Genomic DNA, 288,358 nt, shown 5'->3' on the forward strand with positions numbered 1-288,358 from the left:
TTAGATTCCACAGGTAAGTGATGTCATACGGTGTTGGTGTCTCTCTGACTTCGCTCAGTGTGATGATCTCTAGTTGCGTCCGGGTTGCTGCAAATCACACTATTTCATTCTTTTCATGGCTGAGTAGTATTTCAGTATCTGTTTGTACCACATCTTCTTTATACCGTCGTCTGTCGATGGACACTTAGGTTGGTTCCCTGTCTTGTCGATTGTGAACAGTGCTGCTATGAACATGAAGGTGCATGCTTCGTTTTGAATTATAGATTTGTCCATATATGTGCCCAGGAGTGGGATTGCTGGATCATATGGTAGCTCTATCAGGTCATTTCTGATGTGTGCTCCATAATGTACAAATGTCAGCCTCCAAGCAAAAGCCTGTCAGACTTAGGAAGAAATAGGCATTTAAAGGTTTGCAACACCAGCTTGAGGAAATCCCATGTAATTGGTGCTGAATTTCTTCTCTCCATTCATGGCAACTGTGGGCAATGGGGAATGAAATTAGGAAACCACCTCTGCACCACGAAGCTTTTCTTAATGCCTGAAAAACATAATTTACAGCGTGATATCTTAGAAACATTCAAGGCAGTGAAATAGCCACTTACGCAAATGATTGATATGGGTCTCAGATTCCTAACTTTACTCCATGGTAAAGATCTGCCAAGCAGGAGTTGCGAGTTTGATCCCTGGGTCAGGAAGATCCTCTGGAGGAGGCAATGGGAACCCACTCCAGTATTCTTGCCTGGAAAATCCCATGGGCAGGGTAGCCTGGTGGGCTATAGCCCACAAGGTCGCAAAGAGTCAGACACAACTTAATGACTAAATAACAACAACAACAAAAAGATCTGACTAGTCTAATAAGAGGATGCTGGCTGACGCATCATTTCTAGAGCAAGAGGAGGGTGACAAGTAATGAGTGTGTATGAAATACAGTCTGTGATCAGCACACCAGAAAGCAAGGCCACTGGAGGGGGTGTTTGGGCAGGGCCTCCCCTGCCTTTTGGACTCGGGGTCTGAAGTTGGCAATGAGTAGAAAGAACACAGATGAAGTGTTGGGGACATGGTTAAGACATCACCTGTTCCTGGTCTTCTTGGAGGGTGGAGTCCATGGAGATGGGACCTGGCGTGGCCTCAGGCAGAGCAGACACTCTCAGGTGGGCTCAGGGTATTGGCCCTTTCTCTGTGGCTCTCACTCCAGAGCATCAGTCCCTCCATCCCAGGTCCTTCCAGCTTCTGGATGTGCAGGATTTTCTGAAATGCATGGAGTAGACTCAAACTTTTCAGCTTCAACAAATCAAGCACTGATGTTTCTGAACTTGAAATGCAGGTTTCAGTCTCATTCCAACTTGATTTTGTGCATTTTCTGTGGCTGTTGCAACAAATTGCCACCAATGTGGTGGCTTAAGACAACACAAATGTGTCTTATAGCTGTGCAGGTTAGGAGTCCTCTTGGGGGTCTCTTTTGGCTCAAATGAAGGTGTCCGCAGAGCTGAGCTCCTCTCTAGAGGCTCTGGGAGACACTATTATCCATTCCCCTGCCTTTTTCAGCTTCTAGGGAGCCCCTGTACTCTTCGGCCCATGGCTCCTTCATCTTCAGAGTCAGCCAGCAATGGGCTGAGTCCTCACGGACCATCACTCTCACCTGCTTCCAAGGTCGTATCTTCTCCGACTCCTCCGACTTTTAAAGAACCTTGTGTTTACATTGAAAGTGAAAGTGAAACTGAAGTCGCTCAGCCGTGTCCGACTCTTTGTGACCCCCTGGACTGTAGCCTACCAGGCTCCTCCCTCCATGGGATTCTTCAGGCAAGAGTACTGGAGTGGGTTGCCATTTCCTTCTCCAGGGGATCTTCCCGACCCAGGAATCGAACCCAGGTCTCCCACATTCCAGGCAGACACTTTAACCTCTGAGCCACCAGGGAAGCCCTGTGTTTACATTGGAGCCCATTGAGATAATTCAGGAAAATCTCCCTATTATAAGGGCAGCTGTTTAGCAACCTTAGTCCCACCTGCAGCCTCTGTTTACCTTTGCCATGTAATGTACCTGTTCACAGGTCAGGGATTAGGGCATGGACAACTTTGGGCGTTATCGTTCTGAGGTAGGAGATAGAAGGATCCCTGGGCTAGACACCTGGTGCTTGTTAAGTGAAATAAAATTCAAGCTTTGTTCTCACCCAGACAGTCCAAGAACGAAGCTAGTGGCAAAAGCTGAGCTCTGCTAAAGAGATAAAGCATCCATTCCTGAGATCAAGGAAGACTTTCCTGTCTGCACACATGCAGGAAGGCTTTTGGGGGATGGAAAGGGGAGGTCACCCCAGCCTGTAATGAGTCTGGACAGGCTCCCATAGGCCTCTATGGGATCCATCTTGGAAAAAAGTTGCACATGCGTCTTGAGGAGGGGCCTAAGACCAGTCAGGTGTGGAGAAAGAAACAAGCTAATTGGTCATGTGTAAACAAAGATCCAGAAGGACCATGCTCTAAAAAGTGATGTAAGTCACCTCTTTACTACGGTCCTTACCTAGGATGCCCACACTCCTCTCCTGTGTATCTCTGCCTTGCCTCTGAAATAAACAAACTGTTTCTCTGGGTGCTCGCCCATGTATGGTGCTGTACCTCTAACAATAAACTTTGTATCTCTTTTGCAGTTTTTGCCTCCTTGAAACATTCTTAGTTCTAGAGGAGGGTTATAATCAGGAAACTTCGCTTCTAGCCTCCAGCCTCTGGTGGGCTGGCAGTTAGGCTCTATTCCTGGACAGGGAAATAAGATCTTGATTTAAGACTACTGTGCCTCCGAGAACAGTTCTCCCTACTACATTAACTAAATAAACCATTAAGGTACCCCATACTCAGAGGACATTTACACACATGTACACACTCCACACACACATGCCCTAGCAATATTTCAGGCTTAAATTCCAAAACAAGGTGGGTAGCTGGCTCACTTGCCGATCGTCCGGCTCACTTGCCTACCACGCCCCAGCCAGCGCTTACCCTCCTTCTTATAACTTTGTGCCAAGTACTCAGGTAACAAAGCAGGGCCAGAAGAGACCCCCCACCCCCCCTCCCCACCATATCCTCCATCTGTCTGTTGTCTGTAGAAGACCTTTAGCCAAAGAATAGATTTAATCAGAAACATAGAAAAATATAGAAACAAATGGTCAAACAAGATAAAATAATAATAGTTTAGCCATTAAACAGTCAAAGATTTTTAGTTCCTCCTCAAGGTCTGCAGATAATATTCTGAGTTATTTTCTTTCAGCTGTTTTGCAGATACCGAAACCCCCACCATACGGACCAAATTAACTACATGATGATCAGACTGTAGCTATGACATCAGTTCAGTTCAGTCGCTCTGTCGTGTCCGACTCTTTGCGACCCCATGAATCGCAGCACGCCAGGCCTCCCTGTCCATCACCAACTCCCGGAGTTCACTCAGATTCACGTCCATCGAGTCCGTGATGCCATCCAGCCATCTCATCCTCAGTCGTTCCCTTCTCCTGCCCCCAATCCCTCCCAGCATCAGAGTCTTTTCCAATGAGTCAACTCTTCGCATGAGGTGGCCAAAGTACTGGAGCTTCAGCTTTAGCATCATTCCTTCCAAAGAAATCCCAGGGCTGATCTCCTTCCGAATGGACTGGTTGGATCTCCTTGCAGTCCAAGGGACTCTCAAGAGTCTTCTCCAACACCGTAGTTCAAAAGCATCAATTCTTCGGCGCTCAGCCTTCTTCACAGTCCAACTCTCACATCCATACATGACCTCAGGAAAAACCATAGCCTTGACTAGATGGACCTCAGTCGGTAAAGTAATGTCTGTGCTTTTGAATATGCTATCTAGGTTGGTCATAACTTTCCTTCCAAGGAGTAAGCGTCTTTTAATTTCATGGCTGCACTCACCATCTGCAGTGATTTTGGAGCCTCCCAAAATAAAGTCTGACACTGTTTCTGCCATTTCCCCATCTATTTCCCATGAAGTGATGGGACCCGATGCCATGACATAAGATGCCATAATTCTGAGAACTGGCTTGAAGGAAATGGAAACAAGCCAGCCCTGGAATTGAAGACTAGCTGCACTTGAAACCATCAAGATGACACCGATCTGGCCCCAGCATGGCCACTCTCAGGATGATCGCCAGAGCTGACTGCCTGGCTCAGCATACAGGCCCCTCCCTCCCCTACCTATGCACCCCTGAAACTCCCCCTTGAAAAGCTCTCCCCCTGGATTCGCAATGGGGAGTTGTCTCTGCCTCTGCTGGTCCATCAACACCCACATGGCCCTCCCTGGACTCCTCCCTGCCACGGCTAGACCAGTGTCGCCCAGGTAGATGCGTCTGGTGTGGACAACCCTCTGTGTTCATTCCGCCTTCAGCTCCAGGGATGAGGCATTCTCTTTGCTGCCAGGGCCCCTCTGGGTGACCTCTTGGACAAGACCAACACGACTCACACCAGTCCCTCTTCTGGGTGGCCCATGCTACGTCACCAGGAAAAGTTTGTGTTGGTCAGTTCCAGCCTGGCCTCCTTGCTGATGATGGCCATAGGCTCCCTGGCCTTTGCCAGGCCCCAAAGCCCAAGCATCTGGTTCTCCCGACTGCAGAGAACCACTGCAGACCATCAAATGGTCTCATGGGCACTCCCTTACTAGGCGTGAACTGCACCCCCACTTAAGGGACAGGAAGGGCAGGTGGGATGAAGGTGAAAGATACAAAATGCAGCAGCTCTCACTTAAGAAATCCCCTCGCACATCTCTTTCCCCCTCAGATTCCCTGGTGCATCCTTAAAAACATGTTTTTAAAAGACTGCCTTTTATAAATTCCATCTGGCCCCATAGGCTGTTTGGTAAACGATATCTATCATACTGGAACGTTTATCAAATGCCAGTTTTAAGCCACAAGCTTTACTAAACATGCTGCACATATGTCAGAAGTCAGGGAAATATGTTATATGTTATATGTTATATGTTATATGTCAGGAGACAGGGGCTGCAGCAGGCACTTTGGATTGCCTGCCCAGATCAACTCCCCATGCCCATTCTTGCCGGCAGAGTTCCCCTTTTATTCACCCTGCTCCCTGTAGGCTTCTAAGAGCCAGGGGTCGGGCATTTCCCCAGACGGAAGGTGAGCTGTGCCCGGAATTCCATAGCCCTGTCTGTCCTTGTCGTTGAAGCTAGCATGGCACCCGGGCCCGGTCCTTGAGATGGAGGGGGAATCCACAAGGAGCTCCAGGGAAAATCTTCTAGGCTCTTCAAAGGAGTCAACCAGGGTAAACAAAATGTGGTCTGCCTAAGCAGTGGGATCTTGTTCGGTCATGAGAAGGAATGATATCTTCTGTAACAGGGGTGAACTTAAAAACAGTATGCCGAGTGAAAAAAGCCAGAGGCGAAAGCCACCTCCTATACAATTCCACCTATATGGAATAGACATGTAAAGCAGATCTGTAGAGACAGAAAGCACAGTAGCGTTTCTCATGGCCTGGAAATGTTAAGGGCACTGTTTGGAGTGATGAAAACTTTCTGGAATGAGATAGAGAGGATGGTTGCACAATATCATGAATGTACTCAAGGCTAATGAATCATAAAGTTTAAAGTGGTTTAAATGGTGAATTCTGCTTTTTTTTTTTTTAATGTTGGAGTATTACTCCACTTGGCTTATCAGTAAAGAATCTGCCTGCAGTGCAGGAGACACAAGAGACACCGATTTGATCCCTGGCTGAGAAGATTGCCCTGGAGAAGGAAATGGCAACGCATTCTGGTATTCTTTCCTGGAGAATCCCATGGACAGAGGAGCCTGGCGGGCTATAGTCCATGAAGTCCCAAAGAGGCGGACATGACTGAGTGAATGTGCACACACTTCGTTGATTTACAATTGTTGTATTAGTTTCAGGTGTACAGAAAACTGTTTCAGTGCTACAAATACCTATGTTGTGTGCATTTTACTGTGACTGGAGGTGGGACAGAACCAAGAGGAAGCAGGTGTTTTCCTGCGGTCCGTGCGGCAGTGAAGGACAGCAGTGTGACCCTGGGCACACACTGGACTCCAGCCTGGTGACGGAGGGCGGTTGAGCGCAGGAGTGAGGCGCTGAGCCCTCACACTCAGTTCTGGAACACGCCACCTCTGGGTTTCGTATTACGGAAGGTGCTTTTTAATGTGCCATGTAAAAGCAGTACTCCTTGGAATAATTATCATCTCCCTTTAGACTGCTACACAATTTCCTTCTCAGCTAACTGATGATCTTAGAAAATACAATTTGCTGATAAACATTCCCTTCAATTCCCAGAGGACACAATACTTCTTTCCAGTCCCCTTGAGAAAGTCTCTACCCAAGCAGCAGAACTAAAGAACAAATTTGATTTCACCTCCATCCCAGATATGATTAAACTAATTTCGTTATGGAGGGAGCGTAGGAGGGGCTCAGGAACCCAGGAGCTGAATGAGGCTGGTGAGGTTTAATTTCTTGTTTATGTCCTGCAGCCTCTGGACATTTCTGAGGTCCTTCAAGGGTATGAATACATCCTGCAGAAGTCATGGTGTAAATGGCCCCTTATGGCCCCAAAGAGTTCAATGTGGCTGATTCATTGCCCAAGTTAGGGCATAAACTCTCAAAAAAATCACTCTCAATGCCCAGAGGCTGCAAACTGAGAACTAAAGCTATTCATTCTGCCTACATCTTCCCAACCATCTCTCCTGTTCTCCCCCTATTCAGTGACCTCCACAATAAAATTAGTTTGATGCCATTTAGATTTGGAAATCAAAATTAAGTTTGCAACTTAAGGTGAGAATCTCCAACAAGGGAAAGAAAAAAAAAAAAATCTGGTCCAGTGCGAATTCACAGGAAATGGTTCCAGGAGTGTGTTGGTCTGGAAGATCAGCAGTGAACAGAAAGGAAAAAAAGCTGGTCTGAGAGGAGATGATAAGAGCCCAGTGGAGTCCTGCCGTGACTGATAAACCTGCCCTTGAAGGATTTTTGGAGCAGCTCATTTTGCCCAGAAGGGCCCAGGGAAACACGTAAAGTTACCAGGAAGCGAGATTCCTCATGATTTTGCTTTCCTCTTTCTATGTTTTTCTAATCTGCTGGTGTGTTCCACAATCAACATGGATTATTTTTCAAAATAAGAAAAACTTACTTTTAAGCATACTTTAGATTCACACTGTCTCTTAGATAAGGGGAAAATAACTTTCAATGGGTGTTGGGATAAGAAAGGAAAATTTTTTCATATCTTCTTGTGTTTTAAACCCTTTTTTTTTTTTAAGCTTTTTCTAGCACATTTTAAGATGCGCAGGTCGTTGTGGGCGTATTTTTCTGGAATGTGTGATTTCTCAGGGCAGTGAATGGATCCCCCAGGCAGTTCTGCCCACAGTTTGCTGCTTGAAGCCTCCGTAGAAACGGGTGTAAAACATTTGCTTTATCTAGACGGACAGTTTTCAGCCCACTGAACAAAATCAGGGAAACACATGTTTCAGAGTTTGATGCTTAGCTAAAACTATATACTGGGTGGAGAAGGGGGATGTTGCCCTTTTTTGCATTCAAAATGTAAGTGAAAGTCGCTCCGTTGTGTCCAACTCTTTGCAATCCCATGGATTATACAGTCCATGAAATTCTCCAGGCCAGAATACTGGAGTGGGTAGCCTTTCCCTTCTCCAGGGGATCTTCCCAATCCAGGGATCGAACCCAGGTCTCCTGCATTGCAGGTGGCTTCTTTGCCAGCTGAGCTGCAAGGGAAGCTCTTTTTGCATTCAAACCTGCAATTCGAGCTATTTACTGTGATAAACAGTGTCTCAGCAGTTCTGGTTGAGAGAATCGTTCACGGATCCATTACAGCCTCTTCTCTAATCACAAAGCAGAAGAGGAGGACCATGGGGTGACTGGCTACGTGAAGATGTTCACATTTAGAATAGCTTTGCCAGAGAATTCCTTCTTCAATTTACTGTAAACAAAAATGCCAGCCACACCCTGCCATAAAAAATCCCTCAAGCTTTGCCTCCACTCTGCACAGCAGGAAAGATAAAGTCCCCTTCTGTCTGCCAAGTATTTTAAGTTCCCTTGAAAACTTGGAAATGAGCAGATTTTCATAGCTGTCCAAAGCCACCCATATGAATAAACACTTTGTGTGTAAAAATAACTAACCAAAATAATAACGATAACAATAATAAGGCTTAAATACAAGATCTGCCTAAGAGTAACCTCTCCAGAGGACCTCCTCCCAGAATGGCTTGTGGGGGAACTGGCAAGGTCCCAACCACCCACCTAGTCACCCACCTAGAGAACCTTAATTAACAGAGTGTGTATGTATGTAAAATTTCACAGCTGTTGATTTCAGATCTGAGAGTCTTGCCACTCCCCACCACCATTAACACTCACCTCGGGCACCTTGGGCCGTATCTTCATGGACTTGGTTTCAGAAGCAAGAATGGAAAGTCCTGATCCTGTCCCAGGCAACTCTGAGTGAGCTGCTCTCTCTGGGGGCTTCCTCCTCAATCAGCCACACAGTCTGGAGGAAACTGAGAGGTTTGCACCCTTTCAAATAGATTGAACTGTGTCCCCAAAATCCATCCCAAGCCCTAACTCCCAGTACCTGTGGATGTGACCCTAGTTGGAAATAGGGCCTTTGTAGAGGCAAGGGCTTCAAGTGTGTGCGTGTGCGCTTGCTCATGTCCGACTCTGTGCAACCCCATGAACTCTAGCCTGACAGATTCCTCTGAATTTTCCAGGCAAGAATCCCAGAGTGTGTTGCCATTTCCTACTCCAGGGGATCTTCCCAACCCAGGGATTGAACCCAGGTCTCCTGTGCCTCCTGCACTGACAGGCAGATTTTTTACTACTGCGCCACCTGTGAAGGACTTCAAAATGAGCCTAAATTGGATTTAAGGTGGGTTCTATGGGTGACAGAGGATGATTGGATGACGTCACTGATGCAACGGACATGAACTTGGGCAAACTCCAGGAGATGGTGAGAGACAGGGAGGCCTGGCATGTTGCAGTCCGTGGGCTCACAAAGAGTTGGAAACGACTTGGCGACTGAACAAGAACTAAACCCTACGACTATTGTCCTTATGAGAAAAAGGAGCAGAGATTGAAGATGCAGAGACAGAGGGGAGCTCCAGGAGAGGGGATGTGGAGACGGAGACGGAGAGCCAAAGAGTGGGTCTACAAGCCAGGGACGGGTGGCTGCCGCCAGAAGCTGGGGGAAAAGTGTAAAGTGGATTCTTCCTCAGCCTCCAGAAGAAGCCAGTCCTGCCAGCACCTTGGTGTGAAGTTTCCAGGCACCAGACTGTGAGAGAATATATGCCTGTTTCTTTAAGCCGCAGAGATTGCGGCAAGTTGTTTTGCAATAAATTCAAAGAGCATATTTCAAAGAAGTGAACACATTCTCCCGACCTAGAACCTGATGGTTCAGCCACAGTCTCCAAACCCTGGGTTATCATGCCTCCTTTTAGCCGCCAGCTCCACCCAGAGCTCAGCCCCTTCCTTCCATCCCACCTGCTCAGGCCTTTTCTGCTGGGTTTCTCCTACCCGTGTCCTAAGCCTTGGCTGCTTCAGAATCACAAGGAGAGTTTTTAAATAATTCAGACACCAGGGCCCCACCAAAGATCTAAGATCAATTAAATAAGACTGTATTGGAGTGGGTGTGAGGGTGAAGCCTGAACACCTGAATTTTTTAACAGCCTCCAGTGATGGTAAATTTCAGCCAAAGTGCAGGAGCCCCTACCAGCCCTGGGACCTCCAGCTGGCATCTCCACTACCTCCTCCACCTACTGCCCACTGAGGCCTCTTCCACAACCACTCTGATGTGGCTCCCAGCACCCATGGGCCTCAAACTTGAGCCTGCATGACAATTTCCTGAGTAGTCTATCTAAGTGCAAATCCTCAAGCTTCTACCCACAAAGACAATTCCATATATCCAGTTATAGGTCCAAAAATATGAGTTTTTAGCAATCTTGAACTTTGTTGAACATTAGGCCCTCCTTAGGAGCTTTACCAAGAAAAAAAAAAAGAAATGTCCCGTTGAATCAAAAATTCTAGGGGAAACACACAGGCATCAGAATTTTTAAAAATTTCCAGCTGATTCCAACATTCAGCCAAGCTAGAGAGCCACTATCTCAGGAAGGGCCTACTGAGTACCAGCTACAAGTGATGGATGAAATAGATGGTTCATGCCCTCCTGGAGGATACCATCTGGTGGAGAGATGAGGCAGATATTATTAATTATTTAAATCCACATATAAATAAGCAATTTTAAACTGCAGTGAGTTCTGTGATGGCAAAGAATGTAGCTGTATAAGACAGACTGATGTGGTATCCAGGATTGCCTCTCTGAGCATGAGTTGGAGACGGCAAGTAGAGTGTGGCTACCAGCCTGTCCCAATTAGAGGAAGCAGCATAGGCAAAGGCCCTGGGGTGGGGACATGTCAGGAACCTACAGAAAGCCTGAGTAGCTGAAAGGCAGTCAGCAAAGTAAAGGAATGGGAGTGACTTTTACTCAGAAGGGAGGAAAATAGAACAGGAACAGGTTTGAAGCGTGAGGAGTGAAGGCCGATCAAGCTAGCCATGTGGGATGTGCTACGTTTGAGCTGTGAGTTACCCACACTGGAGCTGGAAAATCACAGCAGTGAATTCAAAGAAGTGAATGCACTCTCCTGACCTAGAGAGGGTAGGGTTGCAGGGAGCTTGTCTCAGGCTGCCGTAACAGAGTACGGCACACAGGGGCCTTAAGCAGCAGGTGCTTATTCCTCGCAGTTCTGGAGGGTGTTACGAGCACACCTGGAGAAGGTGGCCCTCTACAAGCCAGGAAGGAGATTTCTCCACAAACCGAGTCAGCCAGCACCTTGATCCTGGACTTCCAGCTTCCACGAAGTTGCTGTGTGCTGTTCACTCGGCCTGACTTTTTCCCTAGTGCTCCTTTTCATCTGATCAGCTGCAATTTATGCTTCAGAGCTCAGCACAGGAGCCCCTCAGCCTGAAAATGCTTCTGGGCTCCATGCTGATGCTTCTCCTCTGTGCCGATGGAGGTCTGGGCGCACAGCTATTCTTGGGTTGAACACTTTCCCTGGGGATCTGGCTCTCTCACCAGAGGGGAAGTAGTCACAGGCTGGACCTGTGTCTCATTCATCTTGGATCCACACCAGCCTAGCACTTGACATGCAGGAAGTAGCCAATCAGTAATTGAATCAGTTATCTGGGACACCCAGGTATGTGCGTGCTGTGTCACTTCAGTCGTGTCTGACTCTTTGTGATCCTATGGCCTGTAACCCGCCAGGCTCCTCTGTCCTTGGGATTCTCCAGGCAAGAGTACTGGAGTGGGTTGCCATTTCCTTCTCCAGAGGCTCTTCCCGACCCAGGGATCAAACCCAGATCTCCTGCAGCTGCTGCATTGCACTTGGATTCTTTAGCACTGAGCCACCAGGGAAGCCCACTCAGGTATAAACCTTTGTTTTCAGAAAGTGCCGTTTCCAGAATAGATTCATGTCTACACACAATGGAATCACTTTTCTGTACACCTACAACTAACTCAACATTGTTCATCAACTATAGTATAAAATAAACAGCGAAAAAAATTTTTTTTAATAAAAAAGAAAAAAAACTTTCCAATTCAGCAAATGTCCTAGTATTATCCTTTGGGCATTTGAATACAGGCGCTTTACAGTTTAGCTTTTCGCATGCCCGTGTCCAGGAGGAAGATGGTCCAGAATTGACCAAAGGCCCTGGAGAAAAATCTACATCACACTTGACTGACTTTGGAAATGTGTTATCAGATGCTTAAGTTACTGCGCATTGACTTTGGGACTGAGATGTCCAGTAAAACATGTTTTAAATCTGACTGTGATCATGTGTATGTGTGCCTGTTGTATGTGTGTGTTCAGTCGTGTCTGACTCTTTGTGACTCCATGGACTGTAGCCCGCCAGGCTCCTCTGTCCATGGGATTCTCCAGGCAAGAAGACTGGAGTGCGTTGCCATTTCCTCCTCCAGGGATCTTCCAGACCCAGGGATCAATCCCGCATCTCTGGCATCTCCTGAATTGGCAGGCGGATTCTTTACCACTGAGCCACCACACCATGATAATACACCTTTGCCATAAGCTTAAATAACTTAACAAATATAAAGATGCTTCCAGATATGTAAGCACTGATATAAACATAGCGAATCGTCACTAAGGTTTTGTCCTCAGTGTTATTGTAGGGCGCTTCCTGTTGCATCCCCCAGCAAACAGAGTATGCGGGAGGTAGAGAACTGATATGGCTCTTCCAGGTGGCACTAGTGATAAAAGACCCACCTGCCAATGCAGGAGACATAAGAGACGTGGGTTCGATCCCTAGGTCAGGAAGATCCCCTGGAGGAGTACGAGACAACCCTCTGCAGTATTCTTCCCTGGAGGATCCCATAGACAGAGGAACCTGGTGGGCTGCAGTACATGGCGTCACAAAGAGTCAGACACGACTGAAGCGACTTAGCACGCACGCACTCCCTTCATTAGCATGGGACTCACGCAAGTAATGTCAGTGTTCTCAGTCTCCATCTCCATCAAAATGGGGTCTTTGTTATCTGCCTTATAGAGTTGGGGTGAAAATACAGTGTTAGTGTCTGAATAAAGCCTAGAGCTCCAGAAGAGGATAGTGCTGGTGATGGTGCCAGAAGGGGATAGCAGCGGGGCGGTGTTGGCTTGGGATGGTGGTGGTGTTAATGAAATGAAGATGCTGGCGATGCTGCTGCTAAAGGTGATGTGATGGTGAGGGTGGTGCTTGTGGCGGTGGCATCGGGATGCTGGGTCTGGAAGCCTTCAGATGGCCTAGACAGGGCTCAGTACCCTGCTTGGAAAGAAGGTGACCAGTAAATGTTGTTTGACTGAATAAATGAAACAAGTGGCTTGGGAGTCCTTTTATTCCTCTACACTTTGTCAGTCACCATGTTAAATTCAGCAGGTTGAAGAGACAAACATCATATGATATTACTTATATGTGAAATCTTTAAAAAAAAATGATACAAATGAACTTGTGTACAAAACAGAAATAGATTCACAGACAGAGAAAACAAACATGATTACCAAAGGGGGAATAAGGGGAGGGATAACTTAGGAATTTGTGATTAACATATACACACCACTATATATAAAATAGGTAAACAATAGGACAGGGAACTAAACTCATTATCTTACATATTAAGTATATTATCTTCTGTTATAATAACCTATAACAGAAGTGAGTCTGAAAAGGATATATATGTATGTATATACATTAACATATATATGCACACGTATATAGCTGAATCACTTTGCTTACAATGGAAACTAACACAATGTAAATTAACTATACCTCAATTTTAAAATGCTTTCAAGAGGAAGAAAAAAAATTAAAATTCAATAGGCGCAAATGATGTGTAATATTATGAGAGTCCAAACTACAGTATAATCTATGTGAAGAAGCCCAGATAGGTTTTCCAGAACCTGATTTTCCTACTAAATAGTGAAAACTTCGACTAAAATCTGGTTTCAAATGTTTTAGATTTTTAACGTTTTGCCTTCTCTCTCCTCTTTTGCCCAGGCATGAGCTCACCTTGTTGTATGAGCCCGATTTCACAGTTCAGAGGGTTTTCTGACACTAACCGAGTTGAGCTGCTCTGTTACTCTCCGCCTGGTTGCACTTGAATTTTATAAGACAGAAAGGATCTTGAAGAAACCATTCTTTCCCCTTGAGCTCCACTTGGAGCAGGAACTAGAATAAAGGTCCAAGCTCAGTTCTAAAATTAGAATTAGACATGTTTAATTAAATCAGGATTTTGGCAAAGAATTGATTTCAATTCAAAGTTAAACTCTGAGAGTAAACAAGAAGTCACTAAAAGCATGTGACTCCTCCTTGGCCAGATCGTGGGGTCACTGACCATGTCTGTGAATCAGACATAGAACCATTGCTCTTCCAGCTGGTTTTTCTCAACCAAACGCCCACACCACAACTTAATGGTCAACCGCTAGACTCCCTCCCCTCACCTCCCTTCCAGCAGCCCTGTTCAGTGATGTCCAGACTCATTCCTCAGATATTTGTGTGAGAGCAAATCTACATCAAATCCAGATGAGAAAAATATGCCTGAAAGAGAAGGAAATGATTTAGTGGAACACTTGGAGACTTTAATGCAAATGTGTTGACATTAGTCTCTGCATACAAATTATAATATTCCCAAGATAGCTTCATGAGAATTGTACTAAAGCATCCACACACCCAGGGCATGGAACTGTAAGACAGCATCGTAACATGTGATCCACTGCCAAGTACAGAACAAATTAGATGTGTTTGTGTGGCATTTATCCATATGGTTTTACTAATATTGAGATCCCATTGCATACGTACAAATATTGTGTGCTGTCAACTGACTTCCTCGAAAATGCTTGTTATTTTTTGCTGTTGTTCAGTTAGTCGTGTCCAGTTCTTTGTAACCCCATGAACTGCAGCATGCCAGCCTTCCCTGTCCTTCACTACCTCCCAGAGTTGCTCAAACTCATGTCCAATGGCATTATTTAAATCAAGACCATCAGGCTGGGCTGCAGAAAGAACCCAACCTTCTAAATGAGGGGAAAATACTATACATAGACAGAAATCTCCAGGAAGAACCCAAGAAATCATAACCAAAATCACTTAATTGAAAGTTCATCTGCGAGAAATGAATCTCATTTTGATTTTTGGTTACATCAGTCCTCTCTTCCTTTACTCCTTCACTAATTATTTCTTGAGCACTGACTGTGTGCCAGGCACCATACTATAAATACTATAATTCATCTTTCAGCATTTGTTACATTCTAAAAGAACTTCGTGCAAAGATTAAACTAAGACTTCCTTGCTGACACAGTGGGTAAGAATCCAGTTGCCACTGTGGGGGAAGCAGATTCGATCCCTGGCCCGGAAAGACTTCTCATGCAGCAGAGCAACTATGCTCACGTGCCACAACTACAGAGCATGCGCTTCACAATAAGAGGAGCCACCGCCACAAAACGCCCGGGCACCACAACAAACAGTAGCCCCTACTTGCCGCAGCTAGAGAAAGCTCTTGCAAAGCAAGGAAGACCCAGCTTAGCTTAGCCAAAAAATAAATAAATAAAATAGATTTTAAAAAAATTAAGCTATTTGTTAAAAAAAGAAAAAATTATAATATGTGATTAAGACCAAATTTCTCTCTCAAAATCTCATTAAGCAAAGCTGCACTATGACGTCACATGTGGAGACATCTTTGACATTCTTTGCTTTCCTGGTTTGTGATATTAAGTATAGAGGTGTGGACACACTTATGTCCTTTTGTCTAAAAATGACATCATTTGCTTTGCTGAGAGACAATTTTAGGAGCGACACCAACCCCGATGCGCTTGGAATTTTGTGCCTCATTTCACCTGTTGGAATGCAATCCCCTCCAAACTATTTCCCCCCTCCCAAACATTTCTCTTCAGACATTCTGGGCTTAGTTATATCTAAGAAATAGAGCTGAGAGAACTCACAGTCAAGAGTCTAAAATCCAAATTTGTCTTCTAAATTCTGCTGCTCACTCCGCTGAGAACCTGCAACAAGGGCAATTCCTTACAGAGGAGATTTCCCAGCCTAGAATGATATCCTGGGGTCTATCGCTGGGACATCAGGTAAGACAAGAACCAGGAATGATTTTTCACCACTAAACTGGAGTGTGTCTGCAGTTGATGTGTTCAAGCTGAGGCACACAGTTCATTATCAGTCTCTCTGGAGGCTGGAGCAAGGCTCGGGGTAAACCATCACATTTCACAAGTCACAGAAGTCTTAATTCATTCCAGATCAGCCATGTCAGTCCAGGGAAGAGTTCCTTTGGAAACAACATCTTGAAAGGGAAGGGAAGTGATGCATTCATGAAGATGCCCACCCCAGCTGTCATCCAAGAAGTCATAGCTTGTGAACATCTAATTGAAACCAAGTCCCTCTAAAACTGAGCACCCTCGCTGAGTTTATGAGGAACCGTTCTGTCTAAAACGTTATTCCTTTTCCTGTCCAGTTCCTGTTCCCCTCAAGATTGAGGAATATCGAAGAAAAGAGGGAATTCAACCCAAGCAGGACCCTGTAGGGCCCTCCTAGGTCGAAAGTCCCCTCCCCCGTGTCTTGTTTGTAGAAAGCATGGCTTGTCTCCTGGGCCTTCCCCCAAGTTCCAAAGAGCAGGCTCACTTAGTCAGTGATGAGGACAATAGACTCCTAGGAATCCTAGGGATGTTAACAATCTATCTAACACATATCTTTGGGTTGTTTTGCAGAAACTGAGACACTGCCCCCCGGCCCCGCCCCAATCCCCACCTAAGTGGAGGATGGTGACTCCATGCTGACCACAAGTACTTAGATCTCAGCCTGGTTGGAACCAGAAAACTGAGATTCCTGTAACATCATCCTGTTACCTCACCATCAACCAATCAGAAGAAAGCCCTTGAGCTTTTTAAACATCTGTTTCACACAGCTGTTCCCTAACCCCGTCTCCAAAAACTGCTGCTTGAAAGTCATCTGGGAGTTCAGGTCTTTTGAGCAAGAGCTGCCCGTTCTCCTTGTTTCAGTTTAATGCATTTCAGTCGCCCAGTCATGTCCGACTCTTTGCGACCCCGTGAATTGCAGCATGCCAGGCCTCCCTGTCCATCACCAACTCCCAGAGTTCACCCAAACTCATGTCCATCGAGTCGGTGATGCCATCCAGCCATCCCATCCTCTGTTGTCCCCTTCTCCTCCTGCCCCCAATCCCTCCCAGCATCAGGGTCTTTTCAAATGAGTCAACTCTTCGCATCAGGTGGCCAAAGTACTGGAGTTTCAGCTTTAGCATCATTCATTCCAAAGAACACCCAGGACTGATCTCCTTTAGAATGGACTGGTTGGATCTCCTTGCAGTCCAAGGGACTCTCAAGAGTCTTCTCCAACACCACAGTTCAAAAGCAGCAATTCTTCAGCACTCAGCCTTCTTCACAGTCCAACTCTCATATCCATACATGACTACTGGAAAAACCATAGCGCTTTGACTAGATGGACCTTTGTTGGCAAAGTAATGCCTCTGCTTTTGAATATGCTATCTAGGTTGGTCATAACTTTTCTTCCAAAGAGTAAGCGTCTTTTAATTTCATAGCTGCAATCACCATCTGCAGTGATTTTGGAGCCCAAAAAAATAAAGTCTGACACTGTTTCCACTGTTTCCCCATCTATTTCCCATGAAGTGATGGGACCAGATGCCATGGTCTTCGTTTTCTGAATGTTGAGCTTTAAGCCAACTTTTTTGCTCTCCTCTTTCACTTTCATCAAGAGGCTTTTTAGTTCCTCTTCACTTTCTGCCATAAGGGTGGTGTCATCTGCATATCTGAGGTTATTGGTATTTCTCCCGGCAATCTTGATTGCAGCTTGTGCTTCTTCCAGCCCAGCGTTTCTCATGATGGACTCTGCATAGAAGTTAAATAAGCAGGGTGACAATATACAGCCTTGACGTACTCCTTTTCATATTTGGAACCAGTCTGTTGTTCCATGTCCAGTTCTAACTGTTGCTTCCTGACCTGCATATAGGTTTCTCAAGAGGCACATCAGGTGGTCTGGTATTCTCATCTCTTTCAGAATTTTCCACAGTTTATTGTGATCCACACAGTCAAAGGCTTTGGCATGTCAACAAAGCAGAAATAGATGTTTGGCATACTGCAAATCAACCCTTACTTTGCTGCAAACGTCTGCTGTCAAATTTTGGCTTTCTGCACAGAGGGCACACGAGCTGTGGTTGGGTAACACAACCATTGGTTGAATTCTTTAACTCCAGCACAGTGCTGCCAAGATTTGGTGAATTTTAAGGCCACTTAGCTTCTCACAGTCACAGCAGCCCTCAGGTTCCTGCTTCTGTACACACGGTCCTTACTAACATCACATCCGCTCTAAAAGGAGCCTCAGCATCTTCCTCACTGGCACATGCATCTGCACACGTGTACAGACATATGCACACGGCTTCCACCATGCATCAGGGAGCACATACAATGGCAATTAGAGAAGACTGACATGGGTGGGAAGGGGCCAAAGTGGGGAGGGTCTGCGCCACAGTCACAGAGCCAGCTTTGAGTTGACAAGTGGTCGTCACCGCTTTGAAAATACCTATGGCCAACCTATGGCCAATCCACACTACTGAGAACGTCTGCTCAGTCCTGTTGTGTTTTTGTCTGTTCCCATCTGACTTCCTCAACCATACCCCTAGTGTTGCACCTCCTCCCAGTCTGAAAATATTTCCCCCATTACTCCAGGACTCAGTCCCCTCCTACAGTCGAATTCTGACTCCCATCTTCCTCTGTGCACCCATGCCAGCACGGTGCCCAGCAAAATGCAAGATTCTTCCATACACAGGATCCACCTGAAAGCAACAGTGTCTATTCCTCTTTAACACGTGTCCTTTGGAGCATGGCTTACAGTTGTGAAATATCGAAAACAACTCAAAAGATCATATTGCAAACATTTAAAAATAAATCACACTTTGTTGTCATTTTTCAGTCGCTAAGTCCTGTCCAACTCTTTGTGACTCCGTAGACTGCAGCATGCCAGGCTCCTCTCTCCTTCACTATCTCCTAGAGTTTGCTCAAATTCATGTCCATTGAGTCGATGATGCCGTCCAACCATCTCATCCTCTGTCGTCCCCTTCTCCTCCTGCCTTCAGTCTTTCCCAGCATCAGGGTCTTCTCCAATGAGTCAGCTCTTTGCATCTGATCGCCAAAGTATTGAAGCTTCAGCATTACGCTAGTGGTTGCCTAGCGCTGGGAGTGAGGAAGAGAATTGGAAGTGATGGGTAAGGAGCATGAGGTTTCTCTTTGGGGTGATGGAAATGCTCTAAAATTTTTGTGATGGTTGCACAACTCTGTGACTATACCAAACACCACCGAGTTGTACACTTTAAACAGATGAATCATATGCTTTATGAATTGTATTTCAATAAGGCTGTGACCAAAAGCAATTAGGTTCTATTCTCATGATGAAATATCACATAACAAATGAAATGTGAGATTGTGAAGATCCTATTGACCCCCAGGCCCACAAAAGCTTGTGTTTCGATTTGCGTTGGCTCCTGCTTCTCCAGTGTGTCTTCTTGCTTCTACACCTACCTGTTCATCGTTTAGACTCAGCTTCTGCTACAACTTATTTTATTATTGGACCTCACTCTAGGCTTGGCAATGACTTTTGGACTGAAATGCACGGCCTTGGAATTCATGAATATTTGGATTTGATTTCCTTTCTGGGCCATTCAAGAGCCTTGAGCAAGCCAAGGGAAACAGCGACTTTGCCTAAGGGATACACTGCATTCCTGTCATCACTATGCTGTGTCCCTGCCCTGCCCAGGGCCAGCCTAGGGCAAAGTCACACAGGTGCTCAGGGCACAACATTTAAGGGGGCAGCCACTCTCAGGAGTGCAAGTGCAGAGTCGGCCCCAGAGTCAGTTTCTCTTTAAGAGAGAGGGCGAGACGCGACCAAGTTGGAAAATTTTAAAGAGATACTCACTCTGAGATGTAGACCTGCACTTGCTTGAACCTGAGAGTAAGTGCCTCCTTATGCTGGGCCCAGAGTGTCTCTGATCCCAGGAACCCAGAAGGTAACAAATCAGATATTGGACAAGCAGCGTGAATGTATGCGATCAGTTAATGATTTCTATTCTTTTGTTAACACCTTCATAATAATACTTTTTCAGCTAACAAATTAGGCACACTTAGCAGTTTTCGCTTTGTTAAAATTTTAAATCCCAAATTTAATTCTATTTCATTGAGCAAACTTTATAGTCAGCAGCACCAACATCTAATTTTTACTTTTTGATAAAAATGCAAGAGATAAGATAGGTCCTTGGATAGTTCCTTAAAAGTATGTTTCTCTTGCTAGGGCCATTGAAGAAACATATCTCCCATCTCCTGACCACACCTAAGGAACTGCGGGTTGTTCCAGTGGTCAGCCCCAGTTCCACAGAAACTGCCCACATAAAATTTATACCAGAAGAGCAGAGCAAGCAGGCTGTCTCCACAAATCACTTCCTTTTGTGAAAAACTCTCTCTTCCATCCTACTTGGCTTTGGATGGGACTTCCCCGGCAGTCCAGTGGTTAAGAATCCACCTTTCCAATGCAGGGGAATCTGGGCTCCATCCCTGGTTGGAGCACAAAGAGTCCACATGCCTGGCAGCCAAAATTCCAAAGTATTTTTTAAAAAGACAAAATCAGAGACAATACTGTACTTGGTTTTAGTGTCATTTGGAATCTCACCCTTTCCTGGCTTTAAGGATTATCATGTGACCTGGCCTGGCCAATCCCTATTGATTATATGCCTCTATCCAGGGGGCCCATCCCGGAGCACAGAATCAACCAGAATCCTGCATGAAATCTGACATGCGCACCCAGTAGAGGTGGTGTTGACTCTCTTCCTGCAAGATTCTCAAGCTTAAAGCTTATCTTTATGAGACCCTGTGAGCCAGCAGCTGCCAGTGGTCTTCCTTGCCACCGTGTTCTGCTGGAGAATAAAATCACTGCTGAGATGAGCAAGGTCAAAAGACTGGGGTAGAGACTGTGTCCCGCCGTAGTGTGCCAGCTGTGTCTGAAATGTGGTATCCCTGGACTCTCACATAATGAGACACTTAGTCGGGGGTGGGAGTTTTGTCTTGCTTTGCTTGAGGCAATCTGAGTTGTATTTTTGTCAGTTTAGGTTGCAACTAAAGACAGCCTAGAGCGATAAGCAAATTGAGGTCAAGATCTTATTCACTCAGTATTTCTTTCATTAATTAATTATTTTTTATGCCGTGCTGGATCTTCATTGCTGCTCGGGCTTTTCTCCAGCTGTGTTACACAGCCTTCTCATTGTAGTGGCTTCTCTTGTTTCGAAGCACAGACTCTAGGTGCTTGGGCTTCAGTCGTCGCGGCTCCCAGGCTCCAGAGCACAGGCTCAGTAGTTGTGGTGCATGGGCTGCACGGCTCTGAGGCACGAGGGATCTTCTTGGATCAGGGATCAAATCCATTTTTCCTGCATTGACAGGTTCTTTGCCAGTGAACCACCAGGGAAGCCCCCATTCCGTATTTCTAATGCTCTGTCTTTCTTGACGCCTTCATTTTCTTTTCTTCTACTTCCTGTATTTTCACCATCAGCAGCATTCTCTTTCTTTCTCAACTCAGTAAGTCCCAGGCCAGGCTATATCTGTGATCACCTAGGCCTTTCCTGAGGGATCATTAGAATATCTGGCTTCACACATGGGGTTCTGAATTCACAGTATTGTGATGTATGCACTAACCTGTTCATTTCCTCCAATGAGTAAAAGCTCTATTGCTCAATTCCTCCAGAGAGAAAGTCATCAGCCATGACGATGCGTGGCTAAGGTTCTTGAGGATGTAACAATGTGATGACTGCTAGAATGTAGGTCTTTTCTACCCAGTATATAGTTAATTGGCAATGACATTTATTAGCTGAAAGCATGCTTGGCAGAGCTATCTAATTCAGCATACGTGTAAATAGAAGCAAAATATGTACCCCAAGAGTCTTGTTGTAATTTTTATCTTTTCTTCCAAGATTTTTCAGTAGATTAACATACATTTGCTTGCTTCAATAGGAACAATGTGAAGATACACAGATGCATTTTTGGAGGAATGGAAAAAAATGCTAAATGTTTGCAGTGAATGTTTCAGAAGCCAGATCAGTAAACCCTCCCATTTAATAATCTCAAACAAATGTGGATATCCTTGTATATCAATGAAAAATCTTTCCTCTTTACATACAGCATGGATTTTCTTAAAGACTATAAGATTTAATTAAACACAACATTTAAGGCCACAACAGTCATGAAGCTAAAAAAAAAAAAAAAAAACTGTATCATCTAATTATTCCTGAGGATAATGTGCTCAGTCATGTCTGATTGTGTGACCCCATGGACTCCACCAGACTCCTCTGTCCATGGAATTTTTTAAGCAACAATACTGGAATAGGTTGCCATTTCCTCCTCCAAGGGATCTTCCCCACTGAGGGATTGAACCCACATCTCCTGTGCCTCCTGCTTTGCAGGCAGATTCCTTATCTGCTGAGCCATCAGGGAAACATAATTAAAGATCTTAAATTTCCAAGAGAAGGGAGTGGACATTCTGTTCCATACCATTCTGCAGGAAGCACACATGGATCTCTGGAGAAGGGACCAAGTGAGTGAAGACTTAGAAAAGAATCTTTTCATGGGGCCAGTTGATTAAGACTATTTGGCTAGATAAATGCTGCAAGCAGAGGAGTCAGTCAAAGGAACTGAGATTCTGAGTCAAAAGTAGGAAGAGAACTGACTGAATGGCCTGGAATACCAAGCTAAGGATTGTGGAACCAGTGGAGACTTTGGGGCCAGGTCTGATGTATGAACAGTAGTGCTTTAGCAAGATAAATCTGGCTGCAGAGAGCAGTAGATAACAGATGAACTGAAATGATGGGGTGCCGGGAGCCAGCATGGGGAATCCCACCCATGGCAAAGGTCATGAGGAAGGGGGCTTGACAAAAGGCAAAGGTGGGATCAGGCCTCAGGGGTCCCCCTGGACTTTCTCAAGCGTCTACCCCCAAAACCAAAATATGTCTGCCTTACTATATTATGCCTTTCACCAATTCCTCTGACATTAACAGGGGGCTATCCCCCACCACCTTTTTCTGGAAAAAGTTAGTTCAGAGCTTTTAGATAATAAGTCTCCTGGGCATAATAAGAGTGCTTCAATCCAGAAACCCCTCTGATGGCTTTCTAGCCTGCCTGACAGGTTTGTCCAGCCGGACTCTTACAGCTACACATGTGATTGTTTACAGCCTCCCGACCATGAGAGGCACAGGAAGTTTAAAACATCCTAGGAATGTAGGGGCTTCTGAGGAGTCCAAATCAGTAGAACTGGACTGATTACGGGTTTCATTGTTGAGCCAATACTTGCTGCCAAGTTTTCATATCTTTTATTTGTTGATATAGTTGGTATGTAGAAAAACCAGGTAGTAGCCCTGGTATTAGCAACATTAGATCTTTGAGTTCAGTACCTTCTTTGTTATAACCCACTGCATCTTTGTTCTTCAGGGATGTAACTTTATTTAGTGGTTTGAGGGTGATACAGATTAAAGAAAAACACTTCAGGGGAAATGAGATTAACCTTCATTAAGGAAGAGAGCCATAAAGTGTTAACAGGCCTCTTGGCCAGAAGATAATGGAAATCACCTGAGACCTTTTGTATACAGAAAGATATGCAGAAAGGAAGCCTGGTATCGATAAGGGTCAGGACTGCTGCCCCTGCATGACTCTGCATCTTCCATTATGTAAAACTTAGGGTATATAAGCATCTTTTGAAAATAAAGTTATGGGGGTTTTTGCACAAGCTTGGCCTCCCCCGTGTTGACTCTCTCTCTCTCTTTCTCCCTCTTCCTCCCTTTTCCTTTTCAGGCTGATCCCTTGGAACACAGAGGCTCTCCGTGTCTACTTATTTGCCCGGGCCTCTAAGACCCACGTGAGAGGGAACCCAAGGCAGGGCACCCTCCGCTATTCAAGCGGGTGCCTGTGGCCTACGTGCAAGTCTCTTGTCTTGAGACTTTATTAGCTTTCCGTGTAAACCAAGGAATATCAGCCCCTTTTCTCCTCTATTTTCTCAGTACATTATTCTTTCCTAATCTCTCTTTATATCTCTAATTAAATAATTCGTTCCTAATCGCCGACTCCATCCCCACTTCGAATTGCCCTGGATCCACCGGGGCTGGACCCCGGCAATGCGGGATGCATCAAGACTGGATGGGTCTGCATGGCCAGCTGAGTCAGGTACCACCAGGATTGTGAGCCAGGGACCCCCTGAGCCCCATGGCATGAATGGCTGGCTTGTGTGAGAGACAGGTGAGACTGTGCTTGAGCCCCTGGAGATGGAAGTGTGAACCAGAGAGGAAGGCAGCAAGATCTTTCTTCTCCAGCCCAACCTTAAAAACAGGACACAGGACTGCAAGCAGATCATAGAAGAACTTCTTCTGGGAGGGACTTTGCAAGGATCTGAGGAACCGGGTGAAATATGATTAGGAAAGAGACCTCACCTTCTTCTTGGACCTGGTCACCAGCCACTGTCTAGAGGAGAGGAGACGTTGTGTGAGTGTTGCAAGGAAGGGGGACGGACACCTTCCAGGGCCTGAAACTGGACTCTTGCCTAACACTCAGAAATGAATTGTCCAAGGAGACACATGTGCTAACAAAGCAAGAGATTTTATTGGGAAAGGGTACCCAGGTGGAGAGCAGTAGGGTGAGAGAACCCAGGAGAACTGCTCTGCCATGTGGCTCACAGTCTCGGGTTTTTTGGTGATGGCATTAGTTTCCGGGTTGTCTTTGGCCAATCATTCTGACTCAGAGTCCTTCCTGGTGGTGCATGCCTTGTTCAGCCAAGATGGATGCCAGAGACAAGGATTCTGGGAGGTGGTCAGACATGTGCCTCTTTTTGACCTTTCCTGGATTTTTCCAGTTGGTGGTGGCTTATTAGTTCCGTGTTCCTTACCAGGACCTCCTGTCATAAAACAACTCATGCGAATGGTTACTGTGGTGCCTGGCCAGGGTGGGGGGCTTCAGTCAGTGTGCTTCCCCTAACATGGGGGCTGATGATTATACAGTCAAAACGAATACAGAATTACAGTAAGGTAGAATACAAAAGTGAATGCCTATTTTGAATGAAATGAGAAGTTGCAGTAAATAAATAACCAGCAAAATCACAAAATCCAGAGTAACAATATTTTATTAACTGCCTGATGTGTTTCTGTAATGATTTTCTTTTCTCAAGGTTTTTTTTTTTTTTTTTTTCAGTTGTACACTCTTCTTGCCTTTTCAATCTGTCAACAACTTTATAATTGGCTTCCCTGGTGACGCAGATGATAAAGAATTTGCCTGTAATGCAGGAGACCCAGGCTGGATTCCTGTGTTAGAAAGATCCCCTGGAGAAGGAGATGGCTACCCCCTCCAGTATTCTTGCCTGGTGAATTTCATGGACTGAGGAGCCTGGCGGCTGCAAAGGGTCTCAAAGAATTCTCATTGTTTTTTCAATCTGTTAACAACCTTTTAAGAGCATTTTCTACAGAAAGAAAAAAAAAGAGTTACTTTCTATTGGCACCTCGTTGCACAAAATTAGTTTTAAAAATATATATCAATAGTTTAGGAAAGTTTCAGCTTCTCAAATCTTAATTGATAATGTCATATAAATTTTCAGAAGTGTTATCAAATTAGGGGATAGTTCTATAAAACATTTAATATGAGCTGTCAGAAATATTTTGGAGTATTTCAGCATATCTAATCTATTAAATTATGATAAATATTTTTTGAATTGACATTAGTAAGCTTGTCACAAACTATATATATATATTCCACTAAATACAAATTAAATGTATCCCCAACTCACCTTCTCTTTAGAGGATCTCTAAGGTACCCACAGACTCCAGCATCACCTGACGTTAGGGAAGTATGACACAGAGACACAGAGGAAGTTGAAGTAGAGACAGACAGCAATCTTAACTAACTGTTCTCAAAGCATCTTAGTTTAGCAGATTTTCAAATACATATGACCATGTAAATACAAAGCTAGGACATCTCTGGTATCTTCAAAAGGTCTCTGTGCAAACGAAACTGTTTCATTAGCTTCACAGGGAAGCCATCTCTGGCCACAACTTTATTTGCTGGGGAGAAGGATGGCCAGCGATGAGATGATGAGATCAAGGAGCAGCAGAGCCGCCCAGAGCAGACTCACAAAGAGGAATATGTGACTCACCCACCAGAAATCCTGGGAGGGGCCTGTGGGTGGGTTGCAGTCTCAGCTATGCAGATGGAGATAACAAGACAATGGCAGGTTTTATCACCATGAACGTGAAACTTGTAGAAACTCAAGATACAATCACGACAAACCCAGTGAGGCCTTAGAGCTGAAATCATCATTGTCATGGGCTTCCCAGATGATGCTAGGGGCAAAGAACCCACCTGCCAATGCGGGAGACATGGGTTGGGAAGAGCCCCTGCAGAAGGAAATGGAAGCCCACTCCAGTATTTTTGCCTGGAGAATCCCATAGACAGAAGCAAGCTACAGTCCACAGGGTCGCAAAGAATTGGACACAGCTGAAACGACTGAGCATGCATGTACACATCACTGTCACAAAGAAATGTTAGAAAGAAATAGATTCACGTAACCGTGCCAACAAGAATATTTACAAGAGCTTTGGCTGAGTAGAGAGCAAGAGGAGGGCTGTTTCATTCTGACATTGTGGAGAGGGTCATGGGTGAAAGCATCCTGGCTGCTGAACCCAGTCATTGGGGAAAAGTAGCTCTTGGGAAGAGTGGCCTCCCACAAACTCCCTGATGGATTCAGAGTGCAGCCTGGGTCTGCCCTGTTCTCAGAGATCTGCCAGCCATTCCTGGCCATTCCATGGCCACTGTGCTCAGATGATGCTAAAAGCGCTGCTTGTGTCCCACAGCGAGTGACATAGAGCAATCTGAAGCCAGACTGACTGAGTTCCTGGCTCCTTCACTTACTATGGGGACTTTCAGAAAGTTAATTGGCATCTCTGAACCTCAGTTTCCACAGCTATAAAATAAGGATAAAGGAGTATCAGGGCTGTCATGAGAATTAACTGAAGCAATAAACATGGAGTCATTCAGTAACTGTTGCAACCATCTCTGAAGCTCTTGCTCTTCACATAAGTAGCAACTCTGGGGTGTTTCCTGCAGGTCTGGCAGTGTTCTAGGCAGCACAGGTCTGGGACTTCATCAGTGCAGAGCTCAGGCTTCTGCTGGGTGAGTGGGTGAGTGTGTGTGTGTGTGTGCGTGCACACACGTGCACGTGCACTGGAGGGCAGGCTCTTCCCCTCCCTTTGGATGTGAGTGGGAAAGCAGAGAATAGACTGTTGAGACAACCATCTTATATCTGAGGGCAGCCATCTTATTTTTCTGATGTAAAGAACTGAGAATTGGGTTTTATATGGTTTACATAACGGGTTGCTAATTATTCAGTGAAGGTAGATGTACATGCAATTCATGGCCTTTTAGGGAAGGGTTACCTGTACTTTTCTTGCGTGTCTGTGAAGACATCTCTATTTCACTCACGTCAATTAGGATCCATGCAATTCACGGCCTTGTAGGGAAGGGTTACCTATACTTTTCTTGCGTGTCTGCGGACATCTCTATTTCACTCACATCAAGTAGGATCCATGATTTCTATCTATTGCAATTATGAAGATCCATCAGGGTTTTAACAAAATGCCAGTTTAGTCCTTAAAAATAACTGGAACAACTATATAAAATTTTAAATGATCTTGTCTTTGTCATTGTTGTTCAGTCATTCAGTTGTGTCCAATTTCTTTGCAGCCCCATGGACTGTAGCATGCCAGCTTCCCTGCCCTTCACCATCTCCCAGAGTTTGCTCAAACTCATGTCCATTGAATTGGTGATGCCATCCAACCGTCTCAACTTCTGTTGTCCCCTTCTGCTCCTGTCTTCAATCTTTCCCAGAATCAGGCTCTTTTCCAATTAGTTGGCTCTTCACATGACGTGGCCAAAGTATTGGAGTCTCAGCATCAGTCCTTCCAATGAATATTAAGGGTTGATTTCCTTTAGAATTGACTGGTTTGATTTCCTTGCTGTCCAAGGGACTCTCAAGACTCTTCTCCAGCATCACAGTTTGAAAGTATCAGTTCTTCAGCACTCAACCTTCTTTGTAGTCCAATTCTCACAGCCATAACAACTGGAGAGACCATAGCTTTAACTCTATCACTTTGTTGGCAAAGCAATGTCTCTGCTTTTTAATATGCTGTCTAGGTTTGTCATAGCTTTTCTTCCAAGGAGCAAGCGTCTTTTAATTTCAGTCAATGTCTGCAGTCAATGTCCACAGAGATTTTTGGACCCCAAGAAAATAAAGTCTGTCACTGTTTTTATTTTTTCCCCATCTATTTTCCATGAAATATCAATAACCTCGATACACAGATGACTCCATCCTTCTGGCAGAAAGTGAAGTAGAACTAGCGCCTCTTAATGAAAGTGAAAGAGAAGACTAAAGAAGCTGGCTTAAAACTCAACATTCAGAAAACTAAGATCATGGCATATGGTCCCATCACTTCATGGCAAATAAATGGGGAAGCAATGGAAACAGTGAGAGACTTTATTTTGGGAGACTCCAAACTCACTGCAGATGGTGACTGCAGCCATGAAATTAAAAGACGTCTGCTCCTTGGAAGGAAAGTTATGACCAACCTAGACAGCATATTAAAAAGCAGAGACATTACTTTGCCAACAAAGTTCTGTCTAGTCAAAGCTATGGTTTTTCAAGTAGTCATGTATGGTTGTAAGAGGTGGACTATAAAGAGAACTGAGCACTGAAGAATTGATGCTTTTGAACTGAGTTATTGGAGAAGACTCTTGAGAGTCCCTTGAACTGCAAGGAGTTCCAACCAGTCAATCCTAAAAGAAGTCAGTCTTAATTATTCATTGGAAGGACTGATGCTGAAGCTGAAACTCCGATCGTTTGGCCATCTGATGTGAAGAACTGACTCATTTGAAAAGACCCTGATGCTGGGAAAGATTGAAGGTGGAGGAGAAGGGGACGACAGAGGATGAGATGGTTGGATGCCATCACCGACTCGATGGACGTGAGTTTGAGCAAACTCCAGGAGTTGGTGATGGATAGGGAGGGCTGGTGTGCAACAGTCCATGGGGTCGCAGAGTCGGATGTGACTGAGCTACTAAACTGAACTGATTTTCCATGAACTGATGGGACCAGATGCCATGATCTTCCTTTTTGTTGTGTTGAGTTCTAAGCCAGCTTTTTTACTCCCCTCTTTCACCTCCATCAAGAGGCTGCTTAATTCCTTTTCACTTTCTGCCATTAGGGTGGTGTCATCTACCTATCTGGGGTTATTGATCCTGCCTTACTATAATACAATACTGTATTATATTCAATACTTCAACGATTCCCCAAACACTTACTTAATAGTGACCTGCAGGAATGTTTTACATCAATGAACACTCGTAAGTTGTCATTGCATATTTATGTTTGGGGCTACTTAGAATTTTCCATTATTTCTCACTTTGCATTCATTTGCTCCATTTAATTTGGGGACCGAAGGACAATACCTGTTGAATACTCTCAGTGGCCTGTACACTGTCCTAGTTTCCCCAGCTGAAGACAGTGCCAGGTACATGACCACTTCACAGACGGGGGCCTAAGAGGCGGCAAAGAGCTGTAACCAGAGGGGCCAGACCTCCACCCCCAACCACCCCACTGTCCTGTCATCATCTTTGCCAGCAGCACTAAGTGCCCCCAGTATCAGCAAGTGGGGTACTGTGTATCCAATATTACACTGACTGTCACACTGTTAGACAAACCTTTTATCAAGAGAGATTTCTCTTTCAATTGCAATATAGAATAAAGAATGCATAGTGTATAATTGCCCAAGTTTATAGCAAAGGAACTTATATTTAAGTCAAGTCCAATAATTAAATGTAAACCCTTAAGACATATCTCCTTAAATGCTACTCTTTGTGCTATTCTGTAATTAACACACACAGATATATACAGACACATATCCTCACTCTGAATATTGATGGAAGAAAGAAGGAATTAAGAATTCTGCCAGTAAACATTGTGTTTCTGAAGAGCTCAAAAAACAAAAAACAAAAAACCCCATTAAAACAATGTTTTCTAGCATTTGGCTTCATGTTTGTTTCTGAGAATCCATTAAGATTGCAAATGCGAGTGGATTCTGATTTGAGAGGCAGTTACTTGGTGAAGTGTGTTTTCATTCATTTTGGAGTGATACTCATCAAAATCACCTCCAGAAAATGGCTTCCCAGAGACTGCCAAAGGAAAGAGCATTGTACAGCCTTTCTGAAGCATATTTTATGTTCACCAATCCTAACCTGGATGGTTGTTTTAGAAACATACACAGCACAGGTGGCCATTGAATCTCCCGTTTTACTCAGCAGTCTCTGGTGAGAAAAGCTCAGGAGAGCGTTAGGACCCGGGGGACTCAGGACCACAGGTAAGGGGGCAGATGTCTACGGGGAAGAACAGCAAAGCCCTGCTTCTCCTAAACTGATCAGCTCAAGACACCTGCTACTTGATGACTGGCTGAAAGTTCTCCTGAAACAAATGCCAGCCCTTCACACCAGAACCACGTATGCAACTCTGTGCTTATTTTTATAGCAAAACCAAAAGGCTGCCACTGTTTGTTTGGCAGAATCCAGGCCAACACAGCATTTGGCTTTGAGAAAAGTTAGGTAGTTTCTTCCTCAGCAGAGGGCTGTAAGGGTGGATAATGCTGCAGTGAATTGTCCCCTGGGCAGGGGCCAGTCCCCCCAAGTCCTGGCTAGCTCCTCAGGAGAGCAGGACCCCCAGGAGAAACAGCACCAAAGAGCAAATATCCCCCATGCTGGGACCACCAGGCCCATAGGCAGAGTCTTTGGAAGCCTTGAACAGACATGAGAGGTTTTCTTTTTAATTTATTAATTACTTTGCCTGCACCAGGCCTTGGTCTCAGCACACAGGACCTTTTCAGTTGTGGCGTCCAGGCTCTAGTTCCCTGCCCAGGTTCAAACGCGGGCGCCCTGCATGGGAAGCACGGAGGCTTAGGCCCTGGACAGCCAAGGAAGTCCCACATGAGAGTTAGTCACCACTTCAATAATCTGCCTAAAAATAAACAAGTATGCTTTGCAGGAGAACATGTCCCGCATGGAACTCTGGCTGTACTTGTGGAGCGCGGCTGAGACGTGAGATAGTCCCTCCTTCTCCCGTCCTCAGGACTGGGTAGGGAAGAAGAGAGAAAAATCCATAGGATTAGACAGTCAAATATGATCATGGGAACTGAAACCCTATCCTCTTCAGATCACTCACAAAGCCAACCATCGTATGCAGAGGTCTGAGAAGGTCTGCAGTGAAGAGCTAACCACTTCCAAACTTCCGTGACAAACAAGCCCACGCTCGTGTCCTAAGGCTCTCGGGGTCACAAGGTCACCTCAGATGGAAGACCTGGTATGGCCAGTCCGGGGTCCTTTCCTTTCCCTCCAGTTGACCTCCGCGGACAGAGGCTTTGACACTGAAGGCTTTTCTGGCCATTCAAGGCATTAATAAACTTGAACCAAATACTCAAAAAGTCTACACCGGAAACTATAGTCAATATCTTGTAATGAACTATAATGGGAAAAAAAAAAACTTTTTTAGAATATACATAAATATATAATAATGGAATAGCTTTGTTGTACACCTGAAGCAAACACAACATTGTAAATTACCTATATTGTTGTTATTGTTGAAGTCGCTCAGTCATGTCCGACTCTTTGAGACCCCAAGGACTCTAGCCCGCCAGGCTCCTCTGTCCATGGAATTCTCTAGGCAAGAATACCGGAGTGGGTTACCATTTTCTCCTCCAGGGGATCTTCCCAACCCAGGGATCAAACCCATTTCTCCTTCATTGCGGGCAGATTCTTTACCACTGAGCCACAAGGAGAGCCAAATTACCTATACATTAATCAAAAAGGAAAAGACTATACAATTCTGTGTGGACTCCCTTGACAAAGTGAATACACCTTTGGGAACACAGGTTTTCACCTCCTAAATTACATGTTTGCTCTCAAACAAACTGGCCCAGCTGTTGCCTGCTGGCCACAAGGAGTATCATTTGCTTTTTCCTCGAAATGACAGAGTTTTGTCCTGGAAAGGGGCCCTTTTTGTCAACAGGGACTATTTGCCTTCAGACTTTCTTCACTCCTCTTGGGAAGCTGGGTCTCCCGGAGCCTCGGCATCGGCCTGGGTTCTGCGGAGGTGTCAAGGGCGAGGCCACCACACAGTTCAAGCTGTGGGCGAAGCAAGCGGAAGGAGAGAAAAGATGCTCACCTACTCTCCTGGGTCATCAGCGGCGTCAGGTTCTGTGTTCCTGATTAGAGGTGGGGGTGGGGGTGCTGTGGCCTTGAGCCTCACTTTGAAAATGACGGCTGCCCTGTGAAAAGCAGCAGGCTGGGGTCTGAGAAGGCGGACCCCACTGGGGGCCCTGCCCGGAGCCACAGAGCCTCGGGGCCTCTCCGCTCTTCCTCATCACCAGGAGGTCCTGGCTGGGCTGTGAGGGCGGATGACTCAGGCTCCAGGAATTCTTCGCTTTCCTTGCAAGTCCAGCCAAGGAGAGGAAACTCCCTTGCATCTGGCATCCTTCTGGGGGACACGGGGACTGACGGGGCGCGCTCTCCCAGACTGGGAGGGGAAGGGATGCCATTATTCTTTCACAAAGCTGCAGATGTGTCTGTTTCCTGAGGTGGCTGTGTATTCTTTGGAAACTGAAAATACCTACCTAGTGAGAGCAAACTTTCATTTAACCCAGAATGCACCTAATGCAGACTTGACTTTTGAGTAAGAATGGGTCTGAGGATTGAGTTCTAAAGGCTTGGCATTCCTTGTTAATTTCCTTTTTATTGATGTATAGTGGATTTACAAGCTTGTTGATTTCTTAAACAAAATTTCCAATGGTTGATCTTAGGAACTTTCCAAAAGCATCTGTGATGGTTGCACATATCTAAAAATTCTCTTTTATATCCAATAAATTAAAAACAACATAGATAGTTCTTAGAAAGCTGGCTCTGGTATCCTCTCGCTCACCATCAAACTAAGAGGTCCATTCAAGGATGATGAGAGGGCTCAGCAAGCAGTGACACAGATTAAAGAAATCCTCACGCAAACCCCAAATCCATTGGGTTGGCCAAAAATTTCATTTGGGTTTTTCCACAAGATGTTACAAAACATCCCGAACAAACTTTTTGGCCAACCCAGGAGTTCTGGAACCCAAGCTGGGAGGAGCTGCTGCAGGCCAGGGTTTCAGGACCACATGCCTGTCCGCTCTGTGCATCCTTGGCCACATTCCAGCCTGCACTGCTGATGGAGATAAAGGCCAACCAACAAGGTCTGCAAGTCCTTCCGAAGATGGAGCCATCGGCCTGTCCCCCTCCTCTGCTTCTGAGGACGCTCTAGGAATCCTAAGCCCCTAAGCCCACAGAGTGGAGCCCAGCATGGAAAAGAGGAGAGAACCTATGCAGGCCTCCTTCAGGCGCACCCATAAAGCTTCAACAGTGGACAAGGTTTTTCCAGTGGTCATGTATGGATGTGTGAGTTGGACCATAAAGAAAGCTGAGCACCAAAGAATTGATGTTTTTGAAGTGTGGTGTTGGAGAAGACCCTTAAGAGTCCCTTGGACTGCAAGGAGATCCAATCAGTCTATCCTAAAGGAAATCAGTCCTGAATATTCATTGGAAGGACTGATGCTGAAGCTGAAACTCCAATAGTTGGGCCACCTGATGTGAAGAACTGACTCATTTGAAAAGACCCTGATGCTGGGAAAGGCAGAGGAGAAGGGGACGACAGAGGATGAGATAGTTGGATGGCATCACCGACTCAATGGACATGAGTTTGAGTAAGCTGCAGGAGCTGGTGATGGACAGGGAGGCCTGGCGTGTGGCAGTCCATGGGGTCACAAAGAGTTGGACAAGACTGAGCAACTGAACTGAAACAAGGGCCAAACATTCTGGAGCTGACAAGGCAGGATGCTGAACACTTCCTAAGTCTTTATACAGCTGTGATGCTGCTTGGGTGGCTGGTATCACTTTTTATGGCTCTGAAAACAGTGGTTTTCATGGAGGGGAAGTGAGTTGCCCAGGTTCATACTACTGGGACCAATATATGTTCCTTCCAGCCCACAACCACATATTTGAACTAGAATGTGAGCAGTTTGGAGCTTAATTCAAATACCACTGGAGGACTAAACTGTTGACCTCTATGCGAAGAAACTTGAAATGATTAGTTAGTGTTAGTCACTCAGTCATGTCTGACTCTTTGCAACCCTATGGGCTGAAGCCTTACAGCCTCCTCTGTCCATAGGATTTTCAAAGCAAGAATGTTGGGGTGGGTTGCCATTTCCTTCTCCAGGGGATCTTCCCAACCCAGGGACTGAACCTGGATCTCCCACATTGCAGGCAGATTCTTTACCATCTGAGCCACCAGAGAAGTCTTATAACGATTGTCAACATTTAAAAACCTTACATTCTTTGGCAATTTCACTTACAGAAATTTATAGAACACACTCCCATGTGTTGAAACAATATGTGTCCAGGCACATTCATTGTAGCATTATTTTTATTTAAAAATGGAGGGATTTCCTTAGCAGCACAGAGGTTAAGACTTCACTTTCCAGTGCAGGAGGGCGCAAGTTCAATGTCTAGTTGGAGAGGGAGCTAGGAATCCATATGCATCAGGGCCAAGAAACCAAAAAATAAAACAGAGGCTATATTGTAACAAATTCAGTGAAGACTTTAAAAACAGTCCACATTATAAAAAAGAAAGAAAAATTGGAAAAAATAAATCAATCTCCTTGAAGAAACAATATCTAAATAAGAGCAGGCACATAAAAATAGAATCTATGCAGCCTTTTATAGAAGAGAGAAGCTGATTGCTGGGCACTGATGTGAAATGAGCTCTAAGAGGCAGCCTTAAGTATCAGAGTAGAAAACTCCGGAAAGCATGTGGGGTTGTAGGTACACAAAAAGGGGTGAGGATATCCATGCTTGGGATGCATTTGTTTATGCTTGAACCACCTCTAGGAAGTGATGCAAGGAACAGGAGACAGTGATTGCCAGTGGGCTCATGAACCAAGGGTGAGGTTGAATGGGGCCAGGGGAAGTTGCTGTTGAGTCGCTCAGTTGTGTCTGACTCTGTGCAACCCCGTGGACTGTAGCCCGCCAGGCTCCTCTGTCCATGGGATTCTCCAGGCAAGAACCCTGGAGTGGGGTTGCCATTTCCTTCTCCAGGGGATCTTGCTGATCCAGGGATCAAACCTGCATCTCCTGCATTGTAGGTGGATTCTTCCACTGCTGAGCCACCGGGGAAGCTCACCCCTTTTATACCTTCTGAGTTTTACACATATTGCCTATTTGAATGTTAAAAATACTTAAAGAAAAAAGGAAAGTCCTGGTTCATGAGCTTCGGCTGGCCCTCCAGGCCCATCCTGTGGTTTCACTGAACTGAGAGTAGCTTTACCACCAGGGCTCTGACAAGAGCAAACGAGTCTAAGAAGAGGTGCCTGGAATCCTGCTCCTGGATAGGACGATCAGGCTTCATGCATGAGCATTAAGGTGGCTCATGGAATCCCAAGTCACAACAGGCCTCAGTGTCCTGGAACCCAGAGCCCTTCCACAGTACCCCAACATGTACCTTTGGCTGGCCCGCCTCCATCTAGGAAGTCGAGATACCCATAGCTCGTGTTTGCCATGAGCACTCGTGAGAAAGGCACAGGAAAAAGCCTTGCACTGGGCCTGGGCACGTAGTACATGTTCATTAAATATGGTCTTATTGAGTGTGAGCACTCCATATGGAACATTTCATACCAGAGGGGAGGGGGCGCCCTCTCCAGTGTTCTGCCCACTTCACCTGCCGTAAGCACTTCCCACTGATGCTGAGCTATCATTTTCTTAACTGTGCACTTATTTTGCTTTGAAACTTTGAGACACATAAATGTCAATACAGATGAGCCTCTTTTGCACACAGTATGTTATTTTTCATGCAACTTTGTTTCAAGAGCTCAACTATTCAACCAAAGAAGTAAACTTTGAGGGGAGGGGGTGCTGTTGCAAACAATAATACATCCAACCAGTCCATCCTAAAGGAGATCAGTCCTGGGTGTTCATTGGAAGAACTGATGCTGAAGCTGAAACTCCAGTACTTTGGCCACCTCATGCGAAGAGCTGACTCATTGGAAAAGACTCTGATGCTGGGAGGGATTGGGGGCAGGAGGAGAAGGGGACGACAGAGGATGAGATGGCTGGATGGCATCACCGACTCAATGGATGTGAGTCTGAGTGAACTCCGGGAGTTGGTGATGAACAGGGAGGCCTGATGTGCTGTGATTCATGGGGTTGCAAAGAGTCGGACACGACTGAGTGACTGACCTGAAATGAACTGATGCCATTGACTCTGTATTCTGAAAAGGAAAACTACAAAAGAAGCAGGTCTGAGGGAAAGGGAAGGAAACATGAATATAAATAAATAAGGAACCCAAGTTTAAAAATAAAAAAAGGCACTAAAAATTAGACTGGGTGGAAGAACCAGACTCTACTTATGTCATCAATCCCTGAACTCCCTCTGGGACAGAGTCCTGTAACACTTGGGGCCAAGTGTTTTGACTAAAAACAGAAATAGCAAAAAGCCTGGTATTATAAAAAGGGTTAAGAGGCATAACATCAAAATGCAGGAAGTTTTCATTACCTCTGTCCCCACAGAGGAATGTCTCACCTGTTGGAAAAAAGAGCTAGGAGAGCATCTTACAGGCAGGAGAGCAGGCAGCCCCCATCGCCGGCAGAAGCTACAGGGCGACAAGAAGAAACGGAGCTTTGCTGAGAAGAGAGGGCGTCACAGTGACTGATGGCATTGGACAAGGTGATATCACCGCCCTGAGCCTGATTCTTCTGCCCACTCAGATCATGGTGACCTCTCTTCAGCTCGCCCAAAATCTGGGAACCCCAATTCCTTCTCCTTGCCCCACTCAGCTTCTGGGCTCTGCCCTGACCTTTACAGCTCTTCACTAAGAATGTTTTGGAAAGGAAGTGCTTTGCAGTGTGACCTGTCCGCCCTCCCAGGCCAGGCTGTAGAGGTAAAAACAGAACAAATTCCAAAGACAGATATTTTCATAAATAACAGAAAAATATTTTCTGGACTTTTTTTTATTGAAGTATAGTTGATTTACAGTATTATGTTAGTTTCACATATACAGCAAAATGTTGTTATGTATACTCTTTTTCAGATTCTTTTCCCTTATACATTATTGGAAAATGTTGAGCATAGTTCTCTGTGCTATACAGTAGGACCCTGTTGGCCATCTGTTTTATATATAGTAATGTGTATCTGCTAATCTCAACTTACCACTCCCCTCCACATTTCCTCTTTGGTAACAATAATTTGTTTGTTAAGTCTGTGCATTATTTCCTGTTTTGTATACATGTTCATTTGGTTTGGTTTGTTTTTAGGTTCCACATATAATATAGGTGATATCATATGGTATTTGACTCTTTCCAAACTTATGGACCATTACCCACCAGGCTCCTCTGTCCATGGGATTCTCTAGGCAAGAATACTGGAGTAAGTTGCCATGCCCTCCAGGGGATCTTCCCAACCCAGAGATCAAAACCCCATCTCTTACATCTCCTGCATCAGCAGGTGGGTTCTTTACCACTAGCGCCACCTGGGAAGCCCCCATCGCATAAGTGATATCATATAATATTTGTCTTTCTCTGGCTGGCTTCTCTTGGTATGACAGTCTCTAGGTCCAGCCATGTTGCTGCAAATGTGCCAATGGCATTCTTCCTTTCTCTTTTTTTATGACTGAGCAGTACTCTGTCAGTGGACATTTAGGTTGCCTCCATGTCTCGGCTATTGAGCATGGTGAGGCAAGCATCTTTTCAAATTAGAGTTTCTCCAGGTATATGCCCAGGAGTGGGAAAGTGGGAATGCAGGAACATGTGGTATTTTTAGTTTTGTAAGAAATGTCCAGACTGTTCTCCACAGTGGCTGCACCGTTGTACATTCCCACCAACAGTGTAGGAGGGGTCCCTCTTCTGTACATTCTCTCCAGCATTTGCTGTTTGTCGACTTTTGGATGAAGGCCATTCTGACCAGAGTGATGGACCAGAGATTTTAATTTGTGCTCCCTGGGAGCCTCCCAACTACTCGCCATTTGGATCTTCCGATTGCATCTCACTGTTTTAATCAAACACTACTCCTCCTGATGCTGGTGAGTTGCCTCTCGCTTTTAAATACAACCTGACACTTCTCTTTTCCATTGAGATCCAGGCATTAAAACTGACACTGCTGGCATTTCAACTATGCCCTCATTTTAAAATGCATAATATCCTCTTTGGACCCAGTGGTCAACATCATTTAGCTCCTGACATTCTGATGAAAAATATCTGCAACCCAGAAACTTATCCTGCCAGGTGGTAACATTCAGTAAACACGAGTTTCCTCTCTCTCTTCCCCAGCAAGCATTTCAGGCCAAAATGTCTTTTCTTATTTTCTGTCTTGCAGGAGACAGGAGCCCTGAGTTCTAAAGCTTACCGCAAGGAACCAGAGATTATAGTTTTTTCTTTTCATTGTGTCTCTGTGCACTCTGGTTTAAACCCCTTAAAGCTCAGTTTCTAGATAAAACAGAATTTTTTTTAGAATTTTAAAGAATGTCCATAGTATTTACTTCAGTGTCTAATCCTACTGTGAAAACTCCAGAGCATTGCTTTCATTTCCATATTTTTCTCAGAAATGTTAACCTGTTCCTTTACCAGAAGGTTCACAGTTTAATTTGATATAACATACAAAGACCCCAGAGTACATTTATATTTCTTGTCTCTGCTGGTGACAGAAAAACTAAAAATAACTGTGTTAGGAACAAACTGTGAGCCATGTAGCTGATTCTGTGACATGGACCCCAAACTGGCATCCCAGCCTTGTTCTTGTAAAGAAACAAAAAGAGGAAAGAAAGCAAATCCAGGCTCTTTTGCCTGAGCACATCTTGGGTGTTAATTTAGAAATTCTGCCTGCCAGTCGCACCAGATGCCAGAAAACCATAAATCTGAGGGGTGTCTGTTGGCTATGCGCCTCCCTGAGAACTCAGATGATGAAGCACCTGATTTAAGCTCTCTTTGGGATAAATATGTCAAGGCTCAAATTCTGTCAAGGAATCATAGATCAACCCCAATCTGCAAAATGAATACTGGTGAGGTTTTAAATGTTCGTCAATTGTCACATCTGCTGAATCTGAGGGGCTTCCCTGATAGTTCAGTTAGCTGGTAAAGAATCCACCTGCAATGCAGGAGTCCCCTGTTTGATGAATCTGAATCCCAGAGGTGACATTAGTAAAGTAGGATGTCATCCTGGGAGAGTTATACGGAGAACCAGGAAGACTTTCTAGGTTCCTAAAAACATTTTTCTTTTACTATTTTATTTTTTAGGGAAAGAAAACATGGCTGAGTCAATAAACTTAATTTGGGGGATTTGCCTTTGGCTAACAATTATGCTCTGATAATGTAAAGGAAGAGGGGGAAGGAGGAAAGAAGAAAGGAGAGGAAAGAAAGAAAAGGAAGAGAAATAAAAGATTTCCCTGGGCTTCCCTGATAGCTCAGTTGGTAAACAATCTGCCTGCAATTTAGGGGACCCTGGTTCGATTGCTGGGTCAGAAAGATCCGCTGGAGAAGGGATAGGATACCCACTCCAGTGTTCTTGGGCTTCCGTTGTGGCTCAGCTGATAAAGAATCCACCTGCAATATGGGAGATGTGGGTTTGATCCCTGGGTTGGAAAGATCCCCTGGAGAAGGGAAAGGCTACCCATTCCAGTATTCTGGCCTGGAGAATTCCATGGACTGTATGTATAATCCGTGGGGTTGAAAAGAGCGACAGAGTGACTTTCACTTTCACTTGGGCTTCCCATGTGGCGTTCAGTTTAGTTCAGTCACTCAGTCACGTCTGACTCTTTGAGACCGCATGGACTGCAGCACGCCAGGCCTCCCTGTCCATCACCAACTCCTGCAGCTTGCTCAAACTCATGTCCATTGAGTCAGTGATGCCATCCAAACATCTCATCCTCTGTCGTCCCCTTCTCCTCCCACCTTCAATCTTTCCCAGCATCAGGGTCTTTTCAAATGAGTCAGCTCTTCGCATCAGGTGGCCGAACTATTGGGGTCTCAGCTTCAACAGTCCTTCCAATGAATATTCAGGACTGATTTTCTTTAGGACTAACTGGTTGGATCTCCTTGCAGTCCAAGGGACTCTCAAGAGTCTTCTCCAACACCACAGTTCAAAAGCATCAATTCTTCAGCATTCAGCTTTCTTTATAGTCCAACTCTCACATACATACATGACCACTGGAAAAACCATAGCTTTGACTAGATGGATGTTTTTCGGCAAAGTAATGTCTCTGCTTTTTAATATGCTGTCTAGGTTGGTCATAACTTTTCTTCCAAGGAGCAAGCATCCTTTAATTTCATGGCAGCAGTCACCATTTGCAGTGGTGCTAGTGGTAAAGAATCCACCTGCCAATTCAGGAGACATAAGACACGCAAGTTCAATCCCTGAGTTGGGAAGATCCCCTGGAGAAGGGAATGGCAACCCACTCCAGTATTCTTGCCTGGAGAGTCCCATGGACAGAGGCGCCTGGCAGGCTATAGTCCATAGTGTTGTAAAGAGTTGGACACAACTAAAGTGACTTAGCATGTGTGCCTGTACAAAGATAATTCCTCTCTAATGAATAGAATTCCACATTAGCTGCTATCTTCCAAAAGCATATATTTTTTAATAATGAGAAAGCAAGTTACTTTGAGGTCTGATGAGGATCTGATTGGTTTAATTTTTTGTAATCTTGGAGAATTCAGGACTTACCAGTTACATGAGCTTTATCAGTTAGCCATCATTACGTAGCAAACCACTCTGAAACTTGGTGATTTAAGAGCATGTCATGTATTGCTCCTCCCGAGTCTGTCAGCTCTGCTTGCTCAAGCGTCTGTTGTCAGCTCTGGGCCACTTGGTGTCCGATGGCCTTGGCTGGGGCCCGTCAGCTCTCCTCCCTGTGGTGTCTCACCCCCTGACTGATTAGGCTGGCCTTATCTCCTAGCATCAGGGGTTTCCAGTGTAGAAGTGCCCACTGCCTCCGAAGACCTATCACTAAACTAGCTCATCCTTACTCTAGTGGCCAGAGCAATTGACGAGGCAGTTCAGGTCCTGGGGACGCGGGAAGCAGGCTCTTCCTTTCCTGACAGCTAGAGTTCCGAGGCCCCGTAGCAAAGGGCGTGGTGGAGAGCTGCGTTCATCTCCATCAGCCCTGAGGGCCTTGGCACCTGTTGCCTGATATTCCATCATTTTAATGGCTGCTCGGTGTTCCTGCTGAAACAGGGTAGCTGGGAGGAGACAGTCTGGGAAAAGCACTCACTGCTTGGCGTTGAGATGGAAAGGAGCCCACGTGAGGGAACCTGCAGGCGGAGTTCTCTGCTGCAAGGACGCCTTCATCACAGAGCAGGCTGGGGAGAAAGAAACTAGCAAGCAGCCAGATGGATTTACAGGGAAGACATGAAAAGCGCATTTGCCAAAATCCAGTTGTAAGCTGAAGCTCCACTACTTTGACCACCTGATGTGAAGAACTGACTCACTGAGAAAGACCCTGATGCTGGGAAAGATTGAAGGCAAAAGGAGAAGGGTGTGGAAGAGGATAAGATGGTTAGACTGCATCACTGACTCAATGGGTATGAATTTGAGTAAACTCCAGGAGACAGTGGAGGACAGAAGAGCCTGGCCTGCTACAGGTCTTGGGTCACAAAGAGATGGGCACAACTTGGCAACTGAACAACAAGTTGTAAGGTATCCAACTCCCACTCAGAAGGAATTCTTCTGCACTCAGGGATCAAAACTTTTGAATGGGTCCCATAACACCCAGGATTCAGGCCAGGGACCTCAGGCTGCAGTACAAAGACCGTGACCGCGTGGCTGCAGTCTCACTCTCCATTCCTACACTGGAAAGTCCCAATCTTGTAAATAACAGACCCCTTCCACAATGGGCTACAATCTCCTGAGGACTTTTAGAATTTTGAAAAATCATGTAACTAATTTTTCATGGTATTCAGGGAAGAAATAGTTTGAGGAATAAGTAATGACTCTTTATTTTAGATGAATATATTCTTGAAGACTTATTATGGGTCCAGAGCTCCCTACCCACAACTGTAAATTCAAAAAAGCTCTGAAAAACAGAAGGTCTTTTCTATATTTGGCTTAAATTTATTTGTCCACAAATCTGACCTTAACTGACATGAGGCTATTCAGAGTATAGCCTGAATTGGGCTATATTTATCCTGCATGGTATGAATATTCAGAGGTTTCACTGTAGAAATATTAATGTACTTAAACGTAGGCTGCAGCCCCAGACTTCACCAGGGGGTTTTATATAACGTATGACACATACAGTGTGCTACTTTGTTAAAAGCTCAAAAATCCTGAAATCAGAAACACATCTGCTTTAAGATTTTTAGCTAAGAATTTGGACCACTATACATTCATTGCAATACAACTCAAAAATATTTAAAATATATTCTTTAAAATCTATGTGATCATCCTATATAAAGTAATGAGCTTCCCAGATGGCTCAGTGGTAAAGAATCCACCTGTCAGTGCAAGAGATGTGGGCTCAATCCCTGGGTCAGGTAGAGCCCCTGGAGGAGGAAATGGCAACCCTCTCCAGTATTCTTGCCTGGGAAATCCCATGGAACAGAGAAGTCTGGCAGGCTACAGTCCATAGGGTTGCAAAGAGTCTGACACCACTAAGTGAGAACTCAAGCATATACACAGGCACACACTGAAGAAGGCTCTTGAGAGTCCCTGGGACTGCAAAGAGATCCAACCAGTCCATCCTAAAGGAAATCAACCCTGAACATTCATTGGAAGGACTGATGCTGAAGCTGAAACTCCAATACTTTGGCCACCTGATGCAGAGAACTGACTCATTTGAAAAGTCCCTGATGCTGGGAAAGATTGAAGGCAAAAAAAGAAGGGGTTGGCAGAGGATGAGATGGTTAAATAGCATCACCGACTCAATGGACATGAATTTGAACAAACTCCAGGAGACAGTGAGACAGGGAAGCCTAGTGTGCAAAGCCAGACATGACTTAGCAATTGAACAACAGCAACAATGTAATGGCAACACCCATCACCCCTCCTTATGGTAGTTAAAAAATATATATATATATGTCCGCAAATTCTGTGCTATTCCGCCTTTCAACTCGTGGAGTTTAATTCTCCTCCCCCAAAATTTGGAATAAGAGACTCCCTTCTCATGACAGAATACAGTGGAAGCAATGATGCCTCACTTCTCAGGTTAGATTGTGAAAAGATTGTCTTCCATCTTGGATGCACACCCTCTCACCCTCTTCCTCTTGGACCATTTGCTCTGGAGGAAGACAGCTGCTCTGCTATGAGCTGCCCTGGGGAGAAGATCAAAGCTGAGCAACTGTGGGTTTGGGAGTGACCTTCAGCCAACATCTGGCCCTCAGCCCAACAGCTCATCCAGATCTGAGTCTTGACAGCAACTGTGGGAGACAGCCTGGCACCAGGTCCTTCAGCCCTAGCTGAACCGTAAGATGAGGTCACAGCCCAGGGCTTGACTAAAGCGCTATGACAGCCCCTGAGCCAGGACCGCTCCGCTAAGCTGTTCCTGCGTTCCGAATCCACAGGATCTGAGATAACAGGCGCTTGTTGTTTCGGGCTGTGAAGTTGTGGGTAGTTTGTGACACAGCAATAGAGAGCTCCCCTGGTGTCTCAGACGGTAAAGAATCTGCCTGCAATACAGGAGACCCAGGTTTGATCCTTAGGTCAGGAATATCCCCTGACAGGGATCTTCAGTATTCTCCAGCGTTCTTGCCTGGGAAATCCCATGGAGAGAGGAGCTTGGCAGGCTACAGTCCCTGGGTCTGTAAAGAGTCAGACACGACTGAGCACAGTAGAGAGCTAATACCTCTCTCAGTGTTCTCCCCCGCAGCGTGCTATTTCATTCCTCATCACACTTTTATCACGAGCCAATGTTTTAGTTCGTTTTTAATTAGTTTGTTGTTTATCTTCTCTTCCTCGGGAGGGAGGAGCCAATGGGTGTGTTATAGTTGTGTTCACATCACTTAATGCACAGCCTGGCTCACGGATGCTGAATAAACATTGAAAGATGGAAAGAGAGGGAGAAAATTATTCTGGAGACAGAACCAGGGAGGCAGTGAGGGTTTGGGCTCAGGGTTAATAAATAAGAGTAACTTTTAAAGCCCCAAATCCTGGAGAGTAACTGCCCTTCATCCCTCCCCTGGTCCAGGCGGTCCCCAGGCTGTGTGGACTGTGCGTGCCCCTTCCCCACCCCCCTGACGCCCTCACTCACTCCCAGCTCCATCATCGCCCACCAGTGTCATCAGTCTCTCTGTTCCCACCCACAACCCATGCCTATGAATCCATTCTAAACACTGAATTGTGCACTATGGGGGAGGGGAGGGTGATGGGAGGGTGAGGCTCCATCCGTTCCTCCAGGGTCTTAAATGCACGTATACCCACCACCCTACCCCAAGTTAAGAACCAGTAGTTCAGAACGAGATCTCGACTCCTATTACAGCCCCTCAATAAGATGACAAGGAGGAAGTCAAGTAAAAGTACTGTCAGTTCCAAAGAGAGTCAAGCTAACTCTCCTCTTGCCCAAGAGAGTAACTCAGACCATCTTGCCAGAAAGTAGTTTAGCCATAGATTTGAAAAATATTAGAACTGTCGGATTCTGCCACCCAGTAATTCCACTCAGGAGCACTAGCTTTAAGGTGCCTTAGCTGCATCCCGGGATTGCAGCAGAGGTTGGAATAAAGATTTTTATACCAAGATGGCAACACAGTTTGCTTTTAGTAGATTGTAAACAACCTAGAAACCCCGTTATAGAAGAAGGAGACTTAAATTAATTAGAATAGAGCCATTAGATGAATGTTACTCACCTGGTAACACCGTCCTTTCATGTTTTTCAGTGACATGAGAAAATGCTCACAATATATGAAGATAATATATAGATACATGTGTATATAACCCAGCATATACATATACAATGACTGAAAAAATACAACCAACTGTTGCCAGTGTTTATCTCTGAATAAGCAAGTAATGGGGGATTTTTTTTTTTCATCTTTATGATTCTGTGTACTTTGCCCACCTGACACAAAGAGTCAACACATTGGAAAAGACCCTGATGCTGGGAGGGATTGGGGCAGGAGGAGAAGGGGATGACAGAGGACGAGATGGCTGGGTAGCATCACTGACTCCATGGACATGGGTTTGGGTGAACTCCAGGAGATGGTGAAGGACAAGGAAGCCTGCCGTGCTGCATTCCATGGGACCACAAAGAGTGGGACATGATTTAGCAACTGAAAGATGACAAGTATTCTATGTATGGCCTACATTTTCTACACCAAGTGTGGGTTGCTTTTATATTCAGCCAGCAATTATAGTTTTCTGAAGTAAAGAACAGGGAGGCAGATGAAGGAAGATGAGTCTGAAATCACATCAAAGACCCCGGTCAGCATTGTCCTTGCTGCACACCGGGAGCTGTGTCACAGTGATGGGCCATCAAGTTCACAAGGATGGAAGCCCAGGGGGCAGGGTCTCCCCCTCAGGTCTGAAGGCAAAAAGAGAAGGGAGCGACAGAGGATGAGATTGGATGGCATCACCATCCAATGGACATGAGTCTGAGCAAACTGAGGGCCTTTCTCTGAGGTTGAAGAGAAGTCAGACTATATAAGCAGCAACACTGAACTTTATCGGCTTAATACAGCAAAGGTTTATTTTCAGCTTTGGATGCGGAGATATAGGTGAAGGGTCATGAAGGGTGAGGATTCTGCAGGGAAGATTCTATGGGCCAGGCCTGCAACTGGGATTTGACCTTTCTTCCTGCATCCCATCAGTTCCATCTCAATGGTGTTGCTTCTGCTACCTGTAAGGGCAGGACACCCAAGAAGGAAGTGAACTCAGATCTTCCTGGGCATCCTGTCTGGGACCTAAACATCCACTTGCAGAATGGCCCGTCCCTCACGTCCACTGAGACTGCAGAGGCCTGTGCTTGGAAGAGGGAAGCTGGGAGCTAGGAGCCCAGCACTGCGGATCAACAGCTGGGAGATTTTCCTGGCAGCCCAGTGGCTAAGACTGCACTACCAGCACAGGGGCCCAGGTTTGATCCATGCTCAGGGAACTATTAATAGACCCCATATTTCACAGCTAAGAGTTCATGTACCACAACTAAAGATCAAAGATCCCACATGCTATAACTAAGACCTGGTGCAGACAAATAAATAAATGAAAACTAAAACAAAACGAAACATCTCCCAGATGGACAGTGGATGGAACCCACAACCTACAAGGCAGACCACGTCTATTTCTGGATCATTGCTCTGGGCAGCCTGGACCCTGCCAGGGTTCTTCTGCTGCAAAGGAGGCCTTGAATTTACCAATCTAATTTCCAGTACTTTTCTTTTCTGGAAGGCAGGGGGTGGTTCTGGACCACATATCAATAACAAAGAAGAAGCTGGATGATTGAGAACCCAAGCTTTTCTCATTGTAGAGTACTCTGGGTCACTTCAGAGAAAAAAGAAATCCTGCACACACCCCAGCCCTCCTCATCCACCTGGGCTCTCGTCTCTCCCACAGAGACCATGAAATGTGCATGGTCCTCCCAAGCGCATGGGCGTCACCCAAGTGAAATCCCAAGGAAAGAGGTGGAAGAGAGGATGAGGGATGTGGATGAATTAATACTGAGCCCATAACAAACTCAGGCAGAGACTGGTCCTCAGATTAAAGGTGGCTCAGATGGTAAAGAATCTGCCTGCAATGCTGGAGACACAGGTTCGATCCGAGTTTCGGAAGATCCCCCTGGAGAAGAAGAGGGCAACCCACTTGAGTACTCTTGTCTGGAGAATTCTATGGACAGAGAAGCCTGGAAGGCTACAATCCACAGGGTCACAAAGAGGCAGACACAACCGAGTGACTTCTTTTTTAATTTTTTAAACCTTGCCAAGGGATCCCAAGATTCCCTACTAAGGAGAAAGACTTTAGAAGTCAAGTCTCTCTTTAAAGTCCACTGGGGTCCTCAAAAATGCAGATTTGCCCCACAGATATAAATGGGTCCCAAGCTTCAAAGGCAAGCTGCTCCCACAGGCACACAGAGCTCCAGCCAGAGCTGGAATATCGGAAACCTCAGTAGAAGGGGCCAAGCACACAGGAGACAGACCGTGAGAACCACATGGCCAGCAGCCAGGGCTGGGCTTCCCCAGTAAGCACACAAGTAAATGTCCCGATGCAGCGCCTCTCAAATTTTCCACCCAAGCCTCCCAAAGACAGGGCAGAGGACACACAGAGCAAGCCTGGAGCAACAGCCCTAAAGAGTTGGCCTAAAGTCAATCTCTTTATTTACATTTAAAATTCCTGGGAACACATTATCCAATTGTACATATATCCCATATCTATTCAATAATATCCAAAAAATTATATCAAGCAATTAATATGCTGTGTGCTCCCTGAGGCTTCGTCTTATACTTAGTCTGGCACCTACCACTCTGAGTGTGGGCTTTCATCTGGCAGCCTCAGCACCCCTTGGGAGCATAGGAAATGCAGATGCTTGCCCCACCCCGCAGCCAAGAACCACAATCTTCATTTTAACCAGATCCTGGAGTGACTCACTAGCAACATTTGAGAAAAGTCAGTCTGCCTCAAGCTCCAAGGAGTGTGCATGCTTGCATGCTAAGTCACTTCAGCCATATCCAACTCTGTGACCCTATGGAATGTAGCCCACCAGGCTCCTCTGTCCATGGGATTCTCCAGGCAAGGATGCTGGAGTGGGTTGCCATTTCCTACTCCAGGAGCTGTGAGTACGGACACCCTAGTTTGAGAAACAGAGCTACATTGGATTTTCTGGGAGTTCTGTTTGTGAACCTCCATCCTACAACTCTCTACCTCAGCACACAGCTTAATTTTCTCCAGCACAGTTATTTGTTTGTGTGTTTAGAACATAAGCTTCATGAAGAGGGGTCTGTGGCAGACTCCTACACAGGGAATCTTATCTATAATAAATGCTCATTAAAAGGATTTTGAGGGAATGGAGGTAACTAAGGAAGGGAAGAAGGACTGGATTGTGAAAAGTAAATCAGGTGTTAGCCTTTTCATGGGAATTTCCCTTAAAAAAAAAAAATCTATTTTCCTCTTCAGAAAAACAGAAGCAAAAAGTCATATTGGCATGTTCACACAGAAACCTGGACCTAAATGTTTATAGCAGCTGTATGCATAATAGCCAAAAATTGAAACAACCCAGATGTCGTTCACTGGGTGAGTGAGTAAACATATGGTAGCATGTCCATCCAGGGGAATAAACTCAGCAAAGAAAAGGAATGAGCTACTGATACACACACAGCTTGGATGGATCTCAAGGCAATTACACTGAAGACAGAAAGCCCATCTCTAAAAGGATATTGCTACAGGTTGAATGCACATGCTGAACCTCCAACTTCCACAGCGATATCAGGAGGTGGGGCTTCTGGGCAGTGATCAGGTCATGGGGACCGAGCTCTGATGAAAAGGATTCATGTCCTTACAAAAGAGACCCAGGGGGCTCCCTCACCCCTCCACCGCGTGAGGATACAGTGAGGAGCCAGCTGTCCATGAACCAGGACAGGGTCTTCAGTAGACACCGGATCTGCCGGAGCCTTGATCCTGGGCCCCCCAGCTTCTAGGACTGTTTTGTTTTTGTTAGCCACCTGGTTTATGGTACTTCATTATAGCATCACTAAAGGATGGTACACAGGACATGGGACAGAATTCTATTTACCGACTCTTGGCTGCCTGGAGTTGGCAGAGGAAAACAGGTATGCCTATGGAAAGGCATATCTTTGGGATGTTGGAACAGTTCTTTATCTTGACCAGGTGGCGATTATGCATCTACACAGGTGGTAGAGTTGTACAGACCACCCCCCCCCCCAACACCCCACAACACACACACACAGAGGTGTGCATGTGATTCTGATGAAATCTGAATAAAGTCTGTAGATTGCACATATGTCAATTTTCTGGTTTTGCTATTGAATTATAAGATGTCACCATTGGGGGAACTGGCTGAGGGGTCCAGGGGGCCTTTCAGTACTATTTTTGCCATTTCCTATGAATATATAATTATTTTCAAACTAAAAAGTTAAAAAGGTCATATTGAAGAGTTCATGGTATAGATAGGAATTATTCCTTGCTTGAAAACATTTAATTCATAAGAGAGAATTTTATACTGTTCAGCATGACCTAACTGTGGAAGTGTTTTGGTTTCTACTGTACAAAACATGTTTCTCTGAATAAGAGACAGTAGTTGAGCCAAAATTATCTGCTTCCATCTGGATCTAGAAATGAGAAATCCTCATGAGGGCTGAAATCCTTGTTGTCTGACTCTTTTTGTGATCCCATGGCCTGTGGTCCACCAGGCTCCTCTGCCCATGAAATCTCCCAGGCAAGAATACTGGAGTCAGTTGCCATTTCCTTCTCCAGGGAATCTACCCAGCCCAGGGATCTAACTCATTCCTCCTGCACTGCAGGCGCATTCTTTATCACTGAGCCACCAGGGAGGCAGAGCCATGGAAGAGCTTTGATTTCTACTGTATAACACACGTCTCTCTGAATAAAAGAAAGATCAGTTGAGCCAAAAGTCATTGTCTGCTTCCGTCTGGATTTAGAAGTAAGCAACCCTCATGAGAAGGAATTGACAACCCACTCCAGTGTTCTTGCCTGGAGAATCCCAGGGATGGGGGAGCCTGGTGGGCTGCCGTCTATGGGGTCGCACAGAGTCGGACACGACTGAAGCGACTTAGCAGCAGCAACAGCAGCAGCAACCCTCATGAGGTCTTAAACGATTACTTCTCATTGTCAATCCTGGGGCCAGAACCTGGGGAAACGCCCACTTAGATGGAAGAGAGCAGAGAAGGCCGTGAAAGCTGCGCCTGATTTGGCGGTGATGGGGATGCTGCCATTGTCTGATGGTACTGGAGACCCAGCATGAGCTCACTACTCAAGCAACAGACACAGCATCAGGGGGCAGCCATCACTTGGTCCCGGAGGATCACTCTGCCAGCTCCATCAGCAGCCGTGTCTGTCCTGAGGAAAGAGAGCCACCTGGAGTCTTGCTCCCTGACTTGAACCAACAGCGGGCATGGGAAGATGAGGGAGGCAATCGGTGACCTTCATTCACCCTTTCCTTCTTTTCACCGAGACTCAGTAGGTCCTCTCCCTCTTCTTCTTCACCTGGGAACACAGCTTTCACTGGGGTCAAGATGTGGGTGGCCCCAAGGAAATGAACAGAAGCTCTAAAGTCAACTCAAGCTATTGCTAAAGCCATCTCAACAAAGGTGGGGCTTGAGAACCCGAGAGCTTGCAGGAGTGGGACAGGACAGGGGTTCAGTGAGCCCAGTGGACTATGTGACCTCCACGCCCCAGCTGTTGGCTCCTCTGGGCCCCCAACCTACCGAAATATCCAACTTCTCAAGACAATCCAAGAGCCTGGATCTTGCTGTGAAATGCACTGTTTTAAGTGTAATTGAAATATTTAAGACCCCCACATGTGCCAACAACATCTTCCTGTTTCTAAAAGCCCCCACCTCCACCCTGAGCAAGGCAGGGACCACAGGAAGGCCAAGAGGTCAGCCTGCAGCCAGGAGACACCAGCTCGACCTTTGTGGTCCTGGATACCTTCATTCGCAAGCTTTCAGAGCAGGAGAGGCAAAGAAAACCTAGTGCTTGGGAGAAGGAAGGCAGAATGAGGGGCTGTAGGGGTTTGGAGCAGCTCCACCCTCAAGAATAAAGAAGCAAAGTGTAGGGACCTCCCTGCTGGTTCAGTGGTTAAGACTTCATCTTCCAATGCAAGGGGAGAGGGTTTGATCCCTGCTTGGGGAACTACGATCCCACATGTCTCACATTCAAAAGAAAAACAAAAACAAAAAAGGTAAAACAGAGATAATATTGCATCAGATTCAATAAAGACTTCAAAAATGGTCCACCTCAAAAAAAGAAAAGTTACAGAAACAAAATGTACTAACATATGAGCGCTTCTGACCTTCCAGCCCAACCTCCTCCCCATCCTTCTAGTCCAAGATGGAGGGCTCTGCTGGCTGAGGCCCAAAACAGCGGGGTGGGGGTGGAGGGGAGGGGTCTTTGGAGGGGCAGGATCCTCATATTGAGAAAGCCAAAAGCCTTGCCAATTGCTGTCAGAAATTGGAATGGGGTTGGCTTCACCGGTTTTCAGGAAGCTCAGGTAAGTCTGGAATGACTTTTGGCCACTACACTGCATGTTTGAACTCCATAAGGATTGCTGAGCCCTGGCCAGTGAGGCTTGGCTGAGAATTAGTCTGCTTCCTGTAGAGAAATGCTTTCGGTTCTGAGAGTTCAAAGTAAGGATGTTTTCTCCCATGGTCTGCAAGTCTAGGGGCATTTTCTGTGTGATTTAAGCCTCAGGGACTTGCCTATGGTTCCCAGAGGTGAATGTCTTATAAATGATAGTGTCCTTCAGAATCAGTGAGACCGAGGGTGGACAGGACAGATGGCCTCTTTTTAGCAGTCTGGGAACAAAGGGAGCCCCCAGTTTATTAAAAAACAGAAAACTGGTATGGAGAGGGGGCACCATGTCAGGAAAAGCTAAATTAGCAGCTGGCATGGGGCCTGGTCAGGACTGTCTTGAAATCTGGAGGAACAGCTTGACCGAAGCCCATTCTGAGGAGGGGTTGTCAAGAGAGTCTCTTGGAAGAAAATTTTCCCCAAAGAGAGCCAAGAAGCAAGCTCAGCCCCGAACAAAGCCTTAGTCATCAGAGTCCTCAGACTCTGTGCAACCCAGGTGACCTTGATCCAGCCCCTAGACATCGGGCCAAAATCCTGGTGGGGAGAGACTTGGAGACGAGACAGAAAGAGGGGTCCTCCTCACAGTCAGTCAGACTTGGGGCACAGAAGAGGAGAGGGGCTTTGCTTTTCAGGGGCAGCCCCCCCCAGGAAGGGGTCATGGGACCAGCAGAGGAGATTGGCAGAGAGGGGAGGGTGGGGAAGTAGCTGGGCACCAAGGAGGGGCCAGAGGCACACGTTCTTAAGTACAAATAAGACATCTCCCAGAGACCCCCCAGAAGGACAGGGCGGAGGGGGACAAAGCATCAAGTGCAGGCAGGGAGAAGATACACGTGTCTACACCCATTTTAACTTCAGTCTCGGAGCCAAGAGAGCTCAGAACGTAGGAACATCCCCGGGACACGCAGCGAAGCCCCAGCATGACTGTTTCACGTTGCTGAGGTTGCAGTTCTCCGAGAGCAGGCATTCCTATCTCTTTTGTTTAGGGCTCTGTCTCCAGAGGCTAGAAGAGTGCCTGGCATACAGCGATACAGATATTTTGGGGTTGACTATGTTACCCATACAGTTCCACCCTCTCAGTTCTATCAGGCAAAGGGGATGCTGACAAAGAAGATGATGCGACCTTTCCCTCAGGTGACGTTCACTGAAACAGTGATACGAGAGGAGGCTCACTTGGGAAAGGCTTAGAGATGGCTGAGCGCATGGATGGATGGAGCAGGTAATGTTGGGGCATCATCTCAGGCAGTGACAGAGGGCAGAGCCTCCGACACCGGGCACCTCGCTCCACCCACCAATGTGTCAGATTCACGGGCGCTGACAGCTCATGAATATTAATGGCAGTTGGCTCAGCAGTTTCTGAATATTCCTAAATTTGAGCTCTGCCTCGATGCTTCCTGGGACAAGGAGCCAGACTGAATTCAGACGTAGCCCTCGGAGTTTTAGAAGACATTGAGCTTAATTCTATTATTATTTTAGCCTTCCCACGCAAACCTCAATATTTGCATTTCTATTGAGTTACTCCTGACACGGTCTGGTGGCCGTCAGGACACGTCCCCAGCACGGAAGTGACCCTCTCGCTCCTACTTACACAGGCATCGCTAACATTTGCCAAATTAGAGGAAGAAATAGCTTGAATCCTGATGGAGAACCAGCCAGTGTGCACTCTGGAGTCACATGGGCCAAATCTCAGCTCTGTCATTTTTTGCCCGTAAATGTTGCTGATTTATGTAAGTCGTTAATACTTGGTTCGTCCAAGTCTCTATTCAACAAATGTAACGTGAAGGAATTAAAACCTGGATCAGTTTCCTATTCCCAATGAAACATTGATCATAAACGTGATGGATTCGCACAACCCAGACTTACTTTCTCCCAGTTCTGGAGGTCTCACTGGGCTGAAGTCTAGGTGTTAGCAGAGTTTTATTCTTTCCACAGGCTCTGGGAGAAAATGCACATTCTGGCCTTTGCCAGTTTCCAGAAGTTGCCCACATTCTTAGCCTGGTGGCCTCTTCCTCTGCCTTCAAAGCCAGCAGCGGCTGGTCTGGGCCCTCTCACAGGGTATTAAAGACTTGACCGCCTGCTGCTTCTATTTATAATGAGTCTAAGACAATGGCAACCCACTCTAGTACTCTTGCCTGGCAAATCCCATGGATGGAGGAGCCTGGTAGGCTGCAGTCCATGGGGTCACTAAGGACTGAGTGACTTCACTTTTGTTTTTACTTTCATGCACTGGAGAAGGAAATGGCAATGCACTCCAGTATGCTTGCCTGGAGAACCCCAGGGACGGCGGAGCCTGGTGGGCTGCTGTCTATGGGGTCACACAGAGTCGGACACGACTGAAATGACTTAGCAGTAGGGTTTCCACTGGGCCCATCTGGATAATCTCCCTATTTTAAGATGAAGATATTAGCAATCTTAATCCCCTTTGCCTTGTAAGGTCACATGATCACAAGTTCCGGGCATGAGGACACAGACGTCTTCAGGGGACCGTTTTTCTGCTGACTGCGATCCTGTCCAAGGTGTGGGGTGAGGCTGACCTGAGGACCAGCAGCGCTGTGCTTGCCATGTGTTGAGTGGATCTCTCCGGAAACTGGACACATGTGGGCACAGGAACACAAGAACACAGAAGACGCCCACAACCTTGCCTAGTCCTCATCCCAGCAGAGGTTCCCATCCAACTCTGCCCACCCAGCCTGCCAATTCTAGAGAAAGTAACCATCCACCATGATGCAGCCAACCTCCCTTTTGCTTTTGTCTGCCTGGAATAAACACCCTCTATGCCCAGACCCCTTATTTCATGTTCTGCCCGACCCATCAACAGTAATAACACTTACTAGGGTCCCTACTCAATGCATGGAACTGCACATCCATGACTTCCCCTCCAACATCCGGGAGCCAAGCTCCAGGATCCCTGCCAGAGCAGATACACCCCACATATGCCCTTGGAATAACACAGCCTCACTCTCAGGAGCCCAGTGCAAGGCCAGCTTCTTCCTTGACACAGAAGGGACACAGGAAGCCCCCATGTGCATGGGAGACAGCCAGCTTGCACAATAATTCCTAGCTCTCACACTCTCTGAGTCTTTCCTCACCATGGTCGTTCCTCAGGACCTTTTCCTCAAGCCACTCTTGTTCTTGTAACCTGAACACTCCTGACAGGACACCTTATTCCCAGGTGGCTTTTCTGCTTAATATATGCACCAGTCACCGTGTTAGTCTGTGTAGACCCCATGTAAATGAAAGGTTCTGCTAAAACCCTCCACTGAAGGGCTGTGGAAACAAACTCTGCAGTGTTCTTAATTATCATCAGGACACAATCTGATGGACATAAAAGGAAAGAAGAGGGCTGGTCACGATCACCTTAAATAGCTGACTCTAATTATTTCAGCGGACAGTGTGGCCCTGGAGGAGGGCATGAGTCTGGACTAAGTTGTTGCTGGGTTTCAGTCACTGTGCTGTCCCTTTAGACCTGGGAGTCCCTGAGTTGGTTGGGCTCTCCAAACCTCACTTTCCTCCTCTGTAAAGTTGCTGGGAATAACCCAGCGTGCAGGCTTCCCTTGTGGCTCAGCTGGTAAAGAATCTGCCTGCAATGCAGGAGACCTGGGTTTGATCCTTGAGTTGGGAAGATCCCCTGGAGAAGGGAAAGGCTACCCACTCCAGTATTCTGGCCTGGAGAATTCCACAGACTGTATAGTCCCTGGGGTCACAAAGAGTCGGACACGACTGAGCGACTTTCACTTTCACCCAACGTGCAGTATTAGAAGAAAAGAGAGAGAGCTTACCTACCAAAGTTGTCACATCTCGCACCAAATTCTGTTCTGATTTACCCACTGCTGCACCCTCAACTCCCCCAAAGCATAGCGGATGAATCAGCAGCCATATTCTTAGATCTCACAGATTCTGAGTCAGGAATTCAGCCTGGCTTGGCCAGGAGATTCCCCTGCACCTGCTGCTGTCAGGTGAAGGCAGGGGTCTCACACTCAGCTAGAGGTGGCTGCCTCCGGTCAGCTGCACTGAGAAAGAGCCGAGGTCACTCTTCACAGTTGTATGTTTTATAAAACTGAGAGGAGACCAAGGCAATGTTGCTGGGGGCTATTCAGAGTTGGGTCCCAACATTTCTGTCGCATGAGCAATACGTAACCTTGCTTCATAAGTGCTTCTGTCTAAAGTCACTTTATTTGATCTATATTTCTTCAAAATAATTGCATTAATTCTCATGATAATTTAGCATGTCTTTATTCTAAGGGGCTTTCCCAAGTGGCTCAGTCGTAAAAAAAATCTATCTACAAATGCAGGAGACGCAGGTTCCATCTCTGGGTCAGGAAGACCCCCTGGGGGAGAAAATGGCAACCCCCTCCGGTATTCTTGCCTGGAAAAATCCCAAGGACAGAGGAACCTGGCGGGCTACAGTCCATGGGGTCGCAGAGTCTGACATGACTGAGCAACTGAGCACTCTCACACACATTTTACTTTAAACACTAAAACACTAGCTGGGCCAAATTGAGCATCTTCCCATTCTGGGTAACGTGACCTGAATATCCTTTGGCTGCCAGCCTCACCACCGGCGTCCACTACAGTGTATTTATCAGTCATTGTTTTATGAGCCCACAAATCTGGCCACTTTCCCATCACCTCATACCTACTACAACATGTTACTTTAGCACTTTCTGGAGCGACTGCCGGACAGCTTGGCAAATGGTCCTCTTCCTTCGCGGAGATGTAACATATTGTTGTCTCATTAACACTGAACACATGGCCCACCGCTCTGAAGGAAGTTCGGCTAACAGGTATTTTCTCCATCGGGCATATTCCAGCCTTCTCGTATTCAGGACACAGGACAATGACGTCAGCGCTAGGCTTGGGAGCTACTTTAAATGTCAAGATCTCCAACAATAAGCACAAAGGTGCTGAAAACACAGCACTAGATGGAGCATAGAAAGGACATTTATTTCCAGTATGAGATCAATTCGGCCGACGTGCACCTGTGCTGGAGGTCTGGTCACATCCCTGAAGGACCACAAAGGTGCTACAAATGTGGATTTGAGGGTTACAAATACATTATAGTGAATAGGATAATGCACAAATTTATAGTTAGTGAAAAATGAGAATGGACTCTTTCCAGTGCCCTCCTGGGAATGGCTGGAGGGCTACACCCTGCTAGGCCTTATCCACTTGGGTGTCAACATGGCGGCCTCCCCAACATGGCGGCCGGACACAATTGGATTAATTATGGGGTGACTGCATGGCTAAGGGCAAGTCCCAAGAGATTGAAAAGGAAGCTGCATGGCCTCTCCTGACCTAGCTTTGGCAGTCATACAGAGTCACTTCCGCCACATTCTGTTGGTTGCTAGGGAGCCCAGATTTAAGGAGAGGAGGTTTGGACTCCACATCTTGTGAGAGAGATGATATGAAGGTCATCTTTGGAAAACACAATCTGGACGGCTGAGGGGGAAAAAAAGAACAAAACAAAGCAGTAGCTATTATTTGATACAAAACAACTACAACAAAAGATGCTTCAACCAACGCCCACAAGTGTAGAAGTAATTACTCAGAGAGCTTGCTTTCATCTCCTACCTCAGGAGACTCAGGCAGCTAACCCCACACTCAGCGCAGCTACGTCTTCAAGGGAAAGCTAGATGGGAGATTAGGAGAATGGCAAGGGAGCCAGAGAATCCTGTAATGCAGGACTTCAAAAAAACCGAGAGTTCTTTAAATTCAGCTGGGACATAGTCTGGTCCCAGTCATGTGCCACGAATTCACATCTGAACCACAATATAATGGAGGGTTGGCTTACTCAGAAACAAACACCTGCAGAGCATGTTTAAATATATGTATTTGTTCAATCCTGCCTTAAACACATGAATCCAGAAGTCCATAGTACTTTGGACAAGTAATCCCAGTGTAGCCACTCTGCGTGTGTGCTCTGGCATGTCCAGCTCTTTGCGACCCCATGGACTGTAGCCCTTCAGGCTCCTCTGTCCAAAAGATTTACCAGGCAAGAATACCGGAGTGGGTTGCCATGCCCTCCTCCAGGGGATCTTCCCAGCTCAGTGATCGAACCCATGTCTCCTGCACTGATAGGTGGATTCTTTACCACTGAACCACCAGGGAAGCAGTGTAGCCACTAGAACAGGTATTCTTCAAAGAATTGGACTCAACTGAGTGACTACACTTTTCTTGTCTTCCAATACTTTTAAATAAGCACTCGATTTTACTTCAGTGAAAGTCACTGATGTGAGAGGACTTTTGAGGCAGCTTGGAATAAGGGAATTAACACAAGCTTCGAGGTTAACATGGAGTTTTTCTGTCAGTCTCGGTGCCCAATTTCTGCATTGACTTCATCCAGTCTCTTCAATCACTTCCAAGTTTTACAACCAAAGGCAGTAGAAACATTCAAACATCAAACGTATAATAGTTACTTACAACCCAAATCACAGGCCAAGGTTCAACCTCCCTATTATATATGAACTCCTAGAAATTATTAAGAATAAAACTTAAAGCAAAAGGCATGAAGGATGTGAATAGATACTCATGAAAGTGAAAATATGAAGGATTGTTGATGCAGTGAGAATACACTGAACATCACTCATAATAAGGAAAGCAAATCAAAACTACACTGGATTTCAAAGGTGTAATAAACTTTTGCTGACAAGGGTCTCAATTTCATATGCAGCTGACTGGAGTGAAGTGTGCACAGCCCTTTGGGAGAGCAATTTGTCAACATCTGTCGATATCATAAATCAATTTCCTTTGTCCATCCATTCTACTGGGGAATTTGTCAGAGCTATCCACAGAGAAACTGAAGGATACACTGCAGCTTTGTTTGTGATAGCAAAATATTGGAAGCAACCCAAACATCTATCAATAGGGGACTGGTCATATAATGATACATCCATTTTGCCACTCCGTGAAATACTACATAGCTGTAAGAAAAAAGCATGATAAAACTCTCTAGGTGTGACATGGAAACATCTCCAAGATAAATTGCTAAGTGAAAAAAGCAAGAACGAGATGCATCATGCACCACCATTATGGCAAAAAAAAAAAGGGATGGAAGATAAGACTTGTGTATTTATACTTGCTGGTAGAGTCTCCAAAAAGATCCATGAGATTTGAAAGCGACATTGGAATGGAGCTTGATGGAGGTGATGGGTTGGAGGTAATTTTTATCATCCACCACTTCTGAGCATCAATGTTTGCAAATGCACTGCTCATTTAATGAAATCAAAAGTATTATTTAATAATTGAAATTTTTGAAATTCAAAATTGCAAACAATAGGTGTCTCCTAAGTAGGATAAGAAGCAGAATAGGGGGTTCCGTAAAGAACCTGCTCATTTAAAACATCAACCTGGGAAACGCAGACAGGAGAAGCCTGCTAGAGGGGAAACTAACATAACTGTCAGATGCACTAGTTTAGAAGCACAGTAAATAATGTTAGCTTCAATTTCTGTTTCTAAGTAAAGTGAAAGTGTTAGTTGCTCAGTCATGTCCAAAGGACTATAGCCCACCAAGTTCCTCTGTCCATGGAATTCTCCAGGCAACAATATTAGAGTAGGTTGACATTCCCTTCTCCAGGTAATCTTCCTGACCCAGGGATTGAACACAGATCTCCTGTATTTCAGGGCCTTCCCAGGTAGCGCAGTGGTAAAGAATCTGCCTGCCAATGCAGGAGACTTGGGTTCGATCCCCAGGTCAGCAAGATTCCCTGGAGGAGAAAACAGCAAACCACTCCAGTATTCTTGCCTGGGAATTCCTATGGACAGAGGAGCCTGACAGGCCACAGTCCATGGGGTTGCAAGAGAGCTGGACCTGAGTTAGCAACTAAACAATTCCTGCATTACAGGCTGATTTTTTACAGTCTGAGCCACCATGCAAGCCCTGTTTCTAAGAAAATACATTTCACTTCTAATGTTGAGACATAACTGAACCTTATTGTTGTCTTTCTGTAAGTTTAAATAACATCTGTAAGTAAATTAATTGTGCTACTGTATATTCATAGAATTCTGTGGCGTGTTTAGCAGGGCATGTTTGCCAAAAAGGGACCATAATTCCACATAAAATATGTCTTTTTTCAAATGCTTCTAATTGTAATATGTTTAGAGTATGAGGAATCTGATACAAAATAAACATAATTTGTATTATCATTGGGTCAAAATTCATTAAAGGGGGTGATTCTTGGATGTTATCATTTTGTATTGGACCCTTAAGAAATTTCCAGGTTTTAAATATATAGAACATAAGTCCATCACCAAATCATTCCCTTTTATTTACACAAATCTGCATTCTACCTTTAGAAACAGTCTTTCCTACTTAGTTAACAAAAGGACCAAATCATTTCTTACCCACCTGAGACACTTTCTAGAACTAAAAGGGACACTCAATATTTGCATGGAGGCAAAGACATAAGCCAGGCTACCAAGGCACACAGAGGCACCTTATCTGCTGTGACATTCCTAATAAATGTCAGCTGCAGAGCATTGATTAGTCTGGTTTGGTTGCCATGAATTGTGTCTTTCCAGTAATGATACAAATTGCTTCCAGGAAGCACAATTTAAACCCTTTTCTATAAAGACACACTGAACAGACTTGAATTGGTTCACAAACCCCTGTGAATCTGAGAGACCTATCCACCGAAGCAGTTCACTTTTTGTCAAAACTAATGATGTGTCCACGATGATTAACATCTGCCTGATAAATGGAATGAAGCATTATGAAAGTTACTCTTGCTATAGTTTATTTGAATTTATTGCACCTGGTTCATTTCCTAATCTGTAATTCATTCGTGCATTTTTTAAAATTATTGTGCTTATATTACTTTCAAGGAGATTATCTTTATATTTTAATTTCACCCTATTCACTACACAATAGATCCTGCCCAGTGTATCAAGGCAGCAATAGTTCACATGTCCCATTCTTAGACATAATCTCCCAAAACCAAGCCCATCAATGTCAGGAAAGATTCAGTCCAGTTTGTGTTATATATACTAAAGTAATAGCTTACTCCTTGGAAGGAAAGTCATGACCAACCTAGATAGTATATTCAAAAGCAGAGACATTACTTTGCCAACAAAGGTCCATCTAGTCAAGGCTACGGTTTTTCCAGTGGTCATGTATGCATGTGAGAGTTGGACTGTGATGAAGGCTGAGCGCTGAAGAATTGATGCTTTTGAACTGTGGTGTTGGAGAAGACTCTTGAGAGTCCCTTGGACTGCAAGGAGATCCAACCAATCCATCCTAAAGGAGAGAGTCCCGGGTGTTCTTTGGAAGGACTGATGCTAAAGCTGAAACGCCAATACTTTGGCCACCTCATGCAAAGAGTTGACTCATTGGAAAAAGACCCTGATGCTGGGAGGGATTGGGGGGCAGGAGGAGAAGGGGACGACAGAGGATGAGATGGTTGGATGGCATCATCGACTCGATGGACATGAGTTTGAGTGAACTCTGGGAGTTGGTGATGGACAGGGAGGCCAGGCGTGCTGCAGTTCGTGGGGTCGCAAAGAGTCGTGTACGACTGAGCAAATGAGCTGAACTGAATAGCTTAAATTGTTTCACAGATTTTATCAGTTCATTCTTTTGGTATAGACATACCCTGAATCCTTTTGTTATGTTTTAAAGTGGAAATAATGGGACTTGCCTGGTGACTCAGTGGATAAGAATCTGCCTGCCAATGCAGGGCACACGATTTCAGTCCGTGGCCTGGGAAGATCCCACATGTTGGTGAGCAGCTAAGCCCATGCACGATGAGCACTGAGCCAGTGCTCCAGGGTCCACAAGCTACAGCTACCGAGCCCAAGTGCTGGAGCTGCTGGAGTGCGCGCACCCCAGGCCCCATGCTTCGCAACAAGAGAAGCCGCTGCAAAGAGAAACCTGCACACCACAGCTAGAGAGGAGCCCACACTAGCTGCAGCCTCCAGAGAAAGCTGGCACGCAGCAACGAAGACCCAGCATAGCCAAACAAAGAAGTATTTCTTCAAAAGTGGAAATGACACAGTTATCGTAGTTCTGCTAGTGACCCGGAGTCTTGGAAGCACTCGAGGACACATATAAATCCCTTGAAATTACTGGCAGCATGTTTTGTGTTTGTGTGTATGCGTTTTTGTGTGTGTGTGGTTTTTTTTTTCCTCACTAAAAATTGATTGTAGCATTCATCACATCCTCAAAGGGGTTACCTGAGGACTCAGGAAGGTTAAAATAGATACTCCTGGGTCAGGAGGGCAGCTTTTCTCTAGGCATTGTGCCCACCTTAGTGGAAATTTTCTCACTAGGTTTTTTGATCAACAGACACAGCCAGTGGTCATACACTCTCCTGTGTGACCCAGCGCCCCAGGTCATGCTGCAGCTGCCCTCTCCTGGCTGGCTGCCATCCTTAGCTTGTTCATATACACCAGACATGCATGGCTCATTTTCCTCCTTATTTAAACTTTTGCAGGACAGAGGAGCCTGATAGGCTGCAGTCCATGGGGTCGCTAAGAGTCGGACACGACTGAGCATCTTCACTTTCACTTTTCACTTTCATGCATTGGAGAAGGCAATGGTAACCCACTCCAGTGTTCTTGCCTGGAGAATCCCAGGGACAGAGGAGCCTGGTAGGCTGCAGTCCATGGGGTCGCTAAGAGTCAGACACGACTGAGTGCCTTCATTTCACTTTCATTGCACTCCTGATTCAACTGCTGAGATCAGTAGAGTCAAAATCTCTTTTCAGTGACTTCCTCTTATTTCTCCTTATTCCTCCTGTATCAGAAAAGAAAGTTTTTCCTGTTCACATGCTCCCAATGTGTTGTTGATCCATTAAAATCACGGTATTCTGTGTTATAATAAACCTAAGACTTACCTCTCCAAGTCTGATTTGACATACAATATCTGTTTAAAGAGAGAAGGCACTGGCCATTTTATACAAGTCAAAGGAAAAAAAAAAATTAATTTCCAAGAAATTACTTGGAAAGAAATACTTTCCAAGATTGTGAAATTCTAATCTTTCTTTAAACTTTTCATGGCCTTATGACAGGGGAAGCAACCTAAAAGTCCACTGATAGATGAATGGATAAAGAAGTTGTGATATACACACACACACACACACACACACACACACACACACACACACAATGGAGTATTATTCAACCATGAAAAAGAATGAAATAATGCCATATGGAGCCAAGTGGATGGACTTAAGGATTATCATACTACAAAAAGTAAGTCAGAAAGAGAAAGATGAAAACCATATGGTATTGCTTATATCAGTTCAGTTCGGTTCAGTCGCTCAGTCGTGTCCAACTCTGTGACCCCATGAATCGCAGCACACCAGGCCTCCCTGTTCATCACCACCTCCCGGAGTTCACTCAGACTCGGGTCCATCGAGTCTGATGCCATCCAGCCATCTCATCCTCTGTTGTCCCCTTCTCCTCCTGCCCCCAATCCCTCCCAGCATCAAAGTCTTTTCCAATGAGTCAACTCTTCGCATGAGGTGGCCAAAGTACTGGAGCTTCAGCTTTAGCATCATTCCTTCCAAAGAAATCCCAGGGTTGATCTCCTTCAGAATGGACTAGTTGGATCTCCTTGTGGTCCAAGGGACTCGCAAGAGTCTTCTCCAACACCACAGTACAAAAGCATCAATTCTTCAGTGCTCAGCCTTCTTCACAGTCCAACTCTCACATCCATACATGACCACTGGAAAAAGCGTAGCCTTGACTAGACGGATCTTAGTTGGCAAAGTAATGTCTCTGCTTTAGGGTGCTCATAACTTTTCTTCCAAGGAGTAAGCATCTTTTAATTTCATGCCTGCAATCACCATCTGCAGTGATTTTGGAGCCCAAAGAAATAAAGTCTGACACTGTTTCCACTGTTTCCCCATCTATTTCCCATGAAGTGATGGGACCAGATGCCATGATCTTCATTTTCTGAATGTTGAGCTTTAAGCCAACTTTTTCACTCTCCTCTTTTACTTTCATCAAGAGGCTTTTTATCTAAAATATGACACGAATGAATTTATCTATGAAACAGAAAGCGACTCACACACGTAGAGAACTGACTTGTGGTTGCTAAGAGGGAGGGTGTGAGGAGGGATAGATTGGGAATTGGGGATTAGCAGATGCCAACTATTATATATAAGATGGATAGACAACAAGGTCCTACTCTTAATATATAGCACAGGAAACTATATTTAATATCTGAGTCACTCTGCTATGCAGCAGAGATTAACACAACATTGTAAATCAACTATATTTCAATAAATTTTTTTTTACAAAAATGAGAAAGCAAGCTTGTGGTGACCAAGAGGAAAAGATAGTGGGGAGGAATCAATTAGGAGTTTGGGATTAACATACCGTCACTACTGTACACAAAATGGATAACCAACAAGGACCTATGGCATAACACAGGGAGCTATACTCAATTATTCTAATAACCTATGAGGGGAAAAAATCAAAAAAAAAAAAAAAAGATTGATATGTATGTACAACTCAATCACTTTACTATACACCTGAAGCTAACACAGCATTGTAAATCAACTGTATGTCAACAACAATAATAACCTTTCCACGCCCATGGGTGTGGCGAATCTTGATGGGAGGACCTGAGTTAGCTCATTAGCTCTGGTAATGGTGACGGCTGGGGACCTGCTGCCTTGGCTGGAAAGCACTGGAAATCCCAATTAGCACTTTCCCCACTGTCGGCAGGTTCAGCAGGTCTAGACTGTGCTGCTCCTCGGCCTCCTTCCCAACGGACGCTGCGCAATATCCCCTCTCAGTTCATTAAGAAGCTCAGATGGAGTCGCTCACCTGGGCAAGGGCTCCTGGCACGCCAGCCCTCAGGACAGCATTCTAAGAAACAGGCTGACGCAGGCACTGGCCTTTAATACCCACTCTTGTTGTGTGTTCTACCATTTTACGGAGAATGTGCCCAGAACAACAAAAGACTGTCTGTCGTGCTCACGGTCTCTGCCTGGCCTCTGACCCTGGAGACAACGCTGTTTTCTCTGCCCGATAAAGGAAGCGCCTTTACAGAGTGACTCTGACTCTCGCCTCTCTGGGTTGCATGGGTTAGGGATCAAATGCTCAGTGAATGATGCTCCTCTTAATCTCAAACTCTCAGGAATTTACTCCATTTTATGTCAGTAACTTTGCCTCTGCAAGCGTTGTGTTGCCTTCTTTAAGAAACAGACAACAAAAACCGTGTCTATAATCAAAGCAAGTCGGCGGCACCATGGGGGAGGGGAGGCAGGTTGGTGCCAAAACCCATCTGGGCTTTTAGTCAAGGGCCAGAAACGTCTCCATAGGAGTTAGATCAGGAGCTGGCAAGACTTCAGTCCAAGGGCACAGTGCCTAGTGTAAAGCGTTTTCTCATAGGAGAATGTGAAGAAATGTCCACTGGCAATCTAGGCTGAAGCTGTTCTTCTCCTTCCAGTTTAAATTGATCATCTTCTGACTCTGCTGTGAGCTGGGAGTCAGAAATCCCTCGTCATTTGCCCTCTTGTTTCTAATTTAGATGGTCACACTTCCAACCCCACTGTATTTCAAAAACTTTCTGGCTCCCTGCCTTGTGAGTGAGTGAGTGTTAGTTACTCAGTTGTGTCTGACTCTTTGCGAAACTATGGACTGTAGCCTGCCAGGCTCCTCTGTTCATGAAACTTCCCAGGCAAGAATATTGGAGTAGGTTGTCATTTTCTTCTCCAAGGATCTTTCTGACCTAGGGATCAAACTCGGGTCTCCTGCATTGCAGGCAAATTCATTACCTGCTTCTCAATTACCATTGAATATGCTGTCCTATCAAATATAACTAATTTTTATATCTCTTTAACTGCAAAATGTTTTCAGGATCAATCGCCTAGGTAAACCTCACAATATTTTATATATTTCAAATGGCATAAAAGGCCAGAGCAAGGTTTGCATATCCTCTGAATTTGATTACATAAAAATACCTACTGGGCAATTTTCCACTTTGAGTTACCCAGGACAGCATGTCTCAGAAAACAAAGGAAAAAAAGAAAAAGAATATTTGCCAAGCACACTAAGGTAATTGTTTCTGCCTTACGAATATATGACATTTTCTCATTAAACTGATCTATGTTTAAAAATAGAGGCTAATGTCCCTGGATCCCTGTCTGAATAGCCAGAAGTGAGCTCCTGGTACATGGCAGGGAAAAAAAAGAGAAGTGGCATTTATTGAATCTCTCCAGTGTTGTTATACTTTCAAACCCATTTAATTCTCACAACAGCCCCAGAACTTGGTATTATTGTTTTAGTATTACAGAAGACTGAGCACCAAAGGATTGATCTTTTCAAAGTGTGGTGCTGGAGAAGACTCTTGAGAGTCCCTTGGACAGCAAGAAGATCCAACCAGTCCATTCTGAAGGAGATCAGTCCTGAGTGTTCATTGGAAGGACTGATGCTAAAGCTGAAGCTCCAATGCTTTGGCTACCTGATGTGAAGAGCCGACTTATTGGAAAAGACTCTGATGCTGGGAAAGATTGAGGGCAGGAGGAGACGGGGGCAAGAGATGATGAGATAGTTGGGTGGCATCATCAACTCAATGGATATGAGTTAGAGCAAACTCCGGGAGATAGTGAAGGACAGGGGACCTGGCGTGCCAAAGCCCACAGGGTCGCAAAGAGTCCCCGGCTCAGAGACTAAACAACAATTACAGATGAGGAAGCTGAGGTTCAGAGAAGTTCCATGCCTTGTTCAAGGTCATTCAGGCCTGTAGAATCCAGATTTGAACCAGACTTGGCCATGTCCCCAGGTGAGGAATAAGGGATGGTCCCTCAGGACACGTAACCTTGAACAGTAAGCCAGCTTCCTATTGGATAATGTCAGAGAGAGAAAGATTCATCCATGAAAAGTGCAAAGACTATTCAGATGTGACCAACAGTGGTCTTCAATAGACATCTGGTGGGTTTGGGGAACCTTGTAGTACACATAAGACAGCTTGAAAGGTCTGATTAGGAAACACTGGGCCCTCAATTGACATCCTGGACAGAAAAGAGTCACACTAGAGTAAGGGAGCTGTCTCATCTCTGGGCTGATCTGAACTCTGTCCCCAGAGGTGCAACGATCACACTGGATCCAGGGACAGAACACAGCAAGATGTCTCTCTGGTAAGGTGCAGAGAAAGCAAGACAAGGGGTTGTCAGAGAAGAGCTGAGACCTGGGAAAGCCAGTGGTATTGGGACAATCAGAGACAAGGCCCAAAGGTGGCCTGGACAGACCCAGCGGGAATGGCAGGTGCCTAGCTGCTGCAGGACGGGAAGATGACTGAGGGCGTGTCCCCGGGGCACACATGTGGTCCTGCATCACGTTGGCACCTTAGTAGGATAGAACCCCCAGGTGCAGCACCTCAGCCATGGCAACTGCTCAGCTCTGGGGACACAGAGACACAAGCATCCTCAGGATGAAGGTGGGCAGTCACCGGATGCCTGTTGTCAATTAGGTGGGAAATTAGAAAAGAAGTTTCCTGTAACCAAAAAGTAAACTCGGAGTCTGAGAATAAGAGTTGAGGCTTTCTCTTTGAGAAAGGTGTGGCTTTGCTTCCAGACCAGACCGCAAAGGATGCTGCCTCCAGTGTTGGCCCCCCTCCACATGGCTATAAAGCACAGTGGGTGCCTGAAGCTTGGGTTGAATCATGGCACATCAAATGGAGAGGACCGAGTGGATGCGTGTGGAAATACAAGGAGGCTGCAGCTCTGGAGAGTGGGAGAGAGGTGCACACAGAGAGGGCAGGTGCAGAGAAAGCAAGACAAGGGGTTGTCAGAGAAGAGTCTGAGACCTGGGAAAGCCAATGGCATTAAAAACACGGTCTCAGCTATCACATCCCTCCTCAGGCTGGGCAGGTGGTTTAATCTGCACGGCTGCAAGGTGAACCAAAAGGGATTCTTCTGCCCTCTCTGACAAGGAGACAGCACCTCCCCAATTAAGCATTTCATCAGCTGAGTCATCAGGTCTGAGCTTCCCTCCTAGCGAAAGGGCAGACGCTGCCCCAGCAACACCTATGTTCCCTGGGAGCTTTGGAAGGCAGGGAGGAGGGGTGCATGGGGCTCTTCCTGAGAGTCTTCTGGACAGGGTGCAACCCCTGAGCAGGTCAACATCTGCTGTCGCTTTCAGAGCATAGGCAAGCATGTTTCTGAGATCTTTCCTGGCTTGCTTTAAAGGAAAATTACTGACTTTTTCTGCTGTCTGACACAGAAACATTTTTCTCTCCGTTTTGCTACATTTTTCTCTTTTCTTGTATTTATGGGAGTTTGGACCAATATTTTTATTTGCTAAAGGTGGTTTTAAATTTGCAAGTGTGAAGAGATTATAAACAGCTCTTCCCCTCTGTATTTCTGTTCTATTGCCTTACCTGTTCGAATGCGTTGACCTTTCCCTCTAGACAGTTTCTTTTGCCTTACAATCATTTTCTCTCAAAATTCTAGGGGCATAGCGCCATTGTCTGAAGCCAGGATGACTTTCGGTTCTTTGGAGTTACCCGATCTGTTATTGTTGCTGTTGTTTTCTCTGGTTGTTATAGTCCTTTCTTTGGGGCTGAAATGTGAAAGCATCACTACTCTAAGCCTAGATGCTGGGCCCTTGGATCTAATTTTTGCTTTGTTTTTGATGAGCCTTTCGATCTGAAGATCCAACTCTTTCCATAACTCAAAATTTTTTCTATTTGTTTAGCACTTCTTCACCATTTGATCTATGCTTTCCGACACATATGAGATTTGTCTGAACTGTCATCTTTATCCCTTTTTTCCCTCCCATTTTCACTTCCTCATCTTTCTCATATCCTTGACTTTCACTTTCAGGTACAGGAGAATTTCATCTTCTTAATCCATCTGATTTTCGGTGGCATTAAATCTGTTGCTCAGAGCTTCCATTTGGGGTTTTTTAATTCCACAACTGTGTTCCTCATCTCCACATATTCTTGTCTGATCTCACGGGTCTTTCTCTGTGGCCATCTGCTCACCATCTCCAGGTACAGTATCTTCTTGAAGGTTTTAAAGGATCCACAATAGAAAACCTGTACTATTTTCTTAAGATCGTGTGTCACTGGAAATCATCTCTATAATATTCCTATTAATCTATTTTTTTTCTCTGTCAGTTCTTGTAAGTGGTAGTCCTTGATGGTTTATTTTGGGGATTCAACAGATTCTGACACATTTCATCCCTTCCAGATTCTTTGGGCTTGATGAAACTTTAAATTATTTACAGGGATTTTGTTACCCAGATCAGATACTTAGCATGCTGTAGAGACTATGGAGGGAGCCTGAACCAGTGGCTGTAGCAATGCAGACCATCACTTCATTAACAGAAGGCCTCTGTCCACGTTCCTTCTGACTCCAATACTAGGGCAGAAATCCCAAGATTCATGCTCTCAAAGTATTGTGACTTTTCAAAAAAATCTTGATTTATGAATAGAAATTAAATAGTACAACATTATACCCACTGTATCAACAAGGAAAAACCACATATTATGTCAACAGATGCATAAAAAGTATTTGACAAAATCTAACACCCATAACACTGGATGGCATCACTGACTCACTGGACATGAGTTTGAGTAAACTCTGGGAGTTGGTGATGGACAGGGAGGCCTGGCGTGCTGCAGTCCATGGGGTTGCAAAAAGTTGGATATGACTGAGCGACTGAACTGAACTGAACCCAATCAGACCCAGAGGGATGTTATGGGGAGGTAGGTAGGAGGGGGGTTCATGTTTGGGAACGCATGTAAGAATTAAAGATTTTAAAATTTAAAAAAAAAAAAGAACTCTCAGTAAACTAGAAATAGATAGGAACTTTTTCAACTTGATAGACAGTCTACAAAAAACCTACATCTAATAACATAATCGATGGTGAGAAACTAGAAACTTTCCTAACAAGACTGAGTACAAGGCAAGGATGCTGCTTCTCACCACTCCCTTTCAACACCATTCTGGAAGTTCTTGCTAATGCAATAAGGCAAGAAAAGGAATGAAAAAAATTACAGATTGGGAAGGAAGACATGAGACCGTGCTTCTTTGTAGATGTCTCGATCATCTATGTAGAAAATCTGAAAGAACTGACCAAAGAACTCTTGGAACTAATAAATGATTATGGCAAGCTTGGAAAATATAAGGTTGAGCAATAGTAGTATACGGATATACAGAGATAGTAGGACTTTCCTGAAGGTCTGTGGGTATGACCCCATGCTTCCACTGCAGAGGAAATGGGTTGGATTCCCGGTCAGGGGAGTTCCACATGCCTGATGGTATAGCTTAAAAAAAAGAAAAAAGAAAAGATAGAGAAAGCAGTAATGCTATACATACTATTTTGTAACTTTTTTTACTTAATGGCATACATTAGCATCTTTAAATATCAGTACAAGGAGGTCTTTTTTATGGTTATATAGCATCCCATTAGATAATATCAAATACACTTGCCCAGTCCCATGCTGATGGTTGGCTTACTTCAGAATTCATTGGTTGGTTGGTTTTTATTTGTAGTTTAATATCATGGAGTCCCTGGTGCCCCAGACGGTTAAAGAACCCACCTGTAATGCAGCAAACCTGGGTTCAATTCCTGGGTTAGGAAGATCCATTGGAGTTGGGCATGGAAACCCACTCCAATATTCTTGCCTGGAGAATCCCAAGGACAGAGGAACCTGGCGGGCTACAGTCCATGGGGTTGCAATGAGTTGGACATGATTGAGCGACTAAGCACAGCACAATATCATTGACTTCCTTATCATTTCCATATTCACTTAAATCTTTTTGAAACACAAAATAGGGCTTTTACAGAAATTTCTCCAATCTATTAATTTTTGTAAATAGAAATGTTCAGAATAACACTGGTATCAGTGACTACCTCTGAGAAGTGAAACCAGGGGTGAGAAGAGGCGATCATGTGATAGGAATGTGCTAATAAATTTCACTTTATATCCTTTTCTATTATCAGAGGTTTTGCAATTAAATGCGATGCTTTTCTAATTTTAATTAAAACATGTAAACAAGTAACGCTGCAACGACTGCGCCACAAGCTGTTTTTCTTCTTTAGGGCTGCGTCTCAGGGGAATTATCTAGACGTTAGATTACTGGGTTAAATGGTGTGCTCTAGAAACTGTGCCCGTTCCCTCGGTCCGGAGGGCTTTCAGGGGTTGCGGCATTCTGCAAGAGGTTCCCATAATCAGGGGGAAAATGGAAGCAAGTGTATACAACTGAGTTTTGCCTTCAGTGTAAGTTTCACTCATGCCGAAAACTCAACCGGTGGAAATGCTGGAACGGGCGCTCTATGGTGCAGCCGCATCCTTGCCTAGGCGTTGTTCTGGACCAAAACCCCGAGGAGAGAGCCAGTGACCATCCCTTCTTGTGGAAGCTCGGAGAGAATGTCAGTGCATTAAAGTGAGCAGAATGGACATGTAAATCAAAAGTCCAGTGTAAGCTTTGTTCAGACTGGCTCCCTCTTGTTTCTTGGAGATTCTCTGTTCCACCCTTTTCCCTCTCTGGTTCAGTCTCAAGGTCACAAGCGGGGTCCACAGCACCCAAGGCTTCAGCAGCTCTGCTCACATCCACAGGGAGAAAAATACTTCCCTGAGCTTCCTGCTGATTGGGCCAATCCGTGGTCAGGTGACTGACACCTGCTGATTGACTTTGGCCAGCAGATGCTAAAACCAATCACAAGGCAGGAGGAGGTAGCTCCGATTGGTTCAAATCAATCAAGACACACCCCTAGGGTTATGGAGAAGCCAATCCCAATCAAGCCTGGCTGCTACCCAGTGAAAGGTGGCCAGGCATGGCCGCGGAGAAACTCAATCTGTGTGTCACATAGTATTTCCCACAGATGGAAAGGAGAAAATGACCATCATGTATTGAGCCTATATTGTGTACAAGGCTGAACAAGAGGCTTTTGTTTATTTAATTTACTCCTTCCAACAATTCTTTAAGATTGGCATCACTAATCTTTATTTCATAGATAAAGAAAATGTCAGCTCAGGGAGTCTGAGTCATCTGCCTAATGTACACAGCTAATATACATCAAAGCTTATCTCACCAATTTCATATACTACTTGGCACAGCTTGCTCATGACCCTAAAGTACATTCAAGGTCAACATGATAAAGGCCCTTTATCATGGGCCTTTAAATTGTTTAAGTCAAATGAAGTATTTGGAATATATACATATATAGTTAAGACTAAAGTCGAAAGGAAAAGCAAAAATCCTTTTCATTTTTTTCCAGTTAAGCATCTTCTAGCAGTTGAAGTATTCAGTTTGTCTTATCAGATTCTGGCGTAGAACCAGGTCACATCTATGAATCATAGCTGATGTAATGTGCGTCTTAGTAGAACTATTATTATGTATTTCCCAGGTGCTCGCACTTGACTGTCAGAAACCAGATCTCTGCCCAGGTCCCAGGTGAGCAATTATGATGTCATGAAGTGGTGCTTGGATACAGTTCAAAGAGCTGAGAACAAGTTATGAGACCAGGGAAAGCAAACAGTGGGATTCCAGAGAGCTCACCCGGTCTCCCCTGGCCTTGCAGAGCTGTGGATAAAGTTACTCTCTGTGGAGCCTGGTGGAGAAAACCTGAGTCCAGGTGTGCACTTCTCCCCTGAGAGAAGAGGGGTTGTCGAGAGCTTTGTAACCCCTGGGATGGTGAGTCTTTCTGAAGATCTATTGCCAGGGAACGCCATGGAAAGGCAAATTCCACATCACTTGCAAGTGCGGGCCTTTCGGCTCTGTTACAAGAGTCCATGATTGAACTTCTGGCTGGGTGGGAGGGAGGGAGTGTGAAAATCGACAGGTGGGTGGAGGTGGGCGCCTGGGTGAATGCACAAACACACGTACCCTGATGTGGATGGTTGTGACTGACAAGCAGGGGAGCAGGTCTGAGCAGCAACATGAGGGAAACAGCCAGAAAGAGGTTTATGCATCCTTTGTGATTTGTGCTCAGGAGGTGCTGGAGTTGGAACCTCCTGCTTCTGGAAGACGAGTGTCTTCACAGATCTGCACACCTAAATAACAGAGGCAAAATTAGGGGAGGGGGACTGAAGTCCTAAAACTTCATTGGGATCCAGTTTCTACAGAGAGAATACCTGGAAATTCTGTTGTTGGAACAATCAGTTGTGCTGAGCATCACTTGAAATGTCTTTTTAAGAATCACTGATTGATTTATGGCCATGCTGGGTCTTCACTGCTGCATGTGGGCTTTCCCAGTTGCAGCAGGCAGGGGCTGCTCTCTGGTCGCAGTGACAGGCTCCATTGCAGTGGTTCTATTGTTGTGGAACATGAGCTCTAGGTACTCGGGCTCAGCAGTTGCAGCTCTGGGCTTCGATAGTCATGGCTCACAGGCTCTGGGGTGAGGGCTCAGTGACTCCTCTGCGTTGGCAGGGATTTCTTAACCTCTGAGCTACCAAGGACCTCCCTGAAATGCTTAAATGCCTTCAAGCCATTTCTTTTCTTTTCTTCTGCCCTTACTCAAAATAATCAATTACATTCTAATTAACACAAAGCCTAGTATGCGAAAGGTGTAGTTTATAGTTTAGGCCAATAAAAAAGGAGGGAACACCCATTTTAACAGTTTCTCAGAAACAAAGAATAACACTCAAGGTTTATAGGCTGAGGCAACATCGTGTCCCCCAAACATGATATTGTCTTAAAACGTAGCGATGCAACAAGTACCCCCACGGATAAGGAGACGTGAGAGAGACGTCAAGTATTATGGCATTTAAAAATTGCCTTCCCTTCTAAGAAAAATTGCCGAGGTTGACCCCAGAAGCAGCTGTGTTTCTGTCCTGTGACCCTTGGCCCACAACTTGATGAGACCCTGCGACAGGGTTCCCCGGCAGGGGCCCCCACTTCGAGATGAGTTCCCTCGTTCAAAAAGCAGGGGAAAGGGCCATTAAAGGTAACAAAACATAAAGCTTTTTTCTTTCTTCCACAGTCTGTCAGTGTATCATGATGTTTCTAATTTGCTCTTTGATGAAGTAAAGAAACAAATAAAATTTAAAAAATTTACCATGAACTTTATCATTTCTCTTTATACTGTGCAGTTCCTGTTGAAATGCAAACGTAAGTGCATTTAACGCAGATGCTGAATAATCAAAATTTTAAAAAATTGTATTCTGTAGCTTGTACATGCACAATTCCTTCTTACCAAAACATAGAAAACTGCAAAACATTAACTCGACGGTTTCTATCTCACTTCTTGATATCCTATATTCCACTAGTGCTTTCTACTTTTGTCTTACTTATGAGTAAGAAAGGATAGAAATTAAGAAGAAAGGCTCCCTCCCTGTACCCTTTCTTTCTGTGGCATCATTGCCAGCATAGGTTGGCTAATACAGGGAAGTAACATGAGCAAGAAAGAGTATGATAAGTTCCTTGGTCATTTGTGTTTCTCACATCAACTTCTTTCTGCATTGGAGGCAAATGTAACAGGGAAGAGCAAATCTAACTCCATGTTAGGTCTGTTTCTTTTACTTTAACCTTTGCATTCTATTGCTTTTTCTTGAGTAAAGAATGTCGCCTATAGCCTGACATATACAGGGAAGCCTTGTCACAAGGCTCTGACCTTTAAGAGTATAAGACTTTTCCATTCATATAGAGATAAAAAGTTGCAGAACAGAGAATAACATTTGTCTTCTTGGAGTTTACAGGAAGTTATGACCTGACCTACATGGACAGCTACAAGGACAAAGGATTCCTATACCAAGAAGTTTGCAAAGGCCAATTACACCCACTCCTTCATTTTGCCTTTAAAAATGCTTTGGGGGTACAAGCCACCTGTCTCTGTGCATGGTCCTGCAACAAAACTTTCTTTGCTCCAACCTCCAATGTTTTGGTTTGTTTGACCTCACAGTGTATCAGGTACATGAACTTGCATTTGGTAACACAAGTTCTAGATCTAAAGGAAAATATGGACTTGCAGGGGCATCTGGGGCTCCCTCCTCTTGCTCAGTCATAGATGCAGCAAGATAACCACCAGGCCTCACAGTGCCCGGGAAATTCTGTGCTCTTGGGGCATCACATACTGTGTATATCTCCTTTGCTCACACATTGTGCTCCATTGCCCCACTGGGGCTCACCTCAAAATATAAGTTCAAACATGAAATTGTTGATAATTTTGAGTAGCAAAGCATTAAACCAATCACAGGGACCCCCTGGGTGCAAGTTCATGTCCACAAAGCTGAGCCTGTCCCTCAGTAACAAGAATCAGAATAATTAGCTTGGCCAATGAAATTCTCTCTCTTGGGAATTAAACAAAAATTTAATAATGAGAGAAACATCATCAATACGTACCAAGAGAAGAATCAGAGGAAGGAACTATCTGAAGCACCATAAAGATTGTTCATAAACTTCTGGGCCCAAGATATTTTCCTTAGCTTCTTATGATCTTTGTTTCCATTTCTGTGGTCTGAGCTCTACACCATTTCTGCATTTTTAATGAGGTCTGGATATATGGCTAAATTTTTAGTTTTTACTATGCTTATCCTTGTAACACATCTCTTATTACGCAGCATGATTTGACCAATTCTATGTTCCTTGGCAGCTAAGAACCTGATAAACAATGAAGGTAAATGGTTACTTGCTGTGCGCCTGAAACAAATATAACACTGTAAATCAACTAAACTCCAATAAAAAAAATTAAATTTTTTTTCATTTTTAAAGGAATTGATGCTTTTGAAGTGTGGTGTTGGAGAAGACCCTTGAGAGTCCCTTGGACTGCAAGGAGATCCAACCTGTCCATTCTGAAGGAGATCAACCCTGGGATTTCTCTGGAAGGAATGATGCTAAAGCTGAAACTCCAGTACTTTGGCCACCTCATGCGAAGAGTTGACTCATTGGAAAAGACTTTGATGCTGGGAGGGATTGGGGGCAGGAGGAGAAGGGGACGAAAGAGGATGAGATGGTTGGATGGCATCACTGACTCGATGAACGCGAGTCTGAGTGAACTCCAGGAGTTGGGGATGGATAGGGAGGCCTGGCGTGCTGCGATTCATGGGGTCACAGAGTCAGACACGACTGAGCGACTGAACTGAACTGAACTGGAATTTTTTAACAAGAGGGGGGAAGACAGCCAGAATTTAGCTAAATGAACCCCAGGAATGAGTATGTCAATGTCCCCAGCACATTAGGTGACATACTACCTGTTCAAATAGCAAATTCTTTTCTTAGGCAAATGGAGATGAAACTATGACAGTTCTCAGATTATTGAACCCATATAAATAAATAATATTGGGATATTTTTCTTGAGCTATAAGAGCAAAGCATTACACAAACCCTAAATGTCCAACAATGTAGATTTGGCCAAATAGATTACATCAGTTGGATTTTTTTTTTAAGCAGTAAAAAGGTATGTTTTAAAAAGAACATTTAGCAGTGTACATGTCAGGATCATCATAATACAATTGAAAAAGCAGAATAAATATGTGTACTTAACATTGCCAATCATATTCTGAACATACAAGTATTTATTTATTTACTTATTTATATGAATAGAACAAATGCCAGAAAGTTGCAAGCTATTTATCTCTGGCTTATAGGATTAAATTTTATTTTCCATTTTGCAGTTTTTACTCTTTCATATATTTTAAGCCTTGATAAAGAATAAATTTTTCAACAAAATCCTATAAATTTTCATCAATATAATTCCACACTCAAAAACTAACCTTTTAATTGTGGTCTGGGGACTGCCCTGGTGGTCCCGTGGTTAAAACCCCATGTTTCCACTGCAGGAGGGCATGAGTTCCTTGGACGGGAAACAGATCCTGCATGCCCTCAGCCCAGCCAAAAGAATAAATAGAACTGTGGTCTGGCCTTTGATGAAGTGACAGATGGTGATTAAGAGGATGTGTTTCTGAAGTCAAACAGCTCTTGCCTCAAAAAGTCTACCACTCTCTAGCATTTGACCTTGGACGAGACATCTCCGTCCACCTGCTTCCTCACCCATAAGATGAGGTTTTAATAATGACCCCTTTCAGTTTCCTTCTAAGGATTAGGGGAGATGAGTAATTCCCTTCAGGGATCATTGCTCCTTGTGTTCATTTTGTATCCGAGTGATGAGGGTGTGGCCAGCACATAGCAGCCGCTCAACAAATACTGAGTGAGCAAACCGGGCACATACAAACACGTGTGTGTGGCGAATGAATGACCTTGGAGTCATACCGAAAATCAGCCAATACAACTTTATTTTTCTACATTTTAGGGCTGACATTTTGTGTAGCTTGTGAGACGTAAAAATGAATATCAAATTTAAAACCTCCAGCTTCCTTTTTATTAAAAATCTTAATGGACTTTTACATTTTGTCTTTAGGCTTTAATTGTGTTGACAAGCTCAGTTGACATCATAATTGATAATACTTTTATTTTATCAATTTTAAATAAACTTCAGTTATTGGGGATTTAATAAGTAACCTCTGTATCGGGCTCAAAGATCTGAGCAATCTGAAAGTGATTTAGGGGCAAAATTCTTCCTCTCTCTTCTGTTGCTTTCTTTTGACTTCTATCACTTTCTTCAAAGAGGTAATCACTGTTATCAATCCCTTAGGTATTTTTCCTGGGATTTTTAAATATATATTTACTGTCAATTAAATTATGTCCAAGCCCTAATGTCCAGTACCTGTAAACTTTATTTGGAAATAGGATCTTTGTAGATGTAATCAAATCACAGATCTAAAAATGAGATTATCCTGGATTTAGAATGACCCTGAAATCCAAGGACAGGTGTCATTTCAAGAGACAGGTAACCTTTGTGTCTTCAAGACAGAAACTGCTGTGTGAAGACGCAGAGACTGAAGTGATGGGGCCTCAAGCCAAGGACCACCAGGAGCCCACGGGCACTGGGAGAGACAGGAAGGATCCCTTCCTAGAGCCTTCGGATGCAACAAAACGTGGTCCTGCTGACACCTTGATTTGGAGTCTCTGACCTCCAGAATTGCAGAAGAAGAAATTTATGCTGTTTTCAAGCCATGAGGTTTTTTGGTAATTTGTTAACGGCAGTCCAAGGAAACTAATAAAAACATCTGAGCAGTATAAAAATATTCCTGGACTTTCATTTATGATTTAACAGTGCTTCTTAGAGTTTTTGATGTGTTATCTACCCTACTGTCATCAAAGTCAAAACCCTGAATAGTTTTTAAACCATAGGAAAGTTGGAAGAAAAATATTTTCTACTCTTTGATAGCGCTGGGGCTTAATTACACATTTCTTGAACTGCAGCTTTAGGGAATTTCAAAACACATAATTTAACCTTCCTCTAGAGTATGATCTATTCTATTGGAACAAACAAAATTTTGGCTGTTATAGTCAGTTCTTCTTACCCAGAAGGTAGAAGTAGTAATTCATACATTCTAAGAGAGAGAGAGAGAATTTACCTAAAGTGGCCAATTTTAATTTCTGCATTTCCTAGATTTTAACACTGGGTTAAGCTGAAAGGCTGAAAATAAATGTGTCTTGCTTGGAGCCAAAGGCAGAAAATTGCATGTCTCCTAAATAATGCCAGGCATGAACACTCTTGTCCCTAGATGGTGGGATGAGGAGGAAGGAATAAACTGGGGCTTGGGGCAGTTAGCTGTGAGAAGCCCCTAGGGGTAGGGAGGGAGGGGACTTGGGAAGGCAACAATTTACAAAGTAGGACAGAGCTGCTGCCCTTTAACAACTGGCTCTGCGTTCCTATGCCAGTCAGTTGCAAGTGGTACCAGTGATGTTGGTAGAAACAACACACCTGCCAAGTGCTTTCCCACCCATCACCTTGACTCTGCAATAACACTTGAGGATAACTGCTCTTCTGTTTCACAGATGTCTCCAACCACCAAAGCCTTAAGATATAAATGACCCTCCCAGGGGTAGCCCCAATAATAATAACAGCCCCAATAAAAGTTGTGCATGCAGGCCCTAAACTCATATTTAAGAATTTGAAGGTCAACCTTCTTTTCATTAAATGATGGCTACTTTTTAAACTGGGCTTCCCAGCTGGCGCTAGTGGCAAAGAACCTGTGTCCCAGTGCTGGTGACACATGAGATGTGGGTTTGATCCCTGGGTCGGGAAGATCCCCTGGAGGAAGGTATGGCAACCCACTCCAGTATTCTTGCCTGGGAAATCTCATGAACAGAGGAGCCTGGAGGGCTACAGTCCATAGGGTCGCACAGAGCTAGACACAACTGAAGCAACTTAGCACATGTACACACACTTTTTAAATGGCATCTCAGGTGGCTCAGTGGTTAGAAAAATCCTCCTTCCAATGCAAGAGACTCAGATTTGATCCCTGGGCAAGGAAGATCCCCTGGAGAAGGAAATGGCAACCCTCTCCATTATTCTTCCTTGGTGGGTTGCAGTCCGTGGGGTGACAAAGAGTTGGACATGACTTAGTAACCAAATAATAACAAACCAAGAGACCAAACCAGTCAATCCTGAAGGAAATCAGCCCTAAATATTCATTGGAAGGACTGATGCTGAAGCTTAAGCTCAAGCTCCAATCCTTTGGCCACCTGATGTGAAGAACTGACTCATTTGGACCCTAATGCTGGGAAAGATTGAAGGCAGGAGGAGAAAGGGATGACAGAGGATGAGATGGATGACATCACCGACTCAATGGACATGAGTTGGTGATGGACAGGGAAGCCTGGCGTGTTGCAGTCCATGGGGTTGCAAAGAGTTGGACACGACTGAGCGACTGAACTGAACTGAATCTTCCCTCCTGGGGCATACAACCAACCTGGTTTCCATTTCAGATGAAACAACCAAGAAAGTTCCACTGGAGCCAGAAAAGATGCTGGCTGTCAAGGCCATGTCAAGGCTGCCATGGGAGCTGTGATGAGGGTTGGGTTCTCAGATGAAGAACCCTCGGGGATGTATTATGGATGAATCTGAAGATCGTGGTGGGGGTGGAGAAGGTCAGTGTACCTCCTCAGCAAATTACCTAATCAATGCGGATATCAGAGTCGAAAACATGTGTTGACTTTACCCAGTACACAGCAGAATGTAATAACCCAAAATGTCACACACAAAATTCAAGATGACGGCCAAAATACATTACTTTATGGGAGAACAGGATTGAGAAGGGCACATCCTTGCATTTGACACTGACAACAAAGGACAGAGTTGACCTCCTCTTGCTGGTGGGGGTGGGGGGCAGGGAGGAGAGGCAGGGACCATGGGGTGGTGTGGCCCGAGAACTCACGGTGGGGGTCGGGGTGGGGGGAGAGAGGTCTTTTGTTCCTGTGCTACTGTGTGCTGGAGAGGCTGTTCTGAAGGTCAGGTCTAAAGACAATTGGCCAGTGCCCTTGTATCACCTTATATCAGAATGTCCAGGCAGTGGCCGAGGCTTGCAGCTCTTTCTATAGGTTTGCAGGCAGAGGAAATGAAGTCTCTCTCTCTCTCTAAACCTCCTGTGCATGTCCTTCTGCAGGCTGCATTTGCAGCGTTTATTCCTGCTTTGAGGCTGAATAATGGATTCCGGTTCTGAGCAGCAGAAAGTCTACAAAAAAGATTAGCCAGGCTGCGCTGGGCTCTGTGCTCCGATGAACCTTGTCCCACTTGTGCTGCTGCGGCTCTTGGAGAACAAATCCGAGGCGTGCACCTCTGAGGACAGAGACCTGGGGACTCGCAGGAGATGGGGAGAACCTGATGCAAACCAGAGAGCGATTCGCCTGCATTGTCTGCAGAAAGCAAAACAGCAGAGGAGGCTGGCATCGCTCTCCTAAACCTGAGAGTGAGTTTAGGCCTGCAGGGTGCCAGGAAGAACTGCCCATCAGTGTCACGTGACTCCAGGGTTTAGATGACCTCCAAAGGTCACACAGCAAGTGAGAGATGCAATCATGACCGTGAGTTGGGAACAGGCTTATTCTTGAACTGAGTATTAAAGCCCTACCTCGTGTTCTGTTTCGTGTTCAAGGACTGCAGACAGAAAACGGAAGAGTCTCCAAAACAGAGACTCTCCAAAGAGAGTCTCTTTGCTCTCTGAAACAGCAAAGTAGATTAACCCCATGTTGTTGAAACTAACAAATTAGCATGAAAGAGTCAAGGACGGAAATGACATGAAGTCCAGGATTTGCTTCAGAATGACTGTCCAGGGAGGAGGGGATTGGGTAGGGTAGAGCAGAAGTGAGACCAAGTCATGGATTAATCATTGTTGCAGTCTGGATTGAGGTACAGAAGGGTTCTTTACTCTCTCAAGTGGCATGTACTTTTGAAACTTTCCACTATGAAAGTTTTTTTTTTAAGTAGCCCATTTAGAACAAAAAGCAGCAAAGACATTAAATTAAACCTTCCAAGAGATGTACTGTATCTGTATGTTAAAAAAAAAAAAAAAATCTATAATCCCTAATCAAAAAACCTGAAGCCTCAGAAAAACAGAATATTCCTGGATGGGAATTTTTGTTACCATAATGATATCAATTTTCACCCTAATTAATCTGTAAATTCAATGTCTCCCAGTGGACATTCCTGCAGGATTTATTGGAACTTGCTTCTCAACTTCATATAGAAAAGAAAATATTCAAGAATAGCAATGACATTTAAAAAAAAAAAAGAATGAAAAAGAAATTATTTTACCAAGTATCGAAACACATTACAAAGCTATAATTAAAACGTGTGGTATTGGCACAAGAAAGGACATGTATTAATAGTACAAAATAGAGAATTCAGAAATAGGCACATGTAGATATGAAAATCTGGCTTAATTTAGAGATGACATTTCAAATCCTTCCCCCTCCTGATTGGGGACAAATTCAGGTTTTCACTTGGAAAAAAAAGTGTACTTATAAAAATGCATCTATATGTCAATATGTTTATACATTGATATATCTATGTATACCCTATTTCTATAGTTATGCAAAATTGATTTTTATCTTAAATACTTATTTTATATTTTATACATTTCATATGAAAACTAGTTTATTATATTTGCCTATATATTCCATGTAGACAAATTTTGCAAGGAAAAAATAAAGGTAACAAAACACTTCCACTCCTATGTCACTTATAATTTGCATACAGAAATGAAGACTGTGCCTGTGTGCTAAGTTGCTTCAGGCATGTCTGACTCTTTGCAACCCTATGGACCGTAGTCTACCAGCCTCCTCTGCCCATGGGCTTCTCCAGGCAAGATTACTGGAGTGGGCTGTCATCCCCTCCTCCAAAGGTTCTTCCAGACCCAGAGCATGGACCCTCAACTCTTGCATCTCACGCATGGTAGGAGGATTCTTTACCACGAGTGCATGTTTTGTATATATGTGTATGTATTTGTACGTGACACACACGGCGATGTGAGCAGACCTGAAGGTGCGGTGGGGTGGCAAGGAAGACTCCCGGTGGGGGGACCTTGCAGGCAGGAAGAACCTGGTCCAGGCCCAGGAGAGCATCCCAGGGAGCCCACGTGGGAAGCCTGGAGGCTCCCTGTGACTGAGACGTGGGAACAGCACGGAGTGGCCACAGAAAGGGGTCTACGGAGAGGAGGTGCCATCAGTGAGGGTGGAAATAACTGGGAGACCCCATCTGGACTGTCAAGAGTGTTAAGACGCATCCTAAACTTGAGAAGGAGCCAGCAAATACGACTGAAAGGGGAACAGAGCAAGGACACGAGGTGGAGGACAAAGCGGGAGCACGACCAACCGGATGCTGTAGGACCCTCTGGAGGACAGCTCAGAGACACAGGGACCAGAGATGAGCAAGTGAGTCTGGCTGCCACTGCAGTGACCTGATCTAGACCACAGGCCAGGGGCTTGGACAGGAGGGACAAAGGCCAAGTTCTGGCTGCCGCCAGGAAGAGGGAGCGGGGAGTCAGATGCTGGGCAGGGCCACAGCCAGGTACCCTTGGCAGTCACCAGGGAGCATCTCTTATTAAACAGCGATGCAGGGCCATTGCTGTTTCTGCAGGAGCTCCATGAGTGACTCCCCAACACCGCCAGAGCTGAGAACCCCCAAGGTTTGGGCCACAATGGCTGAAGAGGGTTGCGAACTGAGACAGACAAGGAGGAAGAAGAGGCAATTGGAGGAAGGCAGTCGGGCTGAGTCTGTGGTGCCTGCGGCCCATTCTCCTGGAGAGGCTGGTTCCCACCTCAGGTGTCCGGGCATCTTACGCAGCAGGCGTCTGCTTCCTCACAGTCCGGGAGGCTGGAAGTTCAAGGTTAAGGTGCAGGCAGGGATGGTTTCTGGTGAGACCCTCTCCTCTGTTTGCAGGTGGGGGAGCCTTCTTGCCATGTTTTCATGCAATCTGCCCTCTGTTTACACGTATTCCTGGTGTCTGCTTGTGTCCTAATCTCCTCTTCTTATGAAGTCACCAGTCAGATAAGATTAGGGCCTCATTTTGACTTAATCACCTTGTTAAAGGCCTTATCTTTAAATACAATCACATTCTGAGATACTGGACACTGAATTTGGGGGCGGGGTGGGGGGGGAGCAGTGCCGATAAAAGCATCTTAGCTTTGTCCCTGAGCTCTTGGAGGACCAGCTGCCAACAGGTCCATACGATAAGGAGCTGGTGACATTCCAGTTTGGGGGGATGTTTCTTACTGGGTGTATATACTTAACCTCCCTGAGATCCATCCCCACCAGACCGTGGACTGACGGGGGGAGAAGGTCGGATGCCTGTGTCTCATCCAAGGAATAAACACGCTTTCATGTCCTTAGAGTCAAAACAAGAACAAGTGGTTACTGTGCGTCTGATGTGCCATCTCATTCACCCTTACGGCAGCCAAGATGCGACCTGTTTACCCTCGCTATGTTTCTTTCTCAGATGGAAAGCAGGTTTGGCTTGGAGGCGTGACCCCCGACTGGGAGGTGGCAATGCCAGCCCTTGCCCTTGGCCCGTCTGACTCTCCAGAGCCCTTAACTTTAACCCTGACACTGCGCTGTTTCTCTCAAGTCATTTCAAACCGTATTTCTTTTGCTTAGAAACATTTTTAATTCTTTTAGAACTAAAGGTGCTTAAGCAATGCTTGGGTCAAGGAGGTGATCTTCTGTCAAAGTTTTCAAATCGTTTCTTCTCCTTGTGACTTTGGAAGGCCTTGACGGTATTACTGATATGACAGTGGGGAGCAGCCCCGCTTGGATGTTCTCTGGGTGGCCTTCCAACAAACACACGTGTAGTCATCTCAGGCAGCCGACAGTGAGACAGAGGCAGAGGAGAGATGATGGGCCCAGAGAGGGCACAGAAAAGAGCTAGCAATGACCAGAAGGGCATTTTGATTTCTGTCTCCTGGCAACATTCAGAGCGCTGTTTCAGAGAATGAACTGGGTTGAGTTAATTGACGTGGTCCAGGTGCCTGTAAAGCAGTCTATGCCTGGTGGTGCCAGAATAAATATCTAGGGGAGTAGAAAAGTCTCCCTGGGCACCAGGGCATGAACATGGGGAGAACAGAGCATCGAGGAACTCAACACAAAGATCTGTGTCTTTGTCCACCATCAACCAGTCACTTTCAAGGAGAGAACTGTACCGCTTGGTAGAAGATGGGTGGTTTGCCAACTTCATACAAAAAGCATCACTATTGTTCAGTGATGAGCTGTGTGTCTTCGGTCAGTCGTGTCCGTCTGTCTGTGACCACATGGACTGTAGCCCACCAGGCTCCTCTGGCCATGGGATTATCCAGGCAAGAATACTGGAGCGGGTTGCCATTTCCTCCTCCAGGGGGTCTTCCCAACCCAGGAATTGAACCCACCTCTCCTGTGGCTGCTGCATTGCAGGTGGAATTTTTACCCGCTGAGCCACTGGGGGAGTCCATCTTTCAAGGATACTGCCTCCATATTCCACTTGGAAAGAGAAGCATATAACCAATATATCCCCAGGAGACTAATTACTTGGGTAAGTTGTTTTTAAAAACCAATAAAAATTATACAGAAATCAGTGCTACCCACATCAGGCCTTGTATTAAAAAAGACACATACAGGATTTTAGCTGAGAAGATGGAGTTCTTCCATTACAAGCCTCTGATCCATGGAGGAAGACGTGCACACAGCCTCTAAAGTTATTTGCTGAGGAAATGTTATGTTAAATATATTTTCTGAATATCCTCTTCTTATCTCCAGTGCACAGTAAGATGGAAATCATCAAGTATCTTTGGAAATCACCTCCGAGTTGAAAACATCTGGGCATTGCAGGAAATTGAATGAATTCACTGAAGGAAAAAATTACCTTACTTTTCATATATTGTCCAACCAGGGCAAGTATACTCAAATGAAATAAAATTTCTTTCAGTGGCTGCCACAAGAAACCATTAAAGAAAAATGTTGGCACCATCATAGCAGAAACAAGTTTGTTTTTTAAGGGCAAAAAAGTAAGAATTGGGAAGAATAATCTGTATTACTAAATAGATACGTTCCTCAGTTCAGTTCAGTTCAGTTCAGTCGCTCAGTCGGGTCTGACTCCGCGACCACATGGACCATAGCATGCTAGGCCTCCCTGTCCATCACTAACTCCTGGAGTTTACTCAGACTCATGTCCATTGAGTCAGTGATGCTATCCAACAAATATGTTAAATATATTCCTAGCCCTCTCTTGCTGCTGCTGCTGCTGCTGAGTCACTTCAGTTGAGTCCGACTCTGTGCGACCCCATAGACGGCAGCCCACCAGGCTTCCCCGTCCCTGGGATTCTCCAGGCAAGAACACTGGAGTGGGTTGCCATTTCCTTCTCCAATGCATGAAAGTAAAAAGTGAAAGTGAAGTCGCTCACTCGTGTCTGACTCTTAGCAACCCCATGGACTACAGGCTACCAGGCTCCTCCATCCATAGATTTTCCAGGCAAGAGTACTGGAGTGGGATGCCATTGTCTTCTCCGAGCCCTCCCTTAACTGACATCATTTATGAGTGTTTTCTCCTGTGGTTGTCCATCGGCAAATTATAATTGCCTGAGGACTTTCCCTGGCCAAGAGTACAAGTTCAGCTTCCTGTGGGCAGATGGGTACGGCAAAAAGGATCAGAAGGCTGGGATGGCCACTCCCCACTCTGGGCAGGGGAGTTGACATGGAGGGGAGGGGAGGGGATCACCCAGGTCTATTATAAATCACTCTGAGCTCATCTCTTGTTAGATAGCACATGTCTTCCCTAACAGAATGGACAACAAAGATGTGTAATAATAGATGCTGAGAATATGTATAAACATCAGTTATCTTGAATTTCAAATATTCATATAGGACAAAAATGGATGTATTTTCCTCGTTATTCATTCAATATATTCTAGTCCGTTTGTGTGATAATGAATTTCTTACACTCTCTGCGCTGACTCATTCTGCTTCCTAGAGTGTTTCTTATTTCTCCTCCTGAAAGGACCCAATGAGAGCCTGGAACTGAGACAGCGGGAAGGAAGGGTGGCTGTTGAGTTTGGAGACAAATACAAACCACTGTCTTCTTTCCAAGTCACCATGAGGTTTGGGTCTTGAGCCACCAAAGATCCTGAGGACCCAGGGATCATCCATCCTATACCCTGCACTCATATGTGTCCTTGTAACTCATCAGGTGCCTCATCGCTAATATTTGAAAGTTTGAGATCAAGAGATCTCAAACACTCATTAAGCAAGACTAAATGCTTGGAGTTTCCCTAGCTGGACTGACTCAGGTGGAACCCATGAGCGTGGTAATAGGAGAAGGCAGCCCTGGGAAGAATTGAGCTGACATTCACTCCAGACAAACTCGGGGTGGCTGGGGGGGGGGGTCTCACTGCTCCAGTGCAGAGCTGCTGTAAACAAGCTGTGTCCCTCGTGTCTTACTTTCAGCTTCCCTAGATAATGACACCTACTGTTTTGTCTTGACAATGTGCAGTGTTGACAAAAAGCTTGCCAGAGTGTGTGAGTGTTAGTGTCAGTCATGTTCGACTCTGCGACCCCATGGACTGTAGCCCGCCAGGTTCCTCTGTCCGTGCAATTCCCCAGGAAAGGATACTGGAGCGGGTTGCCATTCTCTTCTCCAGGGGATCTTCCCGACCCAGGGATGGAACCTGTGTCTCCTGCATTACAGGCAGATTCTTTACCGTTGGGCCACCAGGGGTGGCGCTAGAGAGCTGCTGTTTATTAAATATTTCAGTGAGTACTACTACAACATGGTAACATTGTTCACCGTCCCCATATGAAGAATGAGGTCTGTCACTTCTAGGTGACACTAGGAAAAGCTGGAATGCAGTCTCAGCTTTTCTCCACGAAGCACTGGTGGTCCAGCCTGCTCTCCAGAGCAAAGCTTCCCAGGGAACGGGCCACACTCATGACACTGGCTCTTCTGTGCAGCCCCTTCTCTTGGTAGGTGCTCAATACATGACGCCCGACAAACTCCAATCCAGATGAATGCAGCACCGTGCTTGGTCCATGGAGTCACATCCAAGGAAGCAAAGAGGGGAAAGGAATTCAGATCCTTACATCAGGTTCTCCAAAATGTCCAAGGGAAGCAGACAACATAGAGAAGCCAGCTTTCCTTAATGTCCTTGCCTTTTACCTGTCATTCTTCCTCTTGCTCCACAGCTGACAATGGCTTCCCCAAATGTGAGTCTCCTCCAAAAAAGCCCCTCGAAACACCTTCTCTGCAACTTGGCCACTGTGACTCCTGACCTTCTCTTCTCCTCGCTATTCTATCAGAACTTGTAGAGTGTTTTCCCAACCGACACACTTTCTCTTTCAAAGTACTTCTTTCTCTGCTCTAGGCTGTGAACACACACACACATACACGCTAGTCAAGTCAGAAAAAAGAAAGTGGTAGGTGTAACAAGAATTCTCCCAGTTTTCCTGTTGAGAATGGTGGGATTCAGAGGATGGACCGGGATGCAAAGATATTCTGCGTTTTGCCTCGGGTCAGCTACCACTTCTGCACCTGCTGTCCTGGGGACACCTGCAAGGTTCTCAGCCAGAAGAAACTGCTTTAGGGACTAAGAGATGCCCGTTATTTTATTGGTTTGTCTTGTTCTGGTTTTGTTTTCCAGAAAGGTTTAACTTTCATTTCTTGCTTTGTTCACATAAAAGATTTCTGTTTGGGAGCTTCCCAAGTGGTGCTAGTGGTTAAGAACAAAACAAAACAAGATTTCTGTTTGAAACAGAGACACAGATGTAGACAGCAAATGTACGGACACCAAGGGGGAAAAAGAGGGGAGAGGGATAAATAGAGGTTGGGACTACATGCATACTCTATTGATACTATGCATATGGCATCACCGACTCAACGCACATGAGTCTGAGCAAGCTCCAGGAGCTGGTGACGGACAGGGAAGCCTGACGAGCGGCAGTCCATGGAGCTGCAAAGTCGGACACGACTGAGCAACTGAAATGAACTGAACTGGTAAAATTGATAACTAATGAGAACCCACTGTATAGCTCAGGGAACTCTGCTCAGAGCTCTGTGGTGACCTAAATGGGAAGGAAATTCAACACAGAGGGGGTGTATGTATATGTATGGCTGATGCACTCGGCTGTACAGTAGAAACTAACACAACGTTATAAAGTGACTACGCTTCAGTAAAAATTACTTTTAAAAGTAAATAAAAAAGGAAAAGATCTCCTGTATAATATCCTAATTTTAAAAGTCTTATATTTGCCTATTTTAGTATAGTCAAAATCTTCTCTGAGGACTACTATGATTCTCCTTGCACAGGGTAAACACTTGGTGATTAGAATGTGTTGTTTTGAGGCATCCTACACCATCAAGGTCCTTTTGGAGAAGGAGCCACTGCACGGGCCCCATGCTCCGGGGGCCCGAGCTGGGTTTAATGTTCTTGCATCTTGAGCTTCTTCGTGTCTGCACTAGGCTCTGCATACTATGTAGCTAGTTTTGTTTGGCAAGGTGTCTTTTCTAAAATTCATACTGTCATGTATGTCTTTGATCACTGGATGCTGAGAAGATTGCACACCTTTGTGCCCTCTGACAGCAGGTCCACCAGAAAAGGACCACCCCTCTGAGACCTGGGCAGGATATGGCTGAATTTCCCACTTGGTTTCCATGGAAGGAAGCCCAGGAGAGGCTCTGTGATCAGGCTCTTTAAAGCATTCCTAGGCAGCCTGCTTTGAAAGTGATATGTTTCCAGTAAGACTGGAATGCGTCAATATGCAAAAATATGTTTTTACAAACTCCAGTGCCCAAAAAAAAGAAGACTGAACAAGAAAAGAATCCTATAATATGTTGAGGGGCTGTTGGATGCTATTCCAGCTCTTAAAGGTCCCCTGGGTCTGCAGATTTGGTAAACTTCAGGCCCCCAGCCGCCCAGCACCCACGTCCCCTGCACACCCATCATCACAGTACCACTTCCTTCACTTCTCCCCACAGACCAATCGCAGTCTCAGCCACAGCCTGTGATCCACCATGACTTACTTCCTGCCCGAAGTCCCTCCCAGAATCGAGGCCCCTCTTGACCCTCTGGTGAGATCACTTCCTCTCCTGTTCTTCCCAGACCCCCTTCCCTTTGTGCCCTGGAACGCAGCAGGACAGAAGCCTGGAGACACAGCTCCTTTCTCTCAGTGGATTCCACACAGAATCTCTTGTTCATCTGCTAGAGCAGTCAGCAAACCTCCCTGCTACCCTTCTTCCTGGATTTCTCACCACTGAAAAAGCCAGCCTCACCAAATCAGTGGGGCATCCCTCACTGAACAAGGGTCTTGACCCTGTCACAGATTTCCAGTGTGCGCAGTAGGTGTGAAAAGCAAAGCAAAGCACAACTTGTCAATGTGCAAAATGTGTTTGCATTGTCCCCAAAGTCTGAGAGAATATATGTTTTCTAAGCAACACTGCAAGAGCTGCCAAACTAATTTTCTTTCTCTTTCATATCCAAAATTTCATAAATAGTTTGCTCTGTTTTACCAAAGAAGAAAAATGTAGTTCACGTGTCAGGTATTGTAAAGCTCATCTGGGAAATAAATTCTTAAGACTATCTAACACGTTTTTGAAAAATAAGGATGGTGAGGTGAGACAGACCCTAAAGAATATTTAAGGCAAAGCAAGGACAACAAAAAACTAACACAGTACGATGTTGGCCCAGGAACAATTAAACAACACAGAGGAAGAAAAATACATGTTATAAAGAAATGTAGCATATGACAAAGATAAAATTGCAAATTGGGAATGAAATGAAGGATTTTTTCATCAAAATCCATTTGGACAATTAGTTAAGAATTTGGGAGATATAATTAAGCCCTTACTTTTCATCTTAAACCAAAATGAATTCCTGACAGATGAAGGATTTATATCCTTAAAAATTAATCCAAAATTCATCCAAAGCCATAAAAATAAGAGAAAACTACTGGTGAAAGATTTATATTACATGAAAGTGAAATGGGGACTTAGAAACTCAACACCCAAGACAGACAAGTCTTGGATGGTTTCCACCAAGACTGCCAGACAATTACAAGATCTGAAACACAGGGTACATTCGTTGGCCCACGTCTCACATGCATAAATATCCACAAGTTACAAATCAGGTTAGCGTTTTGTTAAAGTAAACATGATGCATCCTTCTAACTTGACAAATATGCTATCACAACAAACAACAAAAGCAAAACAATTTTCCATAAAGCCATGGTGTTTATATGAATGGAAGTTGGCAAAATATCAAAACCCAAAGTCAACCATTATTATGCCGTGTCTGGATGTTCTGTCACTAAGCCAGCAATATTTGGGCAAGTCATTAACAAATGTGTGCATAATTAGCACGTTACATTTATTCAATACAATTATTTTCTTGTTTTCACTTCAGCAAAAATCACTATATTATTTTTTCCTCATAATTTGCACTCCATTGACACTAGTGATTTAAAGGGTTAAAGAGTAAAATGTAATTGAATTTCAAATGTGCAAAATTTTAATTATTTTCTTCAAAAATAGAAATTGAATGAAGATAAAAAAAACCTCTAAAATTATTTCCATGAGTTTTCAAAGAATATCTTTCTTCTAAAATATTCAAGACTTTGGTATTTCCCTGGTGGGACAGTGGTGAAGACCCTGCCCTTCCACTGCAGGGAACACAGGTTCAATCTCTAGTCCAGGAACTAAGATCCCACATTACATGCAGTATGAGAAAAAGAAAAGAAAATATTCAAGCTTTTAATTAAAATTAAAAGACCAAATTTTAATTCATGGCTTTGGAATTTTTTATCACAATTATCTTCAAGTTTATTTTTATTGCATCTTACTTAATATTTTAATAAAAACAAACATTTGCAAATCCAACATTCACTGTCCTTATTGCCAATAAAAAGAAACAGAATCAGGCTTCACACTCATTATGTTTACAAATATATGTGTGTATGTATATGTATGCTATTAGTCTTTACAGAGAGAGTGCCAGGAGTGCACATGGATAGAGAGAGGCAGAGATACTATGAACTATTCAGCAGGGCGACACGTTCTTTCCCCACCATGTGCAACTGTGAATGGAAAGACCTCCAGATTCAAGAATTTGCACTTGCAAAGAGACTAGAAAATGGACTCTCAATCTAACCAAGAGGACACGATACACAAGACTGCATGCATCTCACACTCTCTGAGAGGCATGGTCTGGCCAGCCTGTCCTTTTTCTGCCCAAAGCCCTTGAGTCACGTGGTTCTCCCCACTCAGGAACAAGCAGCTCTTCCCAACTTTAGCCTCACACAATACACACACCATCCTAGGGTGGAGACACAGTTCCCTTTCTTTTTGGAGGACATGGGTAAGAGGTGAGGAAGTTTTCTAGAAGCTGAATGATGTAAATCAAAATAGCTGTTATTTAGGGCATGGACCCCACTGTGCCCATGCTGGACACACCCAATCCCTAAGAGGCATTGGCTTTGATAACACTGAAAAAATCACTTTCTCATAAAACAAACTAGAACCCATGAATAAAATATAAAATGAACTAGTAAGCTGGAATATACGTCTGTCACATACATAATAAAGCAGGATTTAACACCATTACTGTTTAAAAAAAAAAAACTCATACAAGTGTTTTTAAAAGTTCTCTTAAAGGAAGATATGCAAGGAAAACGACACCAAATAATTCACTAGAGAAAAACTATGGATGACTATATATGGCGTATATGGAAAGACCTCCAGATTCAAGAATTTACACACAAAAAGAAGCAAGAAAGTGGACACTCAGTCCAACCAAGAAGCTGTATCTTATCATGCAAGACTATTTATTTCATATTTTCCAAGAGGTGCAGTTTGACCCATGTCTTTCTCTCCCCAAAGCAATTAATGGTAAACAAAACAGTTTGATTTTATAAATATATACATAAAATATGTATTATAGAAGTATATTTTTAAAGATATAATATATCAGTTTAGTTCAGTTCAGTCGCTCAGTCATGTCTGACCCTTTGTGACCCCATGATCTGCAGCACGCTAGGCCTCCCTGTCCATCACCAACTCCCGGAGTTCACTCAAACTCATGTCCATCGAGTCAGTGATGCCATCCAACCATCTCATCCTCTGTCGTCCCCTTCTCCTCCTGCCCCCAATCCCTCCCAGCATCAGTTTTTTCAATTCTTCACATGAGGTGGCCAAAGTATTGGAGTTTCAGCTTTAGCATCAGTCCTCCCAATGAAGACCCAGGACTGATCTTTAGGATGGACTGGTTGGATCTCCTTGCAGTCCAAGGGACTCTCAAGAGTCTTCTCCAACACCACAATTCAAAAGCAGCAATTCTTCGGCACTCAGCTTTCTTCACAGTCCAACTCTCACATCCACACATGACCACTGGAAAAACCATAGCCTTGACTAGATGGACCTTTGTTGGCAAAGTAATGTCTGTGCTTTTCAATATGCTATCTAGGTTGGTCATAAGTTTCCTTCCAAGGAGTAAGCATCTTTTAATTTCATGGCTGCAATCACCATCTGCAGCGATTTTGGAGCCCAAAAAAATAAAGTCTGACACTGTTTCCACTGTTTCCCCATCTATTTCTCATGAAGTGATGAGACCAGATGCCATGATCTTTGTTTTCTGAATGTTGAGCTTTAAGCCAACTTTTTCACTCTCCTCTTTCACTTTCATCAAGAGGCTTTTTAGTTTCTCTTCACTTTCTGCCATAAGGGTGGTGTCATCTGCATATCTGAGGTTATTGATATTTCTCCCGGCAATCTTGATTCCAGCTTGTGCTTCTTCCAGCCCAGCATTTCTCATGATGGACTCTGCATATAAGTTAAATAAGCAGAGTGACAATATCCAGCCTTGACATACTCCTTTTCCTATTTGGAACCAGTCTGTTGTTCCATGTCCAGTTCTAACTGTTGCTTCCTGACCTGCATATAGGTTTCTCAAGAGGCAGGTCAGGTGGTCTGGTATTCCCATCTCTTTCAGAATTTTCCACAGTTTGTTGTGACCCACACAGTCAACGGCTTTGGCATAGTCCATAAAGCAGAAATAGACATTTTTCTGGAACTCTCTTGCTTTTTCCATGATCCAGCGGATAATGGCAATTTGATCTCTGGTTCCTCTGCCTTTTCTAAAATCAGCTTGAACATCTGGAAGTTCACGGTTCACGTGTTGCTGAAGCCTGGTTTGGAGAATTTTGAGCATTACTTTACTAGTGTGTGAGATGAGTGCAATTGTGCAGTAGTTTGCGCATTCTTTGGCATTGCCTTTCTTTGGGATTGGAATGAAAATGGACATTTTCCAGTCCTGTGGCCACTGCTGAGTTTTCCAAATTGGCTGGTATATTGAGTGCAGCACTTTCACAGCATCATCTTTCAGGATTTGAAATAGCTCCACTGGAATTCCATCACCTCCACTAGCTTTGTTCGTAGTGATGCTTTCTAAGGCCCACTTGACTTCACATTCCAGGATGTCTGGCTCTAGGTGAGTGATCACACCATCGTGATTATCTTGGTCGTGAAGATCTTTTTTGTACAGTTCTTCTGTGTATTCCTGCCACCTCTTCTTAATATCTTCTGCTTCTGTTAGGTCCATACCATTTCTGTCCTTTATCGAGCCCATCTTTGCATGACATGTTCCCTTGGTATCTCTAATTTTCTTGAAGAGATCTCTGATCTTTCCCATTCTGTTGTTTTTCTCTATTTCTTTGCATTGATCGCTGAAGATAGAATTCAAACTTAACAACAGGCCTTCCCTTCCTGGTAAAGAACCATAATGGAGTTCCTAGGCAACCTCAAGGCTGCTATTTGCATGTTTAAGAGAAGACCTGCCTTTGGAGAGCCACTTCCCTGGTGGCTCAGATGGTAAAGTGTCTGCCTGCGATGAGGGAGACCCGGGTTCAATCCCTGAGTCGGGAAGATCTCCTGGAGAAAGAAGCGGCAACCCACTCAGTATTCTTGCATGGAAAATCCCACGGACGGAGGAATCTGGTAGGCTACAGTCCATGGGGTCACTAAGGGTCAGACACAACTGAGCGACTTCACTTTCACTTTTGAGAGAAGCAAGAATGGGACCCCACAGGAAGGGAGGCTGGGAGAGCCGTAAGGGCATCAGGGATGCAGTTTCAGGAAGCTGAGTGGTGGCAATCGAAGGCCGCAGGGTGACCCAGGAGGGGAGGTTCCTCCTTACTTCACCTGTAGAGTCCAGAGAGGCAGGAAAAGACAGGCTGCCCTGGGGTCCGCCGTCATCAAGGTGACAGAGGGTAACTATCCCCAGCGTGGCTCGGAGTGCCCGTGAGGTGTGAAGAGTTGTGCCAGACACTTTCAGGGGGCACCTGTTAGAAATCTGACAGCCTTTGAGAAAAAAAAAATAGTCCATGGCTCTCGGGAAGTCACCAGGCACCTCTGAAAAGAGATGAGTCAGTGAACTGATGGGTTTGCCAAAAACAGACTTGCAAACCCAGGACCCAGGGCTGTTTTCAATAGCCACAGCCTCTACCAGCGCAGAAATCAAAATCGCCAGCTTTTTCTCAGAGTTATTGGACTCTACAACATCAGTTCTATTTCATAAAATACATAACTAAGAATCTTCTGCCGTTATTATTAATTTATGATAGTGCTAGTTATAAAGAAGCTGCCTGCAATGCAGGAGACTTGAGAGATGCGGGTTCAATCCCTGGGTTGGGAAGATCTCCTGGAGGAAGGCATGGCAACCCACTCCAATATTCTTGCCTAGAGAATCCCACGGAGAGAGGAGCCTGGCAGGCAATGGTCCATAGGTTCGCAGAGTCAGACACGACTAAAGGGACTTAGCACAAACAACATTATTAATTTAAACTAGCAATAAACATTTAACCAGAATTTTAGAACAGTGAGACTAAAAATCAATTATTTTTATTTGCTATTAACTGCTAAACAAAGGACTTTATAAGTATTTCTGTCTAACAAAAGACTTTATAAGTCATTATTTTAAAAAATATTATAAGAGCCAAGGCTTGGAAACCACTCCTATTTGCCACTATATCATAGATTTATGTATTAAATAATAGTGGCCCAGATAGAATTATGACATACCTTTTTCTAAGTCATCCTTTTATAGCCACATTCTCACTGGGATACTATGCTAAAAACAGTGGTACTAATTTTATCCTACATTTAACTAAACTGAGATAATTACAACCTTAAATTTTAGTTTTTTAAAAAAATAGCTCTTTTCTCTTGATCCAGTAGATCCTTGCCTTTGGCGCCTCTCCTGGGCCTCCCAGGGCAGATTGCCATCTCTAGTCCATGAAGAAGTTCTCCCCAGAAATAGCACTTGATCCTGGAAATAACAAACAAATCGCAAACAAAGGGTTAATTGCCTCCCACCTTCAAAGGTGGTCTCTAAAGCAGAATTTTTGGATTACATGTGAAATTGTTTTTGCTAAATAAGCACCATCTAGAAAAACAAGGACGGAGAAGGCAATGGCACCCCACTCCAGCACTCTTGCCTGGAAAATCCTATGGACGGAGGAGCCTGGTGGGCCACAGTCCATGGGATCGCTAAGAGTCGGACACAACTGAGAGACTTCGCTTTCACTTTTCACTTTCCTGCATTGGAGAAGGAAATGGCAACCCACTCCAGTGTTCTTGCCTGGAGAATCCCAGGGACAGGGGAGCCTGGTGGGCTGCCGTCTATGGGGTCGCACAGAGTCAGACATGACTAAAGTGACTTAGCAGCAGCAGCAGCAGCAGAAAAACAAGGAAGAGTGTAAATGTATACCCTTCTAGAATCTGCTCTAGCAGGATGTGGAGGGCATTAGCTCAGAGCAACTAGCTCTGGCCAAGGTCATTGTCTTCTGCCTCCCCAGAGCTCCGGTGCCAGAGGTCAATGTCCCCTTCTAAGCCACGCAGATTCCAAGGCCTCAGAAGCCTTGCCTCTCTCTCCACTACTCTTCACCAGTGACTCCTCTAAGTTTTTATTACTTATATTGTTATTATTATTTGCACCATGCTGTTCTGCCGTGGAGCTAGAGAGATTGAAGAGTTTTCATAAAAAGTGCTGATATGATAAAGGCATAATCAGACTTCCAATACATGTAGATCAGCGCATAATTTTAATTACACAGTGCATAATTTTAATTCACTGAAGTTACACATGCAACATTTCTGACACACTGTCTCCCCATCACAGTGCTTGTGTTCATGTGTGGCTGGACATCAGCAACAGGTCTGAATTCGCATCACACTCAGTACCTCTGTTTTCTGATAAGCCTGAGAGTGCAGGCATATAGAAGGTGCTTGTTAAGTGGTTGTTTAATGAGTGTGCGCAGTCTGTGAGACCTTGAACTGCTCACTTCTCATGGCCAGTTCTGTAGGAGAGAAGCCCTTGGCGTGGACACTAGGCTTCCCTGGGGCAGGGTGGATGCTGGGAGGACTTCCAGAGAGGCTCCGTCCAGAGAGAAGCACCAGGTGGAAGGGATACAGAGCGATCCTTTGCATATGGCTCAGGAAATCTACAGCAAGGTCATAGCAGGAGGTTTGTTGATTGGGATGGAAGATGGTCAGACATCAGGCAGTAACACTGGGCTGTGGAGGGAGGGTAGTAGAGGAAAGTGTTAGGTTTTAGCCCCTGAGATGCACACGCCGAAATTCTGCAGGGCGGGGACAGAAGTGGAAGTGAGACAAACACCAGACCCATCGCAGGAGGGAAAAGAAGGACCTGAACCAAGGTCCAGGTGAAATGACTCTGATGGATCTGTAAGAAGTCCAGCATCTTGGGGCTCAAGAACCTTCTTGAGCTCAAGAACCATCTTGGCTCAAGAACCAAGCTGCTGCCTGTTCAGAGAGAGGCTGGTTGCAAAGGGGAAATCTTGCTAAGCCTCTCAGGCTTGCTCTGGACAAGTTTAAATATCTGTCCAGGAAAGAAAACGGAAGGATGGAATGTCCCTATAACCCCAGGGAAAGAAAGATGTGGGACTTGGAGGCCGGGCTATGGAAAAAGTAGGAACTGCCCTAGAAAATATGATTAAACAGAAGTCGTTCCACCAAGGCCACAAAATCATTTTATTTGACCCAGTGATTATAAAACCCTTATTGTAAAATGGGGAGAAAAGGGAGGAGACAATAATTAGGATGTGTTCCCAAACTTAATTGCTTTTAAAAAAATCAGATTTCTGTTCCATAAGGAAACAGTATGGATACCAAGAGAAGAAAATCGCAAAGAAACTTTTCTTTAAATTCTACTACTATAGACTCTGAGTTCTTAGATCACACCTATTAGTTCCTACTATTGTTAGGAAAACTGTAAAAGTGTTTGTGTGCGCTCAAGTTGCTCAGTGGTGTCTGACTTTTTATGAACCTATGGACTGCAGCCCGCCACACTCCTCTGTCCATGCAATTCTCCAGGTAAGAACACTGGAGTGGGTTGCCATTTCCTTTTCCAGGTTATCTTCCCAGCCTAGGGACTGAACCTGAGTCTCCTGCATTCCTGCTTTGGCAGGCAGATTCTTTACCACTGAGCCACCTGGGAAGCCCATAAAAGAGTTTACGGTGGGGAAAAAAATTCCTGGGTATCTTGTCTAGCATGCCTTTAAACCCAAGGTCCCTGTTCAGTGTCTTTGAATTATCTTACAACTTTGTAAAGTTTTAGAAAATTGACATTAATATGAATTATTTTTGCCCATAAAAATACAAATTATTTGTTTTGGTGGAATGCAACTGATTACTGACCCATTTGCATCTATTTATAGGATCATTTCTGCATCTCTTTTCTGCTGTTGTATGTGTAAAGAACTCGGAATTCTCCTTTGAACAGGCTGTAACATCTTACTGGGGCTCCCTCATCTATTAATGACTTAAAATATACGACATGTGTTCCTCCTAAATCAGTATGAGTCATGTTTATATCTTTCTTAAAAAGTCTCTGTTAATACTACAAAAGGGTTGAGAATACTCAAATGGAAAGACACTGGAACACAAAAGAATAAGTTAAAAAAAAAAAATTTGTGGCAGCAGAACTGTGAACTGATCATTGGGAGACCTGAGCTCCCGACTTAGGGCTGGTGTTGACTGCAAGACCCAGGGCAAGGTCGAGTAAAGGGCACGGTGGGACTCAGTTTCCCCCAGGGGCAATGAAGGTGAGCTACCCTGGCTCCAGTCTCTGTGATTCCATACCATCAAATGCAGCTCAATTGGTCTTCGAACATGTGGCTTATAATCAACTACAAGGTGAAATCCTTTCATATCCTAATGTATGTGGGTTGCAGGGGGGAGGGGGAGGGGGTGGGACTTCCCTGGTGGCTCAGACAGGAAAGAATCTGTCTGTAATGTGGCAGACTACAAAGGCAAAATCCTTTCATATCCTAATGCACGGCTCTAAATCATCACATATTGGGTTGAAATATAGTCTTCTCAACAGAAAGTAAAAGCCTCTGTTTATCCATCACTAACCAGGAGTGCTGTCAGCACCAGTCTCCAGTCTGGACACGCCTGAGGAAGAGCTGCCAGGATGATCAGCAGGGCTCTGATCTCTTAACAGGGCACCTGGGAAGGAGGGGCATGACTAATGGACCCCACAGGCTGAGCCCACAGCCCAAGGTTTAATGACCAGCAGTGACCACGTCCAGAAGAGAGATGTCAATGCAATTATCCTACAGTAGAAAGAGCACCTATTCTGACCCACAAGCTATCATTAGTCAACGGATATGTGACAGCCTTTGCAAATTTCAGTTTGAAATAAAGGAATAATTAAGGTTAAAAACTGAACTGACAAATTGAAGGCCATTACCTCTGAATACGTTTGTATATATGAGTGTATGTTGTTGTTGTTTTCTAGTCACTAACTCATGTCTAACTCTTTTGCAACCCCATGGACTGTAGCCCGCCAGGCTCCTCTGTCCATGGGATTTCCCAGGCAAGAATACTGGAGTAGGTTGCCATTTCCTTCTCCAGGGAATCTTCCTGACCCAGGGATCGAACCCAGATCTCTTGCATTGCAGGTAATTCTTTACCACTGAGCCACCTGGGAAGTCCATGGGTGTATACATATTGAGAATATACATTTTTGTTGTTGTGTATATTTTTCTGGGCTCCAAAATCACTGCAGATGATGATTGCAACAATGAAATTAAAAGATGCTTGCTCCTTGGAAAGAAACTTATGACCAACCTAGACAACATATTAAAAAGCAGAGACATTACTTTGCCAACAAAGGTCCTTCTAGTCAAGGCTATGGTTTTTCCAGTGGTCGTGTATGGATGTGAGAATTGGACTATAAAGAAAGCTGAGTGCTTAAGAATTGATGCTTTTGAACTGTGGTGTGGAGAAGACTCTTGAGAGTCCCTTGGACTACAAGGAGATCCCACCAGTCCATCCTAAAGGAGATCAGTCCTGGGTGTTCATTGGAAGGAATGATGTTGAAGCTGAAACGCCAATACTTTGGCCACCTGATGCGAAGAGCTGACTCATTTGAAAAGACCCTGATGCTGGGAAAGATTGAGGAGGAGAAGGGGATGACAGAGGATGAGATGGTTGGATCACATCACCGACTCAATAGACATGAGTTTGGGTAAACTCCGGGAGTTGGTGATGGACAGGGAGGCCTGGTGTGCTGCGGTTCATGGGGTCACGAAGAGTCGGACACGACTGAGCGACTGAACTGAACTGAGTCACTAAGTCATGTCCAACTTTCACCCACGTACCTTCATATATATATATATATATATATATATATATATATATATATATATATATTCAGAACAACTAACAGTGAAATGTTCCAAATATCTACGAATTTTTTAAAAATTATTTATTTGCAAACCTTTATTGAGTACTTAGAGGCCCAGATTTAACTTGGCAAAGAAGAGGGGAGAAAGATTCTCTTACCAGATGGCCACCACTTTAGAACAAGCTGACCGAGTGTCTCTCAGGATGGCTTGAGAGAGACTCTTGTGAGTGACTGTGAATTCGAACTGCGCATCCAGAGAGAAGAGGGAAGGAAAACGGCCCCTCCAGCTTCCAGCCCAGGTTGGTCAAAGCTTGTTCCTCAGAGCATCAGGGCCCTGAATTTCTGGACTGGGGCCTGCATGACCCTGGTGATCCCCTCGTGGTCCATCCTCAGTGACAACGGGGATGCCCAGAAGCAGGAGATGAGACAGCGGGTGTAAGAAGGGGCACTGGATCCTGCCCTCAGGCCATGTGAAGAACTGGGGCAGCCACCTCGGTGGTCCCTAAGGGGGCAGTGGCCTGGACCTCCTCACTGGCCTCATGCAGATATGGGCCCTCAACATAGCTGCATCCCTGACACACAGTAAAGTTCTCAGGGTCTTTATACATAATTCTAACTTGGCTTCATTTACTATCTTCCTTTTATTTTTCATAAGAATGTCCAATCACTTCTGTATTCACATGTCAAATGAGCAGCCTCCATCTTTGTATTCCTTTCCCTTCGTCTCATGAATCAGCATGAAATGCATTTTAAAACAACCCTTTAGGGAGAGTCACATTTTCAGCATGTTCACTAACCTAGAGGGGAAAAAATCATATTTTAAAGATGAAAGTTCACTGTCCTAAGTTTAAATTGCCCCTCGAGCCCATAAAATCCTGGTCCGAGAAGCTGTGCATATGTTACGCCTTGCCTCTTGTTAGCAGGCCCTAAATCTTCCGCAAAGAAGGAGTCATTAAATAGAGAAATGCTAACCAGCAGATGGGCCTCATTTTCTGGTGTCTGGCGGAGTGCATATTTCTACCTGGATTGATGGTGGTCCCTCTAACCCAGTGCTCTCTTTCCGAGTCCCATTTGATACACGTCTACAGTCACACTCAGCAGGAGCCTTGACCGCTGGTTCTTCCCCCTCAGCCATGTTTCTCTGCTGCTTCTGCTGTTGCTGTTGATCTCTAATTATAGGTGTCATACTTAGTGTATTTGCTGACGCAAACACATGCTGAAGAGCAAATAAGAGCTTCTGGCATGTGTCCACGGCAGTGTGGCGAATGACTCAGCCTCACAAATAAAAGAGCTCCGTAGGTGAGTGGTCCAGAGAGCACCAGCCTGCAGAGAAGGTTCCGATCCCTATAGTGACCATTCCCAGACTCTGTCATTGTGCAGGCCACCATCTGCTACGTCAACTCCCAGCCCACCTCACTCCCAGTCATTGCTAGAACCCCCCAGGGAATCATCTTAGAGACCACACATGCCATCTGGTCTCTGCAGTGATGTGCAGCTAAGTGTCCAATCATGGGGGGCCAAGGTTCACATTCAAGTCAAGGTGCCAGGGTCCCCCTTCCTAAATAAGTTTGCTGTCCTTTGCCGATTTTTGTTTCCTTGCCCAGGGATGCTTTTTTCTTGAAAAGATGAGATAAGAAGCTACAATGGCTCTCGATAGCCCTGCCGCTCCAAGGTTGTCCAACTCTTCAACAAGGGTTGGCTGGGGACTTCCCTGGTGGTCCAGGGGTTAAGAATCCACCTTCCAATGCAGGGGACTTGGGTTCAATTCCCACTCAGGAAACTAGGATCCTACCTACCACAGGGCAGCTAAGCCCACTCATGCTGTAGAACCCCCCACACCACACCAAAGACCTCGAGTGCTACAACTGAGACCCAGTGCAGCCAATAAGTGAATAAATATATATATTTTTTAAAGAAAACAAGGTTTGGCTGAGCAGGGGACTCCCTTAAGGGATGTCACTGGGGCCTCATGAGGCCTCTTGCATTAGCCACAAAAAGTTGACTCCTTGTCACAGAGCTTAGCTCCAGCCAGTAGCATGGAGTGTCCTGAGTCACAGCTGGGTGGTCAACAGGTCCAAGAATCCCTTGGGGAGGACTGTGCCTCAGAGGACAAGAAGGTGCATCCCATTGCCTGAATCTGCTCTCAGAGTGACCAACTTGCCCTGATTTGCCTAAAACATGTTCTGAGAGCTGACTTAGTTTTGGGCAAACAAGACAATTAGTCATCTACCTGCATTTTGTGAGTCCTTCCCTGCTTTAGTGGAGAAGGAAATGGCACCCCACTCCAGTACTCTTGTCTGGAAAATCCCATGCACAGAGAAGCCTGGTAGACTACAGTCCATGGGATCGCAAAGAGTCTGACACGACTGAGCGACTTCACTTCTTTCTTCTTCTTCTTTCCCTGCTTTAGAGACCTTGGACTGGTGGTCGAGGCCCTTCCTATCTAGTTTCTCAGAGGGGCTTCTCCGATGGCTCAGCAGTAAAGAATATGCTTGCAATGCAGCAGATTCGAGTTCTGTCTCTGGGTCAGGAAGATCCCCTGGAGGAGGAAATGGCACCCCACTCAAGTACTCTTGCCTGGAAAATCCCATAGACAAAGGAGCCTGGCGGGCTACAGTCCGTGGGGTCTCAAGGAGTCGGACACAACTGAGGGACTGAGCATTACTGCAATTGCATTAATATTTCCTAAAGGTACCAGAGTATTCCAAAGAGAAAGCATCTCCTTAGGGAGCAGCGCCATCCCTCATTCTAAATCGGTGTATATTCCCCCCTTTCCATGAGAACTCCATCCTCATCTCCACTTGCAACTTCTAATGGAACACAGAAGTTTCCCTCTTCTGGTGGTGTTAAAATAACCAAACTATAAATCCCCTTGGTTTGAACCATGTAGCCAAAATAATCTCTGCCCCCAATGCCCATCCCAAAGTAAAAGTCAAAGGGAAGAGGGGTTCCTGTGCCAGCATCATAAAGTGAAGTCACTCAGTCGTGTCCAACTCTGTGCGACCCCATAGACGGCAGCCCACCAGACTCCCCTGTCCCTGGGATTCTCCAGGCAAGAACACTGGAGTGGGTTGCCATTTCCTCTCCAAGGCATGAAAGTGAAAAGTGAAAGTGAAGTCACTCAGTCGTGTCCGACTCTGTGTGACGCCATAGACGGCAGCCCACCAGACTCCCCTGTCCCTGGGATTCTCCAGGCAAGAACACTGGAGTGGGTTGCCATTTCCTCTCCAATGCATGAAAGTGAAAAGGGAAAGTGAAGTCGCTCAGTTGTATCTGAATCTTAGCCACCCCATGGACTGCAGCCTACCAGGCTCCTCCGTCCACGGGATTTTCCAGGCAAGGGTATTGGAGTGGGGTGCCAGTTCCTTCTCCAGAGGATCTTCCTGACCCCGGGATGGAACCCAGGTCTCCCATATTGCAGGCAGACGCTGTCCCGCCTGAGCTGGCAGGGAAGCGTGCCAGCACCATAAAGACACTGCAAACGCATGACACGTCTCCTGCTTCCTCCGCTTCGAGCAAGCTGCCACCTCAGGCTCTGCACTTGCTATTCTTTCTGAAATAGTCTCTCTTGGTTTTACATGGCTCACTTTCAGACCTCCTTAGAGGGGTCTTGCACAACTGCATGTCTAAAGTATGTCCCCATTATCTCCATAAAGGTATTCTGCTTCATTTGTCTTCATAGCTGTATTATCACCTGTCCCTCATACATCTATTTGCCTAATAGATAGTTTCTCCACAAAAATGTAATCTGTGTTAGGAAAGGGACTAACTACTCTCTTCACTACTGTGACTCAACGCCTAGAATATTATTTGCAATATAGTAAGTGCTCAATTAGAAAATACTGGTTTAGGGACTTCCTGGTGGTCTGGTGGCTGAGACTGCATGCTCCCAAGGCAAGAAACCCAGGTTTGATCCCTGGTCAGGGAGCTAGATCCCACATGCTGCAACAAAGATCCTGCAAGCCGCAACTAACACCTGGTGCAGCCAAATGAACACATAAATATCTAAAATAAAATAAAAGTACAGGTTCCTATCTTTGAATCCAAATAAAGGAACACAATTCAAAAAAAAAACAACAACAACAATACTGGTTTAATGTATAGAAGTTAGTATCATTCCGTCAGAGTTGCTTTAAACCACACTCCCTATATTATATAGTAGTCCAGTGACCGCTCCCCTCTCCAAACTTTCTCCAAGTTTTCTAGGAAGGTCTAGATGTTTCGTGGATACTCTTGGTTCTTAAAATCTGGGATTTTAAATATAGTTCCATCTAGGTGCCTTATCTCCACACTTCTTGGGCTGTCTCTCTTCCAGTTGTGCTGAAATTTGGCTTTCTTTTTTAATTGGCTTAGTTCATGAAAACTTCAGAAAAGAATTTGTGTTGAAAAAGATGGAAATAGTTGTATTCTGACAATGTTAGCAACTTAAAAGGTAATACTGATAGAACATAGACAGAAAATCAGTAAAGATAAGGAAACCTATTGATAGAAAACCAACGTATTGGTTGGGAAACCAATGTATTGATAGAAAACTCCACCCAATAAAGGCAGTTCTTTACATTTGCTATTTTTTTCTGGTACGCCTTGCAGCTTGTGTTATCTTAGTTCCCTGACCAGGGACAACCTCTTTACTGTTGGCACAGCAAAATGCCAACTCTTAATCACTGGACCACCAGGGAATTTCTGGGTTCTTTACATTCTTTTTAATTTTTTATGAACATTCTTTACAAATGCATATAGACCATTCACTGAGAAAAACCATGTGCTATCCATAAATCAAGCCTTAATAAATATAGGACTGAAATCACACAGAGTGAGTTCTCTAAGCATGTTGGAATTAAGTTACAAACCTGGACAATTCCCAGACATGTAGAAGTTGAATAACCCATTTTAAAACAAACCGTGCCTTTAAGAACAAAGAAGAGATACAAGAAAATATTTTCAAATGAATGAAAAGAAAAACACAATATGTCAAAATTTCGCTGAAAAAGGAATTTGTAGCTGAAATTCTTATATTAGAAAAGTTTCAGTCTAATTTGTGTTGTTGTGTTAGTCGCTCAGTTGTGTGACTCTTTGTGACCCCATGGACTATAGCCTCTGCAATTATTTAATCATCCAACGTAAGGTAAAAATTAAGAGCATTAGAACCAGAGTAAGTAAAAGCAAATAAAAAAGAATGCGTAAAGAGACTTCCCCAATGGTTAAGAATCCATTTTCCAATGCAGTAGACACAGCTTGGATCCCTGGATTCCACATGTGGAGGGGCAACTTGAGCACTGCAACTACTGAGCCAGCAGTCTAAAGCCCGCATGCCACAGCTAAGACCTGACACGGCCAAATAAATAAATAAATGCGTCTTACTGGTTCCAAATAGGAAAAGGAGTACGTCAAGGCTGTATATTGTCACTCTGCTTATTTAACTTATATGCAGAGTACATCATGAGAAATGCTGGACTGGAAGAAGCACAAGCTGGAATCAAGATAGCTGGGAGAAATACCAATAACCTCAGATATGCAGATGACACCACCCTTATGGCAGAAAGTGAAGAGGAACTAAAAAGCCTCTTGATGAAAGTGAAAGAGGAGAGTGAAAAAGTTGGCTTAAACCTCAACATTCAGAAAACGAAGATCATGGCATCCGGTCCCATCACTCCATGGGAAATAGATGGGGAAACAGTGGAAACAGTGTCAGACATTTCATTTTTGGGCTCCAAAATCACTGCAGATGGTGACTGCAACATGAAATTAAAAGGCGCTTACTCCTTGGAAGAAACATTATGACCAACCTAGATAGCATATTGAAAAGCAGAGACATTACTTTGCCAACAAAGGTCCATCTAGTCAAGGCTATGGTTTTTCCAGCAGTCAGGTATGGATGTGAGAGTTGGACTGTGAAGAAAGCTGAGTGCTGAAGAATTGCTGCTTTTGAACTGTGGTGTTGGAGAAGACTCTTGAGAGTCCCTTGGACTGCAAGGAGATCCCACCAGTCCATCCTAAAGAAGATCAGTCCTGGGTGTTCTTTGGAAGGACTGATGCTAAAGTTGAAACCCCAGCTGTTTGGCCACCTGATGTGAAGAGCTGACTCATTGGAAAAGACCCTGATGCTGGGAGGGATTGGGGGCAGGAGGAGAAAGGGACGACAGAGGATGAGATGGCTGAATGGCATCACCAACTCGATGGACGTGAGTCTGAGTGAACTCCAGGTGTTGGTGATGGACAGGGAGGCCTGGCGTGCTGCAGTTCATGGGGTCACAAAGAGTTGGACATGACTGAGCGACTGAACTGAACTGAACTGAAAGGTAAAATGTAAAAAGGAATGGGTGAAAATGAATAAAATTTCAAGCAGGTAAATAACAGGGACTATTGATAAAATGAAAAGCTGGTTTTTTGAAAAAGAGTTATTAAAATCAATAAACCTTTAACTAAAATCATTAAGAAAACAAAAACCTACAAATGACTAATAGCAGAAATAACAAAGAGGACATCACTACCGATATTAGAGCTACTAAAAGCATAATAAGGTAATATTATGAACAATTTCATGCCAAAAAAAACTGAGATAAATTCCTTGAAAGATACAAATAGCCAAAACTGACCCAAAAAAAAAAAATCTGGGTAGCTTTTACATTTGTTAAAAAATAACAAAAATTATTTCTATTAAGAAGACACTAAACAAATTGCTTCATTGTGAATGCTAGCCAAACTGTAGGAAAGAAACAAGACTAAATCTCTACATGTCTTTGGAAATTCAGAAAAAGTAAATATTCCCCAACTTACTCTGTGAGCCCTGTGTTCGAGCTCAGTCACTCAGTCCTATGTGATCCTATGGACTGTAGTCTGCCAGGCTCCTCTGTCCATGGGATTCTCCAGGCAAAGATACTGGAGTGGGTTGCCATGCCCTCCTCCAGGGAATCTTCCCGACCCAGGGATCCAGCCTGTGTCTCTTATTGTCTCCCGCATTGACAGGTGGATTCTTTACAACTAGCGCCATCTGGGAAGCCCCAAGTCCAGTGTTGTCCTCATCCCAAGCAAAGACGTTACACTACATGAAAGTTGTAGACATATATCCTTTAGGAACATAGATAACCACAGCCTGTGTTGGCAAATCGAACCCAGTAACTAGGGAAAAGTAACTGAGCCATGGGGTAAAGAATCCACCTGCAATACAGGCGATGCTGGAGACTCAGGTTCGACCCCTGAATCAGAAAGATCCCCTGGCAGAGGGCACGGCACCCCGCTCCAGTATTCTCGCCTGGAGAATTCCATGGACAAAGGAGCCTGGTGAGCTACAGTCCAAGGGTTTTGAAGAGTCAGACACTACTGAAGCAACTGAGTACACACACACATACACACACACACACACACACACACACACACCCCAAGGAAACTACATCATGATCAGTTGAGTTTATCCCAGGAATGAAAGGTTTAACTAACATTTAAGAATCAATCAACATAATTCATGAACAGAATAAATTATTTTGAATAAATTCAGAATAAATTGAAGAAATGCAAAAATAGAAAGAATTTAACAAAATTCAATACTCATTCATGATTCAATACTCATTCATTCATGAGTCAACAAGCTAAGAATAGAAGTGTCCCTTCCCAAGGTGATAAAAGGCATCTATGAAAAAACTGCCTGACGTTGTATATAATGGTGAGAGACCAGATGCTTACCTCTTATACTGGGAGCAAGGCAAGTAATTACACAATCACCAATCTTGCTCAGTTTTGTCCTTGAGTTACCAGACAGTGAAACAAGAAAATAAAATGCGTATAACAGCATAAAGTCAGAAAAGAAGAAGTAAAACTTTTGTTTGCAGATCATTCACAGGGAAAGTCCAAAGGAACGGATGATAACAAAGAGAGGGAGGCTCAAGAAGGAGTGAATATATGCCTACATATAGCTGATTCACGCTGCTGTATAGCAGAAACTAACACGAGATTGTAAAGCAATTCCACTCCAATAAAAAGAACTATGATGAGGATTTAGCAAGGCCCCAGGATAAAATAACAATCCTTATATGAAAAGCAATTGTACTTCTGTATACTAGCAACAAATAATTGGAAAATATCACGTGAAACAAAAACAACAGCACTAACAACGGCATCAAAAAATTCTGAAACACTGAGGGGAAAATTTAGCAAACTACCTTAAGACCTTCACGCTGGAAATCACAAAGTGTTGCTCCAAGTAATTAAAAGAGACTGAAATAAATAAAGAGGTACATCAAATTAATGAATTGGATAATTCAATATTACCCAAATGTCAAATGTCTCGGAAGCAATCTATAGACTTGATGCAACTCCAACCAAAACCCTAGCAAACATTTTGGTAGTGATTTAGAAGCCGACTCTACAATTTATTTGGAAATGCAACAATATTGAAAAAGAGGAAAGACTTGGAGAGCTAACACTATCTGATTTCAAGACTTACTATAAAGATTTTTTATGTGTATGTTATATTTTTATAATATTAAAGTAAAATTTAAAGTATAATGACCAATGTGTAGATTCTTAGCAGTCCTTTATTTTCACAACTTAGATTCTAGCAACATTGCCTATGTCTCTCATCTCCCCTTACATCTCTCGTCCATTTTTTTTTCTCGCAAATTGCTTTAAAATGAAGCCGATCAGCTGTCTTTGTTTCTGTATTTTACCATCCACTACCCTTTGGGGTTTAGATTTTCATCAAGTGGCTTATCATAATGTTTTCTTCAAAAGACAGCTCCTAGCCTAGGAATAATTCTAGTTATAACCATTAAGCTAATAAAATTTACATCTTCCTAAAGCTATGGAGCATGACGATGGACTGATAGATGTAAATACAGACTTTCCTTAATAATACTGCACTTTCAAGATTTCAGGATAACATAATGCTAATTATTTCACTCTCTGCTAGAAGCTTCCAGTTTCTATGGTGATGTGGTATCTCCAGCCATACCTGCCTGTTTGAGATCCCTTATAATTGGAGTAAGACATATGATATTAAATCCTTGATACACAGTTGAGTGAACAGTACATCATTTTGACAATGCATTTTGCAGTGAAAGGCAAATAGCTATGCGTTCAGATGGTACAGCAAACACATTTCTGGGGTGTTGAATATTCAGAAAATAGGTGTGCCCTGGTAGCACTCTTCAGAGCTCACTCAGAGCCTTGTACAGTAGAATAGGGTGGGTATAAACAGCCTCCATCTCCAAGTCCATCTTAGAGGACAAATTTCCTGGAAATACCAGGGGAGACATATTAAAACCTGCTTCTGAACATAATCCTGAATCATAAATTCTGTTACTAGAACAACCAGATTCCAATATACATCGTTTGATATTTGGTCTATTTTAGGAAACAAAATATGAAGAATCAGGAGCATTTGGTAATTTGTTCCTGATTTGCTTTCCATTTTTCTAGAAAATGCATTCATCTGTATGAATTTCTGTCTTTGGGGGGTTAAAAAGGAAACAAGAAAGTAGACCTCAGACATCCCCAGACGGTCCCTGGAGTTCTCCAACTAGTCTTCCACGACTGAGCTAGGAAACCCGTTTGAGTCCCAGGCCAGACTCAGGGGGCCATGCTGATGCAAAAGACAAGCTCCACGAGGTGTGCAGGAAAACCTATGAATCCCAGGGAACACTCGGGGAGCCAGATCTTCCATCACTGAGAGCTACCTGTCTGTCTGGTCTGCCCTTATCAGATCCTGGATACACAGCTAGGTGAAGAACACATCAGGCTTCCCTGGTGGCTCAGCTGTAAAGAATCTGCCTGCAATGCAGAAGACACAGGAGACGTATGTTCGATTCCTGGGTCGGGAAGATCTCCTGGAGTAGGGCATGGCAACCCACTCCAGTATTCTTGTCTAAAGAATTCCATGAACAGAGGAGCCTGGTGGGCTATAGTCCATGGGGTCTCAGAGTTGGACATGACTGAAGCAACTTAGCAAGAAGATCGTTGCAGCAAAGTATTTACAGTAAGTCCCCTACATATGAACCTTCAGGTTGCAAACTTTCAAATGTGAACATGCATTCTCATGTCCAATCATGTAAGTTAGTTCACATGTCTGGTGTACTTTGTCACATGCATGCATCCTCTACAACTGGTTGTGCTTTCGTGTACTTTTCTGTGCGGGACTGTACAGAGGACAGCGGTGCAGTATCTTTATTTCAAGCCCAGGATATCCGGAAGTGAAGTGTAAAAGCAACAGTGATATTGTTGGTATGCTAAGAAGCACCAGCTGTTTGTTATACTGTGAAGTGAAGTGAAGTGAAAGTCACTCAGTCATGTCCGACTCTTTGCGACCCCATGGACTATACAGTCCAAGGAATTCTCCAGGCCAGAGTACTGGAGTGGGTAGCCTTTTCTTTCTCCAGGGGATCTTCCCAACCCAGGAATAGAACCCAGGTCTCCCTCATTGCAGGTGCATACTTTACCAGCTGAGCCACAAGGGAAGCCCAAGAATGCCCGAGTGGATAGCCTATCCCTTCTCCAGCGGATCTTCCTGACCCAGGAATTGAACTGGGGTCTCCTGCATTGCAGGCGGGTTCTTTACCAACTGAGCTATGAGAGAAGCCCGCCACCAGCTGTCACACTGTACGACTGTGCTTTTCAAGGTAATATGCATGCTATGTGCTCAGTCACTTCAGTCACGTCCAATTCTTTGTGATGCCAAGGACTATAGCCTGTCAGGTCCCTCTGTCCATGGGATACTCCAGGCAAGAACCCTGGAGTGGGTCGCCATACCCTCCTCCAAGGGATCTTCCCCACCCAGGGATGGAACCCTCATCTCTTAAGTCTCCAGCATTGGCAGGTGGGTTCTTTACCACTAGCTCTATAAGGTACTATAGAGTAGGATTAAAAAATGTTTTCTTTCTTCTTCTTTGTGTCTGTTTATTTTTTATGTATTATTTGCATGAAAAGTATTGTAAGTCTATTACAATATAGTGTTGTGTAGCCGATGGTGTCAGTTGGGTACCTAGGCTAACTCTGTTGGACTTACAAACAAACTGAACTTATGAACGCACTCTCAGAACAGATCTCATTTGTACGTAGGGGACTTACGGTCCAGTGAAACTCCATGACTCGCTGTTTAGAGTCAAAAGCAGCAAAGAAAGAGAACTGAGCTGCTGGTGGGGCACACACAAGGAGCTTGGCTCTGGAGCCCAGCGATGGCAAGCAGCAAGAGATGTTCAACTCCCACAGGGCTGCAAGACCGTGAGTCACTCAGGTTTCTTGGCAACGTCCTCAAAGTGGCCAAAGCTGAAAACCACAACAGCAGCAACCCAGCTCCATGAATCCAGCACCTAAGGTGATACTTATCTGAACCCAGGTCTGGGGTGAGTTTTGCCCGTGTAAAGAGACGGTATTTAATGTTTTCTGTGAACACGTGACCTTGAAATCTATCTACTGCTCTGAGAGGAAAGAAGCAAATCAAATAAAAACTGGCCAGAACTTTACCCCATGTAGACATTGTTCTTGGCACTTCAGAGGGTTCCAGTTACTAAAACAAACACCAGCATTGAACAGATGAAAAGAAAGCATGCGAAAAGCTGAATAACTAAAATTTTAAATAACAGCTAAAGGTAACAACTGGGTGGATACCATGTGGCAGTTAAGGAATAACTGCTAGGTGAATTAGAATAATAAAAGTGCTATTTGAAGAATACTGAATTTTAGACATACTCTCATAGACATCTAGAACATATTTTTCAGCAGAATGAGTAATCTGGACCAATTTGCTAATCATCAGTTTCACTAGATCTTGATGATGTCACCCATTATCAGAACATTGATTAATTATTATATTTCCATTTACTTGAATATAGTGTTGATTTCTGTTTGCGGTTTTTTCCTAACTGAAGAACAGTTGATTTACAATGTTGTGTTAATTTCAAGTGTACAGTAAAGTGATTCAGTTTCATATACATTCTTTGGTAGATTCTTTTCCATTATAAGCTGTTACAAGATACTGCAGATAGTTCCATGTGCTATACAATAAGTCCTTGCTGTTTACTTATTTTAATTATAGTAGTGTATATCTGTTAATCCCAAACTCCTAATTTATCCCTCCCACCTCTTCTCTCCCATCTGTTTGATTTTAGCCAACACTTATCTAAGGGAGTGCAGAGTACCCAATTTGTGGATTTCTACAATCAATATTAACTTCCAAGTTTCCTCCTATAGCCATTTTGGAGACATTTCCTATGATTGACTACAGCTCGCTCACCAGAAATGGGAATGCCACTCCATGCAGCACTGACTTGAGAAAATAGATTTGGTCAGGACAATTGGTTGGAGACATACTCTAAAGCTAAAAAGAAAAACCATTAAGTTTTGTGCCCATTTTGCATTGTCTTCTCATTACCTCCTCCATTAACGCAAATAATTTAGTTATATAAAGTACATTGAAACTATTATGAACCTTATAACAAACGATTTCCTTAGCTCTGCTGAAAGTTTTCCATTTCCACTAAGGCACCCAGTGCCTTTTCCAGAACTGCCCTCTTCACCTCACAGAGAAAGAAAAGAGCATTTTTGGAAAAGTGACCTAACACAGGTGTTCTCAAGCTTGAGTTCCCCCAGCTACACAGACCAGATGATGCTCACAGGCATGACACAGATCCTACTTGTTGGCTGTCATTCCAGCCCTTCTCGCCTTTCAATAAAGCAAAACACATGTGAGTCAGGGAGGATGGCATCCTGGAAGCAGCAGCTCTCTTCTATTGTAAAGTAAATCATTCACCAACCTGAGTCCTCTGCACACTGCCAGCAACAAATGACTTAGAGTATCCCAAGCGTGCAGGCTATCCCCACGTGCTGCAACAGCCCGGATGAAAACAGCTCATGTCGAGTATAAAACAATCCCGACATCTTAAGTGACACACATGCCCCCCCCACCAAAAAAGAATGGCATTTATTTTGCAAGCAACCAAATACGTAAAATGGCAAACCACTGCAGTATTCTGGCCTGGAGAATCCCATGGACAGAGGAGCTTGCTGGGTTACAGTCCATGGGGTCTCAAGGAGTCAGACACGACTGAGCGACTAACACTACGACTAAAGTCGTTCAGTTCTTTACCAACGAAAGTACTGAAAGTCACCAGCTATGGGAGGATCATGTCTTCCAAGCCCCAGATTGGAACAAATCTGCTACAGGTGGTCAAAAAAACCAACAAACAGATTAAATATTTAAATTCAAGATGATCTCGTAAAATCTGAGATGTCACGAAGTCAGGTGAGGGGGGCAGGGAGGATGCTCAGCGAAAGTGCGGACAGAGGTGAAAGATTAGGAATGGAGGAAGATCCAGAGCGCGGAGAGGAATGGGGACCATGACCTGACCCAGGCAGCATGAGGTGTGCGCGGTGGGCGTGTCCTTGGGTCCGGTGAGGCAACACTGGCTCTTGTCCACCGGTCTGCACTGCTGTGAACCAAAACTTAGATTCCCTGGTGTCTCATATTTCACTGTCCTCATTGGGACCAAGAGGAGATCCCCTTCAGAAAATCCGCATGCCTCTATTCTTGGATAGGGCTTCCCTGGTTGCTCAGGTGGTAAAGAATCTGCCTGCAAATGCAGGAGACACCAGTTCAATCCCTGGGTTCGGAAGATCCCCTGGAGAAGGGAATGGCAGCCTACTCGAGTATGCTTGTCTGGACAGTTCTGCAGACAGAGGAGCCTGGGAGGCTACAGTCCACGGGGTTGCAAGAGTTGGACACGACTGAGCAACTAACACTTTCATTCTTGGGTAAGTCTTTCTAAACATCAGAACCACTGTGTAGAACACGACAGCACCAAACCTACTCAGAGAATAGCCACAAAGCCGACAGCAAAACAAACTTTCCCCTCTGTTGTCAAAATCACTCGAGTCCTGTGAGGCAGAGCTGTTCTCGCCTGCTCCGAGTGCTTTTCTAAACAGAGCATCACGAGAGGATTCCTAAGAAGTAAATATTTATAAGGCCTGGTGGCCGATAAAAATATCTCATTAATAAACATTTAGGGAAGTGAAAGTGTTTCTGTAAATAATACCAAGAGGAACGATCCTTAATATCAAGAGGAAAATCTTTGGTTGGTAATAAGTGGGGAGTCTATTTTAGTTCTTGATTTGGGGGATCCAAACGTACTTAGCAAAGTGGAAGAAACTCCAAAATATTAGGAAACTAAAATGCCTGCAGAAGTTAAGCTTTGGGGAAACACAGCAAAGAGATGCAAACAACTGAAAAACAGTGGATGGGTTTTAAAGTTATAGGGGTATTTCAGAATGATCTGTGTAAGAGAAGGCAGCCAAATGCAGCGCACACGGTTATGTTTATACAGTTATGTATATACAGTTACGTTTTATCGTTTTGTGCTTTTTAAAAATATTGTATTTAAATGAACAGATTATTTGGAATTTGCCTTGCATGTTCTGACGCTGTTATGTAGCAGAAGATTCCAGACTATTGTGTTGTGGTTCAGTCGCCAAGTCGTGCCTGACTCTTTGTGACCCCACGGACTGCAGCGCACGCCAGGCTCCTCTATCCTCCCCTATCTCCTGGAGTTTACTCAAATTCATCTTCCTTGAGTCGGTGACGCTCTCTCGCCATCTCATCCTCTGCCCCCCCTTCTCCTTCTCCCGACTACAACACCATCTTTCACTCATTCTCTCCTTCAGCCGGGAATGATTGAGTGTCAGACCCTGTGAGAGAGGGCAGAAGACAAAGGCAAACACCCACAAGCTTTGCCCTCCTCTCCTTGGAGGCTAAGGAAACAGAAATAAGCCTGGAATTAAAGCAATCTGTGGTGAGCATCCCCAAGGAAAGTGGCAAGATATCTCTCTTCTCTGTGCAGAGGGACTCAGGCTGACCGACCACCCTGCTTTGCCTGGGGCTGTCTCAGTTTGGTGGCAAAATTCCCTGGAAACGCACTCAGTCCTGGGCAAACTGGAAATTGATTAGTCACTTAGCAGGTAGGAGTGGCTCCTGCTGGGAAGGGATGATGAGCAGGCAATTGTGCAGAGTTGATTGGATGGATCTGGGCTTGAGGTGTAAATTGGAGCAGCTACCATATGGCTGATGGTGAACTGAGTGCCCCTCCCCCAGGGAGAGAGGGTGAGACCTTTATCATCAAAGTGAACTGAGCTCCACTTTCCTGGGAAGGCTTCTGACTTTGACTCTGTTGACAGATACTAACATATTCTCCCTCACTTCCTTTTTAGTTCTCGTTTACCTGATATGTGTTGGCCTCAATTTCTCTCTTCTTTCATCATCGTGTTTTAAGCCTGAGTTTTGTAAGGAGCCTATCGTTGGGTTTGGGGGATTTTTCATTCAACTTTCTCCTTTAACTTAGAGGAATAACCCATTTATACTCATTATCGTCATTTATAGTCAGTTTTGCTTGTCATCTTTTTAATGTTTTTTTCTTTGTTTTCTAATTGCTTGCTTTCTAGTCTGTTTTGTTCGGATAGGTTTTTGTTTCTCTGTTTTTTTCTTTTATGATGCTAGACTTCATTGTGATCTGTAGGGTAAACAGCCTTTTAATTCTGTTAATTGCTACATCATAGATTTTTTAAATGCATTTAAAATGTACTCTTCACCTGAAGGGAAATCAGTCATCAGAGTCAGCAGGGAAGTAGACTGTGTAATATCCTTTGAGGAAGATGGTGGGTTTGTCCTAAAAATTGCTACCTCAATTTTAATATTTAACTCTGCACATCCCCTGCTCTTTCCAGTCTTGATTTCCTCAATTCAAGTTCCGTTTTAGGGTTCATGGTTATTTTATTCCACTATTTTTTTATTTCTTTAATTCCATTATTTCTTTAATTATTGGTTTTGCCCTCATCTCCATTCTGTACTCTCTGAAATGTTATTGTCTGTAATCCTTAGCTCTGTCCTTCACATACTTTTTCTTTCAGTCTTGATTTAGTCAGCTCAGGCTGCTCTGACAAATACCGCAGGCAAGGCGGCTTAAACAATAGTATGTCTCACAGGTCTGGAGGCTGGAAGTCTGCGATCAGGGAGCCAGTTTAGTTGAGCTGGGTGAGAACCCTCTTCCTGGGTCTGTCTTACCAGGGCACCAATCCCACCATGGCTTCCCTGGTGGCTCAGACGGTAAAGAATCTGCCTGCAATGCAGAAGATGCGGGTCTGATCCCTGGGTTGGGAAGATCTCCTGGAGAAGGGAATGGCAACTCACTCCAGTATTCTTGCCTGGAGAATCCGATGGACAGAGGAGCCTGGCGGGCTGCAGTCCATGGGGTTATGAAGAGTGGGACACGACTAACACTCAGTCCCACGATGAGGGCTCCACCCTCACGACCTAATGATCTCCTGAAGACCTCATCTTCAAATACCACCACTTCTTGGATTAGAGTTTCAAGATATGAATCTGGGCGGGGGAGGGGGAATCACAAGCACACACTTACATCCCCCTCTATAACACAATGGACTGTGATTCTTCTATTTGCTTCTAGCAGCATTCTCCCTGGCAGAAAACAGATATTTACCAAAGCCGGTTTTGTCAAAATACCACATAAAAGGAAATCAAGAGCAGCAGAAGGGACGAGGCAGGGGAGAATCTAATCCTGACTTGACCTTAGCCAGGTGGATATTGAAGAAAAGAGGTGCAGAGCCCCTGAGGTCCCTCCCATCATCCACATTTGTGACTGTCACCCCAAACGCTCAGAAACGCTGCTCCCCAGACTCCATTCAGACCGCACCGTCTCACCTCTCCGGCTGCTGCCCCTGAAACCAACAAGCAGCAAGTTGGGGGAAAAGCAGCTGGTCACTCTCTAGTTATTGCCCTCCTCGTCCTCATCCATGCCGTCCAAATTTCTTGAGAAACTCCTAAGCTCTGGCCATCCATCTTCACCTCCAGTGTCTGCCCAATCCCTTGCAGTCTGCCCTCTGCCCCATGCCCCTCTGCCATCGCTGAAGTGATCCAAGCCATGGATGTTTCCTGGCCTTCATCGTTTTAGTCATCATGCTGACACCCAACACTACTGATTCCTTTACTCCTACTGGAAATATTTTCACCCCTATCTATCCTGTCTTCCTTTCTATGTCTTTGTCTGTCCCTTCTTAAGCTTTCCTCAACTCCTCTTTGACACTCATTCATTCACTAAACAAACATTTGTGGAGCACCAACTATTTGCCGGTAGATATAGCAGTGACAATAATCTCTCATTTCATGAAACTTAAAGTCCAACACAGAAGGAGGGAAAGAGCAAGGAGTGAACGATAAATGAATAAATGAAGAAATGTCTCAGACGATCAACGGGTCAGAAATCCTGGGCAGCGAAATAAAGCAAGGCAAAGCTGCTAGAGAGTGGCACTGGAGCGGGGAATCTCACTGGGTGAAAGTGATCAGAAATCAGCCCTCTGAGAAGGAGACAGCACATCAGAGCTGGGACAATGTGAGAGGGACTGACGTGGAGAGCTGGGGGGCGTGCGTGTGGAAAACAGAGCAGCAAGTCCAAAGAAGCTGAAGTAGGTGGCTATCGGGTGTGTTCCAAGCATAACTGGGGGAATATGGTGGGAGAGGGAAATAGAGAGGGAAGGTGAAAGCCAAAGTGCCCGGGGTGAGTGACAAAGGCCTCTGCACACCAAGGCGGAGGGGCCGTCGTTCTCCAGGCAGTGCCCTTGGTCTTCCTTCTCTGTATACTTTCAGAGCAGTACCTCGCCCAAACCCAGAGCCACGGTGGCCAACTTCATCCCCGTGAAGCCAAGTCTACTTCAGCTCAAACTTCTCAGTTCAGCACCAGGTCCTACGGCTTCCCTGGTGGCTCAGTAGGAAAGAGTCCATCTGTTAAAACAGGGGACACAGGTTCAATCCCTGATCCAGGAAGATCCCACAAGCCAGGGGGCAGCTAAGCCCACGTGCCACAACTGCTGAGCCCATGTGCTGCCACTCCTAAAGCCCATGCACCCTGGTGTCCGCGCTCCACCGGAGAAGCCACCGCAATGAGAAGCCGGTACATTGCAACTCGAGAGTGGCTCCCGCTTGCCACAGCCCCAGAAAAGACCACCCAGCCACAAAGGCCCAGCCTGGCCAAAAATAAAAAAAAAATTATTTTTTTAAAAAAAGAAAGAAACATGTAAGCCTCTCTATATTTAAGAGCAATCAGGTACTGCGAATGAAATGGCAACCCACTCCAGTATTCTTGGCTGGAGAATTCCGTGGACGGAGGAGCCTGCTGGGCTGTGGTCCATGGGGTCGCAAAGAGTTGGACACGACTGAGTGATGGTCACACACACTCTCTAGTCAAGGCAGCTCTTCTCCTCACATGTCCCAAATTCATCTCAGACTCAACATGTCCAAACCTGATCACGTCGTTTCCTCTGGAACGTCTCACCATCTGACACTCACCTAGTGAAGTCATGGTCCACTGAGGTCACCAGGCTGAACTCTTTCAGAGGCATTTTTCCGGACCCCTTCCCCCTCATCCCCAACACAGCCACCAAACTATGGTTTCTGCTCAATAATATCTTCTCTCTCTGCCCTCCACTTTTGTTACATTTTCACTGTCCTGGTCTGGATTCTCAGCACTTCTTGCCACAAATATAACAACCAGTTAACTATTCTCTTTGACCTAAGTCTGATCCTCTTTGGGTCCATCCTGCATATTCCTGATAGAGGGGACATTTGAAGAGCAGATATCACTATATTCCTACCCTGTTTCAAGTCTAGAGTTCTTAGTTCAAATCCCTTGGAAAGGTGATCTGTCCATCATTTGACAGCCTTTTTAAAAAAAATTTTATGTATTTATTTTTTTTTGAGGGGGGTTGTTCTGGGTCTTAGTTATGGCATAAGAGATCTTTAATTGCAGCATGTGAGATCTAGTTCCCTGACCAAGGATTGAACCAGGGCCTCCAGCATTGGAAGTGGGAGCCTTAGCCTCTGGACCACCAGGGAAGTCCCTCATTCTTAAATGCATTCCTCCCCAACACACACACACACACACACACACACACACACACTCACACACACACACACACACACACACACTCCCATCCCACCCCTCAGTCATCAGCACACACACACACACACACACACACACACACACACACACACACACACTCCCATCCCACCCCTCAGTCATCAGCTGGACCTGGCAATGTCTCTGGCTGCTCTGTACCTCCATGCCTTCCTTCCTGCTTGCTCCTCTGCTTACATGCCTAGAACCTCTTCAATTAATTTATGCCTATCATTCTTCAAAATACAACCCCAGTCAATGCTGGCACATCCATAGAGAGAAACACTATATTCTGTGAACGTCTTCAGAAGCATCTGTAGGATATTTTTGTTTATACAAAAAAATAAGCTGCAGAGTACTGTGCACGGGATGCTATTATTTGTGTTGGGGGGAGGAGATTATTAGAAAAATAATAGCAGAAGTAAAGATAATTTGGTAAACTATTTTGAAAATTAAAACAGTAGTGATATCTTTTAAAAACAGAGCAAAAAGATAAAGGGATAGAAAGTAGGTGGGAGAAAAATATAAGAAAAATAGAGCATCAATCCAGGATGTCAAACAACTGAATAATAGGGGCTCCAGAAAGAGAAAACAGAGTGACCATTTATTTCTAGGCTTTTTATAGAAAAACATCAGGAAATTTTCTCACGATTTAAAGAAATGTGTTTTCAGATTGAAAGGGCTGTTAAATTATCCATCATAAATTATAATAGATGAAAAACACCAAGAGAGGACTCAAGAACTTTCACAAGCTGGAAACAGGAGAAGTACTTAGAGAAGTTTCTAAGTACACCAGCAGAGAGAAAAAATATATATCCATAAGATATTACATCTCTGCACATTCGATGTAAAAACAAAAAAAAATTGGTTTCCCTGGATGATGTGATAAACGTCTTGTTAATGAATAACTCACTTTTTCATTATTTCCTGTGTTTTCCCTCGTCTTTGGTTGCCACGTGGACCCCTAACCCCATGAGCCTTCTTTCCAAGTGTGTCTGGATAGAGTCTGTCTGGTTGCCTCCTCACGGTGGTTCTCTGAACATATCTGGCTATCCGGAAAGAGGGCAGGTTGACTGCCACCTGCTCTCTGCCCTACCCAAACCCTCGCTTGGCCTCATCTGGGGGGACAGCGGCTGGAGCCCCTCAGGCTGATACACGCAGCAATCAGCTCAAAGACTGGAGAGGGGTCGCCCAGGGCCGAGGTCAGAGCAGGCCACCTCCCAGTGTGGTCCCTATGCCCCATGTAGTGTTTCCAAGGATGCTTGAGTCTGCTGACCAGAGGGAAGGCCAGCCTGGCAGCTTCTAGATTCATCTCCAGGACTCTCAGATAAGCCATGAAATCTCTTGGTGCCTGGGAAGAATGAATCATGAGGTCAAGACTGATCCTGTCATGGAGGCCCGAAGAGCATGACCGCCCCTGAGTGCCAAGTGGCCTGGCAAAATAAATCCTGTGCACTGCTCAGCGGCTGGAGGTCAGATTCTGGAGCAGGGCAGACCCAGAGACAAATTTTATCTTGATTTTAGCTGTGATCTTTGCTGAGTCATTCAAATTCTCTGAGCCTCGATTTCTGTATTAACCATATCTTATGTTTCATGGTGAATTGACATCTGTGTCCAATCCCTAAACATAGTAAACAACTTGTGCTCAAGCTTGTTTTTCAGTTTCAAAGCAACCGATCCAGGGTTCACACCCAACCACTTCACTTATTGGGCTCCGCACTCCAGACCACTATCCGCCTGCCCTAATTACACTGGGGCCTGCTAGCAGACAGCTAGGGACAGATAATCAGACATGAATGAAGCGACTTACGCCCCAGAACCTGCTGCAATTATTCAAAACAGCCAGTCCCATGCTGCTTACCTAGCCATGCCCATTACTTTCCTTGGAATCCACAGTACAGGTTTCTTACCCTCATTCCCTGGCTCCCTCTGTCTCCCACGGAACCCTGGTTGCTCTCCAGGCGGCCCAGTGTGCCTCACCTCCTGTTTCTAAGAAACTGTATGATAAAAAATGTGTATAATATTATATATATATATATACACATATACACACACATATTAGTCACTCAGTCTTACCTGCCTCTGCGATCTCGTGGACTGTAGCCCACCATGCTCCTTTGTCCATGGAATTCTCCAAGCAAGAATACTAGAGTGGGTATCCATTCCCTTCTCCAGGGATCTTCCTGACCCAGGGATCAAACCCAGGTCTCCTGCTTGGCAGGCAGATTCTTTACCATCTGAGCCACCAGAGAAGCCCAATTTAAATCCATATTTAAGTTGATGTGATCAATAGTAACTGATATTTTGGGGGGAAATAAAAGAAAGCTGCGTGCTCCTGGCCCCATGGCAAGCGGTGTGCACACAATAGGAACACGTTCAGGCAAATCTTAGAGCTCTGAGTAGACTTTTCTGCTCTTTCTGCTGCTCCCTAAGCTCCAGTTGCAAACGTAACACCTCACCCTTAAATTCCCAAACTGCCCGAGTTTTATTAAGTTCTCACAGTTTGACCTTGAACTAGCCACCGTGATGAGGCCCAGCCTTGCATAGCTGGGGTGTGCTGTGCTGGGATACCTCAGGTTGCAGCTAATCTAGTCTTTCCAACCACATCATCCCCAGGGTCACACATCCCACCTGGCACCCACACCACACCACACACAGCAGCTTGCTCCTTCTCAGAGCACGCTCAGCCTGGGATGTGGCCCCTCCTCCCTGCTTCTAACCTTGGACAAATGACACCCTCAGGGCCTTTGCCATCTAGCCCTGAGGATACCCACCCGCCACCTGCGTGCAGGCTGGGCCAGGTGGCTGTCCTGTGTGCGCCCTGACACTCAACTACTTAACAACTTACAGAGTAGCTGTCTATTCCCACAGCTGTCTGATTCTTCGATAGAAGGATGTAGGATGTACTTAGGGCTTCCCTCGCGGCTCAGACCATAGAGAATCCACCTGCAATGTCGGAGACCTGAGTTCAGTGGCTGGGTTGGGAAGATCCCTGGAGGAGGGCATGGCAACCCACTCCAGTATTCTTGCCTGGAGAATGCCCATGGACAGAGGAGCCTGGTGGGCTACAGTCCATGGGGTGGCAAAGAGCTGGACATGACAGAGTGACTAAGCATAACACAGGATGTACTTAACCTTTCTATTCCTAGCTGCCGGCACACTGACTGGCATACAGGAGCATTCTAGATAGATTTGTTAAATGAATAACTGAATACTTGAGGACAGAAATGGATATTTATTTAGGAGTATTTCTAGAAGTTTCCTGAGAGCCGCAGAACTCCTTTCAGCTGAATATTTTATCTGTCTCCCTTCTGGATTCTGCAAGTGTACCTGTGACATCCTAGCCACTCTCCTGTGTGTATGAATGAACTAGAGACACCCAGCAGGAAAGAGGGCTCAGTGTCACAGCAGCGTAGGGTGGGAAGGACAGAGCTTTCCACAAACAGCAAACAGGTTGTCCAACATTTTCTCATGAAACAGGGACTCTCTTATAGCTCATGTTGAGTTATTGGCAAAGCAAGTTTTTCTGATCTGCAGTGGTGGGTGAGGGGGCGGAGGGTGGGAAAAGCTGAGGACGGAAGAGCATCTGATTCCCCACATCCCTGCACAGTCACGGGGGGGCAGGTGGGACCCAGCACCTGCCGACCTCTCCACCCTCACCTCTCTGCATTCTCCACCTCACACTCTAGCCACCCTGCCATCATGTCAGCTCCAAAAGGGCACGAAGCTTTCTCCAGCCTCTGAGAACCAGAATATTGCTGCCATACCAGTAAACAGTCTGTCTGACAGTCTGACAGACTTTTATTTTTGGGGGCTCCAAAATCACTGCAGATGGTGACTGCAGCCATGAAATTAAAAGACGCTTACTCCTTGGGAGAAAAGCTATGATCAACCTAGAGAGCATATTAACAAGCAGAGACATCACTTTGCCAACAAAGGTCCGTCAAGTCAAGGCTATGGTTTTTCCAGTAGTCATGTATGGATGTGAGAGTTGGACTATAAAGAAAGCTGAGCACCGAAGAATTGATGCTTTTGAACTGCGGTGTTGGAGAAGACTCTTGAGAGTCTCTTGGACTGCAAGGAGATCCAACCAGTCCATCCTAAAGGAGATCAGTCCTGAATATTCAATGAAAGGATTGATGCTGAAGCTGAAACTCCAATATTTTGGCTACCTGATGGAAAAGACCCTGATTATGGGAAAGATTGAAGGCGGGAGGAAAAGGGGATGACAGAGGATGAGATGGTTGGATGGCATTACCGACTCAATGGATGTGAGTTTGAGCAAACTCTAGGAGTTAGTGATGGACAGGGAGGCCTGGCATGCTGCGGTCCATGTGGTCGCAAAGAGTCGGACACGACTGAGTAACTGAACTGAACTGAACTGAACCAGTAAACAAAGGGCGTTGCAGACACCCAGCCATCGCATCACAGTGGCCCCAAGAGCGAGCTCCAAAGGAACTCTGAGCGGAGGCTAGATGCTTCCCCTCTTTGAATCATCAGACTGCAGCCACCCACCCCAGCCACCCACTGTGCACCCTGAGGAGACTCAGGATGAGAAAGCACAGGATACTGGCCCCAGAGAGCTGAGCAGTGTGTCAAAGGAATGGTTTCAGTGAGCCCAGACTCTTGCGTCTTCCCGCGCACAGACAAACACCGCACTCCTTAACTTGAGACATCTGGTTTTCTTTTATTAATAGTTATGTTTGATGTTCTGACAAGGCCTTTTGTTGCAAAAACTCCTCTATATCCTGGTTGCCCTCACCCTTGCCTCTTGAGAGCAGTTTCTCAGTGTCAACTGAGATGCTGTGTCCCAGGCTTGACATTCTCAGGACATCCGCCGAATCAAACACAGCTCTCATCTTTGAGGTGCGCCCCGCCCTTTCTTTCAGTCGACTCCTCAGAGACTTGGCCTTTGCTGTGCTGTCCGCCTGCATGCCCCTCCCTGGCTCCTTTCTCTTTGGCACGGATGTCCCCTCCCCCGACGGCCCTCTCTAGCTGTCCTACCTAAGTCGAGGAGTCTCTTGTCTCCTGGTTTGGGTGATTCCCTTTCCAGCTCGTACCACCCGCAAGCTTGTCCCTTTCCTTCTGTTTCAAGTCATCGCTGGACCCTCAGCACCAGGAAGGCAGAGCCGATGCTGTCTCACCCATCCTCAATTCTCAGGGCTGAGCCCAGGGCCTGGCACACACGTGTTCAATGTGTATGTCTGAATTGCACAACTGTCACTCTTCAGGCTTGTGACTCATGTCAGGAGCATCTTCTCCCTCAGTTGAAATCCACAGAGGGTACTCAGCCAGGCTAGGGTTTTCCCAGAAGCCCCCTCTTCACACTCTGAGTCAGAGATAGCAAGTTTGAAATTCTCTTCGACCATGTGGATGATGCAATTCCTGTTTTATAGATTCCATTGGATAAATACCTGAATGCCTTACACTTGTCTTTTCCCCCTTTTTGTATTTTTTAAATTCTGTTTTCCCCTTGACATGGGCATTTTGATCATAACTGATCTCACTTCTCCAAAAGAACATTATTTTTATTTCCTTGTAGAGAATGCCCTTGTCCCTAGAAAGAGACTTTCACGATAAGCCCACATACGATTTCTGAGAAGTTACTCCCTAATGTGAAGTGTACTTTACAAGTGGCCAGAATGCCACAGTGTTAGCAAGCTTTGGTAGAGCTCAGGGCAGTATTTATCACTTATTCTTGCTTGAACTGCTGTTTCTAGTAGTGCTGCGTGTACTCAAGAAGCTACCAGAATGAATGATAGGCGGTGGTGGTCGGTATGGATTAAGCTCATGCTATTGCTGGTTTAAATAACAGTAATTCCATGTTGATGGTCCAAATCCACGCCAGCCTCCTCTAACTTCTTGGGCATCTTACTTTCCAACACATGAGACTTCCTAAGATGGCATTTCCCCCCCAATACGCTGAGTGCATGCCATTATAAAGGAGCCTACACTCAGAGAGAAATTTGGCAGGTGAAATCCTTTTGCGAAGCCTGAAGGTCACTTTCTTGGATTCCCTCATCAATGCTTTTCTGCCGGGCAATGTGGTCAGCTCCTTGAACTACAGTGGCTTGCAAAAAGGTATTTCTATGTACAGCTGGTATAAAACCAGGAATGAAAGATTAACTTATAAGTATGTGTGTGTATACAAAATGACAGTAGTTTATATTTATAAACACTGTAAGCTCGACGCTGAGCAATCTGCACACATTATTTCATTTAATCCTTGCAAATATTATGCCCAGCTCCAGATGAGAAAACACCCAGCTGTTAAGTGATGGGACTGGTATTTAACCCCAGGCAGGCTGATTTCAGTACCAAATATGCACACTTGTATACACACAAACACACACACACACACACCCCTACAACAACACACACATGTTTCATATATACATTCATACATTCTAGCATATTGTAAATGCTTAAGGAAAGGTTTCTGGATGGACACGTAACAACACTTTGTTAACCACGGGATCTTGCCCAAGTGTGAAATTGTGGTCACTGCCTCCTTGTTACCCTTGTTGTTCATTGTTCAGTCGCCAAGTCATGTCTGACTCTTTGCACCCCATGGACTGCAGCACACCAGGCTTCCCTATTCTTCACTATCTCCCAGAGTCTGCTCAGACTTATGTCCACTGTGTCGATGACACCATCCAACCGTCTCCTCCTCCGTCTCCCCCTTCTCTTCCTGCCCTCAATCTTTCCCAGCATTGGGGGTTTTACCAATGAGTTTGGCTCTTCATATCAGGTGGCCAAAGTATTGGAGCTTAGCTTCAGCATCAGTTCTTCCAGTGAGTATTCAGGGTTGATTTCCTTTAGGGTTGATGGGTTTGATCTCCTTGCTGTCCAAGAGAATCTCAAGAGTCTTCTCCAGCACCACAGTTCGAAAGCATCAATTCTTTGACCCTCAGCCTTCTTTATGGTCCAGCTCTCACATCCATACATGACTACTGGAGAAACCATAGCTTTCACTATATGGACCTTTGTCAGCAAACTGATGTTTATGCTTTTTAATATGCTGTCTAGGTTTGTCATAGCTTTTTTTCCAAGGAGCAAGTGTCTTAGCTTTATGGCTGCAGTCATCGTCTGCAGTGACTTTGGATCCACTCTTTGAATCATTTGAATCCTTTGAAACAAACAAGTATTACTCTTGTACTTAAAAAAACAAGTTATTGAATTTGCTGAATGTGTTTCCACTAGAAATGCTTATTGAGTCATTGAATGTTATAAGTAGCTTTTTTTTTTTTTTCTTTTGCCTTTGGAAAGAGAACTAGGAAAACTTGGTAAAATGAGAAAGCATACAGTTAATGGGGAACAACATCTTAAGACCATCTTGCTTTTCAGAACTTCAAAGACAGAAAAGTCCACAGACAACTTACACCTGCCCATGAGGCACTGTCTCTTCCAGCTCATTCCCACGTCAAATCCATGAAATACAGGAGTGAGAGTACAAGAGAATCTGTTCACAGGTTTTTCTTTTTTTTTTTTTTAGTTTTTTTTAAACATTCTGACCTCCATAAATTCCTCTCCTAGGATGCAGGCTGCTTTTGAAGATGCTTATAGCACCACGATACGATACCAAGTCCTGGGCTGGTATAGCTGTGGACACCATGAGACAAGCTCTTTGCCCTGAAGGTGAACGCAACAGGCACTCTGCTGTCAGCGCTGTATCTTGCCTTTCCATATCATGTTGTTGTTTGTGCACTTTCATACTTCTTCTTCCCTCACTGCTTAGTGAGCTCAGCTTTCCCCAGACTTGTCCTTGGCTTTCTCATTTGATTGTTTCTGAGCTCTGCCCTAGCTCCCTTCCTCGGTGTGGCCGCTGTTCCTCGTGTTTGGCCATCTGTGTGCTTCTGGAAATTGTCTTTTCATAGCTTTTGTCCATTTTCCGCTGGCTTGTCTTCTTCAATGCTTCACAGGCATTTTTACACAGTAAGGATATGAGTCATTGGGAATAGCAGTAATAATAGTAGATAAAGCAAGCTGAATGCTACTCTGTGCCAGGCTCTTTGCTAAGCACCTTACACGCTGCACTGAATTTTCATTCTCATTTAAGAAACCGAGTCACAGAGAGGCAAGGCTGGCTAGTTCTCTTTCCAAAGGCAAAAGAAAAAAAAAAAAAAGCTACTTATAACATTCAATGACTCAATAAGCATTTCTAGTGGAAACACATTCACATTCTAGCAGGCTGGCTTCCAGGCCAGTGCTCCAAATGTGTACTTAAGACTACTAAGGACCCCCTAGGCCTCCCACATGCCTTTTACACCCTTCTTCTGAGGTCTTTTCAGGGTGACAGCTTCCCTTTGAAATCCATAGCATACATTTTAAGGCTAATTGTATCTATTTTCAGGAATTCAGTTGTCCTAACACATAGATGACAGGCTTCCCAGGTGGCTCAGTGGTAAAGAATTCCCTTCCAGTGCAGACGTTGCAGAAGACACAGGATTGATACATGGGACGGGAAGATCCCCTGGAGGAGGATATGGCAACCTACTCCAGTATTCTTGCATGGAGAATTCCATGGACAGAGGAGCCTGGCGGGCTACAGTCCATGGGGTACAAAGAGTCAGACATGACTGAGTGACTGACACGTGGATGATACCCAAATCAAAACACCAGTGTCCACCCTTCTAGGTCCATGTATCTGTCTTCCAATGTCTCCTTCCAAAAATTCATCAGGAACTTAAAATTGAAGTGGCAGTAAATCAGATCCCTAAGTTAAAGGGTGGTCTCAAAGACCAATGAGGTTGCAAGGGCTTGGGCTCCAGAAAACCCAAGATTTGAATTTAGACTCATGGCCCAGGGGCTCATGACAGTAGCACATAAGGCCTAAAGTCATCTACACAATGAGAATAGTAATAATATCGACTTTGCTAGGCAACGGCGGGGAATGACTCAAGCAAAAGTCAAGCGAAAGTGAAAGTCATTCAGTCTGTCCAACTCTTTGTGACCCCATGGACTGTATAGTCCATGTAATTCTCCAGGCCAGAATACTGGAGTGGGTAGCCTTTCCCTTCTCCGGGGGATCTTCCCAACCCAGGGATCGAATCCAGGTCTCCCTTACTGCAGGCAGATTCTTTACCAGCTGAGCCACAATATTTCTGGGCATGGAACAACAAATGTTAGCTTCCCCCACCCCCCCCCCCCCCCAAGACCTGTTCTTCCTCCTGGTTTCTGCATTGCATGGGGCACCCAGTCCTTCAATATGGTAACTATCGGTCCTCGAAATGGCTAGAGCCCAACCTCCCGAGTGGCTTCAGGTCAAACTCTGGTTCTACCAGTTTCCTGCTGTCAAATTAATTCTCCAAGGTTCAGCGTACTCAGGCGTGAAATGGACTAATGAGGGTAGCCAAGTGTGGGATTTGGGGGAGATTAAATGTTCCAGTCCATGGAAACTGCTTGCCACACAGTAAGTGTTGAGTACCTACTACGTGCCAGGCATATTCTAGGCACTGATGACCCAGCGGTGTACCGACCAGAGAACTTGTACACGGCCAGATGCTGTGTATTCCATTTGCGATCTGCTCAGCAGGAAATTCTTTGTAATTTTCCACGCGACTGCCTTTTTTTCTTGTTCTTACTTTTTAAACTTTGCGCTGGTCCCCACATGCTTTTTATTTCTCTACGGTCCTAGACGAGTGTAAGAAAGGTTTTGAGAATCAGGTGCCCATGTCCGCGATCTGGCCGACGCCAACAAGTCTGCGGATCAGAACATCACCCAGGGGTCTCTGCTTGGGGCTCCTAGAGAAGGGGTGGGCGGAGGAAGATGCCAGGGGCTTGCGAGCGCGGCCAAAACGTCTCGAGACGACCCCAACCTCTAGATCTGCTCGGTACCAACCACCACGGTTCCGGAGGGGCCCGGCCTCCTGGGCCTCGCTCCGGGGCCCCCGCCTAAAGGAGGAAGAGGAGGAGACGCCGAGGCCGGATCCTCGCCGCGGCCCGGGGAGACGCGGCGCCAGACCCTCGCCTGCGAGCGCTCCCCCGCCCGGCCTCACCGCACTCCAGCTCGGCCCCGCCCCCGCCTCCCGGCCCCCGCGGCCCGCCAGTCCCCCAGCCTCCAGGCCACAGCAGCTCGGCCCCGCCCCTCAAAGGTTCGGCTCCGCCCCCTGCTTTTTCCACCGAGCGCAGGCCCCGCCCTAAGACGTGACCACGCCCACCAACCAATCTCACCCCGCCTCCGCCTTTTGACCACTCTCTAGGCCCCGCCCCCTCCGAGCTTGCCCCGCCCCCTGCCTGTCCGTACCCCGCCCCGCCTCCCGGCCCCCGCCGCTCGCCCCTCCCCCAGGCCCCAGGCCACATCCGCTCGGCTCCGCCCTCTGCTTCTTTCAGCCCCACGCCCTCCTCTCCGCCCCACGCCCTCCTCTCCACCGCCCCAGGCAGGCCCCGCCCCCCGCCATGACCACGCCCACCACTCATTCCCACCCCGCTCCCGCCTTTTGGCCGCTTTCTGGGCCCCGCCCCCTCCGAGCTCTCCCCGCCCCCCGCCCGCCCGCGCTCCGCCCCTGGCTCCGGGAGGCCCGGGCTAGGACCCGGTCGCCTACTGGTCCTGGGCGTCGTCCCACCACTGTCTCTCCAGGGCGCTCGGCTCAGTCTCTGTCTCCTACCGCCCAAGGCGCCTCGCTCCGGCGCAGGACCACCCTTCCCCCGCGATCCCGCTCCAAGACCCCGCCGTCTTGACCCCGCCCGGGCCAGGAGACACCCCCGCCCCACCACTGCTGCCCGCTCCCTGGTCCCCGCCTCCCGCGCTCCGCCTCGCGCGCCCCGCGCCCCGCCTCGCACGCCCCGCCCCGGAGCGGGGACCACCCTCAGCCCTCCCAGGCGGGGGCCGAGAGCTCCCAGCACTCTCGGCGGTCCCGGCAACTCGCTGCTTCCGCGCGGTGGTTCCCGCGGATCGGCGCGCGGTGCCGGCCCGGGCGCGCTCCCAGACCGCGGGGAGAACCGCAGGAGCCCGCGGGACGCAATGCGAGCCAGGTAGGCAGGCTGCGCGCCCGGGCCGGCCCCTGCGGGCGGCTCCAGCCCCGTGCCCGGCCGCGCTCCCGCGGCGCCTTCTGGGGCTCGGCGGCTTTGCGCGCCTCGCGGGTGCCGATCGTTATCCCCCGCCGCCCGAGTTCGGGGATCCGGGGGTGCCCGGGCGCGGCTGGCGCCGGACGGCTTCGTGAAGCCTTGCGCGCCCCTCGTGCTCCCCGGGGACTCCGTCACCTCGGCGCAGGCTGGCCTGGCTCGGGGTTCCAGGAACCGAGCCGCACTTACGGCCCCCGCGTGAGCCCGGCAGATCCCCCTTCCCTGGTCCTAGCGAGGCCGGCCCTGAGAGGTGACCCTCCTCGGCGACTGTTCGCGTCCTCGGGGCGCTCGGCTCGGGGGGCCGTGGGTGCTCCGAGGTCTGGAGGCGCAGGGGCTTTCTCTGGCGCGGGTCCCGGTCGAAGGGAAGGGCGCTCAGTCCGGGGTTAAACTTATGACAATGCGTGTTTCAACTTCTTCCGAGACCCCCTCATTTTAGGATGGAAATGAGAATCCCGATTTCTGGCTTCGCCGTCCGGTGACCCACAGCCGCGAGGTGACAGCAGCGGCGGCGGCGGAGGCGGCGGGCGGGCGGGCGGGGAAGACTGGCGGAGACGCACGTTGCTAAGTGGTGTTTCGCGGGAAGCCGGCTCCGCGATGCGTATTGGTGGTCTGTAGGACCCTATCCCTGGAGGCCGGCGGCTCCCAGCCCCGGTCGGCCGGGTAGCGAGGGGACCAGGCCGCTCTGGCCCTTCTCCCGGGGGTGCTGGACGGCCCCCGGTGCCCCCAGGGGGACGGCGGCCGGGCTTCCTGCGTGCGGAGAGGCCGGTGGAGCCTTACCGGTCAATGCGATTCAAAAAGGGAACCCGGGCAGGATGTTATCCGCGGTTTTCTTTCCATGTTAGTGCAACTAGATCGGTACTGTGTGCTTTATTAGTAGTAAGAAGTTCACACATAACTTTTGTTCGGATCACAGAAACACTATTTTCTGGGTGGAAAGCACAGAAATATAAACAGTAAAACAGAAACCATCATTGATCCCACAGTTCCTACCGGCTGCAGTATTTACCTTCTTTGACATTCATATTGCACCCGCTTGCTGATCTAATCGGTGAGTTTAGACGTTGAACCTCTCTTGACTAAATGAAAGCAATCCCTTTGTGAAGCTCTCCCCCTCCCCTCCTTTTAAACCTGATTGTCTCTGAGCACCAAAGTTTGGGTCTCTGGACCTGGCTGCCTTCTCAGGCCCCGGGGGTCCCCTTTGTAGTGGGTGGTGTTTTCCATGCCTTCTGCAGGCCAGAGATGGAGAGAGAAGCCGGCAGTCAGCTAGACCACTGGCTCAGAGGAGATTGGCTGTGGTTTGGGTTCCTTGCCTTGTAAAAATGAAGGTAATGATTCTCAATCTGCTTCTCAGGGGCACCATAAAAATTAATGGGTGGTTTGCAAAGCATTTCGACATCCTTGCATCGACAGCGGCTGTACTTTGAGGGGCTAGGAAGCATTTCATTCGTGTCCTTTGCTTTCGTCATCAAATAAAACAGTCTACCTCCCACCTGGTCATCCCGACTAGGAGACGGGAGTGTCCAGTGGAGTCTGGAGAAGGTTCCCGGCTCCCTGCTCAGCACTGGCTTTCCAGGCCGAGTCCCTCAGGAAATGGGTCGTGGGAGGCTTGGAAGGAGACAGAACCCCCTTATCCGTCTCCCCTATCTGCTTTATGCACATGGGCAGATGCCCAGAGTGTAAGGGGGCTTTGGCATTAAAGCCCCAGGGTTCATAGGCCTGATGCCGAGGCCACGCTGATCTGAGAGGGAGCAGTTAGTTCTGGGAGAAGGACTCAGACAGTGAAAACCCTGGCTTCCTAGGCATTTGTTTTACGGCACTCTTGTTTACCAGATGAACAATGACCCGCTCAGATCTGTGGTGCCTGAGAAGCTCCTGTGAGCTTTAATTTTTTTCCTGTTGTCCCAAGACTCTGGCACCATGCTTTAAGGAGCCTTTGAAAGCAATTGGGAGGGACTTGGATCATTTGTTAATTTCAGATACTAAAAGCTGGAGCCGGAGCCATCTGAGGTGCCACACAGGTTGCCTTTTGTTCCCCTGGCAAAGCAGCCGTGACGGAAGCGCCTCTCTGTGTAGCAGGTCTGGAGGGTTCCAGTTTGTCATTTGATAGTTTCATTTTTTTTTAAATTGTCACTCCCACCAGCACTTTGTTCTGCCCAAGGGCTAGGAGCTGAGCACAGTCCAGACACAGGGGGCTTTCCGGAAGGACCCAGAAAGTGGGCTGGACGAGTTACTGATAAGTATCCTTCCAGGCTCCTGGGCTCTTAGTGTTGTGCCCGGAATGTTCTCTGAGTTAGGAGGAAGGGGGAGTCCTGGATTTTCTCCTGGGCTGTTTGCTAACTCAATTTCTAGTCACCCAGCGGCCTGGAATTGTTTCCCTGCAGGCTGCTTCAACAGACTTTTTTCTCATTCTAGTGGTACTGGTGTGATAATAAGATATGCTAATAGGAACGAGGTTGACGCCCCTGGGTCCTGGGAGGCCGCTCCCATGTTTAAATCCTGGCTTCCGGGCCAGTTAAGTGTGGGATGTGTGCGCTTCCTTCTTGCAAGGCAGGAGGCCACCTGGCTTCCCTCAGCTTCTTAGGCGAGCCCTTGGCCCGAACAAGGTTAGAAGCCACTTCACTGGGCCCTGGCTGACCTTACCCCAGCTGGGGGCAAACCACCGTGGCTCCCTGTTTGAGGAAACAGGCTTGTGTGTGCCTTGTGGGGTTGGGGCCAGCCACGTGGGTTTTCTTTAGCTTGGTTCTTTTCAAATTCAACACCTGAATTGGGCCACGTTGCAATTTTTCTTCTGAGAATTGGAGTCAGTCCCCTGAGATGTGTTTCCTAAGGCCCTGGAGATGAGCACTGGGACTGCTTTGTCCTGAGGGCACCGCCTGACAGCCAGGAACTGGGCAGCTAAATAGACTTTACCCTGACCTCAGGGCCAGGAGGGGAGCCCGGAGCAGTCCAGTGTTGACACTCAGCTTTCTGCAAGCTGGATCCTGCCTCCCCGCTGCTTGCATAATAGAAGCCCCACATTCTGCCTTCACCCTCCAGGGAGAGAGTGACAGAAAAAATAATTCAGCAAGCCCCTAAACACCCAACTACTTACCAGGGTCTTCCAGGAAGCCTGAGCCTGCTTCTCCATGGGCCCTGCGGGCATCGTGTGTTACTGGACAGCATCTGATGCATTCAGGACCAGAGTCTGGGGGAAGGATGTTGACACAAGAGTGTGTGATGTGATTCTACGAAGGGTGAAATTCTTTACAGTTCATCACTGCCTCCCATCTGCCAAGTGTACAAAATATCTTCCCAAACCACTGGTAAGCAAATATGGACTTGTAAGTTGAGATTTGGGGTGTTGTAATGTGGATCCTTTGGGCTTCCCAGATGGCATGGTGGTAAAGAATCTGCCTGCCAATGCAGGAGACACAGGTTCGATCCCTGGGTGCCACCTCTGGGTCAGGAAGATTCCCCTGGAGGAGGAAACGGCAACCCACTCCAATATTCTCACCTGGGAGATTGCGTGGACAGAGAAGCCTGGCAAGCTACAGTCCATGGGATCACAGAGTCGGACACACCTGAGCACAAAACGGGGATTGCTTGCTAAGGGTTTGTGATGGACCTGATCCAGCATGCAGACTTTAAAATCCTCACAAAAACTGTGAGGGTTTCCCTTTTACAGGAAAACTACCAGAACTGAAGTCGCTCCTCCAGCCTTATTGTCCAGTAAATACTCGAGCTGGGATTTAAACCCATACCTGCCTGAACCCAGAGCTCTTCATCACATCTCCCCGTGTGCCTAAATGAAAGAAACAAGTCACACCTTCGGGAACGTGAAGACACAGGCATGGAAATAGCAGAGTGCCTACCGCCTTTAGACAGTGATAACAAAAAGGTGGTGAAATCTTCAAAACCTGAGAAATCTTTGCAGCCTAAATGGAAGGCAATCCGTTTGCACCTTTGTCCCCCAGAGGGCCATGACCTTGCACCCTATCTACAAGGTAAAGTTTGAGGTATTTGGAAGATGGTGATTTTGAAGTTGGGGACAGCTCAGAATCTGCTCTGAAGTTTGTCCTTGTACCATGAAAAGAGGGTATTCTGGGCAGATGGGGTCACTAGAATAAGATTAAGATTATAGGAAGGCTGTTGAATAAATGTAAGATAAGTTCCACCTTCCACTGTACAATCAAATAAAGGAGACACTAATGAGATTAGTCTTATCTGCTCCATGAAGCCTCGTCTTCAGGGAACTCTGAGCTGATGCCTGGTAGTCCAGCTCTTCTGAACCAATTGAAAAGAATCCTTTCCGTGAAAGAGTTTTTGTGGTTCCAAATTCTTATTAAATCACCTTCTCCAGTCTCCCGCCCCTTCCCTGTTCTCCCAGCCTGCTTCACTGAGGAAAACGCTGCCCCATTCTCATGAAACAGGGAAGCTTGCTAAGGTCTGCAGGCATAAAAGGAATTTAAATGTTTCCTTGGTCTCTGAGCCTGAAGTGTGCTGGTCAACCTGCTCTCAGGGGAAAAACAAAGAGCCTTGATGCGAACATCTGCCAGCTGCCCTCGTGTACATCCTGCCCCCATGGCTGAGTTCAAGCTGCCAGTTGGGTCTGGCAATATTATTATGAAGTATCTGAAGATCTGTGTAGCCAGGAAGAGTGGGCTCCAGCTTGCCTTTCATTGCACTGAGCTCACCAGCCCAGCCCCCTTGTAGAACGGGTGAAATGGTTGCCTGGCTTCTGCTTGGACCATGGCTGCCCGGGAGCTGTATGTTCTGAAAGGATTTGGATGTCGCTCAGTAGCCTAATTTGGCCAGCAAGAGCTGAGTGCTTCTAAACTCAAGGCTCCTATGTGTATGCGTGTGCACACAGTCATGTCCCTGTGGACTGTAGCCTACCAGGCTCCTCTGTCCACGGCAGTTCTCCAGGCAAGAATACTGGAGTGGGTTGCCATTTCCAGGGGATCTTCCTGACCCAGGGATCAAACCCACATCTCCTCCACTGGCAGGCAGATTCTTCACCTCTAGTGCCACCTGGGAAACTTTAAAAGCTCCCCAGTGGAATCAGCTGGAGAAGACAATGGCACCCCACTCCAGTACTCTTGCCTGGAAAATCCCATGGACGGAGGATCCTGGTGGGCTGCAGTCCGTGGGGTCGGACACGACTGAGCGCCTTCACTTTCACTTCCCACTTTCATGCATTGGAGAAGGAAATGGCAACCCACTCCAGTGTTCTTGCCTGGAGAATCCCAGGGATGGCGGAGCCTGGTGGACTGCCATCTATGGGGTCGCACAGAGTCAAAACGACTGAAGTGACTTAGCAGCAGCAGCAGTGGAATCAGCAGTCTGATGTGTGTCCAGGGTTGAACTCCACCGAGGTAGGGAATTTGTATAAGAAGGAAACTAGGGACTAGGAGTGGTCAACTCTGTTTTTGAAGCCAAGGAGTTGAACCGTGTGGAGTAAGGGAGACAGAGCTGGCATCCACAGGGCCTTCCTAGGATCGTACGAGGGGAGAAGGGAGAAACTCGATGGCTGAGGGCCCTTTAAGAGTCTGAGCTTGGTTGCACATAAGCTGATTACTTTTTCGCTATCATAATTAGCAGTCAAATTATTTAAAATGTAAGTGCTTCCTTGAGAGGCAGCAAGCGCGTGGGAAGGAGATGGGCTGAGCCAGGCTTGTGAGCAGCTTGGGACCAGGAAGGGGCCACCAGGCCTGAGACGCAGGCTCAAGGAGGCATCTGTCTCGTGTGATACACACGCAGGGTCAGGGAGCGGCTGTGTGAGAGGGGCTGGCTGGAGGCTCACTTCCTTAGAGTCGAACCATCACCCTGGAAGAGCTCACTGCAGGCTTGAGTGGGGAGCAGGCCTGGGAGCACCCCTCTCAGTCACTCCATGATGACAAGGCACCCAGGAGGAGGTTGGGATGTGGAGGAAGGGGTCTGGGAGCCCAGCACAAACAGGATAATTCTGGGTCATGAATGATCAGAGAAGTAACACCTGGAAGACCAGGGGCCCCTGGTTTGGTTTGTTAGGACCATGTGATTGTGCTCCTGAGGAAGATTCTAGAAAACCAAGGACGAGACATGTAGCCCACGGACACTGAGTGTTAGTGTCATTTGAGGATGTCAAGGCAGGAAGGACTTGGAATTATGTCAGAGGGGCTGGGATGCTGAGGCTGTGGAGGCCTGGTGGGGGCGCTGAAGGGAGGCGGGTAGGACCAGCACAGAGTGATGGAGGTCCAATGAGGGGGTGAGTGGCCCCGGGGACTGTGAGGGCAAGAGGTGGGTGTGAGAGGTTGTCATGGGGACTAACTCTTTAAAAGACTCCCCCTCTCCCCCTCCTCCATGCCTTTTCATGTTGTACATCTGCAGCTTGTTTTTACCAGCCTTTTTTGGGGTAAGGGGGACTGTCCTCATTTGTCTCCAGGACCCTGCTCCCTGAGTCTCCTCAGGGAAGCCTTTTCTGACTGCTGAGGTCAGGAGCTGACCACTGCTTCTTTGCTGTCATCCCCCTGGGCGGGGCTCTGCTGGACAAGGGGCTGCACTTTCTTTTTCTTCGCATCCTTGCTGTACAGACAGCGCATCCTGTGAACCAGGAGGGAGCAGGGTGGAGGCCAGGGCAGTGATTGCCCTATAACCACGAAGCAGCGATACTGATGGTCTCTTCTTATCTTCACAGCTAAAAATTATACCAGAGGAGGAAAGCAATTCCTATGAATAATAATCAACTGACTTGAAATGCTGCCCGGCAGTCCCTTCACAGCTCTGCCCTTTGCCGTCTCACTTACCCCAACTTCCTGCCTTTGTTTACCTGTTCGTGCTATCACCCTTTTGGAAAGGATTTTAATTTTTATAACTTTAGGATACAGGAAGGTACAGCTCTTCCTCGACTTCAGATGAGGTTATGTACTGATAAATCCATTGTATGCCGAACATATTGAAAATGCATTTAATACATCTAAGCTCCCCAGAGTCGTAGCTTAATCTTCCCTAACTTCAGCATGCTCTGAACACTGTTAGCCCACAGTTGGGCAGAGTCATCAAACACAAAGTCTGTTGGGTAATGAAGTGTTGAATAGCTCACATAATTGATTGAATATTGTACTGAAAATGAAAGACAGAATGATTGGGTGCAGAATAGTTTTGTGTCTGTTCTTGGCCCCAGTGGTCACACTCTGCCCTGCCCAGCATCACTGAAGAGTGTGAGACCCACATACACTAGCCTCAGAACAGAGCGGAATTGAAAATCTGAAGTCCTGTTTCTACTGAGTACATGTTGCTTTCACAGTCTGGTAAAGTCAAGAGATGTAAGTCAGGTGCGCACGCCTGTGCTTAGTCACTGAGTCACATCAGACTCTTTGGGATCATAATCTGTAGCCTGCCAGGCTCCTCTATCCATGGGATTTCCCAGCGAGAATACTGGAGGGGGTTGCCATTCCCTTCTCCAGGGGATCTTCCCAACCCAGGGATCAACTCCCATCTCCTGCACTGGTAGGCAGATTCTTTACCACTGAGCCAGCTTGTTGTTCAGTCACTAAGTCGTGTCTGACTCTTTGCAATCCCATGGACTGAAGCCTGCCAGGCTGCCCTGTCCTTCACCATCTCCCGGAGTTTGCTCACACTTATGTCCAGTGAGTCGGTAATAACATCCAATAAGTCAGGGACCATCTGTAAATGGAATATGTGAAAAATGCAGCTTCGTTTAAACATTCGAAAGTTACCCTGAGAATCATTGTTTTGACAAGTGGTGTCAGATGTTTGTTGTGTGTCCCTTAGAGAAGTGGAAAATAAAACCTCGTGTTTGAATTTAACTGGGGATGATAGCTGGAGTCACTGTTCTTCATATAACAATTCATGTCAAGCTCTGGGCCAGGCCTGTGAGCCAGGGCCTCTCAAAGCAGCAGGTGGTGGTGATGGAAATGGTAGAAAGAGTCAGCTGCTATGGTCCGCTCTCCCTTTCCCTCGCTGTCATCCTGGCCCAAATCTCCTCTGGCAGAAGTTGTGGGTTTTTTCACCCTTGTGGCTTCAGAAATCAGTGTTTACGACATCTTAAGGAGGGAAACTTTATTCTGGTTTTGCGCTGGTCCGCAGCCATTAGGCTATTTCACCTTTCTGTCCTGGATTAGGAGACCGAAGTTTCACATTTTGATCACATGTTTCTTTTCGGTCAGCCAAATATGAAACAGTCTGATTTGCACAACTGAAAGTCATCAGGGGAGATTCAGAAATTAAGTGACTGACCATCCATCATGTTCTTCTAAACACTGTTTTTTGTACCTGAGGCCATTGTCAGGGCAAACTGGAATGTTACAAGTTCCTTTTCTCAGGCGTGTCTCCAGTGGTCTTTGTTGAGATCTATTTTATCCTGGGTGATGTCATGAGCTTCCAAATCCCACACACCTGTCTGTGTTTGCATCTTTGACTTCTGTTTGCTTCTGGCTTTGACCTTGGCTTTGACCTTCGACTTCTTTGAAGCTAGGCTTTCTTACCTGTAAAGCGGTGTTGGTGCCACTTAACTTCCCTGGCTGGAAGATTTTCATGTGGAGAAATGGACCTTACTGCATCACCCTCTTTTGTGCTTTGAGCCCTGTAGCTGTCCTGGGGAGGTTTTCATGACTGTGGCCTTTGGGGTCTTGTGCACACTTGCAGATTTTTTTTTAAATGTTAAGTAGAGATTTTGTGTGATGCCTCACCATCTGAATTAAACAGGAGTGCAGGGGTTTGATATTATTTAGATATTCAGTCTGATGTTTAAAGAATGTGTTTCCATTGTAAGTATTGATATTTAAAGATAATGGTAAGTGGCTAAGGATTAGAATCCCCAGTCTTTGCTCTGTCTCTGAAATTCCTGGTGCAGGAAGAGAGGTGAGGGATGGGGTCAGCAAGTTTCACTCCAGTCTGAAACCTGGAGTGGAGAATGGTCCTGGCTTGTAGACTGGGGGCCCCAGCAGCCAGTGGCTGCTCTGTGCCTCTTGCAAGAAGGCCTGACATGTCCTCGCTACCTTGGGGGATCAGGGAGGGAGGTGAAGCATCTAGTGTTCAACAGACATCTTTTCTAGATATATGAATTGTTTCGGGAAGAGTCTTTTGTGATTTTTCATTCTTAAAAAAACTGTGTCCACTTAAGGTTTTTTTTCGCTTCCTCAAGTAATTATGTGTTCATTTTAGAAACAGTGTGTGTGTGTGTGTGTGTGTGTGTGTGTGTGTTTTAGTCACTTGATTGTGTCAAACTCTTTTGGAGTCCATACACTATACTTCAGCAGGCTCCTCGGACCATGAGATTTCCCAGGTAAGAATTCTGGAGTGAGTTGCCATTCTGTTTTCCAAGGGATCTTGCCGACCCAGAGATCGAACCTGGGTCTCCTGCATTGCAGGCAGATTCTTTACCATCTGAGCCATCATGGAGCCCCTTTAGAAACATTAGAAAATGCAAGAGAAGAAAAAAGTTCACAGTGGAATTCTGCCACTCAGGGTAACTGCTCTGGGCATTTTTGTGTTTTTCAGGTAATTTCACATGTAAACCTGCTGCTGCTAAGTCGCTTCAGTCGTGTCGACTCTGTGCGACCCCATAGATGGCAGCCCACCAGACTCCCCCGTCCCTGGGATTCTCCAGGCAAGAACACTGGAGTGGGTTGGCATTTCCTTCTCCAGTGCATGAAAGTGGGAAGTGAAAGTGAAGTTGCTCAGTCATGTCTGACCCTCAGCAACCCCATGGACTGCAGCCTACCAGACTCCTCCGTCCATGGGATTTTCCAGGCAGGAGTATTGGAGTGGGGTGCCATCGCCTTCTCTGACATGTAAATCTAGATCCTTCCAAAAGCAACAAGATGGTGAAGTGGGAACTTGGTTTTTTGCTCACTAGATGCCTGATGCATAGTTATCCTTCAGTTAGTCCTTCCCTGTTGAATGAATACAACGCCTTTTACCAAAAAATTGTTGATATACCTTCAGATCAATAAGTAGAGATTTGCATCCTCAGTTTTACTGTCAATCTCTTAGGGGATGCACCCTCTTAACAAGTCCTTGTTCATAGACAGTTTCCAAATTATAGAAGTTACTGCAGTGAACATCTTTCGAAACATGTAAGTTTTTTCTTCCAATGATTTTCTTTTCTTTTATTCTTAACGTCTATAAAGAACTTCTAACTTTATTAATGATTGGGTGAAGGTATAATTGGAGGAGGAAACAGCAACCCACTCCAGTATTCTTGCCTGGAGAATCCCATGGACAGATGAGCCTGGTGGGCTACAGTTTATGGGGTCACAGAGTCAGACACAACTTAGCTACTGAGCACACACAAAGACATAATCGCTGCTCAGAAAAGCATGTCCAAAGGGAGTGACATCCGGGAGAGTTTCTCTATCTGTTGAGTGAAACTTGGTGAACTTTGAGATCAGTCTCAGCCTCTCTGGCACTCCTTTGCAAGGAATTGATTTCTTTTTTTTAAAAAAATTAATGTAATTATTTATTTGGCTCCACCGGGTCTTGGTTGCCGTACTCGGGATCTTGAGTTTCAGCATGTGGAACCCAGTTCCCTGACCAGGGATTGAACCCAGGTCCTCTGCATCGGGAGCCCAGATTCTTAGCCACTGGAGCACCGGGGAATTCCTGGGGAATTGATTTCTGACCGACCAGGTGCTCACTCTACCTTGTGAGTTTTGGCAGGCAGGGGCTGGGAGTGCTTATCACGGTTTTAGGGAATGTACACACATGCCAGTTTCAGAAATAGTACCATATGGGGACGTCGTGTGTCCTGAAGCCTGGGAAATGTTTCTGTTGGACATCTTCAGGGCCCTCTCCCCGCTGGGAAGGGAAGCGGCTGATGTGCATGCATTCGGCTTCCGGAGCTGCCACTTGGAGCTCCCCAGGCTCCTGTCGCTATGGACGTCAGGAGTGATCCGTGGGGCTGTCCGCGTCCCTTGGGGAGCTGTGACCTGGCGGACTGCACTTTGATCTAGCGCACGGTGATGGCGCAGACTTGATTTCTGAGACCTGTGGGTTCATTAAGGGCAGAAAGTACTTAATACCTTCCACTGATGGTAAGGCCGTAATTTTGATTTCTAGCTGCGGTCTGGCGTCACAGCACTTCTTCCTTCTGGCAGGAGGGGGAAGCTGAGTTATGGGCGGAATATTGGTTGGCCCGTGTCCTGAGCGTGGTTTGCGGGGGACCTGGCTGCCTCCTCTGTCTTGGCGCCCGGGTTCCCGTGAGTCATCGTCCACTCAGCGTAAGATGAGGCGGCACTTTTCAGGCTGCCCGGGAGGCAGGAGGACTGCTCTTTCATGCTGGTGATTTGTCCTGGCTGCCAGGCCCACCTCATGGAGTTTGAGGGGGTGGGGAGCCCCTAGATCGGGCTTGAGAGCTGGGCCCTCTTGTAACTCATGCATTTCCTCCCTCATTGTGAGCCAGATTGATGAGGGGATGGGGATGGAGGGGATGGAAAGTCCACCAGGGACAGCCTCTGTGCCGGGAATCGGCCGCCAGTGTCCCAGGAGAAGAGGTCAGGACTCCCCAGGTGTGCTGGAGGTCAGGACTGGCTCCCCAGAGAAGCTCTGCTAAGTGGGGGCCCCGAAGGAATTGAGTGGGAGCCCAACGGATACTTACGTGTGGCGGGCGGTTGGGTGAATGCCAGGGACTAATAGAGGTGCTACTTTTCTGGGAGCACGCAGAGGGGATGGGAAACGTGGGTGGCAGGCGTCTGGAAGGGTGGGTCCTTCGGGTCATCAGTCGGCTCTGAACTTTTATCTCAGGCCACCGGGAAGATGATGACAAGGAACCTGACTTGCAAGGGGTCCAGAAGCTGAGCAGATGACCATGCTTCCCCGCTCACATCCGTGATCCCCCGTAGCTACCTTGGGGTCCCCTCCTGTTGCCCCACTCTGCAACCCACGTGGGGAGCCATGCCCTTCTGACCTACTGTGAGAGTATCGTAGAATCATCCGAATGTTTAAACGACCACCCTGGACAGTTTTAAGAGTGACCTTCATTACCCAAATGACACTTGGCAACTGGGCCTGCTGTCGGATTATTGAGTCGTAGCATCTCGTGTTCCAGAAAGGAGAAGGTGTGGATCAAGATGGAGAGGCTGCCTGGATAAAACGACATGGGAGGGACCCGGTGAGACAGATCCAAGTGCCTCGCCCTGGTCAGTGGAGTCCCTGGCCGTTTCTGAGCATGGCTGTCCCCCTCAACCCCCCGCTCACCAGGCCTGGCAGTCATTCCCCTCCCACGGCCCCCTTCTCCGCCCCTCTTGAGTTGGTAGCCACAAAGTTGTGGCTTTGCTGGCCTTCCAGAAGATTTCTGTGTTTAACCCAAATTCACCTGGCTAATCCTGTGTCTACTTCTGGGGAAAAACTTCAGTCCCACCTTCTGCGCCAGTCAGACAACCCACTGTTCATCACGCTCTCGGAGTAAAGCCATTCCTTTATCAAGGTTAAAAGGGACAGAACTAAAAGCTGGACAATGATGTCATAAATACCACTTTTTTTTGGTCATTAGTGAAATTGTCAAGAAATTGGCCGCTTGCTAAATGGAGGGTCTGATGATTATTCTGGGAAGAAGCAGGGCTATTTTGATGAGCAGGAACACGCAGAGCAGAGGGTGACTCCCATGGGGACTGGGTGTTGGAAGGTTGTTAGTAACAGGTGCACAAGGCATTCAGGACAAAGTGTTGATTTATGGCTTAGCAGACCACTGTAAATTAGGCATTATGGGAAAATCTTGAGCGAGTGTGACTTTGAATATGTCAGGTTGCTTGCGGTTGTCCTTTGCCTTCAGGTTTTACTGCTGGGAATTGCAAATAGACAGCTCCGTAGAGCTTGCACACCAGGCTAGCAGGAGTGTACAGAAGTGGTTTGGGCGTGAAAACTGATGGGCCGGTCTGGGGTGGTCATCTCCCCATTCACCTAAAACCCCCTTCGTTGTCCTTAACAAAAAGAGTATACTGTAAATTTAACATGTTTGGGGGAGAAAGAGGAGAAAAGGCAGCTAATATTTGTCAAACAGATAGAGGCATTCAGTATAACAGGTGCCCTCACTTTTAATATATAAGATCCTTCTAAAAGCCAGTGGATTTCCCTGGTGGCTCAGATGGTAAAGCGTCTGTCTGCAATGCAGGAGATCTGAGTTCAATCCCTGGGTTGGGAAGATCCCCTGGAGAAGGAAATGGCAACCCACTCCAGTACTCTTGCCTGGAAAATTCCATGGATGCAGGGGCCTGGCTGGCTACAGTCCATGGGGTCGCAAAGAGTTGGACACGACTGAGCGACTTCACTTCTTCTAAAAGCCAGCAGGGTAGGTGGCTTTGCTCACATCTTCCAATGATGAAACCGGAGCCAAAAAGGGTAATTATTGTGTCCCTGGACACAGGGAGTATCCAAAAACCCGAGGGAGTAAGCTATTGTATGTCGTCCTTATGCCTGGATATTATCCGAGAGGGTTATTTATCCAAAGCATGAATGCCAGGCTCTGCATGCAGCTGTTCAGTTGTGGAAACGTACACCGTTAGAGTGGGAGGATTAAGTGCATTGAAAATGACCCCAAACCAGACATTGCCCTGGAAGACGTTCGTTCACCAGCACCTGTCAGATCAGAGCCGTGCTAGCGTTCTCACCTGGACCCCACGTGGCGCACTGCTCGCTTCCCACCCACTTGAGCTCATCTTAGACCCCGGCATCATGTAATAGCGACTCTTTCCTCACATCCTGCATTTGAGGATGCCTGTGCCTTGACCCCCACTTAGCTTCCTTTGAGTTACAAGAATACTCAGAAACTTCAGAAAGAAGTTCTTTTCGTTGATGGCAAGTAGTGCTGGAAATCCCATGGACAGAGGAGCCCTGGCGCGCTGCAGTCCCTGGGGTCGCAAAGAGTCCGACACGACTTAGCAACTGAATCCGAGAATCTGATTAGCCCTTATATGCTCAGCTAAGAACTAGTGCAGTAGGGGAAGCTCTCACGGGCTTGGTGCCCCCGGTTTTCCTGCCTGCCACCCACGGAGGAGCCCCACCAGACTTCCCTCCATCAGGTGAGGGCACCATCTGGTCCCCTGTGACCCATCTGAGCACAGCTGAGGGAGGGGAAGGTGGGCTGCGGTCCACCAGCAGGTCTGGGGCTCTGGTTATCTTGGTGATGACTGATGGAATCTCCTGGGGCTTGCCTTTTTGAGTGCTTGATCTCAAGAGGGAATTTTTGAAAGTAGCAACATCAGAAGTGCCATTGGTGGTGGTGGGGTTACAGTTGTATTTCTGGGATGGGACATCCCAAGGAGCCACCTGAGTGCCTGGAGCCAGGTGAACCCCAGTGCCATCCCTGTTGTTTTTTTCCAAGGCATCTCTTCTTTTAATTTTAAAATACTCTTTAACCCAAGAGTTCTTAAGTATTTAATTTTTTCCTTGTCTCTTTCCTCCTCTTCCTTCCTACTCAACTGGAGTCAGCGATGCCCTGTGCAGCTTTCTTCTTTAGAGGGTTTTGGGGTTTCCAGGTTGCTTCTCATGTTTGCGAACGCTCCTTGGATACTCGAGCGGCAGCTGCGTTTTCTCCAGGACACGCACATGAATGTGAATCAATCAGATTACGTTCATTGATTACGTTACGTTTCACGCAGCGGCCAGAAGGTGCTCTGCTTGCTGCGCTGTCAAGAGTCAAGGGTTGGGCTCCCGTTTCCCGACGGGACTGTGTTCCCTGGATCAACCCTAACAGCTTCTCTGTATATATGAGCTGTTCTGGCAGCTGATTGGATCTTTGGATCAATCAGAAAATGCTCTCCCGTATGTGTTCAGTGTTTGTGGTCTGAATTGTGCCTTTCTCATCGTGCTTTACTGTCTTCCCTCCGGGGTCATTTTCAGATGTGCGTCTCGTGGAGTCTAAGCTTTTCTTCTCCCTGGGTCAGTGGTCCTTCCTGGACGTCTTATGTTGGTAACAATCAGACGCTTGGTTTCATCACTGCCTCTCCCATGAAGGGTTTGCTCCTTCTAGCCTCCCTTTGAGCGTGGTTTGGAAGCTAAACGACCCGAGAGCATGGCCCTAGTTACCTTCATTAAAACGGAGGACATTTCGCCGGGAAGTGCCTGGTGCGTGTCGAGAGCGGCGTCGGGACTCAGGCACTGTGCTGCTCCCTGGGCAGAGCGAGTGTTTCAGCCTGGATTCCTCCCCGGGTTCCCTCTCCCCAGGGCCCCGGGACGCTGTGTTCCCCCGGTGATGAGGCGTCTGTGATGCTGCTGTGTTCTCTGTGGCGAGGTTTCTCTAATGAGTCGGGGTTTGCAGCCTTGAGTGTGTGGTTTGATTTTGTGTGCCTTGATGCTTAAGGACTTTCGGGTTCCCCCTCCCCAGCGTGCAGTCCCTTCTGTGTGCCTGGGCTGTTGTGTGTGTCCCGTGGACTGTGGGCTTTGATGGGACCCTGCAGTCACGTGACCCTGGGCACTGGCCTCAGCTGTGCCTGGTGTGGCTCTCTGGCCCGCATCTGCCTGGGAGGCCGACCCCCTCCTGTTCTTCCCGCTCACCTGCTCATCAGTGCGCTTTGCAGACACGCCTGGTGGCTCAGTGCGCTAGACGGGTTCAGCAGTGCCCTTTGCCCTTTGCCAAGAACTGACAGCAGGAGCTGACCGTGCTTATTCTAGGCCTGCACACTTTCAAGGCCTTCCTGGTTTCACAGAGCAAGTCTGGCCTTTTCAGCCCAGCACTGGGTCTGGCAGGCTGTCCTTGAGCTTTCTGTCTGCAGCCTACCCTTTTCTGCACCGGCCCGCTGGTCCCCGAGATGCCACATGGTGATGCCCCAGTGTGATGTGTATGGACCCTTCTCCACAGGCCTTGGGGATAAATGTCTCACACGGACACTCACACACGGTGGCCCTGAATGTCTTCCTGTTTTTGTTCCAGCTACATTGGTTAGACATACTGGTGATCTGAAACTTAAAACATAAACATTCAAAAAACTTGGGGCTTCCCTTGTAGCTCAGTTGGTAAAGAATCTGCCTGCAGTGCAGGAGACCTGGGTTCCATCCCTGGGTTGGGAAGATCCCCTGGAGAAGGAAATGGCAACCCACTCCAGTATCCTTGCCTGGAAAATCTCATGGACAGAGGGGCCTGGAGGGCTGCAGTCCATGAGGTTTCAAAGACTCGGGCATGACTGAGCAACTAACACTTATATTATTCAAAGAACTAAGATCATGGCGTAAAACTAAAGATTCAGAGTACTAGGATCATGGCATCCGGTCCCATCACTTCATGGCAAATAGATGGAGAAACAATGGAAACAGTGACAGACTATTTTCTTGGGCTCCAAAATCACTGCAGATGCTGACTGCAGCCATAAACTTGCTCCTTGGAAGAAAAGCTATGACAAACCTAGACAGCATATTAAAAAGCAGAGACTTTGCCAACAAAGGTCCATCTAGTCAAAGCTATGGTTTTTCCAGTAGTCATGTATGGATGTGAGAGTTGGACTATAAAGAAAGCTGAGCAACGAAGAATTGATGCTTTTGAACTGTGGTGTTGGAGAAGAGTCTGAGAGTCCCTTGGACTGCAAGGAGATCCAACCCCAGTCCATTCTAAAGGAAATCAGTCCTGAATATTCATGGGAAGGACTGATGTTGAAGCTGAAGCTCCAATACTTTGGCCACCTGATGCGAAGAAGACCCCAATTATGGGAAAGATTGAAGGCAGGAGGAGAAGGGGACGACAGAGGATGAGACGGTTGGATGGCATCATGGACTCGATGGACATGAGTTTGAGTAAACTCCTGGAGTTGGTGATGGACAGGGAGGCCTGGCGTGCTGCAGTCCATGGGGTTGCAAAGAGTCGGACACGACTGAGCGACTGAACTGAACTGAACTGAACATTGATCAGAACAGCCACCATCACTGGTGACTGACCCGGACAGCATCCTTCCTTTGCTTCTGGACTTCAGGCAGGCCTTGGTGAGTCTGTGTACCTGGGCTGGGCGTCGCTCCTTCTCTGAGCATTAGATTCACCGGGAGGGTTGCAGTCTTGCTCGGGGCCTGCTGTTAGAGTCAGTCGACCTCAGGCTGAGCCCCTGCATCCTCAATTATAGAGGCACCCTGAATGACCCTCTGCGCAGCTTCAAGTGACCCCTTTGGAACCCACGTATTGAACAGTGTGTTCCTCAGATGATGGTTTTTCAAATATGTCAGTGCGCCTTACATTGTTTTGTTGTAAGAAAAGTACGTGCTTTTGTAATCGTTCCAAATACTACTGTCGCCTGGAGAGTGAAGAGTGAGTCACTCTCCCCCACTGGGGCCGGCTGTATCTCTGCTTCTGACAACTCTCCCGGGGCGAATTCCATCAGGTTGTAGATTTTTCTGCCGACCTGTGTCACTCAGGGTTCCGCTTCTGTATCCCCAAGTGAGGTTTAGGTATAATTTCCCTTTTTGTTTATCACTTGGGGATCAAGATCACTTTTTGCCTCGTAAAGCAACTGGCAAGGGGCTCTTTTTTTTTTTTCCTTTTGAGAAGCTGCTTTAGACTTATCCTGAGGGGAATCAAGTGGCAATGGCAAGGATTTAGATTGTGTGTTGCAGCAGGGCACTGCCAGACACCAAGTTCAGAAACTCTGTGAAGAGAACAAAATAGGCCACTGTATAGGACCTCCCTCTCTTTTTAGAAATTATTTATTTTTAAATTGTAGTTTTTTAAAAACAACACATAATGTAAAATTTACCATTTTGACAGTTTTTAAAATCATACAGTTGAACAGTGTAAAGTGAATTCACATGGTTGTACAGCTGGTCTTCAAAACTTTTTCAGTTTCCCAAACTGAAACTTACCCAGTAAACCTTGCCCCGTTTCCCCTTCTCCTCTAGCACCAGCTGAGCACCATCATTCCACTTTCCATTTCTGTGGATTTGACTCTTTCACATAGCCCATATAAGTGGAATCATATAGTACTTGTCTTTTTTTGTGACTGGCATTTATCTTACTTAGAATATTCCTCAGGTTTCATCCGGGTGGTAGCCTGTGACAGAACTCCTTCCTTTTTAAGGCTGAAGGATGTTCCGTTATATGGATGGACCACGTTTTGTTTCCCACCCATCCATTCTTGGACCTTTGGTTTGCACTTCTTGGCGACTGTGAATGATGCTGCTGTGAACACAGGTGTGGGCAAATCTCTCTTTGAGAACCTGCTTTCACTTTTGGATAGATACCCAGAGGTGGGATTTCTTTATCATAGGGTAGTTTTGCTTTTGATTTTTCGAGAAACCTCCATACTCTGTTCCCCGACGGTGGTACCAGTTTGCATCCCCACCAACTCCACACAAGGGTTCCAGCCTCTCCATCCTCATCCACACTTGTGACTTTCTGATTTTTATATACAGCCAGCCTAAAGGATGTGAGGTGACATCTCCTGGTTTTGAGTTGCATTTCCTTCTGATTAGCGGTATTAAGCATCTTTTCATATGCTTATTGGCTAGCCTGCTCTTTTTAAATGGCATTCATTTACTTAGATTTTTCTGTAAAGTGTTTCTGAGGAGGCTTTTTCTTCATACTCCTGGTAAGATGAAAACTCAAGTGAATTGATAGGGATTTCATGCTTTGACCCCTGCAGGTGTCCTGGGGGAACTTATTTTTGAATAGACCATTTAGAAGGAGGAGCTCCTTGTGAAAAGGGGGATTGCCGCCTTCACTGTCCCCCGTCCCCTGCCTTCATCCCAGAAAGCCACTTGCCCCTTTGCAGGCTGTTTAAAGTGTTCAAGTGCGTTCTGATGAAGGACACCTGTAGAACATGGTTGTCACCCTGTCGATTTGAAATGTAAGAACTGAAGTCACCCAGTGCCTCTCGCTAGGGCTTCCCCATGGCTCAGGCAGTCAAGAATCTGCCTGCAATGCGGGAGACCCGGCTTCGATCCCTAAGTTGGGAACATCCTCTGGAGAAGGGAATGGCCACCCCCTCCAGTATCCTTGCCTGGGAAATCCCATGGACAGAGGAGCCTGGCAGGCTACAATCCTTGGGGTTGAAAAGAGTCAGACACAAGTGAGGGACTAACATACCATAGTATGCCTCTAAGGAGTGGAGGTCAGTTGTCTTTTCTGTTTGTTTCTAAGTGAAAAGTGAAAGTGTTAGTCACTCAGTCCTGTGTGACTCTTTGTGACCCCATGGGCTCGCCTAGCTCCTCGTCACTGGAATTCTCCAGGCAAGAGTACTGAAGTGGGTAACCATTCCCTTCTCCAGGGTATCTTCCCAACCCAGGGGTCACACCCAGGTCTCCTGCACTACAGGCAGAATCTTTACCATCCGAGCCACCAGAGAAACCCGCCCACACAGAGTATGAGCCATTCTCGAAGCACTTTCCCCAGTCTGGTTTGATAGGTGTGATTTGGAAAGTTAGGCTGATCCTTGCAGAAGAAATATTTACACTTATCTCAGTGGATGAGCTCCTCACCTGCCTGAGGGAAGGAAGGTCCTTTAGAAATTCAGGAAAGCCATGAACTTGATTCCACTTTGCTGCCCTTTATTTTTTTGAGCTCCAAAACCACTAAAGATGATGACTGCAGCCATGAAACTAAAAGACGCTTACTCCTTGGAAGAAAAGTTATGACCAACCTAGACAGCATATTAAAAAGCAGAGACATTACGTTGCCAGCAAACGTCCGTCTAGTCAAGGCTATGGTTTTTCCAGTAGCCATGTATGGATGTAAGAATTGGACTATAAAGAAAGCTGAGCACTGAAGAATTGATGCTTTTGAACTGTGGTGCTGGAGAAGACTCTTGAGAGTCCCTTGGACAGCAAGGAGATCCAACCAGTCCATCCTAAAGGAAATCAGTGCTGACTGTTCATTGGAAGGACTGATGTTGAAGCTGAAACTCCAATACTTTGGCCGCCTGATACAAAGAGCTGACTCATTTGAAAAGACCCTGATGCTGGGAAAGATTGAATGTAGGAAGATAAGGGAAAAACAGAGGTTGAGATGGTTGGATGGCATCACCGACTCAATGGACGTGTGTTTGAATAAGCTCCGGGAGTTGGTGATGGACAGGGAGGCGTCATGTGCTGCAGTCCATGGGATTGCAAAGAATTGGACATGACTGAGTGACTGAACTGAACTGAAAACGCACAGTATGTGGGGGTGGGGGGGTGGAGTGGGTGGGCCTGTTGACACGCACCCTTGGCTGACAGTTATCCTGAAATGCAACTCGGGGTTTGCCAGTCCCCCTGGGAGCCCAGGAGTTCCTGGAATCTTTAGCTGGACTTGGCCCTGAGGCTCTTGCTTTGAGGGGTAGGCCCTTCTACTGCTCCAGGAGGCAGGAGCTCTGTTCCCACGCTGCAAGGTCCAGCCTCCTTAGCTCAGAAAGGGCGAGGGGTTTGAGCCCAGCCCAGCTGCTCTGACTTCTCTCTGCCCCTCACCTTCCCTGTTCACAGGCAAGTGTTGGGGTCCATTTTGGCTGCTGGCGGGGAGGAAGGGCAGGAATTAGGTGGCTCTGAGTCGGTCTCTGCACCCACCCTAGGAAAGTAGTTCATCCTCAACCGTGCAGGCCCGCCGCGACACGTGGCGATTTGTGATGGGGATAATTGTATAACTTGCCCGATTAGAGGCGCGTGTGGAGCTTGCCTGACTCATGGCTCAGCCCCGCCCGGGGAGCAGTCGAGCTGGCCCAGCCGGCAGCTGCCTGCAGCCCGAGGGGTTGGGGATGAGGCGGGCGGTGACTGGGGCGTGGTGGATCTCTCTGGATCGGCATGGCGCAGAGTTGGACGGACGGCATCCAGCAGCTCCATGCTGGAATGCTCAGCCCAGGGAAAGGAGTTTGGTTTGGGTTGAGTTGCTTTCTGGCCTGTGAGCACTAGGGCAGCACCGTGCCCACGGCTGCTGCCCCTTCTCACTTTTCACAGATGGAGAAGTTTCCCCTGGGGAAGCTGAGCCACATCCCAGGGCCCACTGTGGCCGCCTTCCTCCCAGACATGGCCTGCCCCCAAGCCTGGGCCCCCCTTCCATCAGGGCCTGAATTCCATCCTGGAACAGCTGTCACCTGCCCTTGCCTGGAGACTCATGCCTGCCTCTAGAATCCTACCTGTGAAGCAGGCATTGTAAGTGTCTTCACTCAGCGTTAGGGGAAACCCGGGGACACGAAGCAGTTCCCCTGAACTCTGAGGGTCAGAAATCAAACAAATGTGGTTTGACTTGGAGCACCCCCTTCCCCCCAACCACCTCCCCACTTCTCGTCCTGAACGAAGCTAAAAGGGGATGAGTTTCTTTCCTCCTGTGTCATCCTCGGGTGCCCTCCAGCCCAGTGTTTCCAAGTCCTGTGCAGACGGCCATCAGTTCTCCGAATTGATTGAGGACCCCAGAGCCCAGGAGTCCAGGGCTGAGTTCGGCGTCAGGGACGCTTCATGTCCTCCATACGGCTGGCATCTCTGAGGCTGGGGGCCGAGCTCTCACCCAAAGACCCCTCTGAAAGATGCCTGCAGACCCGGGGGACCTCCTCAGATAACCCATCCATCCCTGCACGGGGGGGCCCCCTGCTCACCTGGCCAGGTATTGCATAAAGGCCCGAGCAAGTGGTGTCTGGGCCCTTCTATAAATTTTTTTTTTTTTTTTTATAAATACAGGCCAGGTTATCACCTCTGTTTATCCAGCCTCTCAGGCTGTAACTTCCTATTGACATTCTAGTCAGCAGACAGTTCTGAGTCTAACCTGAGTCCTTAGGAGGGCGGAAGGCAGAATGTGTGACTGAGCAGCTTTTACATACAGCTGCCTGCAGCCTTGTGCTCTTTCACTGTTGCTTGTTTTGTAATAAATAGAGGAGCTTATATTTATGCCCTTCCCACTGGCAGCAAAGAGGGAGGGAGTAGCCTGGAGAAGGGGGTTAGTAGAGGTCAGGCCAGGTGACCAAGGTCAACATCAACAGTGGCAAGCCCTGTGGACAGTATATGCCCTTGTGCAGGGTGAAGAGGGCACCTCCCCAGCCACCTTCCTCCCCAGGATCCACAGCCCCAGTCTTCACCCTGAAAAGAAGCAGACACACCCCAGCTGAAGGGCAGTTACCCAATACCTGCCTGGTCTTGCTCAGAACCGTCAAGGTCACGGAAGACAAAGAGTGCCTGTGGAATTGTCACGGTCCAGAGGAGCCTCAGGAGACAGGGCTGAATGTCGTGTGATATCTGGCAGGGATCCTGGGATGGAGCAAGGACATGAGAGAGAAACTCAGGGAATCTCAGGGCTTCCCTGGTGCCTTAGTGGTAAAGAGTCCACCTGCCAATGCAGGAGATGAGGGTTCGATCCCTGGGTCTGGAAGGTCCCCTGCAGAAGGAAATGACAACTCCAGTACTCTTGCCTGGGAAACCCCATGGACGGAGGAGCCTCGTGGGCTACAGTCTCCGGGGTAGTAAAGGGTTGGATGTGACTGAGCCGCTAAACAACAACAGAAAGGGAATCTGAATATAGAGTGAACTGAACTAAAGGCCCGTCATCATTCATTGGCAAATGGGCCATCCTAATGGGAGGTTTTAATAATAGGGAAGTCAGGTGTTGGTTGGCATATGGGGATGCCTTGTCTTATCTTGACGACTTTTCTATGCATCCAAATCCACTTTAAAAGGAAGTTTGTTTTAGAAAAGAGACAAGACGGTGGCAGGGAGGGCCGCTGGGAGGCAGGGCTCTCAGGCCCTTGGCTCTGGTTGGTATCTGCCGTCGGCGGTAACTGTGGCTGGAGTCCAGAGGGTGCCCTGCAGTGCGGGCCCGTGGTTTTGGGCGACCCCCGCCAGGGAGGAGCCCAGGCCCCCTCACCTGCCAAGCGCAGTGCCCACCCCTCCAGGTCAGGCGCTGGCCTGTCTCCTCCAGTCAGCAGGCTCTTTGTTCTCTCCTGGAGTAGACTTTTAACAGTGAGCTGCTCTCCAGGTCAGCGAGGAAGCCAGCTTCCAAACACAAAGCACAGGTCAGCTCTGCCAGGTGAACTTGAACTTGAGAAAGGCAGCGGAGCAGCGGGAACAGTGGGGCTGTGTATAAACTGCCCTGCAATTCCGAGTCTGGAACATTAGGCTGGTGAGGAGGGGTGGTCGGGGTGGCTGAGGGCCCCAGTAATCCTGTTAGCGGAAGAGGGGATGAGTCGGTGAAGTTGTCTCTCCTCCGAAGGGGGCTGACTGCAGCACGCACGGCTGCATCGAGGCATCCGCTCCTTCAGGCATCTTCTGCTGATGCCGAGTCAGCGCTGGGGGAGCAAGCACTGTGACGTGCCCTGCACTGGAAAAGTCACTGAGCGCACACACAGGCATGGAGGCTCCGGCCCCTGCACTTCAGCTTGTAATCTTCTTAGGCCAGAAGGCTTTCTTAGGGGACTCGGCTCCGGGACAGCATGGGGACAAATGTCTGTCTCCAGCTGGACCTGCCGTCCTCTGGCCAGTTTTCTGTGCCCAGGGATCGCCGGGGATGGGGGCAGTTCTGAACAGCTCCTGGTGATGGGAGGAGGTTGCTGATGTGGGGACCGCACGCTGAGTGGCAGGGGGCCTCTGTCTGGGCTGAGATTCAGCTGGAAAGAGACAAGGGGGCATCAGGTGGGAGGAGCAGAGATGGCAGTCATCCTGGGTGGCCCTTATGTGCACACATTGGTTCCTCATCACAGGGTAAATCCTGGAGCACTTATGTAGCGCCAACTGTAGGCCCCGAGCTCTTCTAAACGCTTCACACATACACTCCCCACAACAGCTTGTAGGTTGGGGGCCCTGTTTTAGAGATGAAGGCAGGTCTGCTCCCAGCTCAAGGTCCTGCCAGTGGGAGGGCATGGGAGTGATGCTCCTGGGCCCCAGGCAGCCCACCCAGCCTGGCACCTCCTCGGGTGGGACAGCTGGAGTTTCCCAGCCAGTGTGTTTACACAGACAGGCATCACCCTAGAGCTTAGGGTCCCTGAGCTGGGCGAGCTCCTGGTGTTGGGAGCTTCTGGGGCCGCCCTTCTCTTGACAACTTCTGGACCCAGAGACTCCCGCGATGGACATAGAGCGGGGATGGCTGCTTCAGTGACCACCCCCACGCCCCACACCCGGGGACCACTTCCCTGCTGTCGGAGCTTTCCAGAAGGTTCTCTCTTTGCCACTCTTACCGCTCAGGTGCGCAGATCTGAGACTCTGCACGTTTGAGTTAACACCACCGCATTCCCCAGCCACCCTGCGAAGAAACCTCTCCAGATTCCTAATGTGCTCAAGGTGTGTTTGAGCCAACTCGTTTTCTGGTCCTTTTCAGCTCTTCCATGCAAGCAGGCTGTGCAGCTTGTGGGGCAGTTTTCTACAGCCGGCCTGATCTTTAGGTCCTGGACATTCCCCGTGTCTCTCCTGGCCATAGGACAGGAGCCCCATCAGCAGGGTGGCTGCCTTGCCATGGCCCTGGGGGCTTTGCTCCTGTAGCCAAGGGCAGCTTCGTCCCCTTCAGGTGATGTTCATGGTTTGCACTTTTTGCCTTCTGTCACTCCCTCTGGAAGTGCTTTGTCACTCATTCACCAAGTATTTGAGAGTCTGCTGCACCTGGGAGTATGGAGGGGGCAAAGGACAGAGTCCCGGGCACAGCCCACTTTCCATCCGTGGGCAGCAGGGCCCAGATACCCTTTACCTGGGGCCCAGGCCGAGCTGGCACGCACTGGGCCGTGTGCTCACCGACCAGGGCTGCCCTGTACGCTGAACTCTGGCTGGGCCCCTGCGCTGCTGCCAGCCGCAGTCTCGCCCATCAGCCCGCGTAGAAGGTTTCTTTTGTTCGGTGCTATTGGCATGATTGAATCCATTGCTGTTGCCAAACAGGATGTGGTCTGGGTGACTCCCAGCTTCCAGCAATCGAAGGTTCTTGTTTTCCACTGCCTGGAGAGGGACAAACCCCATAACCACAGGGCGCTTCGGGGGCCCTGGGGGGAGCCCTGGGTTAATGAAGAGCCCAGCACGGCAGCGTCTGGGACCAGCATCTTTAATTGCATGGGAGGGAGGGGGAGAGGTGGGGCGATTTCTTACAGTCATAACCCAGCCCAGGAGGAGATGGCTTCCAGGTGAGGCTGGAGGCCTGTGAGTTTGGTTTGGGAGGAGGGTTTCTAGGTGGGGCCCTCCTTCTAGGTCACAGCTGGGCCACTTCTCTGCAGAGCAAGGAGATCGGGAAGGGAGCCGCCTTTTCCCCAGGCCTGCAGTGCCTGTCCTTACCATTCCACTGGGTTATCAGGGGGCCAGGCCATGTGGTTCCTAAATCTTCAATGCATGTGTGCGTGCGTGGTTGTGTCAACTCTCTGCAACCCAATGGACTGCAGCCTGCCAGGCTCCTCTGTCCATGGGATTCTCCAGGCAAGAATACGGGAGTGGGTTGCCACATCTTCCTCCAGGGGATCTTCCCGACCCGGGGATTGAACCTGCTTCTCTTAAGTCTCCTGCATTAGCAGGCGTGTCCCTTACCATTAACACCACCTGGGAAGCTTGTAGATACAAATAACACTTAAATATTGGGGATGAATAGAAGATGGCAGAAACAGTGACCACTCATAGAGACTGGTATAGCTTCGCCCTTTCCATGGTTTTCCCCATTTTTTCTTGCTGGATTGTAGGAGTTCTTCGACTTTTCTGGAAAATAAGTCTTTCTTGGCTGTGAGCATTGCAAATATTGCCTTCTAGTTTACTTGCCCACACGTGCTTTAAAAATCCAATGAGGCACGTTCCGAATCCGTCCTGGGGGATAATTTACAGAACTGTTTTCCAAGTGTTCCTAGTTCGGGCCGGTGTGTCCTTGGTCTCGGCCAAGGCATCGTGCCTGGGAGGCCATAGGTCCAGCTTATTGTAATGATCCGTCACCGCCTTCTCTCACTTTCTGTTCCCCGTCATGGATCACCCGCAACCCTCCCCCCCGCCCCGGGTCTGGGAGTGCTTTCCTGCACAAATCGTTTTGGTCTCTTAGTCATTTGGGGGAAAGTTAGTGAGTCAGCCCAGGACCTTGGGCCTGGGGCACAGCCCCTCCTGGCCAGGCAGCTTTAAATCTGCGTTTCTTTGTGGCCCCTGGAGGTGGGAGCTTTACTAAAGGAATGTGGGGTCTGGGGAGCCTGGATGCAGCCTCTTTAGAAGGAATGCATTCCTGGAGGAAGTTAAAATTAGAAAAAGCAGTTACACTTCCTGCCATTCAGCCGCAGTTGGCTGGTGTTTGTTTGCACAAGGATTCTTCTGGTAACAATCTGGGGTCGGTTTCTGGTGGAATATGACGGTGAAGTCATGGTTTGCGGGATGGAGGTGGTACGTTTCCATGGTGATCTTTGTTGTTGAAGTCACTGCTTTGTTTGTGAATTCTCGGAGAATTGTGCCAGCATGGAAAAATAGTCTTGAAACAACTCCTTTTTATGGCTAGCAGAAAAGATTTTATTTTATTTTTTTGCGAAAGCTCTTGAATGGGAAGTTGATACCGTGGAGTGCATCTGTTTGTCAGCGAACCCTGGAAGGAGTGGACCTGGGCCCTTGCGGGGGCTTGGCTCCCCATCACCCCGCCCCCTCGCAGGGGGGCCACCTCTCCTGGCGGTGAGGCTTGGACTTCTTGGGGAGCCCCCTGTGACTCTCTGACTGGCGTAGGCGGGGAGGGGGGCATCCTCCCACGCCATCTCCAGGATTAGCAAATAAAAATACACTGCACCCTGCCGCGGTTGACTATTTGGGACATACTTAGGGTAATAAAATTTTGTTGCGTATCTGAAATTTAGATTTAACAGGGTGTCCTAACACCCAGACCGCCTCTGGCTTTTCTCTGTGGTCCTCGGTCTTGCTCTCGTTGGTGCCTGAGCCCCTGCCAGGTGAGGAAGGGACATCACCTGCTTCTTGCTGGTGGGCCCTGTGGCTCCTCCAGGTTAGTCGCCAGGGGCTTGGACGCTTCCTCTGGAAGGCGCTGGGCCGGCCGCTCTCACCTGCTGGTGGCGGGCTTTCAGTCTGGCAATCACGGCGCGTCTGCCCGCGCTCCATGGGTGGAGAACATGCAGGAGGTCTCGAGTCGCTCACGCACATCAGGGTCCTTCCGCCTCGTCACGCCACACCCAGACGCTGGAGGGCACAGGGGAGCTGGCCCGTCATCTTCCCTGGAGAACAGATGTGCTCATCAGAAGCTCATGTTCACGGAACCAGGGGCATCACCAGCCCACTTCACTGGCCTGCCCAGGAGTGCCATCCCTTTAGCGGAGGTAGGTGGCAAGCATGTCACCCAGACCCGGAGTCACAGGTCTCTTGGTGGGAGTTGTGGGCCACCACTGGACCTCGAAGGAAGAGGGGAGATGTGTACGTAGGAGTTTTCTGGTGGGGGGCTCCCCTGGCCAGAGTGAAGGGAGTTGGTGTGGGTGCTAAGGAGGCTGGTGGGATGGGGCCAAGCTGGGGAGAGCCCTGAGCTGGGGCAGGGATGCCTGGCCTCAGGTGGGCTGGTGCCAGGAGGGAGAGGGCACTTTGTGTTCGTGGGCAGGGGAACAGTCGCTGAAGGTGAGGGAGCCAGAGGATGGATTCAGTGGAGATGCAGTTGGGACCATCTGGGGAACAGCTGATTATTTGCTCCAAGATGGCCAGCAGATCATAGCGGGCAGGGGGCTTCCTTTTATGTTCAGGCACCAGGTACCACTGGTGGAGCTTCTTACCGTGTGCTCCGTGAAGCAGGCGTCAGGGCTGGACGCAGCGCTGAGCACAACAGCTGTTTTCCTGCCTCGTGCGCCATTCAGATACGCTTGCGAGAGGTACAGGGCTGATTGCTCGGGGGATTCTATAGCAGTTCCCTGAGTGCTTGCTGTGTTCCAGGGGGACAGCGTGAGGCCCTTGCCTTCCAGGAGTCTCTCCTCTGGAGGGAGAGAAAGGAAATGAACGGATGACGAAGAGTGTTGGGAGTGGTCACTGAAGCCGGGTAGCGGGATGGGCAGACAAGCTGTGCTGTTTTAAGAGGGAGTGTAGGCTCAGAGGCCTCCCAGGTGGCGCTAGTGGTAAAGAACCCACCTGCCAATTTAGGAGACACAAGAGAGGTGGGTTTGATCCCTGGGTCGGGAAGATCCCCTGGAGGAGGGCATGGCAACCCACTCTAGTATTCTTCGCCTGAGAAATCTCATGGACAGAGTTGCCTGGCGGACTATAGCTCATAGAGTTGCAAAGAGTCGAGTATGACTGAATCAACTTAGCACACACTCCCGTAGAAAGCTGACTGTCCCTTCCCACCTCCCCCAGGGATCGTCAGGTGGTAATTCCCAGAGCCTATGAATGGTACTTCATAGAGTAGAAAGGACTTGGTGGCTGTGATAACTGAAGGGCCTTGAGGTGGCCCTGCCTACCTGGAGGGGCCCTGAATGTCCTGTGATGACAGTGTCGTTGTAAGACAGGCAGAGGGAGGTGTGACTGCAGAGCAGAAGGAGATGGAGACAGAGATGGCGTGAGTGGGCTCTGAAGTTGGAGGAAGGGACCGTAAACCAGGAATCCAGGATGCCAGAAGGTGGGAAAGGCAGGGTCACGGATTCTCCCAGTAGAGCCTCCACAAGGCAGCAGGCCCAGCAATGCTTGACGTTTGCCCAGTGAAACTGGCTTCACATTTGTGCACTCCAGATGGTAAGAATAAATTGGCTTTAAGGCGCCAGGTTTGTGGCAGTTTGTGACAGTTCCTAAGACTGTCACATGCTTTCCCTAGGAAAGGAACATGGAAGCCCGGGGACTGAGGAGGTGATGTTTGAGCCAAGCCCAGGTGTAAATAAGAAACTTTCCCTGGTGGCTCAGACGGTAAAGAATCTGCCTGCAATGCAGGGGACCCGAGTTCAATCCCTGGATCGGGAAGATCCCCTAGAGAAGGGAATGACAGCCCACTCCAATATTCTTGCTTGGAGAATCCCATGGACAGAGGAGCCTGGTGGGTTCTGTCCACAGGGTCGCAGAGTCAGACACGCCTGAGCGCCTAACACCTTCACTTGCTTATTTCAGGTATAAGGGATGGGAACCAGAGCTCATGATGCTTTCAGAATGTGAGGGTGGGCTGCCCTGCTGACCTGTGGGCTGCGACCGTGGTGCCTGCCCTGGGATCCAGTCCCAGCTTCGAGTCAGGAATTCCTTGGGGACTGTGAGCCCTGATGGCCCTCAGCCTGGACATGATCTGCAGTGAATTTATATGTTTTTAATGTAAAAATTTCATGGCTGCAGTCACCATCTGCAGAGATTTTGGAGCCCAGAAAAATAAAGTCTGACACTGTTTCCACTGTTTCCCCATCTATTTGCCATGAAGTGGTGGGACCAGATGCCATGATCTTCGTTTTCTGAATGTTGAGCTTTAAGCCAACTTTTTCTCTCTCCTTTTTTACTTTCATCAAGAGGCTTTTTAGTTCCTCTTCACTTTCTGCCACAAGGGTGGTGTCATCTGCATATCTGAGGGTATTGGTATTTCTCCTGGCAATCTTGATTCCAGCTTGTGCTTCTTCCAGCCCAGCATTTCTCATGATGTACTCTGCATATAAGTTAAATAAGCAGGGTGACAATATACAGCCTTGACGTACTCCTTTTCCTATTTGGAGCCAGTCTGTTGTTCCATATCCAGTTCTAACTGTTGCTTTCTGACCTGCATATAGGTTTTCTCAAGAGGCAGGTCAGGTGGTCTGGTATTCCCATCTCTTTCAAAATTTTCCAGTTTATTGTGATCCACACAGTCAAAGTTATGGCCAACCTAGACAGCATATTAAAAAGCAGAGACATTACTTTGCCAACAAAGGTCTGTCTAGTCAAGGCTATGGTTTTTCCAGTGGTCATGTATGGATGTGAAAGTTGGACTGTGAAGAAAGCTGAGCACCAAAGAATTGATGCTTTTGAACTGTGGTGTTGGAGAGGACTCTTGAGAGTCCCACAGGCTGCAAGGAGATCCAACCAGTCCATCCTAAAGGAGATCAGTCCTGGGTGTTCATCGGAGGGACTGATGATGAAGCTAAAACTCCAATACTTTGGCCACCTGATGCGAAGAGCTGACTCGTTTGAAAAGACCCTGTTGCTGGGAGGGATTGGGGGCAGGAGGAGAAGGGGACGACAGAGAATGAGATGTTTGGATGGCATCACCGACTCAGTGGACATGGGTTTGGGTGGACTCCATGAATTGGTGATGGACAGGGAGGCCTGGCATGCTGTGGTTCATGGGGTCACAAAGGGTTGGACATGACTAAGCAACTGAACTGAACTGAACTGAATGTAAAAATGTCAATTGCTTTTCTCCAGATTTAGCTGCGTGTATGTGTATCTTATTAATGGAACAGAATATTTCGTTCGCTTTCTAAATTGAGAGTTCCTAGCGATACAAAATAGCACGCTGGCTTTGGCCAGAACTGGCCAGAAATAATGCACCCATGTCACTCAGCTTGTGTCTTGGCCAAAAAAGGCCTAGTGGCCAAGTGCCAGCTTGACATTTGCCATCTCTTCTTGTTTGGGATCCCCAAGTGCAGAGCCCGAGGTGAGGGCTTGGGGATTAACATTTTGGGGAGAGGTGGTCCCCAGAAGCAGCAGTGGGGATGCAGGAGGGGTCACTGTGACTGCTGGGGGCCCTCCTGAAGAACCTTAGAATGGTTCCTCTGGGGGATGGGGCAGCCACAGGAGTGTGCCCTGAAGGCTGAGCGAGGGCTGGGGCCTGGGGAGCTGTGATGGGGGTCACACCCGCCCATTTGGAGGGTATGGTCTTCTTCCTTTTTTGGCTGTGCTGGGTCTTCTTCGCTGCTTGTGGGCTTTCTCTAGATGCAGCGCCTGGCCGTCTCACTGAGCGGCTTCTCGTTGGAAAGCACGGGCTCTCGGTGCAGAGCTTCAGTGGTTGCAGCACACAAGCTTCAGTGGTTGCAGCTGTCCTGCTTAGTTGCCTTGTGACACATGGAATCTTCCCAGACCAGGAATCGAACTCATGTCCCCTGCATTGGCGGGTGGATTCTTAACCACTGGACTACCAGGAAAGTCCTGGAGGGTATCCTGACAGCACAGTGAGGGGTGACTCGTTGTACACAAAGCCGATACAGTGTGGCCTCCACTAAATCCAGACTCACGCTCCCTGTGGGTCCTGAGAAAGGCAGCTATTTCAGCCGCCTCCTCTAGCGAGACATGAGACAGCCTCCCAGGCGTGTCTTCATGAGTGTCCGCGGTCGGCGAAGCAGACGGTGTTCGGGCGAGGCTTGGAGAAAGTTCAAATGCATGTGTGAGGAGTGATGGGAGCACAGAGGTGCCTCCTTCCCCGCCTCCCAGGAGCCCCTCCTCCATCCAGGAGTTTTCTCTCCATCTAGTTCTGGGCTCACACCAGCAGCTGTGTGTCTTGGCATCTTCCATTTTCAGCCTTTTTTTATTTTTGGCTGTGCTGGGTGTTCCTGCTGCACGGGCTTTTCTCCAGTTGCGGAGAGCAGGGGCTCCTCTCCAGTTGAGGCACATGAGCTTCTCACTGCAGGGCCTTCTCTTGTCTGTCTGAGCATGTGCTCTAGGGCTCGAGGGCCCAGTAGTCGTGCCTCCCGGCCTTAGCTGCTTCTCCGCACGTGGCATCTTCCCGGACCAGGTATTGAATCCGTGTCTCCTTCATTGGCAGGCAGATTCTTACCACTGAGCTGCCAGGGAAGCCCCCAGCCTTGTCTTATGTTCAGGTCCCTGCTGTCTCTTATTTCCCGTCGAGAGTGCAGGACCCATTGGTTTTATTTATCTTGCCAGCCCTTCTGTACCTTGCAGGGAACAGAGCCCAAGTGCAGATTTGGGAGATGACGGAGCGATCTGCTGACGCTTAACCTCCTGTCCCTCAGAGCCAAATGAGCACCAGCCAGGAGGGCTTGAGCTGTGTTCACAGTTGTGTTAACCTTTCACGCCTGATTGCTGGTTGCTGATGACAGAGGTGTTACTGTGTAGAACAGTCACTGGGTGGAGAGGCTCATCAGAGAGGCTCACGTGGCCCTGGCGGGGAGTGAAGGATGGCCAATGGAACCCACCTTTCTTGTCCCTAATAGCCACCTGGGCCAGGGTGTTCTGACATGACCCGGTTCCACACACCTATTCCAGCCTGTAGTTAGAGCTGTGGGGTCAGAGAGGGAAGTGACCCCATGGAGCTGTGCCCTTGGTCCAGCCTTGCTGGTGGCGGGTAAGGGTCACCCAAGCATGTGTCCATCAATACGAGTGTCTCCCCAAATGCCCACCTCTCCAGCACACAGGCATCTATTGAAATAGCTTCAAGTTGGCATTTTGTTTACCTATGTGTATTGAAGATTGCATTTTTTTTTTTTTAAGTCTTGTTACAAAAGTAGGCTGTTCCAGGGGTTGGGAACTACCTTGAATTTCTGGATAACATTATACTTATCTCAATGAAGAGATTTTAGAAACTGGGGATTTATTTTGGGGGAAATGAATAAAAACACACTGTCCTCTTATAACCTGGTTTGGGTCTTGGGCTTCATAAAACGTTTGTTGCAGTGCGTCTGTTTCTGACCCGTTTCTGCATATCTGTGAGGGTAGGGCGTGTTATCTAGAAGTGGGAGTGGGCTGGGTACACAGCAGATTAACAAATGACAAAGCAATCCATGTTCTTTTAGAGGAGGGATTCCGCCCTTTTCCCGCGGCTTTGGCTAGGTTTGGGGAACTGAATGGTACCCCAGTCCAACAGCAAGGCAGGCGGAGGCCCCCCCCAGCCCACTCTGTAGAGCTGAGAGGGGAAGGGGGCTCTTGGGAGGTGAGCCCAACGTGGAGGGGATTTGGGGTCAGCTGAGCTGGAAAAGGCCCACTGTTAGCAGGGGGAGGGCTCAGGCTCCATCTCCCCCTCTTCCACTGTTGCTAAGATGAGAGGTTGCCGGGGTGAAGACGTGACCTCCAGGAAGAAGAATCTGCGAGGTCAGAGGGTGGGTGGTACTCACTTTGACTGGTCTTCCCCTCCAACCCCATTCAGGGAGGGGTGACCCACAAGAGGGCACTTCTGGGGAAGGAGGTGCCTGCTGGGGTCCTGGCAGAAAAGGGACCGTGCTGGAGCCCACGTGTGCCAGGCCCTGCCAGCACGCACTCGAGGCCGGGCAGTTCCCCACCCTGCCTGCTGGGCGCCAAGGAGCAAGGGTGCATGTCCCGGGTCTCAGATTCAGCGGCGGAAGCCAGGATTTGAGGCTCTGTTCAAATAGGGTTTGCGCTTGCACACGCTGACTTGTCCCAGTATTTCCACCTCCTCTGGGTTTGTCGGGAGGCTCCCAGGCCTGGCACAGAAGCCCCCCTTCCTGCAGCTCATAAACACCAGGCAGGATGGTGTACTTCTTCTTACTTTAGGAGACTTGAGATGGGGGAGGTTATAATTTCTGCCTTGGAAGAAGGAAAGAAGGAAGGCAGGGTAGCGCTGGAACCCGGGCTGGCATTTGATGCCCTCAGGCAGAGACATCCGGTCTGCCTGCAGCCTGCTTTGCCTGCCTCTGTTTTCTTTGTGCTTGGCTGTTTTTCTGTTCATCGAGGTCCTGGGGGCGGCTTTGGACCAGTGGGTTATGATCTCAGCTTCCCGTTTCTTGACCTCGGTCAGTCATTGAAACCCCGCTGAACCTCACTTACTGAGTCTGCTGAGGACACAGTGGTGCTGACCCTGACCCCCTCCAACCTCCAGGAGGTCAGGTGGAGAAGCACACTGCTGTCAGTTACCCCACGTAGTATCAGTGTGGGCCAGGGACCAGTGGCGCCAGCATCACCTGGGAGCAAGTTGGGAATGCACATTCAGGCCCGGCCCAGCCCTCACGGTGGAGACCGGCAGTCTATGTTTTAACAAACCCTCCAGGTGAGCCTGGTATGTGCCCTTGTTTGAGAACCACCGCCTCATTTATACAGAAGAAGTTTCGTTCTCAGCCATTTATGCCATAAGCATAATCGCGAGATTTCTATTATGCATTTGGCTGTATCTCTGGACTTTTATGTTTCAAAGAAGAGAAAGGCAGGGTCTCTGCCCTTAATGTGGCCCACGTTGTTGTTCAGTTGCTAAGTCGTGTCCAACTCTTTGTGACCCCATGGACTGCAACATGCCAGGTTTCCCTGTCCTTTCAGAGGCTTCCCTATGTCCTGGAGCTTGCTCAAACTCATGTCCATCAAGTCGATGAGGCCATCCAACCATCTCATCCTCTGTTGCCCCCTTCTCCTCCCGTCCTCAATCTTTCCCAGCATCAGGGTCTTTTCCAATGGGTCAGTTCTTCATATCAGATGGCAAAAGTGTTGGAGCTTCAACTTCAGCATCAGTCCTTCCAGTGAATATTCAAGGTTGATTTCCATCAGGATTGACTGGTTTGATATCTCCCTGCAGTCCATAGACTAACAGAAAAGATGGGAAGAGTCTACTCTATGTGATAGGGAGAAAAAGAGATGATAGAGTAGAGAAAACAAAAGCTAAAGAGTAATCTCCAGCATGACATGGAGAGCCCAGTTTTACACTTGAGGAAGCCCAGACCCAGAGTCAAATTAGGTAAGCTGGCAGAGGTTGTCAGGCCCATGAAGGGCAGAGCTGGAATGCAAGTCTTCGGATCTGACGGGGTCATCTCAGAAACCTCTGTGTCCAGGCTTTCCCCATCCATATGGCATCTCACACACCCTACCCCTGGCTGGAGCCACCTCCCCACCTCCCCCTGTTATTTAGAGGAACAGGCTATGGTCAGGATGGAAAACTTCAGACTTCTTGGAAGCTCCTTCATCAGCTTTGCAGTGGGGATTGTCATGATGTTGGATTTAAACCTCCAGCCCTTCTGGGAGCCCAGATCTGTGACCCCGGTCAGACTGTAAAGGTCCTAAGTAATTAGTCAGTGAGTGGAAAAAGTTAGTCAAAGCCTGGAAGAATTAGAATTTTTTTTTTTAATGGAAAAAAACCAGTGTCCATGGATCTTCCAGTCTTCCTACACTGGGTGAAGGTCTTTCTCTGAGTGTGTGTTTGATGACTGGCATGCATGGACCACAGCCTAGTACAGCCTCACAATTCCCCATTTATTTTTTTTACATTCATTATATTTATTTGTTTGTTTTTGGCTGCACCGGGTCTTTGATGCTGCACGCGGGCTTCCTCTAGTTGCGGGGAGCAGGGGCTACTCTGGTTGCGTGTGCGGACATCTCATCGTGATGACTTGTTGGCGAGCACAGACTCTAGGGCACGGGCTTCGGTGGTGCAACACACGGGCTTAGATGATCTGCTGCCTGTGGGCCCTTCCTGGATAAGGAATCAACCTCTGTCCCCTGCACTGGCAGGCAGACTCTTACCCACTGTGCCCCCAGGAAAGTCCCGATTCCCCATTTAGAGTCAAGGGATGACACAAAGCCTGACAAAGCAGCCTGAGTCAAGAGTTCCGGAGTTTTATTTTATTTTTTTTCAGCATCAGTTGAAAAAATAAAAGTTTTATTTTATTTATTTATTTATTTTTTCTTAAATGTTTAATGTGGTCTAGTTTGCCAGCCTGTTTTAAGTGATTCCTCACTATCAGGTCTTTACAAAATATTCCACTTGACTGGTCCTGGAAGGTGCTCATCTCCCGTGATGATTTATGTGATAATTAGATCCATTAAAATGTCCATAGCAAAGCCCATCAGCTCCATCCAGTGGGAGCAGAAGCCCAGAGGAGGAGGAGAAGGCAGCCTTGTGGCCACAGGTGTGGGCGTCCACATACCTGAGAGCGAGTGGGCACAGGTCACCCCCACACATGGGAGCCTCCACCCTCGTCCCCGCCCTGCTGGGGAGGAAGGATGCGCAGAACGCCGGCCACAAACCATGAACCAAACCACCAACTTGATACTGAGCCAAGCGCCGGGTGGGAACGTACAGGTGTGTAGGGTGAAGTCGCTGCGGGCATCTGGTCGACATGTGTCTCAGTAAACCACCTTCCGTGCTTCGCAGTCAATCCAGGCTTCCTCCACAAGAGAGGAAAGGCTGTTCCTTGCCCCCCAATCTATAAAATTGGAAATACTATGAAATTTTAGGAGAGGTAGGTGAAGCAGTTCTGTATTCTCTGTAAGAAAGGTTTCCCCGAGACCAGGTGTTACTTTCACTTGGCTGTCTCACCCACCACACACCTAAGGACTGTTGTTTCACTACTGTTTATTTTGTTAGCGTTAAATACCAAGGTCTGTCTGCAGAAGCATGAATTTTCTCAGTTTTATAAATTGGTTGCCTTGTCCTTTCTTCCATAAACAATGGAGACCCAAGAGTGAAGTCTACCGCCAGGCCTGGGCCCCGATGCTCACGTGAGCATCTCTTGCAGAGGGACCCGGGGGGCAAACCTGTGCCCAGAGGGGCCCAGAGCTCTCCCCTCGCAGGTTGGAGCAGGCTCTGGGAAGCAGTTTCTGGTTGATCAAGTTTACCTCTGGGCCATTCCTGCTTCCTTTTCAAGCCACACCTCCCATTGTTGCCCTTCCCTTCCTCTTGCCGTCTCAGATGCTGCCTGCTACCCGGCCAGCCCTCGGGCATTGGCCATGCCCCATGGGTGCTGCCGACCTCTGTGATTTGAGCCTACCCCAGGCTGGCCTCTGCCCTGCAGCCTGCATAGGGCTGGTGTAGACCGGGGTCGGCACACTTTCACTGTAGAAGGTCAGGCAGTGTTTCCGCTCTGCAGCCCCCTCAGGTGTCTGTGGCAGTTACCTTTGGGTGTCATCAACTCACAGAAGAACCACAGACAAGTCCGTAAAGGGACAGGGTGCCCGTGTCCAATTAAACTGTACTTCTGCACACTGCGATCTGAATTTCATATTTGTAAAACATTCCATATGATTTTTACGTCTTATTCTGTGCTTTCCCTATTGAAAAACCCTCTTCATTCGTGGGCAGAGACAGCTGTTGGGCTGGGTTTGGCTCTGTTTTGTGCTTTCGTGCTCCTACTTTGGTGTTTTCAGGTGTGGTGGGCACAAGAGTGGGTGAGACCGAATCTTGCCCTGGAGAGATCCCAGTCTAGATACTGACAGGTGCCCGATGTAAAGGACCCTCTGGCCGGTGGATCCATACGTGTCCATTGTGATGGTTAGAAACCCAGGTAATAGGCCAGTTTCCCCAGAACCCCCCTAAAAATGCTTTTCCTGCAGCTGTGAAGAACTGTGCTGGGCGACTGCGTAGATGCCGGGCCACTGAGCACATGCTGGGATTGTAGGAGCCAAGCATGGAGGTTAGGGTGTTCAGTGACATTAGAGGGCCACGTAGGTCCTGCTCTGAGAGGCTTGGCACTGCAGGGTGGCCAGCTCTCATGGGGTTAACACGAACCAAGCTGTAGGTCGAGCAAAGGGAACGTTTCAGCGTGTTTCTGAACCTATCACTTGCAGCTCTTGAGACAGGTGGCCTCATGAGGCTCCCTTCTCCTGGTTTGCTGTCTGTTGTATGAGACTGGTTGTATGAGTTGGCTTGGGTGCCGTAACAAAGAGCCGCAAGCTTGGGTGCTTAAACAATAAAAATGTGTCATCTCCCGGTACAGAGGAGGTTGGAAGTCCAACGTGGGGTGTCTGCAGGGCCGGTTCCTTCTGAGGCTACGCGGGAGACACGGTCCCAGGCTTCCCCCAGCTTGTACTGGTTTGCTGGCAACCTTGACTTGTAGACGCATCGTCCTGGGGGCGCCTTCATCCTCATGTGGAGTTCTCCCTATCTGTGTATCTGCCTCCAAATTTCCTCCTGTGTGAAAACACCTGTCGACCTGGGTTTGGATTCCCTCTCATGAGCTCGTTTTCACTGAATTACCTCTGTAAAGACCCTTTCTTCAAATATGGTCACATTCTGAGGGTCTGGCGGCTAGGGCTTCAGTGTATCCATGGGGTGCGTGTGTGCCTGCTACGTTGCTTCAGTCGTGTCCGACTCTTTGCGACCCCCTGGACTGTAGCCTGCCAGGCTCCTCTATCCGTGCGACTCTCCAGGCAAGAATGCTGGAGTGGGTTACCGTTTCCTTCTCCAGGGGATCTTCTCGACCCAGGGATGCAACCTTAGTCTCTTATGTCTCCTGCATTGACAGGTGGGTTCTTTTTCCCACTAGTGCCGCCTGGGATGCCTGTGTGCATGGGATGGGGGGCATGATTTTGGCCATAACCTCAGGTACGGGGAGAGAATGGCTGAGTGTCTTGTTGGGACCTGTCCTGGGGCGAGACTTTAGGATGAGGCTGTGTCTTTGAATAGCTTCCCGTCTAAGTTTCTTGAGCCTCTAAGTTTACCTGCTGAGCTTTCCAGATGTCCTCAGGTAGGATAAGCCCTGTCATCCCATCACCTGCCAAGATGGTAAGCTGCGGATGAAGCAGCTGCAGTGATGCAGGGCAGTGATGTCAGTGGTGTCCTCACTGGACTGTGGTCTTGTTTGGAGCCTCCTGAAGACAACAGAGCCTTCTCAGCATTGCTTTATGACAGCTCTGTGGTTCTTGGAGATTCCCCCCGAACTTCGGCAGTAACAGCATTGATGTGTCTGGAAACAAACCATGAAATCAGGACATCGGGCATCTTCTAGACTCCAGGGTTTGGGCCTAACTTGATCCGCACACACTAAGTCCTGTGTTTTCTTTGGGGGCTGTGGGGACTGATGGGCCCCTGGCTTCTGGCGGCTCCCTCCTTGGCTGAAGGACCACATCCCTCTCCTCTCAGGTCAGCGGGTCCTTGTGCAGAAACCTGGGGCTTCCAGAGAGGTAGAGCCCGCAGCTGGGGCGGTGGGAAGGGGCTGGTCCTGTTCACCTAGTCCCCGTACCCTGGACCTCACAGGCACGCCCGTTCACAGCCAGAGTCATGAACACTGAGCGGGCAGAGGGCTCCGGGTGTGCACCTGTCCTGCCACAGATCTATCTAGGAACCTTACCAGGAATCCTTATGAGGGAACAGAGCTTCAGGAGCCTGCCGCAGTGAGCAAGAGAAAAGCCCAGTGGTTTCCTAGGCTCTTGCCTAAAATGCGGAGTGATCCAGCACTTCAAGCTGCATTGACTGAGGATGCTGTAATGGGACTGGGAGAGGAAACGCAGTCCTCCCTTCTTCATAAAGTCCTCCTCTTCTCATAAAAGACTTGGTGGTGGTCTCCTCTGGTTGTGCAGAGCACATAGCTATTTTGCATCTGGAAAATGGGCTTTAGGGAGAGCCGTGATGTAGAGGTGGGAAGTAGAGGCCGTTGACCACTAGAGATACTCTTTGCATCAGACTCTGTGGCCTTGCCAACCCCCAACCCCTTCTTGCCCTTCCTGAAGGGCCTGCAGGTGGACCCATGCAGAGGTGAGAGGTCCAACAGAGTGGGCACCTGGACAGGAGGGAGGGTAGCAAGCCCTGTCCCCCCAGCCTAGATGCCAGGGAGGGGATGGTTTATAAAGCAAAGGAGACACCCAAGTTCTCAGACTGGTGCATGCGTGCAAGCTAAATCGCTTCAGTCATGTCAGACTCTTTGTGACCCCAAGGACTCTGGCCCGCCAGGCTCCTCTGTCCATGGGATTCTCCAGGCAAGAATACTGGAGTGGGCTGCCATTTGCCTCCTCTAGGGGATCTTCCCAGCCGAGGGATCAAACCCACATCTCCTGCATCTCAAGCACTGGCAGGCGGGTTCTTTATCACTAGTGCCACCTGGGAAGCCCCTTAAAAAGAAAAAAAAGGACAACAGAGATGTATGCCCTTCACACCATAGAGCAAACTGGAAAGATCAGAGAAGTCTGAACACGCATTGAAAGTGAAACTGAAAGTCACTCAGTCGTGTCCGACTCTTTGCAACCCCATGGACTATACAGTCCATGGAAGTCTCCAGGCCAGAATACTGAAGTGGGTAGCCTTTCCCTTTTCTGTAGGGTCTTCCCAACCCAGTGATTGAACCCAGGTCTCCCACATTGCAGATGGATTCTTTACCAGCTGAGCCACAAGGGAAGCCCAAGAATACTAGGGTGGGCAGCCTATCCCTTCTCCAGTGGATCTTCCCGACCCAGGAATTGAACCAGGGTCTCGTGCATTGCAGGTGCATTCTTTACTAACTGAGCTACCAGGGAACAAGCATTAAAATACCAAAAACCCACTTCTGAGAGGCCACCCCTGCACTGTTTCACTCCCCCCAGGCCTTTCCAGTACCTCCGCCCCTTTTAAAGTGACGAGGTTCTCATCTGCCCTGCCTAGACAGTCTTTGGGGTCCCACGAGCAACGCGCTGACACGCCAAGGTCTGCAGATGCACCCAGAATCCAGGTGATGGGTGGACAGCGGCCTCTGCATCCTGAGCCTTCAATGTCCTACCCCACCCTGCATTTTCTGAACTTCTCGGGGTCTGAATCTTTGGTCACGTTCAGATATATTTCCCCAGGTTGTTGCTGCCTTTTTGTAGCATTCATTGGTTTCACTGGGGTTTTTCCTTTTGCCTTTGTGTTTCCTACATTCCTTGTGCACTGAGGTCTGTCTCTACCTTAAGAGTTAATTGTACAAGAGCTGGATTTTCTCTTTCCTTCTGGTTGATTTCTTTCCATGCCTCTCAGCCTGTCCTCTCACCTTTCTGTGCATCTGGAATTCATTTTGCCATGGAAGCCCCAGAGGAAACGGTGCTGTGAAGACCAGCCAGCTGCCCCAGCATCTCGGGATAATTCTTGCCCTCCTGTGATGCTCCTTGTAATTGCATGTGGACTGATAACGTGGCTGAGGGTCTGTTCCAGGGGAGGACAGTGATTTGGGGAAGGTGCCCAGGATGGGATTTCCTCCTGTTTCACAGGCTGGCCAGGTGCAGGGCTCCTGTAAAGCTTGGAGCAGCTCTGTTACTCCCATTCAGAAGGCCAGGGTGTCGTGCCATGGTGGTACCTTCGATCCCACCGTCCATCATCATCCTTGTTTAAGGAACCTATTGCAAACATGGGCTCCTTGGTTACTGTTAGTCACCACCTCCTAAGTGACCAGCAAGTGGGGAGGAAACCCCACTGCTGGCAAGCCATCAGGGAATCCATCTCTTGGGCTTAGCTGATAAGATTATCCTGTTGAGGCTGCACTGCCCATCTCTGCAGAAGTGATAGCAGGTGAGGGAAGATAATACAGCCTTGAGAAGAAACAAGCCAAAAATGCCCTCGTGGTGACTGGGCTCCTGGAAGCCAGCTGTGGCGCAAGTTACTGGGGTGCACTCTTGGGGTCAGACCCTTTGGAAGGGACCTGAGGTTGGGGGTGCAGAGGGCAGCCCTTGAGACCCCACAGACGCTTCAACCCTGGACAGCCCTTTCCCACTTGTCGGGGTTGGGTGGGAGGTAGGGGGCATCCTCTTACGGCAGAGTGGCTGCCCCAGCAGGGTCGTGACCTGGTAGAGGGCCTCTTTCCAGGAGGGGGTTCTAGAAAGCCGGCCACGTACCTGGCAGCCGGAATGGAAAGGGTTCCGGGGCGATTCCAGCCTGCACCGCCACCCTCATCTTTCCCGGTAAACGCAGTGGCCAGCGTAACCGGCTCCAGATGTGAAAGAGCCTTGAGGAAAGAGCTGGAATGAGCTCTTCAGCTGCGCAAGACTGGCTCTCAGTCTCCGTTCCCCTTTTGTCTTGCAGCGTCTCTCTTCTCTGGACAGAAGGCCGCGTCCTGGGGCTGAGGCTTTGATGTCAGGGAGCTGGGGCCGGTGACAGGTAAGCGATGCAGGCAGGGTGCCGGAGTGCGCCCCCCACCGGGGCCTGTCCCGTGGAGGGGGCGGCGTCACCCCCAGGAGGGGGTGTGCCCGGAGTGCCCGCCAGCCTCTCAGGAGGGAGAAGTCGCTTCCCCCAGACCCTGCAGCACCGTCCATCCCGGCACAGGCCTGTCTTCACCTCCTCCTCGTCAGCGCTCCACGTGCCTGCAGGAGGTCAGAGGTCACCGGCGTGCCTGGCACGGGCGAGTTCCCGGAACAGCTCCAGGTTTCTGTTTACCTCGGTGACTTCCCTCTGTGTCCATCAATGACACGCTCTCGCTCTGCCCAGAAACCAGCCAGTGCGCTTGTCTGCCTCCCTGAAAGCGGGGGGACGGACCCCAGGTTGGCTGTCCTCTGTGTTTGCACAAAGGAGCTTTATTCTTAAAGCTGGAGAGGTTCCGAGCTTCTGGAACAATGGCCACCAGTGATGAGATGCGATGCCTTTGGCTCTGTGTGGCCCCGGGACAGGTGTGTCCTGGGAAAGGCGTGTAAGGTTGGCAGAAAACGTGAGCAGGAAGCTTTAGCCACTGCTCAGGAGGAAGAAGTGAGTTGGCAGAAAGAAGGGAGAGTGAATGGTGGCCGGGTAGAACGTTCTCAGATATTTGCTGTTCTTGATCTTTATCCCCGTGACCTACAATAATAGTAGGAAAAACCTTCTATTGTACAATCAGCTGGGTCAGATTATCTGCGTAACATGCTGCGGACTTCATGTTTAAAAACAAAGGAGACTTTCCAACTGGGGGTGAAAAGGATCAGATATAATGAAAGGGGGTCCTTTGCAGACACAGGTTGAAGAAGGGGGTTGAGATGGAACACCCCAGACCCTGCTTCCTTGTAGAGTCCAATGTTAGTTGCTCAGTCGTGTCCAACTCTTTGTGACCCCATGGACTGTAGCCCACCAGACTCCTCTGTCCCTGGAATGCTCCAGGCAAGAAGACTGGAGTGGGTTGCCATTCCTTTCTCCAGGGGATCTTCCCAACCCAGAGACTGAACCCAGAACTCCTGCGTTGCAGGCAGATTCTTTACCATTTGAGCCACCAGGGAAGCCAGGAAATCCTTGCAAGGCCCAGTTGAATAATAAAAGCTGTTCCGGATAAAGTGTCTGAGGTGCAGGTTATCCTTAAATCCCGTGTGTCTTCTGTTCACCTGGGGGCAGCTGCTTGGAGTTTCGTTTCAGCTTTCACCACCACCCCCCGCCCCCCACCCCCAGCCCACCTTTTGCATCATATCTTTTTGTTTTCTAGTATCAGCCTGTGCTATAAAGAAGAATGTTGCAGGAGGTTTGCAGGTTATGACCCTGTGGCTTTTAATAGTGGGTGAGGAATTCAGGAGTGCTCTGGTCCCCGCTGAGGTCTCAGGGACTTAAAATGCCTCTGCCCAGGGAGCGGCTGTCAGCAAGCCTTTGCCCTGGGGGTTGCGATCTGTTTGGGTTTGCGGTGAAACCCAGTGAAAGGCATCCACATTCCTTGCATTCTTTTGGACTGGCATTGGCCGGAAAGCTGGGGTTTCTGAACTCAAACAGCAAGCATGTGGCTTGGTTCTTCTCTGGAGATAACCCTGGTAGATACCAGGGATGGTGTGGCTGGGCTCCCTGCCCTGTGCCCCCCCACCCCCCCGCCCAGGTTACCTCCTCTGGGTTTGAATTGAAGGCACAGCTTGGCCGGGGTGGACCCCTTTTGAGAAAAGCAGAAGGTCAATGGGGAGCTTTACTTAGGACCCCTTTTCAGCTCCAACAGTTTCCTGGGTGTCATTTATGTGGTTTGCTTTTTCTGGGACTGAGCCAGGGTACCCTGGGCAGCAGGACCCCTGGGAAGAGGAAGCAGGGTGGGTGGGCCTTGCCCCCCGGGTCTCCATCCTGTCTTTAAGGGCTCCCAGAGCAGGGCTCACACCTCTCCTGGCCATGGAGATGGCAGAGGGCTGTGGGGGCTTTAGGGAGTGGATGTGTGTCTCCCAGCATTTAAAGAGACGGGATCCTCACACATTTGGCCATTTTTTTGTGGCTTTTTTTCCCCCCTACAGAAACACAAATGCAGTGTTTTCTCTTTGCTTCTTAATGTTCAAGATCTGATTTGTCCTAAGTTCATTGTGAGGAGGAGCATCAAGGGATTTTGTGAAAGTGTTAGTCACTCAGTCGTGTCTGACTCTTTGTGACCCCATGGACTGTAGCCCACCACGCTCCTCTGTCCACGGAATTCCCCAGGCAAGAATACCAGAGTGGGTAGCCATCCCCTTCTCCAGGGGATGTTCCCGACCCAGGGATCCAGCCCAGGTCTCCCGCATTGCCGGAAGATTCTTTACTGTCTGAGCCACCAGGGAAACCCTCAAGGGGTTTGACCAGTGCCTAATTTTGTGATTTGCATGTAGTGGCACCCACGTGGAATTACATACACATCGGGCTTCTCAGGTGGCGATAGTGGTAAAGAACCCGCCTGTCAATCCAGGAGACTTAAGAGACACTGGTTTGATCCTTAGGTCGAAGATCCCCTGGAGAAGGGCCTGGCAACCCACTCCAGCATTCTCGCCTGGAGAAACCCATGGACAGAGGAGCCCGGTGGGCTACAGCCCACGGGGTTGCACAGAGTCGGGCACGACTGAAGCGACCTAGTACTTCACTCCCCACTCACGTGGCGTCAGGTTCTTTACCTGTTACTGATCCCCTGTTATCGCCACCAGAAATCATTTATTAAAGGGCCAGTGGATGCTGCTGTTCAAGGTGATGAAGCAGGTGAGGGAGCAGGAATGATGCCTGATTCCAGTTCCTTTCACTTTAAGACTCGTGTGACGGACCAGTGTAACTGGCAAATAGCAGAGCTTGGCCCGATGGCTCCTCGGGGAGTGTGCCAACCAAGGAGGGGCTCGATGGGAGACCAGGGTCAAGGCCAGTTCCCACGATCCTGCCAATGGCCGTGGAGGCGGGAGCTCCAGCCTCGCTCACCCGCTGTCTGCATGCTAGGTCTCCTCCCGCCCAGGAACACATCCTGTCCATTTTACAGACAAGAAGTCAGGCTCAGAGAGTGCCCCCATTCAAGTTCAGGTTCAGAGGGTTATTAATAAGCTTGTTTGTGTGTCCCAAGTCATCCTTCCTTACTGGGAGGACACATGAGCTATGGGGCCAGTATCCCCGAGTCCCCCTCTGGCCAGTAGAAATCACTTGTGAATCCAACAGGTTAAAGTTTTTCTCTTAAAACTGTAAATTTACTTAAAAATCAAGGCTACAGTTAGGAAGTGAATTGGGTGGTCTGAAAGATCGGTGCTGTCCAGCTGCGTGGACCCGTCCACCCTCCCTGTAGGGAGTGCCTTGGCCAAGGTCTGGTCCACGTGGACACTCAGACAGATTCTTGCTCTTCAGGGGTTACTTTTCAGACTGTATCGCCAGATTTTCTGATTACGTGAGCTTGGGTTTTTGGACGTGAAGTTTGCATAGCATTCAACCAACCGTTTAAATGTATACAGTCCAGTTGGCACTTAGTTCATAGTGTCATGTGACCAGCACCTGTCTCTGGTCTCAGAATCTTTCCATCACCTCAGAAGAAGACCCCCCTCCCGCTCAGGGCCTACTCCTGTTGCCCCCTGCCCTCCTGCCCTGGCAGCCACTAAGGGGTTTACTCTTGAGGTATGAATTGGACGCCAGCCTGTCGGTACTGACGAGGGAGATCCCAGTTTTCTGAGGTCCTCAGGGCCAGCGCAGCCAAGGCCAGCATCCTTAACTGCAGACACCCAGGCCTGCAGGATGCCCCCTGGAGGTGAGGCCTGTCATCACAGTGGGTCAGCAGCTGGACCTCTGCAGGGACCTGGCCACACATCACTTGCATGTGAAGCGGTGCTCAGCCTCTTTCAGAAGCTCTGCACGAGTGAGCCTCAGTCACGTAGGGGCTGCCTCATTAAATTAAAAATATTTATTAAAAATAAATTTAATAACATTAAATTTTATATTAAATAAAAATTAAAAACCTCATATTGACCGTGAGGTCAGTTGCCTCCAGAGTGAAGTCTGGGGAATGCGGGCGGGTGAGAAACCTGAGTGCTTGGGCAGAGGTACTAAACGGAAAACAGCCTCTGTGGTCTTACAGGCCTTGTGTTTTAGTTTCATCACCAGCCTGCGTTTTCACTCTTCTTAAAGCAGGCGTGTCATGAGGACCGCTGAGACATTTTTGACATACTTGAGGCCGTGGAGATAAAATGTGAGTGGAAGAAAGATCCCGCAGTTGTTTATTTCCAGAGCCTTCCAGTCCCCTGCTGAAACCTGCGTAGGCTACAAAGAACTTCCCAATCTAATCAGAAAACCCCTGGGTCCCCATCCCTGGCTGGAGTTTTCCCCTTTCGTTCATCTGTTTTTTGAAGTTGACTGGGCCAGCTGCAACTCAGGAAGGACAGAGTGAATGTGTTTCATTCTTGTGTCAGAAAAATGTCTGTTTGGGGTCAGAAAAACATCTCTGCCAAAAACTTACAGCTTTAATCTTTTCCAGGCAGAGACAGATTTCAATAATGAGCACAAGCATTTTGCATAAACTAATTTCCTTGAAACTCGGTTTCCTCACCTGTAAAGATGGAGCCCAGGTCAGAAGTTTCTCAGATAAAAAGGAATGGAATAGGCACTCCAGCTTGCTCAAGAGAAACAGTGGAGGGTTGTTGGAAACATCCAGAGGTCAAGCCCCCAGATCAGAGGTCAAGCCCCCAGATCGCAAGGGACCTGGGAACCAGGGTTGGAGAAATGAAACCGCTTTTCAGGAATCACGTGGCACGTTCCCTGGTCACCCGGCCTCTGCCGCTCAGCCAGTGTGCAGAGGAATGGCCACCAGCCACGGTCCAGCAGTCCATGAGCAGGACCTGCCCTGGGGTGCTTTTGCTTCTCAGCTCACTGCTCTTGGAAGTGGGTTGGAGCCCGCTGACCCTTTGGAGCAGGTCCTTAGTTGCTGGGTCCAGAGGCAGATGGTGGATTGGCTCACCTGCAGGTGGGGTCTGTTGCTGATCCATCGGAGGGAGGGGACAGGGCCATGGGGTGTTCAGGCTGGAGGAGCACCTGGACCAGGCAGTGAAGCGCCCAGCAGAGTGAGGAGATGTCGAGCTTTCACCCTCCCCTGGGGCTTTATGCAAACGTACCTCCCCTCCCTCCTTCCCTCTCTCTCTCCCTCCTGTCCTCCTTGTTTCCTTCCTTTGCTCCCTCCCCCATTCTGAGGTTGCCACCCCACCAGATGGGTTAGCCATTTAACCTCCCAGCGACTCCCTTGGCTTGTGTCGGTATCGAGGGGCCCCCAAGCATCAGTCCTCTGAACATGTCACTGATGTGGCCCCAGGGCTGCCCTGCCCCAGACACTTCACAGTTTCTCAAGCCCTTCGCCCTGTCTTGTAGAGGACAGGACACCCCCCACCCCCAATTCCTGGGCAGCCTTGGACTTTGGGTTCCATAAACTTGATTCTTCCCGCTTCATCATTTCTCATCATAAATCCTGTTCACATTTGCTGTTTTCCTGTATGAACATAGAGCCTCATCTCTGCCTTTGGTTTTTTTGAAAGTAATTGTGAAAAGCATTGATTGATGCTGTAGGTGTGCTTGGGGTATCTCGGTGGCCTGAGCCTCGGCCCCTTGAACATCATCTTCATCAATAGCAGGCGTGTCCACATGGGACTACTAGCAGCCTATTGAGAGGGTCCTTAAGGTCCCAACATGTCAAGCGAAACTTTATAGATATAGCTGGTTTTCTACAGAGAAAGCCCACAGCCCTTGTCAGATTCCTCAAATGAGTTTTGGCTGACTTGGAAGAAGGCTAAGGCCAGCATGGAGATAAGGTGGCTGGAAGATAAGCCGGTGTTGGGTCAGGCCAAGGGGCTGAAGGTCTGCCCTTGACCAAGAGCGCTCAGCACACACCCAGATGAAACTCTCCTTGCCTTTTCATGCTGAGCCCCTTCAGTTGTATCGTTGTGACCCCCGACCCTGTGTTCTTCAGTCCGCTGGGCTCCGCTGTCCATGGGATTCTCTAGGCAAGAACACTGGAGTGGGGCTGCCATACCCTTCTCCGGGGGATCTTCTCCACCCAGGGAACGAACCTGCGTCTTCTCTCTCCCGCACTGGGAGGCAGGTTCTTTACCACTAGCCCCCACCGGGAAGCCTCCTTCTTTCCTTTATCTTGTCCTTATTTCTGTTGCTTTCCATTCAAATACCAATGGTGTTTGCTCTGTTGTAGAGTGGGGAGGACCTGGCTTATGAAAATCACCTTTGGATTCTAGCTAACCTGGGCTTGCTCTGCCCCACCCCTGAAAATCAGAGATGCTGTGCGGGTGTTTGACGGGAAGCCGGGGCCACCAGCAGGCCGTCCATGGGTCGGTGGCTGGAGAGAGGGGGCCCACCTGAACTGTCAGTCTGCACCGTGCTCGGGTTTGAGGGACATGGGAAGCGGAATTTGGGAATGGGCTCTCAGGGAAGGTGCACAGTGTGTGTGGTCTGGGCCTGTTGTGGGTTTAGCCGAGGAGGTTTCAGGGAGGAGACAGTATTGCGCAGTGCTCGAAGAGCTCTTCCGTAGGTTCATTTTATGTTGAAATTTTGCGGAGTGCTTTACAGTTTGCAGAGCTCTCAGATTTGTTCTTGACCTTTTGACCTTCTCCAAGAGGTAGGGCCAGGTAGGGCTCTGTGGCCTCCTCTTACTGATGAGGGAGGTGGTGCTCCGGAAGCCCAACAGTGATTAATGGGGGCTCAGAGCATGAGCCCCCACTCACTCAGAACATGAGTGATTAATGGGGCCTCCGACCCCAAGGCCAGTACACAGCTCCCCACAACAACAAGAGCTGAGATCAGATGGTGGGAGGCTAGACAGGGTTCACGAACTGTCCATCAGTGGGACGCATGGCAGAATCCAGGTGAGGCCCGGATGGATGTCCCTTCTAGCTGGGATCTGTTCGTTTCCAAAGGACGTAACGTAACTTGAGAACCAGTCATCTGTATTTGTCGGGAGGCAGGTTGGCACGCATCGCTAGGAAATAGTTTGCCCTCCCTGTTTTGCAGGAAAGAGAGTGGGACCCGAGAGGATGGTCACATCCCAGGTCACATCTGAGTCCTTGGGACAGCCGCCGGGTGTGGGATCTTGGCTTCTCGTGGGAAAAAAATCAAGACTGAGCCATGGTAACGAGGAAAAAGGTTTATCCAGGGAGACGCGCACTCCATAGAAAGAGGGTGGGCGTCGCAGAAGGGGAGGGGCCTTGCAGAAGGGGAGGGCGTCTCATAAGGGGAGGGCGTCTCAGAAGGTGAGGGACATCTCAGAAGGGGAGGGGCCTCGCAGAAGGGGAGGGCGTCTCAGAAGGTTAGGGCATCTCAAAAGGTGAAGGCGTCTCAGAAGGTGAGCGCATCTCAGAAGGGGAGGGCCATCTCAGAAGGTGAGGGCATCTCAGAAGGTGAGGGCCATCTCAGAAAGTGAGGGGCCTCGCAAAAGGTGAGGGCCATCTCAGAAGGGGAGGGCATCTCAGAAGGGGAGGGCCATCTCAGAAGGGGAGAGCCATCTCAGAAAGTGAGGGGCCTCGCAAAAGGTGAGGGCCATCTCAGAAGGTGAGGGGCATCTCAGAAGGGGAGGGCGTCTCAGAAGGGGAGGGCCATCTCAGAAGGTGAGCACATCTCAGAAGGGGAGGGCCATCTCAGAAGGGGAGGGCCATCTCAGAAAGTGAGGGGCCTCGCAAAAGGTGAGGGCCATCTCAGAAGGTGAGGGGCCTCGCAGAAGGGGAGGGGCGTCTCAGAAGGGGAGGGCGTCTCAGAAGGGGAGGGCGTCTCAGAAGGGGAGGGCGTCTCAGAAGGAGAGGGCCATCTCAGAAGGGGAGGGCCATCTCAGAAGGTGAGCGCATCTCAGAAGGGGAGGGCCATCCGAGGTATGGGGTTGTCGGTTATTATTGTTGTTGTTCAGTCGCTAAGTTGTGTCCGACTCTTTTCGACCCCCTGCACTGCAGCATTCCTGGCTTCCCTGTCCTCCACCATCTCCTGGAGCTTGCTCAGACTCATGTCCGTTGAGTCGATGATGCCGTCCAGCCATCTCATCCTCTGTTGCCTTCTTCTCCTCCTGTCTTCAGTCTTTCCCAGCATTAGGGTCTTTTCTGGCGAGTCGGCTCTTCACTTCAGGTGGCCAAAGTATTGGAGCTTCAGCTTCAGCATCAGTCCATCCAGTGAATATTCAGGATTGATTTCCTTTAGGATTGATGCATTTGATCTCCTTGAGAGTCCAGGGGGCTCTCAAGGGGTGGTCATTTTGTAGGCTAATGAGTGAGAGGAGTATTCAAGCTGTTTGGGGGAAGGGGTGGGGATTTCCAGGAATTGAGCCACCCCACCTTTTATGATTAAATTTCTTTATTTTTAATTGAAAGATAATTGCTGTACAATATTGTGATGGTTTCTGCCATACAGCAACATGAGTCAGCCATGGGTATGCATACCTCCCTCCCACCTCCCTCCCCCTCCCGCCCGTCTAGGTTGTTCTGGAGCCCTGGTTTGGGTCCCAGAGTCACACAGCCAGTTTCCATGGCTATCTGTTTTGCATGAAAACATGAAAACATATGTTTTGCATATGTTAATGGATGTGTTTCCATGTTCCTGTCTCTATACATCCCACCCTCTCCTCCCTCCCCAATCCCCCACGTGTCTATAAGTCTGTTCTCTATGTCTGTATCTCTATTGCTGCCCTTCCGATAAGCTCATCACTTCTCCTCAACATGGTTCTCAAGTCCTAGCTATGGCAGTCAGAGAAAAAAAAAGAAATAAAAAGAATCCACACTGGAAAAGAAGAAGTAAAACTCTCATCTGTTTGCAGATGACTTGATACTATACATAGAAAAGCCTAAAGATACTATCAGGTAATTACTAGAGCTAATCAGTGAATTTGGCAAAGTTACAGGATACAAAATCAATACACAGGAATCACTTGCATTCCTATACACTAACAATGAAAAATCAGAAAGAGAAATTCAGGAATCGATCCCATTTACCATTGCAAGAAAAAGAAAATACCCAGGAATAAACCTACCTAAGGAGACAGAAGAGCTGTATACAGAAAGCTATAAGACACTGATGGAAGACATCAGAGACGACTCCCCCTTTCTGACCTTTTATGGTCGGCCTTGGAGCTCTCGTGACGCCTGTGGGTGGGGGTGTGTGATGTAGGTTGCTGGTGTGCTACAGAGAGCGTATGTTGAGGCTCGAGGTCTAGTGGAGGTCCACTTGTCTGCCAAGTTGGACCTTGTTGGTTCTAATGGTTTACGTTGTGTCCTCGGACTATGTCATTTTCCTAAACCCTGCCCGCTTCCTGTCTCAATTGGGATGCTCAGTTTCTGTGGGAAGTCTTCAGGGTACCACTCATGAGTGAGCTCCCCTGCACAGGCTCCTGTGTGCTGACTCCCCTTGTGTCCTTTCTGCACCTGCTGGGAGGTCGGCCTGGGCGTTCATCTGAAACCACTGCATCGGGTGGGCTCCCTTGCCTCCGGTAGAAAAATCAGGCTGGAGAGGAGGTCAGGGGAGATCGGGGTGGTCACTCCCTGGATCCCCAGTACCTGCCTCCCCATCCCTTCCTTCCTACTGTCATTACTCCAGGGTCTTCCTACACTCACTGCCCCCCTCCCCACATCTCACTGTCTTTCAATTCAGTTCATATCCGTTCATTCGCTCAGTTGTGTCTGACTCTGCGACCCATGGACTGCAGCACGCCAGGCTTCCCTGTCCATCACCAACTCCCAGAGTTTACTCAAACTCAAGTCCATTGAGTCGGTGATGCTATCTAACCATCTCATCCTCTGTCATCCCCTTCTCCTCCTGTCCTCAATCTTTCCCAGCATCAGGGTCTTTTCCAAGGAGTCAGCTCTTCGCATCAGGTGGCCAAAGTATTGGAGCTTCAGCTTCAGCATCAGTCTTTCCAATGAATATTCAGGACTGATTTCCTTTAGGATGGAGTGTCGTTGTCCCCTTACTAAACTGCACTCAAATGATGCTAATCTAAGTGACAGCTTAGCCGGTCCCCACACAGTGAGAACACCAAGGCAGGGCCCAGGAACCTGCACTTCAACCCGACTGGCCCAGGTAGTCACTGATGTACTCAGCTTTTTTGGATTCAGATCCCAGCCCGAGCACTCTTGTCCTGTCTGCACCTGTTGGAGCGTCCATCTATCCATCTGAGAGAGCAGATGTGTACTGAATCCGGCCTGACATCTGGATCTGCGCCTTACACAGAGCTTCTTATAGGCCTGGCTTCCCTGGTCGCTCAGCTGCTAAAGAAACCACCCGCAGTGCGGGAGACCTGGGTTTGATCCTTGGGTTGGAAAGATCCCCTGGAGAAGGGAAAGCCTACCAACTCCAGTATTCTGGCCTGGAGAATTCCGTGGACTGTCTAGTCTGTGGGATCACAGAGAGTCAGACATGACTGAGAGACTTTCACTTTGTTATAGGCCAGACGTGGAGGGCTGGGACAGGAAGGGAAAGCCAATGCCTGGCTTAGGGGAGGACCACCCCCCACTTGGCTCCCTTTCGGTGACTGCACTCAGGTGGTTGATGCTGAAGCTGATGCTCCAATACTTGGGCCACCTGATGTGAATAGTCAACTTAATGGAAAAGACCCTGATGCTGGGAAAGATTGAAGGCAGGAGGAGAAGGGGACGACAGAGGGTGAGATGGTTGGATGGCATCACTGACTCAATGGACATGAGTTTGAGCAAGCTCCAGGAGTTGGTGATGGACAGGGAGGCCTGGCGTGGTGCAGTCCATGGGGTCGCAAAGCGTCAGACAGGACCGAGCGGCTGAACAACACAGGCGGCATCCCACGTCTGTGCCCTGCGAGAGGGGATTTGACCTCCGGGTGGGTGGGGAGCAGGTGGAGCCCCTTCAGCTCTGGCTGCAGCCGCTGATCCTGTCCTGGGCCGGGCGAGTCAGGGGAACTACGAAAACCACCCTCTCTGCACTCGGACGCCGTGCCGGGCACCCACTCTTGCGAGAGATGCAAAGCAGAGGACAGGCAGCAGGTTGTGGAGCGGGGCATGGCCTCACCCTCCCCGTCTCTCCCTGCTCTGTTCCTACTGATGATGCTGTTGCTGCCTTCCTTTCTGTTTTGTTTTTCCTTTTCCTGTGCTCCTGGGCATGTTCAGAAAACCTCATAAGGGCTACCTGCAGCTTCAAGGGTATCATACCTGACATTTCCAGGGTTTGATAAAGGAGAGATCAACCGGAAATCTCTGGAGTAGCATCTTTATGAGAAACAAAGTATATTCTCTTTCATTTTTAATGATTTTTAACTGTGATGCAAAAACCTTCCAGAAAAGATACCAGCAGGCTGAGGCAGCCGGGACTGCGGGATGCTCAGAACCGCGGGTCTCACGCTGAGATGCCACCCAGGGCTGCTGGCCCAGATTTCCACCTGGCCAGTGTGCCCACAAAGGCACGTGCCTGTGCAGGGATGGTGGTGTTGGTCCGTGTTGCCACGAGCCTCCAACACCACCCCTTCGCCCGTGGCCCTGGCTGTGGTCTCAGAGGGTCTGAGACCGAAGGAGACGTTGGAGGAGGAAGATGCCAGGGGAGCGGGCAGGGATAGCAGCAAATGGTCCACGTGATATCCCGGGATAGGATGAAGGTTTGGGGCCCACACAGATTCTGTGGACAAGTTGGTTCCCCAAATGTCTTTCATTCCCTCTACTGACCGAACCCGTTCTAAAGGTTTAAATTAATTGGTGAAGCCTATAGCCCAGGGCCTGGCCCAGGGTAAAGGGCGTTATCTTCCTAGTTAGTATTCAAATGATTTCTGTTTTCCTAGGGTCAGAGCGGACTCGATCCTGAGAAATTGAGTAGGGTGCCCAGACCACAGGCAGTATAGTGAGGTGATGCGTGGGAAAGTCCCAAAAGAAGAAACAGGAGGGGATGGATGCGGAGGGGAGCCCGCCAGAGAGCAGGTGCGTCCGGAGAAGGACCAGGAGGCTGCGGTCTCAGGACCAAGTGGACCAAATCCGGTGTGCCCCCTGCCTTTGCAAATCAGGTTTTCTCAGAGCCCAGCTGCGCCCATTCATTGTCTGTGGTCCTGTCTGCCTTTGCAGGGAGGAGCTGTATGGTTCGAGTGGAGGCCACGTGGCCCACAGAGCCTGCGGTCTTCCCCACCTGGCCCTTTCCAGCAAGGGTGTCACCAGGGGCCATCTGGCAGCGTCTAGAGATGCTTCTGTCATCACAACTGAGGTGGTGGTGGGGGGCTCCTGGCATCCAGTGGGTAGAGGTGGGCGTGCTGCTGGGATGCACTTGGATGGGTCCCATGGCAGAAGATGATCCCACCCCGAATGTCGGTAGGGCCAAGGTTGAGAAACACTAGCATCCAGAAGAGCATTTCTGTTTCAACTCCAGAACTGACCAGCTGGGGGAGGTGAGTGGTGCCCTCTGCTAGGATAGGGATGCAGGAAAGGGGGCAGTGGGCTCAGGCCGGCGGTGGGAAGGACCCAGCCGTCTGGCCCCGTAGTGGCCATCCTGAGGGCATGGGCAGGTACTGCAGAGACCAGGCTTCAGGCATCAGCAGAGATTAGGCAGTCCCTCCCCACCCTGTCCCCAGGCGTGGCCTGGCAATGGCCAGCCCCCAAGGAGAATGCGCCTAGTGACGGAGCAGAAGGGCAGGGGTGGACACTGGGGACAGTGGACACTAGGGGCCGGCAGAGGAGGAGAAAGCATGGAAGGAAGGGGGAGGACCCGCCGGGGAAGTGCGGGAAGAGACCTGCAGGACAGGCCTCGCAGGCCGGCTCAGAGCAGGGAGAGTGGTCAGCGTGCGAAAGCCACCTGGGGAGACGCATGTGGGCAAACGCCCTCGGGACCTGGCACTCCCGTGGCCTTATCAACTCCGATGAGAACAGGGCGTCCAGGCCTTGGGGCGGGAGCGGCTTCGGGGGCAGTGAGGGGGCAGCCAGGGAGGGTGTTTGTGAGCAGAAAGGCGCTGGCAGCAGCCAGCCAGCCAGGACCCCTGGGCTCGAGCCAGCGGCTGGTGCTGTAGGCGAGGGAGTCCGGAGCTGCCCGGGGCTCTGGTCCAAACCCAGGCACAGTGGGACTGAGCACAGAGACCTCCCATGGACCAGGAGGAGGGGGAAGGGTGGGGCGGGGCAGCAGGGCGAAGGTGCTGCTGAGAATCCTCTAGACGGCCGAGTACGAGCGCTGAGCAGAGAAAGCAGAGGATGGGATTGACTGAGCTGTGCCCCTTCTGTCCATGGGTGATTCTTTTCTCCTCCCGATGCTTTTTCTGACCTTCTATATAAAATAATCACCCTCTGGGAGGCGAAAGGAAAGCTCCTCCCCGACTGCCCTCTGGCTCCAGGTCACAATCTTCCCCTCACCGGCCAAACTCTTGCATCACCCTCGGAACTGGAAGGAAATTAGCCGATTATCAAAAGGCCAGGGGCCTGGCTTCCAAGGCCTCTGGGGCACTCCGTTTCTCTGCAGGAAAGCTGCTGGGTCAGTCGGGTTCCGTTTCATCTCCGCCTGGTACAGACAGGTAGCAGAAGCTCTGCGGACAAACAGGGTGGTTTCACACCAGGCTTGCTAATGTGTGTGTGTGTGTGTGTGTGTTAGTGGCTCAGTCGTGTCCGACTCTCTGCGACCCCGTGGACTGTAGCCCACCAGGTTCCTCTGTCCATGGGGTTCTCCAGGCAAGAATGCTGAAGTGGGTTGCCATTTCCTTCTCCAGGCGATCTTTCTGACCCAGGGTTGGAACCCTGGTCTCCTGCACTGCAGGCAGCTTCTTTTCCATCTGAGCCACTCGGGAAGCTCCTGCTAATGTATGCATTGATTTAAAAAAAAAAACAAAGCACCAAGCGGACATTTGGGCTATCCTGTCAGCTCTGCCCCAGCAGCCCAGCTTGAGGGTCCTGCTCTGGTCTCTAGGAGCCAGGCTGCTGTCGGCCCAGTGGGCAGCGGGGAGGAACAGGTGGTCCTGGAATTGTCTAGAAAGGGGCTTCTCCAGCTCAGCCATCCTTGTGTTGGTCTCACACCAGCCTTGGGTTCATGGGCTCCCCCTGCAGCCACCCAGCTGGGATCCTTGGACCAGAGACCTGGCTTCTTTGCACCTCGGTTTTCCCAGCCGTTCGATGGGGGAATAATGTCTGTGTCGTGGGGTGGCTGTCACGTGTAAATCAGTGAACACAGAAGCACTGAGAATGATAACACCTGACACGCACCCAACAAATGCCCTCACGGCGGCGGGGTCAGGGGGTGACAGCGATTTGTGGCAACCCTGCATCAAGCCAGGTCTCTTGACATCTTTTTTGCAGCAACAGTTCCTCGCTTTGTGTCTCTGTTACATTTCGGTAATGCTTGATTTCTAACTTTTTATTACTTTTTAAATTAAATATTTAAATATTTCATATAATCGCTACTATATTTGTTCTAAGCATCTACGATCTGTGATCTTTGATGTGACCTTGGCAAAAAGACAATTCAGGGAAGGCTCAGGTGATGGTTAGCATTTTGTAGCAATAAAAAGTCTTTTTAAATTAAGGCATGCACATTGTTTTTTTTTTTGAAAGCACTATCATATACTCACTTGGGTTCAATCCCTGGGCCGGGAAGATCCCCTGGAGGAGGGCATGGCAACCCACTCCAGTATTCTTGCCTGGAGAATCCCATGAACAGAGGAGCCTGGTGGGCTACAGTCCATGGGGTCGCAAAGGGTCGGACACGACCGAGCCCATTTCCATTTCATTTCGTTTTCATGGATTGGACCATGGGGTCGCAAAGAGTTGCACACAACTGAGTGACTTCACTTTCAGGCGCATCACAGCTCCACCTCAGATCATCAGGCGTTAAGGGTCTCACAAGAAGCCAGCCACCCAGAGCCCCCCACACACGCAGTTCACTTCAGGGTTCAAGCTCCTATGAGAATCTGACGCGGCCACTGATCTGCCAGGAGGCAGCGCTCAGGCAGTAATGCGAGTGATGGGGCGTGGTTATAAACACCGATGAATCTTTGCTCACTTGCCTGCCGCTCACCAGCTGTGCAGCCTGGTTCCTAACAAGCCACGGACCAGACTGGTACCATTTTGGGGGTGGGGTGCCCTGATTCACGTGACTTACTTCATCTTTTTTAAGTTTCTTTTTTAAAAAAAAAATAATAATAATTTTATTTATTTATCCTGGCTGTGCTGGGTCTGCATTGCTGCGCGTGGCTCTCTCTAGCCGCGGGGCGTGGGTTTCTCACTGGGGTGGCTTCACGGGCTCTCGGATGTGTCGGCTTCAGTGGTTCCGGTTCCCAGGGCCCAGAGCGCAGGCTGTAGAGTTGTGGCACACGGGCTTAACTGCCCCGCGGCATGTGCGATCTTCCCGGTTCTGGGATTGAGCCCATGTCTCCTGCATCGGCAGGCGGACTCTACACCCGCTGAGCCAGCGGGGAAGCGCCCTCGCTTTGTCCTGACGCTGGTTTTATTGCGGCGGTCTGGCACTGAACCTGCGTGTCTCAGGGGTCTGCCCACACTTTTTTCAAGGCTGCATAACAAGTGACCATAAGCCTCCTGGCTTAGAACAGCAGAAGTGGGTTCTCTCGAGCCTGGAGACCACAGGTCTGAGATGAGATGTCTACAGGGCCAGGTTTCCCCTGAGGACTCCTCCTTGTAGCTCTGGACATTCACCCGCCATCTCCATGCCCAGCGGCTTGAGCTTCATCGCTCCAGTCTCTGTCCCATCTTCCCAGTTATCTTCCCCTTGCGTGTCTGTGTCTCCTTATCCCAATGTCCCTCTTCTTACAGGGACACCAGAGATTGGATTTAGGCCCTGCCCTAAACCAGTGTAACCTCGTTTTAACTTGATCACATCTGCAGAGACCCAGCTTCCAAATGTCAATTCACAGGTACTATGGTTTAGGATTCCAGCGCCCCTTTTTGGGGGGACATCATTCAACCACCTGTAGTGGGTGCGGTTGGCTGTTTTAACCTGTATCGTGATTTCTGTTGTAGTTCAGTGTCTGCGTCTTCCTCATTTCTGCGCGCCCTCTACGGCAGGCTGGTCTTGCTTCTCTCTGTGTTCTAACATAGCAGCTAGCATAGTGCAGGACAAGGCTCAGGACCCCCGTTGTTAGTGACCGACACTAAGGAGGACGCCGCTGCTGATAACCTTCCAGTTTTCAGGACGGAAATCTGCACTAGACAGATGTGAAGAGGGCTGGGAACACAAGACGTCCCGGTTGGAGAGGCTGCCCACTGATACACTGAGATGGGAGCAACCCACAAATCTTGGTTGGTGAAAGGACTACTTACTGAGTGATGCTGTGTGCCAGGGAGGCTGAAGGTGCTTGCTGACCCTGAGCTCTTGGCCTGGCTGGAGATGCAGGCAGTTAAAAGAGCTGTCACGGTCAAGTGATCAGTCCTATTGTAGGTGAGCACGGGGCGCAGGGGCTGGTGACCACAGACGTGGCGTTGACTCAGAAGGCAGCCTGCTGGCTTAAGGACTTTGGCCACCCCTCAGACCTCTGGCAGCTCCCGCCTGCCCTAGCCAGGAGCCAGCCTGTCTCCTCCCACTCCCCTGGCCTCCTGCCCCTACCCTGTCCCCCGTTCCTCGATGTGCAGGGTCAGAGTGTCCCCAGAAAGTCACATCTACTGAAAGCTCAGAGTATGAGCTTATCTAGAAGTAGGGTCTTTGCAGATGTAATTGACTTGAAGTCTGTGTATATGCCCAGTCGCTCAGTCATGTCCGACTCTTTGCAATCCCATGGACTGTAGCCCATCAGGCTCCTCTGCCCATGGGATTCTCCAGACAAGAATACTGGAGTGGGTTGCCATGCCCTTCTCCAGAGGATCTTCCCAACCCAAGGATCAAACCTGAATCTTCCACGGCAACTGCACTGATAGGCAGATTCTTTGCCACTGAGCCACCAGGGGTGAACCCTAATCCCGTGACTGGTGTCCTCAGAAGACGGCCGTGTGGACACACAGGAAAAAAGGCCACGGGATGACGGGGGCACCTGTGAGCCAAGGAAGGACAAGGCTTGCCCGTGAAGCCACAAGCCAGGAGGACCCTAGAGCACGCTCATCCCAGAGCCTTTGGGAGCATGCCCACAGAGACCTTGATTCAGACCTTCAGGAGCATGCCCACAGAGACCTTGATTCAGACCTTCAGGAGCATGCCCACAGAGACCTTGATTCAGACCTTCAGCACCCAGGACTGGGGGAGGATGGATTCTTGGTTTTAAGCCGCCCAGTTTGTGGTTATTTTTTACACCAGCCCTGGGAACCCGCACATCTGGGCCTCGCTGACCCCAGGACACCTGGGCGAGGTTTTGGCTCAAGGTTTCTACAAAGATTTCCTTTGAAGAATGTGTCCTGCTTCTAAAAATAAAACCTTGCCTGCCCCTAGGGCCCCCCTGTTACGGGGAGTTCTCCCCAGTGCTTGGCCTTGTATTTCTGTGATCTGCTTCACTTCAGACTCAGGCCCAGAGATGTTTGGTTGGATCTGTTCTGCAGGCAGCAATAGCCACACCAGGAGTCGGGGTTGAAGGCTACGCGAAGGTGCTGGAATTCCTGGGGCCACTTCAGTCTGCTCCTTCATGGGCTGTCTGTCTGGCCTCCAGCCCTTACTTACCTGTTAAAACACACCTTGATCCCTTCAAGGTCAAAATACTCTTTCGGGCACAGTGGCCGGCGGATTCGCAGAGCTGCCATTGCCTGCCCTCCGGGCTTGGGCCCCGCGTGGAAGGAGTCACTTGAGGGTCCTGTGTGCACCTCATGTGCGCCTGCAGAGCTTGCCCCTAGGGCTTAGTGCCGTGAGTGTGCAGACTCAGGACCTTGCAAGTAACACCCAGAAAGTGCCGCTGCCCTTGGGTGCTTTTGTGATGGAGTCGGGGTCAGCGTCAGTGACAGCAGAGCGGTCCAGGGAGGATTTATGAAAGGGTAGGTGGGTTCGGTCAGGCTTAAAGGAGTTGGAGAGCATCTTCCAGGTAAGGTGAGCGGTGTGCCTGGCTGAGCGTGCAGAGTTTGGGGAGGGGGCCTTTAGCTGGTCGTTAGGGCCTGCAGCCGGGGGCTTGGGGTTGGGGAGCAGATGAAGCCAGTGGTATCTCGGGGGCTGAGCAAGTGGGCTTTCTTCTGAGTAATAAGGCGGTACAGATAGTGAGGGATCTGGAGGACCTTGGAGAAGGCCAGGTCCTGAATAGGGAGAGAGAGCTTGGTTGGGGCCTGAGGAGGCCGGGATGTGGGGTTGGCGGGGGCGACCTTGGGCCACCATTCACAGCGGAGGCTGAGCGATCGGGGTCTGGGTTCTAAAGGAAGGACTGTTGTAGGTGCTTTGACTGATAGGTGAGTTTGGGCTGCACAGAGACCCTCTGCCCTGTGTGTGCATTGGGGGCACGTGAGCGCTTTGAAAACGTGCTGCTGAATCTCTGGGTGGGACCGTGTTAGTCAAAAGCCTCCCCAGGTGGTTGTCATCGACATCCAGGGTGGGGAAACTGTCAAGGGGAGCCCCTTGGGGCCCAGGGGTGCCGGGCGTGGCCATGGGGTGGAGGTTGAGACTGAAATGCAAGGGCAGGAGCCAGAGAGGAGAGGTGGAAATACACGACCTGGCAGCTCAGATTTAAAGGTAAGTGTGTTAGTGTGTTAGTCACTCAGTCGTGACCGACTCTTTGCGACCCCATGGACTGCAGCCCACCAGGCTCCTCTGTCCATGAGATTTTCCATGCAAGGATACTGGAGTGGGTTGCCATTTCCTTCTCCAGGGGATCTTCCCAACCCAGGGATCGAACCCAGGTCACCTACACTGCAGGCAGATTCTTTACCAAGTGAGCTACAAGGGAAGCCCCAAACGGTAAAGGAAGAGGATAAATGATGTTAATAATAGCAGCTCTCACCAGGGACAGTGGTTCTCAAAGAGGTGATATCGGGGGACACATGGTGGTGCCTGGAGTTGAGTTGTCCAGGGGAGATGCTCCCGGCTTCTGGGTGTTTGGGCCAAGGATGCTGCCGGAAGTCCTGCACTGGGTAGGGCACCCCCCGCCCCCCAGCCAGGCCCCACCCAACCACACACACACACATCCAAAGTGTTTCTAGCATCAAGAGCAGGAAGCCCTGACTTGGGGACAGAGTGCCTGCTAGGTCTTAGTAAGCGCTCGGCATGAACCAGCCGACTTTACCCACACACTTGGAAGAGGCAGAGAGCGTGTCATCCCTGTGTTACAGATGAAGGGGAGGTGCCAAGCAGTTGAGTTCTGCTTGCCAGAGGGCTTCCCCGCCTGGAGCCAAGTGACACGGCAGAGTAAAGAGAGCTCATCGAGGTGAGAAGGTAGTGACTGGTTTCGAGTACATGCCAGCGCCTCTGAGTGCCGATGCAGAGAATCCGTGCGTGGGTTTGAGCCCCTGGCAGGTCGCTGTTCGGAGACATCCGTTCTGGGCCAGCTGGCCTTCATCTCCAGGCACAGTGACGACTAGGAACGGTCCTCATTGAGCACCTACTATGTGCTCACGTGTCAAGCCAGATTTTACCATCTTTCTGCTGCAGGTGATGCAGATAGAGGCACAGAGAGGCTAAGTAACATGTCCAAGAGCACACAGCTAGAGCGGCTGGTCACACTCAGGCCTGACTCCAAAACCTTGTGTTCCCTTCTTTGTATGGTGGCGTCACCTTGGTTTAGTCCTGGCTGCAGGCCAGGAGGAGGAGGAGGAAGATGGTGATAAAAGGATCAGGTGAGGGAGCCACATGCTAGAGGAGCGAGCAGAGCCTGGCAACAGAGCTAGGCTGGAGGCAGGGTGCCGAGCGTGCAGACCGCGGGGTCTTCCCCTTGGTGAGGCCAAGGGCCTCCATATCTCCCAGGCCCACAGGAGAAGATGAGCTTTTGTCTGGAAACAGATGTTTCCAGAACAGCTTTTTCCCTGCCCTGGTCTTTCCCAGAATGATTGCATCTTGAGGAATCGGTGAAGCTGGGGTTCAGTTTGTGCCCGGAGACACAAGTGTTGGTTAGCTGCTCAGTTGTGCCTGACTCTCTGCAACCGCACAGACTGCAGCCCACCAGGCTCCTGTGTCCATGAGATTTTCCAGGCAAGGATACTGGAATGGGTTGCCACTTCCTTCTCCGGGGATCTTCCAAACCCAGATCAAACCCGGGTTTCCTGTGCTGCAGGCAGATTCTTTACCGACTGAGCTACAAGGAAAGCCAGGAGACACAGCACACCCCTCAGTGCCGGTCCTCCGGGCTGTCTGGCCTCCAGACCGCTGCTGTTCCTGTGGGCCTTTCGTTCTCACCGGCCTTTCTTCTTCTCGACAGCAGGTCCCTCGCACCTTCGCTGTATTGTGAGCTGTGCTGTCTTGCCCGCTCTGTCTCCATGTCCCTGGGGGATCCCAGGGCCCCCTGAAGCCTAATCTCTTGCCCTCAGCTGCTTTCCCACTCGGCTTCCACCAGCTGCAGGAAATTTCTAGCCAAGGTTTTGCCTCTGTGCTGTGACTACAAAGAGTGTCTTTTGTGTTACTAAGGATTTGCTCATTTTGTGCGTGTCCTGCTGCAGGCGGGCTGGACTCACCCACGGGGAGCCCGACATCACGGAAATGGAGCCCTCTGGCGGGGAGGGTCTCCCCTTAGTTTAGGGGACACCAACCTGCTTTGTCCTCCTCCCGACCCCTATTTTCTGGTGGTTCCGTTGTGTTCTCGGTGAGTGGAAAAGTTCAGAGAGCTCCAGAATCGTGGTGAAACTTGCTTGTTTTCCAACCCCCATGTACTTGGTTGCTGCAAAGAAATGCCTCTGCGGGGCCCATGAGGTGGCAAGGTTTTCTGCAGAAGCACTCCAGGTCTGTGGGTGCCATTCCCTGCCGACGTCCAACTCCGCCTTTGGGAATGTGGGGTGAGCAGCACTCCAGCCAATGGCCTGGGAGTTTGGGATCTTAGGAAAGACCGTTCCAGAAGTGTGGGGGTAAGACCACACTTTGCAGAGGCCAGACATTCATTTGCTTCTTGAGTTCTGGTTGTGTCAGCTGGGACAAAGGGGGGCTGGAAAAGAGGAATTCCTGGGAGGCGGGAGGCCACACCGGCTGAGGAGCACGAAGGGCTGAGACAGCGGATCTGTGTCCACACTCCCAGGAGGCTGTGTGACCTTCCAGGGGCCCCCAGAGCACACTGCCACGGACTGGGCTCAGCACAGCAGAGCTTCCGTCTCTCGCAGCTCCGGAGACCTGAGGCTCAGGGCTGCAGTGGTGGCAGGGCTGTCTCCTTCTGAGGCCCAAGGGAGAAGCGTCTTGGGCCCCTCTCCTGGGCTTCTGGATGGCCACCTCCTCCCCATGTCTCCACGCCACCTTCCCTCTGTGCCCAGTGTCCCTGTTTTGTAAGTATGCCTGTCATATTGCATGGGGGCCCGCTCTCATTGCTTTATCTGAACTCGGTCATCTACAAAGACCTTGTTTCCAGATAAGGTTGTGTTGGCAGGTAGCGGAGGTTGGGACTTCAGCATCGTCGGCAGGGGACACAGTTCAGTTCATAATGTGAGGGCAGGAGAAAGGTGTGAACATTTGTGACTGCTCAGGACTGCGCTCCCTGGCCTGGTGGTTTTTAGGTTTTAACTAAGAGATGCTTGCTCAATTGCCTGACCTTAACCCTGTGGCTAGGCCTTAAATAGCTCAAGGTAATAATGGAAATTAGGTGCAGTGATATTAAGCCTTTACTACACACAACCCACAGTTGTAATAAATAGCAATGGAGGTAGAATTTATGAAGTGATCAGTAATTTATAATGAAAGTATATGTCCTCATTTAATAAAGCCTCTATAAACCAGCGGAGAAGGCAATGGCACCCCACTCCAGTACTCTTGCCTGGAAAATCCCATGGACGGAGGAGCCTGGTGGGCTGCAGTCCATGGGGTCACTAAGGGTCGGACACGACTGAGCGACTTCACTTTCACTTTTCACTTTCATGCATTGGAGAAGGAAATGGCAACCCACTCGTGTTCTTGCCTGGAGAATCCCAGGGACAGAGGAGCCTAGTGGGCTGCCGTCTATGGGGTCATGCAGAGTCGGACACGACTCAAGTGACTTAGCAGCAGCAGCAGCTATAAACCAGCTGGGCTTCCCTGGTGGCTCAGATGGTAAAGAATCTGCCTGCAGTGCAGGAAACCCGGGTTTGATCCCTGGGTCGGGAAGATCCCCTGGAGAAGAAAATAGCAACCCACTCCAGTGTTCTTACTTGGAGATCCCCATGGATGGAGGAGTCTGGCGGGCTACAGTCCATGGGGTGAGAAACAGCCAGACACGACCGAGCAACTGCACACATGCGCGCGCACACACACACACACACACACACACACACACACACACACACACACACACTGTTCTGGCACTCATTTTTAAATAAACAGACCCACCATATTTCTGGAGGAAAAGATAAAATAGTAAAAAGGTTTCAGGTCTCACCAGTGCCATGCCAGCAAAAGCAAAACCCAGTGGGGTTAATTTTTTTGAAGGAATGAAAAGGTGGGAGAGACATATTACTAAACTATTCTGAAGTTCATTTGGAAGAAAAAAAAAAAAGGTAAAAATAACTGATAGGAGGCTTTGAAATAGAACGAGTTGTGGAGGCTAGTCTTCCCAGATGGCCAACTGTGGTAAAACTCTGGGCATTACATAAGGACTTGTGTTGTGATAAAAATAGGCAGACTCACGACACAGAATCGGGTGGATTCAAACCTTGGTATCTACACACATTTAAAAAGCACCAAGTGACATCACGGAGAGGACGGATTGTGCAGGAACTGGTGAACGGGTAATTGCCTAGCTGTTTGCTAATTAATTTTGTGAAGTTCCTCTCTGAGCAGCCAAATAAATTCTTTGTACATTAATGTCAGTCCACACGCCATTTTTTTTTTAAATAGAGGGAAATAAATGTGAATGTTTATCAAGTTTTTCAATGGGGGAGGCTTTTCTGTGCTTCAGTGTGAAATCACAAAGGACAGATTGACAGGGTTAGATAATTGAGACTTCATTCAGCTAGCAAATGGATTCATGTGTGTGAGCAACAGTGGGGAAGATATTTGTAATTGATAGGACATTTTCTGGAGAAGGAAGTGGCAACACACTCCCAGGCAAGTATTCTTGCCTGGGAAATCCCATGGACAGAGGAGCCTGAAGGGCTACCGTCCCTGGGGTCATGAAATTCTGAAGCAACTGGATGACAACAAATGAAATTTTACAGTCTAATCGAGCAAAGGATGCGTAATGATAGTCGTGAAGCAGCAAACAAGATGTAATCAACATTTGAACATTTTCTGATGGACGGTTTCGAAGGAATGTGGAGTTAAACTTGGTATTTAATTGCCCAGTTGTCAGATAAGCGAAGCTTTTCTTGAACCTCCGTCAGAAGGCTGGGAAGGAATGTCTGCTGCTGTTGGGAGGGTAACTCTCTACAGCTTTCCAGGAAAGAGTTTGGCAACGCTTCGTACTCTACTAGAAATTCATCTTAAGAAAATGATCCAAAGTCTGGAGATTAGGGATAAAGATGGCCACCACCCTGCCGTGTATAGCCGCAGAAAGCGGGGAGCCTGTGGGCAACCGCAGGTCAGGGTGCTCCCCCCTCCACAGACCTGGAAACAAGCCTGGTGAGTCCTTCGTGCCCAAGGACATTGTGCAGCCCAAGCTCCTTTGTGCAGTGTCTTTGCTGATGACTCCCCATCGGGAACAAGTGGTTCCAATGCATGTGGGGACTCCCCCCACCCACCACCAGTTCCCAGACTTGGGCTGGGAGTCCTGCAGTGCAGCTCAATTCAGACACTCTCTACCTGGAGATGAGCTCAGGTCCCCCAGGCCGAGGGCTCAGTCCCACAAGACTGCTGCCACCACCCCACTGCAAATGCCCGTCACAGGTCCAGGTTGTCACGTGTGCTTCTGACCAGCTGGCTGTAGATTGCAGTTTCCCATGACCCCCTCCTTGGGTCTGATTAATTTGCTAGAGAGGCTCATGGAACTGAAACATTTTACCAACAGGGTAAATAGGATATAATTCAGGAACATCAGACAGAAGAGCTGCCTAAAGCAAGGTGTGGAAAAGGAGGCAGGGCTTCCCCTCCCTCTCCTAGCACCCCCTCCCCAAATCTCCACTTGGTCACCAGCCCTGAAGCCTTCAGAACTCCAGCCTTGGGTTTTTACAGACAGCTTATGGAGAAAGGGAAAGTGTTAGTTGCTCAGTCATGCCCGACTCTTTGTGACCCCATGGACTATAGCCCCCCAGACTCCTCTGGTGGGATTCTCCAGGCAAGAATACTGGAGCAGGTTGCCATTATCTTCTCCAAGGGATCTTCCCGACTCAGGGATCGAACCTGCGTCTCCTGCATTGGCAGGCAGATTCTTTACCGCTGAGTCACCAGGGAAGCCCATATGTATAGAAAATAAATCACACTGTCGCAAATCAGATAGCCTGTGTTTCCTAGTTGGTAGAATCTTGAGGCCAGGAGGAATAGGAACTCATGGAACTAGAATTGGGAAGGCTGGCTTTAGATCCACAGGGATTAATGAATGCATCATTCTAGCTGCGCAGTCAAGTGTCTGAAAGTGTAATCAGCTTGGCAGATGGCATACTGTTGTTATACATACTTAGAAAATGGTCTTGCAAGGCTGGAAATGACCTGCTGGAATCATGGTGTTTGGGAAGGATGATGGAAATTTATTTTATAAAATGTGTGTGTGTGTGTTTTAATTACAAAAAGTAGAAAATTTAGAGAAAAAGAACTAAATGATCCATATGCTTGCCACATGGACATAATCACTATCGGCATTCAATGTGAAATTGACTCTTCTTTTTCTAGCAAATACACATTTTCTAAGAACAAATTATTGTAATATTTGTGGGTTTCATTTTTCTCAAAGTTCTATTGTGTGGATTTTCCATTCTTTTCAGTATTAGAAAATTAATTTTAACAGCTGCATAAACCCAGGCTGGAGTTAGAACACCCTCAGGCCACACGTTAATTGTTTCCATACCTGCCAAAGGAGAAGGGGGTGGCAGAGGATGAGATGGTTGAACGGCATCACCGACTCAATGGATGTACACTTGAGCGAACTCCGGGAGTTGGTGATGGGCAGGAAGGCCTGGCGTGCTGCAGTCCATGGGGTCACAGGGAGGCAGACACGGCTGAGCAAGCAGCTGGACAACAGCAGCGCTCCTGTATCACTGTAAACACCGCCACGCGGAAGTCGCTTGGCCTACAGCTTTGCTCTCCTAAGGACAGAGAGGCTGAGGGGCAGTGGAAGGGGAGCAGGAATAAGAGTCCTGTCCTCTCTCCTTCCCGTAATAAATACTGATGAAGTGTCGAGATTGGTGACTGGTTTATTGCCCAGGATATCTCCACTAGCCATGGACACGGTAGGTTTTCTGTAAAGAAATTCATTCATTCCCTGAGTTTCGTCCGTTGCTTACTATGCCAGATGCTGGATCTTAGATAAGCGGGCGAGTGAAACTGACACAGTTCCCTTCGATGCTGGGGAGGGGCTGGCTGAGGGGCAGCAGTAAGCCCCTCGTCCTCAGGAGTCAGCCCTCTCTTCCCAGGCTCACGGACAGGCTCTGTGGGGTTAGTGTCAGCCCTGCTCTGTATTTGCTGGTTGTTTTGAGCGGTGCCTCCTGGTGGGTGTGGCTTTGTTCTCTGCCTGCTCGTCACCCTCCTCCCACCCCCATCCCTTTGCTTTTAAAAAATGTTTTAAGTTAATATATACTAGAAAAGATGTATCAGTCTAAGAAAGACTTTTTTAAAAAAAGGAAAAAAAATCTAGAAACTTCCTTTTTAAAGCCATAGAAAGCTGCCTTTAAAATAACTTTTTTGAATAAGCTTACGTTGTTAGAAAGTAGGTTGATTTAAAGAGAAGTGTTAAATAATTTGATTTTTTTTTTAAAGGAAAGCAGTAAATCAGAGACTAATGCTTGGAAACCACAAGTCCTCCCAGCGCTGACGTTTTGCAGTTTGATTGACTGTGTCAGATGAGAGTCAAGAATCCGAGTCTCCCTCCCTCCGGCCCATCAAGTGAATGGGCCTCTCTTCTCATCTCTGTTATAACATCTTCAGAGATAATCATGCCTTTTCTTTCTCGTCGCTGGCTGGGTACCAGAGTGGGGAAGTTTTTCTAGTCTGGGCTGATCACAAGATTTTACTTCCCAGCCTGTCTGCCACAGCTCTTCCCATGTGACTCGGTGGGGGCAACCCCACCCCACCAGACCGGCTAAACCCCGTGCCTGGGGAGCACTCGACATGCACAGGTCGGGTCCTCTTTGAACTCCCTGCGGTCCTCAGCAGTGGGGTGATGGCACAGGAGGGCGGGCGGGTAGAGGGTGTCCGTGTGGCACACGCAGTGTGCTGGCAATCCAAGGCAGGCAGGCTTCTCGTCCCGTGCAGGCTCAGAAGGCGTGGGGCAGACCTCAGCCCTCCCCTCCCCTCGGTGTCAGTTTCTTGCACGTTGTCACGCCAGCTAAGTGATGAGCAGTCAAGGGAAGAGACTGGATCTCCATCCGCTTGTGACTTTGGTGGTCCCCTGATGCACCGTGATGCTGAACGAATGTTTGAATGAAGCATTTGTCTGTTCAGCAGATGGACCAAACCCCAGCTGGGGCCAGGCCCGTGTGCTTGATGCTGGACGATTACAGAGGAACCAGGTATCCAGTCGGCTTCCGAGGACATGAGGGTAGCTGTCTAGAAACTATGAAATCGTGTGCAGGATCACAGCTCTGATGCCCAGAGTGAAAGCAGTAAGTGCCCAGACAAGATGACGGATAAAGCCCAAGATAGCTCAGAGAAATGTGGAATTCTGTCTTCCAAAGCACCATATGACGAGGGTCCTCTCAGATGGGTAGGTTTTAACAGAGCAGAAACTGGGGGCTCCCTTGGGTCTTTTAAGTCCATGGGGTGGAAAGAGAGATGGAAGCTTGAGATTGCAAGGTGGTCAAGGGATGTTTAGAGCCAAGTGGGAGAAGCGGTCGCTGTGCTTGGTGAGCTCAGGGCAGACAAAGGCGAGTGTGATACGGACACGGAGGGTGGCTTAGTGTATAGATGGTCTAGAAAAACAAGCCAGGTGTCGGTGTCTTCTACAGACTGTAGGAGCCCCTGAAGGGATTGAGATTGTTTATTTGACTCAAGGAAATGGTGGGATTGGTCCAGCCCGCCCCAAAGAAAAATTCCACAGCTGGGCATCCAGGAGGCTGGAGGCAGGAGGCCAGGGAGTAAGAAGCTCAGGCCACGCAGAGGCAGTGGAAGGCACTTGGCCATTGCTTCCTCTCCCTGACCCTCGCCCACGACCCTGCAATTCTCCAGACTCAGATTTTCTTATTTTGTCACTGGCCAGTGAAAACACTGGGGCTTCCCCCATAGCTCAGTGGTAAAGAATCCTCCTGCCAATGCAGGAGGCACAGGAGGATCCCCTGGAGGAGGAAATGGCAACCCACTCCAGTATTCCTGCCTGGAAAATCCCATGGACAGAGGAGCCTGGTGGGCTGCAGTCCCTGGGGTCGCAAAGGGCACAACTGAGCACTAGGTGAAACGCTGGGTCCTCAGGCTGGGTCCTTCCAGCTGTCACACTTGACACCATAAAAGCAGCAGTTGGAAAGTGGTGCCCACAACAGCGAGGTCCCTCCCGTGCACCCCTAGAGCCCATGGGAGTTGAACTTGATCACCAGCTTTGGGTGAACAGAGTTAGGCCTTGAACATGGACACATTGCCAGCCCAGTGTGCACAGAGCCTGTTCTAGAAGCAGGTGCAGCTCTCAGCAGCTGTTCACCCAGGAGATGTGGTCCCCTGCTCGGGAGGTGCCCAGGGGCCAGGACGGATGATTCTGCCCACGAACCTCAATACTCTGCACAGACAGCCGGCTGCGGGGTGCTCCGATACCTCCCTCCCAACGCTCATCTCCTAAGTTAAGGTCCTCATTGAACCAAAGCAAAATACGTCGCAGACAGACACTGGAACAAGCAGCTGGGCTCCCCGTGGTCCTGATTCTCTGATGGGACCTCCAATGGGGCCGTGGGCTTCACCCCCAGAGGAGGCGGCCCTTCTCCAGGCCACACCAGAGGGCAGCGGCGTGGTCCTTCATCTCTGCTCCAAGTGCATGCAGGACGCAGAAAGGTTCTGAAGGTGGGAGGAAGCGCCCTGCCCCGCGGCGGGAAGGTTCAAATTTCCCTGTGCAGGACGGAGCTCTCCTACCAGGAGCCCGTGCATTCCCAGCCAAGAGAGCAGAAGCCGGGAAGGGACACCAGTCACGTGCTGCCTTTTCACTTGGGCTGGTTGCCCAGACTGGCCAAGGTCAGGTTCAGGAGGTCAGGAGGCGGAGGGAGATAGGGTGCTGTTTAGGCTGGGGGATGCATCTCCCTCTCTGGCTACTGGCTTTGGAGGGAAGAGGGTGTTGAAGAGGCTGTTGTAGACGTTTCCAGGCGTGCAGACGGGCTCACACTCGCCTGCTGGGTCACTCCCAGCTCGCTTCCCTCAGGGCTCCACCTCGATACAGGGGAGGTACCTGTAAAGCTAGGTTCCTCCCTGCAGCCTTGGCCGGCGTGTGGGCCTCTCTGCAGCCAGCCCCGGGCATTGGGTTTCTTCTGGCTGCTTGCTGGAAGCGGATCTCCTGGGGGAGGGAGGGAGCGTAGCCCTGGTTGACTTAAGTCCTCGGGATCACGCTCTTTCTTGGGCAGAGAGTTAGGGGGTGGGGAGGTGGTGTCAGACGGGATGAAGTGTGTGTCCACAGAGCCTGCTGACCGAGGCGCCCTGGAGCCGGCCGAAACTCGTGCTTTCTGTTTCAGCCGGAGGAAATCTGATGAAATCCACATGATACTCCCACTCCAGAAATTAAAATCCGACGTGGAGAGTGAGTCATCTTAAAAACAAGGCATGACCGGAATCCACCCAGGGGAGGCCGAGGGCCGTCTTGGCGCCCGGGACCTCCCGCACCAGGGGTCCAGGCCCAGCGCCTGCCTCCTGTGCCTTCCTGGGCCGGGTCACCCAGCGGGCCTGGTGCTTGGCTGGTGCACACACTGGGGTCCCGACTGTAGCGCGTCTGCACGACACAGATGCTTCTGTCCTTTTTCCTGGTTGGTTTTTGTTGCGTTTCTGTATAATTTTATTTCATTGATTTATTTTTTTGGCTGTGCTGGGTCTTTGTCGCTGCGCGGGCTTTCCTCTGGTTGCGGTGCCCGGGTTTCTCACTGTGGCTTTTCTTGTTGCAGAGCATACGCTCTAGGCCTTGGGGACTTCAGTAGACGAGGCACGTGGGCTCAGCCGTTGCAGTTCCCGGGCTCTAGGGCCCAGGCTCCGTCGTTCTGGGCTTAGTTGCTCCACCGCTTAGGGGATCTTCCTTGATCAGGAATCGAACCTGTGTTTCCTGCATTGGCAGGCAAAGTCTACCGTGGCACCACCAGGGAAGCCCACTTTGTTTCGCTTTTTAATTGTTTGTCGGGCAGACTGTTGGCACATAGGCCCCCACAGTAGTATTCTGGGATTCCAGGATCCTGGGAGTGACGAGTCCCCTGGGGTAGCTGAGCAGCTATGTGTGGGTTCCTGACTGTGCCACCAGCATCTGTAAATAATTGTGTCCTTGTACAAAGGTGTTGGCCGTCCAGAGGCCAGCCCCCTAGTTACCAGGGAGGGAGCTGGCAGCGGGCTCCTTTCTCTCTGAATGAATTGGCCTGTATATAAAGAAAAGAAAACCTCATTAATTGTGAGTCAGACATTAGTAAGCTTTAATGCTCCCTCCTGACTCTCAGACCTGACTTCTACCTTGTGGGGGTGATCCCTGAGTCAGGAAGATACCATGGAGAAGGAAATGGCAACCCACTCCAGTATCCTTGCCTGGAGAATCCCATGAACAAAGGAGCCTGGTGGGCTACAGTCCATGGGGTCCCAAAGAGTCGGACACAGAGCGACTATCACTTTCACATACGTGTGGGGGCCACTTAACCCTTGTTGGGGATTGGGACTTTCAAAGGATACTATCCCAGGTTGTGTGCTTAGTTGCTCAGTCCTGTCCGCCTCTTTGCGACACCGTGGATCATAGCCAGCCAGTGGGATTCTCCAGGCAAGAATACTGGAGTGGGTTGCCATTTCCTCCTCCAGGGGACCTTCCTGACCCAGCGATCAAACCTGCTTCTCCTGCATTGGCAGGCAGGTTCTTTACCTGCCAAAGAGCTCCAACGCTGCATTCTTTATTTAAATAGAATTCATTCACTCATTTATATTTGAGAGCTTGCTCTGTACTGGCTTATCACAACCCAGGGGGCCTCAGAGAGCTTTACATTGTCTTGGAGAAATCAGGCTGGAAACGGAAGAGCATGGGCTTTATCTGGTGTTGATAAGGAAAATAGAGAGTGGGGTGTCGCAGACCCCTGACTGCAGTGAGGGGTCCAGCCTGGCGAATACTCGGCAGGGGCCCCCCAGGATGCAGGGACAGCATGTACATAGGCCCTGGGGTGGGAGGGAGAGAACAAGAAAAGGACCAGAAAGCCAGCGGGGCCCACGAGGTCACTGCGAGCATGAAGGAAGGCCTGAGAAGCTTTGGAGGGTTTTGAGCAGAGCCCCGACTGACTGTTTTGAAGGAAGTCCTGACTGCTGATGGAGGGGTGGATTACGGGAGCGCAGAGCTGGACGTGTTAGACCTGATGGAACACACGGTATTGAGTTGAAGGGGGATGGTGGCCGGAGCTGCCGGGGGTGGGGTGGGGTGTGGGCAGGGGGAGGGACGGCCCTGGGGAGTGACAGGGGCTTTGGGGCTGGTTGAGTGAGCCCTTCTCCTGTTGACTAAAGGTAGTGGCTTTGGGGAGGAGGTTTGGCGCACACCCGGCATTGGGTTTGGACTGGGAGGGTACAGGATGCCCGCTAGTCCTGAGGGGAGCCGCCGGTGGCCTCGTCTGGAGTTTGGGGCCACTTGTCAACCGAGCGGGAACCCCGCCATGTCCAGCTGTGCTGCGAGACCACCTGGGCGTTTAGCGCTCCTTAGAGGTTTTCTCTTTCAAAGAGACACAAACACACATATATTCAAACCTTCATTCCTGATACATCCCTCCTGGAGAGGCGAATGATGGAGGCTTCCTAATAATACTTCCCTAATTTTATAAAATGTTTCATTTGGGACATTTTCAAACACATGCCCAAATAAGATAATAGTAAAAGGAATACGTAAGGAAAGTAATAATGATAAAAAATAATAAAGTAGAGAAAGCAAATGTATAGTAATATATAGTAATAGTGTGAAAAGTGAAAGTCGCTCAGTCATGTCCAACTCTTTGTGACTCCATGGACTATACAGTCCATGGAATTCTCCAGGCCAGAATACTGAAGTGGGTAGCCATTCCCTTCTCCAGGGGATCTTCCCAATCCAGGGATCAAACCCAGGTCTCCCACACTGCAGGCGGATTCTTCACCAGCTGAGCCACCAGGGAAGCCCAAGAATACTGGAGTGGGTAGCCTATCGCTTCTCCAGGGGATCTTCCCGACCCAGGGATTAAACCCAGGTCTCCCACATTGCAGGTGGATTCTTCACCAGCTGAGCCACCAGGGATGCCCTGGGAATAGTATAACAGATGGTAAAATACCGTGTTGATGAGCCTTGGTGAACTCACTGCCAAGCAGATCAGAGCATCAGGCCATCTACCCCCCACCTTATTATTATTATTATTTGAATAAGGCAAGGACTAATTCAGGGGGCGTGGCTCTTGACCTTGGGCCACTTGAATCGGAGGCTCCTCCAGGAGAGAGGAGCAGAACTCCTCTGCTGGTTGCAGGGCTGAGGCCAGCCCGTGAGTCAGCTCGCAGGGCCGTGGAGAGGAGGGTGGAGCCCTAGGAGGGTGGGGAGAGAGAAGACAGTTTCCAGAAGGCACGGGGGAGGGTACCGAGCGGGCTCCAGGGGCAGAAGGTGCAAAGGACATGCAGGGTGGGCGGAGGAGTGGCCCCCGGTTCACGTGGGGTGGAGGTGAGTAAACCCGGATGCCCAGGTGAGCCCAGGTGAGCTGCACGATGGGGGTGCTCTGAGTACCAGGGCGGGGAGTCCACCTTCGAAGGTTTAAATGCAGCAAACCACACCCAGCGGGGTGCGGGTTGGGGGGCGGTTTGAGCTGGAGGGATCTTTGAGAAAATTAAGGGCATGGGCTTCCCTGGTGGCTCAGATGGTCAAGAATCCCCTTATAATTCAGGAGAGCTGGGTCCAATTCCTGGATCAGGAAGATCCTCTGGAGAAAGGGCATGGCAACCCACTCTCAGTATTCTTGCCTGGAGAATCCCACTGACAGAGGAGCCTGGCGGGCTACAGTCCATGGGGTCGCAAAGAGTCGGACACGACCGAGCCCATTTCCATTTCATTTCATTTTCATGGATTGGACCAGGGTGGTAATCGGGTCTGACAGCCAGGAGCAATAAGGTGAGCTGTAGTGTTAGGCAGGCGGGAAGCAGGGAGCGTTTTTGCAGCCGAACCTCCTGGAGCCCTCCTGGCTGGGTGGGGTGGGGGAGTCCCTCCAGGCATCTCTGGAGGAGGAGTTTCAGAGCCTCACCGTGAACCCTCACCCTGACAGTGTCAGGTCGGGAGGTGCCGGGAGGACACACCCAACAGGCGTGGCCCAGCCCAGCTCTTTCTCTGCTGTGAAGTAACATCCCCGAGGTGAAGGCTGGTGTCTGGGGTGGATGTCAGGACTGCCCTGGGGAAAGTAGCCTTTCCGGACTTTCCCCGGGGCATTGAGCACCACAGACCAAAGGGCCCCGGTCCCAAGGAAGGGCGTGAATGAGCGCATTCATCCTCCTGTGAACGAGGCTCCTGGTCGTTGGGGAATCAAGCCTCAGTCCTCAGCTCTGGCTGGTACGTGGCGACGATGTGAGGACCACACAGTTGGTGGCTTCCAGGTTCCTTGCACGGCAGCCGCAGTGAGGGGTGTCTGTACTTTACAAGGACCACAGGTCTGTTACTGTAACTGCCGGCACGCTTTCTGCCTGCACTGGCTCGGGGTCATGGCTGTATCTGCCATCGATAACACAACAGAAACAGGGATCAGCCTCCCCAGCTCCCAGGAGTGTTCTGTGGTTTGTTCTCCTGCCCACCCTGAGGCCCTGGTTCCCCATCAACTGCCTTCTTGGCAGCAACAGGGGCGGCGGGAATCCGATCACTCTTAAATCTCTGCTTTTCTTGGCTGCTCCCACGAGGCCGTGTGTCCTCTTTGGGCCTCAGCTGACTTTTTGGCCACCAGTCTCCCAGCCCTGCATAAAAGCCCATCCAGACTTCCTCCAGCTCCTCTGTCGAGGACATGGCGTCTGCGCAGGGTTCTGAGGGGGTGGGGCTTGTCTGATATCCCCTCTCCGTTGCCAAGTCCACTTGCGTCTGTCGCTGGCTTCTCCTAAACTGTGTCAGCAGTCTTCAAAGACAAAACAGCATTGGTGCTTCCAGCCGTGTCATCAGCAGCCAAAGTCATCTTTCTGGATCAGAAAGCTTCGGTGGCTTTCCCGTGGCGTCCAGGGCCGAGACTGGCCCCTGCCCTGCCTCTCCTGCGGTACTCAGGCACCGTGTCCCCCAGACTCATGGGCCCTGCTCTGCCTGGCACTGATTCCTCGCACTTTATAACCCTGGGCCCCTTCCCCTGCTCTGGGCAGCCAGCCCGCCTCTGGGGACCCTCACCAGTCCCGCAGGCCCTGGGGTCCTCGGGAGCAGTAAGGCCTCATGACTGAGCCCATCCTCACTTTTATTTATTCCCTCCGCTAGATGCTTCCCCAGATGTGAGCGGAGGCTCAGTGATGCTCCAAAAGGGAGGTGAGGGAAGGCAGGGGGTGGGGGCAGCTCCTCTTTCATCCTGATCTCTCAAAGCTTGGTCAGGGTGAACTGCCCTGGGGAGCCCCAGGGATCCTGTTTCCAGGAGTACACCGCTGCTGGGGTTCCTGGGTCCTGACCAGGAGCCTGTGGGTGGGAGGGGCGTTGGACTGGGGGGCGTGGGGCAGGAAGTGCGTCCGACTATGAGCGTGACCCCGAGTGCCGTCCCTGGTGCTGGTGAGTCCTGGGAGCAGCCTGGCCCTGGGGGGAGGGCTGGCAGGTTCCACAGCTGATGGCATCTCCTGGCTTTAACCAACCCCCACCTCCTTTCCCTGTTGCTGCTTCCCCAAGAGGCCGGGAATCCCAGGTAGGAATTGTCCTTAGTTTGAAAAAAGCCCACCTGTCAAACACAGGTTATGGACGCAGAACCGTCACAGAGTTCTCCCCGCACCGATCCGCCCGCCCAGAAATCCCATTTCATCCTCCGCGTTGATTCCCTCCAGGAAATGAGGCTTCGACTTTTGGATCCGAAATGTTTTCACGTCCCCTCATCTCAGGGCCCTAGGTTGCCTGGTCACCGGCCATCCGATCCGGCTCCGACGGCCTCTGCACAGTCCTGTGGCCTCCGTGGCTGATGGGGAAGTGGGGCTGTGTCCCCCACCTCTGGGTTGGGGGCGGGCAGGGGGGCAGGAGACCAATCCCGGGACTGGCTTCAGGCTCTCCTGCTTCCAGTCCAGGTCCCTGCCACCGTCCTCTCTCGTGGAGGCCCAGCTCAGTTCTCTGCAGAGAGGAACCCAGGCGTGGGCCAGGGGGGTCCGAGCACGTGGTCAGTTGTAACATCACAGGGAAGGAATGGAAGTCATGTGGGAGCCACTTGATCAGGGAAACCGTCCAGGTGCTTCACCCTGTCATCCTTCAAATATCTGGCGTGCCTGTGAGTGCTGGTGTGTGTGTGTGAGATGGGGCAACTCCGGAGGCTGCAGGACACCAGGATGGGAGACGGGTGGGAGGGACCACAGTCTGGGCTCAGGTTGGGCCTGCTTTTAGGGAAAGTGTCCCCCAGGGGAGCCGGCCGCTCCTGACCTGCCGCTTGTGCACACGCACGCCCCGCCCCTGGCCCCGGATCTTGGGTTAAGGGCCCCATTCCTGGCTGTCTTCTCGCTGTGTCCTCACCTCACCCGGCAGGCAGCAGAGAGAGAAAGGCAAGCTCTCTGGGGTCTCCTTCTGTAAGGGCACTGATTCCATCCGATTCATCTAACCTCCCCCCATCCCCTCCTCCCCTTCTCATCTCTAGATATCCCTCCAGAGTGTCAGAGCTGACAAAGGAGATGCATTCAGCCCACAGCCAGCCTTCTCCCCAGGGTGCAGGAATGTGGCATCCTTTGAGACGGCCCGGACTCTGCCCTCGAGCCACTGCCCATGGGTCACTCAGAGCCAGGACTGGGGCTGCTGATGGGGGCTATGGAGGCCGAGGCAGGGGGTCCAGGAGTCACGGGGTCCGGTCCCTCATTCTCAGCACCTTCCCCATGTTATCTCTCTCTCCTTCAGACAAATCAGGACGGCGCTGTCCCTGTCCCACGTTACCAACATGAAAGCGAACCTCGTGTGAGGTGCTCAACACGGGCTGCTCCCCAGCAGACAGCACACATGCAATCTGGGGCTGCCTGCTGCACACAGAGCCTGGGGCCGGGCTCCGTCCTGCCCACTGCAGCATCGCTGCGCAGGGTGGTGCTGGGGCTCCAGGTCCCGCTCATGAGTAAGGGCGACCCTCCTGCGTCAAGACGATGCAACTCCCGCTGTCTGTGCACGGAGCAATCCAGGAACAGGGGCCCTGCGGCCAGGGTTCGTGAACCCGGCTCTACTGGGTGAAATTCACTTGCCCTTGGTTGCCCGCTGAGCTGAGTGCGGTGGTCACCCGTGGCCAGCCGGAGCAGCATCGGCCCAGGTCTGCTCTGGGAGAGCGTGTGACCTTCCCTGCTCTGACGTTGACTCCTGGATGGTCCTTTCCTGTCCGTTGGTCCAGTTGCCTTGTTCATCTCCAACCACCACCCCCTCCCCTGCCACACACACACACACATACACACACCTGGGTGCCCCTTTCCAGGAAAACCGAGGCTTCCGACGGGAAGCTGTGTTCTTTCCCACAAAATCTTCCTCTCCCGGTGTGCTATCAGCACGGGGACTCAGTGAATGCAGCGCGTTCCGTCTGCAGAAGTCACACGAGAACACCTTGCCTGCACAGGTGCCCACGTGTGTGTTGTGTTGTGTTTATTTGGGGGTCCAGGGAGGATCTAGGGAAATGTGTGGGCAGGGAGCGGGCCCTTCACAACCACTGCTGTGATGCGGAGCACGGCCCGCCCCGGGCTGGAGTCAAGGGGACCAGCCACTTTCTGCACACACTGAGCTCTAGGCCCCCTTCCCCGAGCCCTGGAACCAGCAGTGTGGACAGATGCAGTTTTGTCCTCCTCTTTGGCTATAATGAATGGGCCGGCCAGGTGCCCGAGCAGATTTCACAAACCTCATTGTGGCCCCCCAGCAAGAGGGGGTGCACAGGGCAGGCCAGGGAACACTGCTGGGACTGTGTGCGCGCAGAGACCCATGAGACAGGCATAAGGGGGGCACAGAAGCTGGAGCCTGAGCCCTGCTGTGTTCTCTTGGGCCAGGAAAAATGACACGGCCTCTGGAAGAGCGAGGATTCCCTCTTGCTGTTGATTTGCTCTTTAAATCCGTGTCTTTTCACTTGCTCCAGGGAAATTTCTCTTTCTCTTCCACTCCTCACAGGAAGAAGCACATTGCCAAGCTGACACCGTCGTGCAGCATGGTTGCCTGAGACAGCAGCCTCCTCGCTCACTGGAATAACTGGAGGGAGAAATATGAAACCTTAGCCCATCCGCCTGGGGAAAAGCGTTTCAGGATGGCGGCTCAGCGCATCCGGGCTGCCAACTCCAGCGGCCTCCCGCGGTGCAAGTCCGAGGGGACCCTGATTGACCTCAGCGAAGGGTTTTCAGAATCGAGCTTTAATGATGTTAAAGGTGAGCTCCCGGGAACGGCGCTGGCTCGGGGAGAAAATGCAACATACAAGCGCTCAAGACCCACAGACTCTCCTAATTACAGGCTGCCAGGTTTCACATTCAGATAACTGAAGCTGAGCTGCCTAAACTTCATCAGGTTATGAATTCAGCCCTGGAACGACAACCTCATGTTTGATTTGGTTTTGATGTGCAGGGAGGTTGTTTTGAATTTTCCCCTTAGTAATGAAACAGCTTCTTAATGAAGAATATTCTTTCTCTTTGCGTGAGTTTTGGTGACATTAAGACAAGAGCGTGGTGGAACAGAGAACCAGGGGGAAGGAGAGTGTGGTGAGCCAATGAGGTCCTGAGAGCCACTGGAGAATGGAAGGGTGGTCTGGGACAGGGGTCAGCATGCCTTCTCTGGAGGAGGCCACAGGGTAAATACTCGAATCCTTGCAGGCCATACGGCCTCTGTCACAGCTGTTCAGCTCTGCAGTTGTGCTGAGAAAGCAGTCATAGAAGAAAGTAAACAAGTAGGCATAGCTGTGTTCCAACAAAACTTGACGAAAACCGCCACCTGGATCACAAAACAGCTGACAAACCCAGGGGCTAGAGTTTGCCCACCCCTGGTTTAGAGGTGGACCTGGGGTTTAATCACTGAGTCTGGGTTTTCCTAGCAGCTCCATAAAACTGGACTGGTGGTGAAGTCTATTCTTAGACACTAAAGAGGATGCTGGTGGGTCATTTTTCTCCTAGAATTCATCCTGCCCTCACTAGCCATCATGGTGTGTCTCCTGTGAGGTTCCTGGCATCTTACATTTCGTCATCATCATCACCATCATCAGTTGACTTTGCCAGTGAATCCTGTTGAAATGATCCACTGTGCTGCCTACAGACAGCTCAACAGCAAAAGCTTTCTCATTACTTTTATATCGTTAGTCCCTGGCACAAAGTCGGTGCTAAATAAATATTTCTTGAGCTAAACTGCCTTCTCCCAGATAAAATCATGACACTTTACCCTGATGTAGTAAACATATGTGCACGTTTCTGCCTTTTCTCTTCCGTTAATCCTCAACTTCTTCCTCTTCCTGTCTGTCCTTTATTCTTGTGGCCCTGAGTATAGCTTTAAATGTTCTTCTAAAGAAAAGACTAGCCAAGAAATCATGCGTGTGAGCTCCAAGTCGCTTCATTTGTATCTGACTCTTTGTGACCCTATGGACTGTAGCCTGCCAGGCTGCTCTGTCCATGGGATTCTCCAAGCATGAATACTGGAGTGTGTTGCCTTGCCCTTCTCCAGGGGATGTTCCTGACCCAGGACTGAACCCTCGTCTGTTACATCTCCTGAACTGAAGCCCCAAGGAAGCAGGAGGCTTTATTAATAAGAGCAGCAGACCTATTGGGTGTTGCTATAAATAATTGAGCCATTTATTTTTCGTAGTCGGGTACTAGGCACTGTTTTCCTTATAACCCAGCTACTCACAGTTGAAGCGGGAAACTGGGAACTTATAAGTTGTGGGGTTTGGGCTGGGGATGTTGAAATGAAGAGAAGAGAGCAGAAGGTTGAAAGATGATGACGCTGATCCTAAAAGAATGCTGCAGCTGGGAAGGAAGGCAGGCCAGACAGCTGGGACTGTGAGGCAGGGCCGGTTAGCTTCGGGGCACGGAGTGGGGAGAGACCCCTGGACCACACTCCTGAGGGGGCAACCAGTGGCCCAGGCAGCATTTCAGCCCAGCAGCTCCCTGCACATCCTGATGATAAAGCCAGCTTCAAGGTGGGATCTTATTTCAGGCAAAATATCTGGCACAATGTCTTCCACACCTGATAAATGTTTTTTCCTGTATAAGAACTAAGGCAGAAGGGTAGGAAATGTATTATTCAGTAAGTTGAACCTCCTGACACTCGGGGATATTTTTTTGTATTAAAAATCAAGGTACCTGTGAATCTGGGCAGCACTCTCCAGAATTCATTAAGATGGAACTCGATAGGGATTTTCCTGCATCTGACTTAATGGAAGTCCCAGCCTCTTGTCCCCAGGTGTCTGTGGCACTCAACTGATAAAGAGGCAGGTCTTAGAAGGGATCTCACTCCGCGGTCCACCTCCACAGGGTCCCGAATGGAAGGGGCGCGGCCTCCCATCGGATGCGCCTCATCCTTAAGTGAAGTCGGTAGCCACTCCTCTCCTAAGAAAGCTTGGAATATTAAGTAAAACCATTTTTATTCTTCATTTGCACTGATACATTTTCTCAGGCTACATCCTGCTTAATCGCTTTGGGTTTTAATTTAAAAAAATATTACTGTAAGAGAATTATTCTGGAGGAACGTAATAGGGATATAACTTTTGAGGAAGTCTAACAAGATTTTAATAGCCGGCCAACTTTCTTTAATTTTCATGTGACACTTTTAATTTTTATGTGACACTTTCATGAGATGTGTCAAGGAAACAAAAAATTGTTTGTGTTCCTGGAGCCTGTGACTGGAAAACAAAGTAGCGGGGAAGATCTTATGCTATCCTTGGACCTCAGCTGACCCCGCTCCCTTCTTCCCAACCCGCCTTGAAGCTGTTATCTTTGGCTTGGCTGTTTTTATTCACTCCCTCCTTTCTGTGTTAAGTGATTTCTCTCCGGTGTGATTTTACAGAAGGGCAAAGCCACGGGAATACTAACTTTGACTTCGGCCAACACCTTGTTTCAATAACATGGATGTTGCTTCTCTGCTGTAAGCAACTACTGTGAGCAAGACATACCCTAACAGAGCATAAACCCTCCCCCCAAAACCAAAATAAATATGTAGGGACATTTTGTATTGGTTGATGATAAATGCTATGGAGAAAAATTAAATTAGGAGGGGGCTCAAGATGTTTATTGCTTTATTTAATTTTTAAACTTTTTATTTTGTATTGGGGATAGCTGATTAACAATGTGATAGTTTCAAGTGAACAGCAAAGGGACTCAGCCATACATATACGTGTATCCATTCTGCCCTGAACTCCCCTCCCATCCAGGCTGTCACATAACATGGAGCGGAGTTCTCAGTACTATACAGTTGGTCCTTGTTGGTTATCCATTTTAAACATAGCAGCATGTACATGTCCATCCCAAACTCCCTAACTGTCCCTTCCCTGCAGTAACTATAAGTTCATTGGTTTTGTGAGTCCTTTGCTTGGACTAAGCATCATTATTTTGTCACTTCATAGGCATCATCTCATTTTATCCTTACCAGAGCCCACTGAGGATAGATGGTTTATCCATCATGAACAATCCCAAGCTCCAGAGATCCCACAGCTGCTAAAGTGAAAGGGAAAGAAGTTGCTCAGTCGTAATCCAATTCTTTGTGACCTCCTGGACTAGACAGTCCATGGAATTCTCCAGGCCAGAATACTGGAGTGTGTAGCTGTTCCCCTCTCCAGGGGATCTTCCCAACCCAGGGAGCGAACCCAGGTCTCCCGCATTGCAGGTGGATTCTTTTACCAGCTGAGCCACAGGGAAGCCCTAAGGGTGCAGATTAAGAGCCCAGGTCTGATGATCCCAGAGCCAGATTTTCTCTGACACCCCAGACTTGGTGGTAGGTGACAGCCTCCCCAAGGCCCAGGTACACACCCTGCCAAGCATATCTCTGTAATTTAGTTAGTGTAAATAAATAGAAACTTCCTACCTTATTTCCTGAGACTTTGCTGAAGAAATACAATATAATTCATTATCATTTCCTTTATACAATTTAATTTATTTTTATTTTCTTTAGGAAAGGGAAATGGGCAGGTGAATTTTTTTGGCAGGACTGCCGATTTGATAGACTAGTATATCTGTTGACTTAGTCATACATTAGACAAGATGAAAGTGTAATTCCACTAAAAATGTCCTGTCTTTGCTTGTTCATTTAAGACAACTAAGAAAATCTGCTTTCATTTATCTGTAACAGGAAGGCAGCAAACTCTGTAAAACAAGGCACAGCTGGGGTGAGGAAGGGGGCCAATATATGGGGTTATTTCCATCAGAAAGAAATGTGTTCATCCTCTTAACCCTAATCCTCTACTTAGGTATATATACTTTGTCGCCTATGGGAGGTTTTTAATTATCCGTTATTTTTCAAAATACATCCTACTTGTTTAGATGACTTTCTTTTTCTGCTGTTTCAATTGCTGTCTACATTGGTAACACATAGTTGGACACCAAGAGCCATAAATTAGCTTGAGTCAGTTGTTTAAAGTGTTGGCATTTTTTCAGATTGCTTAAAGAGTTGTTCAAAAGAACGTGAATTATGACCGAACCTCAACCTTTAATTTTCAGGGGATGAGAGAGAAATGATTTCATGGTGTTCTTCTGAACGATTGTTTAAAAGAGGCTGAAAGAGACCCGACTCAAAAATCTTATTTCATATAAACAGTTTGATGAAAAATGGGTTCAACTTGGGAACCAGGAAACGGGTCTGATTATCAAGGGTACGTTCCCCTCAGTTTATGTATTTTATTTGGAAGGGAGAGAGTGGAATTGGTTTTTAGACACAAAGAGATTTCTGCTGGAGGGCTTTCCTGGTCTTTGGTTACACGCATTGGGTCATTTAACACTGTTTTTCTAAATCACTTTCAACTTCTCTTTTGACCTAGCAGCAGTCCCAGTAAGTTAGTTAAATCAAGAAAAGTCCAGTTAAAAGGAGATGTTTAAAACCCCAGTTGTCATTCAGTCAATTAGTCATGTCTGACTCTTTGTGACCCCATGGACTGTATAGCACTGCAGGCTTCCCTGTCCTTCACCATCTCCCGGAGCTTGCTCAGACTCATGTCCATTGAGCCTATGATGCCGTCCAACCATCTCATCCTCTGCCACCTCCTTCTCCTCCTGCCTTCAGTCTTTCCCAGCATCATGGTCTTTTCCAATGAGTCATCTTTTTGCATCAGGGGGCCAAAGTATTTTTGTAACTTCAGCTTCAGCATCAGTCCTTCCAAAGAATATTCAGGGTTGATCTCCTTTAGGACTGACTGGTTTGATCTCCTTGCAGTCCCAGGGACACTCAAGAGTCTTCTCCAGCACCACAGTTTGAAAGTATCAATACTTCGGCACTCAGCCTGCTTTATGGTAAAACCCAGGACATCGGATAATTCTATCATGCTGATTTGTATTTCTGTGGATGGTGGAGAGGCTTTCTACCTGACTTAGACTGTGATTGGGATGTGATGGAATTTGGGGAGAATTCATCCAGGTGAATCAGACCCCAGATTTCACTGGTTGGTTTCTGTCGATTATGCCTGGCTTGTTGTCTCCATGTCGGGGGTGATGGTTTCCCAGGCTTCTTTTCTTTGTGTCTTGGGACAACATTCTGCCTCTTCTTGGGAGCCCACCCTCACCTCCTGTTCTTTATTTTGCACAGTGCCTTCTCCCAGTGCCTTGCTCGTCGACAATCCCACACCCTTTGGAAACGCGAAGGAGGTGATTGCAATCAAGGACTACTGCCCAACCAACTTCACCACCCTCAAGTTCTCCAAGGGCGACCACCTGTATGTCCTGGACACGTCGGGCGGGGAGTGGTGGTACGCGCACAACACCACGGAGATGGGCTACATCCCCTCCTCCTACGTGCAGCCCTTAAACTACCGGAACTCCACCCTCAGCGACAGCGGGATGATTGACAATCTTCCAGACAGCCCGGATGAAGTCGCCAAGGAGCTCGATTTGCTCGGGGGGTGGACGGATGCCAAGAAGGAATCCAGCAAAGCCTACAGTAATAATCCTTTCTGGAGCGGAGTCCAGACGAACCCATTTCTCAACGGGAACATCCCGGCGATGCCCAGCGTGGACGAGCTGACGCCCAGAAGCGCCGTGGACTTGCTCCTCTTCGACACGGGCACATCCTCCTTCACCGAGTCCAGCTCGGCGACCACCAACAGCACCGGCAACATCTTCGATGAGCTGCCGGCCGCCGGCCGCCTCCCCGCGGAGCCGCCCGTCAAGCGGGACAACCCTTTCTTCCGAAGCAAGCGTTCCTACAGCCTCTCGGAGCTGTCCGTGCTCCAGGCCAAGTCCGATGCGCCCGCGTCCTCAGGGTTTTTCACGGGCTTGAAATCGCCAGCCCCCGAGCAGTTCCAGAGCCGCGAGGACTTCCGGGCCGCCTGGCTGAGCCACCGGAAGCTGGCCCGGTCTTGCCACGACCTGGACCTGCTGGGCCAGAGCCCTGGGTGGGGCCAGACCCAGGCGGTAGAGACGAACATCGTGTGCAAGCTGGACAGCTCAGGGGGCGCCGTCCAGCTGCCTGACGCCAACATCAGCATCCACGTGCCCGAGGGCCACGTGGCTCCCGGGGAGATGCAGCAGGTCTCCATGAAGGCTCTGCTGGACCCCCCGCTGGAGCTCAACAGCGACCGGTGCAGCTCCATCAGCCCAGTGCTGGAGGTGAAGCTGAGCACCCTGGAGGTGAAGACCCACCTCATCCTGGAGATGAAGGTGTCAGCCGAGGTGAAGAGCGACATTTTCAGCAAAAGCACGGTGGGCCTCCAGTGCCTGAGGAGCGACTCCAAAGAGGGGCCCTACGTCCCCATCCCTCTCGCCTACAGCTACGGGGACACAGTCCAGGTCCAGCTGGACAACCTGGAGCCCTGTATGTACCTGGCCATCGTCGCCCACGGCCCGAACATCCTCTACCCTTCCACGGTCTGGGACTTCATCAATAAAAAAGTCACCGTGGGTCTCTACGGCCCCAAACACATCCACCCGTCCTTCAAGACAGTGGTGACCATTTTTGGGCATGACTGCGCCCCAAAGACCCTCCTGGTCAGCGAGGTCACCCGCCAGGCCCCTACCCCGGCCCCAGTGGCCCTGCAACTCTGGGGCAAGCACCAGTTCATTCTGTCCAGGCCCCAGGATCTCCAAGTCTGTGTGTTTTCCAACATGACCAACTACGAGGTCAAAGCCAGCGACCAGGCCAAGGCCGTGAGAGGGTTCCAGGTGAAGCTGGGCAAGGTTAGCCGCCTCATCTTCCCCATCACATGCCAGAACCCCAGCGAGCTCTCCGACTTCACGCTGCGGGTTCAGGTGAAAGACGACCAGGAGGCCATCCTCACCCAGTTCTGTGTGCAGACCCCCCAGCCGCCCCCTAAAAGTGCCATCAAGCCATCCGGGCAGAGACGCTTCCTCAAGAAGAATGAGGTGGGGAAGATTATCCTGTCGCCGCTGGCCGCCACCACCAAGTACCCGACGTTTCAGGACCGTCCCGTGTCCAGCCTCAAGTTCGGCAAGTTACTCAAGACGGTGGTGCGGCAGAGCAAGAACCACTACCTGCTGGAGTACAAGAAGGGCGACGCCATCGCCCTGCTCAGCGAGGAGAAGATCCGGCTCAAGGGGCAGCTTTGGACGAAGGAGTGGTACATCGGCTACCACCAGGGCAGGGTGGGCCTGGTGCACGCCAAGAACGTGCTGGTGGTGGGCAAGGCGCGGCCCAGCCTGCTGGCAGGGCCCGAGCTGAGCACGTCCGTGCTGCTGGAGCAGATCCTGCGGCCCTGCAAATTCCTCACCTACATCTACGCCTCTGTCCGCACGCTGCTCATGGAGAATGTCAGCAGCTGGCGCTCCTTCGCTGACGCCCTGGGCTACGGGGACCTGCCGCTCACCTTCTTCTGCCGGGCCGAGCTGGACAGCGAGCCCGAGCGGGTAGCGTCCGTCCTGGAGAAGCTGAAGGAAGACTGCAACAACACGGACAACAAAGACCGGAAGTCCTTCCAGAAGGAGCTCATGATGGTGAGTGGCCGGTGGGGCACGGCTTCGTGGAGGCTGGGGGCCCAGTCTGGCCTTAAAGCCCTGGCACACACGGGCACAGGAGTGGTTTCCTCAGTCGGTGGGCCCAGGGTCTGGGGCCCCTCTCTGCTCCTGGACACTCACATACACCTGGGGACAGGCATTTACGTGGGCCTCGGGGAGGGGAGCCCCAAACAGCTCAGCGCCACCGGGGCGTGAGGGTCGTTCAGGTCTCCTCCCACTGAATTTGTGAGGTCAGAATGCATCTCCCCCTGCCGGATGTGGGGGTTGGGGCACCAGGGGGCCCTGTGTCCACCCGCTCCTGTTTAGATCTCCTGGGAGGAAATCCATCCTTTCCTCAGATCTCCAGGGGGACCTGTGACATGAAAGTTTGGTGAACCACTGCCCCAAAGTCTAACTTGATCACAATGTGAATTTTTCTGTCTGGTTCTTACTTGAAGGTTCTACCCTCCTCAGTATCATTTCCTCTTCCTCCGTTTTGCTTCTGTTTGATTTGGGGTGACGTTGTGGTTGTTATTGTTGTTGTTCAGTTGTCGTCACGTCCAACTCTTTGCCACCCCCATGAACTGCAGCACCCCAGGCTTCCTCGTCCTTCTCTATCTCCCGGAGCTTACTCAAACTCATGTCCATCGAGTGGGCAGTGCCATCCAACCATCTCATCCCCTGTCATCCCTTTCTCCTCTTGCCCTTAATCTTTCCTAGCATCAGGGTCTTTTCCAATGAGTCGGCTCATCAGGTGGCCAAAGTATTCTTGGGGCTTCAGCATCAGTCCTTCCAGTGAACATTCAGGGTAATTTCCTTCAGAAAACTCGAGTGAGGACAGCCTCTGTTTTTGCCAAGCACAACTGGGAACTGGAATCCTAAGTAAAGAAGGGGGTGGTTAGAGCACCCCCTGCTGGTTAGAGCTTATAAACCAACTGGAAAGCGCCTGCCTTACCCATTCACAGCTCCTCACAGGCCTGGGCTCTGCGCTGGTCACTCTGACTGCCGGTGCAGTTACCTGGGAGAAGCTTGATGCCTTCTGGGCATCCCTGGTTGAATTCATGCCAGCAGACATTCTGTTAATTCTTTCTGTAACAGAAGCCGACTCAGTTCCCTTCCCTGTCCCCCGATACGAACACGCCACTAGTTTTTGTTCCCGTGGGAAGCCGGTGACTCGGTCATAACCTGTTTTTTTCCTCGTTCTGCCCATTCCACACAGCCCTTTTCACCTCCTAAGCCCTGTAAGGTATGACTCCCAGCGCCCCTGCATTTCTGTCACCTCAACTCCCCTCCTTCCCCCAGCACCTGCCATTCTGAGTGAGCGCCTGTTGGAATGGGATGGGCCCGGCGTGTTTGTGTGGGTGTGAGGGTGTGTGCGTGGATGGAGGTGTTGCATTCACGTCCCGTGCTGCCCCCTGGGGCTGGGGGGTGCAAAAGGGATACGGTCCACGGGGGCATGGCCCCTGTTGCAGGGAGCATGACCGGCAGCCTCACAGGAAGCAAGGCATCAAGAAAGACCCCGTGACAGTGGCCCCACAATAATACAAAGTGCCAGACACACGGAACGGGATAAGAGCCTGACTTTGCCCACAGGAGGGAGACCGGACCTGGAGGTGACAACCAGGAGGTCACCGAGGGCATCCATCACTGATGGTAGCTTCAGTCGGGGGGATGGGCAACAGAGGAACCTGCCCAGGCACTGGATGGGGCTCCCACACAGCAAGGAGCCAGGGCCCCCCTTCAGGGCTCATCCCGCCAGCCCACCCGTGAGATCAATTCTCACAGTTTGTGTCCAGCCTGAGTTGCGCGGTGCCCTCGTGGATGGACCTCATGCAGGGGGGCAGGAGGGAGCCACCAGCAGGGATTCTCCTGGATGGTGAAATGATATGCATTCATGGACCATGAAGGGTATTTAATTGGTCCTTCCTCACAGCTAGAAATCATTCCTTGAATGGGACAGGATGAATGAACCTGGGCAGACTGAGGAGGTGGCGCTCAGCTTCCATTTCCAACTTGTTTCTTTTCATCTTTTTGTTCAACTTGAGGAGCTTTTTCTGAGAGCGGGTTTTTCGGGACGCTTCCTTGGGTTAGTCAGGAGGGGAGCGGGGTTCCATGTGCAACTCGGACCTCCCCCCATCCCCTGCCAGCCCCGCACCCACCAGGACTCCCAGGCAAGGAGGAAATGAAACCCGACCTTGGCAGGAGCGTGGCCCTGGGACAAGGTTGGATTTGCGGTGCAACAGTGGAACTGGTTTAGCAGTGTTTCCCCTCTCCCACCCCTCCCCGGCTCCTCTCCTATCGCCTCATCTTGTGGGCTGGCAGGTTTGAATGGTTGGCCAAACTTCTAGAAACCACAGGCTGATTTATCCCAGCGTGTCTGGGGAGTCGCTGGAAACCAGGTGTTTTATTTCCAGGGACTTAACAAATCACTGGGCAGTCAGGCTTCCTGTGGCCTCAGTGGCTGATTTAACCCGCCCCCGTCTCTGCAGCCCTGTCACAGGCAGACCACCTCTTCCCTACCCCTCTCGTTTTGAAGGTAGCTTTCTGTTCCGTTATAACTCCTTGGTTTGGAAGCAGTGATTGAATGAATTAAAAGTGGTGAAGGTTTTCGGACAGTACATTTGCAGGCAGAGGAGAAGAAAAAGGAACCGAGGACTGAGTTGTCCAGCCTTCCACTGCCCTGAGAACAAGGTCCAGCCCCTTCCTCCGGCCCACAGGCCCTGTAAGACCCGGCCCCGCCTGGCCCGCCGCTGGGGGTCGTACCTGCCGCTGCACACCGGCTACACCGGTGGCCGTCTCTCCGTGTCTTGGGTGCACCTGGCTGCCCCTGCCCCGGGCCTCTGCACATGCCGTTCCCTCTGCCTGGAATTCTCTCCGCTCCAGCTTCACATGGTTGCGTTTTATGTCCTGCAGATCCGGCTCAGATGTCCTTGTCAGACCTTGCCTGCCGCCCTCGATGAAGGGACCTGGCGCCTCTGGGTCACTGCACCAGGCTCCCTGTGTTACTCTCTGTGTAGTTTTGTCCTCATGGCGCTCTCTCAAATCCGAAATGCTCTTGTTTACTCGTGTTCACAGTCCTTATCATGAGGCTAGTTGGATATGAACTCCACGAGGGAAAGGATGCTGGCACACAGGAAACACCCAGACACCTGATGCATGAGTGAACACGTGAGTGAACGAGTGATGCAGGCTGAGAATCTGACCTGGACGCAGTCTCCTGAGGTCGGGTGTGTTTCTGTTCTCTGGTTCCGTTCCCTCTTTCACCGTTTTAGTGCATCTGTTCAGTATCAGAGCTGGTCCAGCAGCACCTTATGTAGCTGTGACCTCCAGCTGTTGCTCTGCGGCCCTGTCACCCGCACGGTGTAACCACCGTGGAAAGCACCCCTCTGTCCCCGGTCTGCCCAGCTCTCCAGTAGAGGCCCTACCTGTCTGTGACAAAAGATGGCCGTCTAACACGGGTGACGCTACCACCACCCCGACTATCATGGACGTGGGGGGAGGTGAGACGCTGACCCTGAGGAGAGTAGCCAGGATGGACGGAGCTCGCGGAGCACCGCCAGGCATGAGAGAGGTTTGAACGAACCCCCCTGAGGATCACTGGCTGGTGGGACTTGTGGTTGGGAAGATGCTGGAAGAAGCACCACATATTTGAAGAGCTTCTGAAGTCAAGTTCTGTTGTCAGAAACAAGCCAGGGGGAGCTGGTGGCGGGCATATGGCTGCGGCTTCTAACAGAGCTCGGAAGAGCCGCCCCATCCAGCCAGGGTGGGTGTTTGTACTGCATGTGCACGAAACATGTCTCGGGTGTCTACTGTGCCCTTATTTGGGGGTGGGGTGTTGCGCCTTTCCTTGAGGGAGACGCAGAGTGAACACCCACAGGCGTGAAGGACCGATCAGTGATGGGCCCCGAAGAAAAGATCCCCTTGACGTGAGTGGGCCAGGGAAAGGCAAATGTGGGGGGAGGGCTGACACGAGGGATGGGCCGCGGCCCACCCAGCAGAGAGGGGCTGACACAGGGGATGGGCTGCAGCCCACCCAGCAGAGAGGGGCTGACATGGGAGGTGGGCTGCGGCCCACCCAGCAGAGAGGGGCTGACATGGGAGGTGGGCTGCGGCCCACCCAGCAGAGAGGGGCTGACATGGGAGGTGGGCTGCGGCCCACCCAGCAGAGAGGGGCTGTTGGGTTGAAGGCACAACATGGGCAAGGGCCAAGGGTGCAGGGGACAGGGGGTGGGGTAGCGCCAGAGGCTGGGCTGAGGCGAGATGACCGCGTGCTGACGGTGGGGGTGGCCCAGGCTAGATGACACTCGTGCTTTATTCCTTGAGAGTTGGGCCGGGGGATGGGGTAAGTGTTTTAGGGGACGGGAAGGGGACCCAGGTGTGTCCTTCTCCTTGGGGACCCACCCAGCTGTGTTGTTGTACCTTGTCACCTCCCAGCCTCCGAGCCACTTGGCTGACAGGCAGTGCCCCCCACCCCCCCCCCACCCTTGGCCTGGCCCACCTTGGCAAGAGGGCAGGCGGCCTGCGAGGAGGCCCTGGGCTTTCTCTCCGTCCTGCCATGCTGGGTGGGGGTCGGATGGCTCCGGGTCTATGCTGTGGCCCAGAGGGGTGGTCCCCAGGCCACGTGCACAGCCATGCTGACCTTCAGACCCCCCCGGGGTCCTGGGTCTGGCCCGCTGCTGTGGCTCATCCCAGTTTTGTTTTTTTTTCCAAAATGAAGATAGTCCTCATTAGAATTTCTGTTTGTGAAGATGGCAGATACTCTTTTTGCATTGTTATTTGCCAGTCCTGAGAAACAGCAGCAGAAGGCCCCCACTCCGGGCCCGTCTTCCAAAGCAGCCTGTGTTAGCGGTCTGCAGTGTAGACACCATGGGTCTTCCTCCGTTCCCTGGGTTTGCCCTGCACTGTCTGTGGTCAGCTTCTCTCCCCGGAGCATGTGAGCAGGCGGCTCTGGGTCTGTGCGGAGCTGCCGCCCCCAGCTGGGCAGATGCTCTGGTCCTCCGTCTCCAGGAAAGCCGTGGCGCCTGGTCTCACCGTTACCAACGCTGCTCCGAGGCAGGTCCTGTTCCCGCGACTCTGCAGGCTCGTCCCCTCCGTTTCGTGACAGCATTCTGCCGGCTGCAGGCACCCTCCAGAGGAGGAGGAGCCAGCTTTGGCCATGGCAGCGGGGTCACATTGAGGCGAGCAAGGCCCGAGAGTGACAGGGGATGATTTAAAAGCCCACCGGTGTCCATCTCTGTCTCTGCAGTGACCGGACTGAGTGGCCCCTGCTGGTGGGTGTGCACCCTTCTCGCCTCTTTGAGCCTTGGGTTCCCACGTCTGGGATTTAGTTTTGTTTTATGAGAGTGAGAGGGCTTCCACAGGTGGCTCAGGGGTAAAGAACCCGCCTGCCAATGCGGGAGATGTGAACTCGATCCCTGGGTCGGGAAGATGCCCTGGAGAAGGAAATGGCAACCCATTGCAGTATTCTTGCCTGGGAAATCCCATGGGCAGAGGAGCCTGGCAGGCTATAGTCCAGGGGCTCGCGGAAGAGTTGGACGCGTCTGAGCGACTGAACACGCAACACGTGTGAGGCTGAGAAATGGCAGAGTGTGTTCTGTTTTTAAGGCATTGATGCTGCTTTTGACACACTTTGTGGGTCTGGGGAAGAGTTTTCTGAGTGTGGTTGAAAATCCAGGTGGGAAACATTGCTGTGTATTTGTTCCAGGACTTGGGGACTACAGTGAGTGGAGGGGAGGGCTTGGCTCCTACTCGAGGACGATGAGGATTTGGGTGATGGCCATCTCGTGTGTGTGTGTGTGTGTGTGTGTGTGTGCGCGCGCGCACATGTGTGTGGAGGGTGGCAGACAGACCCCTCAGAAACCTAGCTCTGTAAGAACTGGAAATGTTTTCATTTAGCAACACTCTTTCGACGTAAGGCTATTCTTGACTCTGGGGGTTACACCCTGAGGGAGCAGCAAGGAGTCTGCCCTCCGGGCTGGGAGGGAAGGACGGAGAGTTGGCTGGAACTGCAGGAGGAACCGGGCTGTGGACAGGGCGACCTCTCCTGAAGGGGCCTAAGCCAGCAATCAGAACTGGTCCTGGGGCCGCCAGGAGCGAAGCCGTCGGGGTGGGTGACCAGGAGTCACGGGTGGTGGCGGTGGAAGTCCAGGGGCGGGAGGGAAGGATGCTGTGGGCTCTCAGGGGGAGTTTCTCTGAAGTCTAGGCAGGTGGTGGTTTTAAGAGTAAGGTCGTAGGTGAAATCAACACTGAGAACCTGGAGAAGCAAATGGAAATAAGGGGAGTGTTGAGATCAGGGAGAGTTGGGGCTGGAGAGGTTGGGATGAAGGAATTCTCTGAAATGGGAGCAAAACTACCTTCTCCCCCGGAAGAGGATGCCGCTACCTACCAGCTGTACACTTAGGGAGGTTTCTGGGCTCTTTCCTGCCAGGTGGTCCCGAAGCCCCGAGGGCGCTGATACAGGGAGGAGCAGGGTTGCCATGGTGACTGCCCTTCTGGTGTTTGAACCTCCGCAGTGGAAGCTTGGAATGAGCATAGGGCAGAATGATGCTTGTCGTATTCTCATAAGAATGTCTTTTCAAACGGGGATTGGCACCCTGGCCGGAGGGCCAGCTGCTTTTGTAAGGGAAGTTTTGCTGGAACACAGCCGAGCCTACCTGTTCAAGTGCTGTCTGTGCTCTCTCGCCCCACCGCAGTCACGTAGCCAAGGCAGAGACCCCCTCCCTGCCTGCAGAGCCAGAAACAGATCCTGTCTCGCCCTACAGAGCAGGCTTGGCCACCCTGACCTAAGGCACGGTCACTGCAGCTACTGAGAGTCGAGCTGGGGCCAGTTTTGTGCTTTGCTTCCTTGGGTGTGTTCTGTTCCCTGTGATTACCTGTGTTAACTTGTGTGTGCAGAAACTAAAGAGGTGCCACAGGGAAAAGATTCCAGAACCAGACCCCTGCAGCTGAGAAAAAGTTATTTCTGAGATTTGGTGGGCACCCAAAATGCATCCTTCAGAAAAAAAAAAATGTATGAACTACCCCTTGGCGACGGTGTGGGCAGCACCTGGTCCCAGCTGTAGCCGCTCAGGGGCCAGAGAGAGGGTCTGAGTTCCTCAGGACCTTTGTCCCTGTGCCCTGTACCCTGAGGAGAGAGCAGCTTTGAACACCCCCACCAGGGATCCCCGAATCAGAAGCAGGTGACTCTGAAGTGTTCTGTTACTTGGAAAACAGGCAGCTGAGCACACACGTGCTGCCGGGACACTATGAGGAAGCCTAGGAGGGACGTTGTCACTGGGGATTGGCTGGGTCCGTCTCAGAACAGTAGGCGTGGCTAGCAGGGGCCCTGCCTCCCCTGTGCCTCTGGGCTCAAACCACACCACCCCAAAAGTTTTCTTTTAATTTTTTTTACTATTCAAATATAGTTGATTTACAGTGTTGTGTTAATTTCTGCTGCACAGCAAAGTGATTCAGTTATACATATAGAGAGAGACATTCCTTTTCATATTTATTATGGTTTATCACAGGATATTGACTATAGTTCCCTGAGCTGTACAGTAGGACCTTGTTTTCTTTATTATTGTTATTATTCAAGCAAAAGAATTTAAATCCTGAATTCTACCAATATATCACACATCCCTACCCCCCATACCGTGAACATGTTCTGCAGTACAAATCTAGTAAACATTTAATTTTTTTCAAACAATGTCACTTGAAGATATCTAAATTCAAAGAGACCAGTTTCTGAAACGTCTGGATCATCGCGCTGAAGCCTCATGCACGGGTCCTGAAGTCACGTGGTGCCCACAGAGCTGGCAAGGCCATTGGCCTGAGTGCCAGGAAATCTTACCTGCCTCCCCTCAGCCCCCTCGAGCTGTGGGGCCCTGGACAGGCCACCCAGCATCTACAGGGTCTATAAAACAGACCATGCAGCACTCCTGTCCCCTCGAGCTATGAGACCCTGGACAAGTCACCCAGTGTCCACGGGGTCTATAAATCAGACACCACGCAGCCCACACAGTGAGTGGGAGCCGGGGACAGGCTGCCTGGAGGCCAGACCAGCTCCAACACTGGACCCTGACCTCTCAATTTTATCTGCAAACTGGGGTGAGCTTTTCTTCTCTCCATGGGGCTTCTGGGGAGTTAGATGAGCCCCGTGCCCGGCTCACCGGAAGGACTCAATGATAGCGGTTTATTTATAAAGACAAAAATCAGAAAAGGACCACATGGTCGTCTCTTCTGGTTTCCCACCTTAAAGCCAGTTGCTAAGCCCTTGGACCCTGGATGGCCTCAGAATGAGCTTATGTTTTAAAGGTAAAGATTGAGATGCCCATGCATTCTGCGAGCCCTCCTGCCCAAAGTCACTGTCCCTTCATTTTGTTAAGTTCCCCCAAATAAATGTAAAGCTTCAATGAGAACGCTTAGTCTAAAATAGCTGCGTTCTTTCAAGTAGCAGCCCAGCAGACTGACCTTGCTCGGGTGCCAGGCTGCCCACAGCTTCACAAAATGTTTGAAGCGAACAGCATGTTTGGCTCAGCTGGGGAGGGGCTGGCTGGTAGGTGTCTTGATGTTTTTAGCACTTTTTCTGCGGACCCTTGAAGTGACAGCCTCAGGTGCTTGGACAGAATGTACAGGGACAGAAAGGAGGCGGGGCCTGGTCTCAGTGTCTCTTCAGTTGCATCCTTGATGTCCAAGGGCCCCAGGGCATCTCAGACCCCATCTCTGGGGCCCTGGAGGCTCCCTTCTGCAGCTATTAGGCTGTAATCCAGGAATCTTCTGGGTGAATGAGGTTGGGGTGAGCCTTGGCTCTGTGGCTTAGGTGGGTCTGATCCTCACCGAGTCTTTTTCTCCTGCCGGGGCTCCATCCTGGCCACCCACAGTCACCCACTCTGTGCCGGCTCCATGGGACCTACAGCCCGACACCCAGCAGACGTCCGTGTGGCTTGGGGTGACGTGTGGAGACAGCAGACCTGTGGGTTTGCAATACTGATGTGGATTCATTTCTTTAAGCCAGAAATGTTACTGTGACCCCCGCCTCCAGCCTGGCTGCACAGAACCCCGGGGCAGCAAGCCCTGTGTTGAAAGCCTGCCCAATGGACCAGCCCCTCACCTGGATGGGGGATGACATCCAAGGAGGGGCCACATGCTGTTCGGGTCACACAGGGACGTGGCCCGGGAATCTGCCCATTGCCTCCTTCCCAGCTGACAGCACTTCTCTCCTCCTGACCCCCCGTCCCTCCACAGTTAATGAGCCCTGTGCAGAGACACATTGGAAATCTGTCACGGTTTTGACAAGGGTGGGGTCCCATCGACTCTGGAGACTCTTGATGGTTTGGCCTCTCTCAGCCTCTCTGTATCCCAGCCTTTTGTGTGTCTCCAAAACCCAAGGGTCCCGGATCTCGCTCTGCACTCCAGGTCCCAATCTGAGCCCCCTCTTGCGTCTCTTCTGTGAGTCAGGGCTCCCCACCTGCTGACGGCAGCTTGTCCTGCTCTGCACCCAGACCGTCCTGCACTGGCCATCTGGGTCAAGCGCATCACTTCTCCAGTTTCCCCAGTGGCGGCAGGAACACATGAACAGCCTTCATCTCACCCACCCCGCCCATCAGTGTCCTGGGGCTACCGAGTGGAAGAACCGCAGGCCGGGAGGCTCCAAGCAGTTGAGGTTCATCCTGCCTCCGTCTGGGGCTGTCACAGGGCTGGCTTTGGGCGCTCTGCAGGGGTCTGTCCGTGCCTCTCTCCCAGCTCCTGGGGGCTCCAGTGCTGCAGCTGCACCCTGTCCCCACCTCCAGTCTTCCCTCTGTCCCTGCGTGTCTGTTTCTCTCTGCATAAGGACGCCAGCCGCATAAGGACACCAGTCATTGGATGAGGGGCACGCACCCTAGTCCACCAGGGCCGCTGGGTAGCTGGTTCCATCTGCAAAGACCCTGCTGTGATTTACAGTCACACTGGAAGGTTCCAGGAGGGCGAGGATGTGCAGGTCGGGGGACCCAGTACATCCTGTAATCATGGGTTCCAGCAGAGGGGGTGCTCAAGCCCCACAGCATCCAGGGAATCAGCATGTGGTCTCTGCGGGGCCAGCTTCCCGGGCGCCCAGAGCCTGCTCTCAGCCCTGCCTCATCTCCGCCCCTTCCTCCTCAGGCCTTACTGAAGATGGACTGCCAGGGCCTGGTGGTCAGACTCATCCAAGACTTCGTGCTCCTGACCACGGCGGTCGAGGTGGCACAGCGCTGGCGGGAGCTGGCCGAGAAGCTCGCCAAGGTGTCCAAGCAGCAGATGGACGCATACGAGTCTCCCCACCGGGACAGGAACGGGGTGGTGGACAGTGAGGTGAGCCCAGCTGCCCTTCCCTCCACCTGTCAAATGCAGTGGTGACAGCATCTACATTAGAGCCTTTTTAGGAGGACAGATGCTGAAGTGTGAAAGCAAGTGCTCAGTGCAGAGGAGGCTCGCGAGAGGGAGCACATCCGTCCTTCTCGGGGTCTTTAGTTGGGAGCCAGGCCCTGGGTGGTGGCGAGGCTGCTCTGCGGTCAGGCAGGACATTGGAACAGCATCCTTGGAACTGCCGGTCCCTCACTGATCCTGATCTTAAATTACCTTCGGCCCAATTGGAGGACGCAGGACGATGGGGCTCTGCCCTGCACAGGGTTGGGTGGACAGCTCCTGGTGTGCTGTCGGCTTCAGCCAAGGCTGGCTGGGTCCCTACTCAGAGCGTCTGTTTTCTCACTTGTTTTGTGGAGGTCACTTTAAGCTTCTGGAAAGACAGAAAGGCTCTTGAGACCTAGGAAGCAGGAAGTCCCCAGGGTAAGGGCATCCTTTATTGACATGGCGAGTTTCTAAATAAATGGAAAGTGCTATGGGGGTTGGAAGGAAAGAGGCCCCTTCTGTTGGCTCGGCCACTACGTGGTACTGATAGCTTACAGTGAACGGTGTTGGATTCATGATCTCTGAAGAAGATTTAGCTTCGGGACCAGGGACCAGGCTTGATCACTCAGGTGCTTTTGTATAGCAGAGTTTTATTAAAGTATGAAAAGGACAAAAAAATCTTCTGACATAGACTTCAGAAGGGGGACAAAGAGTGCCCCCCACTCACTAGTCTTATCAAGGCCATATATACTTTTACCAGACCCACTCTGAAATTAAGATGAGAGCAATAAGCATCTTAAGATAACAAGATTAGTCAGAGGGTTCTTGTTAGGAAGAAATATGAACTTGAGCAAGATACTTTGTTCTATTGACTAAGACAAAGCAAAGTAGGAAAAAAAAGTTTGTCCTTTTCTCCTTGAGAGCCCCAGACCCCTCTGTCTTTCTCAGGGACCCTTGACTTCTTATCAACCTACCTGGTAATTGACTCTCAGCACTGCCCACCTGCTCTCACGCAAAGTGCCTTTTCCCCTCTGAAATGTGCTAGCCCAGGACGGGGTCGACTCTGCTTTGGGGTTCATGATGCTGGTACTAGGAGAGGTAACTCAGACCAGCTCTCTCACCATCCCCTAATCTTTGCTCTCTCTTTTGGTTTTGGACGACTGCACCATCCAGGCCATGTGGAAGCCCGCCTACGACTTTCTCCTCACCTGGAGCCACCAGATCGGGGACAGCTACCGGGACGTCATCCAGGAACTGCACATCGGCCTGGACAAGATGAAGAACCCCATCACCAAGCGCTGGAAGCACCTCACGGGGACCCTGATCCTGGTAAACTCCCTGGACATCCTGCGAGCCTCTGCCTTCAGTCCCGTGGACCATGATGACTTCGTGATTTGAACAGGTCCCCCACCTCCTGCTGCTCTGGGGCGCGGACCCTCTGTCTGCCCCAGATGCCCGGGCGGGCACGTGGCACTGGGGAGGGAGGAAGGGTCAGCTGCTCAGACAGACCCAGGGGCCCTCCCAGCTGGACCCTCACCCAGGACCAAGCACACGTATGATGTTCCACCTGCCTTCTCCGTCATGGGGGAGGCCCGAAGGGAATTTCTACTGCAGGTAGTTGCCAATCAAATAGCTTTCTATTTGTTAAGTATAAATTTAAATTTAAAATCAGTTTTGTTTTTTTTTTTTAAAGTATGGGGGTAGGGCGTACCAGAAAGGTGGTTATCTAATTTTTTACTGGACCCTAAATTAAAAGAAAAAAACACTTCTTAGGGTCAGATACTGTTGAGGTTTTTATGTTCTATAAAGACCTTTTTAAATTATGTGACAGATGTATATATGTATTTAAGGGTTGTGGGAGTGTTTCTGGTTGTCGGACACACTTTGCATTTCACCACTGAGCACGGGAAGACACTTGTCAGGCGCTGGACCCTTTTGGCTGTGTGTGAAAAAGAAATCAAATAGGAAACGTGGTGTCTCAGTAAACGAGTCCAGTCGGTGCCTGCCCGTTCTTTCTGAGGCTGTCCTGGTCCTACGCTTCCCTCCTGTTTTTATTACCTTCCGACCCTGGCCTCGTGTTGCAGGAAGGATCGGCCACGAAACAGGTGAAGCCTTTCTGAGCCCTTGCCTGTGTGCCCTTCGCCACCTGGAGCCAAGTGGTCCCTGCAGCTCTGAGAGGCCGCGCCCAGCTTCTCCTGGGGGCAGGGAAGGCTCGCTGCAGAGCTTACAGCCTCTCTTCTGGGCACAGAGAACACATCACCACAAGCACACCCTATGCTGGTGTCCAGAGACGCCTGCTGGCGTTTGCCAAACTCCACTTCACCTGAAATGGAGCCCTTCTCCCCTCCTAGTCTGTCCGTCTCGCCTCTCCTTGGAAATAAAGAGCATAGGGAAATCTTTAAAGACAAAAAGCAGCATGAAGATTATCTGAGCAGGATGACCATTGTCTGAAAATGTTCTAACAGAGCCTGACTCTTGGCTGACGGTTGCCTTGATGACTTGATGGCTGGAGATCACCTTGCTGGGCTGAATTCTGCAGTCACGTGGTTGCATTGTCTCAGAAGAAAGTGAGGGATGGGCGTGAAGAAACATCTGGAGGATCAATAGAGTCGATGCCCAGGAAGGTGCTGGGCCACACGCCGTGCTTACATGAGCGATGCACCATCTGGGATTCCGGAATCTCATTCTCTAAATCTGCTTGCTGGAAGCGCGTTAATTACTTAGTATAATCCATGTAAATCCCTTATTGGGCTAAAACATTCTTCTACAGCTATTGATTCCGATTCGGAAGACCCACAGCTAGAAAACAACAACAAAAAACACTACAGATTTTATGCTGCAAAGACCGAGACACCCCACGATTCCCCTCCCCATCATCCCTCGAAATCATCTCACATTCTGCGCGCCACTCTCCGCCTTCAGTCTTCCCAGAGAGCCTCTCTCACTTTTCCCCAAAGAAGAAACAAAACCAGTTGCACCTTAAATGCGGAGATTTTTTTCCTCAGGGGCTTTAAATAGTTTCCTATGCAACGTGTCTTGTAGCACAAATTCAATTGTACAAAAGTTGCAGTAAATTTTCTTTGGATATTTTAACCTAACTGTGTGTGTGTGTGTTTCTGTACTCAACCAGACTTTAAATAAAGCACAAAACCTAGTGTATCTATGCACAGAACAATGTCCCATTTCCCCACTCTGCCCCCCGATCATGGTCAAGGTGACATGACGTAGATGACAGGGTGGCATTTGGGTTAGTGAGGATCTTGTTTTCTTGCTGCTGATTTAATTGCTCTTGGAATATAGGCATCTCAGCCATTGCTGACTAATAGGAATCAGTGTGGCCCAGAGTACCGAAAAGTGCAGGTGGCTTGCCTTTTTCTCAGTCTTTTGCACCTGGAATTGGCCAATCCCACACCCACCGTACACAGCTGAGCGTGGACATCAGGTTAGAGCAAGACAGACTCCCAGAGGCCCTGCCCTCACCTCACTCCCGCAATACCACGTAGCTCAAGGAGAGAACGGAATGGGGTGGGGGCAACCGATGGGGCCCAGCCCCACCTGGAGGTGGTGGGGAGGATGGGGAGAAGGCCAGCCTCCTTTAGAAGTGACTTGAGTCCAAGGTCAAGGCGTAAGCAGGCAGCAGCCAGGCCAGACCAGGGGAACGGTGTCTGCAGCGTTGAGGGGGCACAGGGACCACCGGAGGCTGACCCCTCCCCAGGCCTGGGGTGTGCTGAACAAGCGAGAGCCTCTGAGCGCACCTCTGCCTTCCTCATCATCCCTCAGCATTTGCCAAGTCCAGCCCCACCAACCAGAACCAGCCAGATGAGAAAGGGCTCAGCGAGGCCCCCTGACTTACACAAGCTAGCAGCAGAGGCAGCGATTTTAGCCCAGAGCTGCTGTCACAAAGTGCCATCTTCTCAGATCTGAAGGCCAGAAGCCTGAGATCAGGGTGTCCCATGGCCATCCCCCTGTGCCTGTCCACACCTCTCTTTAAGGACCCCAGTTATGGGAGAGGGCCCACCCAAATCAAGTGTGACCTCATCTTAACTTGATCTTGTGTGTGTGTGTGTGTGTGTGTGTGTGTGTGTGTGTGTGTGTGTGTGTTAGTTGCTTAGTAGTGTCCAATTCTTTGTGACCCTATGGACTGTAGCCCACCAGGCTCCTCTGACCATGGGATTCTCCAGGCAAGCATACTGGAGTGGGTAACCATTCCCTTCTCCGGGGTGACTTCCCGACTCAGGTAACAAACCCAAGTCTCCGGCATTGCAGGCAGATTCTTTACCATCTGAGCCACTGATCTTCTTTAATGACCTTATTTCCAAGCAAGGTCACATTCACGGGCTATGGGATGGGACTTCCAGCAGATCTTGAGAAACAGAGCTCAACTCGCAGCCCAGCCCCCTATACCCAGGCCTTGGCGGTGGTCTGCTTAGGAGGATGGGGAAGAAATCCAGCTGGATCTGTCTCCAGGGTCTCTGCCTGGTTTAAGCAAAAGCCAGAGGGGCGGCAGGAGGTGAATCTTTACAATGGGAAGCTACTCTGGACAGGATCAGCTCGGTTCACCCAAACCCACTTCCTTCCTGAGCAAACAGCTCAAGTATTTCCCAGTTCAGTTCAGTCGCTCAGCCGTGTCTGACTCATCTCGTGTTTCCCAGCCTCCCTTCAAGTAAAGTGTGGCCAAGTGACTCCACCCACAGGTGGCATCAGCCTGGCCTGTCGAAACTTCTGAGCACCCCTTCTGCTCTCTCAATGGAGCAGAAAGAACTCCAGGGACCTAAATGAGGACACAGGTCCTCAAATGACCCCTTCAAACCAGAGTTTACCACCTGGCCCCTGAGGCTGTGGGGCTCATCGTTAGGGCAGCTGGCGTTCTAGGTTCTGTATTCTCAGATTACTACTGTTAATGGAAAAGCTGGAGGGGCGAGGGGTTTGCTCTTAAAAGGAAAAATCCTTGTCACACCTGGATGATGTCTGGTAAGTGAAAGTCATTTCCCTGGTGGCTCACCTGGTAAAGAATCTGCCTGCAATGCAGGAGACCTGGGTTTGATTCCTGAGTCGGGAAGATCTGCTGGACAAGGGAACGGCTACCCACTCCAGTATTCTGGCCTGGAGAATCCCATGGACTGTATACTCCACAAGGTCGCAAATGAGAACTTAGTCCTGTTCTTTCTTTGAGCACTATTAGTCTGAATATAGGACACGACTGAGCAAATTCACTTTCACTTTTCACTTTCATGCATTGGAGAAGGAAATGGCAACCCACTCCAGTGTTCTTGCCTGGAGAATCTCAGGGACGGGAGCCTGGTGGCCTGCCATCTGTGGGGTCACACAGAGTCGGACACGACTGAAGCGACTTCGCAGCAGCAGCAACAGTCTGAATATGAATGGCTTAGTCCTGTTTTTACTGAATATTCTCTAAGCTGGTCCAAGATGCTCAGATAAAATTTCTAGTCCTTGACGATGTTAATTTTGACATTGAGAATGGTAATAGTTGGCATGGAAGTTATGGTATTTGTAGTTGTCTTTGAGGACCTAGGGACTTCCCTGGTGGCTCAGACAGTATAGAATCTGCTCACAGTGAGCGAGACCCAGGTGGGGAAGAGCCCCTGGAAAAGGGAATGGCAACCCACTCCAGTATTCTTGCCTGGAGAATCCCCCTGGACAGAGGAGCCTGGTGGGCCACAGTCCATGGGGTCGCAAGGAGTTGGACACAACTGAGCAACTAACACTTCGAGGACGTAACACCCAGGAGAAAGACTACATCGCAAACAGCTGTGCTCCGATTTCCCAAGAAGAGGGCAATTTTGTCCGTGGTCCATTCCTGTCTCGGTCTCTCTGACTGCCGTGCAGTCATAACAAACGAGGCATGCGCCAAACTGTTTACTTCGTGGTCACAGAGCCCCCACCCCTCCGGGTAGTTTCAGGTCACCTGTCCACAGCCACCAAGACTAGTTTTAGTCCCGAGACCCTCCCCTCCGTCAGTCAGCAGGTCTCTGCAGCTGCTAGTAGGTCCCCCAACCATTCCTACTGCTGTGCTCTGCACTGCCATGAGGTGGACCAAGAACGAATTCGAGAAAGGAGAAGGCAGCCTGTTGGGGGATGTCCGAGTATGGTTGTGTATGGGCGGCTCTGAGAAGGGACCCCAAGCTGGAGGGGAAATCCTGAGAAGATTCTGGAAGGGCAGGGGAAAGGGGTTACTAAGAGACACTGCCTGGGGTGTAACCTCTGTCCCCGTGGAGCCCACATGCTAGTGGGGAAAGGGCCAATAACCGTGATCAATGCTCATTTGAGGTCAGATGGAGGGAAGGGCTGTGAGGGGAACTAGGGAAACTGTGACCTTAGGGGAAGGGGTGAGTGTAGACCGGACAGCCTGGAAGGCCTCCGACGAGGCACAGTCTGGGGAGTAGTGAGGGCTTCAGTGGGGCTTCCCTGATGATTCAGCGGGTAAAGAGTCTGCCTGCAAAGCAGGAGACACGGGAAACTTGAGTCTGATCCCCGGGTCGGGAAGATCCCCCGGAGGAGGAAATGGCAACCCACTCGAATATTCTTGCCTGGAGAACCCCATGGATGTAAGAGCCTGCGTCCGTAGGGTTGCAGAGCCAGACACGACTGAGCGACTATGCATGCATGCACAGGTTCAGAGAGGCTGGGGTGTATGCTGCTCTACAAAGGGCAGAGAGAGCAGGGCGGGAAGGTGGGGTCAGGGAGGAGCAGCCTGGAAGCCAGGCTAGGCTCAGAGGGAGGGGAAGGCTTTGGGGACTGGAGTGAGCGGTGACAGACCCGGACAGGAGGTGTTGGTGTGATTAGCCGAGGAGAAGCAGGAGTCCCAAAGGCCCTGCACTGACCTGGATGTCAGGGGCAGAAGGGTGTGGGTGACAGACGGGGAAGATGGACTCAGTGTGGCTTTTGATTGGACAGCAGCAGTGAGACCAAGAGGGGCTAGTGGCCTCTGAGAACACAGCGGGTCACGACGGGTCCCAACCATCGATGAACAGCTTTACCGGAAAGTGGGGAGGGGATGGTCCAGGAGGAAAGCTACAGGCAGTGGGCATGGATGCTGGGGAGAGCAGTGAGTTCTTTCTGTTTGGAAGCAACAGAAAGAAGGAAGATATCACTGAAAATTTTAGATTCCCCCCCCCCCAAAAAAAAAAAAAAAGCAGTGCGAAGCTGGTGCAAGCGGTGTGGAAACCTGGAAGGACATCCTCCAGGTCCTTGGGTGGGCTTCCCCCCACTCCCATGACCATTGCATTGACCACTGAGGTTTCTGGGTCACCCCCCCACCCTGCCATTTCTCCTCCAGTCTACGGGGCTCCACCTTGATCCTGGCCACGTCGCCTTTCCCTATTCCTGCAACCCCAGCCCTGCCTCCTCAGCGCTTCGCCCACGTGGCCACCAGCATGGTCCGTGTGGACTAGAAACACGTGCCCCTGCCTACTTACCCCTGAACTTGCGTGGCCCCCCATGTTGTGAGCAGATGAACAGAGGCCTCCCAAATACACAGACCCTCTATGGCCCTGATAAGCTTCCACCTGTCCCCAAGAGATGAGAGGAACAGGGACGCTGCTCAGAGGGCTTTCACAAAAGCCAGATTTACAGAAAGCAAACACCTTTCTGGTCCTGAGATGAAGCCCTCCATTCCTTTTCAATGTTAAGTAAAGAGTTGTTTTGGTAACTGATAGACCTAGTAAATCATCGTAGCTGTCTTAATGTCTTTCTTGGCAAAGTACAATGTTGGCTGATGACAAAAGTGAAAGGGAAAGTGAAGTCGCTCAGTCGTGTCCGACTCTTTGTGGCCCTATGGACTGTAGCTCACCAGGATCCTCCGTCCATGGGATTTTCCAGGCAAGAATACTGGAGTAGGTTGCCATTTCCTTCTCCAGGGGATCTTTCCGACCCAGGGATTGAACCCAGGTCTCCCACATTGTAGGCGGATGCTTTACCATCTGAACCATCAGGGGCAAACCCCCACACATCTCTCATGACTCAGATCGTTGGACAAATCAGGGACAAACAAGGTGAATGGTTTCCGCGGCTCTCTGCTCTCGTGGCTGTTTCTACCTAGACCACCCTCCTCACTGTGCTTTGGCTTTATCATACTTTCCAGGTGGTCAGCTTGTCCTCCTCTTGAGGACACTCTTGCTCTACATGGAACCCAGAAAACGCAAACCCGCATGCCAGCCCTCCAGCCTTACCACAATAAACCCCGAATCTGTTAGAGCTTCGCATTTGCTTGTTGTGCCCAGACTGTAAACTGGACAACCAAGATGCTCCCACACCCAGGTCACACTCAAGCAACTCACACTCCATACATTCTTGGATGAATGCCCTTTGAATGAACAACTTCCAGTGACCACTGCCGACCGATTCCCCTGGGAGAATGAAGGCCAGGCACCAGTGTCTGAGTAGCCTTGCGTGCAATTGTACTGATTTTAAACATCAAACAAATAGAAGATTGTGGCAAGTCCACTTTTGGATTTCTTTCTAGAAAGTTCTATCTCTACTTGCTTGAGTTCACTGGTCTTCTCACATTCAGTTCAGTTCAGTTCAGTCACTCAGTCGTGTCCGACTCTTTGCGACCCCATAAATCGCAGCACGCCAGGCCTCCCTGTCCATCACCATCTCCCGGAGTTCACTCAGACTCACATCCATCGAGTCCGTGATGCCATCCAGCCATCTCATCCTCTGTCGTCCCCTTCTCCTCCTGCCCCCAATCCCTCCCAGCATCACAGTCTTTTCCAATGAGTCAACTCTTCTCATGAGGTGGCCAAAGTACTGGAGCTTCAGCTGTAGCATCATTCCTTCCAAAGAAATCCCAGGGCTGATCTCCTTCAGAATGGACTGGTTGGATCTCCTTGCAGTCCAAGGGACTCTCAAGAGTCTTCTCCAACACCACAGTTCAAAAGCATCAATTCTTCGTTGCTCAGCTTTCTTCACAGTCCAACTCTCACATCCACACATGACCGCTGGAAAAAACATAGCCTTGACTAGACGGACCTTTGTTGGCAAAGTAATGTCTCTGCTTTTCAATATGCTATCTAGGTTGGTCATAGCTTTTCTTCCAAGGAGTAAGCATCTTTTAATTTCATGGCTGCAATCACCATCTGCAGTGATTTTGGAGCCCCCAAAAGTAAAGTCTGACACTGTTTCCACTGTTCCCCCATCTATTTCCCATGAAGTGATGGGACCAGTTGCCATGATCTTCGATTTCTGAATGTTGAGCTTTAAGTCAACTTTTTCACTTTCCTCTTTCACTTTCATCAAGAGGCTTTTTAGTTCCTCTTCACTTTCTGCCATAAGGGTGGTGTCATCTGCATATCTGAGGTTATTAATATTTCTCCCGGCAATCAATCTTGATTCCAGCTTGTACTTATTCCAGTCCAGCATTTCTCATGATGTACTCTGCATATAAGTTAAATAAGCAGAGTGACAATATACAGCCTTAATGTACTCCTTTTCCTATTTGGAACCAGTCTGTTGTTTCAAGTCCAGTTCTAACTGTTGCTTCCTGACCTGCATATAGGTTTTTCAAGAGGCAGGTCAGGTGGTCTGGTATTCCCATCTCTTTCAGAATTTTCCACACTTTATTGTGATCCACACAGTCAAAAGCTTTGGCATAGTCAATAAAGAAGAAATAGATATTTTTCTGAAACTCTCTTGCTTTTTCGATGATCCAGCAGATGTTGGCAATTTGATCTCTGGTTTCTCTGCCTTTTCTAAAACCAGCTTGAACATCTGGAAGTTCACGGTTCACGTATTGCTGAAGCCTGGCTTGGAGAATTTTGAGCATTACTTTACTAGCATGTGAGATGAGTGCAATTGTGAGGCAGTTTGAGTGTTCTTTGGCATTGCCTTTCTTTGGGATTAGAATGAAAACTGATCTTTTCCAGTCCTGTGGCCACTGCTGGGTTTTCCAGATTTGCTGGCATAATTGAGTGCAGCACTTTCACAGCATCATCTTCCAGGATTTGAAATAGCTCAACTGGAATTCCATCACCTCCACTAGCTTTGTTTGTAGTGATGTTTTCTAAGGCCTGCTTGACTTCACATTCCAGGATGTCTGGCTCTAGGTGAGTGATCACACCATCGTGATTATCTTGGTTGTGAAGATCCTTTTTGTACAGTTCTGAGTATTCTTGCCACTTCTTCTTAATATCTTCTACTTCTGTTAGGTCCATACCATTTCTGTCCTTTATTCTGCCCATCTTTGCATGAAATGTTCCCTTGGTATCTCTAATTTTCTTGAAGAGATCTCTAGTCTTTCCCATTCTGTTGTTTTCCTTTATTTCTTTGCATTGACCACTGAGGAAGGCTTTCTTATCTCTTCTTGCTATTCTTTGGAACTCTGCATTCAGATGCTTATATCTTTCCTTTTCTCCTTTGCTTTTCGCTTCTCTTCTTTTCACAGCTATTTGTAAGGCCTCCTCAGACAGCCAGTTTGCTTTTTTGCATTTCTTTTCCATAGGGATGGTCTTGATCCCTGTCTCCTGTACAATGTCACGAACCTCATTCCATAGTTCATCAGGCACTCTATCTATCAGATCTAGTCCCTTTAATCTATTTTTCACTTCCATTGTATAATCATAAGGGATTTGATTTAGGTCATACCTGAATGGTCTAGTGATTTTCCCTACTTTCTTCAATTTGAGTCTGAATTTGGTAATAAGGAGTTCATGATCTGAGCCACAGTCAGCTCCTGGTCTTGTTTTTGCTGACTGTATAGAGCTTCTCCATCTTTGGCTGCAAAGAATATAATCAATCTGATTTTGGTGTTGACCATCTGGTGATGTCCATGTGTAGAGTCTTCTCTTGTGTTGTTGGAAGACGGTGTTTGCTATGACCAGCGCATTTTCTTGGCAAAACTCTATTAGTCTTTGCCCTGCTTCATTCCGCATTCCAAGGCCAAATTTGCCTGTTACTCCAGGTGTTTCTTGACTTCCTACTTTTGCATTCCAATCCCCTATAATGAAAAGGATATCTTTTTTGGATGTTAGTTCTAAAAGGTCTTGTAGGTCTTCATAGAACCATTCAACTTCAGCTTCTTCAGTGTTACTGGTTGGGGCATAGACTTGGATTACTGTGATATTGAATGGTTTGCCTTGGAGATGAACACAGATCATTCTGTTGTTTTTGAGATTGCATCCAAGTACTGCATTTTGGACTTTTTTGTTGACCATGATGGCTATTCCATTTCTTCTGAGGGATTCCTGCCCGCAGTAGTAGATATAATGGTCATCTGAGTTAAATTCACCCATTCCAGTCCATTTTAGTTCGCTGATTCCTAGAATGTCGACGTTCACCCTTGCCATCTCTTGTTTGACCACTTCCAATTTGCCTTGATTCATGGACCTGACATTCCAGGTTCCTATGCAATATTGCTCTTTACAGCATCGGACCTTGCTTCTATCACCAGTCACATCCACAACTAGGTATTGTTTTTGCTTTGGCTCCATCCCTTCGTTCTTTCTGGAGTTATTTCCCCACTGATCTCCAGTAGCATATTGGGCACTTACCAACCTGGGGAGTTCCTCTTTAGTATCCTATCATTTTGCCTTTTTATACTGTTCATGGGGTCCTCAAGGCAAGAATATTGAAGTGGTTTGCCATTCCCTTCTCCAGTGGACCACATTGTGTCAGACCTCTCCACCATGCCCACCCATCTTGAGTGGCCCCACAGGGCATGGCTTAGTTTCATTGAGTGAGACAAGGCTGTGGTCCTAGTGTGATTAGATTGACTAGTTTTCTGTGATTATGGTTTCAGTGTGTCTGTCCTCTGATGCCCTCTTGCAACACCTATCGTCTTACTTGGGTTTCTCTTACCTTGGACGTGGGGTATCTCTTCACAGCTGCTCCAGCAAAGCGCAGCCGCTGCTCCTTACCTTGGACGAGGGACATCTCCTCAGCGCCGCCCCTCCCGACCTTGAACGTGGAACAGCTCCTCTAGGCCCTCCTGCGCCCGCGCAGCGACCGCTCCTTGGATGTGGGGTCGCTCCTCCCGGCAGCCGCCCCTGGCCTCTGGCGGGGGTTGCTCCTCCCGGCCGCCGCCCCTGGCCTCCGGCGGGGTAGCTCCTCTCGGTTGCCCCTGTGCTGTCGCAGCCTGGCACTCTCGGCCGCCGCCCCTGGCCTCGGACATTACATATGTTCAACTCAGCGGAAGCTCACACTAGGGCAAAAAAAAAGTGTTTGCTTTATTTTTCACACATGAGCATATTTTTTCTACACTCTAAGTATAAAATCAGTTCACACCCACAGTGTGGACGATCACACCTAGGTGAGACTAACAGTCGTGGGTACACTCAGTGAAGACCTGCAGCCTCAAGTGAGCTGTCCTGGGGTTGCAGACCTCGCTGGACCATCACCTGACACCTGAGCAGAGCAGGCAGGCGGTTGCCTAGCAACTCTGGGGAATCACAGAGGGTCCTCCTTATCTAGAAGAGAAAAGGTCTGGACAACTGTCACTTTCATTTTTGACCCTGAGCCTGGTTCAGATCCACATCTGCAGAATGAAGAATTTATAGTAAAATCCCTGCTGACAAGTCAGTTTAACAACACGTAATATTGAAACATACAAATGCAACCTCATGTGTGTATATGGAAGTGCCGTACGAATGTATATTCTTTGCGCAGTTGGTGAATTAGTGGGAAAACAATTACATGTCAAACATCTTGGAAAATTAGGTTCTAGTTCTGCAAATCATTTCTCAAAACACCTTTACATATTTCTAATTATCACTTTTTCTACGTGACAGATGAGTTGAGAAATTCAAGACAGAAAGGCGCTGAATCTGTACTGAGAGACTCAGAGCACTTGACCTAGTTAGAAATAATTTGCACAGGCCTTGGAGACGTATGTATTTTTCCCAGGACCTGGGAGACAGTCATCATTTTTCAAATATTAGGTTTGTGCAAAATACGTAACGATGTCCTGATGGTTAGTGTCAGGATGCCAGGCACAGTATATCTCAAACCATCAAGACAAAAATAAATTGGTTCTGCATTCCAACATTAATACCCGAGTAAATAGCAACTCCATTTTCTGTTTGTGACATATAGCAGACCTCAGGTATGCCGGGGCTGTGTGCACAGAGTGTTCTTGTCTGTGCACAAGTGTGCCTGAGTACGTGAGTGTGTGTGTGAGGGTCCCTGCGCCAGGGGTCCAGAGGCTTCTGAGACAGCCTCCAGGCATTCCTCACCTTGGGCAGCAATGCCACGGCAGAAGCTACTGACTGTCCTTTTACTCCAAGGCCACCCAGACTAGTAAGAGCCAACACTTACTCAACGCTTTCTCTGTGTGTCACCACCCTAAAACTTTAGAGATTTTAACTCATTTGATCCTCTTGACACATCCATGAGATCGGTAAAATTGTTACCCACATTTACAGAGAACGTGAGGCACAGAGAGGTTAAATAATTTTCCAAAAGTCACAGAGCTACGAAGTGTGGAGCCAAGATTCAAACCCAGACAGTCTGGCTCCAAGGTGCTTGCCGGACCCCATTCCCGCCATACCCAGGGATGTTTTTCTAAGAGAAAGAAATGGGGACTTGCGTGATTGAATGTGGTAAAGAGCAAACGTCGTATTTCTGAGTTCAGCATGTTTTACATGAAGACAGTGAGAAGTGGAGAGAGGTTTTGTAATTCGCTTGTTGTTTTAATTTCCTTTGCTTAAAAGATGTAATTAGTTTATATTCCCTCTACGTAGTCAATGGCTGGTATGGAGACAGCAAAGAGCCTGCCCGAAGTGAGTGATTTTAAAATTTTCCTCTACAGAAATGTCCATTGATACTGGGGTGGTTAAATAAGTCACAATATGTTTGCACGATGGAATACTCTTCAACCTCTAAAAGGAACAGGAAGATCTATAGTAATTGATGTGAAAGGATCTCCAAGATCTAGTAAGGTAAAAAAAAAAAAAAAAATTTGAACAGTTACTGTAAAATCTCCCATTTATGGAACTTACACAAAAATCACTCCTGGCACGACACTCAGGAAGTGTGGCCATGGGGTTATTGGGGCCTGGCGATCTGCCTTTGGGGAAGGACGCAGTTTTCCTTGTGCACCTTTTTGTGTTAGGCTTCCCAGGTGGCACTAGTGGTGAAGAACCCTCCTGCCAGTGCAGGAGACACAAGAGACGTGGGTTTGCTCCCCGGGTCAGGAAGATCCCCTGGAGAAGGGCATGGTAAAGGTGAACCACTCCAGTATGCTTGCCTGGAGAATCCCATGGACAGAGGAGCCTACAGTCCATAGGGTCAAAAAGAGTCGGACACAACTGAAGCGACAGCGCACACACACCTTTTTGCGCCATTTCCTGCTCTGCACCAGTGATATTTGCATAATTCTATATGCTGCAGATAATGATTCATGAAATGAGAGTAATTTAGAATTAGTAGGCATCCAGGGATTAGAACGAATACCCCAATTTGCAAAATCAAAAAATCATACAAGTACCTAATTTGCATACTGTTAATTAGCACAGTGGGCCTGTGGAGGGAGATCATCAAAATTGATTTGGCTGTTGGAACAGAATGCTTGCACCAAGCGCCCCCAGATGCGTTTTAGGACTTTCTCTGAAACCCTCAAACGGTGTGCTAATTTTTTCTTTACGTTGGTCTGTTTATCTTCCAAGGAAGATGTCTAGAGTTTGCTTTTTTTAATATTAATTTTTATTTATTCATTTGGCTGTACCGGATCTTAGTTGCGGACACTCGAGGTCTTGGATCTTGGTTGCGGCATGTGGGATCTTTTTCAATTGCAGCATGTGGGATCTAGTTCCCTGACCAGGGATTGAACCCAGACCCCCTCCATTGGCAGCACAGAGTCTTAGCCACTGAACCACCTGTGAAGTCCCAGAGTATTTTTTTTAATTAGGTACTCACACATGTTCATGATCCCCCAAAGTTCAACAACCACTACTGTAGAGGATACGAAAAAATGGTGATGTCCGTATAAAAGACTCTCCTATTCAGGGCATTGATAAGTATTAAGGGGACACATAGCAGGAGGGCCCCACGCACCGGCCGTGGTCAAATGCAGCCCACCAGTGCCCAGCACACACCCTGCCTGGAGGTTTTCACAACTGCGTCTCGTGTGTATCACATTCATGACATCCCGCACTCTACACATCCATCATTCTACCAGTCTGCCAGAACTGCACTGGGCCAAATGCAACAGGAACCTGGGCGCGAGCAGCTGTGTCAAGGAAGGGGTTTATTTATCTCATCTGACCAGTTTCCCAGGCTGAGGGCTTATTCCGGGGCTAATGCACTTGCTCAGAGAACCGGCCTTCCAACTCCCCGCACAGCCATCCTCACCCTGTGGCTTTGTGCCACATCTCTGGGTACCAGCTCCATTTTTCAGGTGGCAAGGGGGGGAGAGGGCAAAGGGCATGGGGTCTACCAGCTGTCTGTCTCTTTTAGTACGGGAAGCAAAACCTTCTGATAACTGCACTCAGTAGAATTCCACTGTGCTTCACTGCCCCCCCACCATGATCCTCAGCTTTGGGGGATCCATGAACCTGTGTGACACCTCCCCCCTCCCCGCCATAAGGGGAGCAGTCTGTTGGCTAGCTGGTTATCCTGTAACCATAAACCGACTAGATGTTCAGTGAGGATGGACAACTAGGGGCCAGTGCCCGTCGTGCAGCCCCAAAGGGAAGCCCCACATGTACACGCGCACACATGTGTCTGAACCTATTTTTCCACCATGTGCTGGCAAGCATGGATTATTTGGTCAATTGGACATGAAAACTGGCCTAAAACCTTCACTGTGGAAGTACAGCCAGGGGCTGTGATTACAGACCTGCTTCCACTGGTACCATTAGAATCAAAGCCAAGTATCACACGGTTTTAGACTATTCAAGTATAACTCCACTAAAAGTGCATGGCGCAACTTGGGATATGGGGAAACATTCCTGATGAAAGCAAACTGGACTTCCTTAGTGTTCCAGTGGTTAAGAATCCTCCTGCCAATGCAAGGGACACGGGTTCGAGCCCTGGTCTGGGAAGATTCCACCTGCCTTGGAGCAACCAAGCCCAAGAGACACCAATACTGAAGCCAGCTCACCTAGAGCTGTGCTCTGCAACACGAGGAGCCACCGCCATGAGAAGCCCACACACAGTAACAAAGAGTAGCCCCCGCTTGCTGCAACTGCAGAAAGACCCAGAGCAGCCAAAAATAAATAAAATTTTAAAATAAATAAAAATTATAAAAATAGAGCAAACTGTGTTTCTTCTTCAGCTTTATTCAGATACAATTGGCATACAGCAGTAAGTTGAAGGTTTATGAATTTAGTGAGTTTTTAAGTTGAATGGAAAATGCATTTTAATAAAAATGACCTACCAGATGAGTTGTGGTCTACCAGATCAGGATATAAGAGTTGGACTATAAAGAAGGCTGAACACTGAAGAATTGATGCTTTTGAGCTGTGGTGTTGGAAAAGACTCTTGAGAGTCCCTTGGACTGCAAGGAGATCCAACCAGTCAGTCCTAAAGGAAATCAGTCCTGAACATTCATTGGAAGGACTGATGTTGAAGCTGAAACTCCAATACTTTGGCCACCTGATGCAAAGAACTGACTCATTGGAAAAGACCCTGATGCTGGGAAAGATTGAAGGCAGGAAAAGGGGATGACAGAGATGAGATGGCTGGATGGCATCACTGACTCGATGGACATGAGTTTGAGCAATCTCGAGGAGTTGGTGATAGACAGGGCAGTGTGCTTCAGTCCATGGGGTTGCAAAAAGTCGGACACGACTGAGAGACTGAACTGAACTGACCTACCAGAAAAGAATAAATAAAGTAGCACCTGTGCCTAATTCACCCTAAGTTCCAATTCTGCACACTCTCCAGGGCACTTCCATTATCAACAAAAGATTCCATGAGCCTGGCTCACATTCCTCACTCTGAAAAATAAACAAGGAAGCTTTTTCTCTGAGCTCTCATCCTAGACACCACCAGCTACCAGCTAGCAAGGGTGGGTTTATCCCAACTGGGGCCCAAAGCCCGGGGCAGGAGCAGGCAGTGCTGGGTCACCAGAGAAGCATTAGGTTGGAAGAAAAGGGGCAGCTAGAAGTGATGAGATGTAAATGGCCAAACAGTGGCCCAGATGTACAGACAGTGACTGCCCAGACAGTAACATAGAATTCAAGTTTAAGGAAGTAACATTGACATTACTGCGGCTTCCCTGGTGGCTCAGACTGTAAAGAATCTGCCTGCAATGTGGGAGACCCATATTTGATCCTTGGGTCAGGGAGATGCCCTGGAGGAGGGCATGACTACCCACTCCAGTATTCGTGCCTGGAGAATCCCATTGACAGAGGAGCCTGGCGGGCTACAGACCATGGGGTCGCGAAGAGTCAGACACGGCTGAGTGACTAACACATGGACATTATTATTATTGTGTATTCTAACTAAGAGCAGTCTCTCTGGAGGATAAGAGCCAGCCTCCTACGATCACACCCACCACAGCCCAGCCCCCTCTCCTATGATCCAAACAGTCCAACAGCCCAAGCTGCATTCATCAAACTGCCAGGAAAGCTCTTGGCTACATGGCCTTTCCTTTCAGAATGTTTGCTAAGAAATGTTTGCAGTGTGGTATTTCTCCAAAGGTCAAGCACCCTCTACTTAATGGTAGCATCTCCGCAGAAACTAAGTATGAGTATAAATTCAAAAGCACTCTCTTCCTTAAAAAGCTTCCATTTTCTTCACATGAACTCCAAAGTTTTAACGTGAAAACCTTGTATTTTAAGGCTACCGGAAAGCATAATCGTCAAGTTTCCCCTCCTGTTTATGACAATATAAGGGTTGTCCTGAACATGGTATATCAGTTAGATTAAGATTTAATACGCAAGGAAAAAAACATTGAGTATAAATAACATGCTTACAGAAATACCCAAAGCTTAAGAAAAAGAATAACGTTTTCTTTGCCTCCAAAAGAGAAAATTCAAAATACATGGATATTTGCTCAACGTTTTAGAGAGATTATTTGAGAGGGAATTCAGATCATAGCTTCTCTTTCCTGGTTACACATGACGGTATTTTTTTTAATCTTCCAAAAGTACCTTTGATTTATGTTTCCTATACACCCAAGGGAATAACTGTAAGGCGATTCAAAAGTCTGTAATTTGGGGAAATATCAGTCTTTTCATTTAGTTCCTGAGGATAAATCTATCATCCTTGTTTCTTTAACATAAAAATTCTTTGTTTGTCACAGCTCTAAAATATTTTAAAGAGGTGGATTTCGTGTACTCTGATTCTTTAGAGCATTTTGGAGCATTCTACGACAGCTTGTGAATCTTTTAAAATGTCCCCGTGGGAGCTGCATACAAAATGAAAGAGTTACTCCATAAAAAATGTAGGAGCTGTAAGGGCTGTCTTGAAGTCAGCCCATAAATATGTACTGGGTGTCTGGCACAGCCCCTCCTCAAGGTGCTGGGGTCACCCTGATAAGCAGCCAAAATCCCCTTATCTGGACAGGCTCTGGAGGCCCAGAACAACATCTTGTCAGCTTGCACAGGACCACACCATAGAAGAAATCTCTTTCAGTTAAAGATGAACAGGAAGGTCACATCTGAGACCCGAAAAATCACGCCTGGAAGCTGCTTTCAGTTCCCTGATGCCTCCTGGGGAGCAGACACACACACAACAGGGAGGGTCCCCTCTTTCGGCTCCCTCCGTCGTCTCCTTCCTGCCCAGCCCCCAGCGAGCTTCTTCCCCAGCACGTCTTAGGGATACTCTTCCATCCTGGCTTGGTCTGTTCCTTTAAAGAATGCTGGAGTGGGTTGCCATTTCCCTCTTTAGGGGATCTTCCCGACCCAGGGATCGAGCCCACCTCTGCAGCATCTCCGGTACTGCAGGTAGATTCTTCACCCGCTGAGCCATAGGGGAAGCTCAGTTCTAGAATCATCTTTAATGTGATTGCTTCCTTGACCTCTGCCTCCCCTATGAGACTCTGGGCTCTGCTCACCATCGCATCCGTGGCTGCACCATAAACACTTGTGGAGGAAGAAGGGCGGGGAGAAGAGAAGGTTGCTGGGGAGGCGGCCATCACATTGATGAGCCCCCCAAATTCTCACATGGACGCTCTGGTCTGACAGCCCTACAGAGCTCAAAACTGGAGCCAAACCCAGAATGAACTTTGCTGGGTGCTTTGGTTCTAGCCAGAGGCAGACAGCCCGTCAACGCCAGCCCAAGCACTAGAATTCAGCCAGCTTCCTTGCCGCTGCGCCTTCCCCTTGTTTAAAGTCGCTCTCAAGCTGCATCTTCCATCGTGCTTAGAGTGGCTTAAAGGAACAAAACTGCCATCATATTTTATATATAAAAAAAAGTTTATACTCAGAGATCTGAATGTATGGTAGGTTTCTGAAAATTGCCTGCAGGCGTCTGGTTCGAATCCCATTACCTGTGGTTTTATAGATCAGTTTTGTCAAAATGAAGGGCTGCCATAGATAGGAGCTTGACTGAAGCTTCTTTCAGTCTTTGGTGCAAACTTTGGACCTTTATCTGCTCTTACCAGCCTTCTTGGGCTTCCCTGGGGGTTCAGTGGTGAAGAATCCACCTACCGATGCAGGAACAAGAGTTTGATCTCTGATTTGGAGAAGATTCCCTGGAGAAGGAAATGGCAATTGGCTCCAGGATTCTTGCCTGGAGAATTCCATACAGCCTGGCCGGCTACAGTCTGTGGGGTCGCAAAGAGTCGGACACCACTTAGGGACTAAACGACAATAACTCGCCATTACTCTGCAGCAAATATTTTCCACTGCTGCTCTCTCCTCCTGAATTATATTAATACACACACATCCCGTGTGAAGGGAAGAAACACACAACAACACATGACCTCTGTGAAGTCAACCTGAACCTTGCATGGGGGGAGATATTTGATTCTTCATGTTAAAGTGCAAATCCGTGAGGAGGTCGGCTCAGAGTGCTGGAGAAACAGCTGCACCCACTGACCGAGGGGCAGCAGTTGGCCAGTGTCCTTCTGGGCGGAACTGCATTCTGGAAAACCCCGCTTCCATCCTGGAAGATCTGATGTGATCTCTGCCACATCCACCACACCCTCATCTCTTAGAGAAGCCTGGTTTGCCCTCAACCTGAGGACTTAGAGAGAGAGAGAGGATGGGGGAGAGTTTCCTAAAGAGAAAATGTGTGGGATGTCGCTGCTCATCCTCTGTGCCCCTGTTGATTGCTCTTGAACGGGCTCATTTGTTTTGAATTCACACTCTTAATAAAAGTGGTTTTGTACCAACACCTCTCCACTCAAGTACTGTTATGAGAAATTCGAAGCTGTCTGTGTGTACCAGGGAGATCAATGTACGTTTACAACATATTGAATCCAATTAGTATTATGTGTGGGTAGTAGATCAGGCGGAGAAGGCAATGGCACCCCACTCCAGTACTCCTGCCTGGAAAATCCCATGGACGGAGGGGCCTGGTGGGCTGCAGTCCATGGGGTCGCTAAGGGTCGGACTCAACTAAGCAGCTTCACTTTCACTTTCACCCATTGGAGAAGGAAATGGCAACCCACTCCAGTGTTCTTGCCTGGAGAATCCCAGGGACGGTGGAGCCTGGTGGGCTGCCGTCTATGGGGGCGCACAGAGTCGGACACGACTGAAGTGACTCAGCAGCAGCCGCTGCAGCAGATCAGGTCCTCTGGACTCACTGTTGTTGGTCTGTGGCTGGGGAACAAGGATACATCTGTTTCTGTTGTTGTTTTTAACCAGGTGGCTTGTTCATTATTCATTCTAAGGATCGAATTCCTTTAAAAGTCTTTCAGGCCTAAAGAAACTGGTTCCCTCTCCTATTCTGGTTTATTGCTGGCTGTTTCCACTTATTTTTTCTTTCTGCAAAGATAATGAAGAAATAATGAGGCATGGTCACTTCCTCGCTTCAGCGGCCCTCATACTGGCCGTAAAACACTGATCATAGCTTTTCTTATTGGCGTTTAGTTGCTTTACTACGTTGCGTTAGTTTCTGCCGTACTCAGTGACTCAGCTACACATATACATACGTCCCCTCCCTCTTGAACCTCCCTCCCACCTCCCCGCAGTGCTGAACCTATTATTGTCTAGACCTCATTTCTGCTTTGGTTCATTTTCTAGAAGAAGCTTTTAAATTGATTAAATGATTTTTTTTTTTTAAGTTGGACTTGTTTCTAGCCTCAAGGTATAACCAGGTCTGAACTCATCTACTCACCATAAACAATGAGAAAACTGGACAAAGATACTGGAAACAGCAGTTTTCAGACACTGGACCAGAGTCAGTGTGTCAGTGCATGGGTTTTCTTTTTTTCTAATTAATTTTTTTTATTGAAGGATAATTGATTTACAGAATTTTGTTGTTCTCTGTCAAACCTCAACATGAATCAGCCATAGGTATACATTTACCCCCTCCCTTTTGAACCTCCCTCCCATCTCCCCCCATCTCACCCCTCTAGGTTGATACAGAGCCCCTGTTTGAGTTTCCTGAGTCACACAGTAAATTCCCATTGGCTATCTATTTTACACATGGTAATGTAAGTTTCCATGTTACTCTCTCCATACCTCTCACTCTCTCCACACATCTCACCCTCTCCTCCCCTCTCCCCATGTCCAAAGTCTATTCTCTATCTCTGTTTCTCCACTGCCGCCCTGCAAATAAATTCTCAGAACTATTTTTCTAGATTTCATATATGTGTGTTAGAATACAATATGTATCTTTCTCTTTCTGACTCACTTCACTCTGTATAATAGGTTCTAGATTCATCCACCTCATCAGAACTGATTCAAATGCATTTCTTTTTATGGCTGAGTAATATTCCATTGTGTATGCATACCACAACTTCTTCATCCATCCATCTGTCAATAGACATCTAGGTTGCTTCCATGTCCTAGCTATTGTAAATAGCACTACAATGAACAATGGGATACATGTGTCTTTCAATTTTGGTTTCCTCAGGGTATATGCCAGGGAGTGGGACTGCTGGATCCCATGGTAGTTTTATTCCTAGTTTTTAAAGGAATCTCCATTTTGTCTTCCGTGGTGGCTGTATCAATTTACATTCCCACCAACAGTGCAAGAGGTCCCCTTTTCTTCACACCCTCTCCAGCATTTATTGTTTGTAGATTTTTTGATGATGGCCTTTCTGACTGGTAGGAGGTGATATCTCATTGTAGTTTTGATTTGCATTTCTCTAATAATGAGTGATGTTGAGCATCTTTTCATGTGTTAGTTAGCCATCTGTATGTCTTCTTTGGAGAAATGTCTATTTCTGTCTTTCCCCCACTTTTTGATTGGGTTGTTTGTTTTTCTGGTAGTGAGCTGTATGAGCTGCTTGAATATTTTGGAAATTAATCCTTTGTCGGTTGTTTCATTTGTTATTATTTTCTCCCATTCTGAGGGTAGTCTTTTCACCTTGCTTATAGTTTCCTTTGCTGTGCAAAAGCTTTTAAGTTTAATCAGGTCCCATTTGTTTACTTTTGTTTTTATTTCTGTTACTCTAGGAGGTGGGTCATAGAGGATTTTGCTTTGATTTTTGTCGTTGAGTGTTCTGCCTATGTTTTCCTCTAAGAGTTTTATAGTTTCTGGTCTTACATTTAGGTCTTTAATACATTTTGAATTTATCTTTCTGTATGGTGTTAGGAAGTGGTCTAATTTCATTCTTTTACATGTAGCTGTCCAGTTTTCCCAGCACCATTTATTGAAGAGGCTGTCTTGTCCCATTGTATAATCTTGCCTCCTTTATCAAAAATAAGGTACCCATAGATGCATGGATTTATTTCTGGGCTTTCTATCTTGTTCCATTGGTCTGTATTTCTGTTTTTGTGCCAGTACCATACTGTCTTGATGACTGTAGCTTTGTGGTAGAATCTGAAGTCAGGAAGGTTGATTCCTCCACCTCCATTCTTCTTTCTCAAGACTGCTTTGGCTATTTGGGATCTTTTGCCTTTCCATATGAACTGTAAAATTTTTTGTTTTAGTTCTGTGAGAAACGCCATTGGTAATTTGATAGGGATCATGTTGAATCTGTAGATTGCATTTGGTAGCATAGTCATCTTCACAATACTGATTCTTCCTACCCAGGAACATGGAATATCTCTCCATCAGTTTATGTCACCTTCGATTTCTTTCATTGGTGTCTTATAATTTTCTGTGTACAGTTCTTTTGTCTCCTTAGGTAAGTTTATTCCTAGATATTTAACTCTTTTATTGCGATGGTGAATGGGATTGTCAGTGCATGATTTTGAGAGAAGGAAAACAAATGAGGTGACTGCCACCATGGCCCCAGATTTCCACTGGGAGGCACTTTCTGGACCACAGCAGAGAGAGGGGGAGTCCAAGCAAGTCATAGATCTTTCATTGACTTGAGCATTAGGAATTGGAATTCAGAGAGGCCAAGGAAGCCAAAATTTATGGAGCAGAGTACGGGAGTGGAATAAACCACACAGTGGGGAAAAAAAAAAAAAAAAAAAGCTCTTTGAGAGGTCTCCTTCAATGTCCATGAGTCTCATGGGAGGGAAATTATACTGTGCATTCGTATGACCAACTCTCCAAGGTCAGGGAAAGAGCAACTATTAGGGGATTTGTAAGGTTAACCATTTCTAGAGATCACATAATCCCAACCACTCAAGTGGAGAGAACTCACTGAATGTACAGGACTTTCAGAAAAGAACTCAGAAAATTCATGCATTAGTCATAGATAAAAACAGCCAAGAGTAAACCTGTCTACTAAACACCTAACAGCAATACTCAACAATATCAGTCTGACTAAAAAATAATTTAACTACCTGCCAAAAAGAAAACCCTGCAATACTATTTAAAGGAGACCCCCTCCCAAAAGAATCTGGACATTCAATCACATAATAGTCATAATGTCCAATATCCACTCAAATTTTACTAGACAAGCAACAGTGAAAGACAGTGTGCCACACCACCAGGATAGAGTTCAGTCACAGACACAGACTCAGAAATGATGCAGATGATGGAGAACAGATGGAATTAGCAGAGAAGGACTTTAAAGCTTATTATACATATGCTTAAGCATGTTAAGGAAAATAAGAACATAAAGAAGAGAGAAACAGAAGATAAAACCAAAGGAAACTGATAAGTAAGCTGGATAACACAGATCTGAAATTGAAAATTCTCCACACCTTTGCCAATCCAGAGGAGCCATTTCTTTTTATCTTTAAATATGAAAATATCTCAAACATGCACAAGAGTGCCGAAAAGAAGGTGATGATCTTCCAGTGCTTGTCAGGTATTTCCAGCATTTACCCAGATCCTACTCTGTGTTTCATTTGGCCTCCGAACACTTAAAAAAAATATCTGGAGTACTGAAAACAATCACAGATATCATATAATTTCACTTATAAATATTCAAGTGTTCATTCTAAGAAATAAGTGATCAAAGCTTAAACACACACATGTAACACCATATTACACCCAAAAGATTAGCAATAATCCCTTTATGTTGCCTGATAACCAATCTATAATTTTTCCTGATTGTCTCAGAAGTGCCTTTAGGTTTCATTTGCTCTACTCTCTGCTTTCAGATAATGTGACTCTTAATTCTTTTGTAATCTTAGCAGTTTGCCTCCTCTTCTAGTTTTTCCACGCCAGTGATTTGTTAGAAACAATCTGATCATTTTCCAGGTCATTTGTCCAATAGAATGTCTCACTTCTGGCTTTGGCCGGCTGACTCACTGGGCATCATTTAAATTTCTTCTCAGCCTCGCATTAGCAATGAATGGGTCTAGAGGCTCAGTTGGGCTCAGGTTCAATCTCTCCACAATGATACTTCACTAGTGGGGCCGTAACCCTCCTATTGCAGAGCTTCAGTGGGTTGTTGATGTCTGGCAGTCCCACTTTTGGCAACATTAAGACAGATGAGTGGGATCAGCCATTGTCAGCCTACCAGCTTTTCACCTAACAGTTTTAGATGTCCCTTAGAATAATAATTTTTAAAAACCCTTGCCAGTGTCATAGCTGAGAAACGGGAGCCTTCTGTTTTAACTGGTGTTATTTGTTGCTTATTTTTCAAGTCAAGGGTTTCCTCTGTGATTCATCTCCCTACTTCCTCAAGTCTCCTCACTGAGTCTTGATCACCTCTGGTCTATTTCTTGTCTTGGCCTTCTCCTCATGCCCTCAGGACTACTTGATGCAGAAACCATTCCATGCACAGCTCCTAGGAACTGTCTCCACATTCTGAGTCACAGGGGGATACGAGGTGTCAGTCCCTGATTCCAGCTCCCTGATGGGCAGCCTGCAAAGCCACCAAACTGCACATCCTTTCTCTACCATGGTCCACACTGCAAAATGGGAGAAGTTTAGTAAAACACTAAGTCTGTTCATTCCTACTCACTTTTTCATTTCCAGAACCTCTTCCTAAGATGAGGGCATGAGTCTCTGTGGCCTGGGCTGTGGATAGTTTGTGGAACACGCCGTTCTGAATCACAGCGGCCCTTCCCCTCCTGAGTTAGCTGTAGGCCACTCTGTGCTCTTCCTCTCTCCTTCTTCAGATGACTTATCTTGCAGGAAGTTCCAAAGGTCCTCAGCAAATATGACCTTGGTGGCGCCAGCCCAGAGGTTGCAGACACATGCTCACGTCTGTCTGAATCCTGGGATGAGCACAAGTCAGTCTGGCCCACGGGAGCCCTGACCCCAATAAACAGCAGGGTCAGTACCCTCAGAAGTACAATGTGCTGCTACCAAAAGAATGTTTTTCCAAAAGATTTTTTTTCGAAGGAAAACAATGCAAAAATTCTTTTTAGTAATCCAGGCATCTTTGTGAAAAATGTTGACAATCCCCTGAGGAACTTTGTAGGAAAGAAAGACTTAAGAAACCCTGTTGTGACTGTTGCCACCCTGACCCCCACCCCCAGAGTGTGTCAAACCCCTCCAGGACAGGAGTCTCCATTTCCCTCCCTCAGAGGCCCCCCTGAGCTGCAGGCCCTCATCAAGGACATCTTTCGGAGTTGAGTGCATTTTGTGTGTGTGTGTGTGTGTGTGTTTTGTTTTGTTTTGTTTTGTTTTTACCAGTTTCTGTCATCTACTGGTTGAGGGGATTCCAATGCAGAGTCCCCTTTGGAATGAGGAGGGACACAGGGATGGACCCCCCTAGTGACCAGGGCAGCACTGATGCTTACACACGCACAGAGAAGGTTGAGTCTAGAGTGCTGTGAAGGCAAGATCTGGTCCCTGAGTGGCTCCAGGTCCCAGAACTTCTCTTAAAAAGATACCCAGGAGGAAACCACATCTTAAAAACCAGAAAAATGATGGACACATAAGTCTTCTACTAATCACTCACATAAGATGCTTATTTAATCTTCAGGATATCCACACAGAGCCCTTTATTCCCACCTTAACTATTAAGAAACTATCAGCCCGCTCAGCTCCTGGCTTCATCAAAGCCACTGCATGCTTCCATCCTCCCTGTTTCCCCTCTGCCAGGCTCTCAGTCTTCTTTCTTCTCTCCTGCCAGAAAGACCGTGGATCCCAAGCACTCTTCACTAGAGTTGTCAGAGTCTCTTCTTTCTCACTGTTGATTTTGTTTGGTCACTACGTCATGTCTGACTCTTTGCAATCCCAAGGACTGCATCCTGCCGGGCTTCCCTGTCCTTCCCCATCTCCTAGAGTTTGCTCAAACTCATGTCCATTGAGTCAGTGATGCTATTAAATCATCTCATCCTCTGCCACACCCTTCTCCTTAGGCCTTCAATGTTTCCCAGCATCATGATTTTTTCCAATGACTTGGATCTTTGCATCAGGTGGCCAAAATATTATTAAAGCTTCAGCATCAGTCCTTCCAATGAATATTCAGGGTTGATATCCTTTAGGATGGACTGGTTTGACCTCCTTGCAATCCAAGGGACTCTCAAGAATCTTCTTCAGCAACACAATTTGAAAGCGTTAATTCTTTGGCCCTCAGTCTTCATTATGGTTCAACTCTCACATCTATACATGACTACTGGAAAAATCATAGCTTTGACTATATGAACCTTTGTTGGCAAAGTGATGTCTCTGTTTTTAAATATCCTGTCTGTTTGTCATAGCTTTTCTCCCAAGGAGCAAGTGTTTTTTAACCTCATGGCTTTCTTTCTCATTAGAATGCATTTAGTCCAGTGAACTCTCAACTCATTTTATCTTACTCGGGAAGGGGTTGCCAAGCCTGGACCACAGTGGTGAGGACATCTGAAGAGAATGAATCATAGACCATTCAGCAGTTTTGAGTCAGGACAGTCAGCCCTTCTCCCTGCCTGGCTGGATTAAGGATGCTGTGGAGCCGCCCAGCTCTCATGTTTTGGGAGAATGTCGTCAAGGTGCCAAGTCTTCAGAGCTCCCCAGGCTGGGCTCCCAGCACCCCCACTTCTATCCCACTCTGTTCTCTCCTGGGACTCGCAGAACAGCAGAGCTGCCCTTTGAGACCAGAGTCCCTTCGCTTGCTACCTCTAGTTTAAAAGTGACACCTGGCCCTCCTCCCAGCCTGCTCTGCATTCTCTGCACCCTCCCCTTGAAGCTACACGGACTGTGGCTGCCTCACCCTGCAGAGCAAAGCCAAGTGATGCTGTGTGACGTCTGAAGCCAGGACAGGAGGGGCCCCCTAGTGTCTGTGACTTCCCGAAGACGCCCGGCGTCCTGACGGCCATGAAAGGAGTCCTACGAGGCTGCCGCCCGTGTAAGAAGCCCAGACCACATGAGAGGCCGTGGGGATGGTTCTGGCCAAACTCCATCCTTCAAAGCACACACGCGCGCAGAAGCCTCCAGCAGATCCTAGTCACACGGTAGAACAGCGATGAGCCTTGCCCATTACCCTGCCTCAATTCCTGACCCACAAAACCCACATGAATGATGATGTTTTCCACCTCGCCTTTTCAGGGAGTTTGGTTCTATAGCAAAACAGCTGGGGCACTGCCTGGCAGCTCTGCTCCTCGGTCTCGCACATGGGTGGAGAGCCTTTCGTCTCCTTGATGCATCCCTCTCTCTCACCCGACATCTGTTATGCCTGGAGGAGTTCTGCACGCTTCCTGTCCTTCCTAAAGAAACCAAAGGAGTACCTTTCAATTATTTATTAACAAAACATAGTCGGCCCCTCAGATCTATGAAAACAAGCCAGAGAGAAAACCCATGAGGGGTTTGAAGATCTACACAGTCGAGGGGGTTGAAAGGTCCCTGTTTAGCCATTTGCTTTATTTATTTGCTAAACTTCCACTTACTATTCTTCACTTATCAGTTCCTGGGTTGGAAAGATCGCCTGGAGAAGGGAAAGGCTGCCCTCTCCAGTATTCTAACCTGGAACATTCCATGGACTGTATAGTCCATGGGGCTGATGACATTAAAGGAAAGAGGACACAAATCTGAATTCACAGGAAGTCGTGCCGTCAGTGCGCTCAAGGCGGGATCGCTTGCATCAGCCATGAGTCACGCAGTAAGGAAGTTAGCGCTAAAGGGTCATATCCAAGAAGTGGACTTTGCGACCACTTTATGCGACCACTTTACATGAGGATGGTAGAAACAGGCATTTCCCGAGGAAGAAAGATATGTATGCATTGAAAATAGTTCTGGATACAGTGTTTTAAAAAGAAAAGAGGTGAGCCCTCGAGATTGTGCAGCAGGAAACCTGTATAGGAACATACACCGTAGCCCTGGGGCCTTAGCGAGGAATGGGCACACCTCATGCTGGCCAATGGGAGAGATGCCCTGCTCTTTACCACCCAGCCAGGTGGTAAAGCCACACAGGAAGGAAAGCTGGGGAAAGACAGACTCGGGGTTCAGTGTGATGATTAGCCTCTGGGAGCAGAGCCGGGAGCAGGATGGGCAAGCAGAGAAAACCAGGTGGCAACAGGCAGGTCGCTGTCAGCACGCCAGCTTTCATTTTGGGCGGTGAGTCCAAAGGTGCTTAAGGGTGACTAACGAGTAAATAAGCCAGTGTGGGTCACCCACGGACCCACCGTGAGGGTAGAGCAAGAATCAAGGACCGTGATTAATCCTGCTCTGTGTATATGGGGCTCAAACTAGCACAGAGGGAGAGTGTGGAGCTGGGAGGAGAGAAGGGGCAGAAAGCAGTCCAGACGGCTCTTTCAGGAGGCTGAGTGCCGAAGGGGAGGAGGAAACAAGAGAGCGGTCAGAGGAGCAGGGACGGTCGCCACTTTGCTGTTGGTGTGCGTGTGTGTTTAGTGTGTTCACTAATGGGGATAACCCCGTAGCTGGAAACACTGATAGTGCAGAATGAAGGGCGATTCAGGACTGACATCCTTGAGGAGTGGGGGAGGGACCTGGGGGAGCAAACCGAGCCTCCTTCCACGTGCTGAGCATCAGCCCTGCCTGTGAGGGAGCCTTGTCCCCACCGACAACTTGTGATCCTCAGTAAGAGGAGTGCGGTTGCCTGGGTTCCCTGGGACCCTGAGGCTCCCCTACACACCAGCCTGCCCACACAGCAGCCTTGGCCCATCTGCAGGGTGTGAAAAACCCCAGACGCCAGCTGTCCCCACCACCGGCCTGAGGTTCCTCCAAATCCCCCTTCTCCCGAGAGTAGGAAAACCCCCGTGTTTCCAAGGTGGGCATATTCAGCAGCTGTGAAGCCACCAATGGGCTTGTGGGCTCTGCAGCTGTCCACGGAGGGACCCCAAGTCTCCCCACACCTGCTAGGACCCACCTGTATCTCCCCCTTTCAGAAACCTGAGCTCCGGACACTGGGCCTCCAACTCTCCTATCACACCGCTCCTGGACAGTCTTCCTTCTCAAGGGTCAGAAAGAGGGCACCTGACCTCAGGCTTCATGCAAGCGCCTTTTGCCCCATGAGTGTCCCCAGGTCCCCTACCTACCTGCCTGTGTCTCTTGAGGACTCAGCAGTGTCCAGTCACCTTGTGTGCCTGGGGGTATCCAGGCTCCCAAAGCTGACCTCTGCCCTCCCAGGCACCGTGGGCCTGTTGCTGCCCCCAGACAGGGCTGGAGTGCCTGGGAGTCAAGCCTCACCCTGAGTTGAACTCATCGTTCAAACTGAGCCTGAGAGACACAGTTCAACTTTCCTAAGAAGTACTGTGTTTCCTCTATAAAAGTGGATTTATGTGTTTGTGAGGAGGCTTTTCACTGTGACTGGACACGGATGCTTCCAGCTCCTGGAACATTTCTCCCACCCCTCCCCTAGGGAGCCTCCCATCAGTGGGGGTTGGACTCCTGTCCTTCTGGTCTCAGCCCACCCTGGCCCACTGCCCAGTCACATCCACTCCTGGATACACGTGGCCATTTGGGTCTCCACGCAGTTCCTTCCATCTGCCCCCTTGTCTTTATCCCCATGAGACACTTGCCCCCACGCCGCAACCCCCCAGCCCAGAGGCACCTTCTGATGAGACCAGAGGAAGAAGCTGACCTTGACCCTGGCTCTATGCCCCTCTGCTCCAAACCCTGGCTGGAAGGGACCAACAAGACTCTGATGGATGTCTCTGCTCTCCACACCAGTGATCACTTCCCCCCTGTGTCATTAACCACTTCCTGCCTCCCACCCCAGACCCCTGCCCACAACCACAACTTTCTGGGCTAGAGCAAGAGGGGCGGGTGGGACCTGGATTTGCAGACTCAGTTTCTGTGAATTGTCTGGATAACAGTAAGAAACCAGGATAACAGCAGGAAAGCCAGGAAACTGATACACTGAATCACCGACACATTTTCCAAAGGTTGACGTCTCCAGCTGTGCGGGAAGATGGTGAGGAATGAGGGCGGTGGACTTCAGAGCAGGCAGCCCTCTTGTCTTGGGTGGGAGGGCCCCTAACAGGACAGTGGACTGAATCCAGGAGGCAGAGTGATGGAAACATCTAAGGTCCTTGGGGCCAACCCACCCTTCAGGAATTTTCAGATACCATTTTGCTCCTGGCATAGGAATCTCATTCTATCCACTCTGGAGCCAAAACAAGAGGCAGGTTTCCTAGGCAACCAAGGAAACATCTCCAGAGAAGGGTTACGTTGTTTTGAAGTGTTTTGAAATCTTATCAATGGTTTCCAGGGAAACCCAGGATGATGAATCGTGGTCTTGCTAGGTAACAGGGGAAAGAATTTGAATTCACAGTGTGCATGTATTCAGTTGTTTATGAAGGCAGAAAAGCATGTTTCACTCACATCTGACATTTTAATTTCCTTGTTGTACATACAGTAGCTCCTTGGGGGAGGTCAGCCTGATTCGGATCACAAAGTTTGAAAATTACGGAATGCATGAATCACTCTAGAATTGAATTTTAATTAACCTTATGTATTTTACTTTGGGAAAATGAAGATGTTAAGAAGTCACTGAGCTGCCAAATTTTGATCAGAACAATTTTTGAGTCAAAGGCAGCAGTGTCTCCAGAAGAAACGAAGCAACAGCATATTTGCTGTGACCCTGCATTGTTAGTTACTTCCATACCTTAATATAGACGGTATTAAGTAAAAAAAGTCTGGCCAGTCAATAAACCTGATGCATACCTGGGTTTATCTTCTGTTACTTTGCATCCGCTGAGACTACTCTTTGTGTATTTTTTTCTGCAGGCAGTATTTTTCCTTTCTTGGTTGGTCCATGATCATCTTTTAAGACTTACCCCTACATCTCAAATTCATCTTTGCCCTTGTCCATTGTGTGACTATTTAGGAAGTTTTCACATCTCCAAAGACAGCTCAAAAGAACAGTGATGGAGCGGCTTCTCCGCTGGTCCAGGGGCTAAGAATCTGCCTTGCAACGCAAGGGATACCGGTTCGATACTTGCTCCAGGAAGATCCCAGATGCCAAGGAGCAACTAAGCCCAGGCACCCTCCTATTGTGAGCCTGGGAGCCACAGCTACTGAGGCCCACCGTCCCCAGAGCCTGTGCTCCGTGACAAGGAAGACGCCACGATGAGAAAGAGTAGCCCCCACTCACTGCAGCTGGAGGAAGCGTGGGTGCCACCAAGAGGCCCATCACGGCCAAAAAATAACAAAATAAATAAAGAAATCTTTTACAAAGTGGTGGAAAAGCACATATCATAAGTTTGGTCAGCCTATGTTAGTAAATCTCTTAAGAAATATTTTCTGTTTCACTGAAACTGATTTTCATTTCCTGAGTAATATTTTTCATGGTTGTTCTATGTACATGTTTTATATAAAGTAACTGTCTTCTATTTTTCTGGGCTTTTGTAATGGGATCAAATACAGTTGACTACAAGCAGAAACAGATGACTCTAACGATAGATAAAACTGATAGCTTAACCACAGAGAAAAGTAACAGTGAACTGAAGTAATTTCTGAAAAGTTTACTCTGTGTACCCTCCAGTGGGATATATTTTGAGGACAAAAGAGCCACAGAAAAATTGGAATTATTAATAGACTGCTTTTGGTAGTGATGCTGATGCTGCCGCTGAAGCTGACACTCCAATACTCTGGCCACCTTATGGGAAGAGCCCACTCATTGGAAAAGACCCTGATGCTGGGAAAGATTGAAGGCAGGAGGAGAAGGGGATGACAGAGGATGAGATGGTTGGATGGCATCACCGACTCAATGGACATGAGTCTGGGTAAGCTCCGGGAGTTGGTGATGGACAGGGAGGCCTGGCGTGCTGCAGTCTATGGGGTTGCAAAGAGTCGGACATGACTGAGTGGCTGGACAGAACTGAACTGATCCCTCCCAATGTGCAACAGCAAGAAAGCCTCTCACCAAAGACGTGTGTTGTGTGTGCTCAGCGGCTCAGTTGTGTCTGACTCTTCGTGACCCCGTGGACTGTAGCCTGCCAGCTCCTCGGTCCATGAAATTCTCTGGGCAAGACTACTGGAGTGGGTTGCCTTTTCCTCCTCCAGGGGATCTTCCCAACCCAGGGACCCAACCCAAGTCTCACGTATTGCAGGCAGACGCTTTACCTCTGAGTCATGAAGCTCAGCTCTCAAATGCACAGAAAATCGGGTTTATAGGGGACCACTCAGAGCCTGGAGTCTAACTCTAAACTCTCTGCTTGAGGCCTAAGGTCGGGGCAGGCCCTGGCCCGTTTGCCCCAGGAGAACGTGAAGCCTCTGCCCTGAGAATCCTTGGCTGACTTCCCTTCAGGCCAATCTAGAACCCCCATCCCCATTTTTTAAGTTTTCTTGGGACCCTGTGTTAGCAGAGGAAGGGCCAAATCTCCGTATGCACCTGCTGAAGGCCATGCAAATCTCCCAAGTTTCATAACTTTGCAAAGACACAGAATTTCGATGGTGTTCATGAACACCGCACCATCCCCATCTCCCATTCACAACCCCCTCCAGCAAATATTTTCCAACCAGCAGCAAGACCGTGGTGGACCAAGCAAATTCCAATTGCTTCTGCTCTTGCCCTGGTCAGGTCAAGGTCAGGCAGACTGAAAACATTCAGAGCAATCCCCAGGACTTCGAGGAGCTTGGCCCCCAAGACGGATGATCAGGCTCTAGTCTCAGCTGCAGAGTGACCTTGAGCAAGCTTTTATTTAGTCACGGTGTCTTATTTTCTCACATGCAACACATATTTTTATCTGCCCTTAGGGGCGATTATAAGCTCTGAGTCAAATACGTTTGTTTGTGAAAGAGCATTTGAAAATGTGTCTTTTTCTGCACAGACCACTACAGCCAGGCTGCAAGGGCTGCCTGTCTCAGGCAGAAAGTGATCGTTAATCAGATGTGAATTTCCTTGTAGCGTGAAGCCTTCCTGAGAACCACGCTATGGGGATCTGGGGATAACAACAGGTATTCTTCAGCTGCCGGGTCCCAGAGGGATGGGACATAAACAAGGAAAAGTGTTCTCCAGGTAACATGCTGTCTCCTCCATAGCCGGCTGGCCCTGTCTGTCTGGAGATGCATGCTTGTTCTCTCTTAGTCCATGAATCTTTCCTTGCTGATAAGCTGCTGTTCTGGAACAAGGCATTCGGACAAAGCCCTGGAGGTCCACCCACGGCAGAGGAAAAGAGAAGAAAAAATGCTGTAATAAAGCACCCAGCTTCTCCCCTCCTGAGTCTCAATTTTTCATTTCAGAAAGCCAGGGCCAACCCCATGTGTAACAGATGACCCCGTGTGTCCAACTGAGAACTCGGGGCTGTACTGACACGGTTTCCTAAAAACCTGGAGTCAAGCTGGTCAAATCCCCACACTGGGCATCACCAGCCGCTGAGTCAGCCAGCTTGGAAGATTTCCCGAACTAGGCGGAGGGTGAGCCGGAGGACACTTCAGACCCCAGCTAGGAGTGATGTTGAGGAAGCAAGGGTTTTAAGCTATGCAATAGAAACCTGGTAAATTGTTTCAGGCTGTGTCAGAGGAGGAAATCTGTTGGTCAGGTGTAGAAATCTGGGCTCAAACACAGTCAGGGTGTTGCCAGGCCCGCCGGGGGGTGAGGGTGGAGGTGACAGTGTCAGGCACTCAGTCATGCCGGACTCTGCGACCCCATGGACGGTGGCCCCCCAGGCTCCTCTGTCCATGGGATTCTCCAGGCAAGAACACTGGAGTGGGCTGCCATGCCCTCCTCTAGGGGATCTTCCCCACCCAGGGATCGAACCCAGGTCTCTTGCATTGCAGGCAGATTCTTTACCATCTGAGCCACTCCGAGGTGTGAGGGGGATGAGGGAAGCTTGCCTAATCATTCTCGGATCTCTAGCTAGGAGGGGGTGAGAGAGCTTCCACATCCCCACACTGGTCTTGTTTCAATTCTGTTCTGGACAGAGCAGCATCTGTCATCCAGACGCCCTCGTGACCAGCCTGCAGAAGAACCAGCCCCATAAGCTGAGACACGTCATCCTTTCAGTAATCACATCTGCCCTGATTGACGGATAAAGCAGTACTGGGTCTATGCATCAGTCTCTGTGAGTCTAGTTAACTTGTGTCTGTCTCAGCAGTAACTAAATCAGGTTCTGGAAACAAGAACTGGAAACCAAGTACAGAGAATCCACTGAGGTCAGAGCCCCCCAGGGGCACCCGCTTGTAAGGCCAGCTCTACAGCCCCGGAGGTGGGCTCACTAGCCCCAGAAGCTCAGTGTCTGCGATCACTGAGGAATCACTTTTTCAACACTGCCAATTATTTTTTGTAAATAGCTGTGCTTTTGCTTTGCTTCCTAGGTCTAGTTTCTCTCTAATTTCTCTGTAAGAACAAGGAAATGTTCAGTAAGTGCTGACTTAATACATGGAGGGGTAAGTAATAGCCTCAGTATTTTTGCCTGAAAATGAATAAATATCTCTGAGAGCAAAGGCAGATAGTATGTGAAAGCACTTTAGGAGGACTGCAGTTTACAAATACAGGAGGGTTGTGAGTGACCGGTGGGCTTCACTGTAACACCTGACCACACACGGGACTCACGTCAAACGGATCTGCAGGTCTGCTGAGGGCTGTGTTGTTATAGTTCTTCATGTGTATGTGCTAAGTTGCTAAGTTTTGTCTGGCTCTTTGCAACCCCATGGACTGTACCAGGCTCCTCTGTCCATGGGATTCTCCAGGCAAGAATACTGGAGTGGGCTGCCATTCTCTCCTCCAGAGCATCTTCCCAAACCAGGGGTCCAGCCTGAGACTCCTGTGTCTCTGGCACTGGCAGGCAGGTCCTTTACTACTAGCGCCCCCTGGAAAGCCCGTAGTTCTTCACACATGTCCTCAGTATTCCTCACAGCACTCTAAGGGGGCACAGCCGTCGTTGGCAAGAATGAGGGTTAGGCTGGTGCGTCGTTGGATACCTTACCCTTTTCCCCTTTCTACTTCCCCAGTCCAACCTTCCACACACCCCTCTCACTCCCCACCTCACACAGAGCAAGGGACTCCTATGGGAGTGAAATACAGAAGGAACAATAACATGGTGGAGACCGATTATTAAAAGTTAGGCCAGAGCAACTGTGGACATCTGCAGACCCCCTCCTCCTCAAAAAAATAAAATAAAATAAAATAAACCTCTTCCTAAACTCCACACCTTACATAATTAACTCGAAGTGAATCATGGCCTTAAATGTAAAATGAAATAAATTATAGCAACATGGATGGATCTAGAGATTATCATATTAAGTGAAGAAAGTTAGACAGAGACAAATATATCATTTACATGAGGAATCTAAGAAAATAATACAAATGAACTTATTTACAAAACAGACTCATAGAAAACAAACTTATGGTTACCAAAGGGAGAAGGGGGGGGAATAAATTAAAGGTTTTGGATTAACATATGCACACTACTATATATAAAATTGATAACAAGGACCTACTGTATAGCACAGGGAACTATGCTTAATAACCTTATAATAATCTGTAATGGAAATGAATATGAAAAAGAACACATCTATATGTATGCATAACTGAATCACTTTGCTGTACACTTGAAACTAACACAATGCTGTAAATTAACTTTAATAAAAAAAAATCTAAGAGAGAGAGAAAAAAATTTCTTGAAAAAACGTAGGAGAAAATCTTCAGGACCTAGATTCAGGCAGAGTTCTGAGACTTGACATCAAAAACAGGATCTACAAGAGGAAAATCCGATAAACTGGACCTCATCAAAAATTAGAACTTTTGCTTTGCAAAAGACCCTGTTAAGAGATTGAAAAGACAAGCTACAGACTGGGAGGAAAGTTTTGGAAACCACATATCTGACAAAGGACTTGCATGGAGCGTAAATGAAGGAGCTCTCCAAACGCATCAGTAGCAAGACAAACAATCCAAAGACAGGAACAGACATTTTGCAGTGGAGGGCATAGAGATGGCAAAGAAACACACAAAAAGATACTCAACACCATTAGCCAGAAAGATGTAGATTGAAACCACAGTGCGTTAGGAGACCAAACACTGATCAGAATGGCTAAAACAAAAAATAATGGCAACACCAAATGCTGACGAGTGTGAGAAGAAACCAGATCACTCGCACAAGACTGGTGGGAATGTAGTAACACAGCCAGATTGGGGAAGAGCGTGGGCAGCTGTTTACAGAACTGAACATGTGCTCACCATACGACCCAGACATGGCACTCTTGGGCCCTCATCCCAGAGAAATGAAAACGCCTTTGCACACTCGAAACTACATAAATGTTGGTGGTCGATTTCTTTGTAATAGCCCCAGATTGGGAACAACCAGGATGTCCCTCACAGGTGAATGGTTAAAAAGTGGTGGCATGGCTATACTCTGGAATTCTATTTGGTAACGAAAAGAGGCCCCAGCTACTGGCACCCACACAACCAGGAAGGATCCCAAGGGAATCATGCTCAGTGGAGAAAACACCAGTCTCCAAGGATACACGTGCTGTGTGAGTCTATCTATATGGCGTTCTTGACAGGACACAATTATGGAGATGAGAACAGACGAGCAATCCCCAGGGAGGAGGGTGGGTGAAGGAAAGGAAGTGGCTTTGGCCATGACAGGGCGGCACGAGGGATCCTTGGGATGGGGTCTTTCTGTGTCTCTACTGTAATGGTCACACAAATTCATATACAAAATAAAATTGTGGGAAAACAAGCAAACACACAGGCTTCCCTGGCAGCTCAGACGGTAAAGAACCCACCTGCAGCACTGGAGACCTGGTTTCAGCCCCTGGGTTGGGAAGATCCCCTGGAGGACGAAATGGCAGCCCACTGCAGGATTCTTGCCTGGGGAATTCCATGGGCAGAGGAGCCTGGCGGGCTACAGTCCGTGGGGTTGCACACAGTCAGACACGACTGAAGCGGCTTAGCATGCAGGCATGCAAGCACGCACACAGTGCATTCCATAAATGAGGCAGCCTGAGTGCGGCTGGGCTCCCCAGGTGGCGCTAGTGGTAAAGAACTCACCTGCCAATGCAGGAGATGCAAGAGCCCTGAGTTCGATCCCTGGGTCGGGAAGATCCCCTGGAGGACGAAATGGCAGCCCACTCCAGGATTCTTGCCTGGAGAATCCCATGGACAGAGGAGCCTGGGGGGCTCTGGTCCATAGGGCCACAAAGCATCTGGCATGCTGCAGTCCATGGGGTGGCAAAGAGATGGACATGACTGAGTGTCTGAATTGAACTGAACTGACTTTTTCTGCTGAAGTGACTGAGCATGAGGGAAGTTAGCCTTAGTTTCTGAGGCCTGCAGTAACAGAGCAGCACAGCCAGCTGGCTGAAGGCAGCAGGCGTTCTGTTCTCTCTGGGCTCTGAGAGCAGAGGTCGGCAAAGTGTCAGCAGAGCCATGCTCCTTCCAGAAGGTCTGAGGGAGAGCCCTTGTCTCTTACAGCTTCCGTGGCCGCAGTCTCCCTTGGCTTCTGGAAGCATAACGCCAATCACGGCCTGCTCTTCCCAAGCTCTTCTCCTCTGTCTCTGCATCAGCGTCATGCTGTACTATGTCAGCTGTGGCATTGTTCTACAATTACGCAAGGCGCTACCTTTAAGGAAATGGACGAAAGATTTATAAGGTGTCTCTGTCTTATTTCTTGCAACCACATAAGAACATGCCATTGTTGTTGTTCAGTCACTCGGTCGTGTCCAGCTCTTTGTGACCCCACGGACTGCACATACCAGGCTCTTCTCTCTTTCACTAACTACCCGAGCTTGTTCAAACTCATGGCCACTGAGTCGGTGATGCCATCCAACCATCTCACCCGCTGTTGTCCCCTTCTCCTCCTGCCTTCAATCTTTCCCAGTATCAGGCCTTTTTCAATAAGTTGACTCCTCCCATCAGATGGTCAAAGTATTGGAGCTTCAGTATCAGTTCTTCCTATGAGTATTCAGGGTTGATTTCCTTTAGGATTGACTGGTTTGATCTGCTTGCTGTCCAAGGGGCTCTCAAGAGTCTTCTCCAGCACCAGTATTCAAAACCATCAATTCTTTGGTGCTCAGCCTTCTTCATGGTTCAACGCTCACTTCTGTACATGACTACTGAAAAAACCATAGCTTTGACTGTATGGACCTTTGTTGACAAAGTGATGCTTCTGCTTTTTAATATGTTGTCTAGGTTTGTTATAGCTTTTCTTCTGAAAAAGTCAGTTCAGTTCAGTTCAGACACTCAATCGTGTCCACCCCATGGACTGCAGCATGCCAGGCTCCCCTGTCCATTACCAACTCCCAGAGCTTGCTCAAACTCATGTCTGTCGAAACAGTGATGCCATCCAACCATCTCATCCTCTGTCATCTCCTTCTCCTGCCTTCAATCTTTCCCAGCATCAGGGTCTTTGCTGATGAATCAGCTCTTAGCATCAGGTGGCCAAAGTATTGGAGTTCCAGCTTTAGCATCAGTCCTTCCAATGAATATTCAGGACTGATCTCCTTTAGGATGGACTGGTTGGATCTCCTTGCTGTTCAAGGGACTCTCAAAAGTCTTCTCCAACACCATGGTTCAAAAGCATCAATACTTCACCACTCAGCTTTCTTTATGGTCGAACTCTTACATCCATCCTTGACTACTGGAAAAACTATAGCTTTGACCTAGATGGATCTTTGTCAGTTAAGTAATGTCTCTGCTTTTTAGTAAGCTATGTGGGTTTGTCATAGCTTTTCTCCCAAGAAGCAAGCGTCTTTTAATTTCATGGCTGCAGTCACCTTCTGCAGTGATTTAGCAGCCCAAGAAAATAAAGTCTGTCACTGCCCCCATTGTTTCCCCATCTATTTGCTACGAAGTGATGGGACAGAATGCCATAATCTTCATTTTCTGAATGTTGAGTTTTAAGCCAGATTTTTCACTCTCTTTCATCACCTTCATCAAGAGACTCTTTAGTTCCTCTTCACTTTCTGCCATAAGAGTGGTGTCATCTGCATATCTGAGGTTATTGATATTTCTCTCGGCAATCTTGATTCCAGCTTGTGATTCTTCCAGCGCGACATTTTGCATGATGTACTCTGTATCTAAGTTAAAAAGCAGGGTGACAATATACAGCCTGGACGTACTCCTTTCCCAGTTTAGAACCAGTTCATTGTTCCATATCAGGTTCTAACTATTGCTTCTTGACCTGCATACAGGTGTCTCAGAAGACAAGTAAGGTGATATGGTATTCCTACCTCTTTAAGAATTTTCTGAAACTAAAAATATAATTTTAAGTGGGCACAGGGAGATAGGGAGGAAGAAGGAATCCGTGGACTCTGGCGTCTGATTGGGTCTGGGACAGAGGGCGACACTGAAGGTGACATCCTACTCTCATGCCTGGATGATGAGAGACGGTGGACCCAGAACAAAACAGAGGAGGAGAAAGAGGAGCTCAGCCCAGCACTCCCCACCCCTGGGGACCAGTGGCTTCAGGCACTGCGTTCTGTTTCCTTGGGACGCTGGTAACATCAGTAACATCAGACAGCAGGAGTGAGTTTCAGTGGGAAATGGGTGATTTTCTAGAAGGCTGGCAGGGGGCCCTGGAACCTAAAGGCAGAAATGCAGAGAGACCTTAGGAAGGAGCCAGAGCTGGGGCCAGGGAGAACACCCTCTCCTTCTCCACCTTTGTCCAGTCTTCTCCCCTAACAGACTGCCTTTCTCTGTTCCTCAGTCCACAGAGTGGGCTTTCTACCGAAAATGGCTGCATCAGCTCCCAAGTTCACGGGTTATCACTGCTGCTGGGAGAAACTGTCCTCTCACTGCTGGTCCCAGCCCCAGCTTCCAGGGAGAAGGTTCTAACTGGGCCTCTGAGCTGCGTGCCCACTCCATGCGGCCAGAGGCCAAGGCTCTCGTCACAAGCATGATCGGAGCTCCCCAGGGCAGGACAGTATCAAGCAGTCCTTTTGAGCTGGGCAGACATCCCAAAATGTAGCTATCAAGAGGGACTTTAGAGGGTTCCAGTTCCCAGCAAATGTGTAAGGCAAGAGAATTAACCACATTTTCCAAAAAGGGAATCTGTACATCTTCCAACCACTGAATTTTAGAGAGGTTTTCAACAAGCACCAAAACCAACATTTAGATTGGCTTTTACATCGCCCCCAAATTAAATTAACCAGAGCATCAAATCTCTAAGCCTTCTGAAAATCAGAGTTTTATTTTATTATAAATCCAGAGCTATGCAATAAAAATCATTCTCTTATGAGTTTACAGTAGGTACTGCCCACAATCCCTTAAACTTTCTAAAGTCATTACTTCTTATTTCTGTTAAAATAATTGTCGCTGGAGATCTTTTACGGTGGAATGACCTTTTAGCACAAGGCCCCTTTTCTTTAATAGAGAAATACTGTTTCTTCTCAGAGACAAACGTGAACGGCAGCCGTTTTTGTAGTTGTTGATAACCTGTGTTATTCTCTGGGGAGCGTGCTGTGACAAGCTGGCTTATCAGCTGAAGGTTGGGACCCAGAGCCAAGGACTTTGCATCAAAGGATCTGGGAAAGCAGAGGAGACTGTTCTTCCTTCTCTCGTATAAAATCCTCTCAGAGGAGGAGTTCCCTTCCTGTAAGAGCGTTTATGGAAGCAAGTCACCCACGGCACACAGGCTGAATAAATAAATAGGTCGCCCAGGCATCTGCTACCTAGATGCGGAATTTGTTGATTTAATCCCTCAATTCTGCCTCCTGGTGATTTTTTATTAATTAAGCGCCTTAGAAACAAAAGAACTTTGTATTCCTTCATCATGGAACTCCCAAAACATCAAAGGGAACAAAGACATTTTCAGAAGCTCTTTGATTCTCCAGGATCTTCCTCCCCGTGAGGGCCTCCACCAGGGAAAGAGGTTAAAGGTCAATCCAGAGGAGGTGGAGGCCCCCAGAGGAAGGCAGGACGAGTCAAAGACTCAGAGAGCATCAACAGCTCAGGAAGACCGAGTATAAAGGGGTTTTTGAAAATAAAATCTCTGCGCTTCCCTGAGAGATAGCTCTGCCGGGGCTGGCAGTCGGAGGTGTGGATGATATGAAACTAAATTCCATTCCAAACATACCATTTATGGTGGGGAGTCCACATGTTCAGGTTCAAAGAGGGGTCTGCATGACATCTCCATGAAATAATGTTGAATAATTGTGAAAGGCAGACTTGGAGGTTTTCACAAACGTGCGTGCAGTTTTTCTCAGAAATCATGTAGAAAACGAACTAAAAAGAATCCCGAAGAAATGCCTCAGAAAGATAGCAGTTACATCAGGTTGTGTCGTAGCAGGATTTTAGGGTGCCTCCCAAGATTTTGGCTCAGACGGTAAAGAATCTGCCTGCAATACAGGACACCCAGGTTCGATCCCTGCTTCAGGAAGATCCCCTGGAGAAGGAAATGGCAACTCACTCCAGTATTCTTACCTGGAGAATCCCATGAACAGAGGAACCTGAAGGGCTGCAGTCCATGGGGTCGTAAAAAGTCAAACACGACTGAGCGATTAACACATATACACACCCCAAGATTCCAGCCCCCCTGGTGTAGACTTGGGTACACCCCATTGGCTGAAGAAAATGCACAACCTGCAAGTTAAGAATCAGGTTTTATTTGGCAGACAAAACTGACAGCTATGGTTTTTCTAGTAGTCATGTATGGATGTGAGAGTTGGATTATAAAGAAAGCTGAACACCAAAGAATTGATGCTTTTGAACTGTGGAGTTGGAAAAGTCTCTTGAGAGTCCCTTGGACTGCAAGGAGATCCAACCAGTCCATCCTAAAGGAAATCAGGCCTCAATATCATTGGAAGGACTGATGCTGAAGCTGAAACTCCGGTACTTTGACCACCTGATGTGAAGATCTGACTCATTCAAAAAAACCCTAATTCTGGGAAAGATTGAAGGCGGGAGGAGAAGGGGACGAGAGAGGATAAGATGGTTGGATGGCATCACCACCTCGATGGACATGAGTTTGAGCAATTTCTGGGAGCTGGTAATGGACAGGGAGGCCTGGCGTGCTGCAGTCCCTGGGGTCACAGAGAGTCGGACATGAATGAGCAACTGAACTGAACTGAAGCCCAGGATGCAGCCTCTCAGATGGCTCTGCGGGACTGCTCCAAGAGGTCAAGGAGCCACCAGGATACATAGGTGCTTTTGCAACAAAGACCAAATAGTCAGAGCATCAAACGGTGAATGTTAATTAAAGAAAACCAGATATCGCAAGTTAATGAACTTTGTGCTTTTTGCATACGGGAAGATGCAAGGATCTGTTAGTGTCAACTGCTCACTGGAGTGGGTTGCCATTTCCTCCTCCAGGGGATCTTCCCCACCCAGGGATTGAACCCGGGTCTGGGCTCACTGAAATCCTTTCCTTCATACACACCTCAGCTCTCGGGCCAGCATCCTGCGCCTTGTCGCCCTGAATCTCCTCAGGGTTCATCATCGGGGGTGGCTGCCACGGCTCATGGCTTGACGGCGGGCATCCGGTCTCTACCCTACTCACCGCTGTGGCAACTGTAATGTTACGGCTGGACGGCTGTAACACCCTTCGTTTACTGATACCGCAGGCAGCCCTCTGTCTCCTTGACACCCCCTGCCAGGGATCATGTGAGGACGGGGGAAGGGGCAGATGCCTGGGGACATTACGTAAGAAGGTCACCTAGTGAGCTTAAGACTCCACACCTGTTGGAAGAAGCAAATGATTGCGAGGGGAGCCACAGAGCCTGGACCTGGGGGAGGTTCACCAGGGCCTTGGAGCTCTAGGCCGGGTGCTGGGCTCTGCCAACAAGCAGGTGGGCTTGGACGAGGACCCTGGGGACTTCCTCAGCCCCTATGGCCTCCCCGTGATTCCTGCCCAGTAAGAATGGAAGAAGAGAACCCAGCCAACCGTCATCACGGAAACAACGGGATAAGAAATGTGGCTGCTTTTGAGTTGCCAAGTGGGTGCCAGTTTTTTACATAACAGGGAATTAATAAGGACAGGCTTAATAAGGACCTATGTCCAACGGAGGTTCTTTTTCAAAGGAAGACCGTGAGCAAAGGACCCTAGAGGACGAGGAAGCTTCCAGGTTCCCTTCAGCCTCATCCCAGCCCTTCCTTTTGCACCATCTAGGACAATCTCTTCCTCCATCACAGCAGACTCCCACGACCCTTACCCAGCTGAGACTGTCTGTCTGTAAATGCTATTCATGGGGCAACAGGACCACTTTTAAATCAACCGACCTAACTCCTGGCCTTCCGAGAAATATTAGTTCAGCATAAAGAGCCACGCTGCTGGGAGAAGGCAGGGTCGCTAAGCAAGCTGCTGAAACACTGCTCTCTGGCTCCTCAGTCCTGATTTCTGTGGCCACTGGAGTCTGCGAAGAAAAATAGCAGGGAAATGGCTTCTAAAACTCGGACTCCCAGCTCTTCCGATGAGAAAGAGACCAAGGGTCCTACATATAAAGGCCATGATAATCTGGGAAGTGGGTAGCTCTGACCAACAGAGCTTCTCTGGGTGTGAGGAGCTGGGAGACACGTCTCCGTCCTCAGAGGAGCTGCCACCTGAACTCATGTTTTTCCAAGGAGTATGCAGTCACTCAGTCGTGTCCAACTGTTTGAAATCCCAAGGACCGAAGCATGTCAGGCTCCTCTGTCCTCCACTTTCTCCCAGAATTTGCTCAACCCACGTCCATTGAGTCGGTGATGCCATCCAACCGTCTCATCCTCTGTCACCCCCTTCTCCTCCTACCCTCAATCTTTCCCAGCATCAGGGTCTTTTCCAATGAGTTGGCTCTTCACATCAGAAGAGGATTTTCCAAAGATACCAAGGGTTAAATCCTTCTGCCTGGTTACTCACTGCTTTATCTGGCAATTTTTAGGTAGGTATTTCTCTTTCAGAGGTAATTGTTGTGCAGAGAAGTATCTCAAGCCAGTCCTTTCTTGCGGGTGGGTTGGTTTTTTTTTTTTTCCTCCTTCTTTATTTTGGTTTACACCAAACTGATAAACAGAAGATCTAATCAGGACTTTTCAAATTACTTTAAACCAAGTCACATAAACATGTGACCTGATTCCAGCTGTTTCTTCAGGCCTGAGAGCCTGGCAATCCTGTTTGAGGCAACACTGAAGTTTGGGCTTTGTTAATAAGTGTTTCTATTTAGGGGTTGGGGTGGGGAGGATGTCAGTGCTTATCTATGGAAAAGGAAGCTGGTATCCTGGGAAAACTCACTTCAGAGGGATCAGCCCATGTGCCTGGCTTCCAAGGCTGCTGTAGGGATTCTGGGCATGGGATTCGGCCCAGGGAATGCCCACCCGCTGACCAGCTTCTCCTGACCGCCCCTGCCGCCAGTCCCCAACACCACTCTGACCCCTAAAGACACTGCACAGGGGCCCCACAGCCTGGCCCGCAGCCTCTGCGCTTGAAGCGTCACCCTCCAGTGCAGCTTCTATTTTCTCTTCTTTTCTCACTGGTTTCTTTTCCGATGACAGCTTTCTTCAATGAACCACTGCCTGGTAATCCTGCTACTGAACGCTTGAGTTGCTTCCTAGTTTTTTCTTTCTTTAACCATCCTGAAGGATGCCTTCCTGGGTGCACCTGTCCCCCCACCTCCCCACCTCCTGCCACCACCCCCAGAAGCATTGTTGTAGTTGTTTTAGTCACTCAATCACATCTAACACTTTGCAAACCCGTGGACTGTAGCCCGCCACGCTCCTCTGTCCATGGGATTCTCCAGGCAAGAATACTGGAGTGGGTTGCCATTCCCTTTCCCAGGGAATCTTCCTGACCCAGAGATCGAACAGCCCTTTTCCACTGACAGGTAGCTTCTTTACCACTGAGCCTGGAGGGATGCCGCCAGACAGCATATATCAGGATAAAGGAAATATCAGGTAACCGCGGACTAGCCATGGCCGCATCCCATGCTCTGCACCTGGAACCCATATTCCAGTTCACAGGGAGCGACTTGACGTAAACCCTAATATTTCAGGTGAGGCAGCTGAGAGACCTGGAGATGCTAAGACATGAAGACTTGGTCCAGTCTCAGAGCTAGTTGGGATTAAGCTGTGAAAAACCTCATCTAAGCAACACTTCTACAAGTGGGGTCCACAGACCACCAGCATCAGAACCTCCAAAGGTTTTAAAAGAAGCCTCAGTTCAGTTCAGTTCAGTAGCTCAGTCATGGCCAACTCTTTGCAACCCCATGAACTGCAGCACGCCAGGCCTCCCTGTCCATCACCAACGCCTGGAGTCCACCCGAACTCATGTGCATCGAGCTGGTGATGCTCTGGCGCCATCCCTTCACTCTTTCCGGAGTTATTTCTCCACTGATCTCCAGTAGCATATTGGGCACCTACCGATCTGGGGAGTTCCTCTTTCAGTATCCTACCATTTCGCCTTTTCATACTGTTCATGGGATTCTCAAGGCAAGAATACTGGTTTGCCATTCCCTTCTCCAGTGGACCACATTCTGTCACACCTCTCCACCATGACCCGCCCTTCTTGGGGGGCCGGACACGGCATGGCTTAGTTTCAGTGAGTTAGACAAGGCTGTGGTCCGTGTGATTAGACTGACTAGTTTTCTGTGATTATGGTTTGCCCAGGAACTTGCATTTTCAACAAGTACCCTAGGTGATTTTTTAAAATAAGTTTAAGAGGAGAGGAAGATGGGAGGGAGGTTCAAGAGGGAGGGGACATATGTGTACCTAGGCTGATTCACGTTGATGTTTGGCAGAAACCAATACGATATTGTAAAGCAATTATCCCTCAATTAAAAATAAATTTTAAATTACAACGCCACCACCAAAAATGTCACTATCTTAATGGTTATGAAACAATTCAACAGCTCCTCCTCCTCCACCAGAGGCTGCAATTTTTATGGACGCAAACAGCTTTCAAATCCAAATAGCAGCCAGGGTAGTGGGGGTGTATGTGTCCTCTAGGGTGGTGGTGGTGGGGTCATTGATAAAGAGAAATGGATCTTAGCCATGCAGAAGGCAACATGTAAAAAACAGTTTTTTAAATTTTTATTTACTCATCTATTTTGGACGGCGCTGGGTCTCCGCTGCTTTTCGTTGCTTGGCAGCAGCCCTGGGCTGCTCTTACTTCGCAGTGCACTGGGCTTCTTACTGCGGGGTCTTCTGTTTCGGATCACAGGCTGTAGGCGCGCAGGCGTCAGTAGTTCGGACACGCAGTCTCAGTAGCTGCGGGTCCTGGAACTAGCGGGCTTCGGTAGCTGTGGAGCTGTGGTGCACGAACTTAGCTGCTCCCATCTCAGAGTTAGCTGTTGCGCATCTCAGCCAAGGCGGAAAGGAGACAGGTCTGACGGCCTTCCCCCGCGCCCCGCCCACCCCGAAATCTGCAGGGGGTGGTTTTCCTGCGCAGTTGGGTAGCCTCTTAGGGGTGATGTGCAGCATGGATAGTGACAAGTCGATAATGTGGACAGTGACCCCCATTTTCTCTCTCTTTCACTCATCAATGCTCCCCGCTTCTGGCCTGTCTGGAGCGGGAGGGCGGGGGTTCCCCCGGACCCAGAGCCTCTGGCTGGAGAGCGAGCGCCACCTGCTGGCCCCAGAAGCCCACTGTTTTTCAGTTCGTCTCTGGACAGAGGGGCCTTGCGGGCTGCGGGCTGCTGCTGCTGCTGCTGCTGCTGCTGCTGCTGCTGCTGCTGAGTCGCTTCAGTCGTGTCCGACTCCGTGCGGCCCCATAGACTGCAGCCCACCAGGCTCCCCGCCCATGGGATTCTCAAGGCAAGAACACTGGAGTGGGTTGCCATTTCCTTCTCCAACGCGTGAAAGTGAAGTCGCTCCGTCGTTTCCGACTCTTAGCGACCCCATGGACTGCAGCCCACCAGGCTCCTCCGTCCGCGGGACTCTTTATAAGGTCGCAAAGACATGACTAAAGCGACTTAGCTCAGGCACGCACTATCCCTAAAGTCAGGGGTACAAAGATCTCATTGGTCTAATTCTTGGGTAAAGATGCTGTTGATTCTGCCTTTAATCTGTACAAGAGGTGCTGGGTCCTTGGGCCCTGAAATGAAATGAAATGAAAGTCGTTCAGTCATGTGCGACTCTTTGCGACCCCATGGACTGCATAGTCCATGGAATTCTCCTAGCCAGAATCCTGGAGTGGGTAGCCTTTCCCTTCTCCAGGGGATATTCCCGACCCAGGGATCGAGCCCAGGTCTCCTGCATTGCAGGTGGATTCGTTACCAACTGAGCTATCAGGGAAGCCTCATGGGCTTCACTATTCTTCAGCAATATTCTTCACTATTCTTCAGCATGCTTGCTTTGAGAACCCCATGAACAGTACGAAAAGGCTTTACAGGATGCAATTATTAGAAACAATCTCCACCCCCAGTAAACTTATTAACACAGGCTCCTCTTTTGTTCAGGGTCTGGCACTCAGCACATGTGCAGCGAGATCTAAACCGCCCCCCCCTCCAACCTCTCCTGGGATGAATTCTCGTCCCAGAGAAAGGCTTTTTCATGAGTCTGTGGCCTAGAGACCAAAGGTGAGTTTGTCCTAAAGCTGTGATGGTTTGTAAGTTGTGGACTGAGATGATCGCTACACAGAAGACTGGGCATGTTGTTGTTCAGTTATGTCTGACTGTGAACTCATGGACTGCAGCCCATCAGCCTCCTCTGTCCTCCGCTGTCTCCAGGAATTTGCTCAAATTTGTGTTCGTTGAGTCTGTGGGCACATCGGAGATAATTCCCTTGTCAGAGGCCCTCCTAGAGAGCTGGAAGCAATCGATGCTCTGTGCCGAAGCATCATTGCCCCTCAGGATCCTGCATCCATTTTCTTCCTCCTGTCTGTATTCTCCCTCCTCTTAGTGACTCCAGAAATATTCCTGGACACGCAGACTACTCGGAGCACCTGTGCCTCGTGGCGGAGGGGCGCTCTCCAATATTAAACCATCTGTTTCACTTGTAATTTGCATACATGCAAATTAATATTGGTCTAGATATAAACGTACAATGCCAAAACCAATTCTTCATGTTTCTCCATGAACCTTGACACTGCTGTCAGGGGTGCTGAAAATCATATGCACAGTAATAATCTGCATGATAAAATTCAAACGGTTTGCATTATTTTCTGCTACAATGATAATCTATTTCATACAGCCCTATTACAATGTTTGAAGGAGACGTGTAAATTCCTGGTTCATTTCTGAATCTAATTTTTGCTCTAAGGCTTTTATTGACAATTCCAGTTGTTAGAGCTTTAGCAGATAAAAGTCCCTTTCAAATGAAACTAATAAAAAATGATCTAGGAACCCTAATGACTCAAGAAAGTTTGTCTAATTTGTCATTACGATCAATAAAATGCAAATCATATGGAAATATTGATTATAACAACATAATTAGTGTCTTCTGCTGAAACGAAGCAAAGGTAAAACTGTATGGGCGATGGATCACTCATGAATTATGTATGTTGCCACTTAATCTTTTATTCAGACAGCGTAACCTATCCACAGGACATACACGGTAATAAACTCAGATGTCCTTGATATTTTACCAATTTTCAGTCTATTCAAACCACAGCTTTACATGCCTTGCTCAGCAGGTCAGAGAAGGGTGAGGAGACATTTCGGCGTGGCTGACAACCCCATTAGAAAGGAGCTTCAGGCACTGAGATGACCTGGAGAGATGGCCCCACTTTGTGGCAAATGAAGGAGAAAAGGGAGAAGCAGGGACTGATGTCCTCTTCCTGAGCTCTAAAATCACCGTGGACAGTGACTGCAGCCATGGAACTAGGAGATGACTGCTTCTTGGAAGGAAAGCTATGACAGATCTAGGCGGTGTATTAAAAAGCCAAGACGTCACTTTGCCAACAAAAGTCCATCTAGTCAAGGCTATGGTCTCTCCAGTGGTCATGTACAGATGTGAGAGTTGGACCATAGAGAAGGCTTAGTGCCAAAGAATTGATGCTTTCAGACTGCGGTGCTGGAGAAGCCTCTTGAGAGTCCCTTGGAAAGCAGTCAACCATAAAGGAAATTGACCCTGAATACTCATTAGAAGGACTGACGCTGAAGCTGAAGCTCCAATACTTCAGCCACCTGATGCGAAGAGCTGACTCACTGGGAAAGATCCTGATGCTGGGAAAGATTGAAGGCAGGAGGAGAAGGGTTGGTTCAAAGAATGAGATGGTTGGATGGCATCACTGATTCATCGAACATGAACTTGGGCAAACTCCAGGAGATGGTGAGGGACAGGGAGGCCTAGTGTGCTGCAGTCCATGGGGTTGCAAAGGGTCAGAAATAACTTAGCAACTGAACAACAACAGGCAGCTATCAAACGGCGACACTGGCTTTGCTGAAGGACTCTCTATTGGCTCCAAGAATTCCCAAGTCAAATCTGAGAAGCCTCTTTTTTTTTTTTTAGCAGTAATGTTGAAACCATAGCTTCTGACGTCTGTCAAGCTTCATGCTCCAAGGATACAAAATATGTACCCTTGGTTCCTACCCTGGACCAAGAAGTTGGTCCTTACCCTAAAGGACTCTCATATTTTAGCTTTGCAGAGGAACACCCATTTAAAGAATAATTTCCATTTAGAACCACTTGCTACAAAACAGCATGGCAAGTCCTCAAAAAGTTCAAAATAGAATTACCATGTGTTCCTGCAACCCCATTTCTGGGAATATACCCAAAAGAATTGAAAGCCAGGTCTCAAACGATGTTTGCACAGTCATGTGCATAGCAGCACTATTCACAACAGCCCAGAGGTGGGAAAGTCCAAACGTCCGTCAAAGTATGAACAGATACAGTGTGCTGTGCCCACGCGGTGGAATATCATGCAGCCTTAAAAAGCCAGAACTTCAAACACACACTGCAACACGAATGAGCCTTAAGGACATTGGAAGTGAAATAAGACTTCCCCAAAGAACAGTACTCCATGATCCTATGTGTGTGAAGTCCCGGCATGCAAGCATGCTAAGTCGCTTCACTGCGACCCCGCGGACTATAGCCTTCCAGGCTTGTCTGTCCACAGATCCGCCAGGACAGAAGACTGGAGTGGGTTGCCATGTCCTCCTCCAGAGGATCTTCCTGACCCAGGGGTCGAACCCACATCTCCTGTGTCTGCTGCATTGGCAGGCAGATTCTTGACCACTGAGCCACTGGGGAAAGTGAAAAGAAAGCAAAAGTCGTTCAGTCATGTCCAGCTCTTTGCGACCGACCCCATAGATTATACAGTCCATGGAATTCTCCAGGCCAGAATACTGGCATGGGTAGCCTTTCCCTTCTCCAGGGGATCTTCCCACCCCAGGATTGAACCCAGGTCTCCCACATTGCAGGCGGATTCTTTACCAGCTGAGCCACCAGGAAAGCCCAAGAATACTGGAGTGGGTAGCCTATCCCTTCTCCAGGGGATCTTCCTGACCCAGCAATCGAACCAGGGTCTCCTGCTTTGCAGGAGGATTCTTTACCAGCTGAGCCACCGGGGAAGGCCCTGTGAAGTCCCTGGAGGAGCCAGATTCATAAAGACAGAAAGCAGAGTGGTGGTCACTGGGGCTGGGTTCAGAGTCTCAGTTCTGCAAGAGCAAACGAGGTCTAGAGACAGGTGGTGACGATGACTGCCCAGTGGTGTGAATCCACCTAATGCCACTGAATTATACACTTAAAAGTGGTTAGGCTGGTAATTCTATAGTATTTTTTTTACTGACATATAGTTACAATGTCATCTTAGTTTCAAGTATAGAACAAAGTGATTCAGTTTTTTTTTTAATTGGAGTATAATTGGATTCCAATACTGCATTAGTTTCCGTTGTGCATCAAAGCGAATCAGCGACATGTATGCATGTACCCCTCCCTCTTGGACCTCCCTCCCTCCCCTCCCCCATCCCACCCACCTAGGTCATCACAGAGCACTGAGGTGAGCTCCCTGGGCCGTATGGCAGCTTCCCACTGGCTGCTTTACACATGGCCTTGCATATACATCAACCGCAATCTTCCAATTCATCCCACCCTCTCCCTTACCTCCCTGTGTCCCGATTGCTCTCTACATCTGAGTTTCTGTTCCTGCTCTGCAAATAGGTTCATAAGTACCATTTTTCTAGATTCCACATCTATGTGTTAATACGGGCTTCCCTCATAGCTCAGTCAGTAAAGAATCTGCCTGCAATGCAGGAGACCTGGGTTTGATTCCTGGGTTGGGAAGATCCCCCTGGAGAAGGAAATGGCAACCCACCAGTAATCTTGCCTGGAGAATCCTATGGATTCTGGGAGGCTACAGTCCATAGGGTCGCAAGAGGCGGACACGATGCAGTAACTGATTCACCACCATCGTGTGTTAATACACGGCGTTTGTTTCCCTCTTTCTGACTTACTTCACTCTGTGTGACAGACGCGAGGTTCATCCGTGTCTCTACAAACCACCCAGTTTTGTTCCTTTTCACGGCTGGTAACATCTCACTGGATATATGTACCTTACATGTGTCAGCCGTGTCTACCTCTTTGCGGCCCCATGGACTGCAGCCCACCAGGTTCCTCCATCCATGGGATTTCCCAGGCAAGACTACTGGAGTGGGTTGTCAAGCCCTTCTCAAGAGGATCTTCCTGACCCAAAAATTGAACCCTGGTATCCCACATTGCAGGGGGATTCTTTACTGTCTGGGCCACCAGGGAAGCCCATGTACCCTATTACTTGCTACTAATTCACACATTTGTTCACTCTTTCACTCATCAAAAGATATTTTTATGAGGCTCAGTCACGATGCTGGGCTAGAGCACCGAGGAGAAGAGACCACAGTCCCCATTCCTCTGATCTTCTTACTGCCTCCGTATTGAGCCTTTTCCAGAATGTCATATATTTGGAATCATACAGTATATGTAGGCTTTTCAGCTCAGCTTCTTTCACTTAGTGACATGTATTTAAGATTCCTCTGTGTCTTTTCACATCTCAGAAGTTCATTTCCTCTTAAAGCTGACTAATAATCTGTGGTCTGGATGCACCATCATTTATTTATTCATTCACCTAGTGAAGAACATCTTGGTTGCTTCCAAGTTTTGGTGATTATGAGTAAAGTGGCAGATTTATATGTGGACATACGTTTTCACCAGGCTTTCCCGATGGCTGAGTGGGTAAATAATCTTCCTGCAGTGCAGGAGACACAGGAGACTCGGGTTTGATCCCTAGGTTGGATCCCTGGAGGAGGAAACGGCAACCCACTCAGTATTCTTGCCTGAAAAATCCCATGGATAGAGCAGCCTGGTGGGCTACAGCTGGGAAAAAAAAAAAAGGTCACAAAGAGTTGGACACGACTGAGTGACTAAGTAGAAGGTCCCAGAAGTTTTCAACACCTTTGAGAAAAGATTAAGGATCACAGTCACTGCGTTGCATGATAAGAGTATGCTTCATTTTGTAAGGAACTGCCAAACTGTCTTCCAAAGTGGCTGAGCCATTTTGCACTCCCACGAGCAATACATGAGAGTTCCTGTCGCTTCACGTCCTTGCCAGTATTCGGTGGTGTCAGCATTCCAGATTTCAGCCGTTCTAAAACGTGTGTAACAGTGGGATTTTATATCTCCGTAGAAAGCTTTCCTTCCTACATTGGGGTAGGCATACTTGCATGCAATGGACTGCCCAGTGAAATGAGCTCCTCAGATTTCCAGGGAAGAACGCTAGCCAGCAGAAGTGATGCAAACCTGAAATGATAACCCAAGCCTTGCAGAGCAAGTGTTTCCTGGACAAAAGAGCCCCAGAGCGGGCACTCAGATGCTGAGCCTCTTTATGTTGATCACAGGGCAGCCTCTGTCCCAGAAATCATATTCCCCGCTTCTTAATAGAAAGGCATTTCAGGGTGAAGCTGAAGTTTCAGCTGAGGCTGCCAGCATAGATTTGCAATCTTAATAAAACTGAGACTGGCCTTTTATTCCCTGGAGGTGGCACAGTTTTTATGGTGTGAAGGATAAAAATGCAAATGGATCCTTTCCACTCGCTTGAAATGGAAATCTGAGAAACAAACCAGGAGGCTGCAGCTGGGAGCAAGCTCATCCCAGGACTCTGCCTGGTCATTCCCAAATCCTTTACTCATTTCCTCCCAGATCTGAAAATCATGAAAACTCAGACGCTGAATATGTGACATTAAATTTCAAAGTAGCAAAAGCTGACTTGCTTGGTGCAATGGTTGATTTTGTGTGTGTCAGCCTGGCTAGGCTAAGGTGCCCAGATATTAAGTCAAACACTGATCCAGATGTTGCTATGAGGGTATATTTTGGATGTGATTAGTCTTTAAATCAGTGGACTTTGAGTAAAGTAGACGACCTTCCATAATGTGGGTGGGCCTTGTGCAATCAGCTGGAGATCTTAAGGGGCCTTGAGGTCCCCTGAAAGAGAAAGAAACTTTGCCTCCAGACTATCTGGACTCGAGCGGCAATATCTTCCTTAGCCAGAACTGACAGCTTGCCAGCCTGTCCGGAGAATTCCAGACCTGTTGGCCCCCCAAACCGTGTGAACCAGTTCCTGACATTTTCTCACTCTCCCTCTCTTCACATCAGCGAGTGCTGCTCTCCCCAGTGGAAGACCCCAACTGCCCCCAAGTCGGCTCCCCAAGCTTGGTCGCAGCCGGTCTCCCCTCCCCACCTCTCCAGGCAGCTCCTCACAGGGCAGGAAAGCAGGCTTCCCCACGAGTGAAGTCAGAGCACAGCAGAGCAGGCCCTCCCCGGACTCCTGGCTGTGAACCTGTCCCTGAGCCAAGGGCCCGGCCTGGCTCAGAGGTTTATACCCAGGCAGCTGCACTGTTTGGGCAGGCAGGATCCTGGTCAGCATTAAATACAGACATCTCTGCTGGAGATGAGCCACCAAGAGGGTAACAACCTGCCGTAGAGCCGGGTACCTCTTGCCGAGCAGGGAGCTAATGGAGAGATGACCCCCAGCGTCCCCCCAGACCATCCACTGGCCCCCCTGAGGGCACGGGATGATGGCAGGAGGCAAGGACGCTGCCTCAGCCACTCAGCGCCCCCTGCTGGGCACCTCTGAGTTCCTTCACTCTGCCAGAACCTCCCCCCAACCTCATCCCCGCCTATTTCGGGTAAAGTTGAAACACCAATGCTTTGGCCACCTGATGCAAAGAGCTGACTCATTTGAAAAGACCCTGATGCTGGGAAAGATTGAAGGCGGGAGGAGAAGGGGGTGACAGAGGATGAGATGGCTGGATGGCATCATCGACTCAATGGACGTGAGTTTGAGTAAACTCCGGGGGTTGGTGACGGACAGGGAAGCCTGGCGTGCTGCAGTCCATGGGGTCACGAAGAGTTGGACATGACTGAGCGACTGAACTGAACTGAGCTGAACTGATGGGACTGGATTCCAGACTTCTTTAAGCTTCATCCGGCACACTCCCGCCCACTTGTACCACCTCCTTCATGCTGCAAAGGAAAAACCATTCCATGTAGTATTCTTTTAGATGTTTGGATGAGGTGAAGTAAAAATCAGAGATATAGAAAAGGTGAATCAAACCTCATTCCAAGTGAGATGGATCCTCCCCAAACTTAAAAAAAAAAAAAAAAAAATCACAGAGAATTACATACTGTGATACCAAAGCTGGCAAACAGTGAATTCTAGAGTGTCTTCAGGCGATTATCATGTGATAGGGACATTTTAATGTCAACAGAATTTTCTGTCCATTCTTCTACAAAATTATGGGTTCCACACTGCTGCTCATTTGTATCTGAATGACTGAGCCATCACTGTGTCGAAGCTTTAACGTTGTTATTATCTCCTGGTGGAACATCAAGCCAGCAAGCCAAGGTGGTCTCTGTGCTGAAAAACCTGAGAAGATCCATGCCCTTGAAACAGACATTGGAGGTGACCAAGGGCTATGAAGAAAGCCAAAGCCACACTATCATCTGCCTCGCTGTCCTTTTAGCAGAGGCTACTGCAAAACGTGAGGGATGCGAGGCAAACAGAGAAGTAGTATTGATAGCGGTGAAACCTTATGTCTAAAATACCATAGCATCAGGCAAAGGCAGTGCAAAATATAAACAGTGCTGGCAGCATGGCAGGTGGTCAGCTTCCCTGGAGTCAGAGTCCAGATCTCTTTGGCTGTGAAGTCTCTGGTGATGGTTATAAAGTGAAGAAACCTGGAAGAAAGCAGAAAGGCTAAGATGACTCTTATAATAAGGAACTGGAAGCTGGGGATGGGAGAAGAGCAGAAAAAGCCAAGGATGTGGTGTTGGAGACGTTCAGGGGTTTGCAGAGATGGAGAGCAAAGAGACAGGATGAAAAGGAACTTCTGGAACCCCAGTGCATGGGACATTTTCCCTCTAAGTTCTTTTCTTCCCTGGTGGCCTCAGCTGGTAAAGAATCTGCCTGCAATGCGGGAGACCTGGGTTCGACCCCCAGGTTGGGAAGATCCCCTGGAGAAGGGGATGGCTACCCAATCCAGTATTCTGGCCTGGAGACTTCCATGGACTGTATAGTCTATGGGGTCACAAAGAGTGGACACGACCGAGCGACTCTCATTCTCACTTTCTTTTCTTAGAGCTGGTATCACTGTGGGAGGCGGGAGGGCCCCGTGGGTCACTGAGACATTTCCTTATTTCACCAGGCAGAGAAAGCCAGCTGAATAATCATGCATGACCCGACAGATTTTGAGCCTTCCTTTATATGAGATCTCTGTTTTATTCTGCTGTCCTTTGGTCACTGAGGTATAGTTGATTTCAGTGCAGAGTTAGTGTCAAATGTTGCTGTTGTTCAGGCGCTCAGTCGTGTCCAGCTCTTTGCAGCCCCGTGGACTGCAGCACACCAGGCCTCCCTGTCCTTCACCAACTCCCGGAGCTTGCTCAAACTCATGTCCATTGAGTCGGTGATGCCATCCGACCATCTCATCCTCTGTCGTCCCCTTCTTCTCCTGCCCTCAATCTTTCCCCGCATCAGGGTCTTTTCCAGAGAGTCAGCTCTTTGTATTAGGTGGCCAAAGTGTTCGAGCTTCAGCATCAGTCCTTCCAATGAATATTCAGTGTTGATTGACTGGTTGGATCTCCTTGCAGTCCAAGGGACTCTCCAGAGTCTTCTCCAACACCACAGTTCAAAAGCATCAATTCTTTAGTGTTCAGCCTTCTTTATGGTCCAACTCTTACATTTGTACATGACTACTGAAAAGACCATAGTTTCAGGTATACAACACAGCAATTCAGTTACTTATATTATATACATTTCAGATTCTTTCCCCCTAAAGGTTTCTATAGAATATTGAGTATAGTTCCCTGTGTTATAGTGGTCCTTGTTGGTTATCTATTTTATATATAAGAGTGTGTGAGACATTCTTTTTAACTTGATCAGAGATACGAGCTTAAGAAAGTGTTGAGCGAGGCTGGCTGGCTCTCTCATAGAGATTCAGAAACACTGTACACCGTCCTCTCCCACCTGCCCTAATGCCACTGGCTCCAAACCACATCCTTGGCCTGGCACTCAGACCCGCCTCTCTGGTCCTCTGACGCCGTGATCCTGCCTGGAGCTCGCCTCCCTGCAGGCCTGCCCTCACGCCCCTCTGCCACCAACTGTCCTGTTCCTGGGCCCCTGGGCGAGCAGCACAGACTCCGGGGCCTCCCTGAGCCTGTCTCAAGCACTCTGCCTTTCTGCCTCCCACCTCTGCTGTCCTACGGCACCAACTGATTTAGCCTTTAGCTGAAAGTGCCTCCTGGACAGCAGCCCTCCATGCCTTTTTCCTCCAGGACCACTGGTTAGTAAATCCCAAATTGTTTAAACTTGTTTTTAATTAATTAATTAATTAATTTTAATTGGAGGCTAATTACTTTACAATATTGTGGTGGTTTTTGCCATACATTCACGTGAATCAGCCATGGGTGGACATGTGTTCCCCATCCTGAACCCCCCTCCCACCTCCTTCCCCATCTCATCCCTCAGGGTCATCCCAGTGCACCAGCCCTGAGCGCCCTGTCTCATGCATCAAACCTGGACTAGCGATCTGTTTCACATATGATAATACACATGTTTCAGTGCTATTCTCTCAGATCATCCCACCTTCACCTTCTCCCACAGAATCCAAAAGTCTGTTCTTTACATCCGTGTCTCTTTTGCTGTCTCACATATAGGGTCATGTTACCATCTTTCTAAATTCCATATATATGCGTTAGTATACTGTATTGGTGTTTTTCTTTCTGACTTACTTCACTCTGTATAATAGGCTCCAGTTTCATCCACCTCATTGGAACCGATTCAAATGTATTCTTTTTAATGACTGAGTAATATTCCATTGTGCATATGTACCACAGCTTTCTTATCCATTCATCTGCTGATGGACATCTAGGTTTCTTCCATGTCCTGGCTATTGTAAACAGTGCTGCGATGAACACTGGCACATGTGTCTCTTTCAATTCTGGTTTCCTAGGTGTGTATGCCCAGCAGTGGGATTGCTGGGTTGTATGGCAGTTCTATTTCCAATTTTTTAATGAATCTCCATACTGTTCTCCATAGTGACTGTACTGGTTTGCATTCCCACCAACAGTGTAAGAGGGTTCCATTTTCTCCACAAACTTGTTTTTAAATCCACTGGTATTACCATTTAATTCTTCTACCAGGTTAATTAGCCTTTGATACAAGTTGAAATCGATGTTACTTGGAAATGATGTATATATATTAGAAAGAGGTAATACAAATACATATGCCGAGGCTGTATATTGTCACCCTGCTTATTTAACTTATGCAGAGTACATCATGAGAAATGCTTGGCTGGATGAAGCACAAGCTGGAATCAAGATTGCCGGGAGAAATGTCAATAACCTCAAAAATGCAGATGACACCACCCTTATGGCAGAAAGCAAAGAAGAACTAAAGACCCTCTTGATGAAAGTGAAAGAGGAGAGTGAAAAAGTTGGCTTAAAACTCAACATTCAGAAAACCAAGATCATGGCATCTGGTCCCATCACTTCATGGCAAATAGATGGGGAAACAGTGAGAGACTTTATTTTCTTGGGCTCCAAAATCACTGCAGATGGTGACTGCAGCCATGAAATCAAAAGACACTAAAAGTTATGACCAACCTAGACAGCTTATTAAAAAGTAGACATTGCCAACAAAGGTCCATCTAGTCAAGGCTATGGTTTTTCCAGTAGTCACGTATGGATGAAAGTTGGACTATAAAGAAAGCTGAGTGCTGAAGAATTGATGCTTTTGAATTGTGGTGTTGGAGAAGACTCTTGAGAGTCCCTCGGATGGCAAGGAGATCCAACCAGTCCATCCTAAAGGAAATCAGTCCTGAATATTCATTGGAAGGACTGATGCTGAAGCTGAAACTCCAATACTTTGGCCACCTGATGTGAAGAACTGACTCATTGGAAAAGACCCTGATGCTAGGAAAGATTGAAGGCGGGAGGAGAAGGGGACGACAGAGGATGAGATGGTTGAATGGCATCACTAACTCAACAGACATAAGTTTGAGCAGGCTCCGTGAGTTGGTGATGGACAGGGAGGCCTGGTGTGTTGTAGCCCATGGGGTCACAAAGAGTCAGACATGACTGAGTGACTGGACTGAACTGAATACAAAGGCGAAGTTTACAGCAATACGTTTTTTTTCCCCAAAATTATAGCATAGTATGACTTTTTTCTGAGGAAGCAGGACAAACTGTATTGAATCTACCCATGAGATTCCTTCTTACTCCGTCTTACATGGTACAAGAATCAAGCAAGAAAGGGCCATTCCCTTGGTCTTGGAATTATTCCTTTCCTACATCCTGTTAGGACCTCTCCTGTCGCTCAGTGATAAGGAATCTGCCTGCAATGCAGGAGACGCAGGTTCCATCCCTGGGTGGGGAAGATCCCCTGGAGAAGGAATGGCCCATCAGCATTCTTGCCTGAGCAATCTCATGGACAGAGAAACCTGGTGGGCTCTTGTCCATGGGATCTCAAGAGCTGGACACACAGCGACTAAACATCGACAGCAACATCGTTCTTTTAACACCTTGAGGCTTAGAAGCACGCGTGCTCAGTCATGTGGGACTCCACACTTGTTGAGGATGTTACTGTGTTTGCGGTGCTCTGCTCCCCCCTGGTGGAAATAAACAGATTGCACCAATTTTCCTGAATCACTGCACATGCAGAAAGGACTAGAAAGAAAAATCAAGCCAATTTTCAGAATTTTCACCCCCAGAAGAATAATGTCCTCTCCGTTGGTTCCATGTTTAAAATATGACCTTGTTCTTCATTTTCCTCTCTACTTATGATGTTGCATGTGGCCTTGCAATTTAAATGTTTTAGTGATGCTATACAAATAGTCTTTTGAAAAGTATTTTATTTTCCCAAATTTCATGTATTAATGAATGATGCTTTTTACCTTTAGAAGCCAGCTTTACACATAAAACTCATCCATCTGAGCTGATCAGCATATATTAAGTAAATTAAATTAGTTTGATGTAATTGCAGCCAAAGTGAAAAAATCTGCCATTTCAGCCATATTGTAGGTAAATGTTTTAATTGTGCATGCACTCCCAGTCGTGTCTGACTCTTTTTCAGCCCTGTGAACTGTAGCCCACCAGGCTCCTCTGTCTATGGGATTTTCTAGGCAAGCATACTGGAGTGGGTTGCCATTTCCTACTCCAGGGGATCTTCCCAACCCAAGGATTGAACTTGCCTCTTTCGTGTCTCCTACATTGGCAGGAGGATTCTTCACCACTGTGCCACCTGGGAATTCCATAAATATTTTAATTAAAGAAACAAAGTAAATAAACAACAAATCTAGTGGAACACTATTTTTTTTTACCTTTGCACTCCCAGTGAATGAATCATTTTGTCTGATGGATTTATTTTAGAGGTGACAAACTGAAGCCTCAAAAAAAAATGTCTTATCTTCCACAACAAAGGTAGTTAGTGGTGGGGTTGTGGTTAAAATGTGTTAATTGATTCAAAGGCCCAGAACTGTCTATGTACCACATAAAAAAAGAAGGTACAACCAGCAGACTGAAAAACTGATCACGTGTCTTGCACACAGTTTTATATGTGCAAATAAACCGCAGATTCCTAGAGCAAATGCGATTTTTGCATTTATTCATTTTTTGTATTGTTTATTTGCATATTTGATCTTTTATTAGTCTTAATTAGTTAGAGGTTTGTCTAATTTTTTTTCTCATAGAACAAACTATTTGTTAACTTTCTCCATTTTTATTCTATTTCTGTCTTTATGTGTATTATTCCATTTTCTTTTGATTTGCATTTGACCTGATTTCTTTTTTAACTTTCTAGGTTGAATGCTTAACTTGTTAGTTTACAATCTTTCTTTTTTCCTAATAAATACTTTTCTGTAAGTAGTGACTTCTCTGTTTTTCAAAATGTTGACCCACAGAGTTTTCACTATTATCCAATTCTAAGAATTTCATTAAAGATGCTTATTTTTAAATACAAATCTTGATTTATTTAGAAACACATTGTTTAGCTTTCAATAACATGGTTTTTTTTTTTTTTTTTTAGGTTTTGTTACTTATTTCAAAATGTATTCCATAATGGAATTTATTAGGTCTTTTTTTGATCTAAAATATGATCAATGTTTTTGCAGGTATTTTATGGGCACTGGAAAATAATGTCTTTTCTCTAGTATTGGGGGTACACTTCAAGCTTAGTGACTAGGTCATTCATTTCTTCTAAATAAATTTGATGAATTCACTTTAGTTAGTTAGTTCAGTCTCTCAGTCATGTCCAACTCTTTGTGACCCTATTAATTGCCGCACGCCAGCCCTCCCTGTCCATCACCAACTCCCGGAGTTCACTCAAACTCACGTCCATCAAGTCGGTGATGCCATCCAGCCATATCATCCTCTGTCGTCCCCTTCTCCTCCTGCCCCCAATCCCTCCCAGCATCAGAGTCTTTTCCAATGAGTCAACTCTTCGCATGAGATGGCCAAAGTACTGGAGTTTCAGCTTTAGCACCATTCCTTCCAAAGAACATCCAGGGCTGATCTCCTTCAGAATGGAGTGGTTGGATCTCCTTGCGGTCCAGGGGACTCTCAAGAGTCTTCTCCAACACCACAGTTCAAAAGCATCAATTCTTCGGTGCTCAGCCCTCTTCACAGTCCAACTCTCACATCCATACGTGACCACTGGAAAAACCATAGCCTTGACTAGACCTTTGTCGGCAAAGTAACGTCTCTACTTTTCAATATGCTGTGTGGATCACGATAAACTGTGGAAAATTCTCAAAGAGATGGGAATACCAGACCACCTGACCTGTCTCTTGAGAAATCTGTATGCAGGTCAGGAAGCAACAGTTAGAACTGGACATGGAACAACAGACTGGTTCCAAATAGGAAAAGGAGTAAGTCAAGGCTGTATATTGTCACCCTGCTTATTTAACTTATATGCAGAGTACATCATGGGAAAGGCTGGCCGGAAGAAGCACAAGCTGGAATCAAGATTGCTGGGAGAAATATCAATAACCTCAGATATGCAGATGACACCACCCTTATGGCAGAAAGTGAAGAGGAACTAAAAAGCCTCTTGATGAAAGTGAAAGAGGAGAGTGAAAATGTTGGCTTAAAGCTCAACATTCAGAAAACGAAGATCATGGCATCTGGTCCCATCACTTCATGGGAAATAGATGGGGAAAGAGTGGAAACAGTGTCAGCCTTTATTTTGGGGGGCTCAAAAATCACTGCAGATGGTGACTGCAGCTATGAAATTAAAAGACACTTGCTCCTTGGAAGAAAAGTTATGACCAACCTAGATAGAATATTGAATTTACTTTGTTTCCAAATTGTTTTTGTCATTGTCTATTGTTATTGTACTTGTTACTGTAATTAAGCATTTAAAAAAGAAATGCAAAAAGGCAATATGGCTGTCTGAAGAGGCCTTATAAATAGCTGAGAAAAGAAGGGAAGTGAAAGGCAGGGGAGAAAAGAAAAGATACACCCATCTGAATGCAGAGTTCCAAAGAATAGCAAAAAGAGATAAGAAAGCCTTCCTCAGTGAACAATGCAAAGAAATAGAGGAAAACAATAGAATTGGAAATATTGAGATCTTTTCAAGAAAATTAGTGATACCAAGGGAACATTTCATGCAAAGATGGGCACAATAAAGGACAGAAATGGTATGGACCTAACGGAAGCAGAAGATATTAAGAAGAGGTGGCAAGAATACACAGGAGAACTGTATAAAAAAGATCTTCTCAACCCAGATAATCATGATGGTGTGATTACTCACCTAGAGCCAGACATCCTGGAATGTGAAGTCAAATGGGCCTTGGGAAGCATCAGTATGAACAAAGCTAGTGGAGGTGATGGAATTCCAGTTGAGCTATTTCAAATCCTAAAAGATGATGCTGTGAAAGTGCTGCACTCAATATGCCAGCAAATTGGGAAAACTCAGCAGTGGCCACAGGACTGGAAAAAATCAGTTTTCATTTCATTCCCAAAGAAAGGCAATGCCAAAGAATGTTTAAACTGCCACACAATTGTGCTCATCTCACACACTAGCAAAATAATGCTCAAAATTCTCCAAGTTAGGCTTCAACAATATGTAAACTTCCAGATGTACAAGCTGGTTTTAGAAAAGGCAGAGGTACCAGAGATCAAATCGTCAACATCCACTGAATCATAGAGAAAGCAAGAGAGCTCCAGAAAAACATCTACTCCTGCTTCATTGACTATGCTAAAGCCTTTGACTGTGTGGATCACAACAAACTTAAATTCTTAAAGAGATGGGAATGCCAGACCACCTCACCTGCCTACTGAGAAACCTTTATGCAGATCAGGAAGCAACAGTTAGAACCAGACAGGGAACAATGGACTGGTTCCAAATTGGGAAAGGAGAATATCAAGGCTGTATATTGTCACCCTGCTT

General features: G+C 48.2%; 1 protein-coding gene across 2 annotated transcripts; it reads left to right on the forward strand.

The window, feature by feature from the left end:
* Nucleotides 1–128,581: 128,581 nt before the first annotated feature.
* On the forward strand, nt 128,582–227,993 carry SH3BP4 (SH3 domain binding protein 4). 2 transcript variants are annotated; one of them, XM_052636983.1, is made up of 6 exons: nt 128,582–128,707; nt 170,121–170,195; nt 206,674–206,924; nt 212,266–214,625; nt 224,742–224,930; nt 226,140–227,993. In XM_052636983.1, the coding sequence occupies exons 3-6, from the start codon at nt 206,807–206,809 to the stop codon at nt 226,362–226,364; spliced, it is 2,892 nt and encodes a 963-aa protein (XP_052492943.1). In that variant the 5' UTR covers nt 128,582–128,707; nt 170,121–170,195; nt 206,674–206,806; the 3' UTR covers nt 226,365–227,993. The 2 variants fall into 2 exon arrangements, with proteins under 2 accessions (XP_052492943.1, XP_052492944.1); XM_052636984.1 differs by lacking the exon at nt 170,121–170,195 and having other exon boundaries at nt 128,591–128,707.
* Nucleotides 227,994–288,358: the final 60,365 nt, after the last annotated feature.

Source organism: Budorcas taxicolor, chromosome 3 (genome assembly GCF_023091745.1).
Source record: "Budorcas taxicolor isolate Tak-1 chromosome 3, Takin1.1, whole genome shotgun sequence".
NCBI lineage: Eukaryota > Metazoa > Chordata > Mammalia > Artiodactyla > Bovidae > Budorcas > Budorcas taxicolor.

Excerpts from the sequence above, each read along its gene's own strand:
- SH3BP4 (XM_052636983.1), top strand. The coding sequence starts at position 206,807 with ATGGCGGCTCAGCGCATCCGGGCTGCCAACTCCAGCGGCCTCCCGCGG. Across the intron at positions 206,925-212,265 it reads GAGCTTTAATGATGTTAAAG|TGCCTTCTCCCAGTGCCTTG; the intron begins GTGAGCTCCCGG and ends TATTTTGCACAG. Across the intron at positions 214,626-224,741 it reads TCCAGAAGGAGCTCATGATG|GCCTTACTGAAGATGGACTG; the intron begins GTGAGTGGCCGG and ends CTTCCTCCTCAG.